The 226,408-nt window shown below is 45.1% G+C and overlaps 2 protein-coding genes and 1 pseudogene across 4 annotated transcripts in view; all 3 read right to left on the reverse strand.

Annotated features, from left to right (window-relative positions):
• Positions 1-36,883: 36,883 nt before the first annotated feature.
• Positions 36,884-192,455, reverse strand: PDE8A (phosphodiesterase 8A). Of its 2 annotated transcripts, none has more exons than XM_032392017.1 (22): positions 192,252-192,455; positions 120,427-120,483; positions 118,022-118,212; positions 111,804-111,860; positions 110,942-110,996; positions 104,972-105,060; positions 95,866-95,944; positions 94,169-94,306; positions 89,038-89,126; positions 87,411-87,462; positions 87,267-87,309; positions 80,285-80,362; positions 76,116-76,186; positions 75,679-75,843; positions 74,357-74,405; positions 73,998-74,133; positions 72,338-72,536; positions 69,671-69,888; positions 68,201-68,333; positions 65,523-65,690; positions 38,828-38,957; positions 36,884-38,233 (listed from the first exon to the last, which is right to left on the reverse strand). In XM_032392017.1, the coding sequence occupies exons 1-22, from the start codon at positions 192,453-192,455 to the stop codon at positions 38,103-38,105; spliced, it is 2,532 nt and encodes an 843-aa protein (XP_032247908.1). In that variant the 3' UTR covers positions 36,884-38,102. The 2 variants fall into 2 exon arrangements, with proteins under 2 accessions (XP_032247908.1, XP_032247909.1); XM_032392018.1 differs by lacking the exon at positions 192,252-192,455 and adding an exon at positions 136,221-136,919.
• LOC116624257 lies at positions 155,405-156,610 on the reverse strand (annotated as a pseudogene).
• Positions 192,456-224,806: 32,351 nt separating the features above from the next.
• The window catches only part of SLC28A1 (solute carrier family 28 member 1), a 49,986-nt gene continuing 48,384 nt past the window's right edge, over positions 224,807-226,408 (reverse strand). For both annotated transcript variants that reach the window (XM_032392021.1, XM_032392022.1), the window contains 3 exons: positions 225,789-225,887; positions 225,536-225,647; positions 224,807-225,281 (listed from right to left, as the gene is read on the reverse strand). In XM_032392021.1, the coding sequence (XP_032247912.1) occupies positions 225,209-225,281; positions 225,536-225,647; positions 225,789-225,887 (284 nt within the window). In that variant the 3' untranslated portion in view covers positions 224,807-225,208. The remainder of the gene's footprint in view (positions 225,282-225,535; positions 225,648-225,788; positions 225,888-226,408) is intronic.

Below are 226,408 nucleotides of genomic sequence, written 5' to 3' on the forward strand. Positions count from 1 at the left end.
GTATGGCTAATGAGAACTAGCTCTGTTTTCTCCCGATATCTTTACCTGAGCAAGGGACAGTCCTTGAGTTTCCATAAAGGTTTCTCTGAGCCCAGTGGACTCATCTCAAGGAGAAGTAGAATGAACTTGTTCCTCTGGTCATGGATATCCTACGCTTTCATCCGTCTTCTGCTCGTCCACCAAGTGTTCACGTTGGCAACGATAAATACTAGCTCAGGTTCTTTAATGCTATTGAGGCGTTGACATAACCAGCAGTCTTTCAGTAAACAGCAAGAAAGGTGAGGTTAATTTAAATGATTTTTCCCCCTTCAGGGAGAACAGACACTTAAAAGGAGGAAAATGTAGGTGGAGGCAAAGGTTTTCAAGACGTGATCTTGGGATGTATCTATTTTGCGGTGCTTTTTCCAGGGACTGGGAATTGGCTCTGGAAATCCTTACTTTGAGATCATCTACTTGTCCTGAGAAGAGTGATCTGGGTCTTACTTGGAGTGGCTCACAAGAATCCCAGATTTTCCTTTAATTTTGATGACAGGGTAGGTCAGCAAGTATTTTGCAAGTTCTTTCCCAGTATGGTGACAGCTCATGCTTCTAAAAATCTTCACGTATACCCAGTCTCCCGGTTGAAAGGGGTAGGAAGGTTTGTCAGTGGAGGCCATGTCTTTTTTACCCGTAGATGACTTTTTAGCTCTTGCGTATAGCTAATCACAGCATTAAATTGTCCCTATGATGTTCCCTCAATCTAGGAACAGAAATTTTAGAGATACCAGTAGGCGTAGGATGATGAAAAACTATTTCAAAAGGGGTTAATCCATGTCTCCTATTGAGAGTATCTTGGATTTTGACAGAGGACAGAGGTCATGCTTCTGACTATTTAAGTCCTTTCTTCACAGATTTTTCTAACGCCCTAGATTTTTACATTATACTTGCCTTTATGATTGAGAATGCTGTGAGGTATGAAATTGCAACGAGTGCCTCAGAGTTCTTGTAAGCAAGTAGTTTGTTTCTGCTATAAAACGAGTTCTGTGGTCTGATTTAGTCCATAAAGGAAGGCTAAGACAAAAAAATGTTATTAATTTCTTTACCAATGTTGTGGCATCAGGATGTCTAGTTGGATAGCATTCCATCCATTCACTAATCATGCAGACGACAACCACACAGTAGAAATAGCCTGAAGCTGGTGGGAAAACTTAAAATCCATTTGGAGTGCTGCTGGGTCCAGTGAGCCCCGGAGGACAAACTGTCTTTGGGTTCCTTAATGTTCTCTCATCTGTACAGATGTCCCATCTGATTGATGGGAGGTAAGAGCAAGCAAAGAGGGGAGGACAGGATGTCCATTTGGCCCAGTGCACACTCTATCTGGTACATAACACTCTTTTATATCACTTTGTCTTTTTCAGATTGCAGGATATTTGCCTGATAGTCAATAACATCGGGGATAAAAGCAGGTTTATAAATTACTAGAGAAAGGATAGTGGGCCCATTTCGAGCTGAGCAGTTATCAGTCCTGTTCCCAGCGATATAGTATCAGTCTCCTTAGTATGGGCTGGGCCATGAGCAATAGTAATTTGGTAGCAAGATGAATGGACCGTAAGAGAGTAACAATCAGATGTGCATCAGCAATAGTCGCGTCAAGAGAGGTTAAGAATCCACAGGATTTCCAGATTGTGCCAACAACGTGGTAGACTCCAAAGGCATACCTGGCGTCGTTGTAAATGGGGGCATTGTTCCCTTTTGCCAATGTGCAAACTCTCGTGGAAGCTGTGGACTCAGTGGATGCAGAGTATGCCTTCAGTAGGTCAAGTGGGGAAACTATGGTATAACAATTACATTTTCCTGGGATTTTGTCTAAAGGAGCCATCAAGGGTGCCTTGTGACTCAGTCGGTTGTCTGCGGTTGGCTCAGGTCATGATCCCAGGATCTGCCCCTCCCCCTGCTCACTCGTTTTCTCTCTCTCTCTCTCTCTCTCTCTCTCTGTCTCTCTCTCTCTCAAATAAAAGCAATCAGGGGCACCTGGGTGGCTCTGTCAGTTGAGCATCCTACTCTTGGTTTCGGCTCAAGTCATGATCTCGCTTCATGGGATGGAGCCCATCCCCACCCCCCAGTGATAGAGGGACTGGTGAATAGGGCTTGTTTATAGGTGCTCTGCCTCCATGTAGAGAGGGCCTGTGTCTTAGGAACCTTTCCCTGGCTTTTTTCAAGTGTTCCCAAGATCTCAGCTGCAGCCTCCGAAGTGAGCAGGGTGTCCCAGCCAGCAATACCCTATCCTCCTCATGATAACTGTGGGGGAGATGAAATTTTCTCTGCCTTCTTAGGTTCTGTGGTTGCAGCCTGCAGGGTGAGCGGTCTGGCTCTTGCAGCTTGTGCTGATCCTCTGCATGGCGGCTGCAGGTCATGCTTTTGTACGCTCCGCTCGGTGGTATTTACAGCTTACGGCTTCAGGTCAGTCATCCTCTTTGTTCCTTTTCTGGCGCTCCAGTCTTACGGAGATTGTTTGCCTGGTAGTTAGCGGCTACAAACATGCATTTAAAGATTTTGAGAGACTATAATAAGGCAGCGGGGAGATTATTATGATTAGTCTACAGAATAATGTCCAGTGTTTGGAGTGCACTTTGAAGCCATGGTCCCCAAGACCCAAATCAATCAAAATCAAGTAAGTCAAAGAAAGTCCATGTGGAAGGAGTCACCTTTTTAAGCCAAGCGGCTTGTTTTGTAATCTTATATAATTGGGTTTCAACATCCCCGGCAGTGTTAATCCAGGTACAGCAGGGGGTGTCGGCCACAGCACAGATGCCTTCTTGCACAGCTGAAGGATGAGCAAGGACTATTCTATTCTCAAAAACACCTTTGGCCAGAGAGTCAAAGCAGATTATGCAGTAACTAAGAATTAAGGAGAAGTTCCTGATCATAGACTCATTTACTTTTATCCCTAACCAGGTAAGTAGGAACCTACCAAAAGAGTGAATCCTCAATTACGAAAGCCTTTTAGCAGTTTTTTTTTTCTTTAAGTTTTTAATTCCAGTTAGTTCACATACAGTGTTATATTAGTTTCAGGTGAGCACTATAGTGATTCAACACTTTCATACCTCACCCGGTGCTCATCACGACAAGTGCCCTCCTTCATCCCCATCCCCTATTTCCCCCATCCCCCCACCCACCTCCCCTCTGGTCACCATCAGTTTGTTCTCTAGAGTTGAGAGTCTGATTTTTGGTTTGTCTTTTCTTTCCTTCTGCTTGTTTGTTTTGTTTCTTAAAGTCCACATATGAGTGAAATCATAGAGTATTAATCTTTCTCTAATTCCACTTAGCATTATACTCGCTAGATCCATCCATGTTGCAAATGGCAAGATTTCATTTTTTATGGCTCAGTAATATTCCATTGTATATATACACCACATCTTCTTTATCCATTCATCAATCGATGGTCCATCCATGTTGTAGCATATACGAAATTACATTCCTTTTTATGGCTAAATGATGTATTTATATGGATAAACAAAATGTGTATATGTATTTTTTAATCTATTGATGGACAGTTGGGTTGCTTCTGTTTTTTAGTTATTGTGAATAATGCTACTGTGAACATGGGTGTACAGATATCTGTTTAAACGCCTGCTTTCAATTCTTTTGAGTATTTACCAAAGATTGGAATTGCTAGATCATATGGTAATTCTATGTTTAATCTGTTGAGGAAATGCATGACTGTTTTCTGCAGCCACTCCTTCATTTTACATTCTCACCAGCAATGCGTATGAGTTCTAATTTCTCCACGTCCTTGCCAATACTTGTGATTTTCTGTGTTGTTGCTGTTGTTGTTTTTATAATAACCATCCTCATGGGTGTGAAGTGGTATCTCATTATAGTGTTTTTTTTTTTTTTTTTTTTAAGATTTATTTGTTTATTTGAGAGAGAGCAAGCCAGGGGAGGGGCAGAGCGGGGAGAGAGAATCTCCAGCAGACTCTCTAAGTGGGGGGCCTGATGCAGGGCTGGATCCCAGGACCCTGAGATCATGACCTGAGCTGAAATCAAGAGTGGGCTGCTCAACTGACTGAGCCACCCAGGTGCCCCTCATTATAGTTTTGATTTGCATTTCTCTGATTAGTGATGTCAAACATCTTATGTGTCTGTTTTCCATTTGTGTATCTTCTTTGGAGAAACGTCTGTTCAAGTCTTTTCCATTTTTTTAGAAACTGGATTGTTGGTTTTTTTTGTTGTTGTTATAGGAGTTGTTTGTACATTCTGGTTAGTCCTTTATCAGATACGATTTACAAATATCTTCACCCATTCTGTGGGTGGCTTTTTCTCTCAGTTGATTGTGTCCTTTAACACACAAAAGTTTTAAATTTCACTGAAGTCCAATTTATTTTTTCCTTTTGTCATCTGTGCTTTTGGTGTCACATCTAAGAATCCTTTGCCAAATCCAAGGTCATGAAGAAGCATCCCTATGTTTTCTTTCAGGAGTTTGATGGTTTTTAGCTCTTATATTTTGGTCTTTGGTCATTTGGTGTTAATTTTTGTATATGAGGTAGGGGGTCAATTTAATTCTTTTACGTGTGGAAATCTAGTTGTGTAAGCATCATCTGTTAAACTATGCTTTCCCCATTGAATGGGGTTGGCACCCTTGTCAAAAATCACTTGGCCATAAATGTATGGGTTTCCAGGACCCCGGGATCATGACCTGAGCCGAAGGCAGACGCTTAACTGACTGAGCCACCCAGGCGCCCCAACACTGATTTCTAAATGTAGGGCAAACCTGCCTGACTGGAAGAATTCCCACTTGGTCATGATGTATTATTTTTTAATATGTTGTCTAATACAGTGTGTTAATGTTTACATCTAAAAAAAATAAAAAATAAAAAAAATAAATGTATGGGTTTATTTCGGAACTCTCAGTGCTATTCCATTGGTCTATAAGTCTGTCCTTAGGCCAGTACCACAGTATTTTGATTACTGTAGCCTTGTAGTAAGTTTTGAAGTATGAGTCTTCCAGCTTTGTTCTTTTTTAGATTTTTTTTTTTTTTTTTTGGCTGCTTGGGTTGTATTACTTTGCTAGGGCTGCCATAACAGAATACCCAAGACCGGGGAGGGGCTGGTTAAACAGATACTTATTTCCTTGCATATCTGGGGGCTGGAAGTCCAAGATCCAAGTGTTAGCAGGTTTGGTTTCTCCTAAGACCTCTCTCCTTGGCTTGCAGAGGACAGTTCTCACACAGTCTTCCTCTGAGCATGTGCATCCCTGGTGTCCTGGCATGTGTCCAAACCTCTTCTTATAAGGACACCAGCCCAAGTAGACTAGGGCCCACACTAATGGCCTCATTGTAACTTAATTACCTTTTTAAAATTATTTTTAAGTATTTATTTATTTGAGAGAGAGAGAGCATGAGAGAGAGAGAGTGCACAAGCGGGGCCAGGGGGAGGGGTAGAGGCAGAGGGAGAAGCAGGCTCCCCACTGAGCAGAGAGCCTGATGCGGGACTCATTTTTTTTTTTTTTTTAAGATTTTACTTATTTGACAGAGAGAGACACAGTGAGAGAGGGAACACAAGCAGGGGGAGTGGGAGAGGGAGAAGCAGGCTTCCCGCAGAGCAGGGAGCCTGATGCGGGGCTCGATCCCAGGACCCTGGGACCATGACCTGAGCCGAAGGCAGACGCTTAACGACTGAGCCACCCAGGCGCCCCCTGATGCAGGACTCAATCCCAGGACCCTGTGATCACGACCTGAGCCGAAGGCAGACGCTGAATTGACTGAGCCACCCAGGCGCCCCTTAATTACCTTTTTAAAGACCCTATCTCCAAATATGGTCACATTTTGAGGTACTGGGGGTTCAGGACTTCAATATATGAATTCTGGGGAACACAGTTGAGCCCAAGACATGGACCATATGCAATTCCATATGAGTTTGAGGATCAGCTTTTCTATTTCTGAAAAAAAAAAAATTGCCATTGGAATTTTAATAGGAGTTGCACTGAATTTGTAGATAGCTTTGGGTAGTACTGACATTAAGTCTTCCAGTCGATGAGCATGGGATTTCTTTCCATTTATTTAAGTCTTTAAATTTTTTCAGAAATGTTTTTAATTTTCAGACGATAAATCTTTTACTCATTGATTAAATTTATTCCCAGGTATTTTAGATTGTGATATTGTGATGTGATAAGAAATATATATTTGGTTTTTGTCCCCAGTTCTTGGCACAAAAGTTTCTAAAACCTTTGAAATTTCTTGTTAGGGGTGGGAGGACCATCGTTTGGTATTCATTATAAGCCTCTTTCAACCTTACTTGAGTTTATGCTAATGAGGTCACCCTTGGGCTCATAGGTAGTTTGGGGGCTGGTTGTTAGAGGAACCAATCATGTGATTCGGAAGTTGGAGCTTTCAGCCCCACCCCTGGGGAGGGGAGAGGGACTGGAGATTGTGTTCATCACCAACAGTCAATGATTTGATCAACTGTGCCTACATAATTGAATGTCCATAGAAACTAAGTGATGTGGTTGGAAGAGCTTGGTGAATGTGTGCTGGGAGGCTGGCACATAACAAACTATGGAACAGAAACTCCTGTACTCAGGACCCTACCAGACCTCACCATATGTACCTCTTCATCTGGCTGTTCATTTGTATCCTTTATAATAAACCAATAATAGTAAAGATTTTTCTGCCCAGTTATATGAATCATTATGGCAAATTATTGAACCTAAGGAGGGGATCATGGGAGGCCCCAGTTTATAGCCAAGTCAGACAGAAGTGTGGGTAACCTGGGGCCCCACTACTTGTGATTGGCATCTGAAGTCGGGGAAACCTTGTGGGACTGAGCTCTTCACCTGTGGTGTCCATGCTAATTCTGAGTGGTTCATGTGAGGATTGAATTAAATTGTACGACACCCAGTTGTTACCTGCAGAGAATTGGAGAATTGTTCAGTGTGGAAAACCCACACATGGATGTTACTATAAATGGAACTGCTTAATTTCTTTTAAAAAACTGTTCATAAATGGTGTATAGAAATGCAACTGATTTTGTGTGATGATCTTTTACTCCACAATTTTCCTGAATTTATGAGCTCTCGTAGCTTTCTTGTGCATTCCTTGAGATTTTCTATGTATAGGATTATGTCACCTGCAAATAGAGATATTTTTCCTTTTTCATTTCCAATTTGGATGCTTTCTATTTCTTGTCTAGTTCTTCTGGCTAGAACACCATGCTATGTTAAATAGCAGTGGTGAAAGCACGGATTTTTTTTTTTAAGTATTTTTATTTATTTTTACATGCATGCACGCACGCGCGCGAGAGAGAACACGAGTGGGGTGGGGGGAGGAAGGGCAGAGAGAGAAGCAGGCTCCCCAGTGAGCAGGGAGTCCAGTGCGGGACTCAATCCCAAGACCCTGGGATCATGACCTGAGCTGAAAGCAGACGGTTCACCAACTGAGCCATCCAGGTGCCCGAAAACAGGCATTCTTGTCTCATTTGTGAAATTATAGGAAGAATTTTCAATCTTTTTTTAAAGATTTTATTCATTTATTTGAGAGAGAGAAAAAAAATGAGTGGGGAGAGGGGCAGAGGAAGAGGGAGAAGCAGACTCCCTTCTAAGCAGGGACTTGGTCCCAGGACCCCAGGATCATGACCTGAGCCGAAGGCAGGTGCTTAACCAACTGAGCCACCCATGTGCCCTTCTCTTGTTTATTTTAATAATTTTATTTTCAGTTGAAAATCTCTGGGGCATTCTTCAGGTTTCAGGACCTATGGTTTAAATATTTTAAATACAATCTAAACATGATGAATACTTTGTAAACAGAAGTTAAAGTTTCTTCATTCTGTATGAATAATTAAATAATGACATGTAATCTGTTGGGGTTAGCGCAAAATAGATTTTTTTCTTTCTCTGTTCATTGTAGCCAGCAAGTTCTCATTTGGAGGAGGAGAGTAACTAGTTTTTTGAAATTCTAGCTTCCAGGGTGCAGTGTTTCTTTGGGTTGATAGAATCTTTGCAAAGCGTTCCTTTCTGCCCACTGTCCTTGGACCCCATGATCATCCTGTGCAACAGGGGCCTCACAGCATCTCTGAACCTTCCAGAATTGTGTTGTTTTCATCTGCTTCAGCGCTGACAGTGTTTTCAGAAAGTCAGCTATGGGGTGGTCCTCAAGCAGGAGTGATTGCCTGAAAGACTGCAGTACACACAGCGAAGGGAACATGGGCCTTTTAATGTAGCTAAAGGGCCAGGGAACGGGCCGCACAGATTGTCACACGGGATGCAAGGGCCAGAGCAGCTGAGCACACCCAGGTGCCTGATGAGTGAAGCTCTCCTTGTTGCTCACTCCCCTCCAGGGATCTCTTTCACTCCACAACCCCTAGTACTTTCCTGGAGATTTACTGGGAGACTGAGTCAAAGGCCCGTTTCTCAGGGATGTCTGACTTCGCAGGTGGGACTCTGCAGCGGCCGGGGGGCTCATCACGTCTCAGCCAAAGGCAGGTCTCTCCGATGACGATGTTTTCATTTTACCTAAAGCTGTGATGATTCCTTCAACTCTTGTTTCTTAAGTACGAGGCCCTGGGAATACAGTGTGACTGATGATGATGAGCATGGATTTATTGAGTGGGTACCACGTGCTGGGCATGCAACTGTGTGCCCTGCACCTCATTTCATCTGATCCTCACAACAAACCTATGAGTATTTATTATTTATTGAAGTATAGTTGACACACAATGTTACATTAGTTTCAGGCACACAGCATAGTGATTCCAGAAGTGTTTGGTGACACTGTGATCACCTCAAGTGTAGCCACCGTCTGTCGCCACGCCAACACTATGCCAATACCCTTGACTGTAGTCCCTCTGCTGTCCCGTCCATCCCGTGATGTACTCATCCCATACCTGCAAGCCTGGACCTCCCACTCCCCTTCACCCATTTGCTCTCCCCCTGCCCCCTTCCCTCTGGCAACCCCCAGTTTGTTCTCTGTATTTATTTTTCTTTGTTTCTTTTCTTTCTGTGTTCATTCATTTTGTTTCTTTAGATTCCACATATAAGTGAAATCACATGGTATTTGTCTTTCTCTGTCTGACTTCTCTCACTTAGCATAATACTCTCTAGGTCCATCCATGTTGTCGCAAATGTCAAGATCTCATCATGGCTGAGAAAATTTCATTGTATATATACACCACGTTTTCTTTATCCATTCAACTATTGATGGACACTCAGATTGCTTCCATATCTTGGCTGTTGTAATGATGCTGCAGTAAACATAAGGGTGCATATATCTTTTCAAATTAGTGTTTTTGATTTTCTTTGGGTAAATAAATGCCCAGTACCAGAATTACTGGATTGTGTGGTAGTTCTCTTTTTAATTTTTAGAGGGGCCTCCATACTGTTTGTCACAGTGGCTGCACCAACTTAGACTCCCACCAGCAGTGCACGGGGGTCGCCCTTTCTCCACATCCTCACCAACACTTGTTTCTTGTGTTTATGATTCTAGCCATTCTGACAGGTGTGAGGTGATATCTCATTGTAGTTTTGATTTGCATTTCCCTGATGATGAATGATGTTGAGCATCTTTTGATGTGTCTGTTGGCTGTCTGTCTTCTTTGGAAAAATGTCTATTCAGGTCCTCTGCCCATTTTTAATTAATTATTTGTTTTTTTGGTGTTAAGTTGTATAAGTTCTTTATATATATTAGATATTAACCCCTTATCAGATATATCATTTACACATATCTTCTCCCATTCAGTAGGTTGTCTTTTCATTTTGTTGATGGTTTCCTTCACTGTGAAAAGCTTCTTATTTTCATGTAGCCCCAATAATTTATTTTTGCTTTTTTTTTTCCCTTGTCTGAGGAGACCTATCCATAAATATGTTGCTAAGGCTGATGTCAAAGAAATTACTGCCTATGTTTTTTTGTTTTTGTTTTTGTTTTTTTTAGAAGTTTTATGGTTTCAGGTCTCACATTTAGATCTTTCATCCATTTTGAGTTTATTTTTGTGTATGGTGTAAGAAAGTAGTCCAGTCTCATTTTGCAGGTAGCCGTCCAGTTTTCCCAACACCATGTATTGAAGAGCATGTCTTTTCCCCATTATATATTATTTCTTCCTTTGTCATGGACTAATTGACCTTATAAGCATGGTTTATTTCTGGGCTCTCTATTCTCCACGGATCTATATTTTTGTGCCAGCACTGTACCGTTTTGATCTATTATCATGATTTATCTTTCCATTTGTTTGTGTCATCTTTAATTTCTTTCATCAATGTTTTATATATATTTTTAAAGATTTTATTTATTTATTTGACAGAGAGAGACACAGCGAGAGAGGGAACACAAGCAGGGGAAGTGGGAGAGGGAGAAGCAGGCTTCCTGCCGAGCAGGGAGCCCGATGCGGAGCTCGATCCCAGGACCCTGGGATCATGACCTGAGCCGAAGGCAGACGCTGAACGACTGAGCCACCCAGGCGCCCCTGTTTTATATTTTTTAGAGTACAAGTTTATTACATCCTTGGTTAAGTTTATTCCTAGGTATTCTTTTTGATGCAGCTATAAATGGGATTGTTTTCTTAATTTCTCTTTCTGCTACTTTGTTATTGTATAGAAACGCAACAAATTTCTGTATATTAATTTCATATCCTGCAAATTTACGGAATTCACTTATTAGTTCTATTAGTTTTTTTTGGTGGAGTCTTTAGGATTTCTAGTATCATATCATCTGCAAATAGTGACAGTTTTACTTCTTTCTTACCAATTTGGATGCCTTTTCTTTTTCTTTCTTTCTTTTTTTTTTTTTTAAAGATTTTTATTTATTTGTCAGAGAGAGAAAGAGCACAAGCAGAGAGAGCGGCAGGCAGAGCAGGCAGAGGGAGAAGCAGACTCCCCACTGAGCAGGGAGCCCAATGTGGGACTCAATCCCAGGACCCTGGGCTCATGACCTGAGCTGAGGGCAGACACTTAACCAACTGAACTACCCAGATGTCCCTGCCTTTCTTTTTCTTGACTGATTTCTGTGGCTAGGACTTCCAGTACAAGTTGAATAAAAGTGGTAAGAATGAACATTCTTGTTTTCTTATTCTTAGAGGAAAATTTTGTTTTTCACCACTGAGTATGATGGTAGCTGTGGGTTTTTATATATGGCCTTTATCATATTCAGGTATGTTTCCTCTAGAAACACTTTGTTGAGAGTTTTCATCATGAACAGATGTTGAATTTTGTCCAGTGCTTATTCTGCATCTATTGAGATGATCATGGTTTTTATTTTTTATTTTATGTATGTATGTATGTAGTCTCTATGCCCAATGTGGGGCTCGAACTCACAATCCCAAGATCAAGAGTCACATGCTCTACCACTGAGCCAGTCAGGCACCCTGAGAATAACTTTTTAATGTACTGTTGAATTAGCTTGCTTTTCTTGAGGATTTTCGCATCTATGTTCATCAGAGATATTGACCAGTAATTGTCTATACTGTGCTGTCTTTGGTTTTGGTATCAGGGTGATGCTGATCTCATAGAATGTATCTGGAAGTTTTCCTTCTATTTTTGGAATAGTTTGAGAAGAATAGCTATTAACTCTTCTTTAAATGTTTGGTAGATATCACCTCACATCTGTCAGAATGGCTAAAATCAAAATACAAGAAACAATAGGTGCTGGCGAGGATGTGGAGAAAGGGGAACCCTCCTACGCTGTTGGTGGGAATGCAAACTGTGCAGTCACTGTAAAAACAGTACAGAGGTTCCTCAAAAAGTTAAAAATCGAACTACCCTAGGATCCAGCATTCACAGTGGGTATTACCCAAAGAATACAAAAACACTAATTCAAAGGGATACATGCACCCCTACATTTATAGTAGCATTATCTACAATAGCCAAATTATGGAAATAGCCCAAGTATCCATTGATTGACGGATGGATGAATGTCTGTTCAGAATTTCTATTTCTTGATTCAGTTTTGGGAGACTGTATGTTTCTGGGAAGTTACCCATTTCTTCTAGGTTGTCCAATTTGTTGGCATATAATTTTCATAGTAGTCTCTTTTAATCCTTTGTATTTCTGTGGTGTTGGTGGTTACTTCTCTTTAATTTCAGATTTTATTTAGATCCTCTCTCTTTTTCTTGACAAATCTTGCTGAAGGTTTATCAGTTGTATTTACTGAGTCTTGTTTTGTGCCCTAACATGTGATTTACCATCTGATCTAACGTGTCATTCAAAGCCACTATTTCTTTTTTAAGTTTTTAAAAACTTAAGAGAGAGTGTGCATGTGCAAGTGGGGGTGGGTTGGGGGAGAGGCAGAGGGGAGGGAGAGGAAGAAGGAAAGAATCCCAAGCAGACTCTGTGCTCAGCCTAAGCCAATGCAGGGCTGGATCCCATGACCCTGAGGTCATTACCTGAGCTGAAACCAAGAATCAGATGCTTAACTGACTGAGTCACCCACATGCCCCTCAAAGCCACTATTTTTTTTTTTTAATGATTTTTGTCTGGATGATTTCTCCCTTGATGCATGTGTGGTATTAAATTCTACTATTATTGTATTACTGTCAGTTTCTCATTTTATGTTTGTTAATATTTACTTTTATGTATTTAGATGCTCCTATGTTGGGTGCATAGCTATTTGCAATTGTTATATCCTCTTGTTGGGTTGACCCCTTCATCATTATCTAACGCCCTTCTTTGTTTCTTGCTACAGTCCGTTTTAAAGTAGATATTGTTGGGTATAAGTATTGCTACCAAAGCTTTTTTTTTTCTTCCACTTCCATTTGCATGGAATATCTTTCTCCATCCCTTCACTTTGAGTCTATACATGTCTTTAGGTCTGAAGTGAGTCTCTTGTATGCAACATACAGATGGGTGTTATGTTCTTGTTGTTTTTTTTTTTTTTTTTTAAAGATTTTATTTATTTATTCATTTGAGAGAGAGAGAGAGAGAGAGAAACAGCATGAGAGGGGATAGGGTCAGAGGGAGAAGCAGGCTCCCCGCCGAGCCGGGAGCCCGATGCGGGACTCGACCCCAGGACTCCGGGATCATGACCTGAGCTGAAGGCAGTCGCTTAACCAACTGAGCCACCCAGGCGCCCATGTTCTTGTTGTTTTTAATCCATTCAGTTACCCTATATTTTGATTGGAGCATTTAGATGATTTACATTTAAAGTAATGATTAAATGGTATGCATTTATTGCTATTTTGTTGGTTTTTGGTTGTTTTTGTAGCTTTTCTCTGTTCCTTCTCTTGCTTTCTTTCCTTGTGATTGATGACTTTCTTTAGTGTTATGCTTGGCTTGCTTTCTCTATTTTTTGTGTTTCTATTATAGGTTTTTGGCTTGTGCTTACCATGAGGTTCATATATAACATCCTAAGTATGTAGCAGTCTATATTAAGTTGATGGTCATTTAAATTTGAACACATTGTAAAGGAACTACTCCACATTTTATGTATATGTTCTCATAATTTACATCTTTTTACCTTGAGGCCCCGTAACTAAGGTTTTAGATATAATTGATTTTACTGCTTTTGTATTTTATCCTTTTCTTTAGCTTTATAAGTGATTGGTCTGCTCCCTTTACCATATGTTTGCTTTTACTCACAAAGTATTTTCCTTTCATAATTTTCATCTAATTATGGCCTTTTCTTTTCCTTTTAAAGAAGTCACTTTCACATTTCTTACAAGGCTGGCTTAATGGTGATGAACTCTTCTAACTTTTGTCTGGGAAGCTCTTTATCTCTCCTTCTGTTCTGACTGATAGCCTTGTCAGGTTGAGTATTCTTGGTTGTAGGTTTTTTCCTTTCAGCACCTTGAATATATCATGCCACTTCTGTCTGGCCTGCAAAGTTTGTGTTGAAAAATCAAGTGATGACTTTATGCAGTTTCCCTTGTATATAAGTAGTTGTTCTCTCCTGGTGCTTTTAAAATTCTTTTTTTATCTTTAATCTTTGGCAGTTTAATTATTAGGTGTCATGGCGAGACCTCCTTGGGTTCATCTTGTTTGGAGCTCTCTGTGCTTCCTGGATCTGGATGTCTGTTTCCTTCCCCAGGGTAGGGAAATTTTCAGCTATTATTTTTTTGAATAATTTTTCTGTCCCCCCACTCCTCTCTGAATATTTGCTTGCTTTATGTTGTCAAAGAGATCTCTTAACCTATTCTCATTTTAAAATTCTTTTTAATTTTTGCTGTTCAGCTTGGGTGCTTTTCATTACCCTCTCCTTCATATTGCTGGTCTGTTCTTCTGTGTCCTCTAATCTATTGTCGATTCCCTCTAGTGTATTTTTCATTTCTTCTACTCTTTTTAAAAATATTTGCTCTTGGGCACCTGGGTGGTTCAGATGGTTAAGCATCTGCCTTTGGCTCAGGTCATGATCCCAGGGTCCTGGGATCGAGTTCCGCATCGGGCTCCCTGCTCCTTGGGAGCCTGCTTCTCCCTCTGCTTCTCTCTCTCTCTGTCTCTCTCTGTCTCTCATGAATAAATAAATAAAATCTTTAAAAAAAAATTTGCTCTTTGTTGAAGTTCTTACTGAGTTCATCCACTCTTCTCTCCAGTGAGCATCTTAATGACCATGATTTTGAATTCTTTATCACGTAGATTGCTTATCTCCATCTCATGTAGTCTTTCTCTGAGGTTTTGTCATGTTCTTTTGTTTGGAATATATTCCTCTGTCTCCTCATTTTGCTTGATTTTCTGTATTGTGTCTATGAATTAGGCAGAACAGCTACTTCCTCTAAACTTGAAGATAAGATTTTGTGTAAGGTTGTCCCCTGTATGGGCTGTGTGTGCCTGGTGACTTTGGCTGGCTTGCTAATGTGTAGCTGGTATGGACTGGAGGTCCCAGGGAATTCTGTGCTGGGGCTGCCTGGTGGGACAACAGGAGCTGAAGGTGGGCATGGTCCAGGTTGATTCCAGGGCTCTTTATACAGAGGGCACCCTGGCAGGTCAGCTGAAGCTGAAGTGGGTTGTTCCAGGGTTCTCTGCCTTGGGGGTCTCTGGCAAGTCATCTGGAGCTGAAGTAGTGCGGGCCTGGCGTGTTCTGGGGTGCTTGTGCTGTGTGACCTTGGTGAGATACATTGGAGTGAGCCCTGACCAGGGATTTCCTGTTGTGTACAATGCTGGGGCTAGTGTGGGCTAGGTGTCTGGGGCTCACTGAGGCAGTAAGCCAGTTGGGGTTCCCAGACCCTGCTCCTGTCTCTGCTGTCAAGGTGGAGGGGGACATAAACCATGGTGCTCACCAGCCCCTCCAACCAGGGGAGAGTTCGAGCAGCTCCCTGGCCATTTGGTAGAATATTGAAGTTTGATTATTTATATTCTAGTTCTTTTATTTATTTTTTTAAGGATTTTATTTATTTATTAGTGAGAGAGAGCATACAAGAGGGAGTGGGGCCGAGGAAGAAGCAGACTCCCTGCTGACCTGGGAGCCCGATGTGGGACTCAATCCCAGGACCCTGAGATCATGATCTGAGCTGAAGGCAGATGCTTCACCGACTGAGCCACCCAGGCACCCCTTCTAGTTCTTTTAAACCATAGCTTTTTTTTCTGTGCCTCAGGACGGATGAAACTGCTCACAGTCCCTCAGCTCCATCCCTCCCACTGCAGCTGATGGTGTCAGAGGTGGGGTTCCCTTCGTTACCGTGTCTCTGTCTCTCTTGCCCTTCTCTGGGAGGCCTCTCTGTTGTTGTATGGAAGCTGTTCCATCAGCCCACAGTTCTTCAGGAGAAATTGCTCTGTAAGTGTAGATTTGGTGTGTCCGTGCAGGAGGTGAGTTCAGGGTTTTCCTACGTTGCTGTATCATCGGTGTTTGAACTGAGGCAAACTTCCAGCCCCTGCTTAACCCGTGGGCACTATTACCTCTAAGGCGGAGCGGATCAGAAAATTTCAGCAGCAAATAACAGTCAAAGAAAAGACAAAGTGGTTTCGCATTGTATTTAGGGTGCAGGAATCTAGTGGACAGGTTTTGTCAATGAAACTTAATGATGAAATGATGTTCTCCCCCAGGAGTTACAAGGAGAGTTAACAGCTGTAGGAACACATCAGGTCCAAGAAAGGAGACTGGGGAGCTTAGTACTGAATCTATTTACTCAGTGATAAAATTTGTGATCTCTCCTTAATTTTCATGCTTGCTAGAGTTTGGGGTATTTTTGTAATTTTCTTTATTTTTTTATTTTTTTATATTTTTGTAATTTTCTATCACAAACCTTGAAACTAAAGCATAATGGGTACATAAGAATATACAAAAACAGATTTTAGAGCCCAAAGAAGAGTCCAGTTTTTTTCTTTTGTTAAAAATTGGCTGTTAGGGGGCTCCTGGGTGGCTCAGTTGTTAAACATCTGCCTTCAGCTCAGGTCATGATCCCAGGGTCCTGGGATCGAGCCCCGCATCGGGCTCCCTGCTCAGCGGGAAGCCTGCTTCTCCCTCTCCCACTCCCCCTGCTTGTGTTCCCTCTCTCGCTGTGTCTCTCTCTGTCAAATAAATAAATAAAATCTTTAAAAAAAAAAAATTGGCTGTTCAGAGCTAAGGAGTGAGAAAGTATGTATGTATGGATGAATATAAATATTTAAAACTTTTATGTATTCATTAGGTACAATTTAGGACTTTCACCTAACAAATTCAGCTAGCAAAGCATGTTACAGGTTAAAACTATTTTCCTTCTTAAAGGAATACAAATTTACTTCTTGTTTTTAGCTTTTAAAAGTTGTTTTGAATCATTCGGACAGGCGGCACATTCGCATAGTTCACCATTCCAACCGTGCAAATGAGTTTACGGTGTGTGCCTTCCATCCAGCTCCTGACCTTGAGCCCCCTGGTTCCCCTTTCCACATGGAGGAGCCCTGTTGTCAGTTTCTTGTGTGTCCTGGAGATGTTACATGTATGTGTCGTGGGTTTGAAAGCGTGTCCATGCATTATGTCCTACCCCCTTCTTTTAAGAGCTTGAGCTTGCTTCCTTCTCCTTGAGAATGGGCTGGACTTGGTGGCTTACTTAGAACTCCTAGAACCTGACATAAGTGACCGTCATAACTTCTAAGCCAAGGTCGTAAAAAAAATTTGTGACTTTCTCCTTTCTCTCTCAAATTACTGGTTCTGATAGAAGTGAACTGCTCTGTTGCTAAGACACTTGAGCAGTGTTTTGAGAGGTCCATCTGGTGAGGAGCTGAGGCCTCCTGGTAGAGCAATGTGAGAAAAAGTCATCTTGGAAGTGCACCCTCCAGCCCCAGTCAGGCTTTTGGCTGACTGCACCCCAACACAACATCTTTTTTTTTTTAATGGAGATATAATTCAGATACCATAAAATGTGTCCTTTTAAAATGTAAATACAGTTTTGTATTTACAACTCAGGTTTGAACAGTGTGGGTCCCCTTATATGCAGATCTTTTACCATACAGAACTGTAAATGTATTTTCTTAGGATTGTCTTAATATTTTCTCTAGCTTGCTTTATTGTAAGAATACAATATATACAATACATATACATATAAAACATGTGTTAACTGTTGATGTTATCAGTAAGGCTTCCAGTTGGCAATAGGCAATAAGTAAAGTTTTGGGGGGAGTTAAGGGTTATATGTGGATTCTCGATTTCATGGAGTGTTGGCACCCCTAACCCTCCCATGGCTCAAGGGTCAGCCATATAGTGGTTTTAGTCTATCCACAAGGGTGTGAATCTGAAGATTCATACCAGTACTCCCAGGGAAGAGCTTTTTCACATTGGATGAACTCCAAGTCTAGTAAAACAAAGACAGCCTTGCAAGTGGAGGTTTGTTTGTTTGTTTGTTTGTTTGTTTATTTATTTATTTATTTATTTATTTATTTATTATGTTTCCCTGGTGGCTAAAATTGCAAGTGGAGTTTTAAAGATGCCACCAGACAGGTCACAAGTGACAGTTTTATGCAAATGAAGGTTTTAAGGACCTCCAACCCCAAACTTCTCCCCACCTCCTACCCCATTGTCTGCCAGGCTGTGACGGGAGCTATTGGTTCCCAAGAGCATCTCAGAGCTGGTAGGAGGGGATGGGAATAGGACAAGTTAAATTGCCACAAAACTCACTGTTCTTACTGAGATTTAACCATTTTTCTTGATAAAAATTCTCCAGATTGCTTCAGTCCCTTGGTTAATTTCCAGGGTTCTGAAAAGTTGATTCTGACAACTTTGCCAGTTTTCTTACTGTCTTTATGAAGGAGAGAATTTGCGGGGGGGGGGGGGGGTGTCTTTATTTCTCCATTTTCACTAATGTCACTCCCTGGGCAACATCTTGACTATTGCCACATGAGGGACACTGAACCAGGATCACCCCGCTAAGCCACTCCCAAATTCCTGACCCACAGAAACTGAGATAATAAATGTTTGTTTTGATTTAAATGGCTCAGTTTTAAGTAATTTGTTATGCATCAATAGATTACCATATGCAAAAAATATATATTTTTCCCCCTCTTTTGAAAGTTTTATTTGTTTAATCTCTATACCTCACGTGGGGCTCAAACTCAAGACCCCATGATCAAGAGTCGCATGCTCTTCTGACCGAGCCAGCCAGGCGCCCCTCTCCCCTTTTTAATACATATTAAAGCACACTATACACCTTGTTCTGCATTTTTTACTTAGTGTAAATGTTCTTTTTCGTCATCTGGGGGCCAAGGAGTCTTTCCCATTCTTTTTTTTATGGCACTTTGAGATTCCATCATGCGTGTATTTGGCCAACAGCATGGGATGGATATGTGTCCCTTCATTTAACGATGGCTATTAAGATTGCATCCAGTCTTGGGTTCTTTCAAACAATGTTGGGGTGAATAGCCTAGTATATGCAATAGTTCTCTGTGTAGAAAATTTTCATGTCTCATTTGTATTTCCCTTTGAAAAGTTGGGCTTTTACCTTTTGTTTTTATAAAAATGGAAACCTGGAATGACCCAGTTGAAACCCTAAGGACAGGATTTTCTCTCACTGGACAGGAAGTCCAGACATTGGTGTAGTAATTCAGTGCTGACACTGAAACCTCAGCTTTTCTCCATCCTTCAGCACTGTCACTGCTGGAGGTAGCTTTATCCTTCAGCTGGTAGCAATATGGCTGCAGCAGCTCCAGGTGTCACATTCAGATCCAACCCACCTAGAGGGAGAAGAGACTGTCTCTTCCCATGGCCTTCTGGTGGATTGAGAACCTTATTCAGAATGGCCCCTGCAGACTTCTCTTTGTGGCTTCCTGGGCAGAACAGGGTCATGTGTCCAAGCCTGAAGCAGTCACTGGTGGGTACGGGATGAGCACCTAGAGGGAGTGAACCACACTCTGAGTGAAGCAAAGATGGTGCCCCTCCTGTGGGCAATAAGGGTCAACATTAAGCCTGACCTTGGAGCTTTGGTCTAAGGGTCTTGATAGCACAGTACGAGGACAGCATTTAGTCAGACGTCCCAGGACTACCTTATAGAGGATCCCACAGGAGAAAAATCTTCTGAAATCTCTACCAAGAAAAGACTTCTAGATCACTGGCTTATTTTGTCTTTATCATTATTGAACTGATCCTGTTTTGTTTTTACTTTGGCTGCTTGGAAATTCCGAGCTAAATTTGTACTCACTTGTAGCAATTATGGGACCTATTTTATCCTTGCATTAGCTTGTTTTATCTTCATTTTTAATCTTGTGTGAAATTCTGGGACTACAAGTTCTTGGAATGGAGCATGTTAACAATATTTTTAACTCTGGATTTTCAAAAGTTATTCTTTTTTTTAAATTTTATTTTATTATGTTAGTCACCATACATTACATCATTAGTTTTTTCTTAAGGAAGACCTGAGTCTTCCCTATTTATAAAGTAATTTGGAAGGAAAATCCTTTTTTCCTTCTGAAATAATTTTCCTTTTGGGAGTTCCATCCCACATGTGTACAATGATCTGTGGCTGGGTCCGTGGCCAGATCTCTTGGTGCTATTGTAGATTATTTATGCTGAACCATGAACTAAGGAACTGGTGTGTCATGTGAGGCCAATCTCTGTCCTGAAGGAAACTTATTTTCAAAGTCTGAAAAACCCTCAGACAAGTTCTTAAAGCATTCCTCCTATTTTTGGAGGCTACACAGTCTGCCCTCCATTTGTGTGATTTGCACCCAGGACTCCTTTCTCTCTTAGTGACCCGACCACCAGGCTAAGCTGCCTCAATAGCCCCCAGGTCCCTCCTGCATTGTCCTGTTTGCGGGGTTGGTTTTGGCCCGCAGGTTAATGCTCTTGCTTCCTGACGGCTGAGCGTGTTTCTTTCCTTCTCTAGATCAAATAGGATCTATTCCGTGGGACAAGAATGGGGCTTTTTGGAAAGCTGGGGTTTGAGGTTTTGGTGAGGGGGTTGGTGAGAAGAAATGGGAAGAGTGGAGGTGATACGGGTGCAGGGCCCATTCATTTATTAAAGAAAGCGTCTGTCCATCCACACTTCGCAAACACCAGCACATATGTGATGTGAAATGTTGGGGTTCAGGAGCAAACGGTCACAAAAGAATTCGTGAGACATCTTCAGCGCAGAAAAGGTGGTTTACTTAAGCACGGGGACGGGACCCATGGGAAGAAAGAGCCTGCCTGCACTGGGGGCGTGAGGAGTGGCCCATCGTATACTTTCAGGTTGGGAGGGGGTTAGGGACAGTGTAAGTCTCAGGAATTTGGAAGCAAGGTGTCCAGGACCCTGAGGGGTCATTTACTACTGTCCCGGAAAACCTTCGTCATGAGACCCTGCAGATGGACATCAGTGGGCCATATGTTTGGAGGATGATTGCTAACCTATATCCTGGGTGGGGCCAAGATAAAGGAAGTTCCCAAAGGGATTTTTATGTGTTAAGGAAGACTTATAGGATCCTGGGGGTTGGGCTCATGTCAGACTAAGGTTGCCTTTTGCCCTTAGCCCAGGCAGTTGATCTCCTGAAGGAAGGTCATGGAAGGTCACTCTGTCTCAAGTACTGGTCAATGGGCTGCAAAGGAATTTTAATTTTCCTGTATTTCTTTTGCCTTTATTCTCCCCATCCCACAGACCCATCAGAGACTGCTGGAATGCGGGTTCTGGGACAGTGGTGGGTGGGGCCTGCAGGCTGCATGTCCCCAGGGAGAAGGCAGGGGCTGTGGGCACTGTCCTCCTACGCACAGGCATCGGGGAGGGAGCGAAGACCCGTCCCTCTGTCTCTCGGGACGCAAGACCCTATCCGCGGAGTGGAAGGGCGTGTAACTGTGCACACACGAGCGTTCTCAACTTGCTGAAATTTCCTCTTCGTATCGCAGGATGAGACAAATTGTTTAAAGTTTATTCAGCTTCTTCCTGAGCCTGTTGTGAGCTGATGGCTTGAATAATTCCTTTCCCCATTGTTTCTGATGCCAATCCTTGGGGAAAAGGCTTCCTTATGACTCAGAAGCTGCTTCTTCCACATCCAATTATTTCTTTGAAGAAATGGGAGCAAAACTGTTTCCTACGATCCTGTGACCTTTCCCTCTCCCTTATGGGAGGGTTCAGCTCCAGGGAGGTGGGCAGACAGACATTGGTCTTTTTCCAGGTGGGTAACTTTGGCTTCTATTTAAAATTTCATCGTTGGGCTTCTCTCCATTCTCGAGGGACACACCAGTAGGGCTCTCATGTCACTGTCCTTCCCGGGTGGAGCTCCATGCCCTGTGAGGTTGCTCAGGCAGGAGGCGGGAGATCTGGAACACTCGCCTTGCTCTGCTGCTCTCCAGCCCTGGACGTCCCCAGGGGTCCCGGGCCTTGGGCGTGGCCGCCACAGGGACCCCAGCAGCCAGGGACCCCAGTGCCCTTCCGCCGTCCCCTCCCCACCTCACCCTTGACTACTTCAAGACTTGTGTCCTGTCCATGGAGCTTCACAAGGTGTGGGCTTCATACGGAGTCCAGTTCCGTTTCCAGCGCGTATCTCCGGAGGCTGGGGCCCCCCCGGGGCTTTCCCACCTGCCTGCGCTTCTCCGGGGGTCCCCCGAATGTAACACACTGGATTGCTTTTGCAATTTGCAAGGTCTGACATCTCCCCCCTTAATCACGCGAATCTGCCCCTTTCCCCCCAAAATGGGTCATTCCATGTACACTGTTCTTCAGCATTTTTCACGTAACGACACAGTCTTGAGGTGTCCAGTTTCACTGACTAATTTTCTAAATCATTGTTTTTAGTGGTTGCAAAGAACTCTATTTGGAATCATAGGAAACTTTTCTTAAAAACAGTCACCTGTTGTGGGGGCAAATTTTTGGTTGCTTCTAATCGCTCAACCTTAGAGACACGGCGGCAGGAAGCGCCCGGGAGAATTCTGCGTGGTGCCCGCCTGCTGCGTGTTCATGCTGGGTGCCCCCTGCCCCCCCGCCCCCCCAGCCCCGGCCTGGGCACATTGGCTTGTCTCTTAAAAACAGGTGAAATTGGCAGTTTCCTTCCTTCCTTTCTTTTTATGACCTCTGGCTCTTTTTCATGTCTTTTCCACTGTGAGGTGGTAAAGATACTTTCTTCATGGTTTCTTCTGCTATTCCTATGCTTATTGTTTATTTTAGTTTTTTATTTTTAAATTGAAGTATAATTAACATACAGTGTTGGTCTCAGGTGCATGGCATTAACCTGACAATTCTATACATGACTCAGCGTGAGTGCAGTCACCATCTGTCAGCAGCTGACCTTATTAGATATTAGTGTCTACATTCCCAATGCCCTACATTTCATCTCCATTAATTATTTATTTTATGAGTGGAAGTTTGTACCTCTTAATCCCTTTAACCTATTTTGCCCTTCCCTCTCCGGCAACCAGAAGTTCTCTGTATTTAAGAGAACTCCGTTCTCTGAGTTTTTGTTTGCTTGTTTTGTTTTTAAGATTCCACTGAAATCATATGGTATTTGTCTTTGACTTATTTCACTTAGCATAATACCCTCTAGGTCCATCCATGTTGTCACCGATGGTACTCATGATTTTTTAAATGTTTTTTTTTTTTAAAGATTTATTTGAGAGAAAGAGAGGGAGAGCATGAGCTGGGGGAGGGGCAGAGGGAGAAGCAGACTTCCCGCTGAGCGCAGAGCCCCATACAGGACTCAATCCCAAGACCCTGAGATCATGACCTGAGCTAAAGGTCATGCTTAACCAACTGAGCCACCCAGGTGCCCCCATCTCAGGATTTTTTGGTGCCTGAGTGATAATCCAGTGTGTGTGTGTATGTGTGTTTCACCTTTTTTTTATCCATTCAACTATTGATGGACCCTTAGGTTCCTTCCATATCTTGGCTATTGTAAATGATGCTGCAGTAAACATAAGGGTGCATATATCTTTTCAAATTAGTGTTTTTGATTTCTTTGGGTAAATACCCAGTATTGGAATTACTGGATTGTATAGTAGTTCTGTTGATTTTTGGAGGGGCCTCCATACTGTTTTCCACAAGGGCTGAACCAACTTACATTCCCACCAACAGTGCACGAGGGTCCCCTTTTCTCCACATCCTCGCCAACACTTGCTGTTTTTTGTCTTTTTGATATTAGCCATTCTGACAGGTGTGAGGTGATATCTCATTGTGGTTTCAATTTGCATTTCCCTGAGGATGAGTGATGTTGAGCATCTTTTGATGTGTCTATTGGCTATCGGTATGTCTTCTTTGGAAAAATGTCTATTCGGGTCCTCTGCCCCCCCCCTTTTAAAGATTCTATTTATTTATTAGAGAGTGCGTGAGCATGAGCAGAGGGGAGGGTCAGAGAGAGAGGGAGAAGCAGGCTCCCCGCTGAGCAGGGAGCCCGCCAATGAGGGGCTCAATCCCAGGACCCTGGGACCATGACCTGAGCCAAAGGCAGACACTTAACCAACTGAGCCACCCAGGCGCACCTCTGCCCCCCTTTTTAAATTGGATTATTTGTGGGAGGGTTTTTTGGGTTTTTTGTTTTGTTTTGTTTTTTGGTGTTGAGTTTGTATAAGTTCTTTATATATTTTTGGATATTAACCCCTCATCAGATATGTCATTTGCAAGTAAATTCTCCCATTCACTGGGTTGCCTTTTTGTTTTGTTGATGGTTTCCTTTGCTGTGCAAAAGCTTTTTATTTGTAGTCCCAGTAGTTCGTTTTTGCTTTTGTTTCTCTTACCTGAGGAGACATATCCATGAATACAGTGCTAAGGCTGATGGTCAAGAGATTTCTGCCTATGTTTTCTTGTGGCAGTTATATGGTTTCTGGTCTCACATTGGATCTTTTTTTTTTTAAGATTTATTTATTTGAGAGCGTGAATGAGAGAGAGCGAGCATGAGCAGGGGGAGAGGCAGAGGGAGAAGGAGAAGCAGGCTTCCCGCTGAGCAGGGAGCCCGATGCGGAGCTCTATCCCAGGACCCTGAGATCATGACCTCAGCTGAAGACAGACGCTTAACCGACTGAGCCACTCAGGTGCCCCTCACATTAGGTTTTTAATCCATTTTGAGTTTATTTTTGTGTATAGTGTAAGAAAGTGACCCAATTTCATTCTTTTGCATGTAGCTGTCCAGTTTTCCCAGCACCATTTGTTGAAGAGATTATCTTTTCCCCATTGTATATTATTGCCTCTTTTATCGTAGATTAATTTACCATTACGTGTCAGTTTATTTATGGGCTCTCTGTCCTGTTCTATTGACCTATGTTTCTATTTTCGTGCCAGTACCATACTGTTTGAATTATTAGAGCTTTGTAGAAATCTGGGATTGTGATACCTCAAGCTTTGTACTTCTTTCTTTCAAGATTGCTTTGGGTATTCAAGGTCTTTTGTGGTTCCATACAAATTTTAGGATTACTTATATTCTGTGAAAAATACCATTAGTATTTTCATAGGGATTGCCTTAAATCTGTAGATTGCTTTGAGTAGTACGGACATTTTAACAATATTTTTCCAATCCATGACCATGATGTATCTTTCCATTTGTTTGTGCCATCTTCAATTTCTTTCATCAGTGTTTTATAGTTTTCAGAGTATAGTTTTTTTCACTTCCTTGGTTAAATTTATTCCTAGATATTTCATTCTTTTTGGTGCAATTGTAAATGAGATTTTTTTTTTCTTAATTTCTCTTCTGCTATTTTGTTGTCAGGGTGAGAAATGCAAAAGATTTCTGTACATTAATTTTGTATCCTGCAACTTTACTGAATTCATTTGTAGTTGTAATAGTTTTTTGGTGGAGTCTTTAGGGTTTTCTATGTATGGTATCATGTTATCTGCAAATAGTGACAGTTTTACCTCTTTCTTACCCATTTGGATGCCTTTTAAATTTCTTTTTCTTGTCTGATTGCTGTGGCTAGGACTTCTTCTTTTTTTTTTTTTTAAAGATTTTATTTATTTATTTGAGAGAGAGAATGAGATAGAGCATGAGAGGGGGGAGGGTCAGAGGGAGAAGCAGACTCCCCGCTGAGCAGGGAGCCCGATGCGGGACTCAATCCCAGGACTCCAGGATCATGACCTGAGCCAAAGGCAGTTGCTTAACCAACTGAGCCACCCAGGTGCCCTGTGGCTAGGACTTCTAATACTATGTTGAATAAAAGTGATGAGAGTGGACATCCTTGTCTTGTTCCTGATCTTAGGGGCAAAGCTCCCAGCTTTTCACCATTGAGTGTGATGTTAGCTATGGGTTTCTCTTATATGGCCTTGATTATGTTGAGAGTTTTCATCATGAATGGGTGTATTTTGGCAAATGGCTTTTCTGCATCTATCGAGATGATCATTGTTATCCTTTGTCTTGTTCATGTGATGTACCATGAGGTACCATGATGTTATTGATTCATGAATATTGAACTACCTCATATCCCTGGAATAGATTCCACTTGATTGTGGTGAATGACTTTTTAAATGTATTATTGAATTTGGTTTGCTATTTTGTTGAGGAATTTTGCATCTGTGTTCATCAAAGATAATGGCCCGCAGTTTTCTGTTTTTATGGTGTCTTTATCTGGTTTTGGTATCAGGGTAGTGCTGGCCTCATAGAAAGAATTTGGAAATTGTCCTTCCTCTTCTATTTTTTGAAGTAGTTTCAGAAGAATAGGTATTACCTCCTCTTTAAATGTTTGGTAGAATTCACCAATGAAGCTGTCTGGACCTGGACTTTTGGGGAGTTTTTTTGATTCTTGGTTTGATTCATTACTAGTAATTGGTCTGGCCACATTTTCTGTTTCTTCCTGATTCAGTTTTGGAAGATTTTATATATCTAGGTATTTGTCCATTTCTTCTAGGTTGTCCAATTTGTTGGTATGTAGTTTTCCATAAATTGTCTTATAATTCTTTGTGTTTATGTGGTATCGGTTATTTCTCCTCCTTTGTTTCTGATTTTATTTATTTGAGTGCTCTTTTTCTGGATGAATCTGGATGAAGGTTTATAAATTTTGATTATCTTTTCAAAGACTAGCTCTTGATTTCCTATTTTTTTAGTCTCTCATTTATTTCTGCTCTAATTTTTATTTCCTTCCACATACTAGTTTTGGTTTTTGCTCTTCTTTTTCCAGCTTCTTTAGGTGTAATTTTTGTTGTTTGAGATACTTCTTGTTTCTCGAGGTAAGTCTGTACTGCTGTAAACTTAGAATTGCTTTTGCTGTATTTCAAAGATTTTGGATCATTGTGTTTTTGTTTTCATTTGCCTTCATGTGTTTTTTGATTTCCTCTTTGACTATGGTTGACCCATTGTGTTGTTTAGCCTCCATGTATTTGTGTTTTTTCCAAATTTTTTCTTATAATTGATTTCTAGTTTCATACCATTGTGGTTGGAAAAAGTGCTTGCTAGGATTTCAGTCTTCTTAAATTTATTGAGACTTGTTTTGTGGTCTAACGTGATCTGTCTTGGAGAGTGTTCTATGTGCACTTGAAAAGAATGTGTATTCCACTGTTTTTGGATAGAATGTTCTGTGAATATCTGTTAGGTCCTCTGATCGAATGTGTCATTTATAGTATCTGTTTCCTTTTTGATTTTCTGTCTGGATGATTTATTCATGGATGGAAGTGGGATGTTAAAGTCCCCTACTAGTATTATATTATTGTCAATTTCTCCCTTCATGTCTGTTAATATTTGCTTTATGTATTCAAGTGCCCCTATGTTGGGTGCATAGATTTTTTACAATTACTCTTTTTTTTTTTTAATTTTTTATTGTTATGTTAATCCCCATACATTACATCATTAGTTTTAGATATAGTGTTCCATGATTCATTGTTTGTGCATAACACCCAGTGCTCCATGCAGAATGTGCCCTCCTCAATACCCATCACCAGGCTAACCCATCCTCCCACCCCCCTCCCCTCTAGATCCCTCAGTTTGTTTTTCAGAGTCCATCGTCTCTCATGGTTCTTCTCCCCCTCTGATTCCCCCCCTTCATTCTTCCCCTCCTGCTACATTCTTCTTCTTCTTTTTTTCTTTCTTAACATATATTGCATTATTTGTTTCAGAGGTACAGATCTGAGATTCAACAGTCTTGCACAATTCACAGCGCTTACCAGAGAACATACCCTCCCCGATTTTTTACAATTACTCTTGATGGATGGATCCCTTTATCACTAAATAGTGCCCTTCTTTGTCTCTTGTTACACTCTTTGTTTTAAAGTCTATTTTGTTGGGTGCCTGGGTGGCCCAGTTGGTTAAGCGACTGCCTTCGGCTCAGGTCATGATCCTGGAGTCCTGGGATCGAGTCCCACATCAGGCTCCCTGTTCAGCAGGGAGTCTGCTTCTCCCTCTGACCTTACCCCCTCTCGTGTTCTCTGTCTCATTCTCTCGCTCTCAAATAAATAAAATCTTTAAAAAAAAAAAGTCTATTTTGTTGAGTCAAAGTATTGCTACCTTAGCTGTTTTTCACTTCCATTTGCATCGTATATGTTTTTCCAGCCCTTTACTCTCAATCTTTATGTGTCTTTAGGTCTGAAGTGAGTCTCTTGCAGGCAGCATATAGATGGATCTTGTTTTTTTTTTAAATCAGCTAAGTCACCCTATATCTTTTTAATTTATTTCTCTATTTATTGAGAGAGCATGAGCGGGGGGGGGGGGGGGGAGGGGCAGAGGGAGAGGGAAAGAGAGAATCCCAAGCAGACCCTGTGCTGAGCACGGAGCCCAATCTCATGACCCTGAGATCATGACCTGAGCTGAAATCAAGAGTTGGATGCTGAACCAACTGAGCCACCCAGGCACCCCCACCCTATGTCTTTTGAATGGAGCATTTGTATTTGAAGTAATTATTGGTGAGTATGTACTTACTGCCACTTGTTAATTGTTTTCTAGGTTTTTTGTTGTTGTTCTTCTCTCTTCCTTTGTCCTCCTTCTCTCTTTCCTTGTGGTTTGATGGTTTCCTTTAGTGTGATGTTTGGAGTCCTTTTTCTTTTTTGTGTATGCCTATTAAAGGTTTTTGATTTGTGGTTACCATTAGGTTCATATATAACATCCTAAATATAGGGGCACCTGGGTGGCTCAGTTGGTTAAGTGTCTGCCTTCAGCTCAGGTCATGATCCCAGGGTCCTGGGATCGAGTCTTACATTGGGCTCCCTGCTCAGCGGGGAGCCTGCTTCTCCCTCTCCCTCTGCTGCCCCCCCTGCTTGTGCTCTCTCTCTGTCAAATAAATAAAAAAATCTTTAAAAAAATCCTAAATATGTAGCAGAACATATTAAGTTGATGGTTGCTTAAGTTAGAAAGCAATGAATTTTTTTTTAAGATTTTATTTATTTATTTGACAGAGACACAGTGAGCGAGGGAACACAGTGGGGAAGTGGGAGAGGGAGAAGCAGGCTCCCCACCAAGCAGAGAGCCAGATGCAGGGTTCCATCCCAGGTCCCTGGGATCATGACCTGAGCTGAAGGCAGACGCTTAACTGACAGAGCCACCCACATGCCCCTAAAAGCACTGAATTTTTACTTCCCACTTCACATCTTATTTGTATGATGTCGTATTTTACATCTTTTTAGTTTGTGTATCTCTTGACTGAAATTTTAGATACAATTGATTTTTACTACTTTTGTGTTTTAACCTCCCTACTGGCTTTATAGGTAGGGATTAATCTTCTACATTTACTCTGTTTGCTTTTACTTGTGAATTTTTTTTCCTTCATAATTTTTTTCTAGTTATGGCCTTTTCTTTCCAAAGAATTCCCTTTAAAGAGTTCTTACAAGGCCAGGTTAGTGGTAATGAGCACCTTTGACTTTTGTTTGGCTGGGAAAATCTTCTTCAATTCTGAATGATAACCTTGCTGGGTAGATTATTCTTGGTTGCAGGTTTTTTTGTGTGTGTGTGTGTTTTTCTGTTTCAGCTCTGTGAATATATCCTGCCGCTCTCTTCTGACTTGCAAAGTTTCTGCTAAAAAATCAGAGGGGTTTCCCTTGTGTGTAACTGTTTTCCCTTGTGTGTAACTGTTTTCTTTTCTCTTGCTACTTTCAAAATTCTCTCTTTATCATTACATTTTGCCATTTTAACAATGTGTCTTGGTGTGGACCTCTTTGGCTTCATCTTGTTTGGGGCTCTCTGTGATTCCTGGACCTGGATGTCTGTGTCCTTCCTTAGATAAGGGAAATTTTCAGCTATTATTTCTTCAAATAAATTTTCTGTCCCTGTCTCTCTCTCCTCCTCCTGGGATCCCTGGAATACAAATGTTACCACACTTGGTAGTGTCGCTGAGTTCCCTTAACCTATTCTCATCTTTTATTCTCTTTTCTTTTTGCAGTTTAGCTTGGTTGTTTTCCATTACACTGTCTTCCAGGTTGCTGATCTGTTCTTCTGCATCCTCTAATTGGCCGTTCATTCCCTCTAGTGTATTTTTTATTTCAGTTATTAAATTCTTCATCTCTGACTGGTTCTTTTTAATATTTTCTATCTCTTTGTTGAAGTTCTGAGTTCATCCACTCTTAAGTCCACTGAGTATCTTTTTTTTAAAGATTTTATTTATTTATTTGACAGAGCGAACACAAGCAGGGAGAGCAGGAGAGGGAGAAGCAGGTTCCCTGCTAAGCAGAGAGCCTGACACGGGGCTCGATCCCAGGATCCTGGGATCATGACCTGAGCTGAAGGCAGATACTTAACTTACTGAGCCATTCAGGCGCCCCCGTCCAGTGAGTATTTTTATGAACACTACTTTGAATTCTTTATCAAGCCTGTTGCTTATCTCCATTTTATTTAGCTCTTTTGCTGTGATTTGTCTTGTTCTTTCATTTGGGACACATTCCTTGGCCTTCTCATGTTGTCTCTCTATGTCTCTTTCTGTGCATTAGGGAGGCCACCCATGTCTCCTGGTCTTGAAAGTAGTGGCTTGTGTAGAAGAGGTCCTGTGGTGCCTTACAGCATAATTGCTCTGGTGACCAGGTGCTCTGGGCTGTCCCCTGTGTGGGCTGCATGTGCCTTACTGCATGGCCGAGCCACACTGGCCTTCAGCCCGGCTGGCTGAGATGACTCGCTTTGCCCGCTGGGGGTGCGCTGTGCTGGGTTTGGTCCCTGTGCTGTTGGGAGACCTGAAGCCGCTCTGGGCTCGCTGGTGGTGGGCCAGCAGCCAGCCTGGCTGTCATTAGCCTCTGCCGCAGACGCAGGCACATCCAAGCGCAGGGCTTGCCTCCTGCGCAGCCAGGGAAGACGCCCGGCTGCTAGACTGGCAGGCACTCGGGCGGGGTGGGGAGAGGGGGGGAGCAGGAGTCCCCCTCTTCCCTAGAGCAGGAGTCACCTGGCGGGTTTTGGTCCCTGCCAGGGCTGCCTGCAGGGTTTGGCAGCACAGGAGCTGCTTTGGAGGGGTGCCTGCAGAGGATGGGGGGCTGGGGGGGGCGGGTTCACAGGGGAATATTAGAGTAGGGTATGCAGTGCTGGTAAGATAGATGGAGGGTGTTCGCGCCGACTCCCATAAACGTCTGGCTGTCTAGGCTGGCGGAGGGGAAGGGAAATGGTGCCCACCGGCAGTTTTGGTTCTGGAGAAATCTGAAGATCCCTGGCCCGCCAGCACGCGGTCTTAGTCAGCAAATCTGCTTCGCATGCACTGCACAAGCACTTCTCAAACTGCTGTTTCTGTCCAGTGTCTCAGCCACCTTATGTATATTGCTGGCCCTTTAAGGACAGGGACTCAGTTTCCTATTGCCCTCCAGCTCTCCAGGAGTTAAACCCCTGTGGTTTTCAGAGCCAGATGTCTTAGGGACTCATCTTCCCGGTGCTGGGGTGGGGGTCTGATCCTCCTGCTTCTCTGTGCTTGTGGTGTCCTTCCCATTTGTAGTTAGTCTCACTGGGGGTTTGGTTCCCAACCATGCCTCTGCCCCTCCCGTTTTTAGTGTGACCTCTTCTGTACGATTAACCGTGGAAGGTCTGTTTGCCAGTCTTCAGGTTTTCAGAGTTAGTTGTATATACGTAGCTGTTACCGAGGTGTGTCTGTGGGATGGGGGAGCTCGGGATCCTCCTACATCATCTTCCCTAAATGCCCCCATCCTGTTTTTGTTTGTTTACTTTTAAAGCATTTGCACATTATTTCTGATAGCTACCTAGTTATCCCAACATTTATTGAATAAATCCATCTTTCCTCCAGTGATGGGAAATAGCAACTTGTATCATATACTAAATACCTGTGTGTGTTTTGGCCGATTTCTGGCTCTATTCAGTTCCGTTTACTCAACCAAATAGGGGTCAGTGCATCACTGTTTATTAATGGCAGCTTTTAAATATGTTTCTATATCTTGGCCTCGTCCTCTCTCTGTGCTGTTCATATTCAGAATTTTCCTGACTTTGCTTCACATACTGTATGAACCTTAGAATGACTGGGCTAGATTAAAAAGACTTTTTTTTTTTTTTCAATTGGGAATCATGCTCAATTCATAGAATAGTTGAGGGGGAAAAAATGACATCTTTGCAAAATTAACTCATCCTGAAAATAGGGTGTGCCTTTTCATTTTTTCAAATCTTTTATATTTGTCAGGGGCACTATTTAAAATTCAAAAGGGACAATGGACATACAACGAGAAGTCTCCCCTCCAGCCCTGTTCCCGAGCCACCAATGCCTTCTCCACAGGCAACCTGTATTGTTTCCTGCATGTACAACAGAGATTTTAAGCTTATTTAGCGTTTAAACAATTCTAGTGTGCTCATTTTCTTGCTCTCTCTCTCTACACACACACAAATTTTGTGTTAGGCTTTCCCCCACACTTATCAACACATCTTTATAATCTCTTCATATAAGTAACACAAAGAACCTTCTCATTTATATCTGCATGGTATCCGCTGCGGGAACATACATACCATCACATATTTACTTACTCTTCTTAAATGATAGACATTTAAGCTATTTCCAGCCTTTTACTATTATATGCATGGCTGTTGTAAATAATTATGTATACGTGTCATTTCTCATGTGTGAGTATATCTTAAGATACGTTTGCAAGTAGTTAGGTCACAATGCACATAGATTTGTGACTCGGATAGATTTGACAAAGTTGCCCTCCATGGAGGTCGTACCAATTTACGCTCACTTGTCCTGTGTCAGAGTGTCTGTGTCCACACATCCTTGTGAACACATTGTGTTACCAAACTTTTTGTTCTTTACTAATCTTAAAGCTGAAAAATATCTCAAATTGGTTTAATTTGTATCAATTACTATCAGGTTTAGCATAAACTTTTGTTTAAGAAACTCTTATACTGCTGTTTTCTATGAATTTTCTGTTCATGTTTCTATTTTTTTCTACTGAATTTTTTCCTTATAGAAGTCTCCAAAAACCAGTATTGTGGAAGTAAGCTTTTTGTCAAATAAACCACAAACCTTTCCCTTTTCTTTTGAATTACTGTGGTTGGTATATATATATTTTTATAGTTGACTTCATCATTGTTTTCATATGACTTCCCTGTTTCGCACACTACTTAGACTTTCTCTACTTAAATATATTCTCCTAGCCACCTTGTCACCAGGCATGATCTCATTTTTAAAGATTATGAAATATTTCAACATATTAAAAAGTGGAGTAATATATTTTTAAAAAACATATACTCATCACCAAAATTAATAAATGTTAATATTTTGCTATCTGCTCTAGATGTTTACTTTTAAAAATAAAATGAGGATAGTTCCCTTTGAATGTCTCCCCAGTACACATCCCTCCCCTGCCCCCAAGAACCACTTTCAAGAAGTTGGCTGGTGTGTGGCCTTCTGGTCTTGGTCAGATTCCTTAATTTTGAGAACAGAGAACCCCCTCCTCCCCTAGCCAGTTGAAGCAGAAGGGATTTATCAGTGGAAGGACTGAAGAAACAGAGTCTTGCCTGAGTTTCCCAGAAAGTCTCCCTAAAACCACGCTTCAGGGCTGAGTTGGGCTGTGTGGCCAAGTCCGCTGTTGTGGCCCCGGAGCCTTCCTGCTTCTACCACAGTCGGAACTCCTCCACTGCAGCCACGGGCACGGGAAGCCATTTCTGACGCGCAAAACGTAGGCCTCTGTGTTCTCCTCTCCCCTTCTGACTCACTTCTAAATCAAGAATCTTGTGCAGTTGCATCTGACAGGTGATCCTAAATTAGATACGGAAATGTCGGTGCGAGGGAGTTTGGCGGGAAAGCTTTTGGCTCTCTAGTTTGTGTGTACATCGGGATCTTAGTGTTGCACAAGCCAATTCACCATATTTGTGAACTTCCTCAACATTTTAATGTTCCTACCATTACTTTTTCCACGAACAACAGGGTATTGTTTTGGGTATTCAAAAAAATTTATGTGAATGGTGTCCTATTGCAATTTAGCCTTTTCATTCTTGTTCTTACACTTTTTCCCAGTTGACATCTGTACTCTACTTCATTCTTTTTAACTGCTGTGCATAGTACATGTATCAGTTATTTGTTAGTGTGCAGTACGTTAAAGTTGGCTGGCTTAACAAGACATTGAGTATCTGGATTTCTGTGGGTACGATCCAAGTGTGGATCCCTAGTTGTCTGGCTCAGGGTCTCTCCTAAGGCTGTAATCAAGGTGTCTGCTGGGCTGCGGTCCCATCTGAAGGCCCGCTGTGGCAGAATCTGCTTCCAACACACTCGTGTTGTTGCTGGCAGCATGACTCCTTTGCATCCTGGTTGTGGGCTGGAGGATACCCTCACTTTCTTGCCACGTGGGCTTCTCCAAGGAGCAGCTCACAACAGAGTAGCTTGCCTCATCAGAGCAAGCAAATAAGAACAAGAGGGTGTGAGTAAGATGGATATCACTATCTGTAATGGGTTGAAGTATTCACCAAAATTCAGATCCCCTAGAACCCCAGGATGGGGCCTTATTTGGAAAGAGAGTCTTTGCAGATGGAATTAATTAAGGATTGTGAGCTGGAATGTTTGAAATCCGAGTGGGCCCTAAATGACTGGTGTCCTTATGAGATGTCATACAGATACACAGAGGCCACGTGAAGACGGAGGCAGAAATTGGAAGGATGCATCTACTAGCCAAGGAATGCTAAGGATTGCTGGCAATTACCAAGAGCTAGGAGAAAGGCATGGGATGGTTCCACCCTTAGAACTTACATAAGGAACCACTTTGTCGACAGCTTGATCGCAGATTTCTGGTCGCCAGAACTATGAGAAAATAAATTTCTGCTGTTTTAAGCTACCCATTTGTGGTCACTTGTTAGGGCAGCCCTAGGAAATGAGCATATTATCTTTTGTAGCCACATCTTGGAAGTGTCACACCATCATTTTTGCCATACATTACTGGTTAGAAGCAAACTACTAGGTCCATCCCAAAGTTGTGGATACCAGGAGGCAGGGACCATTGGGAGAAATGGTCTACCACAATATACCACAGTCTGAGTATGAAGTCACAATCTCTTTATCCATTCTACTCCTAAGGACATTTAGACTGTTGCTACTTTTTCACTGTGACAAAATCCTAGTGTGAAGATCCTTAAATACATCATTTTGTGCACACTGGCAAATTTCTCTAGGATCTAGAAGTAAAATTGCTGAATTGAGGAACTTTAGTGGATATTTCCAAATTGCTTTCCACTGTGGTTCTTACCTTCCTACACAGAAGTTTGAAAGTTCACATTTTCTCATCCTCTCATCAACACTTGGTATTGTCAGATGCTAAAAACTTGGTAATCTGAAGGGTATAAAATACTTTGGTTTTTTGCCCTTACAGACTTCTAGGCATTCTTTACATATTTTGCATATGAATTTGTTACTTCTGTAGGTCATCCCTCATCCGTGGCATGGTTTCTAGCATGACTTAAGTATTTTGTCATATAGAATTTTTAACTTGTAGATAATTTGTGTGCTTTCTAAAGGCTTTGGTGTCCTTTTAGGGATGTTTCCATAGTCTCATGTCAACAGGTAATTTTTCACCTACAGATCTTTAATCTAGTATTGATTATGTAGATGCTGTGTGCTTATATTTGTACTTATTTCTGTCATTGTCTTATTCATAGTTTATTTTTCCATTTATCTCTTACAGTTTGCATTAGTTACATTTTCTTTTTTTTTTTAATTTATTTTTTAAAAAGATTTACTTGAGAGAGAGTGCGTGAGAGAGAATGTGCAAGTGCGGGGAAGGGGCAGAGGGAGAATCTCAAGCAGACTCTGTGCTGAGCACAGAGCCTGATGCAGGGCTTGATCTCATGACCCTGAGATCATGACCTGAGCTGAAACCAAGTCTGATGTTCAACTGACTGAGCCACCCAGATTTGTCCTGTTACATTTTATTTCTTCACTTAGCTTTTAGTGCTTTTAAATTCCATATGCTTTTATTCCTTTGACAATTTCCCTTAACTTTTAGGTAATCATATTGAAAGTCTGTAATAAACATCTCTTTTGTCCTCTGCAACATTTAACTTATCCTCTTATATACCTGCCCCTTCCTGATGATACATCACTATTATTTTTGCCCCACTCAGTATACTTACTTAGCCTTGCCCAGATATTTACCAACTTCTTTGTTTACTGTTGCTTTCATAACCTACCTCTTTCTTCTGGACTCATTTTATAGAAGTATATCTTTCAGCATTTCTTTCCACAGGAGTCTGTTTATAATTAACTGTGTGCATGTCTAAAATTGTACTCCACAACTTCACTCTTGATAGTTTAGTTGGGTATGTGATTCTAGGCTGACAGTTTCCTTGCATATTTTGAAGAGGTTATTCCTTAGTCTTCTGGCTGTGGTCACTGAGAAGTCTGACAGCAGTCTAACACTAGTTCCCTTGTAAGTGATCAGTCTTTTCTCACAACTGTTACGTTTTCCTCTTGGAGCTCCACACCATGTTGTGTAGATGGGTTTTGTTTTTCCTACTTGGGGTTCAGTGCGCCCTTTAAATCTGAGGGTGTGTGTCTCTCAAACCCTGAGGGACTCTCGGGCTTTCTTTGGATAGTGCCTCTCCCACTTATTCTGGATCTCCTAATTTAGACATATTTTGAAGCATTTCATTCAACCTTCTGTATTTTAATTTTGCTTTAATTTAAAACCTCTGTGCTGCTGGGCTGTAACTTCAAGTCTTCCAGTTTACCACTTCTCTCTTACGTCTGGCCTTCTGTTAAATCTCTGCAGGAGTTTTCTGTTTGTTTCAATGACTATATTCTTCATATCTAGAATGTCTATTAGGTTCTTTCTCAAATCTACCTATTTTTAAAACTACCTTGGCTTACCTTATGGTTTCTATTGCTGCTTTTCTCTCTTGAAACACGTTAGGCATACTCTTCTTAAAGTCTCTTTTGGATTATTGTGGTGGTCTGGGCGGTGCAGATTCTAGGTATCGCATGCCCTGCTCTATTTCATGATGGTTGAGTTGCTCATGGAAGTCATTTCCTTTTCTTTCCTGGCACAGAGAGGAGAGGAGAGGGCTTTCTCCCACCTCGGTCTACAATGACCAAGCTAGGTCAAATGTCTTCACACAGGAAGAGGGGTCTTTGTTTCCTTAGAAAAAGGGACTCCTGAGGAGCCAGCCCTGACAGCTTTAAATGGGTACCAAACAGTGAGAAGTTTTCAACATATTCATCTGTCTTTTTGTGACCTTGAAAAAGTCATTTAACTATTAATCTTCTCTGTAATATAAAGGTATCTTATTTTAAGTATTATAAGACTCCAATGAAAAGGTGACACATGATTTCTTAAAAACAAATAGTTTAATTTCATTTTTATCTGGGGAAAAATACAACTTTAAAATGAAATGACAAACACTTGGACATGTTATCATGTGTCATTTTTTACGGTACTACACTTATTCAAAACGTGAAGATACAGAACTTTATAAATTTCTGGAATCAAAGCTTCCCACCTCAGATGAAAACAGATTGGTTATAAAATATCAGCTCACTAAATAGTCCATTTTTGTTCTTTCATAGGGAGTATCTTGTAGAAACACTATAAAATAAGGCAGATTTTCGGGAATTCAATTATTTTAGGAAAAAGGTGTTAGGTCTGAGTTTCGTTGACTTTGGGGAGTCACTGGCAAAGCCCATCAGATGACCAAAGTTTCAGAACTCTGCTTCCTGTACGGAGGAGGTGCTCTCCTGGAGGGCTTTAGACTCAGAGCCTCCCAAAGACCGCTTTTCCCAACTACCATCAATCAGAAAAGAGTCTAACATACACAAATATTTCTGTAGTGCAGTAAAAATGTGTCATTTTATAGTTTTAATTTGCATTATGAAAATAAGTCTGTACACCAAGTAATACATATTTAATGAATATGAATTATGTAAATTTGGTCATGGCATTTAAAGTTGGCTTTGGCTTTGAAGTATTTCAAAATTCATAGAAAATATTGAACTTCTAATAAAATAAATAAAACATTTTAATAATTGATATTAATCAACTTCAAAATTTCTTTGTATTTAATAATCAACTTCAAAATTTTTGTATTTTTCATTTGCTATTCAGTTTCAAAAGAGAAGTCACTTTCAGTAGTGTTCCAAAGTGAGTGATTGCACCTTCTATGATGTGAAAAAGTTCCTAAAGCTCCGATTGCCATGAGCTGTTTGTAAGTGCTGGACACAGTTGAGAGAAATTGTTTGCAACAAGACATTCTCTGTCACTGGGAAGAAATCCATCAGTGTCCTTTGGAGGGTCCCTCTGAGCTCATGATAAGGAAAGTTAGTGCAAACTGGTTCTCCTTGACTTTCCTAAAGAGCCCCTGCCGCAGGCCCAATATGGCAGACTGGGTCGCACTTTGCGGCAATGGCATCGGATGGTGGCTGCAGAAGGTCATCGATGCCCCATGTGCTTTCACAGGCTCTGCAGACCTGGGCACTGTTCTGCCTAATACTGAAAGGACCCAGGAACTCTGGCTGCCTTCAGGAATTCCAAATGAGTGGAGGGACAAAGCTTCAGGGCCCAGGCGGTGTGACGCACTGTTCCGGGGGCGGTCGGAGGCTCCGCAGCTTCATCTCATCCAGTCCTTTCCAGTATTTAAAGTTGTTGTCAAGATGCTGCATTAACTCAGGCAGGTCTACAAAGGCTGGAGAAAAAGGACAGGAATGTGATCTCCTTCACAGTCTCAGATGAGAAGCCCGGGCTGCCTAAGGAGAGGGTATTTTGAGGAAGGATACGTGGCAGCAAACATCTGCATCCTGCCACACAAACGCACCCACCGTGCAGGTGCAGTGAGCCCAGGCTCATGGGAGCTGACAAGGCTGGCAGGTGCCACCGAGGGGAGTGAATCTGCTTGAGCATTTCATCAGCTCCTGGGGGAGGGGCTGTTAGGAAGGCAGTGAGCCCCCCACCGATGGCCCTGACTGGCTCTCTGGTTCCCCCCCCCGCCCCCCAACTTCTGACTCCACACGGGCTTCACTTACACCACGTCCTCGCGGGCAGGGGGTGGGGGGAAAAGCCACGAGCCAGGAAGCACGCAGGGCCGGGGTGGCTGAAGCTGTGAGCAGGGGAGGGGGCAGGAAGGGCACCCAGGCTTCGGGGGTCCTCGAGGAAGGCAGAGTTCTCCTCCTTAGTCCTCCTTGAGAGTCTAAGCCCCCAAACCCATTCTAGAGCCAGCTACACTATTAACATGCGGCTGCCCCTTTCCTTCTTGAGGGAAGCCCGCTGGGAGAGGCCTTACCATCCCAGGCATCGAACATGTCCGTGATAAAGTAGTCAATGAAGGAGATCTGGGATTTGGGGATGCTGCAGGTGTTTCTGTCAAAAACCGGCATCACCACAGGTAAGTCCTGCCGCTTCTCCTCATCAGTCTGTAAAGCAGAAAATGCCCGAATTAGGAGACTCCAGTATCTGGCTCTGCTCACCCGGGAGCTCGTGGGGAGCAATGACCACCGCTCGAGCCAAAGACCCGGCTCTGCCCCAGACAGCAAGTGTGCCCGGAGTGGGGCGGCTCCGTGCCAGGGGGGCCTGATGACCCCCTGCCCAGCTCTCCTTTCCGACACCTGGAAGCTTCTTGCCGAAGCTTGAGATCCCAAGCGGCCTGTGTGGCCCGCGAACACGCTCGGCTGCTATTCACACCCCGGCCCCCCTACCCCGCAAGCGTTTCCAGCGCCAGGCCCGCAGCGGTGGGAAAGCAAGCGCCGCTTCACAAAGAAGGATCGAGGGGCTGCTTCTCACTTCAAGTCAGTTACCTTATTTGAAAAAGTTCTAAACACCCTTGAGATCCTTGAGGTGGGGGGGAAAAAAAAGCTCTGAGACGAGCAGTTTTTATGTCCTTTAGTCAGACTCTTCCAGACTGTCTTTAGGATTCCAGACAGCTTTGCAAAAAAACGAAAATAAACCTGCCTTTTCCCCCAGGATCTTAATTTTATCTTGAAAGAGATAAGGGAGCTCCTTTTTAAAAATAAGGTCTTGGGACCCCTGGGTGGCTCAGTCGTTAAGCGTCTGCCTTCGGCTCAGGTCATGATCCCTGGGTCCTGGGTTCGAGCCTCGCATCGGGCTCCCTGCTCCGCGGGGAGCCTGCTTCTCCCTCTCTCACTCCCCCTGCTTGTGTTCCCTCTCTCCTGTCAAGTAAATAAAATCTTTAAAAAAAAAGAAAAAGTCTTGCTTTCACCAAAGTGTCCTGGAGAAAGGGTGAGGGGATGTCCGCAGTGAGGCACGAGGGTCACCGGTCACATGGGGTGGGGGGGTGATGGAGCACAGGGTCAGTAAGGCGGGCACGGGCTCCGGGGGCAGCTCAAAAGGAAAACGTGAGGGGGGTGCCCCTCACCCCCCTACCCCAGGCTCGGGCACCTGGGTCATCATTCCCGACCGTCCGAGCAGCTCGCCAGAGCCTGGGGTGCCGGCGGCCGGGCCAGGTGAGGCGAGGAAGGAGAGCGCAGGGGCTGCTCGACACGGAGGGAGGGGCTGCAGGGAGGGCGCGCGCAGGGGCGCCGTAGGGGTGCAGCGGGGAGAGCGGGCACAGTGACCTGGCACGGCCTTCGCCGCAGGACCTGCTGGTGGGAGCACGTGCAGCGAGAACCCAGGGCCGAGGGGGCCCGGCGGTGGGGGCCGGGTGGCAGGGCTGCTCCGAACAGAGGGCGGGCCCGGGGAGCGGCCGGCTGGGCCGAGGGCTCAGGTGTTCAGCAAGACCGAAGAAAGAAAACTCCTCCCGGGGCGGGAGCTGGTCCCCACCGCCTGCCACCCTTGCCCTTGTACTGGTCCCGGGGGCAAGCCGCGGCCCCGCCCTCTCCGCACACCTCTCCCTGACCACTGACCGGGAGCAGCTTCCTGTCCCGCGGTCTCTGCGGACACCGGGCCATCGCTGGCCTCGCTGCTCTGCACACGGGCGGCTCTGAGCGCCCAGGCCCGGCGAGAACAGCGCCCCCCACTTTCCCTGGAAGGGGGTCACTCCCCCAGCGCTCCACCTGGATGCTCCTCGGAGGGGACGGGGCCCCGCACTCCCGACAGGCACCGAGGCTGCTGCGGATGGTGCTGGGAGCGGGGCCGAGGAGGAGGCCGGCGCTCCCGGCAGCACCAAGAGCCGCTGCTGCTCGGGGCGGTGCAGAGGGCAGGCAGGGGGGCGGGGGCGGGGGCGGCTAGGGCCCGCCAGCAAGGGTCGGCTTCTGCTGGCTGGGGAAAGGTCTGCGCCAGGCCACAGCTGGCAGCTGTCCGGACGCGCCTGGTGCCGCGGGTACGGGAAGGAGCAGGCAGTGCGGGCAGAGCCTCCGGTTCACGGCCTGATGGGGCTGCCTGGCTCGGGGAGCTGGGCCCCGGGGCTCTCCTGACATTCTCTCTCGGGCTCTGCCGGACACCGAACCCGCTCTCAAGGCAGCCAAGGCAGAGGCTCCCTCAGTCCAGCTTGTGTGGCTCGGGTGCGCGTTCTGTCCCTGCTGTCCTCTCTGCCTGCACACGGGAGCGGCTGGCCCGCGGGAGATCAGAGAGACCCTCATACTCCAGGTCCTCTTGGGCCCAGTGTGACAGGTGCGTGGAACTTCCTCCAGGGCCCTTAGGCTCTTCCGGAGACGGTTTTCCCATGAGATTCAAAATGGTAGAAAACATCATGGTGTCTTGACTCACCCTCGACCTCCCCCCGCACCCCGCGGCCCTGGCACAGTCTTGGTCTGGAAACAGCAACCCTATTCCCAGCTGCTTCCCTTGAACTGGAGGGAGTAGAGCTAATCTTACTTGCAAAATTCTAACCTGTCTGACGGCCGCCCAAAGGGCTGGTCTCTGTTTCACCTAACTCCACTCTCTCGTGCAAAAGCAATGGCTGGTGCTTAGGAAAGTGCATGGGGTTTACAGACCCACAGATGCTGGGGGCAAGATGTCATGGGTGGAGACCTCCAGTAGCGTAAGGCCCCAAGGAGAAGCTGGGAGGACCTGGACAGTCCACATTCAAAAGCAGCTGCATATGCAGCAGAACTGAGAGGGCCACACATGGGCCCAGGAACGACTTGTGCAGAAACGACATGAGGTGAACTGCTGCCTTCGTGTGGGGCTAATCCTGGAGCTTGGAGAGAGCCTGGCTCATTAGTGAAGGACTTCCCCGGCACAGAGCAAACTGCAAAGACTGAAAGATATGTTCCCTCTCCCCCCCCCCCCCCAGAACAAAGACTGTGAGAGGTGGGTCGTTGCTCCCACCCCCATGTACAATTTTCAACACAAGGCCAAAGAAACAGGAGAGAACAGCCTATCCAAAAGAAGAAAATAAGCCAGCAGAAGCCACCCCTGAAGAACACAGGCACTGGACTTACTAAACAAAGACTGTAAAATAACCATCTTACAGATGCTCAAAGAGCTAAAGGAAAACACGACAAAGGGCTAAAGGAAATCAGGAAACTGATATAGGAACCAAATAAGAATAGCAAAAAGAGAAAGAAATTATAAAAAGGACCCAAATAGAATTCTGGAGCTGAAAAATACAAAGAAAGATTTGAAAAATTCACTAGAGAGATTCAACAGCAGCTGTAAGCAGGTGGAAGAAAAAAAAAATCAAGTCAGAAGACAGGGCATTTGAAATTCTCAAGTCTGAGGAGGTGAAAGAAAAAAGACATGAAGAAAAGTGACAAGAGCCTGAGGGACTTACAGGACATTATCAAAGGGACCAATATATGCATTATCAGAGTCCTGTCGAGAAAGGGGCAGAGGCTATTTGAAGAAATAGCCCTAAACAGCCATCACTTGAAGAAAGACCTAAATCTATAAAACCAAGAAGCTAAACAACTCCAAATAAACCCCAAAAGAACCATATTGGGACACATTATAACCCAACTGTCAAAAGCCAAAAACAAAGACTCTTAAAAGCAGCAAGAGAAAACTGACTTGTTACAAGAAATTCTCTGTAAGATGCTCGGCTGATTTCTCAGGAGAAGCCTTGGAGGCCGGTAAGCAGGGAAAGAAATGATGTAAAGGACTAGAAGACAAACCTGTCAACTGAGAATTCTTTATCCGGCAAAACTGTTCTTCAAAAACGAGGAAGAAATGAAGGTACTCCCAGATAAACAGAAGCGGAGAGGACTCATTAGCACTGGGTCTGGCTTACGGGAAATGCTAGAGGGAGTCTGTCAGGTTGAAGGGAGAAGAAGCCAGACAGTAACTCCAGGTCATACGAAGATGTGACAATCTCCAGCAAAGGTAAACATAAAGGCAAACATACAAAGCAATATTACTTTTTTTTTTTTAAAGATTTTATTTATTTATTTGAGAGAGAGAGAATGAGAGAGAGAGCATGAGAGGGGGGAGGGTCAGAGGGAGAAGCAGACTCCCTGCCGAGCAGGGAGCCCGATGCGGGACTCGATCCAGGGACTCCAGGATCATGACCTGAGCTGAAGGCAGTCGCTTAACCAACTGAGCCACCCAGGCACCCCAAAGCAGTATTACTTTAATTTTGGTTTGTAATTCCATTATACTCTGTAGGATTTAAAAGACATGCATATGAATTACACACATTAATGGGTATATAATGTATCAATATGTCATCTGTGACATCAAAGTGGGGTGGGGGGGGCGCGGAGCAAGATGGCGGAGGAGTAGGAGACCTGGATTTCCTCTCCTCTCAGGAATTCAGCTGGATAGGGATCAAACCATTCTGAACACCTACAAACTCAACAGGAGATCGAAGAAAAGAATAGCAACAACTCTCTGAACAGAAAAGCGACCACTTTCTGGAAGGTAGGACGTGCGGAGAAGTGAATACGAGGCGATATTCGGGAGGATAGACGGCAGGGGAGGGGCCTCCGTCGGCCACTTCTGGCAAGTGATAGAGCCGCGGAGCACAAAATCGGAACTTTTAGAGTCTGCTCCGCTGAGGGACATCACTCTGGTGGCGAAGTGGGGGGTGGAACCCTCGCGGGACAGTGTGGTCTCAGGACCCTCGGGATCACAGAAAGACCGGGGGTGCCTGAGTGCGGCAGAGCTCCCAGGTATCGGAGCAGGGAAGCCGGCTGCAGAGACGGAGCCCAGGCGTGGGCTCTCAGCTCGGGGTTGTCATAAACTGTGATCCGCGGCACAGTCGGGCCACTGCTCCTCCAGCAGGGACCCAACAAGCGGCAGATCCGGGGAGACTCACCTTCTTCCCCCGGGAGGAGCGGTGCAGGAGCGCACCGCGGGGATCTGCTGGGTTTGGAGACTCCACCCGGGGTCGGGTGCCAGATAGAAAGGCGCGGTCACAGGCCGGGTGAGCGCGGAGTGCGGCCGGAGACCGGGGAGACGGGAGTGACTGATGGCTTTTCTCTGGGGGCTCGCTGAGGAGCGGGACCCCGAGTTCTCGGCTCCGCCGGGGCGGAGACTGGGAGGCCACCATTTTCACTCTCTGCCTCCAAAGCTGTACGGAGAGCTTGCAGGGAACAAAAGCTCCGGAGAGCAAACCCGAGCAGATTACTTAGCCCGGACCGGCAAGGGCGGGGCAATTCCGCCTCCGGCAAAGCCATTTGGGAACCACGGCAACAGGCCCCTCCCCCAGAAGATCAGCGAGAACAGCCAGCCAAGACCAAGTTTACCGATCAATGAGAACGGCAGAACTCCAGCGCTAGGGGAATACTGCACATAGAATCCATGGCTTTTTTTACCATGATTCTTTAGTCTTTCAAAGTTAATTATTTTTTTTAACTGTCTTTTTTTCTTTTTTTTTGAATTTTTCTTTTTCCCTTTTTCAACCAACGTCTTATCAATCCCTTTTTTAAAAAAAACCTTTTTATTTTTCATTTTTAAAGTCATATTCTATTCCTTCATAGTAGTTACCCGTATTTTTGGCATATATATATAAGTTGTTCTCTCTTTAAAATCTTGAGATAGTTTCTTCTAACAGATCAAAATATACTCTAAATCTCCAGTGTATGGTTTTTTTCTACTCCCCTGCCTGATCACATTCTCTCCCTTTTTTCTTTTTTTTTTTTAATCCTCTTCTTTCTTTTTTCAAGCAACTTATCAAATCCTTTTTTAAAATTTTTTATAATTTCCATCTTTACAGTCATATTCTATCCCTTCATCATATCAACCCTTATTTTTGTACATATATAAGTTTTTCTTTCTTTAAAATTTTGGGAGGGACTTTAACAGACCAAAATACACCCAAAATCTAGTGTGTGGCACTGATCTATAATCCAGCCTGATCATATTTGATCACGTTCTATTTTTGTTTTGTTTTGTTCTGCTTTTGTTTGTTTTTATCTTTATCTTTTTTTCTTTCCTTTTCTTTTTTCTCTCTTTCCCTTTCTTTTCCCACTGCTTCAGGTCTTTTCTGATTTCTTTAGAGTATATTTTCTGGGGACGTTGTTACCCTGCTAGCATTTTGTTCTCTCATTAATCTATTCTCTGCACAAAATGACAAGACGGAAAAAATCACCTCAACAAAAAGAACAAGAGGTAGTACCGACTGCCAGGGACCTACTCAATACGGACATTAGTATGATGTCAGATCTAGAGTTCAGAATCATCACTTTAAAGATACTAGCTGGGCTTGAAAAAAACATGGAAGTTATTAGAGAAACCCTTTCTGGAGAAGTAAAAGAACTAAAATCTAACCAAGTAGAAATCAAAAAGGCTATCAATGAGGTGCAATCAAATATGGGGGCGCTAACTGCTAGGATAAATGAGGCAGAAGAAAGAATCAGTGAGATAAAACCCAAATGATGGAAAATAAAGAAGCTGAGAAAAAGAGAGATAAACAACTACTGGATCACGAGGGCAGAATTCGAGAGATAAACGATACCATAAGACGAAACAACATTAGAATAATTGGGATCCCAGAAGAAGAAGAAAGAGAGAGAGGGGCAGAAGGTATAATGGAGCAAATTATAGCAGAGAACTTCCCTAATTTGGGGAAGGAAACAGGCATCAAAATCCAGGAAGCACAGAGAACCCCTCTCAAAATCAATAAAAATAGGTCAACACCCCGACATCTAATAGTAAAACTTACGAGTCTCAGAGACAAAGAGAAAATCCTGAAAGCAGCTCGGGAGAAGAGAGATGTAACCTACAATGGTAGAAATATTAGACTGGCAACAGACTTATCCACAGAGACCTGGCAGGCCAGAAAGGACTGGCAGGACATATTCAGAGCACTAAATGAGAAAAATATGCAGCCAAGAATACTATATCCAGCTAGGCTGTCATTGAAAATTGAAGGAGAGATAAAAAGCTTCCAGGACAAACAAAAACTAAAGGAATTTGCAAACACGAAACCAGCCCTACAACAAATCTTGAAAGGGGTCCTCTAAGCAAAGAGAGAGCCTAAAAGCAACATAGACCAGAAAGGAACACAGACAATATACATTAACAGTCACTTTACAGGCAATACAATGGCACTGAATTCCCATCTTTCAATAGTTACCCTGAATGTAAATGGGCTAAATGCCCCAATCAAAAGACACAGGCTATCAGATTGGATTAAAAAACAAGACCCATCGATATGCTGTCTGCAAGAGACTCATTTTAGACCCAAAGACACCCCCAGATTTAAAGTGAGGGGGTGGAAAACCATTTACCATGCTAATGGACACCAAAAGAAAGCTGGGGTGGCAATCCTTATATCAGACAAATTAGATTTTAAACCAAAGACTGTAATAAGAGATGAGGAAGGACACTATATCCTACTTAAAGGGTCTATCCAACAAGAAGATCTAACAATTGTAAATATCTATGCCCCTAACATGGGAGCAGCCAATTATATAAGGCAATTAATAACAAAAGCAAAGAAACACATCGACAACAATACAATAACAGTGGGGGACTTTAACACCCCCCTCACTGAAATGGACAGATCATCTAAGCAAAAGATCAACAAGGAAATAAAGACTTTAAATGACACACTGGACCAAATGGACTTCACAGACATATTCAGAACATTCCATCCCAAAGCAACAGAATACACATTCTTCTCTAGTGCCCATGGAACATTCTCCAGAATCGATCACATCCTAGGTCATAAATCAGGTCTCAACCGGTACCAAAAGATTGGGATCATTCCCTGCCTATTTTCAGACCACAATGCTTTGAAACTAGAACTCAATCACAAGAGGAAAGTTGGAAAGAACTCAAATACATGGAGGCTAAAGAGCATCCTACTGAAGAACGAATGGGTCAACCAGGAAATTAAAGAAGAATTAAAAAAATTCATGGAAACCAATGAAAATGAAAACACAACTATTCAAAATCTTTGGGATGCAGCAAAGGCAGTCCTAAGAGGAAAGTATATAGCAATACAAGCCTTTCTCAAGAAACAAGAAAGGTCTCAAGTACACAACCTAACCCTACACCTAAAGGAGCTGGAGAAAGAACAGCAAATAAAGCCTAAACCCAGCAGGAGAAGAGAAATAATAAAGATCAGAGCAGAAATCAATGAAATAGAAACTAAAAGAACAGTAGAACAGATCAACAAAACTAGGAGCTGGTTCTTTGAAAGAATTAACAAGACTGATAAACCCCTGGCCAGACTTATCAAAAAGAAAAGAGAAATGACCCAAATCAGCAAAATCATGAATGAAAGAGGAGAGATCACAACCAACACCAAAGAAATACAAACAATTATAAGAACATATTATGAGCAACTCTATGCCAGCAAATTAGATAACCTGGAAGAAATGGATGCATTCCTAGAGATGTATCAACTACCAAAACTGAACCAGGAAGAAATAGAAAACCTGAACAGACCTATAACCACTAAGGAAATTGAAGCAGTCATCAAAAATCTCCCCAAACACAAAAGCCCAGGGCCAGATGGCTTCCCAGGGGAATTCTAACAAACATTTAAAGAAGAATTAATACCTATCCTTCTGAAACTGTTCCAAAAAATAGAAATGGAAGGAAAACTTCCAAACTCATTTTATGAGGCCAGCATTACCTTGATCCCAAAACCAGACAAAGACCCCATCAAAAAGGAGAATTACAGACCAATATCCCTGATGAACATGGATGCAAAAATTCTCACCAAAATACTAGCCAATAGGATCCAACAGTACATTAAAAGGATTATTCACCACGACCAAGTGGGATTTATCCCTGGGCTGCAAGGTTGGTTCAACATCCGCAAATCAATCAACGTGATACAATACATTAACAAAAGAAAGAACAAGAATCATATGATCCTCTCAATAGATGCAGAAAAAGCATTTGACAAAGTACAGCATCCTTTCTTGATCAAAACTCTTCAGAGTATAGGGATCGAGGGTACATACCTCAATATCATAAAAGCCATCTATGAAAAACCTACAGCGAATATCATTCTCAATGGGGAAAAACTGAGAGCTTTCGCCCTAAGGTCAGGAACGCGGCAGGGATGTCCACTATCACCACTGCTATTCAACATAGTATTGGAAGTCCTAGCCACAGCAATCAGACAACAAAAAGAAATCAAAGGCATCCAAATTGGCAAGGAAGAAGTCAAATTCTCACTCTTTGCAGATGATATGATACTTTATGTGGAAAATCCCAAAGACTCCACCCCAAAACTGCTAGAACTCATACAGGAATTCAGTCAAGTGGCAGGATATAAAATCAATGCACAGAAGTCAGTGGCATTCCTATACACCAACAACAAGTCAGAAGAAAGAGAAATTAAGGAGTCGATCCCATTTACAATTGCACCCAAAACCATAAGATACCTAGGAATAAATCTAACCAAAGAGGCAAAGGATCTGTACTCAGAAAACTATAAAATACTCATGAAAGAAATTGAGGAAGACACAAAGAAATGGAAAAACGTTCCATGCTCATGGATTGGAAGAACAAATATTGTGAAGATGTCAATCCTACCTAGAGCAATCTACACATTCAATGCAATCCCCATCAAAATACCATCCACTTTTTTCAAAGAAATGGAACAAATAATCCTAAAATTTGTATGGAACCAGAAAAGACCCCGCATAGCCAGAGGAATGTTGAAAAAGAAAAGCAAAGCTGGCGGCATCACAATTCCGGACTTCCAGCTCTATTACAAAGCTGTCATCATCAAGACAGTATGGTACTGGCACAAAAACAGACACATAGATCAATGGAACAGAATAGAGAGCCCAGAAATGGACCCTCAACTCTATGGTCAACTCATCTTTGACAAAGCAGGAAAGAATGTCCAATGGAAAAAAGACAGTCTCTTCAACAAATGGTGTTGGGAAAATTGGACAGCCACATGCAGAAGAATGAAACTGGACCATTTCCTTACACCACACACAAAAATAGACTCCAAATGGTTGAAAGACCTCAATGTGAGACAGGAGTCCATCAAAATCCTAAAGGAGAACACAGGCAGCAACCTCTTCGACCTCAGCCGCAGCAACTTCTTCCTAGAAACATCGCCAAAGGCAAGGGAAGCAAGGGCAAAAATGAACTATTGGGACTTCATCAAGATAAAAAGCTTTTGCAAAGCAAAGGAAACAGCCAACAAAACCAAAAGACAACTGACAGAATGGGAGAAGATATTTGCAAATGACATATCAGATAAAGGGCTAGTATCCAAAATCTATAAAGAACTCATCAAACTCAACACCAAAAGAACAAAGAATCCAATCAAGAAATGGGCAGAAGACATGAACAGACATTTTTCCAAAGAAGACATCCAAACGGCCAACAGACGCATGAAAAAGTGCTCAATATCGCTCGGCATCAGGGAAATCCAAATCAAAACCTCAATGAGATACCACCTCACACCAGTCAGAATGGCTAAAATTAACAAGTCAGGAAATGACAGATGTTGGCGGGGATGCGGAGAAAGGGGAACCCTTCTACACTGTTGGTGGGAATGCAAGCTGGTGCAGCCACTCTCGAAAACAGTATGGAGATTCCTCAAAAAGTTGAAAATAGAGCTACCATATGATCCAGCAATTGCACTACTGGGTATTTACCCCAAAGATACAAAAGTAGGGATCCGAAAGGGTATGTGCACCCCGATGTTTATAGCAGCAATGTCCACAATAGCCAAACTGTGGAAAGAGCCAAGATGTCCATCAACAGATGAATGGATAAAGAAGATGTGGTACATATATACAATGGAATATTATGCAGCCATCAAAAGGAATGAGATCTTCCCATTTGCAACGACGTGGATGGAACTGGAGGGTATTATGCTGAGCGAAATAAGTCAAACAGAGAAAGACATGTATCATATGACCTCACTGATATGAGGAATTCTTAATCTCAGGAAACAAACTGAGGGTTGCTGGAGTGGGGGGTGGGGTGGGAGGGATGGGGTGACTGGGTGATGGACACTGGGGAGGGTATGTGCTCTGGTAAGCGCTGTGAATTGTGCAAGACTGTTTAATCTCAGATCTGTACCTCTGAAACAAACAATGCAATATATGTTAAGAAAGAAAAAAAAGAAGAAGAAGAATGTAGCAGGAGGGGAAGAATGAAGGGGGGGAAACCGGAGGGGGAGACGAACCATGAGAGACGATGGACTCTGAAAAACAAATAATGCAGGGTTCTAGAGGGGAGGGGGGTGGGAGGATGGGTTAGCCTGGTGATGGGTATTGAGGAGGGCACGTTCTGCATGGAGCACTGGGTGTTATGCACAAACAATGAATCATGGAACACTATATCTAAAACTAATGATATAATGTATGGGGATTAACATAACAATAAAAAAATTAAAAAAATAAATAAAAATAAAAAGTGAAACAAAAAACCCCAGAATATTTACACACAGAAGGAAGTGAGGTGATCAAATGTGTCACTACAAAAAAATCAAACACAAGGGCAGGCAGTAATGGGGAAAAGGAGGGACAAAAAAGCTGTAAGACATCAAGAAAACAAAATGGCAAAAGTAAGTCCTTCTTCATCGGTAAATATCTTAAATGTAAATGGTTTAAACTCCCCAATCAAAAGGCATAGGTGGCAGAATGGACAAAATCCTGTTCAAACTATATATTGTCTACCAAAGACTTTCTATCAGATATCAACACACAAATAGGTTGAAAGAATGGGAAAAGGTATTCCATGAAATAACCAAGAAAGCTGAGGTGGTTATGCTACTATCAGACAAAATAGACTTTTAAGTCAAAAGCAGACATAGAGGAGGACATTATGTATTGACAAACAGGTTAATTTACCAAGAAGATGCAACAATTACAAGCCTATATACACCAAACATCAGAGCTCCAAAATACATGAAGAAAACACAGAATTGGAGGGAGAAACAGACACTTCTATAATAATAGTTGGAGACTTCAATTCTACACTTTGGATAATGGATAAAACAGCTAGATCAATAAGGGATCAAGAACTTGAATAATAAAAACCGATGGGACCTCAGAGACATTAAGAGAATATTCATCTAACAACACTTACGATACATAATTTTTCTCAAGCATAAGTGAAACATTCTCCAAGATAAAATGTATGTTAGACCACAAAACAAGTCTTAATAAATATTTTAAAGATTAGAATCATACAAAATACTTATTCTACTTGGAATGAAACTGGAAATCAACAGGAAGTAACCTGCAAAATTCACAAGTATGTGGGAATCAAATACTCTTAAACAACCAAGAGGCCAAAGAAGAAATCACACGGAAAATGATAAAATACCTCGAGGCAAACAGAAATGAAAACACAACATCTAGAAAGTTATGGGATGAGATAAAAGTAGGGCTGACAGGGAAATTTATGGCTATAGGTAACTACATTAAAAAGAAAACTCTCAATTCAACAACCTAACTTTACACCTTACTAGAAAGAGAACACACTAAACTCAAAGTCAGCAGTAGTAAAGAAATAACAGACTAGAGCAGAGTTAAGTAAAATAGAGAGTAGAAAAATAGAGAAAATCCACAGAACCGAAAAAGTTCTCTGGAAAGATCAACACAACTGAAAAATCTTTACTAGATAGACTAAGAAAAAAGAAGGTTCAAAATACTAAAATCAGAAGTAAAAGCGGAACAAAAGAACAAAATAAAAAAAAAGGGGGGGACATTACTACCCATTTTACAGAAATAAATGATTATAAGGGGATACCGTAAACAGTTGTACCCCAACAAAATGGATAACCTAGATGAAATTAACATTCTTAGAAACCTACAACCTACTAAGACTCAATTATGAAGAAATGAGAATCTGAGTAGAACTATAACTAGAGTAAGGATGTTCAACCCAGTAATCAAAAACCTCCTAACAAAGAAAAGCCCTGGACCAAATGGCTTCATTGGTGAATTCTACCAAACTCTCAAACAGAATTAACACCAATCCTTCTTAAACTCTTCTAAAAAATTGAAGAGGAGAGGACACTTCCTAATTCAACCTATGAGGCCAGCATTACCCTGATACCAAAGCTTGGCAAAGACATGGCAAGAAAACCACAGACCAATATCCCTTATGAATATTGATAGAAAAATCCTCAACAAAATAGCAAACAGAATCCAGCAGCACATTAAAGGATCAGACATGGGATTTAATCCACTAATACAAGGATGGTTCAGCATCTAAAATCAGTTGATGTGATACACCATATTAAAACAGTGAAGGAAAGCAGAACACATGATCACTGAAAATGTTAAATTTTATGTGTATTTTACCACACATACACACTTCTCCTGCTAAATTGCTTCCCAAATAGGTTGTAGCATTTTACGCACCTATTACTGATGAATGAATCCCAGATGCTCCACATCCTCATGAACAGTGTTGTCAGTCTCTGAAACTTCTAGCTACTCTTGTAGGTGCATAGTGGCCTTTCACTGTGGTTCTAACATCTATTTCCCTGATGACTAAAGATGTTCAGCACTTTTCAAAGGCTTATTGACTGTTCACACATCTCCTTTTGTGAAGTGTCTGTTAAAATATTTGGCCATTTTAAATTAGGTGGTTTGTCTTTTTATTAATGAGCTATGATTGCTTATATATCCTGAATACAGCTGTTTGTCAGACAGGATTTGTAGATATTTTCTTCCAATGTGGCTTGCTGTGCTTAGATGAGCATAACTCCTGAATTTTGATTCTCATTTCCCAAATTTTCTTTTTATGGTGGTGGTTTTCCGTAACTACAAAATATCTGTCCACTTCTAAATGGCCAAGGAATTCTCCTATGTTTTTCTTTAAAAGCTTTATGGTTTTAGGTTTTATATTTAGGTCCGTGATCCACTGTGAAATGGTATTCATCTGGTATGAGGTAGAAGTTGTGGTTCATTTTTTGTTGGACAGAGATATCTAAGTATTCCAATACCACTTGCTGAAAAAATTTTCCTTTCCCCACTGAGTATATAGATGTGGTCTATTTCTGAGACTTCTATATTCTTTTCCACCCATGTATCGGACATCTTTATGCTAGTACCACACTGGCTTAAGTTCTAAAGACAAACAGTGTAAAATTTCCAACTTTTTTTCAAGTTTGCTTTGCTTATTCAAGATCCTTCACCTTTCCATATAAATTTTAGAATCAGTTTGTCAGTTTCTACAAAGAAACCAAAACCACCCCAAACTCCCGCCAAACAAAACAACAACAAAACAACCCCCTGCGATTTTGATTGGAATTGCATTGATGTACACATCGGTTTGGAGAAAACTGTACCTTAACAAAAGAAAGCCTTCCAATCTGTAGACTTGGTATACTTCTACATTATTTTCAAGCGTTCTTTTAATTTCTCAGCAATATTTTGTGGTTTTCAGTATAAAGGACTGGACTTTTTATTAAATTTGTTCCTAGATTTTTTTATTGCTATGCAAATAGGATTAGGTTTTTAGTTTCATTTTCCAGTTGTTTTTGGCTAGTACAAAAATACTATATATTTTTGTGTCTTAGGCCCTTGTGTCTTAGGACCTCGCTAAATCAAATCCTTATTAATGCTATTGTTTTGTACACTCCTTAGAGCTTTCCATATAAAAAATTGTGTCATCTGCAAATAGAAAAAAAATTTGTTTTCTATTCTTTGTACCTTTTTTCTCTTTATTGCAATGGCTAGGACAGCCAATACAATGTTCAACAGAGGTGGTGCCCTTCCCTTTCTTCCAATCTTGAGAATGTATTCAATATTTCACCATTAAATATAATGTCAGCTGTAAGTTTTTGTAGATGCCCCTTTTAAAGTAAGTTCCCTTCTATTCCTGGTTTGCTAAGTGTATTTTTGATGAATGAACGTTGAATCTTGTCAAATACTTTTTCTCTATCTACTGAAATAATCATGTGTTTTTCTCCTTTACTTGGGTACGGGGATTGTAATTCTTGATTTTTCTGATATTAAACTGACCTTGCATTCTTGGAAAAAACTCTAATTTATGATGAGATAGTGTCCTCTTTATATACTATTTAATTAAGTATCTCTGCATCTATGTTCATGAAGATAGTGGACTGTAATTTGCTCCTGGTATTGTCTTTATCAGATTTCGATATCAGGATGATAATGGCTTCATAAAATGAGTTGGAAAGTGTTTCCACCCCCCCCCCCCTTTTTTTTTAATATGGGCTCCACACCCAACATGGGGATCGTGAGGATCGAGTCCATGCTCTACTGAGTGAGACAGCCAGGCGCACTCCCTGCCCCCACCTCTATCTTTTGATATAATTTTATAAGACGGGTGTTATTTCTTCCTTAAATGTTTGATAGAATTCCTCAGTGAAGCCATGTGGGTCTAGAATTTGCTTTGTGGGAAAATCTTTAAAAGTAAATTTTGATAAATAATTTAATACAGGACTTCTCAGGTGATTGTTTTATCTTGTGAGTTTGGGTAAACTGTAGTTTTTAAGGCATTTAAGTTGTCAAATTTGTTGGTACCTTAAAAAATTATACTTTTAATATCTGTAAGATTATGACAATACCTCTTTCATTCTTAATACTGGTAATTTGTGTTCTCTTTCTCTTCTTCATCATTCTAGTTAGATACTGGGAAATTTTGTTAATTTTCTCAACTTCTGGCTGTGTTAATTTCTGTTTTCTCCATTTCCTCATTTTTTGCTCTTAAATATTATTTCTTTCCTATATGCTTGGTCTTTTCTAGTTTTTTTTTTTTTTCTAAAGATTTATTTGACAGAGACAGCTAGAGAGGGAACACAAGCAGGGGGAGTGGGAGAGGGAGAAGCAGGCTTCCCGTGGAGCAGGGAGCCTGATGTGGGGCTCAATCCCAGGACCCTGAGATCATGACCTGAGCCAAAGGCAGCCGCTTAACGACTGAGCCACCCAGGCGCCCGGTCTTTTTCTAGTTTCTTAAAGTGAAATCTAAGTCATTAACTTTAGGGCCTTTTCTTATCTATTTTCATTTTATTTTTTTTTTCATCATTGTAATACAAGTGTACTCTTTAATCCCCATCCCCTATTTCCCCCACCCACCTCCCCTCTGGTATCCATCAGTTTGTTCTCTATAGCTAAGAGTCCGTTTCTTGGTTTGTCTTTTTTCCCGTTGCTTGTTTTGTTTCTTAAATTTCATAAAGGAGTGAAATCATATGGTATTTGTCTTTCTCTGACTTACTTAGCATTATACTCTCTAGCTCCATCCATGTTGTTGCAAATAGCGAGATTTCATTTTTTTATGGCTGAATAATATTCCATTGTATATATGTACAACATCTTTATCCATTCATCAATCAATGGATACTTAGGCTGCTTCCATAATTTGGCTGTTGTAGATAATGCTGCTATAAATGTAGGGGTGCATGCATCCCTTTCAATTAGTGCTTTTGTATTCTTTGGGTAAATACCCATTGTGATTGCTGGATCATGGGGTAGCTCTATTTTTAACTTTCCGAGGACCCTCCATTCTGTTTTCCACAGTGGCTGCACAAGTTTGCATTCTCACCAACAGTGCACGAGGGATCCTTTTCCTTCACATCCTCACCAACATTTGCTTCTTGTGTTTTGATTTTAGCCATTCTGACAGGTGTGAGGTGATGCCTCATTGTAGGTTTGATTTGCATTTCCCTGATGATGTGTGATGTTGAACATCTTCTCATGTACTCTGGCCATCTCTATGTCGTCATTGAAGAAATGTCTTCTGCCCATTTTTAAATTGCAGTATTTGTTTTCTTGGGTATTGAGTTGTATCATATTTATCAGACATATCTGATAAAGGGATACTAACCCTTTATCAGATATGTCACTTGCAAATATCTTCACCCATTCTGTAGGTCGCCTTTTAGTTTTATTATTTCCTTTGTTGAGCAGAAACTTTTTATTTTAATGTAGTTTATTTTTGTTTTTATTTCCCTTGCCTCAGGAGAGAGATCTAGAAAAATATTTCTATGGATGATGTCAAAGATTACTGCATGTGCTCTCTTCAAGGATTTTTATGGTTTCAGGTCTCACATTAACTGACTGAGCCACCCATGCACCCCAAGTGTTTCTTTTTTTAATTGAGGTATAATTGATATACAACATGATTCCATACTTGTTTATACTGTAAAATGCTCACTATAATAAGTCAATATCCTCTACCACACATACAAAATTTTTCTTCTTGTGGTAAGATTCCAAACATAAGTGAGATCATATAGTACTTGTCTTTCTCTATTTTAACTTAGCATAATGCCCTGTTATCACAAATGGCAAGATTTCGTATTTCTTTTAAGGTTGAATAATATTCCATTCTATATAAATACCATGTCTTCTTTATCCATTCATCCATTAATGGACACAGGTTATTTCCATATCTTGGCTAATGTAAATAATGCTGCAGGGAACCTGGGGTTGCATAAATCTTTTCAAGTTAGTGTGTCGTTTTCTTCAAATACTCCGAAGTCAAATAGCTGGACCATATGATGTTTCTAATTTTTTGAGTAAGCTCCACAGTGTTTTCTAGTGGATGCACCAATATACATTCTCACCAACAGTGCACAAGGGCTCCTTTTTCTCAACATCCATGCCAATGCTTGTTATTATCTTTTTGTTAATAGCCATTCTGACAGGTGTGAGGTAATACGTCATTGGGCTTTGGCACTTTGCATCCCATTCTGAGGATCCAAGTTTGTATCTGGTATCTTTTCCTTTCAGCTTCAAGAACCTCCTTTAGCATTTCTTCTATTGCATGTTTACTGGTGATGAATTATGTTAGCTTTTCCTTATTTGACAATGTGCTTATTTTCCCTTCATTCTGGAAGGATATTTTCATTGGATACAGAATTCCAGGTTGACAGTTTTGTCCTAAAAACAAATTAAAGATGTTGTTCCAGTGTCTTCTGGCCTTTGTAGTTTCTTTTTTTTCCTTAAAAAAAATTTTTTTTAGGGCGCCTGAGTGGCTCAGTTGGTTAAGCGACTGCCTTCAGCTCAGGTCATGATCCTGGAGTCCCTGGATCGAGTCCCGCATCGGGCTCCCTGCTCGGCAGGGAGCCTGCTTCTCCCTCTGACCCTTCCCCCTCTCATGTGCTCTCTCTCTCTCTCTCATTCTCTCTGTCTCAAATAAATAAATAAAATCTAAAAAAAAAAAAAAAAAAAAAAAATTTTTTTAAATTCAAGTATAATTAACATACAGCATTATATTTGTTTCAGGTGCAATTTGGTGATCCAATAATTCCGTACATTACTCAGTGCTCATCATGAGCAGTATACTCTTAATCCCCTTTACCTTATTTCATCCTCCTCCCACCTCCCCTCTGATAACCATATTTGTTCTCCATATTAAAGTCTGTCTTTTTTTGTTTCGCTTTTTAAATTTCACGAGTGAAATTATATGGTATTTGTCTCTCTGACTTATTTAGCTTAGCATTATACTCTCTAGCTCCATCTATGTTGTTGCAAATGGCAAGATTTTATTCTTTTTTAAGGTTGAGTAATATTCCATTATATATATACACTACTTCTTGATCCATGCATCTATTGATGGACACTTGAGTTGCTTCCATATTTTGGTTATTGTAAATAATGCTGCAATAAACTGAAAGGTGCATGTATCTTTTCAAATTAGTGTTTTCCTATTCTTTGGGTAAATACCCAGTAGTGGAACTGCTGGGTCATGTGGTAATTCTGTTTTTCATTTTTTGAGGAACCCCCATATTGTTTTCCACAATGGCTGCACCAGTTTGCATTCCCAACACCAGTGCAAGAGGGTTCTTTTTTCTCCACATCCTTACCAACACTTGTCATGTTCTTTAGCCATTCTGACAGGTGTGAGGTGGTATCTCACTGTAGTTTTGATTTGCATTTCCCTGATGATGAGTCACGTTGAGAATCTTTTCATGTGTTTGTGGGTTGTCTGCAGGTCTTCCTTGGAGAAATGTTCATTCATGTCTTCTGCCCATTTTTAAATTGGATTTTTTTTTTGGTGTTGAACTGTACAAGTTCTTTATATATTTTGGATATAACCCTTTATGGGAAGTCATTTGCAATACAGTCTCCCATTCCATAGGTTGCCTTTTATTGTTTCCTTTGCTGGGCAGAAGCTTTTAATTTTGATGTAGTCCCAATAGTATATTTTGCTTTTGTTTCATAGGAGACATATCTAGAAAAATGTTATAGCTAATGTCAGAGAAATTAAATTACTGCCTGTACTCTCTTCTAGGATTTTTATGGCTTTAACTCTCACATTTCGGTCTTTAATCCATTTTTTTTTTTTTAAGATTTTATTTATTTGACAGAGAGAGACATAGCAAGAGAGGGAACACAAGCAGGGGGAGTGGGACAGGGAGAAGCAGGCTTCCCGCGGAGCAGGGAGCCCGATGTGGGGCTCGATCCCAGGACCCTGGGACCATGACCTGAGCTGAAGGCAGATGCCCAACGACTGAGCCACCCAGGTGCCCCTTTTTGGAGATTATTTTTGTGTATAGTTTAAGAAATGGTCCCATTTCATTCTGTTGCATGTAGCTGTCCTGTTTTCCCAGCACCAATTACTGAAGAGACTGTCTTTTTCCCATTGCATATTCTTGCCTCCTTTGTTGAAGATTAATTGACCATATAGTTGTGGGTTTATTTCTGGGCTCTCTATTCTGTTCTATTGATCTATGTTCTATTTTTGTCCCAGTACTATACTGTTTTGGTAACTGTAGCTTTGTAGTGTATCTTGAAATCTGGGATTGTGATATCTCCCAGTTCTTTCCTTCTTTTTCAAAATTGCTTTAGCTATTCAGGGTATTTTGTGGTTCCATACAAATTGTAGGCTTATTTGTTCTAGTTCTGTGAGAGATGCTATTGGTATTTTAAGAGGGGTTGCATTAAGTCTGTAGATTGCTTTGGGTAGTATGGACATTGTAACAATATTCTCTAAACCCATGAGCATGGAATATTTTTCCATTTGTATTATCTTCAATTTCTTTCATTAGTATTCTATAGCTTTCGGAATACAGGTTTCTCATCTCCTTGGTTAAGTTTGTTCCTAGGTATTTTATTATTTTTGGTGCAACTGTAAATGGGATTTTCTTAATTTCTCTTTCTGCTACTTCATTATTAGTATACAGAATTGCAATGGATTTCTGTACATTGATTATATATGCAGTGACCTTACCGAATTCATTTATCAGGTCTAGTTTTTTGGTGGAGTCTTTTTTTTTTTTTTTTTAAAGATTTTATTTACTTATTTGAGAAAGAGACAGAGCTAGGAGACAGAGCACGAGTGGGGAGGAGAAGGGGAAGCAGGTTCCCCACTGAGCAGGGAGCCTGACGTGGGTCTTGATCCCAGGACCCTGGCATCATGACCTGAGCCACCCAGGCACCCCCTTGGTGGAGTCTTTAGGATTTTCTATATATAGTATCGTGTCATCTGCAAATAGTCAAAGTTTTACTTCTTTCTTACCAATTTGGATGCCTTTTATTTCTTTTTCTTGTCTATTTGCTGTGGCTAGGACCGTTGGTACTATGTTGAATTAAAGTGGTTAGAGTGGACATCCTTGTCTTGTTCCTGATCTTAGGGGGAAAACTCTTAGTTTTTCACCACTAAATATGAAGTTAGCTGTATGGCTTTATTTATTTGAGAGAGACAGCACAAGTGGGAGGGGCAGAGGAAGAGGGAGAGAGACTCTCATCGACTTTGCACTCAACGCAGAGCCCCGAAGTGGGGCTTGATCTCAGGATCCTGAGATCATGACCTAAGCCGAAACCAAGAGTTGGACGCTTTACCAACTGCACCACCCGGCACCCCAGCTTTGGGTTTTTCATCTATGGCCTTTACTATGTTGAAGTCTGTCCCCTCTAAACCTACTCTGTTGAAGGTTTTTTTTTTTTTCTTTTTAATCATGAATGGATGTTGTACTTTGTCAAATGCTTTTTCTACATCTATTGAAATGATCATATGGTTTTTCCTTTCTCTTGTTGACGTGATATATCACATTGATTGATCTGCAAATATTGAACCACCCTTGCATCCCAGGAATAAATCCTACTTGATGGTGGTGAATGAATTTTTTAATATATTATTGGATTTCGTTTGCTAATATTTTGTTGAGGGTTTTTGAATCTATATTCAGTTCATTAAGATACTGGTCTGTAGTTCTCTTTTTGTAGTGTCTTATCTAGGTTTGGTATCAGGGTAGTGCTGGCCCCATAGAATGAATTGCTTTCCTTCCTCTTCTATTTTTTGGAATAGTTTGGGAAGAATAGGTATTCACTCTTCTTGAAATGTTTGGTAGAATTCACCTGTGAAGCCCTTTGGACCTGGATTTCTGTTTGTTCAGAATTCAATTCAATTTAATTGCTGGTAATAGGTTTGTTCAAATTTTCTATTTTTCCTTGTTCAGTTTTGGGAGGTTATGTGTGTCTAGGAACTTATTTTTTTCTAGACTGTCCAATTTGTTGGCATGTAATTTTTCATATTCTCATAATGCTTTGTATTTCTGTGGCGTTGGTTGTGATTTCTCTGATTTTGAGTCCTCTCTCTTAATTTTATTATGTTAATCACCATACATTATATCATTAGTTTTTGATGTAGTGTTCCATGATTCATTGTTTGTGTATAACACCCAGTGCTCCATTCAGTACATGCCCTCTTTAATACCCATCACCAGGCTAGCCCATCCCCCCACCCCCCTCCCCTCTAGAACCCTCAGTTTGTATCTCAGAGTCCATAGTCTCTCATGGTTCATCTCCCCCTCCAATTTCCTCCCCCTTCATTTTTCCCTTCCTGCTATCTTTTTTTTTTTTAAACATATAATGTATTATTTGTTTCAGAGGTACAGGTCTGAGATTCAACAGTCTTGCACAATTCACAGTACTCACCAGAGCACATACCCTCCCCAATGTCTATCACCCAGCCACCCCATCCCTCCCACCCCCCACCACTCCAGCACCCTCAGTTTGTTTCCTGAGATTAAGAATTCCTCACATCAGTGAGATCATATGATACATGTCTTTCTCTGATTGACTTATTTCGCTCAGCATAATACCCTCCAGTTCCATCCACGTCATTGAAACTGGACCATTTCCTTATACCACACACAAAAATAGACTCAAAATGGTTGAAAGACCTAAATGTGAGACAGGAGTCCATCAAAATCCTAAAGGAGAACACAGGCAGCAACCTCTTTGACCTCAGCCGCAGCAACTTCTTCCTAGAAACCTCTCTTTTTTTTAAGATTTATTTATTTGAGAGAGAGAACGAGTGGGTGGGGGAGGGACAGAGGGAGAAGCAGACTCCCCACTGAGCAGGGAGCCTGATGTGGGGCTTGATCCCAGGACCCTGAGATCATGACCCGAGCCCAAGGCAACCACTCAACCAACTGAGCCAACTAGGCACCCCCCTCTCTTTTTTTAATGAGTCTGGCTAAAGGTTTATCAATTAAAAAAAAAAAAAAAGATTTTACTGATTTATTTGACAGAGGGAGACACAGTGAGAGAGGAAACACAAGCAAGGGGAGTGGGCAGGGGAGAAGCAGGCTTCCCGCGGAGCAGGGAGCCTGATGCGGGGCTCAATCCCAGGACCCTGGGATCATGACCTGAGCCGAAGGCAGGCGCTTAACGACTGAGCCGCCCAGGCACCCCTAAAGGTTTATCAGTTTTGTTGATCTTTTCAAAGAACCAGCGCCAGGTTTCATTGATTGTTTTATTGGTGTTTATTTCTATTTTGTTTCTGCTCTAATCTTTACTATTTCCTTCTTTCTGCTGGTTATGGGTTTTGTTTTTTCTTCTTTTTCTTGATCCTTTAGGTGTAAGGTTAGATTGAGATTTTTCTTGGTCCTTGAGGTAGGCCTGTATTGCTATAAACTTCCCTCCTAGAACAGCTTTTGGTGCATCCCAAGGAGTTTGGACTATTGTGTTTTCATTTTCATTTGTCTCCATGTATTTTTTTTATTTCCTCTTTGATTTCTTGGTTGACCCATTCATTGTTTACTAGCACATTATTTAACCTCCATGTATTTGCGTTCTTTTCCAGATTTTCTCCTGTGGTTGATTTCTAGTGTCATAGCTTTGTGGGTTGGAAAAAGATGCATGGTCATGGTATCACTCCAAATTTTGGGGTTTTTTTTTGCCTAATATGTGATCTATTATGGAGAATGTTCCATGTACACTTGAAAAGAATATGTATTCTGTTTTAGGGTGGAATGTTCTGGATATATCTGTTAGATCCATCTGGTCTAATGTGTCATTCATAGCCATTGTTTTCTTGTTGATTTTCTGTTTGATCTATCCATTGGCGTAAGTGCATGTTAAAGTCTCCTACTATTATTGTATTACTATTGATTACTTCCTTTACATTTGTTATTAGCTGCTTTATGTGTTCCCATGTTTGGTGCACAAATATTTACAACTGTTACGCTTTGTTGGATTGTTCCCTTTATGACTATGTACCTATCCTTCTTTGTTTCTTGTTATAATCTTTTGTTTTAAAGTCTATTTTGTCTTATACAAGTATTACTACCCTGGCTTTCTTTTCACACCTATTTGTATGATAAATGCTTTTTCATCCCTTTACTCTCAGTCTGCATATCTTTAGGTCTGAAATGAGTCTGTTGTAGGCAGCCTATAGATGGGTCTTAATTTTTTATCTAATCCAACACCCTATGTCTTCTCATTGTTTAGTCCATTTACACTCAAAGTAATTATTGACAGGTAAGTATTCACTGCCATTTTGTTACTTGTTTTATGTTTGTTTTGTAGTTCTTCTCTGTTCTTTTCTTCCCTTGCTCTCTTCTCTCACGATTAATTGGCTTTCTTTAGTAAGATACTTGGATTCTTCCTCTTTATTTTTGCCTATTACCACTTTTTGATTTGTGGTTACCATTAGGTTATATATAACACCTTATGCATATAGCAGTCTATATTAAGTTAATGGTCACTTAAATTTGAACCCTTTCTGAAAGCACTAAATTTTGGGGTGCCTGGGTGGCTCAGTTGGTTAAGCAACTGCCTTCGGCTCAGGTCATGATCCCAGAGTCCTGGGATCGAGCCCTGCACCGAGCTCTCTGCTTGGCAGGAAGCCTGCTTCTCCCTCTCCCACTCCCCCTGCTTGTGTTCCCTCTCTCAATCTCTTTGTCAATTAAATAAATAAATAAAATCTTTAAAAAAAAAGCTTTAAAAGCACTAAATTTTTATTCCTCTCTTCCCCACATTTTAGGTAGATGGTATCATACTTTTTACATCCTTTCATTTTGTGAATCCATTGATGGATTTTTTTTTTTAAATGTTTTATTTATTTATTCATGAGAGAGAGAGAGAGAGGCAGAGGCAGAGGGAGAAGCAGGCTCCCCACCTAGCAGGGAGCCCGATGCGGGACTCAATCCCAGGACCCTGGGATCGTGACCTGAGCCGAAGGCAGACGCTTAACCATCTGAGCCACCCAGGCGCCCCTTGATGGATTTTTTTTATAGATATATTTAATATTACTGCTTTTTTGCTTCCTACTTTTCTTAATCCTGCTTACGGTCCTTCCTTCCCACTCAAAGAATCCCCTTTCACATTTCTTGTATAACTGCTTTAGTGGTGATGAATTCTTTTGTGGATCTGCAAAAGTCTCTCTCTCTCCTATTCTGAATAATAGCCTTGCCAGATATTGTTGGTTGTAGGGTTTTTCCCCTTTCAGCACTGTGAATATATCATGCCACACTCTTCTGGCCTACCAAGTTTCTACTGAAAGCTCAGCTGGTAGTCTTATGGGGTTTCCCTTTTATGTAACTATTTTCTTTTGCTGCTTTAAAAATGCTCTGGGATGCCTGAGTGGCTCGGTCATTAAGCATCTGCCTTCGGCTCAGCTCATGATCCCAGCGTCCTGGGATCAAGCCCCGCATGGGGTTCCCTGCTCCGCGGGAAGCCTGCTTCTCCCTCTCCCACTCCCCCTGCTTGTGTTCCCTCTCTTGCTGTGTCTCTCACAAATAACATCTTTTTAAAGAAAAATGCTCTGAAGATCACTACTTTTTGCCATTTTAATTACTATGGGCCTTGGTGTGGGAATCTCTTGGTTGATTTTGCTGGGGCCTCTCTGTGCCTCCTGGATCTGGATTTCTGTTTCCTTCCCCAGATTCAGGAAGTTTTCTGCTATTTCTTCAAATTTTCTTTTTTTTTTTTTTTTTTAAAGATTTTATTTATTTATTTGAGAGAGAGAGAATGAGAGAGAGCGAGTACATGAGAGGGGGGAGGGTCAGAGGGAGAAGCAGACTCCCCGCTGAGCAGGGAGCCCGATGCGGGACTCGATCCAGGGACTCCAGGATCATGACCTGAGCCGAAGGCAGTCGCCCAACCAACTGAGCCACCCAGGCGCCCTATTTCTTCAAATTTTCTGCCCCCTTTTCTTTCTCTTCCTCTTCTGGGGTCCCTATAATGTTATTATGCTTGATAGTATCACTGAGTTCCCTCATTCTATTCTGTTCCCTTCTTTCTCATATTCAGCTTGATTGCTTTCCGTTACTCTGTCCTCCAGGTCACTGATCTGTTCTTCTCCTTCCTCTGTTTATTCCCTTTAGTGTATTTTTAATTTTAGTTATTGAGTTCTTTATCTCTGACTGATTATGTTTTCTATTTCTTTGTTGAGGGTGTCACTGAGGTCTTCCACTCTTTTCTCAAGTCCAGTTAGCATCTTTCTTACCATTATTTTAAATTCTTCATCAAGCATATTATCACTGTTCCACTTAGATCTCTTGTTGTGATTCTGTCCTGTTCTTTCATTTGGGACATGCTCCTCTGTCTCATTTTGGCTCTGTGTTTGGAAATTCGGCTGTCTGTTGCTCTTGAAAGCAGTGGCCTTAAGAAGGGGAGGTCCTGTAGTGCCCTGTGGTGCAGTGGCCCTTGTTCACCAGAACCTGGTGCTTCAGGGGCGTCTCCTATGCGTGTTGCTGTGCCGTGTTCGCCTCCAGTCGAAATGGCTCTCTGTGCCTACTGTGGGTAGGATTTGGTCCCTGTGCTGTTAGCGGGTCTGTCTGGGGCTTGAGTTGGGTCAGACCAGACTACTACTGGGGCCACAGTTGAACTAGTATGTGTGGGTTTCTTCCCCTCTCCCTGCAGCAGGAGTCACTTTGGGGTGGTGCCACCCAGGCGCCCTGAAGTCCACTGATTTTTCAAGTACCAGGTTATAAGCCCCACTGATTAGAAGTTAAACCTCTCTGTTTTTCAAAGCCAAATGTTATGGGGATTTGTCTTCCTGGTGTGGGGTCTGCTCCTTTCCCCTCTCTGCGCCTGCAGTGTCCCTCCCTACCATGGGCAGCCCTGCAGGTCCGTTTGGCTCCTTCATGGTGTCTATGCCCTTCCTACCCTCTTGGATGCGGCTATGTACATGCTTTCAATAAATTTGCAAAACTTCTAGCCATTGCATTTTCTAGTTTTTTTCCTGTCCCATAAGAATTTTTTCTACCCAGAGACAATATGAAGGGCAGACAACAATGTAAAATGCTGTTAGGAGAAAATTGTTAACCCAGGATTCTACAGCCAGTGAAGATACTCTGCAAGAAAGAAGGCAAATACATTTTCAGATAAGGTAAAACTAATCAAATTCATTCCTGGTAAACCTGTAATGCAAGAAGTGCTCTTCAAAGACAGAATTTCACTTAGAACTCTATTTCCTAGTGTTAAGCCCCTTACCTCTAATACTCGTATTGTGTTTCTCTCTGTTAAGGAACTTAAGAGGCTGCATCTCACCTGAGAAAAATATTCTTCTGAGATGCGTCCGGCCCACTCAATGCACTGCTCCAGGGGTCGGCAGGGATTGGACACATCTGCGCATTTAATCAACATTCGTTTAATCAGAGTCCGGTTCTCTGGAGTCCTGAGCATAGTGTTTATGGCTTCTTCATCTCTATTCACTTCCTAAAACATGAGAGAACACAATCAAAGTGGGTTCCCTGGTACTAAGCCCTGTCTTACAGGTGTGGCCCCACGGTACACACAGTAAGGCACTGACCAGGATCCACAAGTAAGGCGCTTCACGGACCAGTGAGGAGTATAATCCGAGCACTGAGCTCAGCCCCTCACTTGACAAAAAGGAAAACCAAGGTCCAGTGAGATTCCGGCAGGCCCAAGAGTAGAGGGTAGCACTCAAGATTGTCGTTGTGCCCCTCCCCTCTTCTTGGCTCTTTTCTTCCCACTCCAGATATTTCTCACAGTTGCTTTTTCTTTGTTCTATTGCTACTGCTCTCCCTTGGGACATGAGCAGTATCTTTTTTATACCTACTAAAAAAAAAGTGTGAACTGTAAACATAAAAGGTTTCTCTTCTCTTTCACCAAAAGGAATCTTGTGGTGCACACCAGGCTCCCCGCTTTGCACAACCCAACCCCTAACCCAGTCCCATGATAGGTATGATCTTGAGAGTTAGCTGTCAGTGTACCCACATTTGTCAGACACAGTGATACTTAACAGTCATTCTCTTTTGATCTTCACTCACAAAAATTTATGGTAGGCACGGAAAGCAGTATTATGTACTATTGTATTTTATACGTGAGGACACTGGGACTCAGAGAGGTGAAAAGACTTGTCCAGAGCTACCCGGCTGAGCCAGGATAAGAACTTCAGGTCTACCTTTAGTTGTGGGCTCTGTCTATTCATAGTACCACATACTGTCTGGTTTAAAGGAGCGTCACTGGTATGGATTCTCAACCTGCGGTATAACGGACCTGGTGGTTAAGCCCTCTGAAGCAAATTCAGGTTGGAAGAGGGAGTACCAGGACAAAGAGCACGGTCAGAGACCACAACAAGCTAGTCTCCTTATGCTTTCCAAAAAAGTCAATCATGCGGTTCCATTGAGTAATCGCAATGATCTAAAAAGGCCTGATGGTCCCATCTCAATGAGGACAGATATGCCATTAAGATGGGCATCTGCCCATCCAGAGCCCAGGCTGCCTATTCTCCTGGAGAGTGCCACAGTGGACATGACCAAGGCTGCCTTGATAGGTCTCCTTGCCCCAAGTTTCCTACCACCAACCACCTTTGTGTTGACTCTTCTCTCTTCAGCTGTGTGACTACGGTTCAGTCCTGCTAGCTGTAAACTTTAACTTTCATATTACTTTGTCCCTCCTCTGCTCACCAGATTGATTTCCAGTCTCAGAAGTAACCCCAAGTACTAACAGCTGAGAGATGTGACTTTCAAGTGGAAGAGAATCAACCCCAAGTACTAGCAGATGAGCGATGGTACAGAATCCTCAGCTTGAGTCTGGGACCTGCCCAGACTTGATGGAAGAAACCAAGACTGTGGCATGGAGTTGGCCAGGAGCAGTGGCCTGGTTGACATCGAAAAGGTTGGTGTGGGTGCTTCCACACTGGAAGTCCTTGGAAAGGAAGTGAAGTCAGAAGCAGGTTGACAAACTGAAAGAACAGGGGTGGGTGAAGGAAGCAGAGTTCTCAGTGGGTTTCAAATCAGGTTAAAGAGGAACAAGTGTAAAGGCGGTAATAAGCTAGAAAGCCAGGAACAAAGGCCAGGACCAGATGAGTTGCGGGAGTCAAGTGGGGTCAGAATTCAAGGAATGGTAAGCCTAGCCTCATAGGATAAACCATTGCTGTGCCTAGTAAAGACTCTCAGGATGGTGATAGGAGCTGGGGATGGGGGGAAGGCTGTGGAAAAGACTGTGAGCTGGTGCCAAGATGTTCAGTGTATGTGGGGGAGGTGGTAGGGCCTCAAAGGAAGAGGGTACATGAAAATATATGCTGTAGGTGCTGATCTCATGCTGAATCTAGTATAACAGGTGCCATTTATTCAGTGCCTACCTTGTCCCATGCCCACCAGTCCTATGCATTCAGCTTTATTCTGCCCATTCTACAGACAAGGAACTGGTGAAGCACAACTGGGATGGAACTCAGATCCATCTGCTGCCTTAGCTGTGGTCTCCTGCCTGGCCAGAGGTTTAATGTCCTTGCCAGGCAGTCATTGTGGACTCCAGGCCTCAAATCCAGAAACGATGTCCAACAATAATGTCACCCTTGGGACCAAAATACAGGGTCCTTCTCAACCCCCCACCCTCCCGTGACAGAGATCAGCATTGCTGCCACAGCATGTGCACAGTGGGGAGTAGGTCGAGGAGACCTCAAGGGCTCCAACTGACCCCAGGACGCCCAAGAAGAGGGGGAGGGAAGAGTTTGAGAATGCATAGGAATGGTCCACCCAACCTAAAGTTAGTTCCAGAGTTTCCACATCTACTTTTGGAGGTCTTAATTTTTTCCTGACAGGAAAAAATACTTTAAATAACTTTTCAACCAATGGAAATTAAATCCAAGGAACTACTGGGGAAGTCTTCCACAGCTCATCACATCTTACCCTCTGTTTCCCCGCAAGACACAGGGATAAGGGCCCCAAACACAGGCTCTCCTTACAGTCGGTCTTCCTTACCCCATTTACTTTGAGTGCTGCCAGGGGCTTGTTGATGCTGTTGACAAATTTGTTGACGTGCTCGAAGTGCTTTGTCATTTCTGTGGCTAAGACCATGTCGATAATAGCCTGGCGCAGCGTCCGATAGTCATTCCTGTTTCAGACGACAAACGAGAGGGTGCTATAGAGGACTCATCCAGACCAGACAGGTACTCCTGGAAACCGTCTCTTCTCTAGGATAGCACCCACTGTGGTAAAATTCTAATGTGACAGGAAGTCACAAGGAACACTTTAAAACAAGATCATTAGCAAGGGGAACCTGAGCAGAGGCTAAAATCGGGAAGCTTGTGGGCATGACTTTACAGGTGCAATGTTCATCATTCTGTGGCATAAGGCACACAGCTCTTAGAATAAGAGAAAAGAGCAGGGGTGAACAAAGGCAGAGATCTGTGGTTATGAAGAATGTACCCCCTACAGAGGAACCCTGAGATTCAACAATTTCAGTGCCCAGAAACCTAGAGGGTAGCTTCCGACAGCTGAGAAGCTCACAGGGAATACTTGTGTACCTCTTCCTCCAGTCCTTGTTTTTATTCAATCATTTTGTGACATTTCTTTCTGTCCAACCCCTTCTCCAGTCACCCCATTGCTTTCCCTGGACACGACCCAGGTTACCAGGGTCTTGTGTATTTTTCCAGAGCTAACTGATGTCTATACCAGCAACTATGAATAAAACCTACTGAAATTCCAGAACATGGCAAAAGGAAGTTTTCCAAATTAATGTCTTCCACCTGATATTTATGAAGTCCCTCTCATGGACCAGGCACCATGCTAGACACTGAGGATACGGTGACGAACAAAGGGCAGTGGCTACTTACAGAACTTAAGAATCAAATCAGGCATTAGCCAAGTAATGAAAAATGATGATGTAAATATGTGACGAGTGCTGTGAAGGAACCCGGCACTGAGGGGTCAGGGGAGGCTTCCTCAAGGTAACATTGGAACACCGACACTGCCGAGAAGTGTGCTGGGCCCAGGAGGGCAGCGTGGAGTGTTTGGAGCAGAGCTGGAAGATGACCGCTTCTCTGAGTCTCGAGAAGCTCAGATGTCAGCATTACACTTTGCCACCTCGAAATGCCAAGAACCTTGAAAGCATCGTGCTAAGAGAAAGGAGCCAGTCACAAAAGACCATTAGGGGTGCTCCCCTTTATTAGGAAATGTGCAGAACTGGCAGATCTATGGGGACAGAAGGCGCACCCATGGCTGCCTGTGGCTGGGGGGATTCTAGCAGGGACCGGGAAGTGATTGCCAACGAGTCTGAGGTGCTTTGTGGGGGAGGATGGAAATGTTCTCAAGTCGACTGCGGTGATGACCGCACCACTCTGAATAGCCTGACAACCACCGTACACTTGAAATGAGAGAATTCTCAAGTCCGTGAATCGTATCTCGAAGTTGTTAGAGGGACCAGCATGCTCCCCTACTCAGTGCTCTCACCTCTCCATGTTCTTGAAGATATTGCATTTGTCATCTCGGGTGGTCAGCTGGAAAGCCAAGGCCGCATGGTGGCTCTCCAGCACAGCAGTGTCATTATACAAGATGGCCAGCTCACTTCCAGCATTGCACAGGAACGAGTTGGTTCGCCCAGGGTGGTCCACGTCGTGGACAGTGGCTGCAATAAGCGCAGCGACCTCATCGACCGGATCTAAAGTTTGCTGCAAATGAGAGAGCTTGTAAAAACGGGGGCTTGGCCCTGAAAGCCGGGAAGCCTTCCATAGAGTTTCTTTGCTGCCCTATTACTTTGAGGGAAAAATATCCCAGATTTCGGAGAAAAGCATAGTGTTGAGCAAATCCAGTTTCCCTACCTCTGCTGAAAAACAGCTGCATGTTTGTGCTTGTTAATGAGAGAACATTATCTGATTCCCGGTCTCACACAAGTTAAGGACTTACCCAAATACGAGGTGTCCTCAACAGACAGGAGTCACCTCCTCAGCCAGTCTGGCTCTAGACCCATCACAAAAAGTCTGAGATACTGACTTGGACCAACGTAAACCAGTATTATTGAGAGAAATAATTTAAAATGTGCATCATTTACGTTAACAGGGTTGGTCTAGTGTTTCCCTCCCTTTTGGTACGATCTTTGTCAGGCTGATGTCAGGGTTTTGAGAGTTTGATAAAATAATCTGGAAGTTCTCCATCATTTTCAAGTCTCTGAAAAGGTTTATGTAACGGAAAAATCCCTCAAGGGGCTGACGAACTCACTGATGATCTGAGTCAGGAGCCAGATTATGAAGAATTTTGTCGACAGGTTAAGAACTACTTCCGCGGTACTGACCTCTTGGTTTCCTACTTCTAGTATGTGACGTAAAACATTTCATCTTAAGGCTTTTAAGTTAGTACAGAAGTGTCTGGCACCTTCTTCTTTCTGCATTTCTTGATTAGTTTGGCTAGAATTTAATTTTCTTGGTTATTTCAAAGAACCATTTTGGATTATCATTTGGTCTTCTCATTCTATAGGTCTTAATATATTGATTTCTCATTGTGTTGATTTCTTAAAATTATTTAAAACGCTCTGCCCGCCTCCATGGCCCTGGAGGGCTGCCCCAGGAGCCAGGACACCAGGCAGCAGTGACACAGCGCTGTCCCCCCTCAAGAAGCCCTGTTCTTAGATACAAAACCCGGGGTTGGATCCTTCTGCCCTTGAGTTCTGAAACTGAAATGGTGATGCCACGGAACTCCCTGGACCCTCTGAGCCATTTTATGACGGATGCTGACGGAAAGAACACAAATACTTTGGCAGATCCATGCAAGTCTAGTTGCTGCTTTGAAAATTTCCCTAATGAAGTCATTTACAACGTGAAAAGCTTTCTTAGGAACTTGGTTTGGGGGTGGGCAGTGAGTTACATTCCTCGACTGGAACCTCTTCTGTGAAGCTCTCCGCACTATAACCTCTTTTCATCCGCCTTTCCTGCTGCCTCAAAGCTGGACATCAAGCTGCCAGGCAGCGCCCAGAGGGGCTCTGAGCCAGGTGTGACTGGCCACCAGTAGGGCCAGGGGCCCCTGCACGGAGTCAGCGGAGGACAGACCTGCTGTGCAAATGCAGTCATCTCAGGAGCAGGCCCACTGGAGGGGACACACAGAAAAGGGGCATCAAAGTCCGTACCGGGGGCGGGGGGGAGGGTAGTCCAGGCAAGTCTCCCTGGAGGAACAAAGGCTGGTACGGATCCCTGAAGGACAGGTGGGGACACAGGGAAGCCAGCAGCAGCAAAGGCAATAGCAGACCGAGGACAGGGGTGCCAGAAACCTCAGTGGTTTAGCACGGCCCACACGGGGCCTGTGTGTCGGGAGCTGTGAATCACCCTACTGCGGAGTCGAAGTCCGGTAGGAGGCGGGAAGCCGCTCCTGGGAACAGCATGGTCAGATGTGCTGTTTCAGAAAGCTCGTGCTGGTGGCAGTGTGGGGGAGTTCCGCGGGGGGCTGGAGGGGGAGGGGGGCAGGAGTGCTCAAGTGGTACCAGGGAGAGGAGAAAGCAGGGCCCTCACTAGGACGGCTCAGGGGCATCACGAGGTGGAGATAATCCTGAGGACACTGGGGGCCCCGGTAGGCAAGGTCCCAGGACCTACTGGATGACACGGGCTTGGAGAGAGGAGAGAACAGAAAATGCTTCCAGGTTTCTGACCTGGGTGTCCTCTTGGCTGGTGGAACTCCGGCCTCGGGGCCGGCAACCCCAGGCGGGAGCAGAGTTGGCCAAGGATCAACTTGGCCTCAACCCCTGCTGACACTGAGGGATGGGGTGGGTACAGGGGCACCTCATTCAGACTTAGGTGCTCTGCAACAGTTAGGGCTGTTCTTCTGGGGTCTCACTCTGAGCCTACAGACAAGTTGCAGTCAACTGTTCTGGCTGGTTTTCTCCGTGGGGACCAATCCGCTCCTTACACTCCCACAGAAGGGCGGGGCTCACGTCATGAACTGACCTGTCGAATCCGCAGAGCCGCAGCTCAGCCTCCTGCCCAACCCCCCGTGCGGCCGCACCCTCCGCGGGGCCAGGTGGCCCACAGGTGGGGACCCCTGAGCAGCAGCCCGCACAGCACCTCGGTGGAGGCGGAGGCCGCAGCCCGGCCCACCACTCCTGCCCGCCAAGCGTGGTGCACACCCGCAGCTCACCTTTATCCTCTCTTTGCAGAGAAAGTAGGCAGTGGCGTGAAGCACGTCGGCAGCGTGTGTCGAGTTGTGGTAGGGGTTAGAAGAGTGGTAATTGGCTTCGATGATCTGTAACCACGACCTCAGCGTCGGCTCGGAGCAGTTCAAGAATTCACAGATTCCGAAGCGAGCAAACATTTTGAGACCAAGATAAATCAAAGGCCTACAGAGAAAAACATGCACAGCCTTAAAACAAAGAAACGGGCCCAGTGTTGGGAGCCCTGAATAGGTTCAGACCCCACCGGCAAAGCGGAGCCAGCCTTCAGAGAGCGTGGGGGCAGGAGGGAGCCCGCCCGAGCAGCGCCGGGTGGCCCTTTCTCCCGGTAGCCCCCGCCCAGTGCCGGCTCTCTGTCCGTGTTCTCCACGGGCTGGGGTGAGGTGTGCTCGCCACCCCCTTCCTCATTCAGACTTCTACTTGCACCAGTAGGTTCCTCAAAATCAATGCGATGCCGGGCTTGAAGCCTTGCCTCACCTTTGCACTCGCTGGACCTATGTTATTGGCCAGATGTCCGGTCTAAAGCAGTAAGAGTTTCTGAAGGCGGCATATGAGCTAGACACTGTCACCTGTCACGTAACGGTCTCAGTAACCTGGAGGTGGGTGCCGCAGCATGAGGCCGTTTCCCCTGAGAAGGTGACCAACAGGCCACCAAGTCAGGCCCTTCCTTGAGAAGTAACCTTGATCCGGCATCTGGCCTTCAGCTTGGAGAGTCGAGAGACGGCCATGCTGAGGCAGCATCCAGAGGCCATCTGGCCCACAGGGCTCGACTGACCTGCCCTGGCCTGCCTCCCATGAATGCAGCGTCACTAACCTAGAAGCCAGGTGTTCGAAGGTTCATGTGCTTTTGGAGGATCCTTTCTACTGTCCTTGCCCACGTGGGGTACATGGAAACAGAAGGCACTAGAAGGCTGACTCCTGGTGAGCATGACTGAAGGGCAGGGCTGTCTTGGGGACAGACCGGAAGGAGGTGTGAAGAGTTAGTTATCCCATAGGCCAACAGAGCACACCTCTCCCGCAGCTCTGGGCCACCACCCGACAGGGCAGCCTTCTCTGTGTGCCAAGTCAACTACACCCCTGTGGCCAACTGTTCTTTTCCAGCGAGGCACAAATCAGAAGGTAAAAATCCCAATCCCACCCTCACTCTCTGTGAGCACACCCAGATCAGGATGACCGGAGTTTTGGGTGGCTCTAGGCCTGTCACCAGCACAGCAACTGAGATCTGGGGACAGCTCTTAGCAAATGTGTCTGTTTGTGTATTTCTAGTTTTTAGTTCTATCCTCTGAGTGGGACTCTGTGCCGCTGTCTCAACACATCACCACACACAGAAGAAACTAATACCCATATTTTATAGGAGAAACCGGAGCCACCCGGAGAAGGTGAGTCACTTGCTCAACTTCCCACTTGCCCTGAGTCTGCTGTCTCTGCAGGAGTGGTGACCCGGCCGCCCCCCCCCCCGATCCCTCGTAGGCCCAGGCCGTCAGGGGCACCTGCTGCCCAGCTCCTCTTTCCAGAGCCTCCCTCCCTGACCAGGCACGGGCTCTGGAGGAACCACACTCCTTGGATGGCTTTTTCCACAGAGGCCCTCAGAGCTAAGCTGTGTGTCTGCCAGGCTGCACGTGGACTCACCTTTTATGTGTGGCAGCCTCCAGTTCAAATATATTAAAGTCCCAGTACTCCTCGTTTTCCATGGCCCGAGCTATCCGTGGGGGGACGTCGTGAAGGGAGATGGGGGCGTTTATACTGCTGGGCATCTGCTGAAGATCTGCAAAGGGATGTGGTTTGGAGAACAAAGTTAATAGGCTTTATAGTATTTACTGCTTTGGGGCACAGCTACTTTGTGCAGTTTTTAGGACATACCAAGAAACTTGTTACTGATGAGAAAAATTAACTGAAAACCTGACTGGAAAATCTGTTTTCATCATTTCAGTGTCACGTGTCACTATAATATTAACAGTGCTCCAAAAAATTAAAAAGTTCAAACTTACTTTTTGTTGAAAGAACATACTCATTCCCGGATAGTCTTCGCAAACCATCCTGATAAAAATCAAGGAAACAAGAAAAAGAAAAGTCATAACTATTCTTTACTTCTGGAAAACGGTGGGACAGTCAGTCCCCGAGGAGAGCTGAGGGCAGCCTCTCCACCAAGGCCCCCAGAGTGCCCCTGTGGGCAACCACTGGACTCAGTTACCTGGCGCAGAGGACACGGACTGATGCCGGGAAAACTGGCTGAGCTCAGGGGCCGCACCAGCGAGGTGAGCTTGCTTGAGGCCCCAGAGACCAGCATTGCTGGGGGCCCTCAGCGCTGCTTCGGTGTCTCAGGGACAACTGGCTTCTCCCCTCAAGCCTCCCCCGCCATTTTCTTGCCACCCTCCTTGCCACGATGGACATCAGCTTCCTCTGGGAAAGTGGATTCTTCCTGGCCTTGCACACACACCCTGAGCCCTCTTGCTGCCTCTCAGGGTGAGAGCCCTCCCAGACCACTGCACGAGCCCCTAGCAGCCCCTCCCTCCCACCTTTCTTCTCTTCCCCCCTCACCCCCCATCATCTTCACCCCTCACCTACGAGCTGGAGGTGCCTGTGCTTCAAATAGGCAAGATCATGGTTTGACATGACCATCCCTGGGAACCACTCTACCCTGCAGATTACTGCCTAAAACCTTGTTTTTAAGAAACCAAGTGAACTTCAGAGAGCAGGCACTGGGAGGAGAGGGGAGTTTTTGTTGGTTTTTTTTTTTTTGGTGCTGGTGAGGTGAATTCTACTTCCGACCAAGACAAGAAGTGACGGACAGTGATAGAATGATTTGTTTCCCACAAAGTTGTTCTTCCCCTGTGAGACCACTCCGCTACATGGGCTGGAAGCCTCCAGGACCCCCGAGAGCCCATGGTCTGAAGCCACCAAATCTGTGCAGGATGTTCTGGAAGGAAACCGTGCCCCATCCCCTGGTGCCTCTTTAAACATGTTTGTCTTTCTGGTTCGTCACCTGGTATGAAACATTTCATATATATACTTTTTTCTGCCCTAGTTTTCAAAATCTTTAAAATAATTAAGTTTTGCTTAAATTCCTCATAGGACCCCTAAGCAAAAATGGAGAGCCCAGCCCAGCAGACTGTCTAGAATATGCTCTTCCCTTCTCTGCTTTGAGCTGAGGTCTCCCTGGGCAGCAGGCAACAGGGGGGTGACGGCTCTGGCCAGAAAGCAGTGGAGCCGGGGTGATGGCAGGGTGCAGGCCAGCCCATAAACAAATAACCTCTGGGAAAACAGACAAGAACAGAAGGCTCTAGCCAGCAGCCGGGTCAAAGGTACTTACAGACATTAAGCCCCCAACAAGGTCATTGGCATGAGGATCATCATCCTTAGCACCAAACTGTGGTGAATATAATTCAGTGGTTCTTAGAATTTCCAGCACACGGTCTAAGGCTTCTGTCACAGCCATGGGGCTGCTTTCCTGGGCAGCATTGATAATGTTGATTACCTACAACATGGAAAGAAGACGTGAGTTCCATGACCTTACAAACAGTGGGAGAGCGATCCCGAGGGGCAGGCTGGCCACAGTGCTCCAGGCTAACGTAAGACTAGCCTCAGGGTTCAAGGCCCACACCCTCGCTCTTTAGAGAGGGCCACTCCCCACAACTAGGAGAGCATTATCGTCGTTGCAGGCCTGTTTCCTCTCACTAGAAACACTCAACCCCGAGAGCCGGGGCCTTCCGTGCGGGCTTGGTGGAGACCGTCCACAAACTGCTCCACCTTGGTGATGGGAGCCTCGATCGTCATGGAATGAATCCGGGCCATGGAGGAGTGTCGCCTCTGGCTGCCAACTGTGGGGAGACCACATGACGCAGAGATCAGAGTATGTACAGCCCCGGGCACCTGTTGACAGCTGAGGGCTCCGGGCCCTCCCTGGCTCCCCCCACCTCCCCCAGGGCCTCCGTGGGCCCAGCTGCATGATGAAGGGGCAGGACCGGAACTGCGTGTCCACAATGGCTGCCACCCCATCCCAACAAGCCTGGGGTTCGGGCAGAACCAACTGTGCTTCCTTCAGTCCTAGGCACTAGGATGCACGTGCCCCCCCAGACTGGACTTCTGATGTCACAGGCCAGAGGAAAAACAGAGGAAACAATCTAGCAAGTCAAGGCCAAACAGTTAGCCTCTTTCTGCGTTTATAACAATAAGGCTTTTAATATTCAGCTTGCCGCTATCCAGGAGCAAAAATGTCCTGGAAGACAATGCCACACAGGCTCTTTGTCTTATATATGTCAGGAGCAATAAACACAATTCCCCCTTAACCGAAATACATGAGTTTTTGTTTAAATTTCTCAAGGCAGCTTTTGGTGCTCTCCACAGTGATGCTTAATGTACACCAATGAGGGAAAGCCCTCACACGAGACAGGAGGCAACTCTTGGGCTCTGTCTGCAGTTTGTTCATGTTCTGGTGCTCCTGTCAAGACACGGTTCCTCTGGGGTAAAGTGAAGGCCGGGCAGTGTCCAGGCAGGAAAAAAACACACACACAGAGTTCTGTGTGTCTCCCTGAAAGCCCCACTGTCAGGCCACATGCTGTTTACCACAGACTGTTCCACAGCCTGATACATCAGCCTTGGTTCACCAGACTGAGGTCTAAGGAGAAGCACGGGGCAAGATGAACCAACTCAGGGGCTCTTAAGTACTTTAAATTTTGGGGACCCACAACACTCCTTACATCTGATTTTGGTGACCAGCATATGGTTGCCAACTTTCCATTCTACCCAATAAGGTCATTAAACCAAAAATAAAATCCACTGTTTTATCGCTAATAAGAGGACCTGTTCTCATTTAAAAATGTCATGAAAGTGACATACGCTTATAAAAAATGAAACAACAGTATAAATAAAGTAAGAAGAACAACTACAGGGCATAAAGGCTGCCCTATGTGCAGAAAGTCCAAAGGAATTTATAAATACTACTCTGACAACCAACGAGCAAGTTTATCAAGGTTACCGGGTACAAGGCCAGCTCTAGTTCTATAAACTAGCAACAAACAATTAGAAATTGAAATACAAAACACTATTATGAAAGCACCAAACCCACCAATATTTAGGAATATATGTAAGAAAAGATGTGTAGGATTTATACACTGAAAATGCAAAACGCTGCTGAGAGAAAATAAAAGCCACCTGAAGGGAGACACAGAAGGCATCCATGGTTTGAAAGATTCAGTATCATTGAGATTTCCATTTCCCCTAAACCGACCTGTAGGTTCAAGACACTCCCAGATGCAAGCCCAGGAGGTGGTGTGTGTGTGAGTGAGCTAACAAGCTGATGCCAACTGCCGTATGGAAACACTGAGGACCTAGAATGGCCAAGACAATCGTGAAGAACAACTTTACACTACGAGATAAGAAGGCTTACTGGAGAGGATGTGGCAATCAACAGTGGTATCGGTGCACGTGCAGACAGAACAAGGAAAACCGAAGAGTCCAGAAAATGACCATATACTTATAGTCACCTGATTACAATAATGGCGCTGCTGCAAAAAAATGGTTTTTTCAATGTGGTGGTGGGCCAACTGGATTTCCATGTGGGGGGAAAATTCATCCTTGATCCCTATCCTCACCAGATATAAAAATTAATTTGAAATGAATCACAGACCTAAGGTGAAAGATAAAATAAAGCTTCTACAAGAAAACACAGGTGAATATCTTGACCTTGGGCGAGAGAAAGATTTCTTGAACAGGACACAAAAAAGCACCAGCTTATAATAGAAAACACTGATAAAATGAGCTTTATTAAAATTAAGAACTCCTGTTCACATTAAAGACCATCAAGAGAGTGAAAAGGCAAACCAGAGACTAACAAAATATATTTGTGATGCATGTAATCCAACAGGATCCGTATCTAGAATATATAAAGAATTCCTACAAACCAGCGAGATGAACAGCCCGATTATAAAAACAGGCAAGGTATCTGAACAGCACTTCAAAAGAGAATGTCCAAATGGTCAGTAAGCAGATGAAAGGGGTACTCCACCTCATTCGTCACCAGGAAAATTAAAATTAAAACCATATCCACCAGGATGGCTGAAATTTGAAATGCCGAGATACCCAAGTGTGGGAGGTTGCAAAGCAACGGGACTACTCACACATCAGCAGTGGGCAGGAACGTGGGACAACACCTCGTGGACAGACGTCTGCAGCTGCCCAGAGGCCAGCAATTCCACTTCTAGGTAGGACAGGAACGCATAAGAACATTCATGCAGCCTTACTCTTACCAGCCCCAAAGTGGGAAGAGAACACAGATGCCCATGAATGAGAGAATGGATCAACGGCAGCACACCCCTCCAGCAGGGGACTGCACGCAGTAGAAAGGACGAACTCCTGGCACGTCTAACCACACAGAGGGATCTCAGGAACACTGAGGGAAAGAAGTCAGACGCTGGGCGTGCAGGCCGTATGGTCCCATGTCTTCGAAGCACAAGAAGAGGCCAGACAGCCTTACAGGGCTGGAAATCGAGGGGCTGCCTCGATGTGGTACAAGGTGTGTGTGCGCGTGCGTGCGTGGTTTCTGTATCTGCTTTGGATGGTGGTTACCCGAGTTTATGGAACTGTCCAAACTCACAGAACCAAACACTTAATACCTGAATTTCACTGTGGGTAAATTATAACTCAGTTAAAAATAGTGATAAAAAACCAGAAACATGTGGAGCCTCAGTGGCTGCGCGGTTGGGCGGCCCACTCTTGACTTCAGCTCAGGTCATGATCTGAGGGTCCTGGGATCGAGCCCTGAGTCGGGCTCTGCGCTCAGCCGAGGAATCGGCTTGTGGATTCTCTCTCTCCTTCTCCCTCTGCCACCCCCCACTCCAGCTCCCTCCCTCTCTCTCAAATAATCTTTTAAAAAAAATAAAAATAAAAACCCAAAATATTAAAGAAAAACATTTACCTCTTAAAAATACGGAAATGGACCAAGTCAGCCTAAGGACAAATATTAGTAAGAGCGTGGGAGGAAGACCGCTGTGGGGAAGGGTGACCCTGTCCCTGCCCCCTCTGCCCGAGGACCATGGGGGTGCACGAGCATAGCCCTCCGTGCGCAGCATAACTGTCCCCATTTCACAGTGAGGAAAGGGAAGCACAGAAGTCTACCCCCAAGGTTGCACACCAAGTAGATGACCTTGGCACTGGAATCAAGGTCATTCTGAGGCCAAGGCCCACGCTCTGGCCTGTGACACCACGCCGCTCCCCTCGCAGCAGCTCCAGTGCTTCCTGAGCCTCACAACAAACCTGAGGGCACTGGATCTCCGCTGTGTCATCTCAGTTGCTACCGCCCTGGAAAGTTGTGGCTTTTTATCTAGTACCAACCAACTCCTTATGCTTCCCCATTCATCTCTGGGTCAAAGAAAGCACACAGCTAGCAGTGGTATTTGCCTCCATACGGTATTAGTAATTTTCATCACGTTTTAAATACTACTAGATCATTCAGGCCACATATGTACGTAATCTTAAAAATTATTTTCCAATTAAAACTTAATATTTGCTTAGTCAGAGTCTTTCACGTGCCCACATGCAGCTCACCTCCCCACCAAAAGGTTAAGTTTCCATGGCAAACTGCAACACACAATGGAATATATGAAGAATTTCCAAATGCATTATGTATTACCCACACAATTACAGCAGATAAACGGACATCCTCTGCTGTTAACAGTTTAGAAAATCGACTATAGGATGGATAGTAAAATGTATGTGTTTTTCTTTATTCCCTAACTCCATCAAAAGGCTGAGAATGGAGCCCACTGGCAGGAGTCGGAGGAGAGGGAAATGGACACAGGTTGCTAGTGGGTCCCCTCCCCTGTCTTGAACTGGAGGGGGGCAGTGACCTGGAGAGGAGACTGGGGACGGATGTCAGGTATTCACGTGTCCAACATTTTCTCCTCGTCTTTGTCACCTACCTTCGCTTGTTCGAGAAGCAAGAGTTCTGACATCTAGTGAGCTTTTCCTTCTGTCTTTATGTTTGCCTGACTGATTATCTGTGGAAACAATTAAACTATAAATCACCTCTTCAAAAGGATTTTAACAACATATTAGGAAAATTACAGATCTAAAATTTTTAAATAACAAAATTTATGATTTAGAACACCAACTGAGAAGACACAAAAATCAACAGAGTGCCCAGAGATGATGACTTTGTTTGACCAATGAGGTTTTAAGTGGGAGGAGGGGGGTAGGAGGGGATAACTTTCTCAAGATGTCCCACCTGGTACAGTCATAAACAAGTGCTTTACAGGTTCCAGATTACATAATTACAGAGTCCTGTGATGTAAAGTAAAAACTAGAAGAAATCAACTCAGGAAAATTTTTCCTATTACACTTCTATATAATCGAGTACAATGGTGAAAAAATTTTGATTCTCACCCATCCTTGCCCCAAAGGGAAAAAAATTTTTTTTTTTTACAGTACATGTTTTAAAATGTCCCAGGGAAGAATGTATCTCTCTTTTCAAGCATGGTATAGGGAACACTAGTTTGGAGTCTATTTCAAATGACAGTTTGTCTTTCTCCCCGCTGCCCCCACTTCCTGTGAGCGGGGCCACTGCTCTTCCAGGCTCCCAAGAGGGGCTGTCTTTGACTCCTCTCTCCCCCTGACCCCATGCCAGTCAATGACAAGGCAGAGCTGACCTTCCTTCCAGCCCCCTCCTCCGGGCACCTGCTGGGTGTTACACATACTGCTGAGCCTCTCCAACCTGTCCCCATTTCACAGACGAGGAAACCGGGAGCTGCCCTGCTGATGAGCAATCACCGAGCTGGCGTGCTCGCTGAGCCTCCCACCCACGGGCTACATCTGCTTAGCTCCTTGTTGCTACGTCGGAAGGAAACAGTTCAGTTCTTACCTGACTTGACTATGGTACTAGACACACTGACCAGTCTTTCTGGAAACTCCTGGTTCTCCATCTGTCCCTTTACTCTTCCTTCCTAACTTCCCTCTTCCTCAGCCCCCCTCTTCATGGTTCCCCTCTCCTTGATCCCAAGGTTTTGTCCTTAGCTCTTCTGGTCTTCCCAGACAACGCATCTCCTTGGGAGATCTCATTTCTTCTTGCAGCTTTAACTAGCTGCTGTGTTGCGGTCTCATCCCAGGCTTCTCCTGAGAGCCAGACTCATATCTCAACTGGCCACCAGCCACCTCCCGTCGGACACCCCAGGCACTTCCAGTGCACTCATCATCGTCCCCCAGATCTGAAGTTGGAAACAAGTCATACACTTCTCCCTTCTTCTCCCTCAACTGCCCAGCTCAATCTACAGATTTTATCTCCTAACTAGGTCTTCAATCTACTTCCACTCTGTCCCTGTCCTAGCTCAGACACTCACCATCCTCCTCTGGATTATAACGACAGCCTCCCTCACTGGTACCACAGTCCCCAACCTGGTCCCCTTCACCCCATTCTCTGTGGGCAGCACGGGTCAAAGTCCCGCAGCTCAAACCGATCTGCTTCCCGGCTGCCCATCAAGAACAGGACAGTCCCGCCGTGTTCCGTCCAGATGCTCACTCCCTCAAAGTGGAACATCCCCCCACCCCCCTCCAGCCAGAAACAGACCCTGGCCTGTCTCCTTCCTCTGAGCTCCGTGGAGGTTACATCCCCACAGCCACCTGGTAAGACGGCACTGAACATACGAGGTGGCTCTTGCAGCTTCTCCCTTGTAGCCATCCACAGACAGTCACTGGGCACCTCCCCTGTGCCGGGCCCTACACCAGGCATTAGGGATACAAAGACAAATAAGGTATGGTCCAGGTCCACAATCAGGCTGGGATGGAGGGAAACCAAGGCAGGTGAACTAGGAGGTACAGTAATAGCTCTGAAGGGCAGAAGGAGTCCCGAGGAGAAAAGGCAGGTTCTCCTCTGGGAAAGGGGGGCAGAGAGCAGGTAAGTTAGGTTTTGTACATGGAGCCACGAAGAGGCGGCGGTATTTCCAGGAGGAGGAAGCTGCTTGTGCCTGTGGAAATGCGGCTGCAGAGAAGGAAATGCACTGTGTGTACCAAGGACCAGAATATGGCAAAAGTGGAAGGAGAGAAGCAGGCTTTCCAGGCTCTCATTTGTACCGAACGTTCCAAAGTTATTTTATCGCTATGTACATACTCCATCTTCCTGCTCCCAAGAGCCTCAGTGAGGTCCCTGCTCCCCGCTGGAGCCCGGCAGCACCGTGTAGACCAATCTCAAACAGCTGGCACCTGCTGGGGGTGGCCGACTCTCAGAAGCTGACTCGGGGACCACTGGGGGATGAATGTGGGGTTCACAGCCAGACGGCAAGCCCTGAAGGAGCACGAGTCCAGGCCCTCTCACCTAGTGAGTGCACCACAAATACGGAGTGCTCGAGGCACCTGGCCTATTAACGGACACAAGGCCAGCAGGCCTCAAAGACCAGGGCGTGGGCTCAGCACCACCTGTGACTTCAGGTCTCTGCTCTCGATTTCCTGTTGCATCAAACGCGATCCTTCCACACCACCCACTGCTTGAGCAGTAAATCCAGGGAACCGGGGAGCAGCAGTGAGGGTGGCAGGCATTCATGCGAATAGCAGTTGCCTCCATTCCTACAGCAACGGGTGCTCTGGAAGGAGAAGATGGGGAAGCCGAGAACTGGGTGTCCGGCAGGACTTGCCGGGAACACAGCAGACTTTCAGAGAACTTTCCGGGACCCTCTCAACAGTTCAAGCATTATATGGAATGCTTGCTCTGCCCTGGGACCAGCGACCTCCCAAAAGCCAGCTCCTGGTCAGCCCTCCTTCTCCCTGGCCTCTCTACCTCCACCGCCGGAGAAAGCTTGCCTGCTCCAGATGCAGAGCAGCGCCCCAAGTCCCGCCAGCGGTCTAGGAGGCCTGTGTCCACAGGCCCGACCCTGCAGCACCCAGGAGTACCTGTAAGAGACGCTGATGCCCCAGGCCATGCTGCCCGGCCTGCCACTTGTCACGGTACTGGGGAGGCCGTTCCTGCCCCTCACCTCATCCTCTGCGCTACCCCGCCCCCTACCCATGAAACACGGACTGCAGGTTTCTCACCAGCAGAGACACACACTGCCTGGCACGTGGTGGCTGTGCACGGAATCCTGGTTGCATGAATGACTTCCACGTCCCGTCTGCTACTGCTGGGCTCCCATGCACAGAGCTGTCTTCTTGCCTCCCTCCCCTCCTCTCACCAGGAGCGCTGCCCCATGGCCCTGGCCTCTCCGTATGCCACTGGACAGCTCCACAGGGCCGTTCCATGCACCCTAGGTGGACCAAGTTCAAATCTAAACTCGCTGAATTCTCCCTGCACAAACCTGCTCTTTCTCCTGTACTTCTTAGTTTCATTCACATCATGCAGTGGCCAAGCTAGAAATCGTGGGGACATTCTCTAGTGTTTTCCCTTCATCCCTCATACTGAGCTGCTTCCCAGGACTGATTATACCGAAGTATCTCCGAATCCAGTCTCTTTGCCTCTTTTCTCCACACCATCACCATGACTATCTTTACTGGAAGGGACCCCTTTTCATTTACCTATTTAAGGAAAGACTCCCCGGCCCTCCTCTGCTTACAGGATGAAATCCAAGCTGGCCTGACTCAGCCTCGCCTGTCTCGATGGCTTTGTGCGTGCAGCTTGTCCCTCCAGGAATGCTCTTCCTGTCCTTGGGCTGACCCCTCCCTCTGTCCCAGACACGGGCTCAACCATGTCATCACTGCTGGGAAGTGCTTCCCAGTTCACCCCCGCTGTGGTACAAAGGACAGTCTATGCAAATTACTGCCCCCGTCCATCTGACAGTGAACTCCCATGTTCATCTCTGGGTGCGTGAAGCCAGGCTCCGGGCTCGGTCCAGACCACCTGCAGGTTTACAGAGTGGACAGCTGCCACATTGAGCGTCTTGGCTGAGACTCAGTATCATGTGAAAACAATACAGAGGCCAGGAAAAAGGGGCCAGGTGCTGGGAACCTATTATTTTCCTGGACCCCCAGAATCCCCTTTCTCATGACTGCCACTACAGAAGGGGGAAGGTGAGAGACCCCCCCCACTCCGTTCTGTGTCAGCAACAGAGCGGATAGTGACCCAGGCCGGCCGGATGAGTGCTTCCGCCGGAGTCTGGTGGGGCAGGGAAGCAAGGCTGTGGGGGAACCACTCTGCCACGGTGGTGTCGGCAACACGGCACGCCTTCCACAGAAGGGGTGGCCGCCCAGCTTCCTGTCATTCCTGCCCTTCTTCTCTGACTGATTCTTAAGCTTTTTGGTGCAACTGTGAGCCCCCCTATTTCCTTTGAGGAACTCCTTTTCTGCTTTAGAAGTGCTTGTGCTGTGTGTAAAACCAAGGGTTGTGGCTGGTCCGTGGCCTACGACGGCGTCACTGCCTTCCCAAGGCAAGACATTCGGCAGTCTTTGGGACATCAAGGTGGGTATGCTGCCAGGGACGGGAGAGAGACCTGCCAGCCAGCCAGCTCAGCGGGCTGCAATGGGAAGACTCCACAGTGGGCACTGATCACAAAGTGGGCTGGCAGAACGGCCCAGCACGGATGCAGTCAGGGAGTCCTTCCCCGCCTAACACTGAGCACTGTGTCACTGACTCTGCCTTCCAGTCCCCCCCCTCTGCCGTTTCCTGCCTGCCCGACACTGAGGTGGCACTGAAGCCTTCTGACCCTCAGAAACCCAGAGTTTCCTTCTCTGTAATAAAGAGGTCTTAATAACAGCCAGACCTACTTCACAGGGCTCTTCTGGAAGAAAAAAAAAAAAAAATCCAAGTAAAGGCACCCCGTGATCTTGCAGTGTAAGGGTCACTGTCCTGGCAGAGGCCTACACATGTGGCCCCCATCCTGACCCCTCCGGCCCTACAGTTTGGCCCTCCTGACCCTGCACTTCCACAGGTCATAAGTGTGTTCTGGGATGCAAAAGCCAAGGTCCCTCTCGGCCTCTGCCTCTGCCCTCCTGTCTGTGTGTGGCCGGCTGGGACCACAATCCACGCTTCCCCTTCTCCCCTCCCCGACTTCAGTAACTCATTCCGGCTTCCTGCTCCCTCTCTGAGCCCAGTGCCCGTGCGTCTCCAGGAACTGGCTTCCCTGCTCCTGCCCTGCCATGTCTTCCTCGGTAACCTCAAAGCCTGTGCTCCCCGTACCCCCCTGGGCTCCACCTCGTCACATCCACACCTAAGTTACTTGTGAATGCTTCGCTGGCCAGCAAGTTTACATCTCCAGTCCCCACCTCTTTGCAGAACACAGGGACAAGGGCGCCGGTATGCAACAGAAAGTGGTAGAAAGAGCGAAGAGATGAGTGAACACACAAACCCCGGACCTCACGAGGAACACTTTCCACATCCATCCTGCCCAGCCCTAGGGCCATGCCCTGCATCTCCAGACCTACAAACTGCCTCTCCGACGACTCCTTCCTGCCTCCCTCTCTCTGGTCCCACCACCATCCATCCACTCCCCTCTTTTCCTCCCGTCAGCACCTTGCAATGCCTTGGCCATTGCTTTCTCTCCTCTAGCCTGTGGCATTATTGGTATGCCTGTCTCTGGTCCCTCCTTCTATGGAATCTCTGCTCCATACCGTTCTACGAGGTTCTTAGGAGCTCAGAAGTCAGCACACTACTCCCTGCTCAAAAGTCCTCAGACTCCCACTGCCTACAGATGAAAATCCTCATCTCCTACCTGGCATCCAGGGATCCTTCACAATCCCAACTCCCCTTTCTACGCTGATCAAATTTTATTCCTGCTCTTTCTCAAACATGCTCTGACCTTTCCCTCTTCTAGGACTGTTTTTATTTCTGGGATGCTTTCCTTCCACACCCCTCTCCTTGTTTGAGTCTACCTCCCCTAACTGGAACCTTCCCCTCCTCTAGGTCATCATGGTACCACTAACCCTTTCCCACCCACTACTCATCACTTCTTATCATTACTCTGTCCCCTATGGACAGTCGCTCTTCGTTCCAGGTAAAAGCCCTGCCTGCCCCTGGAGGGAGCTGCCCAGTGTGTGCTTCAGAGCTTTGGAGCTGGCCATCAGCATTCCAATGCCAGCTCTGTGTCCTAGACGGACAATCCTTGGGCGAATTAGCCCTGCAGTTTCCTTACCTGTAAAAAGGGACCTTCAGCCACAAAATGTCTACCCCACTGGTTCACTGCAAGGCTTCAATTAAATATGCTGTCATTTAAGCACTTAGCAGGGTGTTTTATGCACAGTCAATGCTCAGAAAAACACAAGGGACGCATTCCTGGAATGAATGAATAATGTTCTGGTACTGCAGAGAGCACGTCCCTAACAGCTGAGGGATGGAGGCTCCTTGGGTGTGACGCAGAGCCTCGGGCGTGGAGCTCCAGGAGCTCGGCACCATCACAGGCCGGCCCCTCACCGGCGACCGCCCGAGGAGGAAGGCGGCTAGCTGAGGCCCCGGCACATGCTTGAGGGAAACGGGCAATTCCGGGCCAGGGAAAAACATGCACGGGAACGCAGACGTGGGGACGAGCGGGTGGGTGGTTTCTGAGGCACAACGGGACAGATACGAGGTGAGCCAAGTCTGATGGGCTCCAGCTAGTGCCCCATGGGCTGGAGGGGACTACGGTCAGGGGGTGAAGATGTCCTGCTCAAGGACTGTCTGTAGTCTGACACTCAGCACTGCTGCCTCGTCAAGTGCAGGCGAGGCCAACAAGTCACTCTTCCCTCCACACCTCCTGACGCAAGTTCATGCATCTGAGGCGACCAGTTCTCCCCCCACAGGCTGAGACCCACCCCAGGACGCCTGTCAGAATGCCCACGAGTGCTCAGGCCCTTCGGCTCATCAGCCACACTGGGCAGTTAGGGAGAGACACGCTGCCGCGGTGCTGGGAAGACACAGTGCCCCCTGTGCACAAGGCGAGCTCGGCAGAGTAAGGGCCTGGTTTTATCTTTTTCACAAGCCTGATGACCCCTAAGAATGAATGTGGAGCACCATACCTGTATGAGTGTCAGACTGAACACATTCAGTTATTTTCTCAGCCTAAAAATGAATGTAAAAGCCATTAGTTCTGATTGTCTGGTCACGCGATTGGGGGAATCTTGCTGGGCACCCCTGGGGTCCCCAGGGCTCCCCTTACCTACCTTATTGCTGCCATTGCACACTCTGATAATGGACACATAGTGTCTAATTTTTCTGCAAGTAGAAAACAAGGCGTTATTTCTCTCCTGGCTCCCTAGTCTGATGGGTATGCAGCTAATTTTTATTATGAAAGAGCATCTCTCTTTCACAATCTACGAAATGCTCTGAGGGGAGCATTTCTATTGTTTGTGGCCAAGGCCACCAATAAAAAGGCGAGAGTCTACAAGCATCCTCTGGTGTCTGTGCCGAACAGAAGTGGACTCTTCAGTGAAAACAACACAATTCTTCCAAGTCTTCACAACATACAATAAAAAATACTGGTGTTTTAAACAATGGACTGCATGTTAACCAACCAAAAGCCTTTCATTCCTTAGCATGTTTTCACTTTCACAGCCCTTTGTACGGACGTTCCTCCTCAGGTTCCAGTGGACGCCGCGCTCACGGCCATTCAGGGCGGCACCACAGGCCACAATGAGCTCGCCAGCGGGTCTACAACCACGCACTGCCGACTGGACTCCTCACTCACCTACCGGGCCTTCCACTTTTCCAATTTTTCCCCTGGATCGTCAAAGCCCTCTTACTGATCGCAAAAAAAAATTTGGAGGACATAAAAAGGCAAAGGTCGGGACAGAGAGCCCACACAGACCCACCTCCCGGAGGCCATCGCCAACGGGCAGCACAACAGGGGGCCCTGCAGTCAGCTCGGCGGCCCCGCTCCGCCCAGTGCCGGCGGCGGCCCCTGGGCCAGAAACCTCCCGCCTCGGGCCTCAGTTTCCTCATCTGTAAAATGGAGATGATCACAGTGCCCATGCCACAGTGTGTGCTTAGGAGGGCACCGAGAGCCTGCCCACTGAGGGACGAGCTCGAGAAACGGCGGCACCTGCTGTCACCACCACTGCCACATCTCCTCCTGCTCTTTTCTTTCCTTCATTTTTAGGAGAGCGGTCATACACTAGGTATGATTTTACAGTTTGATTTTTGTGTTTATCTTCAGCATTCTTCCTTACCACTTAATTTTCTATGATCATTTCTAACAGTTGCATATTTTATTGTTGGGTGTCCTATAATTCATATTCATAACTTCCCATTGTTCATATTATTTAAGATAGATTCTGAGACAAACCATATGAAATTTTTAGGCTCCTGATATATAATACTTTGCAATCTGTAGTCACATCTGTTTTATATGAGAGTTGATATAAATGGGAGTATTTAAATACCTTTATCTAGTCTGATAGGTTTACGCAGAAATAATACACAGGCTTTCAAATTAGCTAAAAATCTTTTAAAGATAGGGAGTCTACCAGTCAGTGTTCTTACCACACAGCTTAATAACGTGACATTCTAATGGGAATACTTCAGTCTCTCTTGGTCCATGCAGCTGAAGCAAGACCGTCTGGAGCCTGGTGGCTCTGGGCCGCAAGCTGGGGGCGGGGGGGGGGGGGTGTCAGGCTGCAGCCATGAAGATGCTGTAACCTGGAAGGCTGTTCTCTGATGACACCCGACCTTGTGACAAGGCTTTCTTTTAAATATCTGCATGCAGTTCTTAGATTACTGAAGTATTCAGAGCAAATTTTGCACTAAGCCAAACACGGCATGTTGACTGGAGTACCTGGTTTTGCCACTTACCCTCCCTGTCCAATGACAGGTATTATCTTCACATTTTGTTGCACATTATCTCCATTCTTCTTTTTGGCGTGGTAGATTCCTTGCCACTCCTATAAATGGAATGTAAGCATCATTATACCGTGCATTCAAAACATAAACCCAAGAACATCTTCCACTTCAGGTTCTGATTCATTTACCATGGCTAAAGCAATCAGGATAAAAGTTATCCCAACCACAAACACAATTTTGGGTATGTGACCCTTTCCCCTGAGTCCATCTCCTCCTGAGTTGCCGACAAACGCCAGCTTGCCACAGTGTGAGTGGTCACAGGTTTTCAGGGGCTGTCTGCTGGCAAAAGAGGGCCTGGGCCCACGAGTGAAGAATGCTCCCCGGCTGCAGCGCCCAGGCTCCTCGCACTCTCCGAGCCCCTGCCTGCTGCAGTGGAGGAGTGGCATGGCCTCTGCCCCTGCATCTGGGAGGAGGCAAACCTCGGGACAGGGGCAGAAAAGGGGCCACCTCTGCCGCCACTAGCACAGTGGCCTGTTACCACCCTCTGGGACATGTGAGGGAGGTGGAGGAGGAGCACAAACAGGTCCGGACTCAGGTAGGAGAAATCGGTGAGACCTTAAAAGCCAGGGCCGCAGCTACATCAGCCGTGCTCTCACGATCAGACAGAATACGCATGGATCCCTTTAGAGTGAAACCACAGTCTGCAAGAGGTGTGCGCAGGCCATGACCACAGTGAGAACGGGGGCTGCGGGTGGTACCCCTACTCTTGGGAAGTGCAGAGAAGCCTGGGACAGAGCTGGGTTTTGACACCACCTAAAACGTTCTGAATTCCTCCAAGAGTCACCAAGGTGCTTAAGCTAGAAATAGCCCTAAAATCCACTGCAGGACACTCAACTCTTAGGGTGTTCCCTAACCTTCCTGACCTTCTAGATCCCTTAGGACCTGGGGCTGACCGAGGCAGGAAGCAGACCACCACGGCAGCCTCGGTGGCCTAGCTCAAATCTCCTGTCCAGACCCTTACACAGGGTCCGTTCTGGAATCTTCCATGCTTCCAGCCTGGCAACCTGCATGCAAATGCCAACAGGAGAATCTCCCCTTCAGGCTCCTCTAAGAAAGTGGATTCAGCAGAAGCCAGGACATTCTGACAGAAGCAAAGGATGGTTCCTGACGCTCCCCAGTGTACTTCTGAAAACACTGTGCGCCAAGGAAGGACTAAAGTATGAGACAGCCCGAAAGCCCAGCTCCGTGCTTATTGGCCCCGAGCAGAAGGGAGGGTCTTATGCACTACAGTTCTGAGGGGAGACTGGCCTGTGCCAGGCAAGGGCTAAACAGGGGTCCCGAGGCAGGAAGCTACCGCCTGCCTTCCGTCTGCACAGCCCACGTATCCGCCGCAGGAGGCTGCCGCAGACAGGTACAAGACTTACTTCTGAAGCTCACTATCAAGAGAAATGGGGGAAATTGGTTGTGGTGATGTTTGCAAAACTCTGTGAATAGACCAGACACCAGTGAACTGTAGACTTTAAATGGGTGAATTGTATAGTATGTGAATTCTCAATTATTCTCAATGGAGAATTCTCTCAATAGAGCTGTTACATAAAAGAGAGGGAGAAAAATGGGAGACCGGTTCAATCCATCCATCAATCAGCACTTTAAAATATATATGCAGGACTTTCTCCTCCAATCCTTTCTGAATAGACGTGAGCAGCTGCCAGATGCCCAGCAGGGGACTCAGAAGCCAGCTCAGCCAGGGCGCAGCGGTGCCCCAGTGCCTCTGCCTAGGGAACAGCTGGGCCCGTAAGTTCCCCAGTCACTAACAGAAACAAGAACTTTTTACTTACCACAGATCATATTTCTTATCAAAAATATTGACCTATCATAAATACGTGAGTTTTAGTTCTTAAGAATAACACAGTACTACCTTAGAATGCGATTATGAAGATCACATCTGGTAATGCACAGAAAGTCTGAGCGAAGTCGGACACACAGCAAACATTCAGTAAATGGCCTGTTTCTGGCCTAGGGGGTTTTGCACAGGCCTCCCCAGGTCGGGTCCCCTCAGAACTGTACTAAGGCCCACACCCCGCTTCTGTTCTGGGGCAGGCTAAGCACCGAGCTGGGCTTCTCTGCTGAGACAGCCCGCTCTGGGTGCCCAATCATCGGGCTGCTCTGGCCCCAGGGCTTGCGCGGGGCCTGCACATGGTCAACGGTCAAGGGACACTGGTGCTTTTGTTCCCCGAATGGAAAAGGTAGGCCAAGGTCAGAGTGTAGAATCCCTGTAGCCAGGCCAAGGGATGTGAACTCTATGCTGGGGGAGCGGCGTGATCAGACTAACCCCTGGGGAGCGTCGAGTGTGCTGACTGGAGGTGGAGGTCCCAGGGCAAAGGGCCCTGACTGGATTCAGCCACCACAGCCCAGGGCAGGGAAGGAGGCCCCCTGGACACTGAAGCGTAGAGAGGAAGTAAAACCATTCCAGGAATGGAAGCCCAGGCGAGTGTGAGGCCAGCCAACAAGGAGAGGTGGCAGAGGCTGGAGAGCATGGGTTTTTTGGTTAATGGGGATGAGAGAAAAGTCGCTGTTAGACAAGGTGATTTCAAGATGATGCCAGGAAGTTGCACGAGACCTTGGAGAGCAGCTGGGGCTAGAAGTGGGGAGGAGTGGGTCACCTATGCAGAGCAGCTAACAAGGAGCTTTCTGAGGAACACAGCAGGGACGAGGAACCCTGGTAAACCCGGGAGGGAACGTGAAGAAGAGTCGGGAGAAGAGGGGCGCCTGTGAGGGAGGAAAGCAGAGGCGCCACGGGAGCTCCGAGTTTGTAAAAGCTAGAGGGCTGTGCGGCCAAGCGTCATGACTACAGGCCGGCATCGGGCCCCCAACATTTACGCGGCACCTACAGACACGATTTCCAAGGGAAGAGCCCCTGGCGCGTGAGAAGAGGAGAGCGTGGGTTCTAGAGCCTTGCCAGAGAAGTCTTGGGGATGAGGAAAGGGGGGGAATCGGGAAGGATATACATGGGGATGCAAAGAAGCCTAGGAGCGTGGAGGCTGAAGATCAAGGTCATGTCATAGCAGTGATGTACCCCGGAGAGGAGCCGCAGGCTGAGAACAACAGGTGGAGGGGGTTTGTGGAGAGCCGTGTTTGCCAGGCTCTCTGAACATCAGAATTTCTTCTCCGCCCCCACGTGGCACACCTGGGCTCTGACCCTCTGAAGCCCCCGCCCGTCACCTAACCATTGCCTGGGTCCCCATTCTGGTTCCCAGGGCACCTCTGAGCTCTCTCCACTAAGCCCAGTGCCGCTGTCACCCAGGGCTGGCTGACCCCTCAGCAAGCCCTGCTTCTCCCTCCCTAGGGAGACTCAATCAGAAAGGCCATATATTCTTTCACCTCAAAAAATCCGCCCCACTAAGCGGCCAGCCCTGTTGCGGCGCTGCGGGCAAACCAGCCGGGTAGCGACAGAGGACAAGTGGCTGCTCGTCTGCCTCCCCAGGAACTCCAAGACACGACAGATAAACAACCATGCTCCTTTTTGAAATAAAGTGGTACTGAGGTCGATAATATGATAATCTTTCATATTCTCTGCTCACAATAAATACAGATTTTAGAGAACAGGTCTCCTGCTGTTCAGGCTTGAGGCCCTTTGTACCTGGTGCCATAACATCACTTAGGAGGCGAGACGCTGTTCCCACGGATCTGGATGGACCCCAGGGCCTCGCGCTCATCCACTAACCGCCCCTCCCCATCTCCACTCGCTCTCCTCAGTGACGGGTGGGATGCCTCGGTGTCCCTGTGGCCAGATCGAGGCACATGAGGGCCGTCCTCTCTGGCTCATGCCCACCTGACCCTCACAACAAAACCACCGGCTGACCCCTTCTCTAGCAGGAGCGGGAAGGCCATGGTAAAGCCCCCCAAGGCTGCTGGGTCAGGAAGACTGCTGTTTGGTCACTGCCTTCTGAGGACGCCCCTTCTAACTGAGCGAGGGAACCCGGGGTCCAGCTCAGGCGCTACGCCTGAGCACCTGAGGGGCTCTTCATCCATCTCAGCCTTCACTGCTCTTTCCAGAGGACCTGCCTCTCGCCAGCAGGAGAATCATCATCCTTGACAGAAAGGTGGAGGCAGGATGGGATTCGGGTAGTGCCTACTCTTGTTAGTCCCCTGGGCGTAGGTCACTGGGCCCTCACAGCCAGCCTGCCCTCTCCCTGTTTTCACTGCAAGGCAAACTGGTGTGCTCAGAGCCACGGCAGAGCAAAGGGACACGAGCCCACAAACAGCGTCTCAAGGGCCCAGGTAAAGGGGGGTACAGGCTCTGCAGAGCCCTTCTGCCCCCCATGACAGAATGCTCTGCTGGGCTACGGGAAAGGTGCTGGCCGGATGCCACCGGGGAGCAGGCCAGACAGCAGGCCACCAGTGTTTCAAGTGTTCTGAATGATCAGATTAATAGTCTCTCCCCAACTTCCTAAAGTTAAAAAGAGCCCAGCAGGAAAGACTATGAAAAGCAATAGCCTTTTCCTTGTCATCACACATGAAAACCTAGTAACAGTGAGGTGCGGCAGAAGCTAGTGCTCTGAGAAATGTCCTTTCAGACTGAACCTGCCTGCCTTCTGTCTGTCCCTCCAGTGCCGTGATCATGTGACCTGTTGTGTTCACAGCCTGGAATAGGAGTTCTCTAAGGCAGCCGTTTATGTTTTGCCCCTCTTTCTATACCAGAATCCAGCAGAGTGCCAGCACACAGGAGACATTCCAGAAAAGGCTGGACAGATGCGCGAGGCTCAGAGAATTGCTGGGCTCAGGTGTGTTCGGAGACTCTGACCCCACTGGCAATCCTCTACCCTAAGCCACTTGCCAACATCTACCACTTAGATGATCCATTATTAGCAAGATCAATTTACTTATTACAAAGATGAAGATACTGATTTCAAGTGTCAATCTAAGTTATTCTGCATAATAGCTGATCATATCCTACACTTTCTTGATCTTAGTTTCCTCATCTGCAAAATGGGAATAATAGGGATGACACCACCAACACTCCCCCGGGCTTCTGCGAAGAGTAAGACTCAGATCACCTGGCAGCGCCAACACTCAGTGAACACGTCTCCTTCCTTTCCTCTTTGTTAGGTGAAAGTAAAAAAGGTACTGACCTCTTACTTACCTTGCCTATCCTGATGCATGAATTTATAGTATCGAGCAAATCAGCCTTTTTTTCATTTATAGGCACTTCTGCTAACTCCTTTCCTATTAATTCGCCTGACTGATAGCCCATGGTTGTTTCAAATGCAGGATTTGCATACTGGGGGGAGACAAGAGAAACAACATCAAGCAAATTAAAAGAGAATTTGAAAAGAGGACAATCAAGGCTTTTCACCCCAAGCTATCATGTTTTCTGCCCAGAAAGCTCAGGAGCCTGGAGCTTACTGTGACAGTTCTAAAGCCATAAGAGCATAACTCCAGGAGATCCCTGGAGTCCAGAGAAGCCTCTGCTCTGGGACACCTGGCTGGGCTTCCTGCCGTGGTCCCTGGGGCCCCAGAGAGGAGCTGGCCCCATCCCACTTGAACACCAACAGAGGAAAGAAGCCACGTGGAGACAGGCCTGAGGTGCTACAAAAGGGCTTTCTGGATGATGACACAGTAGAATGAAGCACCAGACTGAAGTGCGAAGCACCCAGGCTCTCCTCCAGCAAGTGACTTAACCCTCTAAGTCTCAGTCTGTGTATCTGTTTAATGGGAATGAAACCTCTAGGTTGCTGCTCTCATATGATACACATGAGTAATGCGCTGGGAAAGCAGGCTACGAACTGGGAAATGTTTACAGATGCAAGGCTGTATGGCTGAATCTCAGAGAGGACCACAAGATTAGAAGAAAATGTATAGGAAAGTTGTGCAGCGCTAATAGTAATAATAATAAAATAGGGATGATGATAAAGCAGTAACTGCTATCGCTTAAGGTCTATTTCCCTTGCCAGACACTGGAGTGAGCACTTTGCATACACTCACCCACTTAGAACCTCCTGACAAAAGGCAGGTGGTTGTGAGTATGACTATCATTCCCATCTGTACAGCTGAGAAAGACAAGGAACTTGCCCAGCGATGCTCAGCTAGGAAGGCGTGGCAGCCGCCTGCAACCGCGGCCCACCTGCCACCAGCCCGTACCCTCAGCACCGGCCCAGGCTGCCTCTCAGGACGCTGACCCCTGAAAGCCGCAATTGATCGGCAGCTCCTTCCTGAGCAAGCTCAAGTGAGATTAAAGTGAAGAGCTGGAGTGCTCAGAACAGACATCAAAGTGCAGCTGATTCCCAGACAAAAGGAGCATTTCCTTGGTACAAGCCCTCTTTTGTTATCTCAAAGTACAAGTTACGTTATCTTAAGCCGCTTTTATGAATCTGCTTTGCTAATAATGGGTAATTTGTTCAGCAACTACTAGGTTCTTCTGGAAATTCTGAGTAGTTTCTAGTAGATTTCTTTAGGTGTAAACTATCTTCAAAAACAGTGAGAAAGGCAAGAGCTTGCAGACCTTATGGTCAGAGCCTCCTCCTACTCCAGTGGTAATCCCTTTGGATAAAAGTCTCCTCTTGCTGAATAAACAAACAAAAAGGTGAACACTAATAAATGCAAATGTGGTATTTCCACAGAATATTTTCTAGCACCTTAAGTAATTATTAGTACCTTTTCTTATCTATAAGGAACTTATTTTAAATTACATATTTTATATATTTTGTTCTGATAATCCTCTAAGGAAAACTTGGGCTCTTGAACTTCGAAAAGAAAAAAAAGATCATACTGGCGGGGTTCAATCCTAAAAGAACAAACAATCCCAGAAATTCAGAAAAATGAACTTCCCAAATAACAAACCTGTATAATGTGGTCTTCACTTGTAATTTCAATTGCTTCTTGACTTCTCTCTAATGCAGTGAATATTGAGTTACAAGCCCTTTATGGGTAGGGAAAAAAAAAAGACTGATTAATTATAATACAAATCTTGGGTTATTGCATTAACTTATTTAAATGTATTTTTCATTTGATGATAAAAGTAACAAATACTAACTCAAGAAAAAGGAGGAGGGAAATATTAAAAAGCATAAAGAAAAAAGAAACACCTTCCGCAACTGTGCTACTTGGGACCATGACTACATACAATGGGTGCCCCCATTCCTGTGTGAGGACCAAGGTGGGATACACACCAGGCCAAAGCTCAGCCGTTCCCCAGCTCTGGGACCCTGTGCACGGGACTGAACCTCCTGAGTCTCCCTTCTCCCCATCTGAAGAGCCCTCCTGAGAACTACATGAGAGAAGAAAATCAAGCATCCTGCACAGAGTCCGACAGAAAGGAGGTGGTCAGTCATTTGTAGTTATTATTTCTTTTTTTTAATGTAAAAAAAGAACATGTATTTGGAATGAGGAAAAAAATCACAGCAAATTACAATCTTAGAAAGATGATAATCATCACAAAATCCAGAAAAATAACCATACAGTTAAACTTGAATAAGGCAGGGGTTAAGAGTGTTGACCCCCTGTGCAGTCCAAAATCTGCCTATAACTTTTGACGCCCCAGAAACTTAAGTACTAACAGCCTCCTGTAGACCAGAAGCTTTATCCGTAATACAACCCAGTCAATTAACACAGATTTTGTGTGTTATATGTATTATATACACTGTTCCTCACAATAAAGTAAGCTCAGGAAAAGAAAATGCTAGTAAACAGATCATAAGAAAGAGAAAATACATTTATAGGTATTTATTGAAAAGAATCCACATATAAGTGAACCCGTGCAGTTCAAACCCATGTTGTTCAGGGGTCAACTGTAATTTTATTAATAAACTACCGGATACAGATCTGTAGGACAGTTTCTGTATATATCTGTCAATATAATCTTTGATTGCTTATTCATATCACAACATATTTTTTACAGTTACCAGAAAGATAATTCAGTCTTTTTTAACGAAATATAGTTGACATATAACATTCTATTAGTTTCATGTGTAAAACATAGTGATTCGACCTTTGTACACATTGCAAATGATCACCATAGCAAGTCTAGGTATCATCTGTCACCATACAAAATTAATACAATACACCTCACCCTTGAACAACACGGGTTCACTTATACGTGGATTTTTTCAATAAATACAGTATTGTAAATATATTTTCTCTTCCCACGATCTTTTTAATAGCGTTTTCTTTTCCCTGGCTTACTTCATTGTGAGGACACAGTATATAATATACATATCATACAAAATCTCTGTTAATTGACTGGTTCTGTTATGGATAAGGCTTCCAGTCTACAGTAGGCTGTTAGTACTTTAAGTTTCTGGGGAGCCAAAAGTTATACACAGATTTTCAACTGCATGAAGGGTCAGTGCCCCAAGCCCTGCATGGTTCAAGGGTCAACTGTATTACTTGACTCTATTCCCCATGATGTACTTACGTTGTAACCGTAGGTCTGTGCCTCGGGATCCCCTTCATCAATCCGGCATCCAGCCCAAACCCCCTTCCCCTCTGGCTGCCACCACTCTGTTCTCTGTATTTATGAGTCTAGGTTTGGTTTTGTTTTATTTGTTTTGTTGTTTAGATTTCACTTAATTATCTTTCTCTGATGGCAAGATTTCATTCTTTTTATGGCTGCGTAATATTCCTGTGTGTGTGTGTGTGTGTGTGTGTGTGTGTGTAAAACATCTTTTTTTTATCCATTTACCTACTGATGGATACCTGGGTTACTTCCATAATTGGCTATTGTAAATAATGCTGCAGTAAACACAGAAGTGCATACTATCTTTTTGAACTAGTGTTTCTGTATTCTTTGGGTAAATACCTAATAGTGGAATTACTGGGTCATACAGTAATTCTATTTTTAACCTTTTTGAGGAAACTCCTGTTTTCCACAGTGCTGCACCTGTTTGCATTCCTACCAATAGTGCATGAAGGTTCCTTTTTCTCCACATCCTCATCAACACTGTAGCTTGTGTTTTTGATTTTAGTTATTCTGACAGGTACAAAGTGATATCTCACTGTGATTTTGACTTGAATTTCCTTGAGGATTAGTGATGATGAGCATCTTCTCATGTGCCTGTTGGCCATCTGTCTTCTTTGAACAAAATGTCTATTCAGATTCTCCACCTAATTCTTAATCAGTTTTTTGTTGTTGTTGTTATTTAGTTGTATGAATTCTTTATATATGTTGGATATAAACTCTTAGTGGATATATGATTAGCAAATATCTTCTCCCATTCAGTAGGTTGACTTTTCACTTTGTTGATGGCCTCCTTCACTGTGCAGGAGCTTTTTAGTTTGATGTAGTCTCATTTAATTTTGCTTTTGTCCCCTTGCCTTTGGAATTTGATTAAAAAAAAAAAAATCACTAAAACCAGTGTCAAGGAGCTTGCTACCTATTTTTCTTCTAAGAATATTATGGTTTCAGGTCACACATACAAGTCTTTAATGCACTTTGAGTTAATTTTTGTATATGGTTAAGACAGGAGTCCAGTTTCATTCTTTTGCATTTAGCTGTCCAGTTTTCCTAACAACCATTTATTTAAAAAACTGTCCTTTCCCCATTGTATATTCCAGCCTCTTCTGTTGTAGATTAACTGACCATGTAAACATGGGTTTATTTCTGAGCTCTCTATTCTATTGATCTATGTGTCTGTTTTCATTCTAGTGCCATACTGTTTGGATTACTAAGGTTTGTAGTATAGTTTGAAATCAGGGAGCATGGTACCTCCAGCTTTGTTCTTCTTTCTCAAGATTCCATTGGCTATTCAGGGTCTTTTGTGGTTTCATACAAGTTTTTAGGATTATTTGTTCTACTTCTGTGAAAAATGTCATTGGAATTTTGATGGGGATTACATTAAATTTGCAGATTGCTTTGCATAGTATGGACATTTTAACAATATTAATTATTCCAATCCATGAGCATGGCATATTTTCCTATTTATTCGTGTAGTCTCCAATTTCTTTTATCAATGTCTTATAGTTTTCAGTGTACAGGTTTTTCACCTCCTTGATCATTTATTCCTAGGTATTTTATTCTTTTTGAAGCAATTATAAATGGGATTTATTTTTCTTTTGGATAGGCCATTATTAGTGTGTAGAAATGCAACGGAATTTTGTATATTGATTTTGCATCCTGGAACTTTAGTGAATTGTTTATTAGTTCTAGTAGCTTTTTGGTGGTGTCTTTAGGGTTTTCTCTATATAGTAACATTTTATCTGCAAATAGTGACAGTTTTACCTTTTCCCTTCCAATTTGGATGCCTTTTCTTTCTTTTTCTTGCCAATTGCTCTGGCTAGGACTTCCAGTACTATGTTAAATAAAAGTGTGTGTGTGTTTGGCAGGGGGTGGATTCTTGTCCTGCTTCTGATCTTAGAAGAAAAGCTTTCAGTTTTTCACTACTGAGTATGGCGTTATCTGTGAGTTTGTCATATATGGCCTTTCTTACATTGAGTTACGCTCCCCATACCCACTTTGTGGAGAGTTTTTATCATGAATGGATGTTATACTCTGTCAAATGTTTTTTCTACATCTACTGAGATGATCATAGGATTTTTAGCTTTCATTCTGTTAATGTGGTGTATCATGTTGATTGATTTGTAGATCGAACCATCCCTGTATCCCTGTATGTCCAGAATAAATGGTATATGATCCTTTTAATGTATTGCTGAACTCAGTTTGCTAATATTTTGTTGAGGATTTTTGCATCTATGTTCATCAGGGATATTGGTCTGTCATTTTACTATTTTGTGGCATCCTTGTCTGGTTTTGGTATCAGGGTAATGCTGGCCTCATAAACTTGAGTTTGGAAGAATTCCCTCCTCTTTTGTTTGAGAAGAACTGGTATTAATTCTTCTTTGAATGTTTGGTAGATTTCACCAGTGAAGCCCATCTGGTCCTGGACTCTGTTGTTGGGAGGTTTTTGATTGTTGCTTCAGTTTCCTTACTAGTAATTCGTCTATTCAGATTTTCTATCTCTTCATGATTCAGTCTTAGAAGATTATATGTTTCTAGGAATTTATCCATTTCTTCTAATTTGTTGGCATATAACTGTACATAGTTGTCTCTTATAATTCTTTGTATTTCTGTGGTATCCTAAGTTCTCTTCCATTTCTGATTTTATTTATTTGAGCCCTCTCTTTTTTCTTCTTGGTGAGTCCAGCTAAAGGTTCGTCAATTTTATCTTTTCTGTGAACCAGCATGTAGTTCCACTGATCTTTTTCGTCTCTATTTCATTTCTTTCTGCCCTGATCATATTTCCTTCCTTCTACTAACTTTGAAGTTTGTTTGTTCTTCTTTTTCTGGTTCCTTTAGGTGTAAAGTGTTATTGTTCGAGATTTTTCTTGTTTCTTCAGGTAGGCCTGTATTGTTACGAACTTCCCTTTTAGAGCCACTTTTGTTGCAATCCCATAGATTTCTTTTTTCATTTGTTCCTGAGCATTTTTAAAAATTCCTCCTTTGATTTCTTTGATGGCCCATTGGTTGTTCAGTAGTGTGTTGGCTTATTCTCCACATTTTTGTGGTTTTTCCAGGATTCTTCTTGTAACTGATTTCTAGTTTCATACCACTGTGGTCAGAAAAGATGCTTGCTATGATTTCAATCTTCTTGAAAGTACTGAGACTTCTTTTGTGGCCTAACATGATCTATCTTGGAGAATGCTGTATGTGCACTTGAGAAGAATATGTATCTTGCTGCTTTTGGATGAAGTGTTTTGTATATATCTATTAACTTCATCTGGTCTACTGTGCTGTTTAAGGCCAATGTTCCCTTACTGATTTTCTGTCTGGATGATCTATCCGCTGATTTAAGTGGGGTGTTAAAGTCCCCTACTATGATTATATTGTCAATTTCTCTCTTTATGTCTGTTAATATTTGCTTTATATATTTTGGTGCTCCTATGTTGGATGCATATATATTTATAAATGTTCTATTTTCTTGTTGGGTTGACCTCTTTATCATTATGTAATACCCTTCCTTTCTTTTATTACAGCCTTTGTTTTAAAGTCTATTTTGTCTCATATGAATATAGTTACGCCAGCTTTCTTTTTGTTTCCAGTATGGAATATCTTTTTCCATCCCTTCCCTTTCATTCTGTGTGTATCCTTACTTCTGAAGTGAGTCTCTTGTAGGCAGGCATACAGATGAGTCTTTTTGAAAATTATTAATTTTTAATTCAAGTATAATGCCTTTTGATCAGAGAATTTAATCTATTTACATTTAAAATAATTATTGGGTAAGTACTTACTGCCATTTTGTTCACTGTTTTCTGGATGTTGTTGTAGTTCCTCTCTGTTCCTTTCTTCTCTTTCTCTCTTCCTTTCTGGTTTGATAACTTTCTTTAGTGTTATGTTTAGATTTCTTTCTCATTTTCTTTTGTGTATTTGCTGTAAGTTTTGCTTTATGTTACCATGAATTTCACATATATTGTCCTATGTATTTAACAGTCTATTTTAAGTTGGTAAAAACTTAAATTTGAACATGTTCCAAAAATACATTTTTACTAACCCCCCGTTTTGTTTTTGATGTCACATTTTACACTATTTTATGTATCCCTTAACAAATTATTGTAGCTTTCCTTAATTTTACTACTTCTGTCTTTTGACCTTCATACTAGCTTCATAAGTGATTAATCTGCTACCTTTACTATGTATTTACCTTTTCCAGTGCCATTTTTACTTTCACGTATTTTCTTATTAGTGCCATTTCTTTTCAGCTGGAAGAAATCAGTAGATTTTTTTTAGCAGAAACTCTGCAGGCCAGAAGGGAGTGGCATGACTTATTCAAGGTGCTGAAAGGAAAAAACCTGCAACCAAGAATACTCCACCTGACAAAGCTGCCATTCAGAACAGTCAGAGAGGCAAAGAATTTTCCAGATAAGCAAAAGCTAAAGGAGTTCATCACCACTAAATCAGCTGTACCAAAAATGTTAAAGGGACTTCTTTAATTAAAGCTGAAAAGAAATGGCACGGTTCTATTTAAAGTTATACCATAATTTATTCAACAATCCCCCGTGACTGGACAATTAGGTTATTTCCAATTTAGTTCTCTTATATGCCTCAGAATATGAAAAAAAAGAAAGCAACTGCCTACTTGTTCATAAAATGCAAAGACAATATTAAGGAAACTAACAATAGCAATGCTTTTACATTATTCCTGGTATTAATAAACTATCTCACTAAACAAAACAAAGCAGCTTAGCCAATACAAATTAGCTTTTATTTCTTGGTATATAAAAATCAAGTGATGAAATGTGAATTATATATTAATAAAGCTGTTATTTAAAAAAAAAAATCAAAAAACAAGGAGAGAGAAGTTCCCAACTCTGACATAACAAGCTTAGAGTAGATGGATCTGTGAGAAGCCCTACTTGGTTTTATCATTCTTATTAAAATTTTTGCAGATTTGGTAAATAAAAAATAGTGTATCATTCTCATTTTCATTTTTTTGATTACTAGTGAAGCTGAATATCTATCTTTTCACATTTACTGGCCATTAATATCTCCTGTGAACTGCTTGATCACGGCCTTTTTAATTCTTTCTACTGGATGTTTCCATTTTTCAACTGATCCATCAAAGCTCTTTACATTATTGGGTTTTAACCTGTCTGTCCTATATGTTACAGATATATTCTTCCCAGTATGTTAATTTATCTAAAAATGTAACATTATTGGGGTGCCTGGGTGACAGAGTCAGCTAAGTGTCTGACTCTTGGTTTTGGCTCAGGTCATGATCTCAGGATCGTGAGATCGAGCCCCCCACCCCCATCGGGCTCCATGCTCAGCAGCGAGTTCTGCTTAAGATTCTCTGTCCCTCTCTCTCTGCCCCTCCCGTTCATGTGTGCTTTCTTTCTCTCAAATAAATAAATACATCTTTAAAATAAAAATAAAAATGTAACATTATTTAAGGTTTTTAAAAGAAATTGTAGACAAGCTTAACATTTTTATAGTGTTCAATCTGACTCTCTTCCTATACCCAATCTGGCTTTTATGCCATGCTGAATTTAAAAAGACTTCATCATCCAATTACATATGTTCACTTATATTTTTAGTACTCATGTAGCCCTACTTTTTAACATCAAGTCTCTAAGTCACTGGAATTTATTTTAGGGTTAAGTGTGAGATCAAGATATAACTTAATTTTCCTTCCAAACAGTTAACAAGTTGTCACAATTCTATTCACTGAAAAGTCTGCCCTTTTCCATGTTGATTTAAGCTGCCATGTTGATCATATGCTAAATTCTTAAATATACTCAAGTCTATTTCTACACTTTACATTCCAGTTAACTGATCTAGCAATAACACAAAGGTGCTTCTTATACCTTGTTAGCACATTTTAACATCCGGCAGAACAAGTCTGGATTTCTCCCAGCTCTCTAGCCCCACATCTCCTTTCCTTCATATCTTCATATGGCCCTCGATAATGGACTTTTCCCTTTGGTTGCCAGCTGGTGCAGAGAACAAAGCAGGCCATGATGGCAGATGGGGACAGAGAAGTAAGCAGAAGACGCACCACAGAGAGCTGTGTAGGCCATACCTTAGAGCTTGGACTTTATCTTGAAGGCAATGGGGAGGTGCAGAGCTGACACACAAGTGGAGTTGCATGTTACTAATGACAAAGAGGAGTCAAGAAAGATGTAAGGAGACTAACTGATGGCTCAATAATCCAGGTAAGAGAGAAGAGTGGCCTAAAGAGGAAGATAAGTTGGCATATTCCACAGATACTCAGGAAGCAAAATCAACAGGACTGGGTGAATGACTGGTTAGGGATGTGTGAAGGAGACACAGTGGTTTCAGTCTAGGACCACAGGGGAAATGATGCTGTGTTCACTAAGCTAAGGTATTGAGGAAGAAAAGGTCAGAGGTTACAGTTAGATTTGGAGGAGAGACAATGACTGCAGTTTGGAAAAGGCTGATTACAACCCGAAGGATCCCCTGTGCTGTGTGCTGCTTGGAAGGTCTCAGATCTAACTCACTTAATCTCCCTGGGTGTCAGCTGCTGCATCCTGACGGGACCCAATAAGCTCTAGCATCACTGACTGCTCCAAAATCCCGCTTTACAATCTCAGAGTGGCCGGTAGCCTAGCTCACTGTAGGGATGCTGCAGTCAGCCGCATCCGGAGTGAGGGAGGAGCAGGCCTCAAGGCAGCCATCCACCTTAGTTTCCTGGCAAAATCTGGCAACAAAACTCTTTTGGACACTTTACTAGCCTTAAAACATGTCTGCTCACCAGAACTCTGCTACCTCAACCTTCATTTCCTTTGGTCTGTGAAGTACTTCCCCTCCCTGCATGTGGAACCCTGTGCTGGTCCCTACTAATCTTCCTCCTCCAAGGCCTGACCCCCTTATCTCTGCCCTGGGCATATAGAGTGATTTCATTCTCCCCTTGATCCCTGGAAATATTAAAGAATAGCACACCACTCAAGAAAGAAACCTAGGATGACAAAGAGCTGCTGATTTTTTTCTCCTTCTGTCAAAGTCATATAATTTTACTAATTTTTTGCTTTTCCTATTGTACAAGGAACTAGGTTTCTACTCATTTCACTAAAAACAAAACAAAACAAAAAACTGTTGCTCAGGAGCAAACTACAAAATGCTTATCTGTGGAAAAGAAAACATGTCACCTAGCAAAGATAACTAGTATTAATAGGTTGGGTGTTTGTATACAAGTTTTTTTTTTTTCGTAAAAAACTAAACAGATAATTCAGTATATACTTTTACAGCCTGCTTTTTCATTTATGATTCTTTTGGAGCCCCATCTTTAAGTGTGAGTGTCCCATCACTAAAGTAACCACTTGCTAGACACCCAGGCAGACGCTAAGAGTCTGGATCAGGAGAGTTGCCAGGTCACCACCCCCTCCCATTTCAGCAGGAGGTCAGTTAGAGCCAAAAGAGCCACAACCCAAGACCTCACTGGCAAAGCTGCCCTGCGTGGTGTGACGTGGGTATTCCAGAAGTGGCGGGATTAATTACCTGAGTTTTAGCTGGGACCGCACCTCTCCGAACTCCAGCTGGAGCAGTTCATTGTAACAGGCCATGAGGCTGGGGTTTTCCACATACCTCTACAAAGAGAAAGGAGATGTTGTGGATAAACAAATGTGCATCTTTAATATGTCTATCAATAAAAATAACTCTTTTCAACAGACTTCTCAAGTGGGTAACCGAAATCTAAAAAATACATCACCTTTAGTGATGAACAGGAACTGAGAAATGAAAACCTGTGGGTACCAAATTAACTTTTAAGAAGGCAGGGCTTAAGAATGCTTTGTTTGAGGTAAGAGAATTTTGGTTGTCTGCATGTCACTATCGGAGGCTAGAATAAGTAGAAGGAAGAAACTTATTGAAGTCCTATTTATATTAACTTCCAGAGTATATTCCCTTATTCAAGCACAGTATGCTGTCCTCCTTACAGCTGTTCAAGCTCACAGTAAGCAAACACACGCTTGCACTTCTCTTTGCACCAGTATTTCACAAAGATAACCCCCACTCAGGCGACATTTTCTACACCCACCTCTAACCACGGCTCAACCAAGGCATCAGAGGATGGCCCTCCACGTGAGAGGTGCTGGCAGGGCCGTGGCTTTGCCCAGCAGCTCTCACTGCTGTGGACAATGACTACCTCGGATAATAACATTTACATAAAGGAAGCACCGCACCACAAAGCAAATTACACAGTTCTGAGAAGCATGGACCCATTCCACCACCAAATTATGGATTCCATGAAGACATCTTAGAACTCACTTGTTCTGTCACATGGTTCCATTCAGGTGGAAGAAGTATTTGGGAATATTTACTCACCCCTATTTCCATGAGCAGCGCTCGCTTTCACTTGCTCGATGCGTGGCTACTACTCTAACGGAGAGGGGGAGGCTGAGGCCGAAGAGGCAGGGCAGGGCCTCTACAGGACACCACCTCCGAGCCAACGCCAGACCTGTCTGGGACACGGGCCCCTCAGAGAGCTCTTGCCTCTGCCACAGCGAAGGTGAATAGCCCCCCATTTAAACAGTGATCAGGATCTTGTCTGAGTGTCAAGCAAGCTAATAACCCAGCCCCAGGTTCATGCCTTATAAACCCTATGACCCTCCTGGGCTGGCTTCCCCACTTGCAGAACAAGACTATCCCGCTCGTAGCCACCGCGGATGACCGTGAGAACCGAGTGCGGCAGCGGGCAAGCGCTCGACCACAGAGGACGGTGCCTGCTCTGTCCCTCGGAGGGGAGCGGGGAAGGCCAGCTGGCCAGGGGCGTGGTGGTCCCTAACCCACAGGCCAACACATAGCCTTCCTCACTCACAGAAGTCAGAGGGGTGCCGTGCCCACCAGCTCTCACCCACTGAGAGAGGAGGAGGGCGCTGGCCCTGCCGTCCGTTCCTGGTCAGCCCCGACTCCACAGAACCCCGGAGAAGGCCGTCCACCCGCGCGGGCGTCTGCTGCTGCCCAGGCAAACAGGGAGGAGCTCCCTGGGCACAGCGCTTGTGCTGCTGCCAGCACACAAGGGGGTGGGGACTGGCGCCGTCCAAGGGCCCGGCTGGCCTCACCAGCTCTGCAGGTGCGATCCTGGGATGCGGACCACGTGAATTTATAAATGGCCTCCCAGGCACGCAACCAGATTTTTCACTGGGTATGAATGTGTATATCCAAACTTCTTCACCCCAAAGGCAGACATCGAAGTTACAAAATAAGCACGTGGGACCCCATGTAGAGCATCTTGCCCCTGCTTTCTGCCCCTCCCTCGCTACTTCTGCTCTGCTTGTGAACATGCAGTCTTCCCAGCCCTTCTCCAAGTACGTCCCAAAGATGCCACGAGGCATGGAGGGCAGAGAAGGGCCCCGGGTCCAGGGACGCTTGGGAGACAGCTGTGCCGCTCCTACTCCTGCAGCAGCAGCCCGCCTCCTCGCCCACAAACCCTATGGACTCCGGAGCTGACTCAACCTCGCTTTTCCAGAGCCTTTATCACGCCCACCTTGCTGGGCCCCACCCGGTGGTTCTCAACCCTGGGCTGCTATTAGAATTACCTGCAATCTTACAAACTAATACCAATGTGCAGGCCCCTCCCAACACCACCTGAAAGAGACTCTCTAGGGAAGCTTTTCAGGGGATTCTCACGCACAACCAGCACTGAGATACACCAAGCCTGAACCTTTCAGATGTTAGTCAGCAAATGCCTGGCTGTGCCACCAGGTCCAACTGACGAAGCAAGCAGGTCTCCATCCATCCTGAAATCCTGAACAATGGCACTAACCCATAAAATAGCTGACTGCCCGCTGAAGACCAGAGACCCCACTGCAGGGTTGGCTTTTAGGTCTAGGGCTGACTCCGGCGCTGGCATCACTGCCTACCAGCCATGGGACCCGGGAGAGTCACCGTGCCCTCGGTCACCTCAGTATCCTGTTGTTATGTGAAGGTACGGGACTCTGCTTAGAGGAAGATTAGTTTTCACTTGAGGTCTCTGAGGACTGGCCATCCACTTGAATTAATCATCTACATAATGGTGAGCCTGCTGCTCCCTCCTTATTTGCCAGGTCATGTACCTCTACAATGACTACTTTAAAGCTTCTGTGCTTGGGGACGTGCCCCCGAGAGTGGTTCTAGCAACGGCTTCAGAGGACCCCATGACTGAGCATGTGGGTGAGAGGGCGGAGAATGTGTGCGTCAGCCGCTCTTGCATTTTCAAGTCAGCTTCATGATAGCTCGATTACACTAAGAAAACAGAAGGACTGAGGTGTGCTATCCCTTCTCCCAGGATGCTCTCTCCAGTCCACACGCTGTGCCAGGGTGCTGCCTTGTGGGGAATTTCAAACACGCACTCCCAACACACATCTATGCCCTTTCAAAGAGACCTCATACAAACATAAAGCTTCATGACTTCTGGTGGCTGTCGGTAAGCGAAGAATCCAAGGCAGGGCACATCATCTATCCCCAAGTTTCACTAGAAAGTGGAAGCTTCAGAGGTCCTTGCTAAAAAAAAATTTTTAAAAATAGCCAGTTTTGAAGCTCAAGAATAATAACATAAAGATTTTCAAAGCTAGCTGGGGCAGTTTTTCTCCCTGTGTGAATGCTTTGCCCAGTAGGTTGGAGGTGGGGCATGACCTCGGATCCACCAGCAAGAGGTGATCCACAGCTTCCCACCCCAGATTCTGTACTTACAGGAACACTCACCTTCACACTGGCTGACTTGGGTTGTTCTCAGACAACTTAGTATGGATTCCTGGAGGTGAGGCAATGGGGGGAGGTGTTGATATGGGTGTATGCTTTGGGAGTTGTCAAAAAAAAAGGGGGGGGACCACAAAACCAATAATAATCTAATGTGTGCTTTTATATAAAATTGTGTGTGTATAAAGTAAAATCTTAAGTTCCATATTATTGGATGTTACTCTTGGAATTTCTGTGCTTTTTGTCTGCATTTACTTGCTACCTTTGTTCATTTATTACTAAGGTTTTATCACTTTGTCTTAGAAATGTCATATAACTACACTTAATAACCCAGTCCAGCAGCATATCTTTTTAAAAAATGGGAGAAATTAGTCCGTTCACATGCATTTGATTTTACTCCTTCTATCTTGCTGTGTCTTCATGACTGGCTTCACACTGTTGCTGCTTCTTCCTCGTCAGCCAGTTTGACCAAGTTGCTATAAATTTCACAGTTCCTCTTGTGAATTTGGAAGGTTTGTTAAACTTTTCTATTAATTGTTACCTTCCTTCTCACTGATCTCAAGGGCCGACATAGATTTCCTTACTACTATTTGAAAACAAGATGCCAGTCACCCCCAGAATCGACGATCTCCCAGAGAACAGATGTTCTAGTCTGCACATTTCCCAGATGAACACTCTGGAATACTTCCATTGCCTGCCCTCCCCCACCCCCCGGTTGCTAGATAAAGCCCTGAAAATGCTTTTACCTCTACCTCCTCCCCACAAAACTTCAAAACGCCTACGTTTGCTAAGACAGTCTAGCATTTAAAGACTGACCTATTGTTCAAATTTTTCTTTTGGTATGTCCCCTCTGTTTTTCCTTTTAGGTCTAACATGACGCCTAGATAGATAGAGATATTTTACTTACATTTCGTACGTTCTCTAACTATAAACAAAGCTCTACTGCAGGTTATTTGTGCACGCACAGGGGAAGAAGGGCGGGCCGCAGAGACGGGGAGGCGGCAGGCGGGCACATGTGCACGGCAGGTTTGCTGCTCCCCACTTCCCTCCACGTCATCCCTCCTCCCTCCTCTTCAAGTTTCTGCTCGAGTTCATCTGTTGTATCAGTGGGGTCCTTTCTCAATTCTTTGCCTCAGGACACTTGGGGAAAGAGGACTCTGAATTTTATGCCCTGAAAGGTGAACAAGGACTCGGCTGCGCATCCTTCTCCTGCTTCATCTCTAATCAGACTAGACATTACGAGGCCTGTTTTATACAGTAACCGTATGCTCATATTTACCGCCAAGTTCAGCGATTTCTGGCTTCATTCCTTCTTGCATTTCAAGACTTTCGCTTGGAAATCACCTCCTTCTGCTTGAAGCACACCCCGTACGCACTCCTTCCATTTCCATATTGCTGAAAGTGTGTCAGCCTCATCCTTGAAAACCTTCCTGCTGGGGTTACCAGTCTAGGTGAGCAGTTATTTCATCCCATTCAAAGTATTATCCCACTATTTTCCATTTTCCATTTATCACTGCTGAGAAGCTAACTGTTAGTCATCCTTCTTCTGAAGGTCATCTTTTTTTTCTGGTGAGATTTTCACTATGATGTGTCTTCTTTTTATTTACTCTTCTTTGAATTTGCTGGAATTTCTGAATCTGTGGACTACAGTCTTTCAACAGTTCTGGAAAATTCTCTTCAAACATCGCTCTGCCCCATTCTCTCTCCTGTCCTCCTGGAACTCCAGTTACATATACGCTAAACTATACATTCTATCCTCCACACTTCTTAACCTCCCTAACTTATTTTCTATTATTGAATCTCTGTGTTATATGCTGGATAATTTCTTCAGACCCACTACGTTTTAAAATTTTCAGTTATCATGTGTTCATTTCTCAAAATTCGATTATGTTCTGCCTAGAATTTGCTGTGTCACTTTTTATAGTTTTTCTATTTCTTGCAGACATTTGCAAGCTTGTCTTTTATTCTTTACATATAATAAGCATAATTCCTTTATAATTCGAGTCTGATAATTCTGGTGTCTGTGGGCTGTGAGGATGTTTTTGCTGTCCTTCCCCTATTAGTTCTCACTCGCAGTGCCTCATCTCCTGTGGACTGGTCAGCGTCCGTGGAATGCTGGCTGCTGCCTTTGAGCAATTGCAGAGATTCTCTGAGGCCAGAGATAAAGGTGTCTTGCTCTGGAGAGGATCTGTATTCGCTTCTGCCAGGTACCCAGGAATATGACCTACCACCTAGAACCACTTTAAACTAAATTTGTGGCTTGGGGTGTCTTGACTACCTCCCAGATATAAATTTAGGCCACAAATCGGCCCCAGGATCAGCCTTACATAAGTTCTCTCCGTTGTGATTCCCAAGGCTCACGGGCAACCAGCTGACCAAAGCCTTTAGAAGCCTTTTGGCTTAGGGAAAACCAACAGATCAGTGCTGAGGGTGGAGAGGGAGTCATGTTTGGGCTGCCTCATTTCCAGAATCCTTGCTGCCTTTCAAGTTGCACGTATACATGTCAGCATTATAACAACATCTCGTGTGGCATAACTCTTAATGAGTATGCCATTAAAGGAGATTTTATGATGTTTAGATGACTTTAGCAGGCATAATTCTGAGAGAGCAAAAACTTAAAGTGTTGTAGATTATTAAGATTACCAAGTTCTAAAGTTAAACTACACTGTAACAGCACAAGGACAACAAAGTTTTTCTTCAAATGAATTCAAAACTTTTGCTGGCTCTCAACAGAGATAAAATGTAATTTCTCAGGCTGAATTATACTCGCATCACAAAGAAGTGGGTACATACCCTCGTAAAGCCGGCAGCAATGAGGGGCATCACAGAGGACTCTTCTCGGTCCGTCCTTCAGAAGAACACAGCAAAGGGTTAGTGACCGCTTTATCAATTACAGCTCACCTCTAACTTCTCACTAATTTACGTAATACTAGAACTATCATGTTAAATACCTTTTGATGAATTAGATTAATATACCAATCAGAAGTGTAAAATTGAAAATAGTTTTCTGTTTTAGTTCTGTATGTCACTTTCTGGCAATGCTTGAAATATGGAGATTCTGCACTAACAGCCAGAATACAGAAGTAACCACATACCTATTTGATATGTAAAAATTTTAATTTAAATTCTTCCCCATTTTCTTCTACTTGCAGTTTCTTAAAAAAAAAAAAAAAAAAAAAAGTCTTTTCTCCCCTGAAAGCTCTGGAAAAAAGTTTAAAGGACAAAGAATCCTTTCTTCTATCTACAAAAGTATATAAGCCAATTAACATTTATTTGAATACTGCCCTTCTCCTAACATATTTCTATTCTTTCCTTACCTCCAATTTCCCCGTTTATATATGAATCAAACCTTTGTAGATACTTGGGAGTCAGAAGGCCCGTGGGGGGTGTCCCTGGATAACACTTGTACTTCTAGGAATGGAAGTCTCTCATGGTTTGCCTATTTCTAAAGTGAATAGCAGTCCAAAATCCCAGACCCCACATGAGAGCAGAAACTCCCACCAGGGAGTTAACTGGTGAAGTGAAAGAAAATAAGAAGAAAATGCTAAACTAAAAAGAATCACACCTGTCATAGCCTATAAACTCTTAGGCCCCTGCTAAGAGCAAGCATGACATTGACACCTGAACTTCAAGGTCAAAAAAAATGAGAGCTTACCTGCGTACTACACCAATAATAACTGTGTTTTCAGAGAGTTTTGATGATCTAATAGACCTTTAAAAAAAAATTTTTTTTTAAATAAATGTAAAGCAATTCTTTAAAAAATATATAAATACACTCAATCTTGGTAGAACAATTAAAGTTGGGGAGAGGTAGAAGAGGGAGCAAGTCACACTCTGATTTACCTTCTCTGCTACTTGATCCTCCTCCCTCCAGGGCACAAGCTGCACTCAGCAGACAAGTAATCCTAACGCTCACGGAGTGCGAACCTAACAGCTGGCTGAGACCCGAGCCTGCTACTCATCCTGGCCTTTGTTAATCCAAGCAGCCTCAGGGGGAGAACGTTCCTTACCTTGGGTTTACGTGACTGGGCTTATCTGTCTCTCCCTGCCAAAGGGAAATGTGAGTACGTATGTGTCACCGCAAGCTGACGGCCATGGTGACAGTGGGGACAAAGCCCAAAGGTCAGCTCCCTAAGCCATATAAACAAAGAGTTCCCAGGTGGGCAAAAGCAGCAGCAACAGAAATTCAAAACTAGGAAATGCAAGATATTCTAACCCATCAGAAAGAAGAGAATCGCCACAGGGGGCACCTGGGTGGCTCAGTTGGTTAAGAAGAGAATCGCCACCTGACAGAAACAGGTAAGAATGGAGGACTGGTCAGGAGACGTGGGGGACGCTGCGCCACTGAAATCTCCCGTGGAGTACGAGGCTCCCACCGAGAGTGCATTCACCCCTTCCCAGGAACGAAAACCCAGCCAGGAGATGAGACAGGGTGGAAGTCAACGTGACCCAGGAGAGCAGGAGGAGGAACGGCTCCACTGGGGATGTACGACAGCTCACGCTACCTTGGGCCAGGGCGGGGGGGTGGGGGGGGTGGCATGCGGGACTCCGGAGAAGATTCAGAGCCATGCCACAGGAAGAGGGGGAAGGCAGCCCTGGGCTGAAAGGAAGACACTCACGCAGGACGGTGGCTCCAGCAGGAGAACGGAGCGACCGTTCCCTGACGGCCCCAGCCACGTCAGAAGTGTGCTGGCCTCCTAGAGAATGTGTCCGGGATGGGACAGAGAACAGCTAAGACTTACTGCATGACTTCCGTTCTGTTAGTTCAAGAAACAGAACCACTCCGGAGTCACAGAACACAGAGAATCATCTGCGTGACTCCTTCTCAATTCTCCCAAGGATGGTACATAATGTAGCCTTCCCAGACGCATCAGAGGACATCAATTCAGCATACACAATGGATACCTCAGTTTGGCAAACTTTTTCTGTAAAGGGCCAGATGGCAAGTGTTTTAGGCTTTGTGAGCCAGGCAGACTCTGTCACAACCACTCCACTCTGCCCTGTAGCGTGAAAGCAGCCACAGACGATGCCTAAACGAACGGCGTGGCCGTGTCCCCCCTGGCGCAGCCCTGCCTCACAGCACTGGGGCTTCATTTTCTCAAGGCTGGGTCTCACGACAGGCGCAGACGGGATGTGGGGAACAGAAGTGGCTCAGGGATGGACGCGCAGCTCCAGGGACGAGCCAGTCGCTCTCACGGGCCACGCAGCTCCCACCTCTCTCTCCGTGTTGCTGTTTTCCCTAGTGTCCAGTCCATTCCTCCAGCTCCTGTCCGCCTGTCCATGCCAGGCGAGGCCAACCGCGAGGGTGCCCAGCTGCTGTACTGGAAGAGCCCTCCTGACAGCTCACTGCGGATCTGCCGACCAGGTGCCGGTCCCCGGTTCCCCCAGGGCCTCCGTGCCTGGAGAACAGCCGCACTCACCTGCCTGGAGCAGGGCCACGGGGAGGTCTGTACTAGCGTGGAAGGGCGACTGGCACAGCGGACACTCGCACAGACAAGGCCAGTTCACTTCTCAAAACTGTGGGCTGCTGCGGAGCCTAGCACAGATCTTACCCGGGGAGAGACAGGCGCCCACAAACGGTATTTCCGTGACTTCTGAGGGCACCGTACTTATTCTTGTGTTCATATTTCTGTCGTATCATAAAGATCTCAAGAAAGAAAAGGCAAACTTAAGTATGCAGTCAGCTATCTCAAACCAGTTCTCATCTTTTTAGAAGAAAAACAGAGATCTGAGTGGTATAAATAGCAGGCAGGTAACTGTGCGGATACACTCGGGAAGTCATTTTAGATGACTTACTTGGGACACAGGAATGAGGGTGGGCGCTGGGCGAAGGACAAAGCAGAAGGGAAGGCCATGTTTACCTGGAAGCAAGTTGATACCCGCAAAGGAGGGCTAACACTGTATGAAAAGGCAGAGGTCTACTCCTGACTTTTTCTGGTCCATAAGGGGGAAGAACAGACTAGAAAATAGAAATGTAAGGAAACTGGCTTGGAAAAAAAAAACACACCCTTTACTTCAGATTCAGGAAAATGAAGAAAGAAATGACTTGGCATCATCAAAATGCATACCCAGACACAGGAAGGCAGCTTTCGAGAAGTCAGAGAAGAGCGGGCACGAATCTCTAGCACGAGATTCTGAAAGACCACGTGAGCACTCTGGGAAGCTCTCACAGCAACGCTGGCTGGTTAGCACCAGGTTTATGCATAAGAGAAAACTCCACACAATAGTGGCTTAAGCAAGATTCTTCTCCCACATAAGAGACGCGCAGAGGCACGCGGTCCAAGGCTGTGACGGCACGCGGCAGCACCAGGAGCCTGGCTCCTTCCGGGTTTCCCGAGTCTTGCCTCCACAGGGTTTCTTCCTCGTGGTCCAAGACGGAGGCTACACTCTAGCCACAACACCCACATTCTAGACAGCAGGATACTTTCCAGAAGATGCACAGGACACTCCCACTGGCCAGCTGCAAGAAAAGCTGGGGAATGCGGGCATTTTCTAGGTGGCCAGAGGCCCAGCTAAACACTAAAAATTCTGTTATTAGGAAAGAGTAGAAGTGGGTATAGGGGGCAACTACCATTCTCCAGACACACTGGCAACTACAAATAAATCTGATGATGGTCTCAACACAACCCTGGAAGAAAGGCCAGGGGACGGAGGCTTACTCCAAGAGCCCAGCAAAGCCCTTCAGTGAGTCACATTTTACAACAACTCCATTACTTGTACTTCACCACTGTTCCCTCCGCCGTGTGGAATGAGTTTTGGATGGAAAAGAATGGAATTTACAGTGGAAAAAAAGAGTCGCGGACCGAGGTGAATCCAGAGATGGTCGAAGGCGTCCGGCACCCGAGTTGAGTCTTGCTCCTGCATTCAACCTAGATCTAATTCTGCTGGTGCCCTCTGGGCTCCCATGTAGGGCTTTATTTCCTTCACCTCCCTTTATCAAGTCTTCCCTTTCATGACAGAGCCCTGCTCCTGGTGCACAAAGGAACAGTTCTTCATTTCTTCTGAGTACCATAGGCACTCAGAAGGCACTTCCTTGTGGTGAATCATTTTCTTAGTCTTTAAGGCTATTCTCTCCCCTCTGTTATCTGGCAGCTTTTTACAGGCCTTTATCCTGGTCATTCATCCTTGAAGGGAAGCGAGATCAACCCCGTCGGGAGCCTGCAGCAGAGAGGCTCAGAGAAGCCTCCCTTGCACGCCTTTGCTAGGCCCTTGGCATGGGCAGCCCTCCTCCTCTTCGGTCTGGGCCTGCAGATCAAGTCAGCAGATGCGAGTTCCTGCTCAGAGAGCACGGCCAGCAGGCAGGCAGAGGTGAGCTGCACACAGTGGACTCCTGGCTGGCTCTCCCCACTCTCTAACTAAACCTGAGAACCGATGCAGTCTGCTGTTCTGGAACTGTAACACATGAAAGACTGCTCTCACACTCCTTAGGCTTCTGCCCCTCCTCACAACATGGTAGAAAAACCCAGGTCTCTGTCCATCTCCCTCTGCTCTAGGTCTTGGGGATCCCAGGGGACACAGAAAGTAGAGCATGAGGAGGCAGCAGGGACTGGGGGGCCTCGGGCAGGGCTCTGGTGCTCAGCTAAGGCAGAGCCGTCTGTTTCTCTGGTCAGCACAACTCCAGCGTCCCAGGCTCAGCACGACCGTGGCAGCGAAGCAGAGCCTCTTTCCATCTCCTTCCTTTAGGTTCGTTTGGTACTTCAGCTTCAGAGACTGAAGTATGCGGAAGACGTTTCAGGAGAGGTTCTTCATTAGGCCCCACGGTACAAGAGATAGAGTGGGAATCCTGGCCTTCTTCTGCTCTCCCAGCTTCTGATAGAACTATCAGCTTATCTTTGGCTTCTTAATTGCTGTGGTCAGCTTCTGTCTGTTAGCTTCACGGGTTTCTTGACAGGAAGCGGGGAGGCGGCACTGTAATCAGCACAAGACGGCCTCCAACAGCCTCAGAGGTGACTCACTTGCCTTGGCCCCCCTGCCCTTCTCCTGCGCTCTCTAGCCGGCAGCCGCTCACCCTCCACCTGCTCCTGATGTGCCCCTGCACAGACCATGTCAGTGTCTCAACTGCCTACAGGCTGAAGTCCAAGCCTGCGGCTCAGCACCTAAGGCCCTCAAGACGGGGCTCCGGGCTGCTCCTCCAGCCTTCGCCAGAGCCACGTCCCATGCCTGCCCAGCCCAGCACCTGTCAATACCGAGCAGAGAAGCCCAGTATACCTGCCTCTTCCTGCACATGCTGCCCCCTCCTCCTGGAACAGCTCTCGCCAACACAGGCAACTGCAGCACTTTGCATATACCTCCTCGTGGGCACTTGGAGCCTGTACTGAAATCACTCACTTGCCCTGCCAACTGGAACAGTAGCTCTTCAGAGGCAAGAACCATGTCTTACTTACCTGTGGAGCTCTAGTGCCAAAGACAGTGCCCAGAACTGAGAAGACTGGCAAAGCAGGGTTCCTCAACCAGTGGATTTGGAAATATCACAGACACAGAATATTTGGCCTTCAGCAAGGCATCTGATAAGGAGTGTGAGGAGTTCCAAATGTCCCCAGTAGAGAGATACAGAAGAATGCTGGTTGTTTAGATAAGTCAGCAACTGATGAAAACCCTTCACAGGTGGTGCTGATTAGGTATCCCAAAAGCAAGAGGAAGGAAAGGACAGAGCTCTGCCAGGGCTAAGGCCTCATGAACTGTGTAAGTCAGGAGAGGGACAGAGAGCATGTGAACAAGTTCAGGAGGGAGAGCCTGGCATGACTCCTTGAAGGAACACTCCACAGTGGGCAGGTTCCCTTAAAGGGATGATCTTAAGGGAGGTAAACCAGGCACAACCAGAATTGAGATGAAAGTGACTTAGAAAACTCAATCAGGGCCTACTCTTGCCTCTAGAAAACTAACTATGGCACAAGGACCCTCCCCCCCACACACATACACACAACACACACACACCCTCAGCTAACAAGATGGAGATGATGTGGTAAAACACAGCTAGCAAGAAAAACCAGAGATTCTTGGCCAAGGCCGTGACACAGCCCTCAGGAAAGGAACATGCTCAGGGGCTGCATTTGTAATCATCTTCTCCCTGGACAGCCTAAGGGGGATGGCTATTCTGCTTACTCTTCACTGGCCCATCCAAACCTGGTGTGAGATTTTCGGTTCTGGAACCACGCTTACAAGGGCTACTGCCTGGAAGAGGACACTCAGAGGAAGCAGCCCTGACGGGGCTGGGATATGAAACCTCACTGTTAGGAGCTGCCAAGACCAGTGAGGATATGCTCCACCCAGGAAAGACCATTCCTGCCCTTGAATGCTGCAAATCTGGGAAAGGGGATTAGGTTGGGCTCAGCAAGAAAGAGAACTTCTGCAGCTCAGAGCTTTCCCTTGGGAACCGCCCCCCCCCCCCAACAGAGGCTGGATGTCAGGGGTGGGAACTTAGCAGAGGACATGCACACATGACAATCTATACTTCTCTAAAACCTCCTGTTAAGCAACCCAGTTCACATGTTTTGATATTCTGCAAGTACTATAAACAAGGCACATTCGCCTAACATTAGAAGACAGTTTTCAATTTTTTATAACTTTAAAAACATCTGGAAGATTTTATTAGCTCCTGTTGCAGTAACATGCAGGTGACGGTTGTAGTTAGTTACAGATCGGGTTTCATTTTAACCCTTAATGGTTTTCTTTTTTTTTTTTTTACTGTTTTAAGCAAAGTAAAACAAAACAGAGGAAGATCAATCCTAGAAATAATGATGTCCTTATGTCTTACTTATTTTATGTGCAAAGAAGGCAACTTAGAAGACAGTGACTTTAACTTGGTGTACCTCTGGGCTGCTCCTACTGTCACACACGCCAGTGGGGCTACCGAGGCCCGCGTCCCGGCCTCACCTGCACAGCGCCTCTGCGTCCAGCTGCCGGGGGTTTCTGTGGTCTATGATGATGATGTCATGATGTTTGTCCAGGAAACAGGCAAGAACAGCCTGAGCCTCCTTGGTAACTGTGCACTTAAACCCTGCTTTTTCACACGCCCTGCAGAATCCATTACACTGGTTATCTTCTTTGGTAAACACTAAAAGTACCTGAATCAAAAAAGTGTGAACACTTTTTTAAAAAAAAGTTGTTAGAACGGTAATTTCTTAACATGCCACAGAAAACTCCCAAGTGTTTTCAAGGCAAATACACAGATGTGAACATAATAATCTGTTGATAGAAATCCTCCTACACATAAATCAGGGACATTATCACTCAGCTCCCCCAAATTAGTGCTATTTTATCTGCTCTTGTCTGGAAGTCCAAGTGCATGGGTCATATACTTATTCTTTTGCTAATAAGCTCATTGGCAGAACTCAACAAAAGCTTGATTAAGCATTTTATCTTAAAATTATTTCAATTATGACACACAAATACTTATTTTAGTTAACAGTAAGTTAACTAGACAAGTCCTTAGATGGCAAAAACGAAAACTACTTTAGTCAAGCTTTTAGAATACTTAAAACTTTATTTTTTAAAAAGATTTTATTTCAGAGAGAGAGAGAGAGAGGGAGCATGAGTGGGGGGCAGAGGCAGAGGGAGAGGCAGAAGCAGACTCCCTCCTGAGCAGGGAGCCTGATGTGGGGCTCGATCCCAGGACCCCGAGATCATAACCTGAGCCGAAGGCAGATGCTTAACCGACTGAGCCACCAAGCTGCCCCAAATACTTAAAACTTTAAATAATGTATTAAATGTTTTGACTCAAGATTTTATGTAATTCCTCCAAGTTAAAAGAAATTACTTTGATGATAAGATTTCAAGCAGACCAAAATATAATACCTCATAACCAGCTAGGTAATCCCTCAACCTCCCTTCCCTCTGGAAACCACCAGATTGTTCTCTATAAGTCTGCTTCTGCTTTTTGTTGTTGGTGGTGGTTTATTTTTTTAGATTCTACATGTAAGTTAAATCATATGATATTTGTCTTAGGGGAAAGTGATTTTTAAAAGGTAAACTTCCAAGGGTGCCTGGGTGGCTCAGTCGGTTAAGCATCTGACTCTTGATTTTGGTTGAGGTCATGATCTCAGGGTTGTGAGATCCAGCCCCGCGTCGGGCTCCATGCCCCACGCTGGGCCTGGAGCCTGCTTAAGATTCTCTCTCTCCCTCTCCCTCTGCCCCTCCCCAAAACCCCCTGACCCCTGCTCTCAAGTAAATAAATAAATAAATAAGGTAAACTTCCAGTCATAAAATATATATGACCCCGGGGTTACAAGGTATGGCAGGGGGAATATAGTTAACAATATGTAACAACATCATGTGGTGACACATGGTAGCTAGAGATATAGTGATGGTCACTTCCTAATGTGTATAAATGTTGAATGACTCTGTTGTACACCTGAAACCAATATAATATTGTAGGTCAACTGCATTTCAATAAAAATCGATAAAGTTCTCATTGATAGCAAATGACAAAATAAAGAAAACCGTCAGTTAAGCGACACAGGCACAGCGCCAGGCTCGAGGGGTGGCAGCTGTGCCCCTGGCCCAGGGTGATGGCTCGCTGTCCCGGGGCCTGGCCTGCTGCCTCTCGCCTCTCCAGCCAGGCACCCCCCAACCCCCACCCCCGGCCAGGTCTGGGTCAAAAGCGCACCACTCCGTCCCTTCAGACCCAGATGGATTCATGAGGGCAACACTGGTAAGGTGGAGGTGGGCAGCCTGTGAGAAAGACTGCAAAGCTGACGGGGACCCTGTCCCCCAAGGCTTAGCTCCTCTAAGTTTCCCCAAGTGCACAACTACCACAAATGCACACCTCTGCCAGTCCTAACAGGAGACGTGGTTTGTGTGCAGGAAGCATCAAATAACTTTGGAGCTCAATTTCAATAGCTTATGTCGTCTAATATTTTCATCATTTAAATATTTTCTGATAGAGCATATTCAGCAACACAGAAAAGACCATGCTTTTGCCTTTTTATACTGGAAAATTTCAAACCTACAGAGAAGCTATGAGTGCAATGAACGTTAGTGGACCCTTCTGTTTTCATCAATTGTTAAGATTGTGCTCCCTTTGCTCTCCCCCTACCCCCCCACAATTATGCACATTCTTTTCTTTATTGCTGAACCTTTCAAAGTAGGGTGCACACACATGTGTGTCCAAGAAAACTATATTCTCTTGTATAACTAGAGTACTATTATCAGCTTCAGGAATTTACCATTGATCCAATACTATTACCTAAAATAGAAAACTGTTCTCACTGTTAGGCCCTCTCCCTCCCCCTCTTTAAAGAAAATCAATATGTAAAAATTACAGTATGGCTTATTATTACCTGGAGTTGATGTGGATGAAATCTCATGGGGCCAAACTGCACATCAGCTACTGCTACCTGTAAGAAAAAGGTATGCTTAAAAATTATGTATTTTTTAAAGATAAGCTCACTTTAAAATTTCTCTAATCAGTGCCACAGATGAAAGTGAGATTTTTACTCCAGAGAAAAATTACATAAATAGTTATTACACAGAATCCCAGGGATCTCCTTCTAACCCTCAGGAAAGGTGCAGAGTAGGGAGGGAGAAATAAAATGAATCTGATCCTGGCTCTGCTTTTCCTAGTTGTGTAGGACTTTAAGTGAATTACTCAACCTTCCTCAGCCTTTTCTCACTTGTTACAAAGACAAATGAGTTTACAATATAAAGGGCCCCCCCAAACTAGACACTGAATGAACATTGATGCCTTCTATCTTTCTCCTGATGGACCATGAAATCTTACTTCAAGAATGGCACACACACAATGAAATCCAGCAGTTAGAATCATGCGACATCAGAGCATTTTACAGAGGAGCACAATGTTCATCAATAATTGCCTATCTACTTGAGAACTTAGCACTAAAACGACACAGATAAATACAATGTCATAACCAAATCCCAATGAGTAATAATAATCATAACACCAACGGAGGGGCTTAGCATATACTGGGCGTCATCCTAATTGCTGAACGTGTGTTATCTTGCTCGATCTTTATAGTAACACAGAGAGGTTTACGGTTGGAAAACTGAGGTTCCAAGTACCTTGTTTAACGCCACAGAGTCAGCAAGTGGCAGCTGGGATTTCACTGCAAAGCCAGGGCCACTGGAAGGTTTGGGCAGTCTATGCACTGCATAAGGGAGCCCAGGGGAGGAAGAATACGGGGCTGAAATACAGCCCTGAGTGATGGATGCCGGCACTGAGTTGCTACCCAGAGGAGGAGACAAATTTCTGCAATTTTCCCAGAACCACTGTATGTACTGAAGGGATCCCCAGGCCTCTGGGTGGTGGTATGATTCCATGGCAAAAAAATCTGCAGCGGAAGACCTAGATCTGTAAGCTTTCCCGCAAGATATTTCCTGACTGCCCACCTCCCATGTCTCCCCTCAAGCAGCGATCTATCCCCAGTGAACAAATGAAACAAAGCTTGCTCAGTGATGGGGCAAGTCCCTGTTTATCTCTCACTGCTAGAAGGTGACGCCTGCCAACTATGGGACACCAGCCTAGTTCTGATCTGCTTTGTAACAATTTCGTCTCTCGAAATCCTAAGAACGAGGGCCACTACTATCCCAGACCTAAGACTGAGGGGTCTCTGTGACAGGGCGGGAGGCTGAGGAGAAGAGACCTCCCCCAGCACGATCTCCCCCTGCACTGGGTAGCTGCAGGCCAGCCTCACGGCGAGGGGCGCAGCTGATGCCAAAGCCAGCAGTCCTGAGATGATCCAAGGAGGCCCGGAGAGCCTTCAAAGCCAGGTCTGCTCTATACAATCATACGCTCACGGGGCACTCAGAAGGAAAGCAAGGCACTGAGACCAATCTGAACAAAGAGGTCCTGTCAGTTTTTACAAAGTTTAAAGGAATGAATGAAAGAAAGTACAAAGAAGGATACAGACCGACTGCTTGGAGAATGCAACGGACCTACTCAGGAGAAAGAAGGAAGAAAATGACAGGAGAAAGAGAAGGAAAATCATTTCGCTAACTTTCTATAGCAGGGGGGACAATTTCTTTTTTTTTTTTTTTTTTTTTTAAATATTTTATTTATTTATTTGACAGAGAGACACAGCGAGAGAGGGAACACAAGCAGAGGGAGTGGGAGAGGGAGAAGCAGGCTTCCCGCCGAGCAGGGAGCCCGATGCGGGGCTCGATCCCAGGACCTGGAATCATGACCTGAGCCGAAGGCAGACGCTTAACGACTGAGCCACCCAGGCGCCCATGGGGGGACAATTTCATAGGAGAAAGCAGAAGACTCACGAGCAGGAAGCCCGCTGCTACTGCCCAAGATAAGGCAGGAGCGAGGCAGTACTTGGGTCTCCTACGTGAGTGGGGAGCGGTAGCCTCTGACAGAGGATACTTATGAAATTGGCTCTGAAGGGTCAAGTAGACAAAAAAGTCTCAAAGGAGAAAAAGAAATATTTATGACTAGTGTAAAAACATATAATACACTAGGTCACAGAGAAAACTTTAAAAACACATTGCTAAAAGTAAAAATGGTACCATTTTTATTCTTCAACCATAATGCCAACAAACCAGAAATTAAAAACATGAGCTTAAGCAAAATCAAGAAACACCACTGCCCTGAAAATTTTTTAAATATTAACTTGTAATTGCTGGGTCAGAGAGGGAAATGCAAATTATACCTACAGATTACCTGGAAAATAATAAAAATGAGAATACCATTTAATGAAACTTACGGGATACTGCTAAATTTTACTCAGAGGCAAGATTAATAGCCTTAAATCCTTCTGTCACCAAACAAGAATTAAATACATTTACCAAGCTTTCAAGTCACTAAGTTTGAGAAAGTCAACAGTACAAACTTAAGGAAACCAAGAGGAAAAAAAATAAAGTTAAGGTTAATAATTAATAAAATTTAAAAATATGATAACGACTAGCATGTTTAAAAAAATACATACGTGTGTACACACACACATATATGTATGTATAGAGTTGATTACAAGCTGAGGGACAAGATAAAAGTATGAATGGCTCAGGGCAAAGCCTTATCCCTCCCAGGAAAACAACTCTGAGCACACGGTCCACACCAAAAGTGGGTGAAATAACTTTCACAGACAAAGGACAGTATAACTTTATGATCTCAACTTACAAAAATAACTCACCACTGCATTCATTTTAAGAAATAAAAGCAGCTATAGATTTTTTAAAAATTATTAATTTTGCCTCAGTATAATTTTAATGATATCATTTTAAAACAGTAATGTTTCAGCAACTGTATTTTACCACCAAACCCTTATTTACTTAACTAGATTGCATTTTAACCTTACATCCTGTCTACGGGGTATATCCGGCTCTCAGGACCTCTGTCAAGCAGTGTCCCAGCAGAGCCGGACAACTACTTACCACTGCCCCCCCAAAATAACCACCACCAGGAAATCTGATGACATTACTCAGTGAGCGGACGTCAGCAGTGGGCCCTCAAAGAGTAAACAACTTCCCAACTGCTCTGGAAAAGGGGATCAGAACTATAGAATTCCTGCATTCTTCCTTTCTTTGTGTATGAAAATCAGAATCAAACTGACCTAATGTTTCAAGGTCACGGCCCTCTTAATAATTTGTTGTGCACATTAATATTTAAAAGAGAATAGTCCTCTTCAAGCTAAGTTTAGTATCACAGCTTTGATTTAATCTTTCAGCTTGAAAAGCAATTGATATCTTTTGACAATACAGAACACTATGTTCATGGATATTGGTAATTATACAAGTTGCTGAGTTTAGTCTTCTGGATTTTTAGATATGTGTTATTAATACTGATTGTTAAGGAGAGATTGTAAGTAGTCTCTTTGTATTTTAATAAAGTAATATTTGTAAATATGGCTAACAGAAACACGAAATAAATTATTATTGAAACTTTGACAAACCACATATCAGATTTCTTTTGTTTGCCTAACTGACCTAACATTTAGAAGTGACACTAGAAGGCCAAACCAGGGTTATGAATCTTGATCATGGGTGGGGGTGGGAGAGAAAAGAGATACAGAATACCAATCTACCTAAAACTTCTGTTCCCCCAAACCAACATAGCCTATCCCTTGCCTGCTGTTTTTCTCTCTGTAGCTCTCAGTCATCATTTGCAAAACTCCGTGTTTTACTATTTATCTTCTTTACTGTCTGCCTCTCCCACTAAGAATGTAAGTTCTATGAAGACAGGGATTTATATGCTTTACTCATTGCTGTATTTCCAATATCCAAAACAGTCCCTGGCACACGGTGGGCATTTAAGAAATATTTTTGAATCGATGTTTACTCAACAGCTAATTTTTTTTGAAGATTTTATTTATTTATTTGACAGAGACACAGCGAGAAAGGGAACACAAGCAGGGGGAGTGGGAGAGGGAGAAGCAGGCTTCCTGCTGAGCAGGGATCCTGATGTGGGGCTTGATCCCAGGACCCTGGGATCATGACCTGAGCCGAAAGCAGACGCTTAACCCTGAGCCACCCAGGCTCCCCTGATTAACTCCATTTTAATGATGAAGAAACTGAAGCTCAGAGCAGTGTGGTTCAACAGTTGGTAAAGGACAATGATGAGAACAAGACCCAATTCAGGGGGACTGAATTCCTGTGGTCTTTTTATGCTCCATTGGGGAAGGTCTAAAATCACCTGACCCTAACCTGTATTTAGTGGAAATAAGACCAAGAACCTGGAAAGCAGCATTCACCCACTTGACCAATCTTTGTTGGGCACCCCTGGTACGCTAACTGGTTTCCTAGGCATTCAACACCCAACAGAGAACAAGACAGACAGTAGCTCTACCTATCGGGGGGAGATGTGATGGAGACTAACGGGGGTGCTATTCTGAATCGGAGTCCAGGAAGGCTTCTCTGAGGCAGCAATGTGGAAGATGAGATCTGAATGAAAAGGCGGCAGCCATGCAAGGAACGGAAGAAGGAGCCCCAGGCAGAGGGAACAGGGGTGCATGGGACCTATGGTGAGAATGGGGGACATTCAAGGAAAGGAAGGGGAAGAGGGCAGGAGATGAGGTCATGGCTAGACAGGGGCAGTAAGATGCAGAGCTTTCTAAGCCAGGACAAGAAACTTGAGTTTTATCCTAAATTTCATCAAAAGCCACTAAAGAATTTTATACAAGAAAGTGATAGGATCTAATTTTTATTTTTTAAAATAGATCCCTTTAAATAGATCCCCTTTATATTTTAAATGGATCCCCGGTGGGGAATGTGCAGTGGGACGTGACAGCAGAGGCAAGGAGACCACTGAGGAAGCTTCCATAGCAGTCCAAGTGAGAGAGGATGGCCCTGTGGCCCAGGAATTGCCATGGAGACAAGCAGATGGCTTTGGGGCATTTTGGAGGCAGGGTGATCAAGACTTGCTGATGGACAGGACATAATCAAATCTACTGGTTCCTAGACCAGAGTTCTGATATCTGACTTACAGTTTTATTTAGGTGCTGATGGAAATTTGGGGTTCTGCAAGGCATCCTGGTAGAGGCCGGTATGGGTCTGTTTGGTTCTTTCCAGATCCACCCACAAGATGGCACCAAGATCTACCCCACGGCAAAGCTCCTAACTGTTCTCCCAGGTCCCTCTCTCTGAGCAGGCCAAATGTTCCACATCCATCCCCACTGTCCGCCTCTCTTTTTTCTCTCTTTACCTGCTCCTAATTGTCCCTTCAGTCAATTTAAACAGCAAATATTTACAAGGAGACTTTTATATGTTTTCCCAACTGAATGTCAAAATCAAGTCACATGCTTGGGTAAAACTGTTCAGGTCCTTTTTTTCCCCAAACCCATAGTGTCGAGCAGAAAATGGTGTCTGGGTTAAATGCACTATTTAAAGAGTTTAACACAATGCCTGACTGTGAGCAAACGCCCAATAAATTCTAAAGTATCTACAGAAAAGATTTTCCAAGAAGCTTTTGCTATAAAACTATAACTTTACACACACACATATACACACTTTTTTTTTTAAAAAACATACACACTTTAAGGCATTTTTAAAACTATATTTTTCCAAAGAGCTATTTCCTTCAGAGCACAAAGGTAATCTCTAATAAGAACCATTCACTTCATGATACCTTGAAATATCATGTGTAAAAAATAGGACCTAGTTCTTAAATATCATATTAATGTATCTGGTACAAGGGACAAATAAAGGTTTTCCTGAAACCCTGGAAGAAGATTGCCTCTAAAAGGTGGTAAGAAAATCGATCCATAAAAAATGAGAATGGCCAATCGTAGGATAACCCAACTCTAAGCTTCTCTTAAATGTGTCACTGAAATTTAAGAATCCTCAAATCCCAACTGCAGAAATCTGAGGTATGACATAACTAGAACCTACCTCTCCTCAATCCCTCAAAAAAGAGGCAACTGCTCACCATGTATCGTCCCGTCAGAACAAGAAGGGTCTACAGGCTGCCGGGGGAGGGGAGCCGGAGGCTGAGAACTCAGTGCTATTCATTCCGTTCCCTCCAGGAAAAAACGGAATCCAGCAGGTATAGATGATCTGGATATTGAAAAGAAATATTCCTAGCTATAAATGAACAAACGAGCATCTTGCCTCACTCTGGGAGGAGTCTATTCCAGGCCTATGTATGCCAACTGCGCATGTTTAGGTCACACACCACACACTTGGACGGCAGGGAGCCTTGCTCAGGAGGTTCGACGGCTGCCTGCCTGCCAACTGCCCGCTGCTAGCATCCTGACTGTGAACGCCAGCCCAGGCTGGACTGGGTCAGCTCATGAACCTCATTGATAACCAAAGGGACTACACTAAGAATGACAACCCACACGATAGAATAAATGATCCAGAATTACCCACACGGTTCCCGTAACCAGGATTCCTGAGATTGGACAGATCGGGGTTTAAACTCTGACCTTTCTCCCCTGAAAACCTGTGTGTCTTCAGGCAAACTTCCTCACTTTGCTGAGCCTGGCCTAGAGGACAGTGATAGTCAAGATTCAGTGAGTAACAGACACGCAGCTCTGCAGGGCACCTGGCCTGCGGTTACGGGTGCCCTAATGTGTAGCCATTATCACCAGTGGAAGGAGATGCACAAGCATTCACAGTGCCCCTGCTTTAGTTCTAGAGCAATGAGGAAATTCTTGCCAGGGGTGGAGGCTCCACACATAAGTTTTGGCAGAAAGTGGGTTTCCAGACTGAATGTGATTTGAGAGACTCTACCAGAGTCAAATTGCTCATCCCAACCTCCTTCCTGCGTTAAACCGTCAGACCCTCTGAATGCAGTCCACAACCTGAGGTTCTATTGTTGAAACCATCTCTTCTATGAGCCCTGTTTTATAAGGGCTACCCAAGTAGTCTCACGGGCCTACACTGTTTTTCATAAATAACACTGATTTCTTTAAAGCTTCTTTTTGGAATACTTTCACTACTAATTATGTCTAATTCTAAATTTCAAATAACCAGCGCTGAAAAATCAAGGAAGAAGTTGTTTCTTATGTCCCAAGGAAAACTCGTTTGGGTTTGAGAGGAGAAAAGCACAGGGGAGAGAAGGAAGTATACAGCGGAGGTACGAACAACATCGACAGAGAGTACGAAGAACCCCTGAGGCAGAGGAGGCCTTGGATCCAGAAGATTAGGGACAGGGGCTGGAGCCTTGGTCCCAAGCTTTGGATAACGACTGCCTCCCCATTCTTCAAAAGCAGCAGCAACAGCCCAGGCCAGAGGTTTTCTCGGGAGGATGCATTCTCCCAGGGCTGCTGCTTCCTTTTAGGGTAAAATCTTGACCAGAAGTTATCCGGTATTTATATAGGAAAAATGTATATTTACATTCTCCAAACTAAATACATTTTTAAGACTATTTTTTTTTTCAGAGCAGTTTTAGGTTTACATCAAAACTAAAAAGCAGGTACAGAGATTTCCCTTAAGTCCCTTACCCTCATACACATACAGCCCTCCCCATCATCATCATTACTCACCAGAATGGTACATTTTTTACAAAAATGAACCACACAGACACATCCTAATCATCCCAAATCCATATTTTACCTTAGTCTTCACTCTTGGCCCTGTACACTCTATGGATTTGAACAAATGTATAATTACATGTATCCATCATTGTATTTTTCACTACCCTATAAATCCTCCATGTTCTGCCTGATCATCTCCTCCCACCCCTGGTAACCACTTATCTTTTTATTGTCTCTAGTTTTGCTTTTTTCCAGACTGTCCTATAGTTGGAATCATCCAAGTATGGAGTCTTTTCATACTGGCTTCTTCCCCTAAGTAAATGCAGTTAAGGTTCTTCCACATCTTCCATGGCTTAATAATTAGTCCATTTCGTTCCAGGGCTGCATAATATTCCATTGTCTGGATGTATCAGTTCATCCATTCACCACTAAAGGTCATCTTGGTGGCTTCTAAGTTTGGGCAATTATGAATGAAGCTGCTATAAACATCCTTCTGTAGGTTTTTGTGTAGGTTTTTCAACTGTTTTGGGTAAATATGAGAGAGAGAAATGGCTAGGTCGTATGATAAAGTATGTTTAGTTTTGTAAGAAACTACCAAAATGTCTTCCAAAGGGGTCATGCCATTCTGTATTCCTCCCGCACTATATGAAAGTTCCTGTTCCTCCATCCTCACGAGCATTTGGTGTTAGTGCTCAGATTTTGGCCATCTAAATAGGTAAGTAGTGGTATCTTGCTATCTTGTTTTAATTTGCATTTCTCTGATGATATATGATGTGGAACATCTTTTCATACATTTATTTGCCATCTGTAGATCTTTCGTGAGATATCTGCTAAAATCTTTAGCCCATTTTTTTTTTTTAAGATTTTATTTATTTATTTGACAGAGCGAGAGCACAAGCAGGGGGAGCGGCAGAAGGAGAGAGAGAGGCAGACTCCCCACTGAGTGGTAGTTGTTGGGGTTGTTTTCTTACTGTTAAGTTTTTAATATGTATATTCTGGGCAACAGTCCTTTATCAGATAGATCTTTTGCAAATATTTTCTCCCATTTTGTGGCTTATCTTTTAAAGTTCTTGATAGTGTCATTCATAGAGCAGAAGTTTTTAATTTTAGTGAAGTTCATCTTAGTTCTTTTTTTCTTAAGATTTGAGAGACAGAGATAGTGAGAGACACAGAGATAGTGAGAGAGGGTACAAATGGGGAGGAGAGGGAGAAGCAGTCTCCCCATTGAGCAGGGAGCCCGATGCAGGGCTCACGACCCGAGCCAAAGACAGATGCTTAACCGACTGAGCCACCCAGGTGCCCCTGTTTCTTTTATGGGTATCTGTTGCTTGTATCTAAAAAGGCATCGTGACACCCGAGGTCATCTAGGTTTTCTCCTATGTTATTCTCTAGAAGTTTCATAGTTTTGCATTTTACTTTTAGGTCTACAATTCACTTTGAGTTGGTTTTTGTGAAGAGTGTAAGGTCTGCAACTAAATTCATTATTTTGCTTGTTGATGTCCCAATTGTTCCGGCACCATATGTTGAAGAGACTATCTTTGCTCCACTGTCAAAGATCAGGTGACTGTATTTACATGGGTCTATTTCTGGGCTCTCTTTTCTGTTCCATTGATCTATTTGTCTGTCTTTTACCAAAACCCTAATGTCTCAATTACTGTAACTTTATAGCACATCTTGAAGTTGGGAACTGTCAGACGCAAAGCTTTCTTCCTCTCCTTTAATACTGTGCTGGCTACTCTGGGTCTGGTGCCTCTCCATGTACGTCAGACTCAGTGTATCAATATCCATAAAGTAACTTGCTGGAACTCTGGCTGGGATTGCCTTGAATCTATGTATCAAGTCGGAAGGAACTGACATCTTCACAATATTGAGTCTTCATATCCACAAATACGGAATGTCTCCCCCTTTATTTAGTTCTTCCATGTTGTCCATCAGAGTTTTGTGGTTTTCCTCATATAGATTATGTACACATAATTATTATTATAATTATTAGAATTATACTAATAAATATTTTGTTTCTTTTTCGGGGTACAATTGTAAATGATATTGTGTTTTTATTTATTTTTTTAAGTAGGCTCCACACCCTACATGGGGCTTGAACTCACAACCTTGAGATCAAGAGTCACATGCTCTACGGACTGAGCCAGCCAGGCACTCCCAATATTGGGCTCTTAATTTCAAATTCTACTTGCTCATTGTTAGTATACAGGAAAGCAATGACTTTCAAAAAAAAAAAAAAAAAAGATTTTATTTATTTGAGAAACAGAGAAAGAGCACGAGCAGGGAAGAGAGTGAGAAGCAGGCTCAGCAGGGAGCCTGACGCAGGGCTCGATCCCAGGACCCTGGGATCATGACCTGAGCCAAAGGCAGACACTTAACCGACTGAGCTACCCAGGCACCCCAAGCAATGACTTTTATGTATTAACCTTGTATACTGCAACCTTGCTATAATCACTCATGAATTCTGTCAATTGTTAGTTTTTCTGTCAATTATTTTAGATTTTCCACATAAATGATGATGTCATCTGTAAACAAAAACAGTTTTAGGTCTTCCAACTGTACACATTTCCTTTTCTTGTCTCATTGCATTAGCAGGAATTTCCAGTATGATGTTGGAAAGGAGTGGTGAGGGGGGCACATCACTGCCCTACACCTGATCTTGGCAAGAAAGCTTCAAGTTTTTCATCATTAAGTGTGATGTTAGCTGCAGGCTTATTGTAGATACTCTTTGCCAAGTTGAGGAAGTTCCCTTCTCTTCCTAATTTACTGAGAGTTTTTATCATGAAAGGGTTTTGGATTCTCTCAAATGCTTTTTCTGCATTTACTGATATGATCATGTGATTTTTCCTTTTTAGGCTGTTGATGTGATAGATTACATTAACAGATTTTCTAATATCAAACCACCAGCCTTGCTTACCTGGAATAAAGCTCACTTGGTGTGGCATGTAATTCTTTTTATACTTTTTAAATTTGATTTACTAGTACTTTGTTGGGAATTTTTACATCTATGTTCATGAGACATACTGGTCTGTAGTTTTCTTTTCTTGTAATGTCTTTATCTGGTTTTGGTATTAAGGTAATGCTGGCTTCACAGAATGAGTCAGGAGGTATTCTCTCTGCTTCTACCTTCTGAAAGAGACTGTAGAGTTAGTGTAATTTCTTCCTTAAATGTTTGGTAGAATTCACCAGTGAAGCCATATAGGCCTGGTACTTTGTTTTGGAAGGTTATTAATTACTGGCTTAATTTCTTCAATAGATTTGGCCTATTCAGAGCATCAAGTTCTTGTATGAGTTTTGACAGTTTGTGTCTTTCAAGGAATTGGTCCATTTCATTAGGTTATCAAATATGTGGGCACAGAATTGTTTATAATATTAACCTTTTAACTTCCATGGAATTTGTAATGAAGTTCCTTCTTTCATTGCTGATATTAAGAATTAGTATCTGCTCTCTTTTTTAGCTAGCCTGGCTGGAGGCTTATCGATTTTATTGATCTTCTCAAAGAACTAGCTTTTGGCTTCATTAATTTTTCTCTATTGATTTCCTGTTTTTGATTTCACTAATTTCTGCTTTAATTCCATTATTTCTTTTCTTCTGCTTACTTTGGATTTAATTTGCTTTTTTCCCCAAGTTTCCTAAGGTGGTAACTTAGATTACTAATTTTAGATAACTCTTTTTAAGTTATGCATTCTAAACAGTGCTTTTGCTGCATCTCACAACTCTTGGTAAGTTGTGTTTAATTTTCATTACTTCAAAATATTTTTAAATTTCTTTTGAAATTTCTTTGACCCATCTATATTTAGAAGTATGTTGTTTAATCTCCATATATTTGAAGATTTTTCAGTTATCTTTGTTACTGATTTCTAGTTTATTTCCATTGTGGTCTAAAAGCAGATATTGGGGCGCCTGGGTAGCTCAGTCGTTAAGTATCTGCCTTCGGCTCAGGTCATGATCCCAGGGTCCTGAGATCGAGTCCCACATTGGGCTCCCTGCTCTGCAGGAAGCCTGCTTCTCCCTCTCCCATTCCCCCTGCTTATGTTCCCCCCCCCCTCGCTGTGTCTCTGTCAAATAAATAAAATCTTAAAAAAATAAAAGCAGACATTGCATGATTTCTATTCTTTCAAATTTATTCAAGTGTTAGGGCCCAGAATGTGGTGTACCTTGGTGAATGTTCTACAGGAGCTTGAGAGGGCAGGGGAACATGTGTACTTTACTATTAGATGATGTAGTCTATAGATGTCAATTATATCCAGTTGATTGATGGTGGTGTTGCGTTCCATCATGTCCTTACTGGCTCTCTGCTTGCTGGATAGGTCCATTTCTGAAAGGTCTTGAGGTGCCCTACCATGATAGTGAACTCATCTATTTCTCCTCGCAGTTGTTGGGTTTTGTCTCACACAGCTTGATGTTCTGTTGTTGGGCGCATACACATAAAGGATTGTTATGTCTTCTTGGAGAGCCGACTTCTTTATCATCATGTGGTGTCCTTCTGTATCCCTGATCACTTCCCTCACTTTGAAGTCTGCTCTGTCTGAAATTAATAGAGCTACACTTGCTTGTTTTTAGTGTTAGCACGGCATGTCTTTAACCATTTACTTTTATTGTAGATGTCTTTTTTTTTTTTAAGATTTTAGAGAGTGTGCGAGCGTGCATGGGCGCGAGCAGGGGGAAGGGGCAGAGAGAGAGAGGGAGACAAGCAGACTCCCCGCTGAGCCCAGAGCTGATGGGGGTGCCGGATCCCAGGACCCTAAGACCGTGCCCTAAGCCAGTGTCAAGAGTCTGATGCTTAACCGACTGAGCCGCCCAGGCGCCCCATGTGTCTTTATATTTGAAGTGAGTTTCTTGTAGACAACATATTTTTGTGATATTTACTGTGCCAATCGTGTCAAGCTCCTGGAGGCAAACTTCAAAATACTGTGGCCCCCACCCCATACCACAGTCCCTCAGAACATGCTAATTCTCTGAGTTATCTGCACTGAGCCTCCAGCAATGGCCAATTAAAGTTCAGGTTTTCCTATGCCAGCACTCCTGAATGACTTTTGCTCTGAGTCTCTGGTAAGCAGTGTGTCCCCGCATTCACCTGGCTCTCCCATCTTGGGGGCACTGTGTCTTCCTCATGGATTTAAGAGCTGTTGATTTTTCAGTCTCTTCAGCTTTTTCCTTATTGTTAGGACAGAGTTGATTTCTAAGCTCCTCGTGCACAGAACTAGAAACTAGAAGTCTAATACATTTTTAACAAAATGATGTGCAGGAAGTCTCAAATTACAATCCAAACACACTTGTTAGAACAGCAAGTAGTCGTAACTGCATAAGCACTTTGGAAAGCACGGAGTGTCAAAGGTGACGCTGGTGCAGAGAGGGCATCCCAGCACCATCCTCCGTGGGGCCACTGCCTTCCTTCGGAAGGTACAGGAAGGCAGGCAAACTGTTCTTACTAGTGCATTCTAAGCAACAACTTGTTTCCTCCCCTGGCCCCATAAAAAATAAGATTTTTAATTTCCAAGTCTTTCTGAGAAAGCAAAATTAATGCAACGCAAATCGGAACCTCTAAGTCATCCATTTAACGAGCCAAGGTAATTCTGTTCCATAGAGTGACCCATTTATCACAGGCTGGCCGTGTTCCACATGGCGGAGCTTCTAGCGGCCTTTCACCCCCTTCAGCCGTCCGACGGCGGGTCCAGGCGGCACCAGCGCCGGTTTTCAGGCAGAACGACAGTGCCAGATCCCCGCAGCGCATCTTCTCACTGCGGTTTGCCACAGAAGGAGCGAGCGTAGCTGGCGTGCGGGCTCATTTCGGTCTTCTTCACCGTCTCCCTGAGGGAGCACCCTAACGGGCCCCGTACTGACCCCCGATCCCGCCCTCCTCGGGGCGCCCTGTGCAGCCAAGTCACAGCGCACGAGGGCCGCGCCCAGAGCGGAAGAGACGCACTGCGCAGGCGCAGCCGTTTGTCAATAACCACAACACCTGGCGACTAGAAAGTGATGTTTTAAGCATTTTACATCCTAACAAGCTAGAATGTTATTTACGTATAGGGCTTTAGTAAATTTCAGTTATGTTTCAGGAAACAGGTTCAGGGGTTTGAGTTGACTTACAATGAATTACACAAATTTTTCCATTTAAAAGAGTAAGTAATGACTCCTAGTTGAAATTTCCACTTAGAGCATGTGATGTTCAGGAACCAGTTACTGGGTTAAGCCCAAAATGCCTGTACCTGCATACCCTAATACCCAGAAGTGAGAATTTGGGGTCTACTAACAGAGATCTGTAAGGGGTTACGTGCAAAGACGTTTGTCCAGGCTTATGTGCAATAGCAGAGCTGTAGGCAATATGCGTACATCTAATTGGGCACAGTAATATGATGAATCTTTTTTTAAAAAAGATTTTATTTATTTGAGCGTGCAAGAGAGAGCACAAGTGGGGGAGGGGGAGAGGCAAGCAGGCTCTGCACTGAGCAGGGAGCCCGACGCCGAGCTCGATCCCAGAACCCCGGGATCATGACCTGAGCCAAGCAAGGCAGACGCTTAACCCACTGAGCCACCCAGGTGCCCCAGTAATATGATGAATCTTAAACACAGATGCTAAGTGAAAAAAGAAACATGAGATCTGCAATACAATACCATTTACAAAAATTAAAAATATATAAGCACGTAACAATACATACTTTACAACAACACACAAAAATGAAATAACATAGATACTAAACACATTAGAATGATTATGATTAATTGGCAGGGAGGGAAAGGGAGTGGAGAATCAGATGAAGATCACTAAACCACAAAAAAAGAGGAACCTCTGGAGGTAGGCAAGGATTTCTTAAACATAAAAAGGAAAAGACCGAAAACTAGATTTTAAAATTAAGAACTTCTGTTCATCAAAAGACCCTGGTAAGGGAATGAAGAGGTCAGCTACAGAATGGGAGACGGTATCTGGCCAACATATGACTGACAAAGGACTCCTATATACCCATGATATATAAATGCCTGAAGATCCAGAAAAAGTAAGGAGACAGCCCAACCAGAGGGAGCCTTGCACAGCCAGGTGACGCTAATATGCTAAGAACTGAGCGGGATAATTTAACCCTCTGAGTCAGAATTCAACTAGGAAAAGAAAGCAGCTTTTCAGTGATGGTTAAATTCCAGCAATTTTATAAGAATGCACGTAAGCAGGATATTTGAACAGATATTTTAAATTTTATAAAACATATAAACAAATGTCACTGGCTAAAGTCTCTTCTATTTTAAGAGAGTTCTTGAGAGAAAATGGAAAAAGAAGCATCTGCATCTACAGTTTGTGTATCTACAAGGGGGAAATGAGTTACTTACGCAACTACTACACAGTAGAAAGCTTTGTTTCCATAGAGATTATGACACAACTGATTTAGGCCTTAAATTAGAATATTCCGATTTGAATTGAGAAATGATCTTTTTGTCTAAATGAATAGTGTATTCAGTGCGAATAAAAGCTCTGCACATCTGCTGATATCATTTCCTCTACTTCAGTAATAATTAATCATGAGAATACATCCACACAAATCCTAAAAGGAATTCATACACCCCAAAATTTCACAAGTGCCTGAATATATATAGGGAATGACATATTTCTACAGGATGTACAAAAATACTGACCACAAAGAACCTGAAACATTTCAAAGTATCTTTCTGCTCACTTCACAACTATTACACTTAACCATTCTCTTGTATTAACTGAACAAGACAAAAGTCAGTTCTGTCTACCTTCTGTCACTACTATCTCAATTCAACAGATAAACTATATATACTATGGGGGATGGGAAGAGTGAGGAATGCATGAAATTATTAATCCAAAGTCACAAAAACATCAGAATGTTTGGTTTCAAAAGGAGTTGGAATGTATGATGCATAAATAGAGTACATGTAAAATCCTTCAGGGGATCCACATTGCCCTAGATAAAGCCTGGACTCTGATACGGCATTCAAGGTTACGGTGGTGTCTGAAGCCTGAGCTTCAGCTGCCCAAACGACTTAAAACCTCCTGGAGAGCCCACGTCTCTTACTAGAGTGCCATGGCCACGTGACTCAGTGAGCACAGCATGGTCCTGCTTTCTTCCTCTTCTCCCCTAATTCTTCCTCATCTTTCACAACTCAAACATACTATGCCCATAGCCCCAACCTCCGTCTGGATGAGGGGCCAAGCCTATGTGTTCACAAGTTATCCTGGGCTTACCTTCACCACAGTGGAATTTCATTCTTACTTCCCCTGCGCCAGGCTGAGCTGCTGACTTCTGTTCACTTTCACAAAACTGGAACCTAAACAAATACAGTGCTTGGTAACTGCTGAATAACCACTGAATAATTAAAATCCCCAACATTTCCTCATGTTTTGATAATAAATGTTCCTAAAGGAAACATCTAAGAAGAAAGGATAAACAATCCCAGGTGATAGAGTAAAATGAAGAATGACTAGGTTTCCTGATTGGCTTCTATAATAAATCATTCTGTTCTTTTTCTAATTCACTGTGAAAGCTCTCCAACCCAATGGATATTCTAACTCATTCTCAAAGGTCTCCACAGAAATGATACAATCTTTAATTTCGTTACAGTTGAGTATATCCTCAATTAACCAAATATTCAGAGTTCTGTTCGATTAGATTCTTGTCTTGTTGCTTCTCTGGGCATTTTAGCTACCACATCAATTGCTATTTTCGACCACATTTTCTTCAGCTATCATAGAAAGTGCCTGACCTTTTGAAAAAAATTGTTTTCCATTTAAATTATAACATATAATGAGAAGTGAAAAACAGTATAGGTTTTGAGCATACATAACTGAACCTGAAAATAAAGCATGATGCACAAAAAACAGGAAGTGAGCCTTCTAGTTCAACCAAAGGCACAATTTTCATATAAAAATGTCAGGCTATGACCATGTGATTTTGTAGAAAAAATCTGTAAGAACAATAACAAAAGCAAAAAAAAAAAAAAAATGTAGAGATTAATAATAAATTTTGGGTACCTGTGTACACTTAAAATGTCTTTACATAACAAGCTAAAGGAAACCTGAATATTATCATGCTGATTTAATAATGTAAGAAAATTTTCCCAATGAAAAGAGTAGAAATTAACATGCACGACAGTGATAAGAAATAAATCAAAAACATGAAATTATAATTACCCTCAGAAAATGAAATGAGGGCAGGCCACTTCTGCAAGTGGCTGGTTTCACTTATTACATGTTAATTTTCTCTAAATAGTTTCCAGTACACAGCTGGCTGAAGGACTGGGGACACACAGACTCCCAGCACACTAAAAACTCAAGAGAAGGACAGTGTGGGCCAGGTCCGCAGGGCTAGCTGAATCTACCAAATCATACACGGCCTGAAGACAGACTAGTAGCAGGAGAGCACAAGAAGCCTGAATATGTGGTTTTGCGTTTATGACCTCTTAACTTTGATTAGCTCTACTTGGCAATCACTTGGGGGTATGTGAACTGTGGTGGGTCTCAGGACAGGACCCCATCAGAATCACTGAAGAACTTCCTGGAAGAACCCACTCCCAGAGGTTTCTGTGCTTGGGGACATCTGACTCAGAAAAAAAAAGAGCTTGGTAGTAAATGACAGTGCATGAAATAAATCTGGGCAAGGTTCTACCTCCATTGCCCTGCTGTACACTTAAGATTCTGATATTCTAGTAAGCCAACAGTTTGCTTCTGTAATTGGTAGGTTGAAGATGCAGAGCTATTCTTGCAGGGTAACCAAAAAAGTGATTTTTAAGTCATTTTCCCACTTTAAACCTGTTTAATGGAAATAGTTACTTCCTCCACTCTTTAAACTGAGACAAGTCTGGTAAATTTTCTGCCCACTCTTTCTCAACACAAAGTCCCAGAGTTGCATTTTGTTAGTTTCCTAAGGCTGCCATAACAAATTACCACAACCCACATAGCTTAAAACACACAGAAAGTTATTTTCTAACAGTTCAGGAGACCAGAGGTCCAAAAGCAAGGTGGAGGCAGGGGCTTGGTTCATTCTGGAGGCTCTGAGGGAGAAAGCAGCTGTTTCAAACCTCTCTCCTAGCTTCCGGTGCTTGCCAGAAACCCCCAGCAGTCCTTGGCTTGTAGCTGCATCACTCCAAACTCTGCCTCTGTCCTCACATGGACTTCTTGTAAGGATGCCAGTCATTGGATTAGGGCCGAGCCTAATCCAGTATGACCTTATCCTAACTGATTCCATCTGCAAAGACTCTTATTTCCAAATAAGGTCAACATTCTGAGGTTCCAGTGGACATTAATTTTGGAAGGACATGATTCAACCCGGCATACTCATTAAGTCACACATTCGGTCTCAATTCAATCATTAAAAATGATTAATCCACTTCATTTACATAAAGATCAAATTGGGCTAAACTGTAGTAATTCTTTGTGGGGGCGGGGGGCTGAGACTGAGAGAGAACACAAGGAGGCCTTATAGGGTCCTGGAATGTTCTATTTCTTGATCTGTGTGCCGGTTACATTTACAAAAATTCATCAAGTTGTACACTTAGGATTTCTGCATTAACTTTCAAAAAGCGTTTACTTCAAAAAGAAAGCAATCTGTCCAATATCTTAACAGCGCTTCAGTTTTCATTTGAAGAAGACTTCTCTCCACCAGCAGGCCAGCTGCAGGGGCAGCATGCCTCTGGGAAAGGGGGGTGGCTGCCTCTCTCCCCCTTCCTTCCTCCTCCCCCACCCCCCATCACCTGCTGGCTGCTGTCTGAGGCAGGGAGCATAGGAAAAGGCCAGAGAGAAGTTCTCACTTGCCTGGTACCATTAGATGATCTCTCACTCTTGGAGCCTGATGGATTTTTAAAGCTTTTTCTCTTCTGGCGCATCTTTGTGGTTTCTTCGGAGAGTCCTTCTCTGTCCCTCCCACTGCAACTGCTTCAGATAGGCAGTGCCTCTCGTCCAGCTGGTTCTTCCCAATTCTCCCTCAACTTCTTCCCCAGTGTAGACAGCACAGCCTTTAGTGCAGGGGTCCCCTCAGCCTGGTCAGCTAACTTCTTAGGCAGGAAACCTTTGAGAATGACCTGACATCAACATTCTACCTAGATCCAGCATCTGCCCAAAGCCAAGTTGTGCTCACAGCTCTGCTCTCTGAGTACTCATGTATTGTTTAGTGGGGGGGAAGGCTGATACATTCACATTCAAGCCCACCGTGCTTTCGGGTGAAATGGCTCTGCCTGAATGACAGGAGTGCTTTGTCCTCTAATGTAGGGGGTGCTTCCTGTCTAAGCCTCCCTGTTACTAACAGGCACCTTGAAGAAAGCATCCTCATCCACTGCTCAGACGTGTGCCGAGAGCAGGAATCTCTGAATGGATGTAGAGTGAAGAGCCAATGGGAAGCTGGAGGAAGAAAAGGATTGCTGTTAAAAGCAGAGGAATCTGGGTGGCCACCAAGGCGAACCAGGAGGTAGACCACGAGGAAGGCAACGGGTCTTCCTCTCTTCTTTCACGTTGGCAGGGCTGATACTCCTGTTGCATTGCATGTGTGTTGTTCAATCCAGCCCCATCAATCAGTTCTGTAAAGTCTAGTAGTAAGTGGCCTCCTAGGCCTGCTTTCAGTGTTGTGAGTTTCCAACCTCGGACAGTCAAACTGAAGATTTGGGAGGGTGGTACTAAAGACTGCTACATGCATCTGAACTAGAATCCTCACGTATACGACAGTTAAACACGCACACAATCTTCATGAAACCACAGATTAAAGAATAAATAAGGCTTTGGTTCTGCTGGTGAAACAGAGATGCCACGACGCACACATTAAAGGACCAAATATTATAATACTTTAGGATGAGGGCTTGTTTATATTTTAGGAGCTTCCAAAAATAAAATATCATATTTTCCTGGTCCGCAGTGATAACTTTTAGAAAAAGATTTGTCCATTTAGAAAGAGAGTGAGAGGGCGCCTGGGAGGCTCAGTTGGTTAAGCGACTGCCTTCGGCTCAGGTCATGATCCTGGAGTCCTGGGATCGAGTCCCGCATCAGGCTCCCTGCTCAGCAGGGAGTCTGCTTCTCCCTCTGACCCTCCTCCCTCTCATGCTCTCTGTCTCTCATTCTCTCTCTCTCAAATAAATAAATAAAATCTTTAAAAAAAAAAGAGAGTGAGAGAGCACACCTAAGCAGAGGGAGAAGGAGAGAGAGAATCTCCAGCCGACTCTGCACTAAGCGTGGAGCCCCACGTGGGGCTTGATCCCACAACCCCAAGACCGTGCCTGAAGCTGAAACCGAGAGTTAGAGGCTCAACCGACTGAGTCATCCAGGCACCCCAGCCCAGTGACAGCTCTTAAGAACTTCACCAAAACCTCCAATATACTATTCACTTCAAATGACTTTTTGGCTTTTTCTTTTTTTAGTTTCATTCATTTACTGGCTTGGGGTTTTTAATTTTTTCAAAGGAATGAAGCTAATCTCCTTAAACCAAACACTTCCTTGTAGCTGGCAGAGGGGAGACAAATCTGTATAAAGTGAATATCCAGAAGTGAGATGGAATTCCTGGGTCCTCAACGCTTCTGGAATATGAAGTTTGCGGTGCTTCTTCCGTTAAAGGGTCTGGATCAGTGGAGTATGTGGCTTGACTTTCTGACGACCAAGCTGCTGGATGCCATCTTGTGACCTCCAATTCCCATTTATATTTATTGATATGACAGATATTGACCTTAGTTCTATCAATTATTTTTGTTTCTCTTTTTAAAGACTGTTTTCTTTTGGTGTGTGTATTTTGATACTTAAGATGGTTTATGTTTGGGTGCCTGGGTGGCTCAGTTGGTTAAGCGACTGCCTTCGGCTCAGGTCATGATCCTGGAGTCCCAGAATCGAGTCCCGCATCAGGCTCCTTGCTCAGCGAGGAGTCTGCTTCTCCCTCTGACCCTCCCCCCCTCATGCTCTCTCCCTCTCAAATAAATTAAAAAAAAAAAAAAAAAAGATGGTTTATGTTTTTATTTAGCAGTTACTTTTATTAATATTTGTAAACCTTATCTCTTTAGGCATTATCTACTTAATCCCCTATAAGAAAGGATGGAATTAAGATATTTTCTTCTCCTGCACCACCCCTCCACTACCCTTTATCCCATTATATCCTCTTTTCCTGTTTAGCTTTGTACTCTTAAATATACCTACACCTCTATTAGCTTATCTATTAGTTCTAAATGATGCTCTTTGAACCCTAGCTATTAAAGACAAGAGAACATTCTTACTTTACCACCCATCTTCTTTCCCTTTCTCCTCCCAAATTTGGCTGGTTAATTTCCCACTGTCAGGTTATATAACCTTTACATTCTGTTCTATTGCACTACTCTTTAAATTTGTTTTAATAACCTACAATTAAACAGATCATGTGCTCATAACCAGTTCTTTTGCTGTAATTTCTCTAGTGCTCTTTTGGGGTCTGAAATTTGTCTTTGACTAGACTCCTCAAGAAGGGTTCATGGGAATAATCTTTTCAATATCTTACATTAAAAAACTTTTTTTTTTTTTTTAACAATTACACTGAATATAAAATCCTTGAGTGTGGAGGAGTCATCAACACTTCTGAAGGATTCTGTCCTGTTCTCCTGTGTTGACTGATGATATGAAGCAGCCACACTTTCCCCTCTCACAAGTGAGTTGATCTTTCGGCCTGGCTGCCCAATATTTTTCTTTACATTTGCTGCCCCACACTTCACATTTCTGGGGAGCCTGGGTGGCTCAGTCGGTTAAGCGGCCGACTCCTGATTTCGGCTCAGGTCATGATCTCAGGGTCCTGGGATCAAGCCCTCGGTCAGGCTCTGTGCTCAGCAGGGAGCTGGCTTGAGATTCTCTCTCCCTCTCCCCCAACCCCTGTACACACACTCTAAAATAAATAAATAGATCTTCTAAAAATCAACAACTAAAAAAACCCCTTCACATTTCTGTTTCTGCTTTAGGCAATTTTTGTACTTTTTGTGTATCTACCATTCACTCTCTAATTCTTTGTAACTATTTCTATTTCATTTAGCTCACCTACTCCATTCCAATTTTATGGATGTATAGACATTGTCTTACATCACTTTCAACTTTGCCTCCCTGTCTTTGATGGTTTCCTTCTTTTCCTTCACTGTCCTTCCGGGACTCGGATTTCTTTCCCTATTGGCTTGTCAGCTCTTCCCTGAGGTCCTGTATTTCTTTTTTTTTGTGCTCCAGTTCTTTATAAAGGTGGATTGACTTTTTTTAATTTGTGAAATGTTCAGTCATAATTTTCATTTGTTCTGTGCCGGTGTTTTTCTAGTGAGTGCTGTTCATCTTTTTTTTTTTTTTAATGTTTCTTATCATTTTTTCTGGTAATTATGTTTGACTAGATCCTAAACTGGTCCATTCTTTGATCATTCATTTTCGAAGGTAGTTTTTCCTGGACCAGTTACTTGAAGAAGATTCATCTGGGAGAATGGCCAGAGCCATATTCAGGAACAGGAGACTGCTTTCTTTTTCTGGCAGGACTATGGTGTATATGTGCATGTGGGGTGTGGGAAGGTGTTCTTTAGCGTCTCTCTCTCCGTAACCAAAAGGGACAGGCAGCTGCAGGGGCTTAGCGCCTCTGCTTCCCGCCACCACAGATCAGACTGTTCCCTTCACACAATACTTGTGTAAGTCCTCATTCACTCCCCAACCTCTGTACCTTAGAATCAAACTGGATCTGGTGCAGCTCCTGCCACCAGCCTGTGTATGCCTTTCCATTAGTTCAAACAGAACATTTTGGCTTTGAAACCCATGTGTGTATTTCTCATCTTGGAAAATGTTATTTGCTACTTTTTTTTTTTTTTTTCCTTTTCCTCAGATCTACAGCTATAAATGTCTTCTGTCCACGTCCTCTCGTACTCCTGGTTCAATCTTTCAGAGACCCTCTCCATTTCTTTTCTGGCTTGGGGTTTCAGACATCTCCTAATTTCTTCAAAAACAGAGCTTCATTTTTGTTTGTTTTTTTTCTCCTAGTTGCCAGGGATAATTCCAGGAAAGGACAGAGAAAGGATGACTTTAGCATGTTCAAATCTTAAGTTCTACTTTTTTTCCTCCAAAAAGAAAATGGCTTTATAATTTTTTTGAATATAAAGTAACACATGGCACTCCAAAATCCAGACAATATAGAAAGGGTGCAGAGGAAAAAAAATAAAAAGGTATTACCTGAAATCTCATTAGCCTAAAGTAATCCCTGTCAACATAGGAGCACATAACCTGTTGCATATAAATCTACCTTTTCCTGTGCTTTTTTTTTTTTCACTTAAAATTGACTATTTTCTTGGAAATTTAGATCTGATTTATAATTTTAATAGCTACATGATAGTCACAAGAACTTCCTTTTAACTAAGAGTATCATGAGGCACTGCAATGTTTAAACTTTAAAATAAACAATCCCATAAACCAGAAGTCATGTCCCCTCAAGATCAAATTTTCCATATTTTAGTTTCCTTGTAAATCAGAGAAAATGAGGGGTTTATTCCACAGGCTTTTAGAAATAAAACAAGCTGGCCTAGGTCTTTAAAAGCTAGGTAACTAAGGGTTCTTTTGAAAAGTTACGGTTTCCATGACCTTTGTTCCTTGTATAATAAATACACTGTATTTTCCTGGTTTCTCATTTACAAGACAGAGAAAATCCGAACAACAAAATTATCCAAGTCTTATACTGAGGCCGAACAATCTCTACAGGTTATTAAATCAGGAAGACAGTCAAAAGAATTACAGACAGCTCCTCTTACAACTAGAGGTGAGCTTGAGCTTGTACTAGGGTGTCAAACAAGGGAGTGTGTGCAAATTGCCTGCAGTGTGTGAGTTTTCATTAAACTGTCTTTTCTAATCCATTTCCTTAATTAATAGACACTCAGAGCTACACAAACACTGAACCTCAAAGCTGGTTGTAGCTGTGAAGATAGAAAACATTCTGTTCTTTCTCTCAGCAGACCACAGAAACAACTTTTTCAACGAAACATCCCCTACATAAATGAGCAAACCTCCAGATGGCTAAGTACTGGCATGTGCCAAGGAACAGGCTATAAGTGAATGTTATTCGCAAAAACATTCCAACAAGTGTTTGAATGTAGCCTGTAAGTTCAGATATGCCCCCTATAAAACTGGGTAACACTGGGTAACGACAGGCAGGCACGAGAAGAACCGCAGCTAGAGAAGGCCAGGAGCCAGCCTCCAGTGATTTATTAATAGTAATCAAGCCACTACCAACAATAATAGCATGTAACGTTTGGGTGTTTCCTATGTACTAAAGAGTATCTAATTTAATCTTATCTCATCAATCCTATAAAGTAGGTACTGTTACTCTTCATAACTGGGAAAGAGAGGCTCAGCAAGGTTCATCTACTTGTCAGTCACACAACTAGTAAGTGAGGGTGTAGCGCCCAGACCCCCAAGGCCCATGCTTGTCTCTGCACTAAACTGCCTCGTGTGCTAAACAGCCATGGAAACTCAGAAAAAGGGAAGGTAGTTTTGACCAGGGAAGGCAGAAAGGCAAGAATCAGGCTGGGTCTGCAAAGGCAGGCAGGACTTGGGCAAGCAGAGAGGTACGGAAAGGTCCATGTGAGCAAAGGCACACAGAAGAGGAACACAGAGGCAGAATCTTGGACAGCCACACAGACGGTGCTAATTATAACCCCCTCTCGTCCATCTGGCAAGATGGTGTTACAGAAACTGGAAGATGAGATACGGGAGAGACAAAGATAGAAGTCTAGTCCCAGCTCTGCCTCTTGTCATCATATGGCCTTAGGTTAGACACTTCTCGCTGAGCCTCATTCTAGTCTGTCAGACAACAACTGTAATGTGCTGTCAGGTTCAGGCTTAGGTAACATAATAATATCTTATGCTATTTTATCACTTATAATCTTCTAGTATATACAGATTTCCTTGGCAAGGAAGATATGTAGTAGCTGCTCAATCAGCAGGTATGGATATGGAATTGTCATTCATTCCTCCACCTCAACAAATATTTAAGGGGCACTTTTTATGCACTAAACCTATATCAAGTGCTGAAGTTCTAGAAATAAAAATATGGACCCGACCTCCTAGATGCTAAATATAGAAGGATAGAAAAATACAAACAAATAATTACAACACCTTGTGAATGTTTAACAACAAATGCTTGTACAGAGTGTGAGTGCGAAGTGACTGATTAACTCCACCCGGCGGGGGTGAGGGTGGTCACAGGAGTTTTCAGAAGAGTGACCCTGCCCAAATGAGTCTTGAAGGAAATGTAGGGTTGTGCCGGGTAAGGGAGGGGAAGGGGCATTCAGGAACAACCAATGGCTAAGTGTGACTGAGATGGAAGATTCCACAATAGAGGAGGCTACGGAGGGAAGAGGGGCAGATGGCAGAGGGCCGAGCAGCTAGCCCCGCTGCAGTCGGGTGAACACGCCAGGGTCCGGGCACAAACACCAGGTGGAAACCATAAACCGGATTCCGAACACTGCTCCCATCGGGGCCAGCTCTGGGAGTGAGTGGCTACGGCCACAGAAGGAAGCCAGGCGGGCGGGGGGAGGCAGTGGCTGGAAGATCCTGCCAGACGGGGAAGATTCCGTGGAGGCCACTGGGCCACACGCCTCGAGGACCTGAGGCTATTCCACAAGAAGACAAAACCCAGGAGGAGCCCACACAGCCATCGTGGGACCTCTCTAGGACATCACCCGAGAAAAGAGAGCAAAAATGGTGGCAGGGGCTCCAAGGAGGAGAACTGGAACTGGTCCTCGGAAGTCACAGAGGTCTGAGCTCAGCTGGAGAAGGAATTACACGGTGACAGGCGCCGTAGGGGGCATTCTCCGCAGCCTCTCCCGTGACAGCAGCAGGGCCCACGGCGCCCGGCGGCGACACTCTCCGAGGCGGAGCACTGGCACTCAGAACCACCTCCACCACCAACCCCCCCGGGGGGCCGGGGACCTGAGGGGGCGTGTCGGCCGGGGTGGGGGGCCTCAGGGGAAACATCTTCCTCCCTGTTAAGAGGGTCCCCTCCTGCCTGAGATCATGTCGTGTGAGAAGTATGCTGAGGACAGGGCTGCGACCTTGCATGTGGAGGCAGACGTGCTGCCCCAGAGCTTCTGCATCACTCATCCCAGAACCTCTCTCCTCCAGCCTTGGTGCCTGAAGAAAGGGCCTTGTGAGCTGTGCGGGCCGTTAGCTGCAGCTGGAAAGCCTGGCCGGACACAGCCGAACGCCCCGAGATGCTCAGAGACCGCGTGTGCAGCTTCAAAGAAAGGTCTTGGCCAAGGGCTTGGCAGGGAGACTGGGAAGCAGAGTCTGGCAAGAGGAAATGTTTCTATCCCAAGATTTTACAGACTGTTTTACCATCGTACCTTCTCATAATTTTACTCAGCATCACCAAAACAATTCGAGTGGAGGAAAAAAAGGAATAAATAGAAATAAAACGCTGTGTATTTGGGAGAAGATGAAGGATAGAAGGCAAATGAAATGGATGTCATAAGTATAGAAAAGAGCCTTTGGTTAAAAAAAAAAAAAAAATAACTGTCTCTGCGAATTTATGAATGATGCTCCAAAGTTTAAAGAAAGTTTAAAAAAAAAAAAGACCCATGAGGCCAGAGTAGCTCTGATGGAGTCTGAAGCAAAGACAATGCAGAAGAAGAGAAAGACAGTAAAAATAGAAAATGTAAGTTTCTGACTATAGCCAACATTAATTTGAGAAATAACTTTTAATGGAAAGTTGGGTCATTAAAAAAAAAAAAAATCCCGGCCGGAGGGGATCCTACTACCTATGGTTAAAATAAGAAAAGTGACAAAATATGTCAGTTATTATTAACAAAGAATTTCAAGGCCAGGCTAAATATACTCTCCAGAGACCTTTGCATGGTCTTCAGCTTGATGAATATTTTTATTCCTGACATCCCTCTCCTGAAAGACTACTACTTGCTATCATCAGTCCTTTTTGGTGGACTCCAATTTCACTCTGTATTTACAAGTCCTGGAGATGTGCACTGAAATAAGCTGCATGCAAAAGAAGATTAAAAATAAGACACGGTGCTTAATGCTCTCAAGATAACCACAGCTGATGGAAAAGGACGACACATCCAAGAGACACAGCAGAAGGGAAGTGTCCGCTGTGCTGGCACGTGTAAGGGAGGGGTCGGGTAGGAGACGGGGGCTGAGCTGGGCCTTGAAGGGCAGGCAGGATTTTGAGAGGCAAAAAGGCTAAGAGGTTACAACCCAAATAAATCACACAATTAAAAGCAAGCAAGGAATGAGTTTTTACCCTGTCAAACTGTCAAATACCAGGAACAGACAACACTTCTGGGAGGAGTGTAAACTGGTACATTTGTAAAGGACAACTTAAGCAGTACATATACAAAGTTTTTTGAATGTTCACGCTCTTTTATTCGGCAGTTCAAGTTACACGTACAGCTCCTAAAGAAAAATCACGATATTTTGTACCATGTGCATATATTACATACTCAAAAAAAATTCTGCTAACTTAGGAACAATTTAAGAATTATCATGGTGTGGGGAAAGATGATTCAGTTATATGGATGTTCACCACAACATTATTTATAATAGTCAAATGTTATCAGCAAATGGTTAAATACTATCCCCATAAAATATAATAGTATGAAGTGTTTCCAGTAATGAAGTACATTAACTGACACAGAACATGTTCACCTAAGTTCTAAAAGCAGGTTTCAGAAAAATGTACTGTAGGAGTCCATCATTTGTTTGTTTTCAATGTATAGATATGTCCTCAGAAAAAATGACAGGAAGGATACACAAACAACAAAACCAGTGATTTTCTCTAAGTATAAAATAGCAGATAATTTTTATTTTACGTTTGCTTATCTGTATTTTCTACTTTTTCAGAGTGAATGTGTGTAATTTTCACATTAAGAAATAACATGGAATTATGGAAATTTTCTAAGATATTCGAGTACAACTTTAGTCTTTTTATGGCACTATTCCACAAAAGCTGTTGTGTGATACAATGTTTTATAAGATGACACCGAATGCCACTGCTTAGTCATCTCTCCACATTTTTTTGAAAGGGTAGAAATAACTACAGGGAGGCAGGAGAAGAAGGCAGATTGTTTTAGCAGACCCCATTCTCAATCTTTCATTTTGGTTTCAATATTGATGTGGGACACCTCTCCTGAGACTGTTTTACTTCACACACCACCTTCCTCAGAGAAGGTGGCTGGCTTTCTCTCTGCTCTGGCTCATTCTTCAGCCTTCAGATCCTTAAATGTTTTCTGATCATCTGCAAAAAGAAGTATGCCCTCTTCATTTCACATCAGTTAGGGAAACTGATAGGCAAAGATTAAATTAAAACCTGAGGGAGTTCTGGCCGCCAGACCCCACCACTTCTGAAGCCCCTTCTGAGGTGTGGTAACCCCAATGGAGCCTGGGGAGGTCTCCCGGTGGGCAACAACAAAGCAGATCCAAAAAAAGAGGCCTTTCTTTTGTCCGTACAGGCAAATGACAACCAATTCCTTAGGTTTTCATCTTTATAAGTGACTAAGAACCACATCACAATAACCTATTCATTGAGGTATTAAGAGATAAAATTTGGTGTTCATTAACCAAGTTAGATGTTAGTTAGATGTTACTACAGTTAGAAATACATTTTGTCGTCCATACTAAGAAAAACATGCTACATCGTGAACCAGAATAGACGCATATCCCAAATATAACTGAAACACAAGTTTGACGTACTTATTCTTACTGCATGAGCCACTGTTACTTTATAGTCCATCTCATTTTAAAATAACCGATAGTGGGGCCCCAGGGTGGCTCAGTCTGTTGAGGGTCTGACTCTTGATTTCAGCTCAGGTCACGATCTCAGGGTTGTGAGATCGAGCCCTGCCTTGGGCTCCATGCTCGAGCGTGGAGTCAGCTTGAGGTTCTCTCTCTCCCTCTGCCCCTCCCCCTGTTCTCTCTCTCTCTCTCTCTCTCAAAATAAATAAATAAAATCTTTAACAACAACAAAAGAATGGCTTTAAAAATTAATGAATGAATTAAAGTAAAGTAACCAATAGTAGTTCTTAAGGCAGCTGCACATGTTTTGGCCCTCCTTGAGAGGTGGGGGTCTATGTTCCCTTCCCTTGAACCTGGACAGGCTCATAACTGCTTCAACCAACTGAGAACACTCACTCCCCAAACACTTCCCTGCAGGAACCCGGCCACCATGCTATGCAAAGTCCAAGCCACTGGGAAAGACTACATATAGGCACTTTGGTCAACAGTCCCAGCTGATCCCACCAGCTTTGGAGGCACAGCAGGCCCAAGGACCAGACATGTGAGTGAAGGGGTCTCAGAAGGATTCTAACTCACAGTCACTGGAGTCATCCCCTGCCATCTGAGGCCCCAGGTGTCACAGAACAGAGGCAAGCCACTCCCTACCAGGCTCTGTCCAAATTCCTGGGCCAGAATCCACGAGCATAATAAAATGTCTATTGTTTAATGCCACTAAGTTTGGGGTGGTTTGTACCAGAGCAGTAATGACTGGAACGATAGTGCTAGGCATAACCTGCAAAAACTGAGGTCATGATCCATTAGTGGGCAGTTTGACAAACGCTGTTCAGAGGACACTAATTCAGTATGTGAAGCTTGGCATTCAACCCTGCGAAGTTCTCTGTGAATCTATGCATACTCAGGTTGTAACTGGGAACGGATAGGATGGGTTGGGTAGGGTAAGGTAGAAAGTAGGGTTTTGGCCCCATATGAATGAGCCAGCAACAAAAAGGCTTGAGATTCATGGGAGCCAAACTCTGAAGCACAGGAAGGTCACATTGTTCTGGTCTGAGTCTCAAGGTGCTCCCAACCTCCTACGGATGGTCCAATGTCCCTGCATAACTATCTGCCAAAACAGATACTTAAGGTCCCCATGCCCCAAAAATGTTTTTGGTCTAAAGGCTGCCTATTTACTTCTATCCACTTTCAACACTGTTGAGCCTATCTACAGTTTCAGGCTTTTCTGTTAATGGATAACTTTCATCTAAATATAAACTCAAGCTTAATCTGTTAAGGATTAGCAGATTCTTAAAAAAAAAAAAAAAAAAGGGCAGGGAGAGCAAGAAGCATTTTTGGTGAAAGGAGAGTGTCCCGCAGGCCTAGGGCCAGAGAACTTTTATTGGTTAAACAGGCTTTTGGTTTCTTTCTTTAAATGTCGCTAGTTAGGTTAATATTACAGTACTGGTCCTGAGGCAAAAAAACAGGAAATTCATGACGAGGACCGGACTCCCAGGAAGGACAGCCTGGGAATGGGAGCACTAAGGAAACTTCCCAAAAGGAAGGGAATTTCTTTGAGCAAGTGCTCCTCATGCAAGGAGCTCATCTCAAGGACCCGGCCTCAAGGGAGTACCCCTAGAAAGGAAAGGTCCAGATCAGAGAGGAAATGGGAATGGGCCCTCAGGGAACCCTCAAGTCAGAGTTCAGTTGACTTCAAGCACTTATGGTGGCCTTGGGATATGAAAAGCGTATTTCTATTATATTCTCAGTGCCCACAAAAGCAAGAACAAACACCTCTGAGCTTGAGACGGCAGAAGAAAAGATGAAGCAAAAAGAAGAACTGGAAGCCACTCAAAGACCCGAGACTTAACTCATTTATGCACAGCGTGTCTCTCCCTAACCCATAAAGGAAAATGTTTCACTATTACTCCAGATAAACCTGGTTCCGTTTCTGTTTGTTTTGTTTTGTTTTTAAAGATTTTATTTATTTATTTGAGAGAGAGTGAGAGAGAGAGAGAGAGCACATGAGAGGGGGGAGGGAGAAGCAGACTCCCCGCTGAGGAGGGAGCCTGATGCGGGACTCGATCCCGGGACTCCAGGATCATGACCTGAGCCGAAGGCAGTCGCTTAACCAACTGAGCCACCCAGGCACCCTGTTTGTTTTGTTTTTAACCTGGATGTGCCACTCTTCACTGAATTCTTTAATGTGTAATGCATACGGGTCAATAAAAGTGTCTAAAAACCTGTATCTGGGGCAATTGGTAAGTTAGTCACTGCTCAAAAAAGCACCTAACCACCAGCACAGCGGCTGCAGCCTGTTAGCAGACCGAAGCCAACAAGCACCAGCATGAGACCCACCAGAAGCAGAGAAACTAGCCTGGGTCCCGACTGCTGCCTGGTATGTAGGTACTCAGTAAGAATCAAGAGAAGAATGAAATGCATCGACAAACAGGCTGAGAAATTCTTGGCACCTGGGGAAAACTGAATACAAACAAGTTTCTTTTTTTACCTCTTCTACCACTTTTACAGAAAAGCAAAAGGGAAGTTAACAAAACAAAAACAAAAGCCTAAGCGGAATGAACAGATGGACTGTGGCCTGCATAGAAATTATAGGTGGTCACTATGAAACAACTCTCTTCATCTGCATGGAATCTGGCTAAGGCCAAACTAAGAAAGGGCCGTGTGACTTCAGAAAAAGATTCAAGATGAGCTGACAAAAAAGCAAAGTCACCCATTAGGGAGAGAAATAATAAACCAGCCAAATTCACTTACTAAGTAGCAATTTCATACGGTTCAACCAAAGAGATGCCAGGCACTGTGCCAGAGTTGCAAAGATACAGCCCCTACTCCACCAAGGAGGTCATGGCCTGGAGGAGAACGACAAGCAGACAAGGACAATACGGTACGCTACCTGCTAAGTCAGAGGTAAGCACAGACCACAGCATTCAAGAAAGATTCTTGAGAGAAGTGACCTCATTCTTGAAGGGCCAGCAGGAGTCAGCCAGGCAGAGAAGGCGGCTACAGGAAGAAGAAATAACCAGCAAAGATCCGACGGCCAACCCGTTTGGAAAGCTGAACAAACGCCTCTCTCCACTAGCTCCAAGGCCTCCTTGGAGGCTTGGAGACAGCCAGTGCCAGCCATCCTAATCCCTTGGCAGACAAAATGCCATGCTGACATCATGCTTCCTTCCCGCTCACCTCCACCTCCTTCTCTGAATATTCCAGCACCTCCCCGAACACCTGGAACATGGTCATCCCCTCTCCACCAGTGTCCCACCATCAACCTGCTGTCAACTTCCATGTAAATAAGCCATCCAGCAACTTCCACCGGTTCTGTTACAAGCCTGTGATTTTCACCTCTACCCTACTCCACTCCAGCCCCTCATGAGCCAGAACTGTCCCACGAGGGAAACACTCAACTCCAATATCCTACTCTCTGACCAATATACCTTTTCTGCCTGCTCAGTGGAACCCTTATTCTTCTTCTTAAAATTCTCTTCCAATCCATTCACTCTTCTACTTTCTTCCCAATTTACCACCTCTCCTATCCTGTACAAACCACCCCTCCTGATAAAGTGCTACCCTCTCATTTCACCTTCTGCTCTCCCACCTCCCTTTCCCTGCTAACACAATGTGGGGCAAATTATGTGCCCTAATCAATACAACTGTTCATTTCCTATGTTTCTACACCTGGGATGCTGGGCCTTACTGGAGAAAATCACACAGCTTTGTAGACTGAGGCCACCAAGCATGCATGGTCTCCACCCCCAGCTGCTTGGAAATCTCTCTATAGGCCCCAGATAGCTCTTATCCCCCCACATCTCTTTCCCTATTCAATGATGTCTTCACGGTTTGTGTCCCCTCACTCCTAGGATAGGACCACACTTCTATTTCATAAAGAAAAATAAGGCAATCAGGCAATAATAACTCCTTACAATTTGTGCCTTCTCCTAACCTGCAAAAACGGTAGCATTCACTTCCATGTACACTTCCTTTCTTATAATGTCTTCCTAAAGGAAATGTCCTTCCTCTTGCCCAGAGCTAATCCTATCACCTAAGCCCACCTCTTCAAGGATCGCAACAATAGTCCCCTCTGTCCTAACTGGCAATCTTCTCCTCTACCGACGCTTTCCCTTCAGCATGTAAACATGCGCATCTATCTGCCATTTAACAAAATGAACAAATCTTCCCCAGACCCCGTTAGGTGGAAATCCAATGCATGCTACCATGGTCTATGGCATGGAAAAAAGCAGTCTCAGCTGGTTTCTTCCAGTTGATATGCTATGTTTGTTCTGTGCCACAGACATCAGACAAAGCCACTCCCAATACCCAGACGTCGCTGGTAGGCTGTGGGATAGTGCTGGAGCGGAGAGGACAGCAGACAAGCAGAGGCGGCTTGGTGCCCCAACCACAGGAGGGGTGAGAACTGGACCCAAGCAGGTCTTCTCTCAGGAGAAAGGTGAAGCATGCATGCATGTTGGAGTAAAGCTGCTCTTTGCCAGAACGCCGCTGTATCTCAGTTAAAAGACCTGAGGCTGACTGCAAGTTGCTATCATGCCAAAACATGCTAGCCAGCATTTAAAACTCACCATTTGGTAACCATTATGGTAATAAACGTTTCAGGCAACAATCATCAATAGATGATAAAACTAGTTGGTGAAAAGTTTAATGAGAAAAAGGATATTTACATAGTCTCAAAATATCTGCCCAGAAGATATTCACAGATTTCAAAGGGAAAAATAGGAAACCCACAAGACACTATCTTAATCAAGGAATCCCAGTGAACAGCACCAGGAATGGAAAAGGGGACATAACGTGCCTTCCAGTATGATGCACTGAGAAGGCTGTAACATCATGTCTGGGGTATTCCTGCCAAAAACGCATAACCTGAATCCATCATAGGGAAACAGCAGACAAACCTAAAATAGGGAAAATTCTACAAATAACTGGCCTGTACTCTTCCAAAATGTCTAGATCCCAATATAAACACCAAGGGACGTTCTCTGATTAAAGACTAAAGAGACACAACAACTATATGGGTGATCTTGGATTGGATCCTAGATTAAAAAATAATTTTCCTTGGGGCACCGTGCAGTTGGTGGGCATCCAACTCTTGGTTTCAGCTTGGGTCCTGATCTCAGTGTTGTGGGATCAAGCCCTACACGCGGCTCCAAGCTCAGCGAGGAGTCCGCTTGGGATTCTCTTTCCCTCGCTCCCTCTACCCCTCCCACTAATGCTCTCTTTCTCTCTCAAATGGGTACGCAAATCTTTAAAAAATAATAACAACATTAATTTTGCTTTGTTATAAAGGAAATTAGTGAGACAACTGGTAAAATCTGAGTAAGGTTTATGGAATAGGTAACAGTATTGTAACAATATTAATTTCATTATTCTGATACTAGTATTGATTATAGAAAACATCCTCGTTTTGAGGAAATACATAATGAAGTATTCAGGGGTAAAGGGACATGATGTCTGCAACTTACTTTCAAATGATTCCAAAAATAATTATAATATGGATACAGGCAGAGAATAAATGATAACAGCACACAGTAAAATGTGAACATTTGGGCAATCTGTGTGAGGAGTATCAGAAATTCTTTGCACTACATTTTTTCCAACTTTTCTGTAAGTCTGAAATTATTTCAAAATTTAGTTTTTTGTTTAAGCCCAAAATTGTGAGAAGTACAAGGAAAAAGCGGCCAAAACCACAACTGTGCCACTCTCCTTCTTTGGCAGACTGGGCACATACCAAATAAACACAGACAGGACTTGGAAGATTAATAAGCGAATTTAACTGATATACTTAGAACTTTGTACCTGAGAGAGAATATGTATTATTTGCAAATGACTGTGGACATTTAAATAAAGAGGCAATAATGAGCCTCCTCCTTGGACTCGTTCCTGACTTTAATGGTGGCTCCATTTCTGGCGTGAATCACCACATCAACCACAGAGTGCCAGGAGAAAGGGGCTAAGAGAACCCCAGCCACAAGGACTCTAAAGAACCACCCCCCACACTAAGCCCTCCAAAGACCCAAGAGCTTTTTCAAAATGTCTTATGAAAGTTTATAAAATAAAGAACAGTATAAAGAGCCTCCATATGCCCACCCAGATTCAATTATTATAATTTTGACACACTCGCTACATCTATCTTTTTGCTATAATTTTTGGGTTTTGTTTTGTTTTTTTACTTCACACACAGTGAGGATTAAGGAGGGCATTTGTGGTGAGGAGCACCGGGTGTTGTATGTAAGTGCTGAATCACTAAATTCTATACCTGCAACTAATATTACACTGTATGTTAACTAACTGGAATTTATTTTTTTAAGATTTTTTATAAGACAGGGAGAGAGTACAAGCAGGGGGAGTGGCAGGCAGAGAGAGAGGGAGTGGCAGGCTCCCTCCCACAGGGAGCCCGATGCGATGCGGGACTTCATCCCAGGACCCCGGGATCATGACCTGAGCCAAAGGCAGACGCTTAACCATCTGAGCCACCCAGGCACCCTGACTAACTGGAATTTAAATAAACACTTGGAAAGATAATAAAGCAAAAAAAAAAGTAGGCGGTTGGAGATTTTATGCTTTACCTGACATTGTGAACCTGTATTAAAATAAATGTATAATGAAAAAATATTTTTAATAAAATATCACAAGTAAGTTTGAAAAATCATCTGGCATCTTGCTGTTTCTATAGAAGGACAACTTAGATCTTACTCATCAGCCTGCTGAACTGTTCCTTTTTCAGAAACAGACACCATCCAAAAATTTTCTGATATCCTTATTTTTAACCGTTGTGTCTTACTGAATCAAAGCAACTGAGTTTGATACAAGTTCAATGTCATTTCCTTCAAGAATTAACTCATCATCCTGGGCTTGACATATTGAACAAGAAACACCTGGCCTCATCCAAACCCTGCAGATGTATTTTTCACCTAAGAAATTTTGATTTTTTTTTTAAGATTTATTTATTTGACAGACAGACAGTGAGAGAGGGAGCACAAGCAGGGGGAGTGGGAGAGGGAGAAGCAGGCTTCCCGAGGAGCAGGGAGCCCGATGCGGGGCTCGATCCCAGGACCCTGGGATCATGACCTGAGCTGAAGGCAGACGCTTAACGACTGAGCCACCCAGGTGCCCCAAAATTTCGAATTTCAACAAGAGAACCATTCTCCCGAATAACAATGTTGATGGGGAAGTGAGCCTACACGGACCTCATCTTGTAACGGAAGCCCAGTTTCATGCCCTTAATCAGGTTCTGTATGTGACTACAGACAGAAGAGACTGGCTACGGTTCGTACTATTTCCCCACCATTTGTCAACTCGGAGCCTCTTCTTTCTGAGGAGACTGAGTTCTACACTGAAGTGACTGCAGCCCCTCCGCAGGGCTCCTCTGGGGCCCCTCACAATAACAGTGTGTCCCTTCAGAGTGATGTCGACATTTTCCGGAATGTCGACAGTCTGACTGCTGAGAATGGCCTTCATTCTTTCTCACAGGAGATGTGGCAGAGAGAGTGCTATCGTATTTTAAAGCAACATTTTTCACCCTGAAATACTGCTGTGTATGTACAGACTTCTCTTCCCAACCACAATTCCACTATAACTAAGTAAAAAATAATCCCTTAATATCCTCTATCACCCATGCACATTTCCTTGACACAGGAGCTTTGAATTCCCAAGTTCCTCCCCCCAGAGTGGTGGACTCACAGCAAACGTGCTGCCTGTGGAGGGCAGCCTCTTTAGACAAGGAGGCCACGAGCCTTGACCACCCCACACAAGGAACACCTGCCAGCAGCCTCTGGAACAAGGACAGCTTTCTATGTGAAGCAAAAAAATGAAAATCTTTTTTAAAAATGGAGAAAAACATTGCCATTATAGGGTCAAAGAGTAAATACCCTTCACAAAAGGTACTTATATCCCAAAATAAAAATAATCAAAGAACATAAAGAATTGAGGGCGCCTGGGTGGCTCAGTCAGTTAAGCATCTGCCTTCGGCTCAGGTCATGATCTCAGAGCCCTGGGATCGAGCCCCACAGGGTCCAGCTCACATGGTGCGGCTCCCTGCTTAGCAGTGAGTCTGCTTCTCCTGCCCCGCCCCCGCCACGCTCGAGTTCTCGCTCTCTCAATAAATATATAAAATCCTAAAAAATGATAATAAATAAATATATATAAATAAAATGCCTAAAAGAATTGGCAAAGGAGGGGCACCTGGGTGACTCAGTTGTTAGGTGTCTGCCTCCAGCTCGGGTCATGATCCCAGAGTCCTGGGATCCAGCCCCACATCAGGCTCCCTACTCAGCGGGAAGCCTGCTTCTCCCTCTCCCACTCCCCCTTCTTGTGTTCCCTCTCTAGCTGTCTCTCTCTCTGTGTCAAATAAATAAATTAAAAAAAAAAAAGAATTGGCAAAGGAAATATCAACTCTGAAATACACATGACAAAAATTCAATCTTACTAATAAAGAAATATTCAAATAATGCTATTTGTCATCTAAATTAGCAAAGATTTTTTGGAAAAAAAAAAAAAAAGGATAGTAAAAATTTGTCTCTGTAAGTGGGTAACAAGTTTTCTGGAGAACAATTTGTCATATGTTCCAAAATCTTTATTCTTTCCCAGGAACAGTCCTAAATGGTCATAAAAACTATACACATAATTGTATAAATAAGGATTTCATAGCAATAGGACTTATTTCTAATGTCAAAGAAGATTTGGGGCAGGGGTGTTGAGGCAAGAGGTCTAACCATCTAAATGTCCACCAGTAAGAGCCTGGTTAAATAAAATCATGGCATGTCCTACAATGGAAAGAGTGGACATTGGTATCACACCACTGACAGTGTGGCCCATGGACCAACTGTAACTGGCCCACAATGAAATAAAAGAGTTTAAGCCAGAGTGTGAATTAACCACACAAAAAAAACTGTAAACAGCAAGATACTCTCATTTAAGAAACCAGTATGTTGATCTACATCTGGCATAAATACCTTATCTTATCCGAAACAGCAAGAAACAGTCCACCTGCTCCTTTGTATAGCACCACTAGATCCCACCTCCAAAATATATCCCGAGTTTGCCCACATCCCTCCACACCTATGTCATAAACACAGACGACCTCTCCAACTGGACAGCGGCAGAAGTCTACTTGTGCCCCTGTGACCCATTTTTCCAGAGTAGCCACAGTGATTTTATTCCCAGCTTTATGGAGATATCATCAAGTTCATCATTTTGAAATGCCCATCAAACCATGCTTATTCAAGATATGTTACAAATATAGTTTAAAATCTTAATGAAATCAACAATTTTCTGGAAATAAACTGAAATTTATAAAAGTAGAATAAAACCAGAACAGGCCAGTAACTATAGAAGAAACTGAAAATTTTAAAGAATTAGCACTAAAATAGGTTCTCAACTGTGGCAGAGACTTTCACATGCTTACCCGTATCTGGTTCTCCTCTTTTTTTTTTTTAAGATTTTATTTATTTGCGAGAGAGAGAATGAGAGACAGAGAGCATGAGAGGGAGGAGGGTCAGAGGGAGAAGCAGACTCCCCGCTGAGCAGGGAGCCTGATGTGGGACTCGATCCTGGGACTCCAGGATCATGACCTGAGCCAAAGGCAGTTGCCCAACCAACTGAGCCACCCAGGCGCCCCTGGCTCTCCTCTTTCCTGACACACTGGAGGGTTCCCCTTCCTTCCCCTTACGGTCAGGCCGCTGACTAGTTCTACCCAGCAGACTGTGAACTGAAGTGACGTGTGTCACTGAGGCATGTCACTGAGGCATTTCACTGACGCCACGCGAGGATCTTTTGCCCCCACGACAGCAAACCCTGAAACCAGGTGTTGACACAGTGATATCCCACAATGATGAAGACTAAGTTTTCCATTTTCAAACCCCCTTTAATATTTTTTTCTATGCAACTATTCTCAAAATTAGAATTACACAGTAACAGTTTTCTACTGTGTTTATCACTCACATATGTTAAGTATTTTCCTTGTCAAATAGTTGAAAATAACTAATTTCATCAACTGTCAATATAATAATTAAGATATTACACTACAGAGTTGGGAGTAGAAATAATCACATTTACTACAAATGTTGAGTATATCTCACCCACACTTTGAAAAGCAAAACAAACAAAAGGCAAAACAAAAAACAAAAACTTTCTCCACATAATTTTCTTCTTCTATTCCTTTCATTGCATGTAAAAGTCTGCTAAATCTTATCAGAAAAAATTAGAACTTTCTCACCAAAGTTAGAAACAAACACTACTGTATAATAAAAACAAAATGCTATCTTCTCTACTTTCTAACATTGCCCTGGAGATGCTATCCAATGCTATCCAATGCAACTAGAGAAGAGGCTGCAATTAGTGGTCTAAGAATTGGGAAAGAAGTAAAAGTTCTGTTCACAAATAATATAATGACATGTCTGGAAAACCCAAAAGAATTGATAGAGTATTACAAATCAGAGATTTAGAAAGCTACACAATAAATATATCAAAACCAACAAGCTTCATTTATAAAAGGGAAATTCTGTTAGAAAATACAATGAAGAGAGAACCCTACTTATGAAAGCAAAAAAATAATAAAATATCTAAGAAGAAGCTTAAGAAGAACCTCTGAAGAGAGGTATAAAAACACTGCCCGCAAAAAAACAACAAATTTGAACAAATGGAAAGACATACCATGTTCTTGGGTAGGAATATACAACATCACAAAGATGTCAGTTCTCCTTGTACTAATTTATAAATTTAACACAACCCCAATAAAAATAACTTCAAGGTTTTTTTTCCCCAGAGCTAAACAAGCAGATTATAAAGTTCATCTAAACAAATATGTAAGAATAGGGAAAGAAATGAGGAAGGTTAGCCTTACCAGATATTTAAAAAGCATAGCAGGGGCACCTGGGTGGCTCAGTCAGTTAAGCATCTGCCTTCAGCTCAGGTCATGATCCCGTGGGTCCTGGGATCGAGCCCCGCGTCAGGATCCCTGCTCAGTGAAGCGTCTGCTTCTCCCTCTCCCTCTCCCCACCCGCACCCTGCTCGTGCTCATGAGCTCTAATAAATAAAGTCTAAAAAAAAAAAAAAAAAGCATAGCAATGGCACACAAATAGACATAGAGACTAATGGAAAAGAATAAAAAATCCACAAATGGATCCAATTTTGTATGAAATTTATCATAATGGTAACATATCAAAACAGTGGAGAAAACAGACTTATTAATAAATGGTGCTGGGAATAATTCAATAGCAGTATGGGGGGAAAGTGGATCTATTCTTCACACACCAGGATGTGTACATGGGTAAATATTTAACAACCTGGCAATGAGGGAAACTTTCCCATTACGACTCAAACTCCAGACACAGTAAGAAAAAGTATCAGCAGAATTACACAAAAATTTATAATTTGCATGACAAGACACCTTCTGCAGAGTAAGAAGGAAAATGATTAAAATATGTACAATAGGAGAAATGGCATCCAAAAATGGAAGAAAAAGACAATCCTTTGGAGAAGAGTTCTAGAGGAAAAGGAACAGTAATTCACGGAAAAAAGAACACAAATGACCCCTAAACATGTGAAAAGATAGATGGCCAATCAATCTCAATCATCATATGAGAAATACAAATAAAATGTCAAAACTACAGTGAGGTACCACAAAATCCTACTCTGAAGCAAAACAGTAGGGAAACAATTTCTGATACCCTGCTTGTGAAAATGCAAAATGGTACAATCCCTATAACGGGGGATTCAGCAACAACTAGCAAAATTACATACGCAATTATCCTTCAGCCCAGCAATCCCATTTGTAGGAATCTATCCAAAGGGTACTCTGGCCAATAATAATAATAATAATAAAATAAAAAGGATATATGCACAAAGCCATCTAATAATAAATCCAGAAACAATCCGGTTATTCACCAACACAGGCTGGTTGACTAAGGTGTGGTGGACCAGGCCAGGAGCAGTGTACCACTACAAAAACAGAAGAGGAACTGGGGCAAACTACAACATGGATGAACCTAGAAAACATGATGCTAAGTAAAAGGAGCCAAACACAAAGGCCAGAAAGTATACGATTCCATTAAAAAGAAATGTCCAGGGGAGCCTGGGAGGCTCAGTCAGTTAAGCATCTGACTTCGGCTCAAGGTGTGATCTCAGGGTCCTGGGATCAAGCCCCAAATGGGGCTCCCTGCTCAGCGGGAAGCCTGCTTCTCCCTCTCCCTCTGCCCCTCCCCCCACTCATGTTCTCTCTCGCTTACTCTGCCCTATCAAATAAATAAAAAATCTTTAAAAAATAAAATAAAATAAAATGTCCAGAATGGGCAGATCAGAAGAGACAAAAGGCAGATTGGGGTTTGCAAGGGGCTTCGGCACTGGTGGGAGGGACCAGAGCGAATGGGAGCTGACTGCTAATGGCTACAGGGTTTCTGTGATGAAAATATTCTAGAATTAGGCAGATAATGTATTCACAAAGTTGTGCAACCATTACCACTAAGAAAACATGAATTGTACACTTTAAAGGGGTGAGTATATGAATTAGATCTCAATTCTTGAAAAAAGAATTCCTGTCCATACAACGATGGCATGATCTCAAGGATATACTTACTGTTAAGTGAGCAAAGCAAAGTAAAGAGGAGTAGGTTTAGTATGCTACTTATCTAACAGGGGTATAATAACTGAACATCAAAATAGATTAAATGCAAAAAGCTGAAAGACCTCAAATATATTAAAATCCTTAAGTTCATAATGACTCAAAAAAATAAAATTTAGGGGCGCCTGGGTGGCTCAGTCAGTTAAGCTCTGACTTAGACTCAGGTCATGATCCCAGGGTCCTGGAAATGAGGCCCCGCGTCGGGCTCCCTGCTCAGCGGGGAGTCTGCTTCTCCCTCTCCCACTCCCCCTGCTTGTGTTCCCTCTCTTGCTGTGTCTCTGTCAAATAAATAAAATCTTAAAAAATAAGTAAAAATAAAAATAAAAAATAAAATTTAACTGGTGCCCTGGGGCACCTGGGTGGCTCAGTCATTAAGCGTCTGCCTTCAGCTCAGGTCATGATCCCAGGGTCCTGGGATCGAGCCCCGAGTCGGGCTCCCTGCTCGGTGGGAAGCCTGCTTCTCCCTCTCCTGCTCCCCCTGCTTGTGTTCCCTCTCTCACCATGTCTCTCTCTGTCAAATAAATAAATAAAAAATCTTAAAAATTTTTTTTTAACTGGTCCCCTTTGAAGGATGCTAGAGAACCAAACCCTTATTCTAAAAACTGGTAAATGAAGGGCAAGAAACAAGCATTTATTTTACGTATGCTATTCAAATTTTATCACATAGTTAATGAGGGGAAGTTTCTCTTTAATAAGTATTTCAGTATTAAATGAGGAAGGAACGATAGAATATTACCATTTGCAACCATTAATGAATTAAAGACGCAATGATCATCAAAAGATCTTGCATGGTCCCTTCCTTAACTGAACGAGGGCAGATTTATTATGGAACCAATAAAATACAGCAGAACTGACCATACACAAGTTCCCAGACTAGGTCAAAAAGGGCATTGTAATCTTCTGTGTTGGTGCACAGGATCACTTTCTCTGGGGGAAGCCAGCTACTATGTCCTGAGGACACGAGCAGCCCTCTGAAGACCGCCCACATCAAGAGGAACTGGGCCCCCACCCCAAGACATCTGGCACTCACTTAGCCAGCCACGTGAGTGAACCACCTTGGAAGCGAATCCTATGGCCCACTCAAGCCCCTGGATGACTGCAGCCCAAGCCAACACCTGGCTGCAACCTCACAAGAGACCAGAACCGCCAACCCAAGAAGCTCTCAAATTTCTGACCCACAGAATTTTGGGGTGATTTGTTATGCAACAAATGTAATACCCTTTTCTCTCCTTTTATACATGTTATAAATTCTCCACAATAAAATATTTCAAAATAGTAAGTTGGCTAATTACAGAGTATCCTTTAAACAATTCCTTTATTCTTGTCAGAGCAGACAATAGGTTAAATGGAAAAAGAAAGAGCAAATAAAAACTCCTTTACACGTATCTCACGGTCTCTTAGGAAAAGGTCATCATATATCTCAATCCTCTCAAAAAACTCTATCAGGCAGAATTATTACTATTTTGCAAATAAGAAAATCGAGAAAAATGATAGAGAAAGCAGCAACTTTTTCAAGTTGCACAGTAGCTGAAGCAGGATACAGAAAGTCTGTTTTTTCCACCATACCTCAAAGCCCTTCTGATCTTGAAATTTCTCCATCCAGCCCATCAGAACCAAAGCTGCTAAGGTCCAAATCTGAAATTTTGTATGTAAATACCATCTTCCATCCCTCGCAAAGCACCTCTCCGCTTCCCCTTTGCTCACCAACAAACACAGCGTCATTAGTGTGACCCTTCACGCTAAGCAACCAGAAATCACTGAAGGAAGAAAAAAAAATGACAAGAGCTCAAAGCTCCAATTCATATCCTAGATTTCTGTGTGACTCTGGATGGGGCTGTTCTTCAGGAAACGATCATTAGGGTTAACAGTGGATGGGATTCTCCAAATTTCTTATTTGTTTTCAGAGTTAGAGGGGGTTGGGGGAGTAGCATACAAACCACTGTAATGCTACTATATTCCCTTTCTTGTTCCCAAAGGTAAATCGTATGATTGGGTTTTGTATAATCATTTACACAAATGATCACAAAATAAATCTCAAAATTAATTTCCAAATATGTTCTTAAAAATAAGTCCTAATCTTTAGAGTCTAATAGATAATATATGTTAAAACCATTCTTTTTCAAACAACAAAATTGAATCTTCCACTTTAGGTAACTACTCTTTATTAAGTGTTTACAGCTTCTTAAGTATTGAACAGATTGTTTTACATTCATAATTTAATCCAATCTTGATGACTAGCCCCCATGTTACAAAGAAAAAGCTTAGGCCCAGAGAAGCTAAGTGACTTGCCAAAGGTCAAATGGCAGGGAGTGGCAGGGCTGGGATTCGGACCAGACCGATAGTGTCTGGCTCCAAAGCCCATCTCCCAACCACTTTACACAAGAGGAAAACACCCGACAAAAACCACCTAACAAATAAGGCCTAAATGCAAAAGTACTGACTTAAATTCTTCCTCTTTCTGGGTCCATCTGAGCACGGCTTTGGGCTTCCTTCTGTCAGATTAGAATGGTAAATGAGAACGTGCTATTTCCCCACATGTAGGTGAAAAAGAACAACTAAAGGGCGCACACACACAAAATCAACATAGAGGATATTTACGTTACTTTCAAAGTTGTTTCTGAGAACAGTTCAGGGGGGCGGGGATGGGGAAGACAGCCAAGATTTCCATGCTAAGGAAAGAAAAAGGAAATAGGGACTCTGGAACTAACTTCCAGGACATATTTCTCAGGCTTAAAATAGGCTTGACCTTAGGATTGTCATGAGAAAAGCCAGAACAAATGAAGTCATCATATATAAACTGTTTGTTCTCAAGAACATGACTAGTGGGCAGAGAATACAGAACTAGGTTAAGGGACACCGATTGATTAGCCAACATAGCTCTTTCAGCTTCGAAGTCTTCCTACAGGTCACACGTTAAGGCTATGAAAGTCACTACAGTCTCAAAAACGTTTCACGCAGCTTCAGAAGGGCTTCAACCTCAGAGCTCCTTCAGGCTCGTGCTTCCCCAAACTAACTTGGAAAGGGGTCGAGAAAAAGGCCGCCTCCGAAGTCAGTCCATTCGGTTCATTCATTTGACAACTACCAGTGGGTGTGGGCCCTGGGGCAGTCCCTGGAGAGACCTGGCTGGCAGAGACAGGCCCAGCTTCTCCACTCTCCTCGAGCTCGCAGAACAGGGGGAGAGGCAATCAAATACGCACCGACATGGGAAGTCCGAGCTGTGCTCCACAACAGGGTGCCGAGAGAGCACACAAGTGGGGACCTGGACCCTGCACGTATGGGGAAGGGAGACCCAAAGGAGGAACAGGAATGGAGTGAAAAGGGAGTAAAAAAGTACTTTAGACTGAGGCAAAAGTACATACCAAGTCCACGGACCAGAGGGACAGACACATTCATAAAAACTGGCTCAAACAGAACACATACTGAAGTTTTTAATACAAATTCTTACTGAAGGTTAACACACAGAAAAGAATATAAATCATAAGTATGTAGCTTGGTGAATTGTCACAGAATGAACCCACCCATATAACTACCATCCAGGTCAAGAAATAGAACACACCAAACATAGAAGCCCTTTTGCCTTCTCCAAGTCACTATCCCGCCCTCTTCCCCTAAGGTCAGCACCATTTTGACTCCCAAAACCACATCTGTGCCTGATTTTGAACTTTGTATAAATCAAATAATATAGCAGATGCAACCTTTTCTGCCTGGCTTCTTTCACTCAATCCTTTGCTTGTGAAATTCACCCATGCTGCTGTGGGTAGCCACAGTTCTTCCACTTCTGCTGCCACAGAGTATTTCGTGATATGCTTCTTCCACAACTTGTTCTTTTGATGGACTTGAGTTACTTCTTATTTTTAGCTATTATGAACACTACTGCTATGAACATATGTACACCTCTCTGTTGGGTGTATACCTAGGAGTAGAATTGGTGGGTGAGAGAACATGCCTATGTTGGACTTTAGTAAATATTGCCAGATAGTTTTCCAAAGTAATCTTACCAATTTACATTCCTACTAACAGCATATGACATTTGTTTCTTGTTTGGCTAGTTTTTGTCATAACAGACAGAATAACCTATCACAGTCCAGAGAAAACCTAAACTTTTGATGAAAACTGGCCACGAAAAAACAAGGACTAAGAGTCCTTTCTCCAGCCTGAACTCCCCACTTATACCCCTTTACATGAATTTCATGATTTACTACCCCAAATCCCTAAATTTTACAATGGGTAAAGTCTTGAGACAATAAATTCCATTACATGAGAGATCATAGCATCTCTCATACAATTCCAGGTCATAGGAAACAAACATATAGGGACAGTATTTTGTTGGTATGATTATAAAATATTCTAGATCACCTACAGCCCCAAATGGCTTTCTAATAGTCACTGACAAAAGAGGCTGAGTTTTTATGTCACTTGTATGATATTAAAAGGTAGAGAGAAGAGAGCTAGAATGCTCTCCAGGCTGGCTTTTTAGACTTCTCCGCCGAAGCACAAAGTAAAAACTGCTCTTCAACCCGCCCACCCTTCTCCCCCACCCCTAAACAACAAAACATCATACACGAACACAGAGACACCCCAGGAAGAATGAGGAAAAGGGGGCAGAAATTGTGTGAAGGACACTTCCTTCCTTTTTCTTTTTACAGGACTCAAAACCTGTCCCTCCCATGTGCCCATTGTCAAAACAGGAGCCCTGAAGACAAAGGACAGGCTGGCCTGGGAGGAGGCGGCTGGGCAATCTCATGGGCTTATTAAGGTGGAGTAGGTGCCTGGCTACTCACACCCCAGGGGAGGAAGGCTCCCCTCGTCAGGAAGAGCACTGTATCCCCAGCCAACAATGCTGGCAGACACTGCTTTAGGGAGATTCAGCAAAAGGCGGATGGCTCAGCAAGCAAGGGCAGGATGGGGTGGGGGAGGAGGAGGGTGGTAGCAAAAGATTCAGGCGGACATGTCAGTGTGGAGAGGAAGTCCATGTCAGGTGGTAGGATCTCATCCTTGAAACCTGGGATCAGAAAAGGAAATAGTGAATGCAAAGGAGGCCTCCACTGTGGGGAAACCAGCGCCCTGGCAGGTAGCCGGGCTTGGACAGAGGAACAAGACCCATACCTGGCAGTGGAATTTAAGACAGGAATAGGTCCAAGGCAACAAGGTCCAGGTATGAGAAATGGGACTGAGTCCCAGAGTGTGGAACTAGAGGGACTTTAATTTCCTCCAACTGAATTGGGGTAGGGGTTGGGATGGTTACCCAGTGGGACAAACATCACCCGGGTTCAAGGAGAAGGGCAGGGGCAGGGAGCTAGGCCGAGCATTACAGCTACTGGCAGAACGAGAGTGGAATTCTGAAAATACATTAAAGCAGATATAATTAACCTATATTTCACTGTCAAACACACCACATGTCACCTGGCTTCTGACACCTTTCTGGGCCACTAACTGCACAGGCACCAAGATTCCTGGGAAAGCCAAGTAAGCCTCCCAAAGGCCACAGCTGGCTTCATCCAGGCCCCTCCCCCAGAGGAAGGCTGCTGCTGATGCCCCACTGGCACTCCCAGCCAGCCCCTCTCCCTCAGGGCCTGAGACACACATCATCCAGCAGTGCCATGGGGCCTTGACCTCAAGCTCAGTCTCGTCCACTGCAAATCCTACCATTAGCCTGGGCAGTATCACGGTTCACATGGCAACACCACCACCTCACCGTTCCTTCACTTTAACTGTGGCTGCAACTTGCAGCCCACCCCCCTCCACTCCAGGCCCCAGGGCACAGCGAACACTCAGGACTTCACCTGGCAGAGCGCCCACCGGCTCTCAGGGGACCACAACTGCCCGAGGCACCAAGTCTTCCTCATATCTCTTCGCATTCATAATAAGAACCACTATTAAGAAAAATAACTAGTAATAGGCAACATTAGGGAGGGGTTACTATGTGCTATACACAATTCAGAGTGCTTGACACACATCAATTCATTTACTCCTCCCAGCACTAAGATACAGGTGTAATTATTATTGTCATTTTACTGATCTGAATCTGAGGCACAGAGAGGCTGAGTAATTTTCCCAAGGTCCCACAGTTATAAACTGGCTATAAAGAGCTGAGATTTGGAAACAGGTGGTCTGGCACCGAAGTGAGCACACTCTCTCTCCCTCTCTCATTCATTTTGTTACATGTTATGGAACACAGGGAAAGTACGCACGCGCATTAGCGGCCAAGCGTTCACACCCGTGCAAGTAGCAGCCGGGCCAAGACGCACCGTTGCGAGCGCCCTCCAAGGCCCGGCTCCCCTCCCAGGAGCCCTGTGCTGGCTCCTACCAGCCGACGTCGTCCTGCCAGCCGTCGGGGGCAGCGGCTCCTGCGGCCTGCGGTCTTCGCACGGCCACTGCCGTCGGAGGCCCCGAGCTGAGCGGCCCTGCACACGGGCACGGGGCTCGCCTCAGCAGCCGTCCTCCGGCGCCTCGCCCCGGGCTGCCAGGCCTGCTCCCCGCTGCTCTCCTGGCCCCCAGGCGTCGCCCTGTGCGGCCGCTGCCGTCACCCCGAGCCCACAGCCCTCACGCTCGCTCGCACCGGCCGCGTCGGCAGCTAGCGGACCTTGTGAGCGGGGAAAACCCCACTTCACATCAGCCCCCCAACATCTCAGGCCCACACGCTACTGACGAAAGAGCGCACAGCCCGGCAGAGCGGCGTCCGGACGCAGGGGTCCCCACGCCGCTGGCTGCCCGGTGCTGCCCGGGGGCCTCCGCCAGAGCCCCGAGCGGGCTCCCCTCCTCCAAGGGGCTATTCCGCCCGTCCCCCGTCTAGCTCAGCCCCCCTCCCACTCAGCACACGGACTCCCTCCTATCTCAGTGAGCAATCCTAAAAACATAAAATCAGCAACTTTAGAAGGCAAACTAGAAAAAAAAGTTATTTGTTACAAATGACAAATGCATTAATATTCCTTAACTTTTTAAAAATCCCAAATTGAAAACCCTCCAATTCTCTAATACGAAAAAGCCAAAGTAACAGACAGTATACAAAAGATAAATTACAAATGGTTGATTAACATTTGGGAAAAGACTGACCTCCACTTGTAAATAAAATGGGCCAAAATTAAAAACCGGTAATACCACATCCCCCCAGACGGACTAAATTTTAATTCCTGACTCAAATCGGCAGGGTGCCGGGCCCGCGGGCTCTGGCCTCACCCGAAGCCCATGTAGAGCGCTCGGCCCCGGCTTGCGCTGAGGGACGTTCACTACCAGCTTCATTAGGGGAACACTGTTGAGATCCTCATCCCTTAAAAAGGGCCCAGAAGAGTAATTTCTTCAGGCCTCAGCTCAGAAACTATACTTCTCCTGAGGCATGAGCTTATGCTAATCTCAGGAATTCTGGGGCTGTTTTCCTATGTGTTGAGGCTGTGGAAGCTCAGAGCGGAATGTGGAGGACCCCCCACCACCCCCGCCCCGGCAACCAGCAAGTCCCTGTGGCACAGACTCCTGACTGATTAGCCCACCCGCTGTGTTCCACTGGCCCCAATTCCCTTCTCTGTCCTTTTCTATCTTACTGTAAGTATTCTTTATGTTACCTCAAATCCTTTTGAAACAAAGCAGGGTAGCGCAGTTCTAATGATGTGGTTTTGTCACCCCTCTGCTGTTCTCCATATCCTGAAAGGGATGAGTCAGGTTGGGCTTTCATAGTTTACATTTGCTACCCTAGCTTTATGAGGTGTCCGTGTGCTGGGCTAATGGCTTCTGGTTGTGCAAATTAGCTTCTTGCACAACAATTCCTAAATACTTAATAGGTTATTTCCAATTGCCTTATTGAATACCACGTAATTCTCTCAAAATGTTCTTTCAGGAAGACCATATGGCATTTTTTTTCAAGATGGGGGTGCTATAAAATCAACAAATTTGACATACTGTTCAAATTCCAAAAGGGCTTAGAACATTCTAATTCAAGAAATAAAGAATTCCTATATGATACAGAAATAATACTCAGCAATAAACCAAATGCATTTTACAATGTGTATGATCTATCTATTCCATACACTTTCTTGATGAAAAAGCTGATTTCCAAGAAGTTGCTAAAACGAAACATTGGGAAAAGAAAGCACATCAACTATGTTCTGTTCAATCTGGTGGAAGACAAATAAAAGGTCGTAATTTATATGTCAATGAAATTATACACCATTCAATCCAGAGAGACATCATTGTCTAAAGGTAGAAAAAGTCAGAATGTTAAAGAACATAGTTATCCCAGCTGTAATTCCGAGAAATTGGGAAGTCAAACGAGGCTAACATCAATTCAGACCCTGCCTGGGTGCTCAGGCATTCAAAGAAACATCAGACACACGCCAGCAACAAGAGGAAGCAGAACTGGGCGCCTGGTGGCTCAGTCGGTAAGCATCCACCTTCGGCTCAGGTCATGATCCCAGGGTCCTGGGATCGAGGCCCACGTCGGGCTCCCTGCTCAGCGGGAGGCCGGCTTCTCCCTCTCCCACTCCCCCTGTGTGTGTTCCCTCTCTCGCTGTGTCTCTGTCAAATAAATAAATAAAACCTTTAAAAAAGAAAAAAAAAAGGAAGCAGAACTTAGAGATCTAGACTGAAACTTTTTCTCTCCCTGCTCCCCTTTCATTTCACAGGCTATATCAGTCAGGAAGCTTTTGGTTTTAAGTAAAGAAAATTAACCTCAAATAATTATCCAATAGATTTATCATTCACATAAACACAAAGTCGAGAGTGAGATCTTGTAAGCTTCAGGCAAGGTTCAGTAGGACCCCGGCTCTGTGACTGCAACTCTCGGAGCTTATTCTCACCCAGGAGTTGGCTTTGTCCTCATGGGGGGGGTGGGGGGGGAGAGATGCCCCCACCCACTTCACAGTCTGATTGAGACCATTTAGGTCACATGCCTACCCCTGAACTAGTAACTGGGACCAGACGAATCCCGTGACTTAGGCCTGGGTTATGTATCTAATACTGACCCGATAACTGGGGCAAGGAGGATGTTACAGACCACCCTGGAACTGGGGGTGAGCTCAATCCCACAGAAACTTTACAACTGCTTTGCATGGGAAAGAGGAAAAGGGAAAGAATTACAGATATTACCAAAGAGGTATGGCAAAGACTGACAAACTGCTCAAACCCAGTTCCTCTTCTCCTAAGGCACACAGATAGATCGTGTTTCCCAGCATTCAGTAAAGTTAGGGGTGGCCAAGTGGTCAATGGAATGTGAAAAACGAACATGGACCACCTTCCAGGTCTGGCAACTAAGAACCCTCCACCACCCTTCATCTCTTTCCCCTCCTGTGAGCTTGCCCATGCAAACATGCAGAGTAACCTTGGGAGCCATGTGTTGAAGATAGCAGAGTCACAGATGGAAGGAGCCTTGGTCCCTGAATTGCCACTTTGAGGAGGGCCTTCCACTGTGATCAGGAACACCTATTTTAAATTTTACATGACTGAGAAACTTCTACCAAGGTTAAGACTTTTGCATATTTTGGGGTTTGTTACAATAGTCAGCCTATCCCAACAGGTGAAAAAATCAAGGCCCACAAGTTTGGATGCCTTACCCAGGTTATCGTCAGCCAATGAAACAGAAACACAAAAACACTGGATGCAATGATCTTACCAGTGGAAGGCAAAAACAGAATCGAGAACATGTCCTAACTACGAATGCACTGGACAAAAAGAGAAGTAAGGAGCAATAGGGAGTCCTTGAACATCTCACAGGCAGACTGGACGAGTAAGGCAGAAGGTCAACTGGAAGCCCTATTTCAAAAGTTGTTGAAATTTTCCCACAAGTTGTTATCCATTCTTCTCTTAGCAAACAGAATGGAAAGTTTCTCTGATAACTCAGAACACAAACTGCCCCAGAATGAAAATTAGGAACAATAACTCTCCTTACACATACAAGTGGTATTCATTCTTAGGCCGAAAAGCATTGGGGGGTTTGGATTGGACCCCAGGGCGGGGGCAGCTCTGGCTCTGAGCTGCAGCCCCCTCCCCAGAGCGGCTCCTCCCCGAGCACCGCTCAGGGTTGGGAACGCTGCGCCACCAGGCAAGCCACCCACTGGCTGCAGGTGCGCTTAGCCAGGCCCTCTTCGGTCCTTCCGGGGACTCCTATACTGGAATTAAAGGCAGGGGCTCAGTCCCTCTCCATTGATGAAGTTGTTACACGTGAGGCCAACGGCTGTTGGGGGGCACTTTTCCTGCTGAGCAGAAAAAAACAGCCCACGAAAATGAAGAGGGCACTACGTGAGAGCAGGAGAGAGTCCTCACTTTGTTCACCCCAGAGCTAGTATACCCCCTGTCCTTCCCGTGGTGTGGTTTTGTAAGCCGGGTTATAGTGGCCCACGAGTTTCACTTCTGGCCTCAGCTGGTTTAGACCGGGTTGATGTCACCCACAGTCAAAAAAGAATCCTGACCAATATAATCGGGAAAACTGTCTGAAAAAAACAGAAAAATAAGCAACAAAAAATCGTGATATCAAGAACCTCAAAAAATAAAATGAAAAATACAGAAATTGCAAAGTCTAGTATGGACTCAGGAACCAAGCCACTGGGTTTGAACCCAAGTGCTCCGATCACTAGCTGTGAAACCTTGGGCATACCGTGCAATCTCCCACTTGCCTCGACTCTCTTACTCTGAAGGGCGAACCTTTAAGGTGACACCATGCCCAAGGATTTTCATAAGGATTACATTAGTTAATACATGTGCTTAGAACAGTACCGGGTGTGTAGTAAACATTCAATACATGATAGCTTTATTGTTATGTTACATCAATCTTAGTTGATTTCCAGGTTAGTGACCCATGTGTTAGTTAAGGTGTAACAAGGTAGACCAAAATAAGCATCTATTGATCACAGAAAAGCACGTTTGTCCCACCCAACCTGACACTCAGCAGCACACCATCAGATCCAGAAGCTCTTTTATTTGTAATAAAAGGGTAATTTCTTCAGGTGCCCACCATGGGGAGGCCACTTCTGCAGCCTCAGACCCCCAGGTACTTAGCAAAAACAGACTGTGTCAGCCACCAGCGTGCTCCTCTAGCCCAGACACTACCCATTCTCTGCTGCCCTCTTCAGCGCCCCGGTCCTCGGGGCCACAGAGAAGCAGCCAGGAGGGCAAACACTGTTCCAGAATAGCCCACAGGGACCTCTCTATCCTCTGGGCAGACATGACATTGACTGTTTGAACCCTTCATCCTATCTTAATCTTCTCTTTCTCTCTCTTTTAATGGACTACCACAAACACAAAAATCCGAGGGCATTTCTTCCAGACATAAAATACTTCCTCCAACAGTTACCTCCTTCTTAGAGCTCTACCTTCATCAACGTTCTTTTGCTACTTCTACTGATTAAGCTAGGGGGATTTTCTCAGCAGAGTGCTTGTGAGCAAACCGCACAGTCACAAGCCCAGAGGCCACCCGCCCCTGAAGGGAGTACTGGAGGTGCTCAGCACATAAGGCCCGGGATGAGGCTGGAGGGGGCTGAGAGCCACCTGTGGGCTGGGCTCTGTAGGTTAAAAGAGAGTCTGAATTTGGTACTGGGGAGCCACAGAGGGTTTTAAGCAGGGCAGGACACAATCAGACTAGCATCTGATCACTCTTGCCCCTTCTCCGAACCTCTGCTTGTAGGGCAGATCCCCTGGCCCTCTGCATGTGGGTTCTGGTTATCTGGGACCCAGAGAAATGCAGCCTCAAGACTTGTTTTACAGAAGAACAGCTTAGGTGGGGTAGACATTCCAAAAAATTTCCTCATAAGGGAAAAATAACAGGAAGGTAGACCACTTTAGCAAGTTGGATCTGCAGTAGTAAAGAAGGCTAAGAATGGTGGGGGCAGGGGAAAACTCTCATGCCACCATTCAGCTGACTCCAAAGCAATCTGGTGGGGAAGAGCCAGGGCCCATTGTAAGTGTCATGGTCAGAGGGCTTTCTAGAACCTGGCTATGGGACAGGCGTACTGCTCCAACGGGCCGGTGCCTTCACACTGAAAGAGCAAGTTCAATTCATATTAGCCCTGACCGGAGAGAGCCCCTCCAGCCAGCCTACGTTATTTTACTAGAGCAGAAACTGAGCACAGTGAGCAAACTACACTGCAGCAAAGCCAACCCCATAAACAACTGAACCTAAACCAAAACCCTGTGATTACCCAAGAGATTCACCGTGGGATCTGAAGCAGTCCTACATTGCAGAAATATTCTTGGCCTCTCAAGACAAACACAGCTTTTGGCACTGAAAACTGTTTTTTGGTTTACGGGCCAGAAAATCAGTGCACCCCTGTTTATTTTTCCATTATCAGTATATTCGGCAGCACTGAAAGGATTTTAACAGAGCTTCCTTCTCTTCTGACCCACTGGTGAGAAAACATTATTTTGATCAATAAGCAAAGAGAAACAAGAAAACATCTACCACTTCAATGGTGTATAACAGATTAGAAGACCTCTGCTGTACCTTCTGTGTTCGCTTTACATACAAGGAACTGTGACTCACACAGGAGTGACATGATTTGCCCCAGCTCCCAGTTAAGTACCAAAGCCAGAATTCAAACCCAATTCTTCTGATTCCAATTCCCCTGCCCTCTTTGACTATTATCACAGAAATGGTATGTTCATATTTCTGAACAAGCACTGCAGAATCAGGAGACAGAAAGACAGACAATTAGAGGCAAGCCCACGCTCTAAGGAGTGTATCATCTGAAAAGGAAGGCTACATCTTCACTCATCTCCATATTACCTGCAAATGCCTAGTGCAGTTCCTGGCCCACAGGTAAGCACCAGATAGAGGTGTGCTGAATGAGCGATTATAGTGACCCAGTACTCTGTTATCCAATAAAAAATTAGCAACCTCTATATCATGCAAACTTACCAAACTAGAGTTTTCTATGTAGATGGAGAACTGAGGGAATGCCTGCCATGGGGGAGAAGTGAGACTAGAAAGAAGACCACTAACACACTTCCCAACTCGTACTCTCTGAAAACTCATCTCACTGTAGAGATTGATGTCTAATGGAAGTACTGATTTTTGTCAGTATTAAAATAAGTTTGCTCATATTGTCAATTATCAATTTTCACCACACAGTGTTCTGAGCCTTTCGTAAATACTGCTGGACCCAGTGCCAGGCTGACCCCATGCCTGCCTTCCCCGCAAGGCAAGGCTTTATACTACAGCTCGGCTCATTTGGAATCTTTGGCTTTTCAAGACCCTGTTTCTTAACACTAGAATAACAAAAAGACAGCATAAAGGCTGAGGGAGGAAAAAGGAACAAGACTTCCTGCTTTTATCTAAAAATATTAGGGCAGCAAAGGAAGCTGCTCAAATGCAGTGAATGACTATGTAAATAATGTAGGTTTTTACTGCATCCAACTCTGAATGCATGCATTACAAACTAAGAAGAAAAAACACACATCTGTACAGGCTTTAAAATGAAAACAGAACCATTTTATAATAATCAAGCAACTCCGCTAATGATATCCAAGCTCAGAAATTCCAGGTGTTCAATTTCTTTACTGCTTCTGTGCAAGAAAACCACCGGACAAGAGTACACTTTGCAAACCTGAACTGGACAGTGGTGCGGGAAGTTTGACGCCCAGGTGGCTCAGTGCAATGACCAGAGGTCCACTTCCTATGAATAGAAAAGGTACCGGGGATAAGGGGCAAGTGCTAGGTTCAGGCACTTGTTCCAGCCTTGTCATACTTGCTGTGTGATCTTGGATCCTTAAATCCTTAAAGCCTTAAATCCCTTAGGGCTTCAATTTCCTCCTCCATAAAACGAGAAAGATGGATATGGTAAAGTTGAAGGTCCCACTAAGGAATAAAATTCCAAGAAAATGAAAATGTAACTTACCTGAGCCAAGTTTATAAATAAAAATGTTTAATAAAATAGAATTCTTTTTCATTATATACTGCTCAAAAGTCTGCCCAAACAGAATTGTTTTTTTAAAATCAATACTTAAAAATAGGATTTTTTAGAAGTAGAATCTAAGGATATGATCACAGATATGCATAAACGCTTATATAAGAAGACCATAATGGCAGCATTAGTACTGTCATATAAATTACATTTTGAAGAAATTTTAAGGACATGGGAAGATAGTTGTAATTTATTATTAAATTTAGGAGTCAGGATATAAAACTATATAGTATTTGTTTAAAACTTACATTTAATATTTAAATTTAAAATTTCCCATGCATGCACAGGAAAAAAGAATGTAAGGAGTTATTACTATATATATTATATACAAATTAATATAAAATGTTAATAAGGGTTTCTGTTAGGGTATAAAACTGTAGATGACTTTGCTTTCACTCATGAATACAGAAAACTGAACTTCAAATTACTACAAACTGAATTCATAGTAGTTGACACTTGAACAACATGGGTTTATTATTTTTATTTTTATTTTTTTTTTAAAGATTTTATTTATTTATCTGAGAGAGAGAATGGGAGACAGAGAGCATGAGAGGGGGAGGATCAGAGGGAGAAGCAGACTCCCCGCTGAGCAGGGAGCCCGATGTGGGACTCGATCCCGGGACTCCAGGATCATGACCTGAGCCGAAGGCAGTCGCTTAACCAACTGAGCCACCCAGGCGCCCCTGGGTTTATTTTTTAAAGATTTATTTATTTATGAGAGAGAGAGTACATGTGCGCGAGCAGGGGGAGAGGGGAGAGACTCTTAAGCAGACTCCCCACTGAGCGCAGAGCCTGCTGTGGGGCTCGATCGCACAATCCTGAGATCATGATCTGAGCCAAAACCAAGAGTCGGATGTTTAACCGACTGAGCCACCCAGAGGCCCCAAACAACATGGGTTTAAACTGCAAATTCACTTATACACAAATTTTTTTCAATGGATATACTACAGTATTGTAAAAGTATCTTCTCTTCCTTATGATTTCTTAATTACATTTTCTTTTCTCTGAAATATGTGTTAATCAGGGGTGCCTGGGTAGCTCAGAGAGTTCAAGCCCCATGTTGGGCACCACACTGGAAGTTGAGCCTACAAAAAGAAAAAAATACTGAAATACGTGTTAATCAACTATTTATGTGATCGATAAGACTCCCAGTCAAAAGTAGACTATTAATAGTTAGCTTTGGGGGAGTCACAAGTTATACATGGGCTTTTAGACAGGCAGGGGGGCAGCACCCCTAATGCCCACTTTGTTCAAAGCTCAACTTTATGTTTTTAACTTTTTAAAAAAATTATCCATAACAAGCAAGCAGGATTTATTTTAGGAATGCAAAGTTTTTAAAATATCAAAAATCCAATTAGGCCATGTCACATCAGTAATTCCAAGAAAAAGCATGTGATTATCTCATTAGATGAAACAAAAAGGGTGGGGGGAAGGCTTTTGATAAAATTTGACATTTGCAATTTTTAAAAACACTCATAGAAAACAGGGACTAGAAAGCTATTTCCTTAATGAAGTATATAAAAGCACATGGTCTTAAAAAAACAACAGCCAAGATCACACCTAAGAGTGAGGAACTGGACATACAACCATTAAAATCAGGATAAAACAAAGATGCATGCTAAAAATCATTATTATTGACAATGTTCTGAAACCCCAAAGCAATCCAATATGGAAACACATTAAAAAGCATTACTTTGGGAAAGGAAAACCCCAAACCATCAGTCGGCTAATAATGTAAACATTTATCTCAAAAAACCCAAGACACTATGCACTTAAGATTTATCTATTTCACAAACAAATGAAAAAAAATCAACTGAACAACTATAGAATATTTAGGAAAATTCAGCCACATCAACATATTTTATCTAATTGAAATAGTTAAAAGATTTAATTTAAAAAAAAGATTCTGGCTCCAACAGAATTATCCTAGAAAAACGTGAAAATGCATAAGATAAATGAACCATAAATATGTTCATGGACAGAAGAATTCCATAAAGCTATCAACTCTTCTCAAATTACAATGGATTAAACTCTAATATAATCAAAATCCCCCCAGAGCTTGGGGGTAGATCATAATCATCCTAATACTGACATGGAAAAATAGACAAGAATGGGTTAAGAAGGTTTTTTTTTTTTAATGGGACATAATGAGAAAAAGGATTAACATTACCAGACACTATGAAAACATAAAGCTATAAAAATGAAATCAGTGCAGTAATAGTATCAGCGAGAATAAATAACCAAAAACAGAGAACCCAAAAATATGATACAGGTGAAAGTATAAACCAGAGAGAATAAAAATAATTATGTACATAAAAGGTGCTAGAACGATAACTCGCTATTCTGAAGCACTAAGATCCTTACCTCACACCAAAATACCTAAATACCCAAAATAAATGCCAGATTTAAAAAACTAAATGCTGAAATTAAATAAACACACAAAAATATTTCGACATATGAATACTTAATTCTATCTGGATGAATAAGGACTTACGTTTAAAACGAAGGAAGAAAAATCAAAATTGTCAGTGTAAAAGAAAAGCAATACAATTATAAAATCAAGCAAATGGAGATAAAACACTGAATTATTATACCTAAATTGAGGGGCACCTGGGTGGCTCAGTCAGTTAAGCATCTGCCTTCAGCTCAGGTCATGATCTCAGGGTCCTGGGATTGGGCCCCACGTTAGGCTCCCTGCTCAGCGGGGAGCCTGCTTCTCCCTCTCCTTCTACCCCTCCCCCCGCTCATGCTCCCTTGCTCTCTCTCTCAAATAAATAAGTAAATGAAAAATATTTTAAAAAAGAAAAAAAACTGGGTGCCTGGGTGGCTCAGGTGGTTAAGCGACTGCCTTCGGCTCAGGTCATGATCCTGGAGTCCCGGGATCGAGTCCCACATCGGGCTCCCTGCTCGGCAGGGAGTCTGCTTCTCCCTCTGACCCTAACCCCTCTTATGTGCTCTCTCTCAATCTCTCTCTCTCAAATAAATAAATAAAATCTTTAAAAAAGAAAAAAAACTAATTTGAAAGTATACATGAGTTGTGTAACTTGGGGTTTGATTTTTTAGTGATATACTTTCTGGATCTATCCACTAAAATGGCTCCAAAACGAATAATGAGCACTCCTAGCACCTAAACTGGAGCTTCCAACTCCATTTCCCACTAACAGCACCAGGGCACCTTGGAGAAAAGGCCCATGTCTGGTCAGGGACAAGGAAGGTACAAGCTGAGCCTGGGACAACCGGTTGTGCTTTCAAAATGAATAGAATCATGTCAAAAGAATACAGAAGGCAATCTGAAGGAGCCCCCAGTGGCCAAAGGTTTTACCGTTTCAGTCTTAAAAAAAAAAGAGAGAGAGAGACTATATAATAGATCCAAGCACATCCAACCAATGAAAATCCCTATGTCCACAATTACACTTTATAAAAATGGAAAAAAAACAACATATTCATTCCCATTTGAGGCAGCAACTCCTCAACTATTAAAACTGTTAATTAAAGGGAAAAATTTACCCTGCCTGTTTAATAGGAACTATATTTTATAGTAACCAAATAGCCCTGGCCCCAATTGATGAAGGAAATTTTCACTTTGCAGAGAACATTAACTACTGCAGGTAGAAAAGTAACTGAATTAGGAAACATCATCCATTAACCCTGATCAGAATTGTTATTTTAAATAAGGATTATCGATTGGTGCTAAAAGAGCGGGGGAACCTAGGTGACTAGCCTCTGGTGAAGTGAAAATTCATACAGTGCTGAGTGCCACACAGATCAATTTCTGTCCTTATGAGGGGAACCTGATTCAAGAGGGAGGGCTCAGATTCTCATCACCCTAACCCAGTAGTCAATCTGACCATCTATAATGGTGGGTCAATCAGATATTTTGTGTCTTCTCACTTGATTCATGGATCGCTAATGAAGTATTCTAACCCAAAATATGTAACTTTCATCCATTTTAGATAAAACTTCTAGTTTACAAGAAATAGAGTGGAAAGAAGGATAGCTAAATGACACCACAAGGAAACAATAAGACAAATCCAGAAGTTAGGACAAATTGGTCAGGTCTCTATAAAAAGTCAGTGTAACAAAAAAGTGGTGGGTAAGGGAAGGGATGTGCTAGGTTAAAAGAAATGTAAGGATCATAACAAGCAAATACAATGCAGGGAACATTTCTGAGATCATAGGGGATATCAGTATGCTATGCTACGGGTATTAGATAAAACATTACTAAAATGAAAATGTACAGATTATTGGCTGAAAAAAAGTCCATTGCAAAACAGTATGTACTTACAGTGGTTTCTCAAAAAGTTAAAAATAGAATTACCATATAATCAATCAGCTCCACTTCTGGGTGTATATTTACTCAAAATAACTGAAAGCAGGAACTTGAAGAAATCTGTATGCCCATGTTCATAGCAGCATTATTCACAATAATCAAAAGGTAGATGCAACCCAAGCGTCCATCAGTGCATGAATGGATTAATAAAGTGTGGTATACGCATACGGTGGAGTGTTACTCAGCCTTAAAAAAAACATGAAATTCTGATACATGCTACGACACGGATAAATCTCAAAGATATATCAAGTGAAATAAGACAGTCACAAAAGTACAGATACCCTGTGATTCCCCGTGTACCAGTTACCTAGAGTAGTCAAAAGTAGAATGGTGGTTGCCAGGAACTGGAGGGGAGGAAGGAATGAGGAGTTGGTATTTAATGGGTAGGAAGTTTCGGTTTTGGAAGATGAAAAAGTCCTAGAGATAGATGGTGGTGATGGTTGCACAAGAATGTGATTGCACTTAATGCCACTGAACCGTACACTTACCAATGATTAAAAGGGTACATTTTATGTTATAGTATACTTTACCACAATTTAAAAAAAAAAAACAGCATTACTACTATATGATCTAATTTCAGTGAAAAAATGCACATATATGAACAGAAAAAAATCTGGAAAGATACACGCTCAATGATCTCCAGGTAGTGAAAACTGCATTTCGACACTTATTAATGTTCTACCATACCTGTACCACATACTACTTCTGTAGTAAAAGCTGATGTTATATAAAGCAAAGAGAAAAAACATGAGCAGTAAATTTGATTTCATAAAAATGTAAAATGTCTGTCATTTTTTAAAAAACACACCCAGTAAAAAGGAAAAGGCTACAGAAAAAGATGTGCAATAAGCATGAGATCAAAACTTAACTCCCAAACGTACTGAAAAAGCTCTTACAAATAAAAATTTTTACACTCTAAAGCCCAAATCGAGAAATGGGAAACAGACTTTAACAGAGAAATACCAACACTGCTGAAGAGGAAGTTCAAGTATCTAATACACACTTGGAAAATAATAATAATAATAAACAATAAATGAAATAAACTCAAATTAAATTACCAATAAAATACCATTCTCTCACAATCAGTTTGTTGAAAGTATAAAACGTGCTCTCAGATGTTCCTGTGATATTAAAATTTGATCACATCTTTCTGGAGGGAAATTTAACCATATGTATCATGTGCTTTTAAAACAGTTACAATACTATGAACCACTAATACAGAAAACATAGATGAATCTCAAAACCAGAGTGCTGAGTGAAAGTGTTACATGAAAGAGTACATACTATGGAATTCCATGGGGGAGGGGGGTTCTGGAGTGAGGACAATGTAGTATACCTTAACAGAGGTGTGGATTACACAGCTATATGTATGCATTTGTCAAAACGCAGCAAATGTACAATAAGTATTTGTTCATTTCACTACAGTATGTAAATTCTACCTTAAAAGAAAAAAAATACTGAACTTTTAATTAATGATATTCATGTTGCAGTGTTTCAGAGAAAGTGCAATGATGTCTGCAATTACTTTTTTTTTTTGCAATTACTTTAAAATGCATCAAAGAAAAAGGAGATGGAGAGAAGGACGGATAGATGGATACATGTGAGAAAGCAAGTAGAGTGCTAATGTAAAAATACAGGAGCTGGGTATACAAGTGTTCACTGTAAAACTCCTTCAAGAATGCTGTATATTTGGGACAGCTGGCTGGCTCAGTTGGTACAGCATGTGACTCTTGATCTCTGGGTCACAAGTTCGAGCCCCACGTTGAACATATAGCTTACTTAAAAAAAAAGAAATGCTGTATATTTGAGATTTTTCATAATAAAGTGTTAAAAATACAAAAAAAAAAAAAAAAAAACAGTGAAGAGCCATTAGGCAAGCCTCCTGGAGTGCTGGAAATGGTCTATCTTGATCTGGATGGTGGTTTTATGTGGCACACCTGGGTAAAATTTGTATCAAGATGTACACTTTACTGACTGCATTTATACCTCAAAAAATGTCTTAAATTAGCAGCAATCAGAATAGGACTTTAAAGCGCATATAATTAATATCCTCAAAAAAATAAGGGAGTATGGTGCAACCAAAACACACGAATAAGCAGTAAGGAAGAGAACAAAGCACACATTTTGAACACAAAACCCGTCCAATTTAAGAGCTCGATAGGCTGGAGAGTGGAAGAGACCTTGAGGCCTGAGCCAGAAAGCCAGCTACAAGAGTAGCTTCCACAGCGCTCCCAGGCTACAGCACAGAGATGGGAGAGAAAAGCAGAGACGCAAAGGACAGATCAAGATCTAAGTCCCACCATTTGGACAGAACCGCAGAAGGGAAATGAACAAATGGAAGAGGGACAACATCTGAAGAAATAATAGCTCAATGTTTCCTAGAACTAAAGAACAAAACTGTTCAAAAAATAGTTTTAATTACAGTTATTTGAAGTAATCTACATGGATGTAAGGAAACATACCACCGTTTTATGAGAAGCTACTCCTGACTGCAATTTCAGTGACTGTGCAACTTAAGTGATCCTTGCTCCTTTCCCTATTTTTCAAGCTATCTACAATGAATGTTACTTTTATAATGAGGAAAAGTCAAAGTTTCCTTTTATAAAACAAATCCAGAACCAAAGGACAAGAGAGGCTTTTTAAAAAACTCTCACCTTGGGGTGCCTGGATGACTCAGTCGGTTAAGCGTCCAGCTTTGGCTCGGGTCATGATCTCAGGGACCTGGGATCGAGCCCCACATGGGGCTCCCTGCTCATCAGGGAGCCTGCTTCTCCCTCTGCCTGGGTCCTCCTCCACCCCCTAATGGACACACAGGCTCTCCCTCTCCAATAAATAAAATCTTTTTAAAAATTAAAAATAAATAAATAAAACTCTCACCTCTTTTTCGTCTGGCTTCTGCCCTATGCTGTTATATAGTGAACCTTTAAGTGGTCACTGCAAACTTGGGCAAGTCATTTGATCACTTTAAGTTTTTGCTTCTTTAGGTCTTCAATAGGGACAATAAAATCCCTCCTTCCTACCTCACAGGAATTTGGGGAACATCAAATAAGATGATGTATAAAAACAGCACTTGGTAAACTGTAGAGCACTGTACAAATGGCGACATGTTATCACAGTCCTTCCAAGCTAGTAAACCCCAACCTCTGCTCTGAGTCGCCCTCCATGGCCCTCGCCCCTCACTCCCCAAGTCTGATCTGTCCCCTAGCCTCCCAGCTCTTCCTTCGCTCATTCTGTCCCTTCCCAAATCACCGCACCACCTTACCTATACCTGGTCTTACCCTAGGCCTGAGCCACAGCCACCGCCCCGTGGGTAGTGCCCCACCGCTAGCTCTTCCTCCCCCCAGCCTCTGCAATTTCCTCCTAAAACTTAATCTTCATAAAATAGGTTTACCCTGTAACTACCCTGCTGAAAATGAAAAGCCTTTAGGAGTTGTAGAGGTTTATAGGATAGACTTCACAAACTCCTCCCCCCGGCTTTTAGGCCCTCCCTCCTACCTGTGGTCAGGGTCCCCAAATTCCGCAGAACAAGTCAACACCTCCCACCCCCATGTACATCCCCCTATTCTCTACCTATCCAGGTCCTCCCAATCTTCCCCAGGCAGGGGCAAGGGCTCTGACCTGGGCTCTCTCTGCATCTTATGACCAATCCAGACCAGGCTCGTGCCTCTCCATCCCTCAGGTGCTAGCCTCACTGCCAGCTCAGAGGCCTGCCCCACCTTTCCAGAGAGGACCGACTACTTGTGTCCTGAGGGCAGGGCCTGGCACAGTCCTCCTACATCCTCTAAGCTAGGCGCTGGAAATTAATCTGTTAATCATTTTAGTACTTAAACTTTCTTTGCCTAACTGAATTTCATAGTAATTACTTCTTTGGTTTTCTGTGTAGCTTTAATATCTATGTGTATGTCCTATATATTCCCAAATAATATACTGTTCAGCTATTATGCTTTAAAAAGTTATACTTTATAAATTCTTCTGTAACTTCTTTTTCTCAACATCAAGTTTTTGAAATTGATCTGTTGACACCTGAAGCTATAACCCATTCATTTTCAAAGTTGTGAAGTATCCCTTTTCAATATATTTGAATATATCACAACTTATTTATCCACTATATTGCTGATAGATATTTGAGTTTAATAAAAAGGTTGCTATTAGAAGCAATGCTGTTATGAGCATTCTTGTACATGTTTCCAGTTCACATGTGTGTTTCTAAGAATGAAACTGCTAGGTCATAGGGTCACATGTTCATCTGTACCTGGTAATGACAATGGTTTTCCCAAGTGGATGAACGTGTCTACCTACAGTGTTGAAGACTGCCTCAAAACACTGTCAAGCTTTTAAAGGTTTGCCAATTCGTGGGTGTAAAATGTTATTTCATTGTGGCTTTAATTTGCATTTCCCCAATGAGCTCAAACATCTTTTCATGTGTTTATCAGCCATTTGGTTTCCTCTTAAATAACAGGCCGGTCTGTGTCTTTAACTGTTTTTCAACTGGGCTGTCTTTTTCTTAATTGATGTGCAGGAGTTCTGTATGTATTCTGGATACTAATCCTTCATTGGTATTATGTGTTACAAATTTCTTCTTCCAAACTGTGGCTTTCCTTCCTTTTCACTCTCTTGATGAGAAGTACTTTATTTTAAGGTAGTAGAATTTATCAACCTTTTCCTTTATGGCAAATGGTTTGTGTAACTTGTTTAATAAGCTCTTCCGTACCCAGGGGTCATGAAAGGATTTATATTTCCTTTTAAGAAAAAAGTGTTATAAACTTCAAAAAGGAAGTTACATAAGCGATCAATAAGCACATAAAAAGTACTCAAAATTATTAGCCATTGAGGAAATGCAAGTCAAAACCACAATGAGAAACCACTACACATCCACCAGGATGGATAAAATTAGGAAACTGATAACACCAAACAGTGGCAAGGATGTGGAGCCACTGAACTTTTATTATACATTGTTGGCAGGAGTGTGAAATTGTAGAACCATGTCAGAAAAGGTCAGGCAGCTTCTTAAAAAGCTAAACATACAGCTATCCTATGATCCAGCAACTCCACTTGGTGTTTCCCTAAGAGAAATGAAAGCATATGCCCACAAAATAATTTATACTAGAATATTCATAGCAGCTTTATTCTTAATAGCCAAAAATTAGAAAGAGCCCTGTTGTTCTCCATCAACAAGAGAATGAAGAAGTGGACTGGGATCTAGTCATAACAAAATTACTACTTAGCAAGAAAAAACACGTGACTAGCGTGTGTGACATAGATGAATCACAGAAATACTGTGCTGAGTACAAGGAGCCTTATACAAAAGAATACATATTTTAAGATTGTATTGCTATGAAGCCTAGTATAGGCAAAAATAATTTATAATGGATAAAAATCACAACAGTGGTTGCTGGCAGGTGGGGTTAGGAATGGGGAAAGAGCACAGAGAACTCTCCACTGGGGGACGGTAATATTGTGTATCTTGGCAGAGATTTGCATTTAGACAGTATATACATTTGTCAAACAAAAAGGAAACAAATTTTGAACTCTAGTAAGTGACAGGCATACTGAAGTGTTCAGGAGTTAAGTACAGTGATGTCTGAAACTTTGAAATTCATGCAAAAACAAAACATTGTGATGGATAATGGGATAGAAAGAGGTGATAAAGCACAGAGGAAAATGTTAACTGCAGAATCTAGGTGGGAGGTAGATGGGTACGCATTCTTTCAACTTTACTGTATGCTTAAAATTTTTCACAATATTAGAGAAAAGACAAAAACATATTTTCAAAGGGAAGAGATTGGCTTTTAAAAAAATAAGCGGATATATCTGAGCGAAGCTTGCCTTTGAGAGAGGCGACTAAAAGAAAAAGCCCAATCCTTACACGTGCTGGTGCCTTGGAGTTTGCAAAACGCTTCTACACAGATTATTTTAAGTGATCCTCACCTAAACCTGGGTATTCTGGTCTCATTCTATGCTTGAGAAAACCCGGGATCGGAATTTGGCAAATACCACACAGCCAGCGCCTGACGGAGCTGGACCCAACACAAAGGTCTCTGGCTCTTCTGTGGTCTTTCAAACACACCTCACTGGGGAGCTACCATCCTCCCCGAACAGCTGAAGGCAACGTGCAAACTGCTGGCGTGACCAGCCCTTTGGGCTGTGCCACCAGCAGAGTGCGAGGAGCAAAGCGGCTCTTGTCCCCAGCAGCACAGCGGAGACAGACACAAGCAGACAGTGAAAAAGCATGATTTCACCGACCCAAGGTCTACTTCAAACCCATTCGGCACAAAAGCACTGGCAAGCCCCACTCCCCCGGTTCTTTGAGGCCATCTTCAAAGTTTAGGGCGATCTGTGACATCCTTCCGGTCTGTGTAGATGGACAGACTGCACACGACGCCTGTAGCTAAGAAACAGCAGTACAAAACTTGTCAAAACACTTCTCTGTCAAGATATTCCACCACTCTTCTTACCAGAGCAGAACAAAAGTAGAACAGAAGGAGGGGACCCAGGAACACTGCTCAACCCTAGTGCAGCCAGAATTGAAGGCAAAAGCTTTAGCAATCACCCCACACATTAATCACTGGCTTCAGGGTATTTTGGCTTTTTGTGAAAGCACATACAACACACCCCAACAATTTTTGTTAAATTTAAATAAGGTGAGAGAGCCCCGTGGAACAGGAATAAAAGCCCTCCCAGCCTTAGAGACTGGTGTATTTATCCAAACATTCACTGAGTGTACTAACCGCTTTGGGAAATGTAAGGAATCTAGGACACAGTCCTTGTCCTCAAGAGGCCTGTAATCCCACCGCAGGCTCAAGTCAGATCTCCAAGGGCTGCAGGGGAAGATCCTAAGAGCAGAGAAAAGAGAGTGCAAGTACAACCAGGGGCTCAAGAAAGATTTCGTCGGTAGGGCCCTGAAGATGCACACATGCAGAGCTGGAGGTAGGGAGTGCTGTGCTCTGGACAAAGGCTGAGGGGAAGAACTAGCTCCAGGGGGGCTCCTGGCTAAGGAAGGCTACCTGAAGCCTGGGCAGGAGGAGGGGAGAGTGACAAGGCCTCTCGAGGGAGGCCTGCCAACTCCGGTCGGAGAGCAAAGAGAACAAATGAGGCGGCCTCCCAGATGCCTGACTTCAGCTCACTGGGGCAGGGCCAAATACGGCTCCGACTCTCACAAACACAGGAACCTAAGGCAGGGCTGGAACCAATTTCCCCAGCAGGTCATGACTTCACAAAATCCTGATAATGTGGATTCAGGATACCTGCTCAAAACCCAGGTGGACCTGCGACATCTGCAACCTAGCAGAAAGCCAGAGGATGGGAAATGTAACGGAGATAGGGAGTAACAGAGAGCAGCCCAGGAGCGCTGGGTTTGAATAGTCTCACCTGTATGAGCGTGGGTGAGTTTCTAACCTACAGTACTTTATCTGCAAATGGAAATGACACCAGTCACCACAGGGTTGTAAGGATTTCATGAGATAACATCTGTAAGACATTCAGCACAGTGCCTGCAACATCAAAAGCATCCAAGAAATGGTGGGTATTATGAATATGAATAGTCTGCCCTCCAGGAACTTCTGAGTCCAGCGCCTCCTACCACCTTACTGTATTGAGAAAGCAGGCTGAAGCCACTGACCTTGGACAAGACCAAGGGATTACTCATGTTCTAAGAAACTTCGCCCTCTCTTGAGTTTTGATGTTAATTTTTAAAAAGTTTTGTCCTTTAAGGCATTTTACGTTATTCTGAGACATCTGCCTCACCCTGCAGACTCACATCATGAAACTTCCCCTATTAAAGGGCCCATCCCAAATGGGCAAGCTGTACAAAGGAAAAAAAAAAAAAAAAAAACCAGTGTCATAAGCCATTTCACAGGGAACATTTGTGTCAGAAGGGGACCACAGGCCTTATCCCAACCCTCACTTCAGCAAGGAGCGTCTGGGCTAGCCCAGCACAGGTCTGTGCTGATAAGAGTTGTGACATTTAAAACATCTATCTTAAGAACCACACTTCATGTTAAGGTGGTAATGATACTAAGCACTAAAACAATATAGAATATAAATGCAAAGTATTTTATATATATAATAAGAATTCAAGAAAATGAAAAAGCAGTATCTACAGCGATAAATTACAGTCACGTATTTCAGGAACAGAAAGTTAGATCTCATTTTGTCAACTACACTTTCCGAAGGAAACTTTCAATAATTCCATCATCTACCCAGAGTCAATGTCCCCTAGTGGGGGTAAAAAATCAGGCAGGTCACACAAAGAGAAATTTGCTTTAGTTAAGGGAAATAGAAAAATTTGATTAACCCACTCTGTACATTAAGAGCAAGCAACATATTTTATTCCATAGCTAAGAAACACCAAGAAACCACTAAACTTTGGGGGACATTAAAGCTGGTAAGTCTGATCAGTTTTGAGGAGGAAGGGAAGAAGAGGAGGAAGGTAGTAAAAAAAAAAAAAATACAAGAAAACTGGGGGAAGGAGAAGAGAAGGACAGAAGTGAAGACTAGCGACAGGATGGAGAGTGGGCGTGAGTGGACTCTGGGTGCTCAGGCCAGGAACCCTCCGGGAGACGTCAGTGTGTGGCCCCCTATTACCTGTCACCTGTTGTGCGCTGCCCGCCCAGCTGCACGAATCCTTCAGCAGGAAATCTACTCCGCTCACCACGGTAGAACTCTATTATTCCCTGGTATAAATGCTCTGAAAGGGCAATAACCAGAGATCTCCACAAAACCAGATCTAAATCCTCCAGCCTCCACTCTAGTTAAAACTGGTTTCTATTTCCTTTCTATGGGCTGGGTGGATTTTCCCCTTCTCCAGCCCGGTTCACACAATTCTCTAATTCGACAGATGTCTGTGGAAGGCCCACTGGGGGGGGGATACAGCAGTGAACAAAACAGACGTGAGTGCCACCCTCACAGAGCTGTTAAATGACAAATGGGGGTAGGATCACAGCAGTGCACTGGGTGTTTGCAAAAAGGGGAGGGGGGTGCACAGGCTCTCCTCTGACACTCCTGCCTCCACACTCAAATCTTTCAAGGGCAACTCAAGTCCTAGCTAAGGAAAGGGAAGACCAAGTAAATCCAGACTGACAAGAAAATATTGAAATGTTACAGTTAAAACTCAAGCTGATTAAAAATAAAACAAAACTCTAAGTGTTCAAACTGAACACAGCATTCATTATCTGTAACCACACAGACTATAACTTCTGAAATGAATAAACAGAACATTTTTAGTAACACTTAAATAAGTTCATATAAGATGACCCAGCCTAATGTATTACAAGATCCTGAAGTACCTTTGGAATCATTAAGAAGCAAATCACGTTTATTGTGTTCTACTGTTAAGCATGTTTCTTGTACTTTGAATATTGGTATCTCATGTTAGGAATCATGTCCTAACATGTGGCCTAAGACACAACTCTATAAAAAGCCTCTATAATCGAACAAGTTTGGGAAATGCTGCACACTCTAAACACCATTTGGAGATTCACAGTGTATTTTAGGAAATGAAGTTTTCTGACAAATCCTGCATAAGAGAAATCTGCAGAACTTAGTCTGAGCCAGTATTTTCCAAACTTATTTTGACATGGCTCCTTTTTTCATTTAATACTTATTAACAGTCAACAAGACGCTTCAGGGAACACATGCGGGATATACTACGAAGTAGGGGGACACACCACTTAATCTGAAAATGCAATTATCAATCTCCCAAGCATTTTGATGAACTAGTGTTTTCTATATGTACTACTAAAATACAAAAACTTCCCCAATGAACTTCTTTTTGAAATCCATTCAGTGATATGCTGATTTACTGTATTTTTAAGAAGAAATTTTTTTTTTTTAACATTTTATTTGAGAGAGAGAGCACGAACAGGGGCAGGGGCAGAGGGAGAAGCAGACTCCCCCCTGAGCAGGGAGCTCTCTGTGGGGGGCTCAATCCTAGGACCCTGGGATCATGACCTAAGCCCAAGGCAGATGCTTAACTGACTGAGCCACCCAGGTGCCCCAAGAAGAAATAATTTTTAATAAACTAAAATTGGATCTTGGTATATTAATATAAAGGAATTCAAATTAATTGTATAATAATTTGATTTTGCTAAATCCTTGGAAGTTTATCTTCTCTAAACAGGTATTTTTAGATTTCTAGAATGTATTTGATAATTTTAAAAGATTCATTCCCTTGGGGCGCCTGGCTGGCTCAGTTGGTGGGGCATGCAGCTCTTGATCTTGAGGTTGTGAGTTGGAGCCCCACACTGGGTGTACAGATTACTTAAAAATAAAATCTTTAAAGGGCACCTGGGTGGCTCCGTCATTAAGCGTCTGCCTTCGGCTCAGGTCATGATCCCAGGGTCCTGGGATCGAGCCTGTCATCGCCATCGGGCTCTCTGCTCGGCGGGAGGCCTGCTTCTCTCTCTCCCACTTCCCCCTGCTTGTGTTCCCTCTCTCCCTGTCTCTCTCTCCCTCAAATAAATATTTTTAAAAAATAAAATAAAATCTTTAAAAAAAAAAAAAAGGAAAGAAAGAAAAGGGCACCAGGACGGCTCAGTCGGTTGAGCGTCTGCCTTCAGCTCAGGTCATGATCCTGGGGTCCAGGGATCCAGTCCCGCATTGGGCTCCCTGTTTCTCCCTCTCTCCCTCACCCCTCTCTCATTCTCTCTCTCAAATAAAATCTTAAAAATAAAATAAAAAATGAAAATAAAAGATTCCTTCCCTTAAAGAAAAAAAACCAAACAAACTAAAAAATAAAAAACATGCTGATATTTACCTCTGCCTTATTACCTGAAATGCCTACATACAAATATCTGTAACTGAGATGTGGTATCAACATATAAATTTTGTGACTAACAAGCATTTCTGCAGTTTTGGTGTTGTTATTTACAGTCTGACTTCTCCTCTAGAAATACTAATATTACCTTAAAGCCTATATTGGAGGTTTTATGGAATAAAATTCCAGTGAGTGAAAAGTTTCATCGTTCAGTTAACAATAAAGAGCCAAATTCAGCAAACATTTATTTAGGAGCTACTGTATGCATGCCAAAGGATTAAGCACTGTAAATGATGAATGTCTTTTTCTGGGCCCCAACTCAAAACAACAGTCTGACAATGGAACAGAATATGTAAGACTCTTAAAAACTCAGGGGCCCACAGACTGTGGATAGCAGAACAAGCTGCTGCTGCACTGGAGATGCTTATAAGACACACGTGAATTTTAGGACACCTGGACCACCACAAAAAGGCAAGACACAGGGCCTCTTTCTAAAACACCTAATTTGGTGACCTAAAAGTTCATTATTAGTTAATGCAAGAAAACCAGTATCAGATGTGGGTCAAAAACTTGAAAGCTGTTAACAATGCCATATTTAACTTCACAGGTGTAATGCTTTTCTTAAGCCAATTAGGTAGGCTTAATGTCTAAGCACTACGCTGACATTAGGAGCAGCTTGTTCACAGTCTAAAACTTACACCACAGGTTTCTTCAAGAATCTATAGAAGGAATCCAACTTCCGATAATTGAAACAAAGTTAGATTTTTCACCTAGGGTACTGGAGGGGCGGGGAAGTCACTTCATCTAGGTTATGCAACACTGAAAAAGACTTTTCGCTTTCGTATAGAAAAACCGTCACGGACGACTGCTAGAAATTTAATACAGAAAGTGAACAAACGGTATCAGACTTGGGAGGTCTAGCAATCCCCACTAAGCCAGAAAATCCAAACAACTTCGCAAATGACTTTTTAAAAAGCAGCAGCAATGAGAGGGATGATCAAGTATCTGAGGCCACGCACCCCAGAAATTTTTTCCTAGTTTAATAAAACATAAACGCATGAAATCAGCTCTACAATTTCAAATCAGAGAACTGGAAAGCTGCTGCTGTGTGCCTTACTGAAGCCCCCCCCCGCCCCCCCTTTTTTTTTTCCATTATCTTTCCTTTAGGAAATCTTAACGAAGACTAAGCCCAGAAACTTTGACGAAACATAAGCCAAGGCGGTGCGCGCTGGAGAAGACACAATTGTGAAAAGCAGTCACAAAATGTCCCAGGGAGACTCCTTAATAAAAAATTAACTTTGCTCTGCTGAATGCTTCAAAAATCGCGTTTCTGAGAGTATTTTCTCATTACGTATGCTCTCCATACAACACGTATGGTAACAGCCGTGAACCTCAGATACACGTGCAATGCAGCAGGGCTGCTGCTGCTTCAGGTCACGTTTTGATAGTCCCAGAGAAGCCGGGAAATCGCAACCGCATGCATGTGCAGAACTGACAGAGGGAAAACAGAACAGGGCGGTGAGACCCAGCGCCGCGGCTTCCCGGGGCTGGCCGCCCACCCCTCCCCATCACGAGAGCCCAAAGAACAAAGTCCACGCGGATTGAACGTTGCAGGGGCGCGCCACGGTATCCTGGGGGTTCCCCGCTCTTGTGTAGGGAAGGGACTCGAGCGCCCCGGGCGCGTTCACAGCGGGCCCCGCCATCCGAGACGTCGGACGGGTCCCGGGAACCGACGCCGCGGCTCGGAGGGCGTCCTGCTCGCAAGCCTAGCGGGGAGGGTCCGAGGACGCGCGGCTCGGGCTTCCCTCGGGCCGCTGCCCCGGCAAGCGGGTGCTGGCGCCCCGTCAAAGTCGCCCAAAGCCGGACGAGAGGGGAGCCCCGCCCGACCCCCGCGGGAAAGTTGCCGCCCGGCCCGAGTTTCGCCGCGGACCGCGCCGCAAGCGCCGGCGCCCCTTACCTTCCTGCCGCTGCCGTCGCGAGGCTCGGACTCCGCGAGGCCGGCGCCGCGGACCCCGGGCGAGGCGGTGGTCTTCTGGCCGGGGGGGAGGCGCGGCCCGGCGGGCGGCGGCGGCGCGGCGGCGCCCGGCGCGTCCTCGGCCTCCTTGCCGCCGTGGTACACCGCCCGGCCCTCGGAAATGTGGATGCTCGGGGCGCAGCCCATGCTGGCGGCGGCGCGGCGGACACGCTGGCGGGCAGCCGCGATCCGGTCAGCAAACGGCCCGCCCGGCGCCTCGGGGCCGCCGCGGGCGCCGTGTCATCGCCGCCTGGGCGGGCGGCGGCGGCGAGCGCGGGTCTCGCGTCAGGAAGTGCGGCCGCCCCTTTTATCGCGGTGCGGGCGCGGCGGCGGCGGCGGCGGCGGCGCTGGGGAGGGGGCGCTGGGGCGGGCGGCGCGCCGCGGCCGCCCCTCCGAACATGCCCTTCCTGAGGCGGGAGCCGCCGGCCGCCTCCCTCACATCGCCGCGCTCGCCTGGCCGCGCCGCGCTTCCGGGGAATTTCGGGGGAGGAGATTTGCGCTCTCCCAACCCGGGAGCGGGCAAGTCCGCGCCGCGCGAGCGACGCCGCCCTGGCCGCCGGGCGGCGCGACCCCCGGGGGAAGTGCGCTCCCCGCCGCGCCGCCGCCGCCCGCCGGGCCCGCAGCCCGCGCCGCCTCGCCTGCTGGGCCGCCGCCCCGCGAAGAAACGCCCCTGGCCCAAGCGCCGGCGGCGGGGAAGATTGGCCTAGACGCTCCTGCCGCTGAGGGCTGGGGGGCGAAGGACGCCCGTCAGGGCGGCGAGGACGCAGCCCGCGGGGTGGGGACGGAGCCGTCGGCTCAGGCGGGGTCTGGGGCCGCGCCGTCGAGAAACGCAGAAGCGGCTGCGCTCACCCGGGAGCTGCGGGCGGCGCGGCTCCGGCTCCGCGCTCCGCACCGGGTCTTGCCGGCAGCACGCCGCGCCCAGCCCCCAGCGGTGACCTCCAGCGGGTGCTGGCGTCAATGCAAAGCAGCTGGGGCGCCCGCCGCCACCTCCCGGCGCCGCCGAAGACTGGGCATGCGCGGCCACGACGGGAGGGGGCGCGCGGCCCCGCTGCCGGGTGGAGGGAATGGACTCGCCCAGGGACACACAGCCACCTCGGGCCTGAGGCCACAAAAATCCGGACCGCTGGGTTCGAATCCCGGCTCCGTAATTTAGCAGCTGCGTGACTTGGGTCAGGTCACTGTCGCTGAGCCTTAGACCTCTCATTCATTAATGAGGCCGGCGGACCTCCGTTTGGGGGCAGGGCAAGGAAGGCGCCCGCCCTCCGGGTCCGGGGCGGGTGGGGCCGGGCGTTAATCGCCCGGGCCACAGTGCCCCGTGCGCTCCCGCGCGCGCCACGACCTGGAACGCCAACGCCAGGCTGCCCAGGCGACCCGGCGGCGGCGGCGGCGCTGAAAAGCCACGTTTCGAGGCAGGCGGGGGGCGCTGTCCTCTCACCTGGCGCCCCGACCCAAAAGCACCTTGCTTGCGGGCACAACGCGGCGTCCGACATGCAAAGTGGGGCCTGTGAGCCAAGCGCGCTGTCAGAACCGCACCCCTCCACACACACACACACCCCAGCAGCTCGCTGTGCGACCTTGGACGAGTCACGTAACCTCTCTGTGCCTGAGGCTCCAGCCCCAGTCAGAGGGAGGACGACGCCCCTGGGTGTCCATCGCATACCCCGCGAGCGGCCCACCTCGGGCCTGCTCCCACTCCCGCCCTTCTTGCGACTCCCGGTCCGGGGAGACCCCGGCAAGGCCGATCCCCTCCTTTCCTCTCCAGCCGTCCACACCTTTCCTAACGCGGCCCCGCAGCGACCCTGAGATGCCGCCGCTTGCGCCTCGGGCCGGTTACTGTGAAGCCCCGGAGGCGTACTGCGGACTGGAGTCCCTGCCCTGGCGCTGGGACTGCGGCACCCGCTCGGGTGCTGGTTCCCCTGCGCGGCCCGAGGGCCAGGACGCCAGGGAACTCAAAATCCGCAGCCCCGGCGCCCCTCCAGCCGCAATCTTCGGGGCCCGAGGGGCCCACCGGGCGGCTTCCCGACGGCGGCGGAGCAGAAAGGCAGGGTAACCCGAGAGCGGCTTGGTGCTCTTCTTGGCCCTCTTTACTAGCCGAGCTGGCCCAAACCACTGGCACGTGACTCTACTATCAAGTTCAAGCACGTTAAGCAGTAATTATATTTATGCCTCCCTACCTTATAAAAGTACCACCGGCTCAATGAAGATGTCTTGAAAGACACAGGAAAAGATTCTTATTATCACCCGTTATTCCACCTAAGCCGTAATTTTCAGAGCAGAATCTGGACCCTTCTAAATAAAGAGTTATTCATGAAGAAAACGCTTTGAACCACCAGAGTGCATGAAAGTCTATCGCGTGTCCTCTGTCCTCCCCGCCTGGCCAAGAAGTCAGGCCTTGATGACTCTGGGCACTGACCTTGCCTTCTCCAGCTCCAGGCTGTTTCAACCCTTACTGGTCCCTCCCTTCACAGGCAGCACCTCCGTGTCCTGGCCTTTCCTCGGAAATCCTTGAGCCCTGAGCTAATTGGGGGGGGGGGGGTGTTCTTTTCCCTGCCCCCACCCTGCTGGCTCCCTGGGCTGCCTGTGGCCTTGGCAAGCTGGTCATTTACCCTCTCTGTTCCCAGAGACCTGTTGGGGAGCAGCGTTCACTGATTTCCAGTTCTGCAATTTGGAGACCCTAGACTTAGAGACCCTAAAGCTAAAAAAGGATGCAGAAGCAGACAGGAAAAGAGTCATCTGCCTACTTCTGGGGTCACAGAGAACAAACCCCACTCACTTTTTTCCACACCCAGGAACTCAGCCTGGGATGTCCAGGAAGTCACAACAAGTTGCCCCCCTCAGCTTGAAGCCCCTAACATCAATTCCACCCTGCCCCCACCTTCCCCAGTCATAAGCACTCTGAGGTCCCTGAACACTTCACCCTATGAAACCCATCCCCCCAGTCCTCAGTGACAGTGGACAGAAAAGGGACATATCGACAGAAGTAACCCAAACTTCACTGGCATGTGCCACCCACTAGATCACCCAGGCCTCCCAGGCCCCTAGAAAGAATCCCACCGCTTGGAGGTGTCTAAGGAGCTCATGAACAATCCCCATCCTGCTGGAGGAGACACACTCCCCACCATGTCAGGCATGTAGACACCTCAAAGCTCTGCTTGCAGTAGAACACACTCCACCACCACGCCCAATCCATTCCACCCAGTGTGCCCCACCCCACTCCAGGCAGAGCTGCTGGACCCCCACAAGGCTTAGCGTTGTAGCTAAGTGTCTACTTCGGTTCTTACTCCTAGGGTCAGCATAAGGTCAGTGGGGCTCGGAAAGGAGACAAACCAAGGGGTAGATGCCCGGGCCCAGCCTCTCCCACTACCAGAGTCATTCCCAGGAGACCCCGTGGTGCTCCCCCCTCCCCCCGCACCTCCCCGGCAGGCTGTCCATTAGAGACATGAGGGCGTGGTTCCTACACAGCTTTGTTTATCTAGCATCAGAATCTATTCGGTTTCCACACCTCTTCCACTAAAGCTGATCCTTCCTCAGCCAGTTCTCTTTCCTGGTTTTACTGCCTTTTGCACCCAGGGGTCAGCCATTCAGACTGTGCCCAGGCCACCGAGTTCCCTACTCCCCTCCCTCGCCTTCCCCATTGAAAGGGGCTGGAAGCAGCACAAGTGGGAGAACGCCTGTGCACTGGGGTCTGAGTCCCTGCGCTTCCCTAGGTCGTCTTTCAGAGCTGCTTTCCTCCATTGTGAATCCAGGATTCGTGATACCTACCTCAGTGGGATTAAAGACGCTAACCAATGTCATATGCCCCCCTATTAAGCCGCGGTGCGTTCCTTAGCTCACGGCCTTCTCCCAGACCCATTCAACACCACCTTCGTCCAGGCCTACCCCAGCCTGCTGGAAACCTCTGGAGACACGAAATCACCATGAGGATCAACACCCCTACAAATCTGTGCATCAGACTTCATCACGTTAATTTCTCTTTCAAAACTTTGTATCATGTGACTTTAAAAAAATGTCATTTTAAAATTACACATTCTATAATTTACACATGAATACATGCTGAGAAAAGAGTTTTTAAAAAATCAAATGAAGCAGGAGTATATAAAGTGTGCAAAGGCAAAGGAAAGTCTCTCTTTCTCCCCCACCCCCCTTCCTTCCTTCCTTCCATCCCTATTGCTAACAGTGTGGACCATATGCTTCCAGCCCTGTTTCTATGTTAAATATATTACACACACACACACACACACACACACACACACACACACACACACACAGGCAGAGCTGTTACAGTGTCACAAACAGAGCTGCAGTAAATATCCTTGAATATATCTTTTTCTGTAGGATGGACTCCTAAAAGTTGAATTGCTTGGTCAAAGAGTATGTCCCACCCTTTGCCAACTCCAGAAGGGATGAAACACAGAAAGAGGGGCGTCTGGGCGGCTCAGTGGGTTAAGCCTCTGCCTTCGGCTCAGGTCATGATCTCAGGGTCCTGGGATCCAGCTCCACATGGGGGGGGGGTCCCTGCTCAGCAGGGAGCCTGCTTCTCCCTCTTCCCCTCCCCCTCCCCCTGCTCATGCTCACTCTTGCCCTCTCTCTCTCTCTCAAATAAATAAATAAAATCTAAAAAAAAAAGATTTTATTTATTTATTTGAGAGAGAGAGAGAGACACAGCGAGAGAGGGAACACCAGCAGGGGGAGTGGGAGAGGGAGAAGCAGGTTTCCAGCCGAGCAGTGAGCCTGATGCGGGGCTCGATCCCAGGACCCTGAGATCATGACCTGAGCTGAAGGCAGATGCTTAACGACTGAGCCACCAGGGGCCCCAATAAATAAAATCTTTAAAAGAAAAAAGAGAAAAGAAAGGAAAAGAAAAGAAAAAAAAAAAACATATAGCCCAGCCGGGATGAAAGATTGAGAAGAGGAACTCCCTGGATACCCCCTGTGCCCCTGGATAAGGGGGGCATCCAGCCAGCCCCAGATGCGAGGGTTCTCCTGGACAGCTTCTCCAGACTCACGGGCCTCCTTATCTTTCTCTCTCTCGGTACTCCCACACCTTTAGTAAAGTATATTTGATTGTTCCAGCCTTTCTCAGATAAGGGAGAAACTGAGTGACCACTCTAAGGCCAGAACTGTAAGGAGGGAGGAGCGCCCCCTAGAGGCCAGAACAGTGGGTGACTAAGACCCTAGGACACTGTTCTCTACCTCCAGAATTCAGGGGTGCACCTGCATTTCTCTCCTCCCTATTTGGCTCCAGACCTTGGTACTTGCAGTTCACCTAGAGTCTGGGATTAACAACCCAATGTTGACTCCTTTCCTCAAAATGACCTGGAATCTCGGGCTTCTTCATTTCCAACAAAGGGCTCTGTCCCCAGTACCCACATGCCCCTCATGCCCTATTCCTTGACTCCACTCACCCTTTCCCACTAGGCAAGGGGGTCAATTGGATAAAGTCCCACCAATTGGATAAAGTCCAGAATTCCTAACACTGCCAAATTTGATTGTAAATATCAGAAACCCAACTCCACCTAGCTTAGCAAAAGTAGGTACTTATTGGTTAATTTCCTCCAAAGACAGGAAGGGCAAGGAGAGCTCAGCATCAGAGACACAGAAACCACAGACCCAGATGCCGCTAGGACCGGCTCTCGATCCTGACACCTTGACCTTCCAGACAAGGTTTGCTGTGATGCTGAAGCCATGGTTCAGGAGCCCCGGCTTCCATTTTCATGGTAGCCCCATGACTACCCTGTTGGTTTCCACTGCACCATGAAAGTTCCTCATCCCAAGTTCCTAATGTGGAGTGTCCCAGGGGTCCGTCCCTACTCCCAGGGCTGTGCGTCACAGGGCCCCATGCTTAGAAAGACCCCTACTCTTGGTTTAATGCTCAGCTGTCACCATCTTAATAACCGTTGAACAAAGAGCCCCACATTTTCATTTTGCACTGGGCCCCATGAATTCTGTTGCTGGTCCTGTCTACCGCTTCTAAAAAGTGCACTTTTGGGCTGCCTGGGTGGCTCGGTCGGCTAAGCGTCCAACTCTTGGTTTCAGTCAGGTCGTGATTTCAGGGACTTGAGATGGTACCCCATGTCGGGCTCCCCACTCAGCAGGGAGTCTGCTTCTCTCCTTCTCCCTCTGCCCCTCACCCCACTCATTCATGCTCTCTCTCTCTTTCTCAAATAAATAAATCTTTTTTTTTTTAAAGTTCACTTTTCAGGTATATGTAGGGGAGAGAAGCATGGGGGAGTGTGTGGAAGAATCTGGTGCCCCAGGAGGAATTCACAGGCTCTGCTCCTGCAGCTCATGTTGTTTTGTCAGAGTGATAGTCCTCACCTGCCACTGCTTGGGACCCAGTGCACACCCCCTCTCCGTCGCCCCCTGGCTCAGGCCTCCCCTCTCTCTACCACCCCTGTGGGTAGGACAGACCTCAGAGACCATCTCCTCAGGAAGTGGACACGCAGAGGGTCAGGTGACAGGTCAGGTCACTCAGCCGGATGGTGCACAGGCAGGATCCCCAAGGTCCTCCAGCTCTTGGCCTCTCCCCGGGGGAGGGGGAGTGCTCAGCCCAACCCATCCAGCCTCCCAACTGCCAGCCTGGGGCCCCCAGCCAAATTCTACCTAAAAAAGCATTTGGCTTCTGGGGCTGAGATCACTGTTGGTCACCCCTCCCTGAGGGGAGGAGTAGGGGAGGAGCGGGGCCATGGGTTCTCCTGGCCTAGTATCAAGACATCCCCGAGAGGGGACCTGTGATAGCGGTGACACCTGCCAGCCTGACTGTTAGGCTCTCGGCTACACACCCCACATGAGCACCTCCTGAGCTCCCTTGTTGTTCCTCATAACAGACCCATAAAATGGTTACTGTTGTCCCTCCTGCCCCTCCACCCCACCCCCATTTTAAAGATAAAGACACTGAGGTTTTTTAGAACCAGGGCTGATACAAGTCCTTAATAAAACCCAGTACCCATCCTTTATAAAGACTCTTTTTACAAATGGAAAGATGCTTCTTTAAAATAATAAAGTGTATTTATTTCCAGCCAAGAGCTTTCAGGATACTTAATAGTGAAGCACTAAAGCACTTCCGAGGGCTGGGTCTTAGTGGGTCTGCTTCTTAGTGTCCCAAGACCAAGGAGTCCTTGCCTTGAGCATAACTAATGGAATCAGAAAACAAAGGGCAGCAAGCATGGCTGCTATTATCCGATGATGTCTGGATGTTCTGGGAAGTGCAATGAGACATGACTTAGAAATGAGAGTACAGACACTGGGCCTGGAGCTAACATTTATCATTAACAGCAGGCAATATAGCTTCTATCCAAGATACTTAGAAATCAACTCAAAAGATACTACGATAAAAGATTTCTCTAAAGTGACCAGATTCAAAGCAAAGCAGCAGTACTGTACACTTAGACAACACAATGACAAAAATCACCCTAAGTGACAGGTACTGGGTAGGCCCTTATATGGAACCAAATTTCCCCAGACCTCACCTGGATCACCATGGTAGTCAGAACCCACATTTTTCTGGCTTTACCCACTCTACCAATGCAGGCCTTTGGCCTCTCACGAAGCTTCATCCAGTGGCCTCTGGGAGTATCTGAAGGTGGGTCTGAGGTGAGGTCGTGAGGTCACCCCATCATTATCCTTGTCTCTGGGGCCCTGGCACTGACTCCTGGTGCTGGGAAGCTGAGGCCCTGGAGTCCTCAGGGTGCCGAAGGGCTCTGGGCTCCAGGCGAGTGGGGGAAAGGCACACTTCTAGGGTGACCAACCATGTCTCAGCTCACCCAAGACCCTCCCAGTTTTAATACTGAAAGTCCTACATCCAGGGAAACCCCCAGTCCCAGGCAAACCAGGCTGGTCAGTCACCTTAAATTTCCTTCACACACACACACACACACACACACACACACACACACACACACGATGTGCCACATTGTCTCCTAGGCCACAGTGTCTCCTAGGCACGTTCTCTGTGCCCTGCATCTCCCAGAGTTTATATCTGGGCAAAGAACCCTTCCAACTTCAGTCCACAGAGTTTCTCTTGGGTATTCAGCTCATGCCCACCCTGGGCAGAAGGGAAAGACACCAGAGCCCTGTGGCTTACCCCCTTCACTCAATACCCATGTTCCTTCCCTCTCCTTCCACCATTCTGCCACAGCTTAGGCTAAACCTGAGTTCACACTACACGGAAACATCCCTATCTAAATCTCCCCAAAGCCCTGCGAGGTTGGCATTATCATCCTCACATCTTTGGAAAGGAAATGGAGGCTCAGAGAGGTTAAGTAACTTGTCCCAGGTCACACAGATAGCACATGGCACAACCAGGTTTCAAACCGTGCCCTGTCTGACCCCAGAGGCCAACTTGTCCCTCCCGTACAAGACCTTCCACAAAAATAAAGCCTGCTAATAACAAGTTATGTACGGGAAACTGAGGAGCCAAACATCCTTGATGCTTGAGAAGCAGAAAGTGAAATATGATATTCCCCAGAGTAACTGGGGGCTGCTCCATTCCCAGGATAAATGTGAGGCTAAATGCAAAGCGGCAGTCTGGTTACCAAAAGTATTTGGGGCTTTTTAAATGGCAGCCACGATGATCATGAATCACTCTTCTTAGAGCTTTTAATCCAAAGTCACCCTCCTTGTCCCCTGCCTCCTCTCCTGATTCATCCAGCTGCTTCTGCTGGCCTGAATCACCCTCCGGAGCTATGGGTCGAACCACCCCCACCCCATCCCCCCAGTCCAAAGGGAAAATTGTCATTCTCTTCTCTGGAGAATTGTGTCCTATGTGTCCCCGAGCCTGTTTGCAGGGGAAAGAAGACTCTGGAGGGAGGAAGATTCTGGCCTAAATAGCTGTGCAGCTGGAAAAAGTCAAGGTAACAGGCCGGGCCTCATCATAACCAGGGTTCCAGATTCATCCCTTCATGTGAAAACTCTACAGAGCATCCGGCACGTGTAGGCACTGGGTTGGATACCGAGGATACAATGATGACAAAAGAGCCCCCGCCCCCACAGAGCTCATAATCTGGGGCAGGACGCAGGCATCACTCAACTCCACAGGAGTATAATTACTAGCTCATGAGTGCTGTGATATACAAGGAGCTCTGAGTGTATATCACAGTAGGAAATGACTTAACCTTGGACGGAGGAGAGTAAGCACCAGGAAGTTTTCCCTGAGCTGAAACATGAGTGGAGAGCTGCTTCTCTTGCCTGGCACCCACTTGCCCTCCTTAGAACCGTACCGAATTTTCCTCTGGGAAACCGGTCACCCCTAGTATCAGCTCAAATTATTTGGGTAGAACATTTAGCAGGTGCCACTTCCCTGACCACAGACATTGATTTAGAGATAGGCACATGAGCCAATCCAGAGTTAATGAGTATTGGTGTTATTGGTTGAGCCCTTGATCAAGCCATACCTGAAGTCAGAACTATGCTGGGACTTTTCAGCTTTAATAGCCAATGACTTCTGCTTTTTGCTTAAGTCTCTTTGGGTCCGGTTTTTGGTGTCTTGCAACCAAGTGTCCTACCTGGACTAGGAAGATGAGTCAGAAGTAACGAGATAAAAAATATAGGAAGGAACATTCCAGGCAAAAGTAAGAGAAAGCAGAGTACAAAGGCCCTGAAGTGAGAGGAAGAATCAGGGTATATTCAGGAACCGAGTCCCTTCTAGGCTTCTGGCCACTATGCTAAAGCTCCTTCTTTTTAAAAAAAAAAATTTTTTTTTTTTTTTTTTGACAGAGAGAGAGACAGCGAGAGAGGGAACACAAGCAGGGGGAGTGGGAGAGGGAGAAGCAGGCTTCCTGCGGAGCAGGGAGCCTAATGCAGGGCTCAGTCCCAGGACCCTGGGATCATGACCTGAGCCAGAGGCAGACACTTAACGACTGAGCCACCCAGGCGCCCCCTAAAGCTCTTTTATAATAATTTTCCTTTAAGCCTTCACACCAGTGCTCTGGGATAGATGTGTTATCACTCCTATTTTACAAATGAGTAAACTCAAGCCCACACAGGGAAGGTGACTTGCCTACTGTCACAGAAAAAGGACATAAACCCAAGCCTCCCTGACTCTGAAATCCATGCTGTGGATCCACAACGACCTTGGCCCTTTCCCTCTGTCCCACTCCCAACCGTGAGCAGCTGGTTTCTAGCTGGGTTCAGCCAGTGGAGGTGCTGAGGCCATCAGAAGGCAGGGGGCAGGGCAAAGCTGCTCTGGCTCAGGCAGCAGTGGTGGGGGTGGGGGTGGGGGTGGGGGTGGGGATGAGGGGGCAGCAGTTCCAGCAGCTCAGCAATGAGGTGGGTGGGCTCCTGGGGCAGCTTCCTGGTCCCCGGGGAACACCCCTGTCATGTCTTTGCTCCTCCAGGCCTCCCAACACCTTTGTAACCAATTCCCTCCTTTAAAACTGCTCTGCCTGAAAATCTCCAGCGGCTTCCCCTTGCCTGGCTGGCCGCTGATTGACACGGTCACCGACGGGAGGGGCTGTTAGGACCTGCCTCCGTCGTCGGCTCCTGCCAGGGTGGTCCGCTGGGGCCAACGAGGAGCAGAGAGGGAGCGGTGGGATCTGACCTTGGCTTCCGTCCGCCCCAGGGCACCACAGCAGAGCCTCCTGTGGGTTCCGCTGGGGTGGGGGCCGACAAACTTCAAGGGCCCAGGTAAGCTCTTGAGAATTCCGTCTCCCCCCCGCCACGGACATAAGGTGTGGTAGAGGGAAAAGTCTGCCCAGGCAACCAGAGTGTAATCCCAGAGCTGCTGAGTTAACCAACTCTGGACCCGCCCGGCAGCTGAACTCCTTGTTAGGTGGTATAATAAATTTCTGTTGTTTAAGCTATTTTTATTTTTATTTTTTTTTAAGATTTTATTTATTTATTTGACAGAGAGAGGGAGAGAGACCCCGAGAGAGGGAACACAAGCAGGGGAAGAGGGAGAGGGAGAAGCAGGGTCCCCGCCGAGCAGGGAGCCCGATGTGGGGCTTGATCCCAGGACCCTGGGATCATGACCTGAGCCGAAGGCAGATGCTTAACGACTGAGCCACCCAGGCGCCCCGTTTAAGCTATTTTTAGTTGGGCCTTCTGCGAATCGCATTCTACCTTACACGCTTGGCCCCCAGATGAATTTCCCTGTCCTTTTTAGAGCTAACATCTTGGGATTCAGTGTCGTCTCTTTTCAAAGAAGGAAAGCACGGCTGGGCAGCAGGGAAGCTGTCCAAGGTCACACCCGGGCGTGGCACAGCCAGGACCCCCCAGGCTGCTGCCGTCTCTCCCACTCCACCCCTTTGCCAAGCCCTTCATACAGAGATGGCCATCAGAGCCGAACAGTCCTTGTTTCTGAGAAATGATTCCATTTCCCACTTGCCTACAGCTTCCCTGAGTGGAAGGGGACTCGGGGATTGGATGAAGATGAGCCTAGATAACAGTCCACGCTGTAGCCTCCCCGATCTACATCTACACGCGTGCCTGGGGACCCAGCAGCATACAGAGTCCGACTGGGGGCAGGACTGTCTTCCCCAGCACATAATCAGCATGCGTGGCTGGCTTCTGTGGGCCCCCCACTACCATGCCGCCAGCAGCAGCTGACCCAGAAGATCAGAAGGGGTGAGTTCAAACAGGCCCCTCTTCCTTCTGAAGTGTGAAAGCTTGCCGGTGCCCACATGAAGGCAACAAAGAGCACAGTGAATCCTGATTTCTGACCGACCTTCAGTAGGAGACCGGACTTGTGCAAATTCAGTGTTCTCCTGGCCCACGGGGGCAACTTCAGAGAGTCTTCTGGTGGCTGGCCATCTGAGGGCCAGAGCCTGGGGATCTCTGCTGGGGTTAACCCAATGCCAAAGGTCATCAGGGCATTGCAGGAGAAGAGCAAGGAGAAGGATCCTGTCCCTCCACAGAAACTAAGGCACAAAGCTTGCTGGAGAAGCAACCAGAACCAGAGTCGTACCATTACAACAAAGCATTTTTCTTTGTGTTTTCAACCAGCCATGACTATTTAGACGTAGAAAAACTAGGCTTTCTCTCCCCTCACAGTGCTTGTTCTTGAACCCTGGAAGACCAGGTCAGAATTGTGAGGTGCCTCCAGCCCAGGAGCCCGCCTTTCCCTCTCCCCTAAACCAGGCTGATGGTCTAGGCTTCCTCTCTGATATCAGACAAGGGCTTTGGTTGCAAGTCATGGAGTCCAACTCTGGCTACCCTAAGCCAAAAAAAGAACTTTGGGGAAGGGATATCAGGATGCTTTCGGCTACAAGTAGTATACTAATGATAGGACTTCTTATCTCACATAACAAGAAGTCAGGCTACGGGTGGTTTGAGGATTGGTTTAGCAGCCCGGTGAGGTCCTTGTGGTACCAGCTTCCAAGATAGCCCCCATGATCCCCACCTTCTGAAATCCACATCCTTGGTAGTCCCTCAACATTAAGTAGGGTTGGCCTGGGTAACCACTAGGATACTGCAGAAATGACAGCAGGAGACTTCAGGGCTAGGCCATATAAGTCACTGTGGCTTCCACCTTGTCCTCACTCTCGATCACCCACTCGGGACAAAGCCAGCTGTCATGTGGAGAAAGTACTCAAAGAGTTCTAGGGAGAGGCCCGTATAGAGGGCACTGAGGCCTCTTGCATGAGCCATATTGGACACGGATGCACCAGCCCCCATCAGGCCTTCAAAGGGGTACAGCCCTGACCCACAGCTTAACTGCAAGCTCGAGAGAGAACCTGGCCGGAACACCAGCTTAGCCACCCCAAAATCGATGTTGGACTGAGTGTTTGCACCCTACCTCACCACATCCATGAAGTAGACTTCATGATTTCCCCAAGCTGCACAAGAGGAAACTGAGGCACAGACAGGACACAGCCAAGATGAGAGACAACAAAGCCCTCTCTTCAAGAATTAGGCTGGGAAAGCCCGCCCAGCTCCACTAATCCGCATGTGCCTTAGAAACTCCCTGTTCTATGCCACCTGCCCTGGGTGCCCGGCCCCCGTCAGTCCTCCAGTACCGGGTTCTGCTAGCAGCTTCCAAAACACCCAAGAGTGGGCCAGAAGGGGAATCCTGACTCCCAGGTTCCCTAAATCTGCATCTGCAGATAACCCTGCTCGTGCCCTCCTCCCTGGCCTGGCAACCCACCCCCAAGTCTCATCTACAGACCCAGATGGTTCCTGGGCTGCACAGGTGCACGCAAAGGCCGTATTTCCAGGAACAGGGATGCTTTGTTAGGAACAAAGTCACCCGGGGCATGACGCAACAGCCCCGGGAGTAGGTAGCTTCCCAAGGTGGCCCCGGAGAAGTCTCTATAGCAGCAAGTCCAAAACACAGCTGTTGCCAGAAACACCATCTGGGACCAGGTTTCTCCTGGGGGGTTAGGCTTATGCAACTTTTTCTAGGATTTGATGTCCTTTCTCTTTGTGGGCTCTATGTTCACTATTATGTCAGGGTCTGAACGGATTTTGCGCGGTCTACCTGTAAGTGGGCAAGAAGTGGCTAAACGACTGGGAGGGGGAGAGGCAGAGCAGGACAGCGGGGCAGGTGGCCACCACTCCCTTAAGAACCCTTGGCTTTCAAATTGCTTTCTAGGAAGGGAATCATTTTATCAAGGGAAACAAGAGCAGAAACCACTGAAGCGTTCGGTGAGGTGGGAGGCAGAAACTCCCCCAGACTCCCGGGTCGTGGGGGGAGGGGGCAGCCCTGGAGGCACCTCTGTGGAAGAGGTAGAACATTTTCAGGCTGAACCCCACCTGGCCACCCGCATGACGGGCAGCACACCAGAGCTGGTTTCCAGCTCCCCCCGCCCCGCCGGCATCCATCAAGGCTCTCGTCCTATTTCTATACCATCTGGATTAAGGGGCAGAAAGCCCTGCATAACAGAAGTTTAAACAACACGGACGTTTGTTTTTCTCTCCAGTAAACGAAGCTCAGAGGGAATAATCAGTGATCCAGGCTCAGGTGATTCCAACTCAGGGCAATTTGAATCAGCCGGAGTCAAGGGGTCAGCACTGTCCCCCCAGGCCAGTCCTGAGTGATCCTCAGCCCACAGCTGCACCTCGAGGGGCCAAGCTGGCTGGCCTCACACTCACGTGCTAGCCAGGAGGAGGGAGGAAGGGAGGAGGAATGTGGGGTGACCAACTCTCCTGGTTTACCCAGGTCTGAGGGACTTGCCGGGACGTGGGAATTTCAGGGCTAAAATCAGGAGCGTCTCAGGCAAACCAGGAGAAGTTGGTCACCCTAGAAGAAGGGCACGGACCCTCCCTTAAGGACACTTTTTGGAAGTCATGCAACACGTCTCTTTCATCATATTGGCCAAAACTTAGTCACATGGCCACGTCTAGCTGCAAGGGAGGCCAGGAGATGTTGATTTTATTCTGGAGGCCATATGTTTAGTTAATCTCTCATTATAACAAAAGAGGAGGAAGCAGTTACTGGGATGAACAAGCAGTCCCTGCTGGTTTCCCTCCCTCATCCGACCCCATTCCTGCCCCCGGAGCATTTCCTGCTTCTGCTGCACCTCACACATGCGGGCTTTTCGCTCAGCCGTGACCTTTATTTTTCTGCTTGGCTACAGTTGAAATTTCCCTCCAGCCATGCAACTTCCAACTCTCCTGGATATCTGCACCCAGGCTGTCCTAAGTCCAGAACAGGAGGCGTCCATGGACTGCTTCCATGCAAACAGCTCTCTTAACCACCCAACCAAACTGCCATCCACGCGGGACGCCAGGCTTCCTCACTGAGGAGCTTCAAAGGCAAGGAAGTCTCAAGGCTTGTGGGCAACGCAAAGAGGGCGACAACAACCTTCCCTATCCTCCCCACCACTCCCCTCCTCTCTCCTTCCCTTCCCTTTCCTTCCTCTCCCATCAGACACCAGGCACCAAAGTTCCATGATAAACAAAAGGGACGCAGATCCTGTGTCCAGGAGCTTATAGTCTAGCCTAGGGGCCAGACAGTTAAACAATCCCGCACACCAGATATGGCAAGGACCAGAAAAGGAAATCAGGGTGCTATGGGAGGCCTGGAACAGATTCCCAGTCCAGACTCGGGGATTCGGAGGGCTTCCTAGAGCTGGGTCCTGAGGGATGGGTAGGAGTTGGGTCCTGAGGGATGAGTAGAATGAGGCAGGTGAGAGAAGGGAGTGTTCGAGGATATGGAGCAGTCTTCAGAAGAGCCACAGGCAGGAAAGAAGATGACTCCTTCAAGGGCCTGGGAGCAGCTCAGTGGGGTTGGAGCTGGGACAGGGGAGGAGATGTGCTGGGAAGTGGCTAGAGATGAAATGAGGAGTATCCTCAGGGGCCAGGTCACAACAACCCTCATGAGCTGGGATGAAGAGCTGGCCCTTTGCCTAAAAGCACCAACTGGGTCATCTGCTTCTTAACCGCCCCGTTGTCCTTACCCAGCCTGGCTGGTATCCAGGGTGGTACTGGGCAGGTCCCACCATCAACCGGCCTGGCGTGCAGCGGCTGAGAGCTGAGGGTACAGCGGGGCCCCTGGGAAGGTGTCCGGCCTGGCCACGCCAGAGTTGAAGGTGAGCTAGCCTGCTCACTGCGGCGTTGTGTGGTGACGGGCCCTATGTCCCAGCCCATGCCACATGCCCACCATTGGGTACACACCCCCTCCCCCGCTTCCCGAACTAGGTCCCTGTTTCCCCACCTCCCTCTGGTCAGGAAATGCTCTGCTGGCCAATTCCAGCAGGACCTCAGGATGGAGGATTGGGGTGGCCTTGGCCAGGGGAACACAACTGGTGGGCACCCACTCCTGGATGGAGGGCACATATAACCCCAGACTCTGGGTCACACGGAGCGTCCCGTGCCGGTAGCTTGCTGGCAGGCATGGGAGGGAGCCGTGTGGTTAGGGGCTGCCTGAGGGCTTGCAAAGCTGTAGTGGTTTGGCCTATTTCTTTATTTTCTCTAATTCAATTGAAATCTGACTCCAGGCCATTATCCCACTGAGCTAGCAAGAAATTCAATCTCAGGCATATCACTGAGCTTCCCTGCCCCCCAACCTCAGTGTTTTGTCAAGGTCCCAGAGTCTTAGTACCAGAGCCTGGGGCGGCCCCTCTGGTCACGCCAGTGACTGCAGGACTCTCCAGCCTCCCAGCCCTCGTGCCCCTCGGGCTGATTTGGATCAGCCTTTGGGGTGTAGGAATTGTGGGGAGAGGTGTGAGCCCTATGTCTCAGGTCCACCCTCCCTGAGTGTAGCCGGCAGACACCGCCTTCCGAGGCCTCGTCACCTCCTGGTCACTGCCTAGAATGCGGCATGGAACCTGTCCCCACCCTTCCCTCTCGAGTTGCACGCTTCCCCTTTCCCTTCTGCGGTGAAAACCTCTCCCTCTCCCTCCTTGCTCTTCTCAAAGGCCCACCCTTTCTTTCTTCTTCCGGAATATGTCACAGAGTCTCCATAAAGAGTCAAGTTTATTGCAAAAGGCAAAAAGAGCCACTGACTTCCAGAAGCTTCAGTGCTCTGACCACTAAAATACTCAAGGCAAGGAAATATCAAAGGACTGGCTCCCTGCTTGAAAGAACCAGACGGGGGGGGGAGAAATGCAAAGCAAATGAGCGCCATTAACTCTCTCAATCATCTTGCCCCCACTGCGCGGTGAAGAATACGGCTCTTGATGCGACAAGCACTGCTGTTGTCCGTCTCCCTCATTCCTGGCTCCCTCCCCTGCTGACCTTACCTGGGTTGAGCTCCCCTCCCCCAACATCTCCTGGGGATGGACCCCCCCAAGCTGCTGCTGTGTCAGCTCTCATTACATTGTGCTGCTCAAAGAGACAAACTCAGAATCTTAGTGACTGACAACCACTGAGGTTAATCTCCCACCCACAGCCTAAGTCAGCTTGGGGGTTGCTCTGTTCCACGTTCTTCTTCATCCTGGGGTCCAGGCTGAAAGCAAAGCCGCTCTCTGACTCCTGCCGTTCTCTAGGGAGGCAGGCTGGCTCCACGGTTCAGGGCACGGCCTCGCACTCACATAGGCCCCGGAGGAAATCCCGGCATCGTCAGTGTTAATGCGTACAACACCTCTGTGAGTTAAGAGGGGATCGTGTCCTCATTTTACAAATGAGAAATGCGAAGTTCAGAGAGGTTGATTAACTTGCCCGAGGTCACACAGGGTTGTGAAGAAATGGAGCCAGAACTCAAGCGCGGATCTGCCTGGCTCCAGAGCCCACACTCTCCCTTCGCTCTGCCATTCTCTCCCTACAAAGTAGACTGGGGGTCTGCCAGTGAAGTGTGGTGGACTGAGCTCAGGCATTCAGCACCGTTTTCTCTCAAAACCCCACTAAGAAGAGAGTAGAAAAATAAAATATTTATCAACTGAGAAGGACAAAGAGAATGAGAGCAGCAACGATAGAGAGAAGAGATGCTAACAAAGGTTGGGGAGATGAGGAGCAGAAGGAGGGGGGCCAGCCAACGCCAAGAAAGCCCAACACTGAGGAACCAAAAGCACCTGTTACTGCAGAAGATGGGGCGGAGGTGGGACTGGAGACAGGAGGCTGGGTTGAAAGCCTAGAGTCCCAGGCCTCTTCACCACCTGCACCCCCCAGAGCCAGGTGGCTGCCCCTCCCCCCACCCCAGGAAGGTGCACTTCTATTCTGACACTGAATCAGGGAAACAGGCAAGTGGAGAAGAAAAGGCACTGTGTGTATATGTATATATATATATATATATATATATTTAATAATTTAATATATTTAATATATATATATATATATATATATTTGCATTTATTCTATGCAGAATTTACTCCCGGGCCATAAGTTTTTGTTTCTTCCATTTCTTCTGGGAGATCTTTTTCTTCTGTGCAACCTCCTTTTCTGGAACAGGAACAATCTTCTCTTTCTCAGTAAGGATCTTCTCAATGTGCCAGCGAAAGCTCACATGTGGGTGAATCGGACCATGAGCCCTATAAATTCTATGCTGCCTCTTGGGAGCTTTGTTCTCCTGGATGTGTTCCATGACCAGAGAATCTACATCTAAACCCTTACGTTCAGCATGACTCTCTGCATTTTTAAGCGTGTGCAAAAAAATTCAGCATTCTTTTGGGGCAACTGACCCTGTGTCCAGCCCCACTGTTTGGCCTGGGCATGCCTACCAGCCCCACCATCGGAGCGACGGAATGGCACACAGGATTCTGGAAAGTGACATCCTTCAGATAACCTGGTGGCTTTTCAGATCTGCATACCCTTGATGGCCTGGGCAGTTTCACGTGTGTTCTTAAAGTGAACACAAAGATTTGAACCTCTTGGTTTGCATGATTTTGTAGGGTTTTCTGGGTCAAGCAAATAGTGAACCATTTTCAGAGGTCACCTCAGGCCGCTTAGGGGAAGAGCAAGGCACTGCATTTTAACAGAAGGATTAAGTGGGAGTTTATACACTGAATGTTGAGAACCGCTTCCTCCTACTTTGTGCTACTTTATTCCCAGGATTCTCCCCGTCCTGTGTATACCCCTCAGGCAGGAAACTGGACTGGTCCTCTCTAGAGAAACGTACTACCTCCCCTACCCGCCAAAAAGAGATCTCTCAGTACTGCTGTTTGGGTGTTCCCAAATGTATGACCCCATAGTCAGACCCCACCCCCCAGCCTCATCCCTCAAAGCCCCCAGTAAACTCTTCACACCCCAGCAACTCTTCCGAGCCTCTTTGTTATGAATGAAAGAAAAACAAAGGATCATCGGATATTTGAGCAAAGCACCCAATATGGAAGACAGAAGTAAAAACAAACAAAATATAACCGAAGAGCAGAGGGTCCAGAGACAAGGCAGGTGGGCAGAGAAAAATGCCTGAGAACCATTAATGTCCTTGCAGACAGAGGCAATGATATTACATCCCTGAAACAAAAAGAAGTTAAAGACAAAGACAATCTAATCATAAGGAAAAGCTTTTTAAATTCAAATTATGGTGGGGAGAAAAAGGTTGATAGAGCAATTGGAAGATAAACTTAAAGGACAATTTCCAGAAAGAAAGAAAAAAAAACCCACAAAGAAGAAAGGTAAAGAAAGTAGAAGGTAAACCCAGAGGGTCCAACATTCAAATAATAGTTCCAGAAAGAGAGAAGAGGAAATGACCCAAGAAAGGATCTAAAACTTCTCAGAGCTCCATGACATGAAATTGCAGATTGAAAGTCCCACCTAATTCCCAGCACAATGCATGAAAAAAACAAAAACCATCCATTATGACATTAGAACACCAAGGATGAAGAAATTATCTAAAAGCTTCCAGAAAGGAAAAAGCAGTCCATGAACGAGTGGTCAAGAATCAGGATGAATGGCATCAGATTTCTGAGCGCCAACACTGAGAGCCAGAATGCGGATGGATAGTCTTCAAAACTGTAAGAGAAAATGATTTCCAAACGTAAATTCTATTCCCTGACAAACTAGCAACCCAGGGTAATGACAGAATAGAGATATTTTCAGATATGCACTACTTCGGAAAATTTTATCTCTGGTGTATGCTCTCTCCTCCAAAGGGAGTCAACCAAGAAAGAGAAAGACAAGGAATCCAAAAGTAGTGGATCCACACAGGAGAAAGATTCAAGGAAACCCAGGGGGCGACTGTGCAGCGGGCTGGAGCTGGAGAAGGGGGCGGGGGGCTCCAGGAGGAAAGTCTCCAGGAAAAACGTGAATCAGACATAGCATCTGAGCCTTCGACCCTACAGAAACTAGGTCTCTAGGTTTGGGATTTAAAAGAAATAATAATATTCTTCAAAAATTTGGGGACAATTAATGATAGTTACAAAGAAAACGAAGCAATAAAGAGGAGGCAAACATGGTATTATATGAATTTGCAAATGCACGTATTCTTCCCAATCCAAGCTTTCTGGCACTGACCCGCACCCAGCACACGATGGAGTGTCACGGCTTAGTCGGAGCCTCATTCTCAGTGCTATGTAAATAATGGTGCATTCAAGCTTCCGTCTTAGTTTGGAAGAATTAGAGGAATCTCCAGAAGGACAAAAGGCATGCAAGGAAGGAGTGTGATTATCGTGTGTCACGTGGCTTGTGAGTGAGTGAGCCAGATGGACAGCTGTGAAGAGGTGGGCAAGCAGTCACGGAATAGGGCTTTTACCAAAAACTGTGATATTGCCGTGTTGGGAGGATGGAGGAAGGAGAAATAGGCATGGGGTGGCATAAGAGAGTTAACACTTCATCTTCCATGATGGGGAGTAAAAAGACAACTAAAAGCAATAATTCAAAAAAAAAATAGCCATATGAGTACATTATTTAGAAATATGTAGGGAAATAGCAGAAGAAGCAACTGAGGGAGTTTGAAGGGGAGAATTTGGGGTTGGGAAGGTTGGGCAGGGGATTCCTGGCATTGTTTTCTCTTACTGTTGTCATTGTTATAAACCTCATGGTACTGTTTGACTTTTAAAATCCTGTATATGGAGAACGCTGATTGGAATGGAAGGAAAAAGGAAAGGAGGGACGGAGGCAGTGAATCAGGGAATCCCCCTGGATCCCAGCCCTTGATCAGGAGGGTTGAGGGCGATGCCCGTTCACGGCATCTGATGTGACAGGCAAGGGAGCAACACGGAAGGGGGTCCCATTACGGGAAGAGGACATCCTCCTGCCGTGGCCTGGTGGATCCAGCCCGCACGATTTGGTTTCCAGGTCCTACCCTCCCTCAGAGGCACTGCCCTCCTCGAAAGAAGGAGGCTCCCAGCAGCAGCTACACCCAGACCCTCCTGGGGCTCCGCTCTCTGCAGCCTTGGAGCCCAGGACCCCTGGCCGGGCTGGGGTCCTCCGCAGTCTCTCTGAGCCAGCGGACCCAGTCTGTCACCGCGCCCTGGCCGAGAGGGAGCAGCCACCTGGTGGAGGGATGGAGATTGCAGCCTGAAGCTGTCAGGGTTTTTGCCACGGCTTCCCTGGTGGGAAGAATCACTACTTTGCTACTTGATGAATACAAGACAGTCCTCAATTTTATCTTCCTCTTCCTTCAGATGCTCCATGACCAGACACCTTTGATCCCTGCCCTGGAGCTGTTCCAGTTGTCCCTTGCTGTGTCATAGACCATCCTGAACCTAGTTGCATCAGACTGCCACCGCCTATTAGGCTGCAGGATTCAGTGTGCCAGGAATTTGGATGGGGTACCATAGGGCTGGCTTGTCTCTGTTCCATGATATCTGAAGCCTCAGCTGGGAAGACTCATATGGCTGGGGACTGGAACCAGCTGGAGGCTTCTTCATGCACATCAAGCATTTTGGCTGGGATGACTTGAAGGCGGGGGACTGTTGACTCAGTGTCTCCATGCCGCCCCTCCATGTGGCTTGGGCTTCCTCAGAATAGCGAGACCTCTTATGTGGTGGATCAGGGTGTCAAGAGTGAGTGCACCAGTGAACAAGGCCAAAGCTGCCTCGCCTTTTATGACCCAGTGTGATGGACTGGAATGTCTGTGTCCTCCCAAAGTTCATGTGTTGAAATCTTTATCCCCAGTGTGGTGGTATTTAGTAGTGGAGGCTTTGGGAGGTGATTACGTTTAAAGATTTTATTTATTTATTTTGAGAGAGAGAGAGAACGAGTAGGGGGAGGGGCAGAGGGAGAGAGAGAGAATCCCAAGCAGAGTCTGTGCTGAGCACAGAGCCCGACTCGGGGCTTCATCTCATGACCTGAGCCAAAATCAAGAGTCAGGTGCTCAACCGACTGAGCCACCCCGGTGTCTCTGGGAGGTGATTAGGTTTAGATGAGGTCATGAGAGTGGCGCCCCCATGATGGTATTGGTGCCCTTATAAGGAGACAGAGACCAGAGCCATGTGAGGACACAGCCAGAAGGCAGCCATCTGCCAACTGGGAAGAGGGCTTGCACCAGACACAAATCTGCCAGCACTTGACCTTGGACTTCCCAGCTCCAGAACTGTGAGAAATCAATGTTTGTCATTTAAGCCACCCAGCCTGTGGTGTTCTGTGAGAGCAGCCCGAGTTGACTGGGACACCCAGCCTCAGAAGGCCCATAGCACAATTTCCATCAGACTCTGTTGGTCTGAGTGGTCACGAGCCTGTCTGAGAAAAGAGACAGGGGACACATGCTGGCCTCTGGATGGGAGCAGCATTACAGAATTTGGAGCCATCTTTTAAAACTACCACAAACACCCAATACTATTTGTCAGAATCAGAAAGATTTACTTTAAAGTACTTTACACATATATCTGTTCACTGGGTAGATGAATGAGGAAGCCAATGTATTATGATGGTTAAGAGTCTAAGATTAAGGGGCCCCTGGGTGGCCCAGTTGGTTGAGGGTCTGACTCTTGATTTTGGCTCGGGTCATGATCTCAGGGTCGTGAGATCGAGCCCCACATGGGGCTCTGCCCTGGGCATGGAGCCTGCTTAGGAGTCTCTCTCCCCCTCTCCTTCTGCCCCCACCCCCCCCACTCATGCATGCTCTAAAAAAAAAAAAAAAAGAAAAGAAAGAAAGAAAGAAAGAAAAAAAAGAAAGAAAGAAAAAAAGAAAGAGTCTAAGATTAAAATCGAACAGAACCGAGTTCAAACCATGACTCAGCCACTGAGCTGTGTGTCCGGGAATAAGACAATTCACCTCTCTACATCTCAGTTTCCTCACTGGCAAAATGAGGATAATAATACCTACCTTAGAGGGTTTGGGTATGGGTTTTTGTTTTTTCTTGAAGATTACACAGGACAGTAGATGTGAAGAACTTGGGCCACAGTAGGCATTCAGAAAATGGTAGTCTCTTTTCCCTAAATTATTTCAGAAGCTAAATTTCCATTATTTCTATTATCTCGGACTTGCTAAGGTATGCTACCATGGCACATCTTTACAGATATATGGAATATATCTGGATATATGGAAAGAATAGCTGCCTCTCTTCAGGGGACAACACCCCCAATTCTTTGGGGGAACCACTCGTCCCCCCTGCTGCCAACCAACACGTCCAAATGGGAGTGGCCATCTTCTGCCTCCTGGTCACAGTGATTGCTCAAGGAGCTGACAAAAGAGCCGGACTGGAGTAATCACATCCCGCCTTCTGCCTTCATGACTGGTCTGGAGAAGGGCACATGACCCCAGAGGATCAATCACACTCTTGGAGATTTTGCCCCTCTATCATCAACTAGCTGTTAGGGACACGAGCTACCACATGAATCCAGGATTTCCTGACAGCCATGATCCCAGTCTTATGGAGAAACCAATTCACAGGAAGGAGGTCACCGTGCAGGAAGATACCATGAGAAGCAGGTGCGAGAGGTACACACAGAGTCCTGGTGCCACGAGGTCCCGGGGCCCGGTGCCCACAGCTGTCTACCTGCACCTCTCTGGTGACAGAGCCCATCCCTTCCTGTGATTTGTTTTCTGTCATTTGCAACCACAAGAATTCTGAGTCACCGACTGCTCTGATTTAGACATTGTTTTATTAGGAAGGTAAATTGTCCATAAACTCCAGTACTTTCACTACTCCAAGGAAACAAGGTCATGACTCTGACACACCTCGCAACTGACCCAAGTGTGGAGAGCTGCCTGCCGACTTGAGCTTCCTGAAAGCTCACTGCAGCTTCTGTCCTTGAACATGATGATGCACTGAGCAAGGAAACTCTTCGGGAGGCGGGCCACCTCCTTTTCCATACCTGTCGTCAGGCTTTCTCACCTCGAGGTTCTGTCCTAACAAGATGACCCTGGGCCCAGCCTGCAGCTCAGCCACACTGGGCCAAGGCTGCTGCCCGCCCCCCACTCCAGGCTCAGACACAGAAGATTTGAGGGGATGAGACACACGTGCCCTCGGGGCGCTGCCCGAGAAACGATCCCTTGAAAGCCGTGTGCTCTAATACAGTTCATTTCTCCTCTAATTGAGGCGTTGGCTTTGGGGGGAAAAAATAGTTTGGTTAGAATATAAACAAACGATGTCTCTAAAAGTAGAAAAGCATCTTATTCAGAAGCTAAGTTGCAGGAGATAAAAGCGATCTTTAGTTTATAAAGTGAGTTTCCCATCCCGTCCCTAAATGACTTTTCTTTTTTTCATGGAAAGAAAAACAGAAGCGGGTTCCTTGGGGAAAACTGTGTCCTTGGTCAGTTGGAGCGGAACAGACAGGCGCAGCCCCGCTGGAGGGCCCCCCGCCTCAGCGAGCTCACTTCGGGGGGCTGAGGGCGGGCAGTCCGCGCGAGCCGCCGTGTCCTGACAGCCAGGAGAGCTCTTGACCTTCTGTGTGCCCGTCCGGGGAGCAGCCGTGACCTGGGGTTATTCCCTGTCTCCCTTACAGATGAGAAACCAGTGCCATCTTGAAAAGATAAGAAAGGAGTCTGTGCGGAGAGAAGGCAGAGAGAGAGCAACAGAAACCCGTGGAAGGATGTGAGGTCTGTTCCATAGTCTTCATGAGATGACCTCTTCCTGGTTCTTTTATGCCGTGAATATAATTTGCGATGCGTGGCGTGTGAGGGGGGAGCTGGTTGGAGACTGGGGAGGAAGGCCCTTCTTCTAGCTCCATCTTGCTGTTCTCCAAGAGGAGGGGACCAAGATCCATCCGGGCAGAGGCTGCATTATGGGTTGGGCGGCCTTTACTAGTGGGCCAGGTCATTGTACTTGAACACGTTCTGCATGGTGATCAGCCTCTTTCCTGTTTCCTGCGTCTGTGGCCTGAGGTGTGAAGCTGATATGACCCTACCTTGCCCCTTCTTTCCTCCTTTCTCTTGCTGGTGCTTTCCTGCCATGAAGCTGTGAGAATCAAGAGAGGGGGACTTCAGCAGAACGGAGTCAGGAGGTGAGCAGGGGGACTCTCCTGCAAATCCCACAGGAAGAGACGGACTTTGCTCCCCTCGCACGTGGTTACTACTTTGCTGCCGCAGCAGGAGGAAGCGAGACTCTCCTCCTCCCCCCACCACAGTCCAGCCAATGACGGACACTCAAAACTCAGGCGATGACAAGCCTCCGTACATCCAGCTCCCAGTTGACGCTGATGGACCTTTTGTTTACAACAGCCTTTCCTCTGTAAAAGAGCATACTCTCCTTTGTTCTTGCTTGTCCTGGGTTGCAATTCTCGGCTCTTCTCGAATAAACCCATCTTTTGCTGGTAAAATAACTGGCAGTTTTATTTTTACGGGGAACAAAGCTAGCTTGGAAAATTTTGCAGTTTGGCCACATGGCTCTCTCTCCGCATTCCCTCTCACGTGTGTGAGGACTCTCTCTTCCTTCTAAATCTTGGTGGCAGGTGGGTGGGTACATTCCAAATTTGGACTTTGTCAGAGGGAGCAGTCCTATTTAGGGCTCCAGTGGAATGCACCAGCTCCAAATTGCCAGGGAATCAGAAATGCCAGGGATGATAGGCACCCGGTTAATAATATCTTGTTTCCCATTTGTTCATCAGGAACCCTGCAGGGAAGAGGCAAACTTGCTCTTTCTTACCGCCTGGTCTGTTCTTCTTGTCCACGGGCAGGGCGTGTGTAATAAAGACACCAAATGATGCCATGAACAAGAGAAACAGTATTCCTGGGTCACATGGAGTCTTCACTGTCATGGCAGCCCCTTCTACCAAGACACCAGAGGCCCAGGCTCCTCCTAACTTGTGGCTGCCCCATCCCTAAGGTATGGAAATTGTCTCCATCTAAGTGGGCTCATCTTCCATCCGTATTCCAAATGGCATGGAACAAAATTGAAACATATTGGGGACATGGAGGATGAGCCCCTTCGTCTAAGGCAGGGGTCAGCCAACTACAGACTCTGGGCTGGCCGACTGGTTTTGTAAGCCTGGTTTGATCAGAGCATGGCCACTCTCATTTGTTCATTGCCTAATGGCTGCTTTCAGACTACAAGGACAGAGTTGAATAGTTGCAAGAGAGATAGTATGGACCCCCAAACCTAAAAATAGTTACCATCTATTTTTTTGTTGATGATGGGATGGGATTAGAGATTGGATGTAGCTGAGGGAGGGTACATCTATTTTTCTATTTAAGAAAAAGTTTGCTGACCCCTTCCCTAAGGGCATGATATGGAGGCTGCCTACTGGACTGCTCAGAAGTCAAGTGCCAAGGACTAGACCCAAGTCTCGTGGCCACAGCTAGCTGCAAGGAATGCTGGGAAATGTAGTCTTCATGCTAGCTGGCCAGTTGCCCAGCTAGAGCTTTGGTGATTACTACAGGAAAAAGAGGAGAATAACTGTGGGAGGATGACCAGCACTCTTGCCTACGCTGGGTCATGTGTCCTTTGGTCAGATCTTGGTGCCTGTTGTTTTAAAATTCTGAGCTTCTGAACCAGGTTCCTGCTACTCATTCATAATCATGTTGGTTTCTTTTGTTATCTCTGTCTGCCTTCCTCATTGGGATATTTCCTGCAGCAGAACCAGAGTCTTTCCTCTCAGAGTCTTCTGAACGCCTTTGTCTTCAATGTGGACAAAGTGCCCAGCCGTGCCAGCCTCCCCGTCACTTCCAGTCACATAATCTCTGCTGCCATGGCGCCTCCCACTCCACCGGTCCACATCTTTATCAGAACTTGGTCCAAAGCAGCAATTCTCTGGGCACCCGGCTGGCTCAGTCAGCAGAGCATGCGACTCTTGATCTCAGGGTTATAAGTTCGAGCCCCATGTTGGGTGTAGAGATTACTTAAAAATAAAAATCTTAAAAAAAAAAGAAAAAGAAAAAGCAGCAATTCCCTTTATCTCTGGGGATGGAAATCATCCTCTAGGCAAGTTATGAACTTGTTGCACCCTTGATGGTAGGTAAGTAGGAGTCCTATCGGATGTCCCAATAGGCAAGGTCCCACCCACCCCATTCCTAGCCTATCTCTGGTCCCATTTGTGCTCTGGGACAGAACTTTCTCCTATTCTCTCCTCCCTCCATGATATTTCACCCTCAACATGCCAGTGCTCAGCTTGGAGTGTTTCTGGAGCAGACACGTAGCTTCTTAACACTCTCCTTATAGGTCTGCCTCTCTTAAATACCCTCCCTCGGCTACATCCAATCTCTAATCCCATCCCATCATCGTGGTTACACCCATGAGATCCTATTTATCCCCCTGTGTTCTGGCTTCAATCTGGAACTGGCTCATGACATGCACAATGTCTGCATATAAGTGCAGAACAGCTAAGAATCAGGTCTGGGGCAAATTTTGAAACCATGACGTGCTATGTGAGGAACAAGTGAAAGGACTAAGGGTCCCAGCTCAGAAAAGGTAAGCCTGGATGCTCGCCATCTTCCAACTGCTGAAGAGCTGCCATGCGGAAAAGGGATAAAACACGTCTATAAGGTTTCTCTAAGATTTGACTTTTTAAAGCCCATGAGCAAGTATTCCTTTGGTAAATAAATCTAAAATTAAACAAACAAACAATAAAGATATATCCATGAGATAGGACTTGTTCTGAATGGCCCAGAATGGCAAAACTGGGATCGAAGGGAAACATTTTTGAGGCAAAATCAAAAAGGACATGTAAGAAGTGGAGTTGTCCAATGTGAAATGGGTTGCCCGGGCAGATAGTGAGAGTCTGGTTTTGGCGGTATTCAAGCAATAATAACCACTTGACTCCAAGCAGAAGGAGGAGTTTAACAAAGTGGCTGGCCTGGGCAGGATCCGTTTGATGACAAGGTAAAAGGAACCTTCTCACATCAGCTCAGGTTACAGGGGATTTTTGTATAAAGAATTCAGCTCTCATTGACGGTGAGGGAGAGCTGAGCAACCAGGCTCCAGGAGGGATAGGAATGAGATCGGCTCGGAGCCAGCCCCACTTCGGTGACTCAGCTCCCAGCTCTGTTTCTAGATTTTTCTAAGTTTAAATTCTTTCCCGAGAATCTGAAGGGCCATTGGTAAGACTATGGGTTTGGCTTCCCCTGAGTCAGGTGTTCAGTCCCCGGTCAATCAGAGGCAGTCATGGGGGTGGAGTCTCATGATGTGAACATAAAATCATGGTGACAGAGACCATCCGTGCAGGGGGTGTTAAAGTTCTCAGGGAAGTTGGGAGGGCAGACACCCTCCAAGTGATCTTGAGGGTCCCGTCCAAACTCAGCGCTCACTGATTCGGAGTCAAAAGTAATTCCAAGCAGACGATGTTCTTTACGTGGCTGTAAAGAGGGCAGGCCTAATTCATCTTTGGCCGGAGCCATGAGCCGGACCTATGGGGAGGGGGGCGGCAGAGGTGACAGCAGGGCCATGGGGAGAAGCTGTGGAAAAGGAAGAAATGCCCAGGGTCACCTCACAGCGCTGGGTGGGCTGCCTGCTGGGATATGCCTCGTCTGGATCAGAGCCGCCCACAGGCTGAATTACAAGTCACCTTGCACTTGTGTTGATGCCATTTTTAAAAATAAACTTCTAAATTTTTCGAATAGTTTTAGATATATAGAGAGGCTGCACAAACAGCACAGAGCCCCCATACAGCCGGTCCCCAGTGTCCCGTCTCACCAACCTCTTCCATTACTATAGCACGTTGTCACAACTCACAAGCTGAGGTTAATGTGTTTTTATCTAAACTCCACGACACCTGTATTCATTTCCTGGGGTGGCCGCAACAAATCTCCACAAACCTGGTGATTTCAAACAGCAACAACTTGTTCTCATGGTTCTGGAAGCCGGAAGTCCTAAATCTATAGGGCATGCGTACTCTGCAGGCTCCAGGGAAGAATCCTTGCTGCTTCTTCTAGCTTCTGGTGGCTCCGGTTGTTCCTTGGCTTGTGACCGTGGTGGGGACTGTGTCTTCAAGGGATGACTCCAGTCTCTGCCTACGTCTTCACATGGACTCCTTGGGGAATTTCAAATTTCCCTCTCCTTTCTCTTATAAAGACACCAGTCATTGGATTTAGGGCCCATCCTAAATTCAGGATAATCTCCTCTTGAGATCTTTAACTTAATTAAGTTAAATAATAAAGTTAATAAAGTTAAGTAAGACCCTATTTCCACCTAAGGTCACAATCACAGGTACTGGAAGTTGGGACGTGGACTTATCTTTTGGAGGGGGACACAATTCACCCACTGTAATACCACATTACACTGAGTCATCATGTCTCCTTAGGCTGCTTGGGACTGTGACAGTTTCTCGGGTTTTCTTTGCTTCTCATTACCCTGACAGCTTTGAGGATTCCTGGTTAGGTGTTTTGTAGACTGTCTCTCAATTTGAGTTTGTCTGGTGTTTTTCTCATGGTTAGACCAGGGTTATGGGCTTTGGAGAGAAAGACCACAGAAGTGAAGTGTTGTTTTCAACACAACATATCAAGGGCATGTGTTATCACCTGGATTTGTCACTGATGATGTTAACCATGATCACCTGGCTAAGGAAGTGTTTACCAGGTTTCTCTACAGCAAAGTTACTTTCTTATTCCCCCCCATTTCTATACCATACTCTGTCTTTTGTTGTTTTTTTTTTTAAGATTTTATTTATTTATTTGACAGAGAGAGACACAGCGAGAGAGGGAACACAAGTACGGGGAGTGGGGGAGGGAGAAGCAGGCTCCCCTTGGAGCAGGAAGCCCGATGCGGGGCTTAATCCCAGGACCCTGGGACCATGACCTGAGCCAAAGGCAGACACCTAATGACTGAGCCACCCAGGCGCCCCTATACCGTACTCTTTGGAAGCAAGTCACTAAGCATAGCCCACACTTAAGGGGTAGGAGGCTCTGCTCCACCCCTTAAGGGAAGTATTGCATAAATTATTTGGAATTCTACTGTCTGTGCAATTTTTTAAAAGATTTATTTATTTATTTGAGAGAGAGCACGAGCCAGGTGAAGGGCAGAGAGAGAAGCAGTTTCTCTGCCGAGCAGGGAGCCCAACACGGGACTCGATCCCCAGACTCTGGGATCATGACCTAAGCCGAAAGCAGACGCTTAACCTAGGTGCCTCTGTCCGTGCGATTTTGCGTACATTCTCTCATGAAAGACAGGTGTCCTAGATTCCAACCAGAGTCCTGCTGCCTTTTCCCACGTCTCCTTAGAGAAGTTAACATTCAGGACAAATCATGTGAGTAGACAATTCTGACAAATTTTCATTAACAGAAAATACTAGAGGACAATGCTATTCAGAGTATGGCCCACATGTGTTTATAGGTCTGTAATCATGTAATAGATACTGAAAGTGACGTTCAGAAGCCTCATAGCAACTTCACAGAGGAATTGTACGTTTGCTGAATGCAGACTTCTGCTCACATCTCCAAATTAGGTCATTCATGTAGTCATGTTGGCTGAAAAATCCTCATCAGCGGACCACCCCACCAGGACTTAATTTAACATAATAAATATATCTTATATGTTGATCGCTATTACACTAAGTACAGGAAGGCACAGAATCTAGATTTCAAGAAACCTAATGTATAAAAACAGGCAATCACAGTGAAATTTTTGAGATTAATAAAAATGGCTTCTTAGATTCTTCAGTCGGGCTTTAGTTGAAAATAAATCTTGTCATTATCTTGGGGACAACACAATATTACAGTGTGTTCTGTGTTAAAATATATGACAATATAAATCGTAATTTGTGCAATCCTATTCTGGTATCATTTTCACTTTCCACTATACTAAGAGCCCAGAAAAATGCCGTTGGCCAGGCCCCCTAAGGACGCCTGAGAAGCCTGCTAAAGATCCTTTGCCCTTCCCTCCTATCAAGGTCATCTTCCTGGGAGCCACGCCCTGTCTCGGGAGGGACTTCCCTTCCCAGCCAACCCTCTTCTCGAAGCCAGATGCCAGTGCTTTAGCCCATCAGAGTTTGGTTCACTGCTGTTCCCCTGTCTAGCTCAGAACCTGGCACATGGTACGTGTTTCAGACTGAACTGCATCCTCCCCCCCAATTTATGTTGAAGCCCTCACCTCCAAGGCGATGGTATTTGGAGATGGGGCCTCCGGGTGTAAGTGGGGTCACATGAGGTCAGGAGGGTTCCCGTAGTGGGATTAGTGCCCTTGCAAGAAGAAACACCGGAGAGCTTGCTGTCTCCCTCTCTCTCTGCAGTGTGAGGCCGTCTGCATGCTAGCAAGAGAGACATCACTAGAAACTGATCGTGCCGGCGCCCTGATCTTGAGCTTCCAGCCTCCAAAACTACGACAGAATTGATTTCTGTTGCTCAAGCCACCCAGGCTGTGGTATTTTGTGATGGCAGCCTGAGCTAATAAAGCAGGTGCTCCATGGATATTCCTTGACTGAATCAACGAGCAGTGCATAATCCTGGAGCGGACAGATCACGGGCACGGGCCTCATTCTTTGCAAAGATCCCTCTCTGCTTCAACACCTTTCATTTCTAGAGTCTTTTCCAAAAACCCCAGCCCTTCCCAGGCCAGGGACATAAAATCAATGGCAGTTTGGGCTCTTAGTGTCTATTTCTTAGCACAGGGGCAGCAAATAGTTCTCTCCCGAAAAGGCAGCCTGAATCCCTTGGCAGTGGGGGCCTCCAGCACCACACTGATGGGGATTCTGGAGGCCCTTCTGGATTCAGTGTGGAGAGTGCTGTGATCGATTAGCAATGTCTGTCACGGCTGTGGAAGGGGCAAGTGGAGGGGTCTGTGCCAATCTTGACTTAGAGCTGCTGCCTGGGATGCAGTTAAGCACAGGCTCCCGGCACCAGCAGATGTCTGCAGGCCTCCCCTCAAAGGGCTCCCGACTTCTGCAGGTGCCCAGTGAGGAGGACGGAGCACGGGGCTGGAGGGAAGGTCCGATGACTGAGGAGTCCTCACTTCTGTGCCCGCCCCGCAATCAGAGCAATGCTGAGCTGATAGCACGTCCTCCCTCTGCCTTGGCCCAGGGCGGGCTACAACCGGGAAGCTGGAGGTGACACAGGTGGGTGATGGAGCAGCGGCCCGGCGGCCCCAGGGACAGGTGCATCGCAGGGCACTCCGCCAAAGCCGCTGGGGAATGGGAAGTCGGCAGGAGCAGCACAGGCAAAAGGGAGAGGGACAGGGCCTGCTTGGTGACGGGGATGCCAGGAACGAAGGCGCAGAGGCACGTAAAACACCTCAGAAGCCTGGACCCCTGGAGCAGCAAGCGTGGGCTGGGGAGAAATGCCGAGGGGGGGGGAGGTCAGGGCAAGTCACCCAACCGAGCTCCTTTGATGCCAGCAGCCTAGCTGAGAGATTCAACACCGCTTGTGAGGCTAAGACGGCCTGGGTTCAAATCTCACCTCTTCCTCTTCCTAGCTGTGTTGCTTTGTGCAAGTTACTTAACTTCTCTGGGCCTCTGATTCCTCAACCAGGGATAATAATAGAACCTGACTTCATAAGGTTGTTGTCAGGGTTGAGAGAATGTACGAAGCACCCAGAACAGTGCCTGGCAGACAGTGCGATGTAAACAGTGTGTTACAACTATGTAAAGAACATTAACCACTATTTCCTGAATTGTGTTGCGTGGGGTCCTCAACTAAGAGATGCTCCCATCCCAAAGGTTCTTATGGTCGAAAAAATTTGGAGAATGTCTCCTGTCATATCTGGATCAAGATTTGGCGAGTCCATAGTAAAACAAAAACAAACCCAAAAGCAAAACCCGTGTAACTTTATTTAGCCCGGTATTTTCCAAGCCTGGTGGATCACGGAACCTTCTGAACACCTGGTGGGACAGTGTTCCACGGGACACCAGTTTGGGAACACTATGGGCAAAGGCTGCAGGGGAGCCTCTGAAAGTAGAGGAAGGGTCTGGCCCAGGTAAGCCACGGCAAGATTCCAGTGCCAGAGGAGGAGGAGGGAGGGAGGGAGGCGGCTGCAAAGCCCAGGGTGAGGGACCCCATAACTGAAGGGAAGGGTGCACGTGAGAGACCCGCGGTGGGGAGACAAAGAGGACCAGAGTGCTGTTTGGATGCGGAGGGGAGAGAAAAGGAGGCAGAGGTGACCCTGAGAATTCACATTTCGGGAGGGAGCAGGAAGGGATCGAGGATTGGGGGGCATCCCTCACTTCCACACCACCCACTCTCTGCCCGCTCGCCCCATCAACTCCTCCCCAACCGCGTGACCGAGGTGAGTCTCAGCCCCGTGGCTTCCCCCCCAGGAGGGAAGGGTGAGAGAGAGAAGGGTGGGGACAGCCACTTCATGGGGACGAGCAGCCCCCAGGAGGCCAAAGACGTGCTGTCCTCGCTACGCACAGATCGTGTGGTTGTAAAATCGACAGCAGACGTCCAGGGCCTCTCGGCTGACCTCTGGGCTGGGGCTAAAAGAAGCAAAGGGGGCGGTCTGGGCTCCGGGCCTGGCTCTGCTGGCCTCTGAGGGGTGTGCGACCCTGGGAAAGCTGCTCCATGCCTCTGGCCCACCCTTCCTCCCCGTCTGGTCTCCAAGCCCCACATCGGCCACGGCCGTAACATTTCTACCCCTCGCCCCAGAACCAGAGGCACCCCTAAGGCACTTGGGCCCTCTGCACCCCGTCACTGCAGGGCCCCCGAGCCCCCCAGCCGGCCCGGGCCTCACCTCTGGAAGGCCCCGCGGCAGCACTGGTACACCTCGAAGCTGCTGCTGCCCACGGTTGTGTTGAGGAGGGTCGTGCAGTCGACCGCGGCCCCCCGGGGCACATAGAGGATCCCTGTGCAGGGAAGGCAGCTGGTGGGCAGGGTCTGTGTCCCCCAACTCCCCACCCCTGCTGGAACTTCCAGAGGGGCCAGAGCCCCGGTGTCCGGCCCTGGATGGGGCTAGAAAATCAGGACTCTGCCAGGCCGGCACTCACCGGCCACGCAGGCATTCACCAGCGACACACAGGTCCCCGTGCAGAGCGCCCGGAGCACTATCTGGGAGAAGTCGCTCTTCCGCTGGGGGGCCATCGAGGCTGCAAGGAGACCGGGGTGCTGAGCGCCAGGAGGCCCTCTGCCCTTCTGCCCGTACTCTGCACCTCTGGATGCCTCTGCCTACTCCCCTTCCCCTTCTGGGCAGATGGAGGGACAGATGTCCTCCTGCGCGCTCCCTGAGTTCGGGAGTCCTCCTCGGCCTGACTTGGGCCCCGGGTAACGCCCCACACCTGCCACCCTCAGAGGCGGATGTAGGAAAAGAAGGTGAGTTTGCCGTCAGGCAGACCTGGGATCAAATACAGGCTCAGCCACTAACTAGCTGAGCGACTGGGACCATCACTTCCCTTCTCCAAGACTCAGTTTCCTTCTCTGTAAAATGGGATGGTTACACCACCAGGCAGGGGGTCTGTGAGGAGCGGCTCAGAACCGTGCAGGGCCCTCCTCCTTCCTTGCCAGGGCCACCTGTCCACCGTGGGTATGGGAACCGACAGGCCAAAGCCTCAGGGGACAGGCCAGCACTGCATCTTCCCCCCCTCCCCAGACTCCTGAGCGGGGTGCTAAC

Source organism: Phoca vitulina, unplaced genomic scaffold (assembly GCF_004348235.1).
Source record: "Phoca vitulina isolate PV1807 unplaced genomic scaffold, GSC_HSeal_1.0 scaffold65, whole genome shotgun sequence".
Classification (NCBI taxonomy): Eukaryota; Metazoa; Chordata; class Mammalia; order Carnivora; family Phocidae; genus Phoca; species Phoca vitulina.

Bases quoted from the DNA above. Each gene is read 5' to 3' on its own strand.
- PDE8A (XM_032392017.1), bottom strand. From the start codon at position 192,455: ATGGGCTGCGCCCCGAGCATCCACATTTCCGAGGGCCGGGCGGTGTAC. The intron at 80,363-87,266 runs GTATGGTGCTCC...TTGTTTCCACAG, and splicing joins TCAGTCTGACACTCATACAG to ATAATCAGTCAGGCAAACAT. The intron at 76,187-80,284 runs GTAGGTGACAAA...GTCTCCCCACAG, and splicing joins TGCTTCTCGAACAAGCGAAG to TTGGCAGCCAGAGGCGACAC.